The sequence below is a fragment of the Dreissena polymorpha genome, chromosome 4 (assembly GCF_020536995.1).
Source record: "Dreissena polymorpha isolate Duluth1 chromosome 4, UMN_Dpol_1.0, whole genome shotgun sequence".
In the NCBI taxonomy this organism is placed as follows: domain Eukaryota; kingdom Metazoa; phylum Mollusca; class Bivalvia; order Myida; family Dreissenidae; genus Dreissena; species Dreissena polymorpha.
The window spans coordinates 101,837,381-102,125,738 of NC_068358.1; the positions used below are offsets into that span (position 1 = coordinate 101,837,381).

The window sequence follows — 288,358 nt, forward strand, 5'->3', positions numbered from 1 at the left end:
ACAACGCACGCTAAAGCATCACCTTTGCGGGTTTAACTGTGTCCCTTATGGTTCTTGCGAAGATCTTGTGGTCGCGTTAATATCAATACACGCTTTAAACAAAGATCTCGACCAAAGCTCGTCGTAAGATCGCTGCAACCCGGTTATGGTCTATGACTCACCAAATTATGCTTTTGACAAATTGGTTCTAAACATCATGCATGTGGTCTTCGGTTTGTGTTGACCGCGGTGAGACTTTATGTAGAACATATCAGTATAAATTAACTTTTCAATCAATAATCACAAGGTAACTATTTTAATCAATAACTATAAACAACGCGTAGGGGGGTAACTTCCCAAATTTTAGACTGAGACTTCCGAAATGTGACCCATTTTTATACCGGAACTCTGATAAAGCAGACCCATTTTGATACAAGATTTTTAAAAAAGCAGACCCATTTGTATACGATATCATTGAGCAAGTGGACCCATTTCAATACAAGAATTTTTATAAACTGGACCCATTTCATTACTAGAATTTGATATAGTTTACACATTTCATACTAGAATTTTTATCTCTATTATATGAATGCAGTATACTTATTGAATTTGCTACTATATGTTTATTTGTAAATTTCATATATGTATCATACAACTTTGCCATGGAAAAATCATACCCATTTTGATACTGATACTTTCAAATCTATATGCATGTATATACAAGCAAATTTCTGATTTCAATATCCATATCTATACTTATGCTCAAAACCATACCTATATCTATAATTTTAGTCGAAAAAAACCCCCCATATTTTCGGCACACCCCTATATACCCGTATAAAGGAAGTTACCCCCCCCCCCCCCCCCGGGGTCCCACGTGCTGTCTGGTTTGTATGTTTTATAGTGACTGTTAACCCATGCATTTGTATGTAGCCATTTAATGTCATCTGCGCATGCGTTGATCATTATTTACTTCCGACATGACAGTAACATGTGAAACACTAGATATTAGTTTGTCGTTTATTTTAATACACAATGACAGTGTTTCATGATGAAATAGAAATTGAGGACATGGAATTTGATAAAGAAACTGAAACGTATTATTATCCCTGTCCTTGTGGTGACCGATTTGAAATAACCAAAGTATGGGCAACAGCTTACACATTTATAACAAGGTTACATTAACCCATCATGTTCTCTCTCATTTTATCCTCATATTTATACTAGCCTGTGTCATTAAGAAGCGTCACTTCTAGCTATATGTTATTTTGGTTTTACCCTGTTGACATTGGTTTCTATTGCCGTCCTCGTGTCAAATGGGATCTTCCAAAATTAACGCTCGATTGGTCATTCATGATTGTCGGCTCGGGTACTACTTAGTAGGGCTGTAACGAATACACTAGGTCAGGAATACGATACGTATCACGAATACAGGGTGACGAATACGAATATTTATTCACGAATATGAATCTCAATGAACAAAAGTAATACTGACAACTTGACATGACATTACATAGTATGAAAATATGAGTATTTGATTAATTGAGTATCAATGCATATTGAAAATATGAAATATAACACTTTGTAATAACAAAACACTGACTTACAGTTACTAGAACTGCTTAAACTTTGAATACTGTTTTGAAAACATGACTAGTACCAATAAAATCCTTGAGTAGAACAATTAAGCAACTTGACATGACATTATATAGTATGAAACTACAGTACACTCCACGCGTTTTCCCCAAAAAACGCGCTCCCTCCGCGGGTTTTTTTCTGCTAGCGAGTGTTCACGCGGCGTTGGAAGAGCGAGGTGAACTCGATAAAACGCTCGGCGTTACGCCACGTTCGCTAATTCCCGCGGCGTGTATTACTTTAGGCTAGTCGGTAAATGCAGACACTTTCCGTTCTTATCAGTGATCGCCGCGCAACGCCGCGTTAGCAGTGTGCTACTGGGCATGCCAAAAAATAAAAACATTGTTATAATTAATTGTTTAAAACACTGTAGTACATGTATAAAAAAGATAATTGTATAGAAAATTAATACGTATAAAAATTATGTTTTTTAATTCACAGGTACGTCTACAATATGAATTAGTATTATATAATACATTTGACAAATTAATATTTAAATCATAACACATATGACATAAGAATAAATGTTCCGTAAAATTTCCAAATGAGAATAATAATTCGTAATCCGAAACACACTACGATTTTTAATTGTTAACACGACGTTTACAAATGCTTCCAATATACAGTCATGTATATTTCCAGACAAAAGCGCGTGAAAATTATGCTGCAATGTACAAGGTCAAGGTACAATGTAAACTCCTGCAAAGCGTGCGTGTATTGATTTTTTTATACAAACTTTGTAGCGCAGAGAACATTGAATTTTCTTGATTTCGGTTAAAAGTTTCTTTGGTATTTATTAACGAAATTATATCGCGAATAAGTTAATATTTCCTCTAAAATAATTTCAAATCGAACACGCCGAATCTTTATCGTTACGGTATTTTAGTAGAGTAATTATTTTAACACTAATTGTATAGTAAACTGATTAAAGAAGACATCTGGGCGGAACTGGATTTTAAGTGTTTGACGTTATGAAAACACGCAAAGCTTGTCTACTGACCTATTGTGTAGACTGCTGTCTGCGGTGTTTTGACAAAAGGGATTAACATGTGTGAATGTCACTCTGCCGATTTGGTCCATAATAACTGATAAACATTGTTTAGAATGTCGACGCAACAAGAATACAACTGTGAATATTAAATGCAATTATCATCTCAATAGTTACCACCTTTTAGCAATCAATGGAATAACCTACAAACAAAGAGAAAATCAATGCATTAGCGAGCAGAGAATTGACTTTGTTCCGACAATTAAAACCATTCCTTATGCATTCGTTGAATGTGTTTACTTGAGTAAGTTATGCCTGTAGACAGGAAGCGGCTTTTCTTTGATTACGTCAAACTGTCAATTCACACAGATTTGCGAGATTTTTAGGGTCCTTGGTCATTTGTATACATGTTCAGTATAGAAAATCACCTGCTAACATGAAAACTTTGGATTAAATTATCAAAATAAAAACAATGTTGCAAACTGTGTATATATTAATTGGTAAGTATTAGTTAAAAGACGGCTTTTTGTGAGTCGTAAATCAACGAGTTTTCTATACAACAACAACTACTTCTACAACCACGTCGGGATCGATCTATCTTGGTTGTTTTTTTTAATTGTAAATATTATACTACATGTACATGTCATGTATGTACTTGTAATAAATGTAATTTTATTTGAAAATCAGGAAGTCAAACAAAATTAAATTGATCGTTATCTCGTAAAACGCGGAGTTTCCCCCGCGTTGCCAACGCCGAGGGCCGCCGCGTCGGCTTATCAGTTTTGCAGATCGTTAACCGCCGTGTCCAAAATCATGCAAACGCCGCGTATAGCGGGATTTTCTTAATCTCCCTCCAGGTCGAAACCCGCGGAGTATGGAGGGAAATTGGGGAAAACGCGTGGAGTGTACTTTATGAGCATTCCCTTTGCTAGGCTCCATGTTTGTTGATAAGTTGCACAAACATTGTCGTAAAGATAAACAAACAAAAAATTCCATCTGCTTTCGTTAGCTTTAAAAAGTTGGAAGTCCTGACTTCCAAGCCTAAAATTTTGGACGTCCCAGACATAAATTTTGAAGTCTCACTTTTATTTCAGAATTGTAATATACGTTCATGTTCCAACTCTATCAATTACCCGATAATACAGTATTATTACGATTTCTATTTTCAAAACCCAAAAAAGGCTAATATTGAAGTCCGCAAACATCTGCCGTTTTACGCAAGTGCATATACAAATTGAATTGTGGGATGGGGGAATTCCCATTAAACACACGCGTTAATCACGTGACGCGATTTTAGAGCACTGTTCATATTTAGTAATTACGACAAATCAACGACTGAATTTAAAATGTTACATGTACCTCCTTTCAGAAAAGTTTGGGTAAATGAAAGCGAATTTCGGAACATACGAACGCGTCATTTTAAAAATTTTACCGTGTACACTTCATTCCGACCGCAATATAACTTGTCAGGTCATTCATGCATGTAGACCAATATGTATGCATAGTTTGGCAATCTCAAAACACGTTGTTTTACTACTTATTGCATTATGTGTTATGGCCATAGATATAACAAAATACATTATTCAATTTTAGTTTTTTCAAATGCACATAATTAAACATGTTATCCGAAATCATTTCCAGATTTTATTATTGATGGAAAGTTAAGAAAATTTGAGCAACAAATAAACATTTCTCGTGTGTGTCGGGTACAGATAAAAATCATGCGATAATTAGACTTCATGTACAACATCACATCATTCTTCCTCGTGGAAAGCGTGGACTTAAATATTTGATTTCTAAATAAAAACTTCATAGCGCAGAGGTCGCTAATATTATTGTACACAGCTACACGTGGCGTCGGCGTGTATTCGGTTGCCTGAGCGCTGAGCCAGATGCGCTTATCAAGCAGAATTTGATTGACAGCTGGAAAATCAATATTGGCCACTCGCTGAGAAATTCATTGAAAACAGTAGCTCTTAGGCGAACTGAATGACCAATTTACTGTTGAGTGTTGACATTTAAACGTGTTGTGTATTTGACAATAGTGTACATGCCTAATTAACCTAAATAAACATTAAACAAATATCGAAATTTTTTCAATTCAATGTCGCACATATTATTCAACCGATGGCCGCTATTTTTGTTTATAATCTCACTGTGTAACATAGTGGGTGGGGTAAACATGATGAAAAACGCCGGAATAAGGAGAAAAACATTTGAATATAGGGGTTTATTGTATGAACCTTCATTTGTAAGGTAAGATAAGATGATTAAACTTTCAAACTCGAAACCACGTCGTTTGTATTCGTCAAATATTCAGTTCGGGAGGTGGCGAATAACGAATACGATTCGTCCACAGCAGTATTCGAGTAATTCGAATATTCGAATGTATCGTTACAGCCCTACTACACAAATGTACCCCAGGTACGGAAAATATACTTACACACACCCGGCAAATTTAGACCTTAACCGAGATGTATTCCCAGCTTTTCACGCCCGAAATCCGATGTCTTAAAACGTGCTACAGAATACATAACAAACTTTTCATTTAAAAAAAGCTCCATCAAAATGCTTTTTATCAGGAGTAACAACAATTTAAGAGCCGATTTTACAGAATATGGACATAACAAGGGCTGTTTGTAAAACATGCATGCCCCCCTATATGGGCTATAAGTTGTAGTAGCAGCCATTGTGTGAATACGTTTTTTGTCACTGAATACGTTTTTTGTCAATGTGGGTGGTGGTGGTGGTGGTGGTGGTGGTGGTAGCAGAAGAAATAGTAGTAGTAGTAGTAGTAGTTGTAGTAGTAGTAGTAGAAGTAGTAGTAGTAGTAGTAGTAGTAGTAGTAGTAGTAGTAGTAGTAGTAGTAGTAGTAGTAGTAGTAGTAGTAGAGTAGTAGTAGAAGTAGTAGTAGTTGTAGTAGTAGTAGTAGAAGTCGTAGTTGTAGTAGTAGTAGTAGTAGTAGTAGTAGTAGTAGTAGTAGTAGTAGTAGTAGTAGTAGTAGTAGTAGTAGTAGTAGTAGTAGTAGTAGTAGTAATAGAGTAGTAGTAGTAGTAGGTGGTGGTGGTGGTAGCAAAAGAAATAGTAGTAGTAGTAGTAGTAGTAGTAGTAGTAGTAGTAGTAGTAGTAGTAGTAGTAGTAGTAGTAGTAGTAGAAGTAGTAGTAGTAGTAGAAGCAGCAGCAGCAGCAGCAGCAGTAGCAGCAGCAGCAGCAGCAGCAGCAGCAGTAGTAGTAGTAGTAGTAGTAGTAGTAGTAGTAGTAGTAGTAGTAGTAGTAGTAGTAGAAGTAGTAGTAGTAGTAGTAGTAGCAGCAGCAGCAGTAGCAGCAGCAGTAGTAGTAGTAGTAGTAGTAGTAGTAGTAGTAGTAGTAGTAGTAGTAGTATGCATTACAAAAATGCAGTTAGCCTTACAGTTGGTAAAATTTAAATATATTACAAGGGAGGCAAATCTGTAACAATAAATTTAAACTTATTGCATTTGTTTCCCCTGTAGTGTATTACCTCCCCTGTCCTGCTTATATTTATATTAATCAACAAAATTATACATTAACACAATATTTAATATACAAAATATACAAAAAATCTTATATTCGGATAATATTTTTACTGATCCACTGTATTTTACTAAAAGGATAAAGTTTCATTGGACTGATAATTATAGATTTAGGATTACAGACCAGTTGCTTCAGTAATATTGTTCAGAGTGTGCCCTGTTGGCCGCGTATGCATTCTAAAATTATCATTTAAAAAACCATTTTACTATTTCGAGTCACCGTGACCTTGACCTTTGACCTAGTGACCTCAAAATCAATGGGGGTCATCTGCTAGTCATGATCAATGTACCTATGAAGTTTCATGATCCTAGGCACAAGCGTTCTTGAGTTATCGTCTGACAACCACCTGGTGGACGGACCGACCGACAGACAGACCGACAGACCGACATGAGCAAAGCAATATACCCCCTCTTCTTCGAAGGGGGGCATAAATATGAATATAATTAATTTGAACAAATCAGCTGACAACGATCAATTTAGCGTTATAATTGGCCAGGTACATGTAAGTATATTTTCCGTACCCGGGGTACATTTAAGTACACTTAAGAGTACCCGGGGTACATTTACGTAGTACCAAAGCCGACAATGACCTGTCGTGCAAAATTAACAGTGGTTTAAGTTTTTAAGGTTTATAGTCACAGGGGTGTATTTGTAATGGTGTCAGCGTAGCAATCAGGAGGTCTTTGGTTTTATCCCCACTATGGTAGCATTCTTTAAATTTCCCCCATAGAACCAAATACTTGTTCTAGTCCCATGAAAGGGACTAGAGAGCGTTTCAAATAAGTCTTAGGTTTGCTATGCAATCAAGCTTAAATAAATCATGCTAGGTTTAAACTACATGTAAATGGGATCATGATTAAGGTTGTAAAATCGGCATCAAAGTCGCATACACATTCAGGAAATACATTTTTTTTATTGTAGATACAATTTTGAATTTGTGAATGTTAAGATACAAAGTATTTGCATCATTAACCGTAATATAAGTTGGATTAACTTACAACTGTTATACGGCAAAACCAATGTTCGACAAAGACATAGAATCATTATATTGTGTATGTTAATTTTACCTGCAGGAGGATTTACTGAATGGTGAAGATGTTGCAAAGTGCCCAAGTTGTTCCCTTTTAATCAAAGTAATTTACAATATTGTAAGTACAACATTTCCATATTGACTGAATATTTCTCCAAGCTACTAACTTGATGTATGTTTAATGCTTTAAAGAGAAGATATAAAATATTAACACAACTTTTTAGCCGGATTTTTTTCGAAAAAATCTCGGCTTATAGATTGATGTTGTCGGGCGGGCGGGCGGGGTGGCGGGGTGGCGGGGTGGCGGCGTGCTCGAAAATGTTAAAGTTCTTATTTCATGGTATAACTTTGGTATGCTTGGACCTAGAGTCTTCAAACTTGACATGAAGGTTGGCCAGGATTAACAGATGACCACTGGTCATTTCAAGGTCATTCATTTGAAGGTCAAGGTCACTGTGACCTTCAATATAAAAAATGTTAAAGTTGTTATAACTTTGGTATGCTTGGACCTAGAGTCTTGAAACTTGACAAGAAGGTTGGCCATAACTAGTTAGTAACCACTGGTCATTTCAAGGTCATTCATTTGAAGGTCAAGGTCACTGTGACCTTGAATGTAAAAATGTTAAAGTTCTTATTTCATGGTATAACTTTGGTATGCTTGGACCTAGAGTCTTCAAACTTGACATGAAGGTTGGCCAGGATTAACAGATGACCACTGGTCATTTCAAGGTCATTCATTTGAAGGTGAAGGTCACTGTGACCTTCAATATAAAAATGTTAAAGTTGTTATAACTTTGGTATGCTTGGACCTAGAGTCTTGAAACTTGACATGAAGGTTGGCCAGAACTAGTAAGTAACCACTGGACATTTCAAGGTCATTCATTTGAAGGTCAAGGTCACTGTGACCTTGAATGTAAAAATGTTAAAGTTGTTATAACTTTGGTATGCTTGGACCTAGAGTCTTGAAACTTGACATGAAGGTTGGCCAGAACTAGTAAGTAACCACTGGACATTTCAAGGTCATTCATTTGAAGGTCAAGGTCACTGTGACCTTGAATGTAAAAATGTTAAAGTTCTTATTTCATGTTATAACTTTGGTATGCTTGTACCTAGAGTCTTCAAACTTGAAATAAAGATTGGCCAGTACTAGAAGATGACCACTGGTCATTTCAATGTCATTCATTTGAAGGTCAAGGTCACTGTGACCTTAAATGTTAAAATGTTATAATTGTTATAACTTTGGTATGCTTGGACATAGAGTCTTCAAACTTGACATGAAGGTTTGCAAGCACACTTAGATGACCACTGGTCATTTCAAGGTCATTCATTCTAAGGTCAAGGTCACTGTTATTGTTGTTCATGTATATGCATGCATTCAAAACATAACACAAGGTTTGCTCATGCCTTGAAAAGTACTTACATTTCATTTTGACCTTTGAACAATATTTCAGTAATTTAAGTATTGCATTGACAAAAACACGAAAGGTACTTTCCTGTCATTTAAATCAAAAATCCGGCTTCAATGCGGTCATCTCCGACCGCGGAACTCTTGTTAATTTTTTACTCCAGTTATCTGTTTGCTGAAAACGCCATGATCCATAACAATTTTATTTTATTCTATTGCAGGATGATTTTTTGGAAGGTGAAGAAATTTCAGCGCCTGCTAAACCAGTCCTAGAAAAGGCTTAGATAAACTGATAATGTGTTCATTTTTATTTTTACATAATATATTGTATAGATAACAATTATCTATACCCTATAATTTGAAGAATTTTGGGTTAGAAATACTTGTGTTAGTTTAAATGTAAATTATACCTTAATTAATATTAAAATGAAAACATTAATTTTTATGAAAATGCTATGTTTAAGTTGTTTGAATTTCATTTATAAGTAATAATGACTAAATATCTGATTATAAATACATAATAGCAAGCCCACAAATTTGTAATAAAGCAAAGTTGAGCCTTATCTTATTCTATGCTCAGAGCCTAATCTCTCATATTGCACTTGTGAATGAGTTATAAATGAATGTTCAGTGTAATTTATTTATAACTAAACATGATACTGTGTACTGTGATACTGTGTAAATGAAACTGTGCACATTTAAAGACATACACCACATTTGCCAAGAATGAACCCAATGGATGACTATGGTGATGATTTACTGGACACTGAGACATTGTATCTGGAGACCGCTGCAGGAATGCCCAGCCTGTTTGAAGGGTCAACAGAAAGTCAGCCCTACAGTCTGTCAGCATTTATATTTGATAACAACAGTGGCCTGCAGTCCAGCCAGGGCTTTCAGGTTGATTTTCTTCTTTGTTGTGTACATTTCAATTAAGGCCAGTTGTGGAATCAAACAAAGATTAAATTGCTTGTATTTGTATTTTATAACCTGTTGTTGCATAAGTAGTCTTTTATGATCTGAATGTAATATGTTCTAGGCTGGTTTTTATAATTTGCACCCCACTCTTCATTCCCATTGATGTTTAGTGCCTTTGAAAAATGTAATTACCAGTATTATATTGATCGGTGTGCTCATAATTTAAGATAAGATAAATATCAGTCATTATTATAACCTAATTAAAGTCTGTGTGTTAATAATTTAAGATAAAATAAATATCAGTCAATATTATAACCTACCGGTAATTAAAAGTGTATGTACTTATTCAGGTGTTTGGCCTGGATGTTGACTCTGAATGCCAGATAACTTCCCCAAGACGGGACTTGCCCCCACAGGCCAGTCAGGTTACCAGGCAGCCAGTATACAGGCCTTCTGAAACCACACAGAGCAGCTTTCAAACTATAGATGATCATGTTTCACTTTTAAATCCCACACCTCATCTTAATCAGAAAGGTTACACTGCACTAATTTTTACCGAGGCATCATCTCATTTTAACCCAGTGCGAGCCCCTGTTGTGAAGCCTTCTCCCAGGGAGATACGACCCCATCCAGGGCAGATGGTGACCGAGGAATGCTCAGCAGAGGTGTTCGATGACTCCTGTGAGGGGGCGAGCTCCGATGAGAAATCGGAGGAGCACAAGGTGTCACCGAAACGAAGGGGCAGAAAAAGCGGTTCTACATCTTCTGTCACCAAAGAACTAGTGAGTTGACTTCAATTTAATCAAACACATTGTGTATGTTGAATGCTTAATTAAGAATATCAAAATAGTTGGGTATCAATGTATACGCATTTCTTTGATCATTTCGTTCAGTTGGTCTGTTACTAGAACACATTTATATCCTTTTAGCTCATCTGAGCAAAGTGTGCACATGGTGTGATTTTGTGATTGCCTTTTGTCCGTCGTGCACCATGCGTTGTGCGTCATGTGGCATCAACATTTGCCTTGTTAACACTCGAGAGGCTACATTTATTGTCCAATCTTCATGAATGAAATTTTGTCAGATTATTTGTCTCAATGATATCTTGGACTAGTTTGAAATTGGTTCCTGTCGGTTGAAAAACATGGCCACCAAGGGGCGTTTTTCCTTATATGTCTATACCATAACCATTTTTGAACTCATCCAAGATATCATTAGTAATGATATCTTGGATGAGTTCAAAAATGGTTATGGTGTGTTGAAAAACATGGCCACCAGGGGGCAGAGCATTTTTCTTTATATGGCTATAGTAAAACCTTGTGAGCACTCTTAAAGTTACATGTACATTTATTGTTCACTCTTCATGAAGTTGGTCAGAACATTTGTTCTAATGACATCTTGAGCTGAAAGAACAGATCAGTTCCTTTGTACAGTACACTCCACGCGTTTTCCCCAATTTCCCTCCATACTCCGCGGGGATTGACCTGGAGGGAGATTAAGAAAATCCCGCTATACGCGGCGTTTGCATGATTTTGAACGCGGCGGTTAACGATTGGCAAAACTGATAAGCCGACGCGGCGGCCCTCGGCTTTGGCAACACGGGGGAAACACCGCGTTTTACGAGATAACGATCAATTTAATTTTGTTTGACTTCCTGATTTTCAAATAAAATTACATTTATTACAAGTACATACATGTACATGTTTTATAATATTTACAATTAAAAAAAATCCCAACCAAGATAGATCGATCCCGACGTGGTTGTAGAAGTAGTTGTTGTTGTATAGAAAACTCGTTGATTTACAACACACAAAACGTCGTCTTTTAACTAATACTTACCAATTAATATGAACACAGTTTGCAACATTGTTTTTATTTGGATAATTTAATCTAAAGTTTTCATGTTAGCAGGTGATTTTCTATACTGAACATGTAAACAAATGACCAAGGACCCTAAAAATCTCGCAAATCTGTGTGATTTGACAGTTTGACGTAATCAAAGAAAAGCCGCTTCCTGTCTAAAGGCATAACTTACTCAAGTAAACACGTTCAACGAATGCATAAGGAATGGTTTTAATTGTCGGAACAAAGTCAATTCTCTGCTCGCTAATGCATTTATTTTCTCTTTGTAGGTAGGTTATTCCATTGATTGCTAAAAGAAGGTGGTAACTATTGAGTTGATAGTTGCATTTAATATTCACAGTTGTATTCTTGTTGCGTCGACATTCAAAACAATGTTTACAAGTAATTATGGACCAAATCGGCAGAGTGACATTCACACATGTTAATCCCTTTTGTCAAAACACCGCAGACAGCAGTCTACACAATAGGTCAGTAGACAAGCTTTGCGTGCTTTCATAACGTCAAACACTTAAAATCCAGTTCCGCCCAGATGTCCTCTTTAATCAGTTTTCAGTACAATTACTGTTAAAATAATAACTCTTCTTAAATACCGTAACGATAAAGATTCGGCGTGTTCGATTTGAAATTATTTTAGAGGAAATATCAACTTATTCGCGATATAATTTCGTTAAAAAATACCAAAGAAACTTTTAACCGAAATCAACAAAATTCAATGTTCTCTGCGCTACAAAGTTTGTATCAAAAAATCAATACACGCACGCTTTGCGGGAGTATACATTGTACCTTGACCTTGTACATTGCAGTATAATTTTCGCGCGCTTTTGTCGGGAAATATACTTGATGACTGTATATTGGAAGCATTTGGAAACGTCGTGTTAACAATTAAAAATCGTAGTGTGTTTCTGATTACTAATTATTATTCTCATTTGGATATTTTACGGAACATTTATTCTTGTGTAATATGTGTTATGATTTAAATATTAATTTGTCAAATGTATTATATTCATTCATATTGTAGACGTACCTGTGAATTAAAAAACATAATTTTTATACGTATTAATTTTCTATACAATTATCTTTTTTATACATGTACTACAGTATTTAAACAATTTTTTATAACAATGTTTTTATTTTTTGGCATGCCCAGTAGCACACTGCTAACGCGGCGTTGCGCGGCGGTCGCTGATAAGAACGGAAAGTGTCTGCATTTACCGACTAGCCTAAAGTAATACACGCTGCGGGAATTAGCGAACGCGGCGTAACGCCGAGCGTTTTATCGAGTTCACCTCGCTCTTCCAACGCCGCGTGAACACTCGCCAGCAGAAAAAAACCCGCGGAGGGAGCGCTTTTTTGGGGGGAAAACGAGTGGAGTGTACTGTATCTCAGGTGAGCGACTTTGGCCTTTCAGGCCCTCTTGTTTTGTTCAACATATTTCATCAGATTATTTCCAAACTTCATGATTATGCTTTTAGGCATTATTCTTTATCTAACTTCAATAATCACAAAGCTGCTTGGTGAGATTGGATATATCATGGTGCCTATACCACGTGACCTTTTTTGGATCTGTGTTGGGAGAATAAAGTGTGACCCAGTTAACATTTTTAAGGATCTCTTTGTCCGTCGTCCATCCGTCCATGGTCCATCCGTCCACATTTGTTCGTTGACACTCTAGAGGCCACATTAATTGTCCGATCTTCATGAAACTTGGTCCTAAGATTTGTCCCAATGATATCTGGATCGAGTTCAAAACTGGGTCATGCTGGGTCAAAAACTAGGTCAAAAAAAGAAAAACCTTGTAAACACTGTAGAAGTCATATTTAATGTTCAATCTTCATGTAACATTGTCAAAATGTTTGTCTTAATGATATGTTGTTTGAGTTCAAAAGTGGTTCCGGTCTTTTGAAAAACATGGCCGCCAGTGGGCGGGGCAGTTTTCCTTATTTGGCTATAGAGAAACCTTGTAAACACTCTAGAAGTCACAATTTTTGCCCAATCATCATGAAAGTTGGTCAAAACATTGATTTAATTGATATCTCGGACGAGTTCGAAAATGGTCCAGATCGGTGAAAAAACATGGCCGCCAGTGGGCGGGGCATTTTTCTTTATATGTACCGGTATATAGTGGCAGTTTTCCCTATTTGGCTATAGAGAAACCTTGTAAACACTCTAGAAGTCACAATGTTTGTTTAATCATCATGAAAGTTGGTCAAAACTGTGGTTTTATTGATATCTCGGACGAGTTCAAAAATGGTCCAGATCGGTGAAAAAACATGGCCGCCAGTGGGCTGGGCATTTTTCTTTATATGTACCGGTATATAGTGGCAGTTTTCCCTATTTTGCTATAGAGAAACCTTGTAAAACTCTAGAAGTCACAATTTTTGCCCAATCATCATGAAAGTTGGTCAAAACATTGGTTTTATTGATATCTTGGACGAGTTCGACAATGGTTCGGATCGGTGAAAAAACATGGCCGCCAGTGGGCGGGACATTTCTCTCTATATGTATATAGTGAAAACATGTTAACACTCTAGAAGTCACATTTTTGGCCCTATTTTCATGAAATTTGGTCAGAACATTTGTTTTTTTGGTACGAGAGTTGAGTTCAAAAATGGTTTCGGTCAAACCTTGTGATCGAACACTTTGGAAGTCACATTTTTATGCCCCCCTTAGAAGAAGAGGGGGTATATTGTTTTGCTTATGTCGGTCCGTATGTCTGTCCACCAGATGGTTTCTGAATGATAAGTCAAGAACGCTTAGGCCTAGGATCATGAAACTTCATAGGTACATTGATCATGACTCGCAGATGACCCCTATTGATTTTGAGGTCACTAGGTCAAAGGTCAAGGTCACGGTGACCCGAAATAGTAAAATGGTTTCTGGATGATAACTCAAGAACGCTTACGCCTAGGATCATGAAACTTCATAGGTACATTGATCGTGGCTCAAAGATTACCCCTATTGATTTTCAGGTCACTAGATCAAAGGTCAAGGTCACGGTGACCCGAAACATTAAAATGGTTTCAGGATGAAAGCTCAAGAACGCTTATGCCTAAGATCATGAAAGTTCATAGGTACATTGATCATGACTTGCAGATGACCCCTTTTGATTTTCAGGTCACACGGTCAAAGGTCAAGGTGACCCGAAATAGTAAAATGGTTTCTGGATGATAACTCAAGAATGATTATGCTTAGGATCATAAAACTTCATAGATACATTGATCATGACTTGCAGATGAATCCTGTTGATTTTCAGGTCACTAGGTCAAAGGTCAAGGTCACGGTGACTCCACTTAGAAAAATGGTTTCCGGATGATAACTCAAGAACGCATGCGCCTAGGATCATGAAACTTCATAGGTACATTGAGGTGACCCAAAATAGTAAAATTGTTTTACTCAAGAACGCTTATGCCTAGGATGATGAAACTTCATAGGTACATTGATCATGACTCGCAGATGACCCCTATTGATTTTCAGGTCACTAGGTTAAAGGTCAAGGTCAGGGTGTTTCAACTTAGAAAAATGGTTTCCAGATGATAACTCAAGAAGGCCTATGCCTAGGAACATGAAACTTCATAGGTACATTGATCATGACTTGCAGATGACCCGTATTGACTTCCAGGTCACTAGGTCAAGGTCACGGTTACTTGACACAGTAAAATGGTTTTCGGATGATAACTCCAGAAAGATTATGCCTAGGATCATGAAACTATATTATGGTCAAGTTGATAGAATTTTCTTATTAAATCAATCAAAAATGGAATTTATCATGTAGATGTTTTGACCACCTTATAACTTTGTTATCCATTTGACATGTGTGCATTATAATCATTGCATCTTTTTAGCTCAGGTGAGCTTTTGTGACCGGTCTTTGTTCGACGTCCGTCCGTTAACATTTGTTCGTAAACACTCTAGAGGCCACATTTATTGTCCGATCTTCATGAAACTTGGTCAGAAGCTTCGTCCCAATGAAATCTCGGTCGAGTTCGAAACTGGGTTGTGCCGGGTCAAAAACTAGGTCACTAGGTCAAAAAAAAGAAAAAACTTGTAAACACAGTCCAAATTGTCCAAATTTTCTACATTATATTATATTATACTATTTTATATACTCAAGGTCATATACTCACTTTTTATATTATACAAAATCCTTGTAAGCAAAGTTTGATGTTTGGTAAGGGGGGTCAACTCAAAATATAGGTCACCATTTCAAATCTTACAAAAACAAAAACACTCCCTACGCCAGAGTTTTGGTTCAATAATGATGAAACTTGACCAGGATGTTTGTCTGGTCAATATCTAGGTCAAGTTTGACATTAGGTAAACATTGAATGCACCGACTCCTCTCAGGTGTGCGAACTAGGGCCATCTTGTCCCTCTTGTACATATCTCAGATGAGTTGGTTCTGGTCAGTTGAATAACATGGCTGCCAGGGGGGAGGGGGCAGTTTTCTTATATTTATAAAGTAAAAAAAGCTTGTGAACACTCTAGAAGTCACATTTTTTGCCCAATCATCAGGAAACTTGGTGAAATGGTGAAATGATTGGTTTTATATATATCTCAGATGAGTTCGCAAATGATCATGATCGGTAAAAAAACATGGCCGCCAGGGGGTGGGGGGGGGCAGTTTTCCTTATGTGACTATATAGTGAGAAACCTTGTGATCGAACACTATAGAAGTCACATATTTTGCCTAATCATCGTGAAACTTAGTCAATACATAGGTTTTTTGTTCAAATTATGCCCCTGGGGTAAAATTTGAAACTGCCCCGGGGGTCACAGAATTGGATATATGCTTATAAAGGGCTTATTTTGTGAAAACTTTAAATTTTCTTGTCCATAACCATTGGGTCTAGGGCTACCAAATTTGGTATGTAGTGACATCTTATAGTCATCTACCAAGTTTGTTCAAATTATGCCCCTGGGGTAAATTTGACCCTGCCCTGGGGGTCACAAAATTGAACATACTCTTATATAAGGCCTATTTTGTGAAAACTTTAAAAAGCTTCTTGCCATAAACATTGGGGTAGGGCTACCAAATTTGGTATATACTATATAGTGAAATCTTATAGTTCTCTACCAAGTTTGTTCAAATTATTCCCCTGGGGTCAAATTTGACCCTGCCCCGGGGGGATCACCAAATTGAACATATGCTTATATACGGCCTATTTTTGTGAAAACTTTCAAAATTTTCTCGTCCATAACCATTGAGCCTAGGGCTATCATATTTGGTATGTAGAGACATCTAATAGTCCTCTACCAAATTTCTTCAAATTATGCCCCTGGGGTCAAATTTGACCCTGCCCAGGGGGTTACAAAATTGAACATATGCTTATATTAGGCCTATTTGATGAAAACTTTCAAAATCTACTTGTCCATAACCATTGGGCCTAGGGCTATCAAATTTGGTATGTAGAGACATCTAATAGTCCTCTACCAAATTTCTTCAAATTATGCCCCTGGGGTCAAATTTGACCCTGCCCCTGGGGTCACAAAATTGAACATATGCTTAAATAAGGTCTATTTTGTGAAAACTTTCAAAATTTTCTTGTCCTTAACCATTGGGCCTAGGGCTACCAAATTTGGTATGTAGTGACATCTTAAAGGCCTCTACCAAGTTTTTTCAAATTATGCCCCTGGGGTCAAGTTTGACCCTGCCCCAAGGGTCACAAAATTGAACATATGCTAATATAAGACCTATTTTGTGAAAACTTTCAAAATCTTCCTGTCCATAACTGTATGGCATCGGGCTACCATATTTGGTATGTAGTGACATGTAATAGTTCTCTTCTTAGTTTGTTCAAATTATTCCCCTGGGATCAAATTTGAAACTGCCCCGGGGGTCACACAATTGAATATATGCTTATAAAGGGCTTATTTTATGAAAACTTTAAATTTTCTTGTCCATAACCATTGGGTTAGGGCTACCAAATCTGGTAAGTAGTGACATCTTATAGTCCTCTACCAAGTTTGTTCAAATTATGCCCCTGGGGTAAATTTGACCCTGCCCTGGGGGTCACAAAATTGAACATACTTTATATAAGGCCTATTTTGTGAAAACTTTAAAAAGCTTCTTGTCCATAAACATTGGGCCTAGGGCTACCAAATTTGGTATGTAGTTAAATCTTATAGTTCTCTACCAAGTTTGTTGAAATTATGCCCCTGGGGTCAAATTTGACCCTGCCCCGGGGGATCATCAAATTGAACATATGCTTATATAAGGCCTATTTTGTGAAAACTTCAAAATCTACTTGTCCATAACCATCCAGCCTAGGGCTATCAAATTTGGTATGGAGTGACATCTTATAGTCCTCTACCAAATTTGTTCAAATTTTATCCCTGGGGTTAAATTTGAACCTACCCCGGGTGTCACAAAATTTAACATATGCTTATATAATGCCTATTTTGTGAAAACTTAAAAAAAAATCTTGTCCATAACCATTAGGCCTAGGGCTACACAATTTGGTATGTAGTGACATCTTATAGTCCTCCACTTAGTTTGTTCAAATTATGCCCCAGGAGTCAAATTTGATCTTGCCCTGGAGTCCACAAAAACGATTATATGCTTATATAGTGCCTATTTTGTGAAAACTTTATATTATCTTGTCCTTAACCATAAGGCATAGGGCTACCAAATTTGGTATGTAGTGACATCTAATAGTTCTCTACCAAGTTTGTTCAAATTATGCCCCTTGGGTCAAATTTGACCCTGTTCGAGGGGTCACAAAACTGAACATACGCTTATATGGGGCCTATTTTGTGACGACTTTAAAAAGCTTCTTGTCCATAACCCTTGGGCCTAGGGCTACCAAATTTGGTATGTAGTGACATCTAATAAACCTTTACCAAATTTGTTCAAATAATGCCTCTGGGGTCAACTTTGACCCTGCCCTGGGGGGTCACAAAATTGAATAAACGCTTATAAAGGACCTATTTTGTGAAATCTTAAAAAATCTTCTTGTCGAAAACAATTCAGACTATGGCTACCAAATTTGGTATGCAGTAACATCTTATAGTCCTCTACCAAGTTTGTTCACATTATGCCCTTTGGGTAAAATTTGACCCTGACCCCCGGTCACAAAATTGAACATTATATACGCTTATATCTTGCTTATTTTGCGAAAACTTTTAAAATATTCTTGTCCTTAAATCTAGGACCTCGGGCTACCATATTTTGTATGAACATGTAGTGAGATATAGTAGTCCTCTACAAAGTTTGCTCAAATTATGCCCCTGTGGTTAAATTTGACCAAGCCCAGGGGGTCACAAAAGTGTACATGTGCTTAAATAGGGCCTATATTTAAGTATTTGCACATGCAGAGAATATTTGTTTCAGCCTTTTTTCAGCAGTGGAGCGATACTGGGCCATCATGGCCCTCTTGTATTGATTTCTTGGACAAGTTGGAAAATGGCTCAGATCGGTAAAACACACTTTTTAGCTCACCTGATTGCTCAGGTAAGGTTTTAGGATTGGTCTTTGTCCGCTGTCCGTCCGTCCACATTTTGTTTGTAAACACTCTAGCATTCACATTTCTCAAGCATTCTTTATCAAAGTTGCTGAAAGATCTCAGTCAAGTTTGATGATGAGCAAAATCGCATAATTAATGCCATAATTATTGCCCTTAGATTGTCCAAATTTTCATTATATTATACAAAATCCTTGTTAACACTCTAGAGGTCACAATTTTGTTTCAGATTTTATTAATCTTGGTCATAATATTAATTTTTGTAAGCAAAGTTTGATGTTCGGTAAGGGGGGTCAACTCAAAATATAGGTAACCAGGTCAAATCTTACAAAAACAAAAACATTCCATACGCCAGAGTTTTGGTTCAATAATGATGAAACTTGACCAGGATGTTTGTCTGGTCAATATCTAGGTCAAGTTGGACATTAGGTAAACATTGAATGAACCGACTCCTTTCAGGTGAGCGAACTAGGGCCATCTTGGCCCTTTTGTTCTATTTTTTGTTTCAAGGCTCTTCTTAGCGAAAAATCCAGTTTAGACGGAAAGTTTCGCCTCTGCACAGGCTAAACAAGGACAACACTTAACACACATGCATTAAGCCCAATTTTGCCAGAGGGAGGCTGATTTATTGTATTTCCCTGGCAGGTTGCTGGAGCAGTCAAGATGGAGGAGGGGGAAGTACAGGCAGGTCCGGACCTCAGCTTCAAACCTTCATTGGAGGAAATACTGTCCGAGAAAAAAATGGTATATTAAGGTCTTGTTCACAGATTTGTGTATTTTTGACCAACAATCCAAACAACTGTTTAGCTTTCTTTAGCTATTGCCTTATTTTGTTGCATGTTTCAATGTTGTCTGTATGAGCGTCATTCTTGGGAAACTGAAGTTAATGCATGTGTTTTAAAAGGGCCATTTCACAGATTTGTGCATGTATTGAAGTTTGTCATTAAATGCTTTATATTGATAAATGTAAACATTGGATCTGAAAAGCTCAAGTAAAAACACAAGAATAAAATTAAAGAAAGAAAAAAACGTTACCCTAAACTGGGCTCGAACCACTGACCACTGGAGTAAAAGTCTAATGCTTAGACCACTCGGCCATCTGTGCTCATACAGTTAGTGATGTATTTTATGCTTTAAATAAGCAATCCTCGTAGTGTCACAAAATACAACGACAACAACGGACACTCCAAATTATTCAATCGTTTCGCGTTGCAAGGCTTTATAATTTTCAGGTTTTTAAATCGTCAAAAGATGCCTATAATGAATTTTTTAGAGCATGATAATTGTTCAGTAACCTAACAAATATCATAACTACAGCGAAAATTTGCTAAACATAAACCTTTTTTTTTTTCAATTTACCAAAACGTGAAAAGGCCCCTTTAAGTGTCGTAATAGATTAGTCTGTGCAGTCCACCGACGATACTTTTTGTGAAGACTGGATTTTTATTTCAAAGAGACTTCCTTTCAACGAAAAATTCCATAAAAGCGGAAAGTGTTGTCCTTGATAAACCTGTGTTCACTGCACAGGCTAATCTGAGATGACAGTTTAGCACATGCATAAAGCCCAGTTTTTTCAGAACGCAGCTCTTTTGTTTCATCTTTCAGGCTTTACTGAGATCTCCGCAGGTTGTGAAATTCATGAAACATTTCCAGCAGAAAGCCAGGCTGGAGAAAATGCAACACCAGTCCACCATGAAGGAATCCTAACTGACCTTCGTAGCAAGAACTCTGTGATTGACAAAGTGATGCATGTTTGTGACATATGAAAAACATGCAAATATTTCATGGTCAAGACAATTGAAGGTCGATATGCTAGTTTGACTCACAATTGGTACAGAAAAACATGTTATTTATGCTCTCTAAATAAGTTATAATCCCACAAACATTTATTGCTTAACTTGATTTTAATGGAGAACATTCTGGATTAGTTGCTATCACACAACCATATATTGCTTAAATAGATTTTAATTGTTAGAATATTCTGGATAATGTTGTTATCGCACACAAAATTAAAACCATCTGGAGGTGGCATGTTGGCTATAAAATCAGTCTTCCTTCCTCAAAGGTCAAGGTCACAATAAGAAATCTTAGGTCAAATTTTCCATAAAACAGATTAATAACTCATTTATCTGCCATAACTTTGACATATATGAGATTTTGAAATAACTGCACAAATGTTAACCATCATAAGTTGACATGTATTGTGTAACATACCTCTCCCTACCTCAAAGGTCATGGTTGAACTAAAAGTTCAAAGGTCAAATTCAAGTGGAATGTGGTGGCATCTGTGTTCTATTAACACTTGTCTTGTTGGTTCATTCATGTGTTAAACTAAGTTTAATTATAGTTTAATACATTGTTTGCATCCAATCATGTATTTTAAATTAACTTTTCTAAGGGATTACAAATGCGTAAAAATAGTATCCAAGTCGTAAAGGGTAAAATTATGTGTGTAATTTTATGCTCGGAGTGTTAGGTCTGCGGTGTGTTGCAAGTCAACTTTCAGACACTTTACCATTTAAGTTCTATATACTATATGTGTAATATTGTACAATTGTTGTTTTATTTAAAACTCAATAAAAACTGATCAATAAATTTGTGTATAGTTATATGGTCTATGAAGGATTGTATGATTAAGAATTACTCATGCTGACAAATTTATGGTCTCCACATATCGAGTTTCATTTGAAGAAGTAATAACAATTACCTTTGTTTGATAAAGGCACACATTTCCTGCTGTTGATGCAGGATTTTTTAGACAAGGTCAAAGTATAGGTTGGATGGCCATGTGTGGATAGAGATCATCATAGGCATGAAAGCAGGGCTTCTGGTGTTGTTCCCCAAATTCAAGAATGAAGTTAATTTTACAATTTTGGCGATTTAAATTATCCTTTGGCGGAAATGCATTGCGAACCATTCTTTCTGTTTTGTGCCCAGGATAGTAAACTCTTTATTCTGAAGACAAAGAGTTATAGAAAATAGAAGCTAGATGAAGTAGTGAAATGTTCTGCATCTGTCACTGACAGACAGATGGGCTAACAGTCAGTGCAATGTGCCTCCTATCTTAAGATAGTCCCGATAATATCTTGGTCCATTAGGAAACTGTGTCACATGGTCAAATTAAAGAAAAAGCTTAGTAAAAAGCTTCAGGAGTTGAATTTATTTTCAAATGTTCATGAAACTTGGTCAGATCATTGGTTCTTATATCTTGGAAGAGTTTGAAAATGATTCTGGTTCACCGAAAGACAACACATGTATTGTCCAATCTTCATGAGTCTTGGTCAGAGCATTCATTGGTTGAAAAACATGGCCCCCAGGGGGCGGTGCAGTTTTCTTTTATATGGCTACAGTGAAACATTTAACACTCTGGAAGTCACCTCTCAAAATACTTAAGTTTCTTTGAGTCTCAGGTGAGAACCTTAGGGCCCATGACCCTCTTGTCTTTAAAAGGTATTTCACTGGTAAAAACATATATCAAAGATGCACAAGTAAAATTAATTTTCAAATCATTCTACTAGGTCTTGATATAAAGTATACATTTCCTAAAAAACAGTACGAGAATAATAATGGATACATTCAGAAGAACTGTTCTTTTTTTAATTTTTTTATTTAATATAAAACATACAATGTAAATATGTGCATAAGCAAAAACAAAAGTGGTATAATACAACAGTAATAATATCAAACACATATTATACATGATATGCTAGGATATAATGTTGTTGTTTTTTTTGCTTTGGTTGCATGTGGTGTATGCTGTTATTTTTAAATGTAATAATCAATCCTATAGATGAGTTGCGTAGAGTTAGGTGGATGACAACTGGACTGGGTTATGAAAGTTTATGCGTTTCCATTTTTGTTCAAAAATATGAAGTTTATCGTTGTTGAGGGCTATTTCTTTTTCAATTTGGATCTTTAGTTTTAAATAGTTTATAAAACAGTTGAAAGTAGGTATTTGTTTTTTGTATTTGAAGCTAAATATAAAATATTTAATTAATATGATAATGTGGTCCACAGTGTTATTAATTTCTGGTATTTTAAAAGTATTCACACCAAAACTGATATTCAAGAGAGACAGTTTTAATTTTAATTGTTGTTTCTCTAGAAAAGTTGTTAACTGGTTCCATAGAGTTTGAATATGTTTGCACTCCCAGAAAAGGTGTTCTATTGTTTCAATGTGTTCGCTGCATATATCACATAAATTTGTGTTGGATAGGTTGCACTTAAAAAGGTATTTATTTGTAGCTATGATTCTGTGGACATATTTATATTGAAAATTTCTCAGTGTGCTATCTATAGTTGTTTTATATGGCATGATAAATATTTGTTTCCAATTTAATTCTTGTTCTCGAAGAATGCTTTGCCATTTATTTTGAATCTTGGAGTTTTCTGCAGGGTGTTTAATTTGTAGTTTGTAAAATATTTTGTTTGTTTTGTTTTGTTTTGCAAGTATGTTTTCCGTGAATGATGTTCGAGTACATGGTGTGTTATTTGTATTAATTTAATACAAGATTGTAGATTTAATATGTATGGGTATGCTTTTAATTAATGTGTAATACATAAGGAAATTGCCTGAAGGTATTCCGTATATATAACATATATTCTCAAAAGAATAGAAGTCTTTTATTCTGTAATCGTACAATTGGTCGACATATTAAATGTTTTTTTCAAACCAATGTTTATAGAAAAAAGTCTTATTGTTTGAAGTTATGTCTTTATTGTTCCATAGAATAGTTTTACTGATGATTTGGGTTTCTAGATGATGAGTAACATTAGTCCATGCTGATAAAACATTTGATAGAAATATGTTTTCGTTTGCAATTTCATGCAAAATGGTATTGCTGATGTTACATTCAAAAAGTAAGGAGTCACCATATTTTTTTAGGATTTCCTGGTAGAATAATTTCCATTTACTTGTATTGGTATTATCTAGATATCTTTTAACCCAGCTGCATTTGATTGCATTCAAGAATGAGTAGATGTCCGTTAATTGGATACCTCCATTTTCTACAGATTGAATTAACTGAGTTCGCTTAATTTTATCAGGTTTACCGTCCCATATGAAATTAAATATTTCTGATTGTATATCTTTAATAATATCTTTTGGTGGGTTTGGGAGAACTGTTAGTGTATAAATTAATTTAGGTAGTGCAAACGTTTTCAACACCGTGTTTTTTCCGATTAGTGTTAGTTTACGATGCTGCCATGATTTTAGACAATTTTTAAATTTTGTAGTTTAGGCAGTATGTTTTTTAGAACTGTTTCATTTTCATTGTTTGTGAATGTTATTCCTAACTTTGTTGCTTCATCTGATGTCCAGTGGAATTTCATTTCTTTTTTAAGTTGAATATTACTTTGTTTAAATTTACCTACTCGTAGCACAGTGCATTTACTTTTGTTAAGTTTAAGACCCGATGCCATTCCAAAAAGGGTAAGCGATTCTATAAGATTATTGAATGAGTCAATACTGTCATTTAAAAAATAAGTTGCGTCGTCAGCAAATAGCGACTGTTTAATTTCTTCGTCAGGTTCTAGCGATATTCCATTTATATGTCTATTTGATTGTATATAGTGTGATAGATACTCGATGCATATAATAAATAGTGAGGATGAGAGTGGACATCCTTGTCGTACCCCTCGTTCGATGTTAAAACTGTTTGAGAAGAAGCCATTGTTAATAATTATACTGTTAATATCGGTATAAAATAGTTTTACCCATTTAATTAGACTTTCACCGAAATTCATATTTTCTAAGCAAGAGAACATAAACGAATGGTCTAGTGAATCGAAAGCCTTTTCAAAGTCTGCAAAGAAGATGAGGCCAGAATTGTTTGGTTGGTTGAAATAATTTATGCATTCTTGTATCAGACGTACATTTTCACCAATGTATCGTCCTTTAATAAAACCAGATTGTGATCTTGAAATGACTGATGGTAATACTTTTTGACGATGCTGGAACAGCAGCGTCCAAGGTTTGATAAACAGTAAAAAAATTCTTTACAATTGCGACCTATGTAAAAGACCGAGCCAGTCCGATTGAGATAACTCGATTTTTCAGTTACTTCCCTTGGCATTCGCCACTGCGTAGGAGATTGCTCGTTGATTTTCATTGATAACATTCTCCTAGCAGAGTTGTCGTTCGTGTTGATAAAGGTAAATATTAATAGAACAGCATATCCTGGGGAAACAGATTCAATAAGTGTATCAGAACGTTAATTTCAAATTAGAAATTGTACATCCATTTTATTTTTATAGACAAATGAAACAACTATATATTTTCTCTATTTTGTTTGATATTTGTTCTCGGTTTAGTTAATAAATTGCGAATAAAAACGTAAAATTAACTTTTTACGTGATCACAAAACTAAAGAATGCGAACGATTTCGAACCTGCAAATTGTAAACGCTGCACTGCTATGATATATATAAATAAAACAACATTTCTCTGCGTAATTATCCGTCCCGCTAGCGCAGTGTTAGGACGTTCGCTTTTTCACCTTTACGACACCGGTTCGATTCCCGCTCCCGGCGCAATGTTATATTTTGTATGTTTTGTGGTCACCATTCCTGACAGTTGTTTTTTTTCCGGAAAATCTCATCCCCCCCCCCGCAGCATTTGACCATATAAAAAATTAAAAAGTATTTCAGTACAAAACAAATAGCTGGAAATTGCAGCTATCATTCAAAATTCGTCCCAACTGTCGTCAATCTAATCTTATTAGGTAGGAGTGCTGGACACACTCCGGGTTCCAACATTATGCAGCCTCAGCGCGGAGGTAACTCATTACCTTGGAAAAACACGAATACACACACTGGGTGCAGCCTAGGCGCGTATAGACTCAAACAAGGCAACAAACTCAAGTGCGGGCACAATCATTTAAAATTTACATATTGAATACGATATTCTTACAGAAATTGCACAACCACCTAAGTGTACATACCATGTTTGATATTTCGTTCGATTGTTAGATTTCATCATATACATGTATAAGGTCATTTCGCTAGTAGTTAACTTATCCATATGTTCTTTGGCGAACTCGGATAGTCAAGTGCTCATACGATTGAGCTCACATGGTCCGGCTATGTGCTCATACCTACTTTCGAGAATCATCATGAATGTATTGCCATACTTAATGAACAAGAATGTGACCCGCCTCCCAGTTTCGCTCAATGGGTCAAGTTACCCACGGGTACTACTTCCCCGTACCCCTAAACTTTTTTTCGTACCAAAAATGTTTCGTACGCAAATTCTTTTCGTACCAAATTTTTTTTCGTTCCCAAAATTTTCGTACCCAAATTTTTTATCGTACCCAAATGTTCGTATCAACATACACAATTGTGGTGATATAGATAAACCTAAATTGATGTTTTATATCCATCCTCTTCAAAAGCATCGTCACACCAGTACTGCCAGTACTTTGATTTTATTCTGTTTGAAATACTTTTAGTTGCAATTTTATAATCATTGTTAAGTAGACTAATCGGGCGCCAGTTTGATAAGGATTCTAGGTTTTTTCCAGGTTTTGGAATGAGTGATATTATACCTTGCTTTTGTAGCGTAGCTAGGTTTTTGTTGTTAAATGAATAGTTGAGTGAATTAATTAAATGTGTTTTAATATCGTTCCAGAATATTTTATAAAATTCGACTGTGATGCCATCAGATCCTGGACTTTTGTTATTTTGCATTTCTTTATTCCACATTCATATTCATTAAGTAATCCGTCGCACAGTTGTTTTTCTTCTTGATTTAAAGCATGATGTGTATTTTTAAAGAGGGCGTTATTTTCAACATGTTTTCGTTTATAGAGGGTTTCGAAAAACAAACGTTGTTCTTCTAGTATTTGAGTTCTGTGTGTTATATCTTCGACATTAACTACTAATTTGTGTACAGTTTTTTGTTCACTTCTACGTTTTTCGATGTTTGCGAAGTATTTTGTATTTTTTTCATTGTGTTCAACATGCTGTTCACGTGCTCGTAATATTATTCCATTGAGTTGTGTATGATAAATTCCTTCTAATACTTGTTTTTTTTAATGTTATTTCATTCTCAATGTCTTTTGTATCGTTTGTGTTTGTTTCATGTAATTGTTTTTCAAGTGTTTCAATGATTTTGATTGTTTCAGTTTCAAGTTTGCGTGTTTCTTGTTGTTTAAATGATGTGTATCTAATCGTTGTGTTACGTATATTTCCTTTAATTACTTCCCATAAGGTGTTTGGGTTTGCATCTTTATTATTTTGAACTGTATTGAGTATTTCTTGTTTTATTTGCGTTTGGTATTGTGTACCTAATAATATGCTGTTATTGATTTTAAAGTATCCTGGGCCTCTTTCAGGTTGTATTTTGTGTATTTTAAGTTCAACAAGAGAGTGGTCAGTCATGAATCCTGGTTTTATGCTACATGTGTCAATAATATTGCAAAGAGATTCAGATATTAAAAAATAGTCTAATCTGCAGAATATTGTTGGTTTTGTGTTTGAGTGCCAGGTGAATTTGCTTTCGTTTGGATTTACAGTACGCCAGATGTCTATCATATTGTAGTTTTCAATTATGTTATTTAAAATGTTTCTATTTTTAGGATGCGTATAAAGGTTTCCCTTCTTGTTATCTAGTAATGGGTTAAGGACAGTATTGAAATCACCACCGACTATAATGTTTTTATCTTGGTTGTTAATTATAAAGGATTGTAATGTTTCGTAAAATTTGGAGTCATCTATGTTACGGCCGTAAACGTTGATTAATGTTAATTGTGTTTCGTGTATTTTGATATCTATACTTGCTTGTCTGCCAATTATTATTTCGTTAAAGTTTTCGACTGTGATCCCTATATTATTTTTTATCAGAAAGGCAATGCCTTGTTTATTAGTATGTTGTCCACTGAGATAGATGTCTCCGTCCCATTCATCTTTTACGGTTTGTGCTAAAGTAGGTGTCAAGTGACTTTCTTGTAATAGGCATATACTATTTTTTTTTTCGTCTAACCATTTGAAGATTTTTATGCGTTTGTCTTTATTGCTTAGCCCTTTGACATTCAAAGTGCATAATTTAATCATTTAAAGAGGTGAAGGGTGATGTAAATGCTAATTTGTGTGTGCTTGTCCATTTAGTTTCTATTTGAAAACATGTCCAGTTGATTTCTCTACTGTAAATATATATACATTTACACAAAAGACGTACAAAATACATTCTATCTTCATACAAAGCAACAGAAAAACATAAAAACAGAGAAAATATAAAATACCACATGTGAAAAAAACACAAAAAAACACAGCGAAATACAACGAAACAGAAACAAAATGTACAAAAGGAGTTTCAACATATGAGGATTGATTGTAAATCAAAACATATAGGCTAATCTAAATACATGATTTAATAACATATATTTTACATTTGATAATATTTGGGATGTATCAATTACTTAAATCCGAAAGTGTTCATAAAATTGAAGAGTCATTTAATTTTTACATATAAATTGCTTATAAGCAATAGGAGAGTTTAGATTAACAAAACATTTTTTCTTCTAAAAACTAAAACCCACACTCAAGCTTATGACAACACACATGTGTTAAACAAACAAAGAACAACACATCCACATATTAAATACAAATTGTCAAATTTATCAAAATATTTTTTTTTCTAAAAAACTAAAATCCACACTCAATCTCATTACAACATACATGTGCTAAACAAACAAGGATCAACACATCCACATACAAAATACAAATTGTCATCAATGTTCATGTGTTGCAGTCATGTGAATTACCGTTATATCTAACTTTTACAAAAACTATATAAACCGGTAAATTATTAAGCATACTTCGATAAAGTATACGACTTTAAACAACGACTTCATCAACGTTCATATGTTGCAGTAGTGGGTATTATAGTCATATCTAACCTTAACAAAAACTATATAAGCCGGTAATTTATTAAGCACACTTCGATAAAGTATACGACTTTAAACAGACCTGACAGTCCACAAGTTTTAAATCTCTACATCACTTTAGTTAAATTCAAATTATAAATTAATCAATCTCGGTGAATGTACTGCAGATACATATGAAAACATAAACAAAACACACATTTCTGACCTAATTCCAGGGTTAACACACAGTCACAGATCAGCGAGGCGCCCCACAGGTGGAAGTAACGTACCCAGGATAGTATTTTTCATATATATATTTTTTAGGAGCCCAATATATTCAAATTAATATATAAAATCATGTTTAATGAGAAAAAATTGACAAAGAGCCATGAAAAAAAAATCCCCACCATCTGATATTGGAATCATAACAAGGTCATTAACTAGACTTTATTATAGACCTGTCTTCGCGGGCCGCAAAAATGTCAAAAATAGCTTTAATTGGACAACCTTTCAAAAAAAGTTAACTTCAAAAATATCTGTCCAGCCGTTAACTCACAGTCGGTCGAAAATCGAGCAATATTTCGAGTCCGTTTGTCAACACGAATAAATCTTGTACAGACTTTCAAACAATATTTTTTAGTTTTTGCCCCTTAATCGATAGCTCCCGTCCTATTCCTTTGAAACAACGAAGCGTGTCAAATAATGCATGCATATGCAACCACACACCCCTAAAAACTTATTCCAATACAATCAGAATGATAAGTTATTTCCATTTATTCACATTTATTAAAACATCGTTGTTGTTGTTGATTGGATATTTATGTGCCTGGCTCTGTCAGTGTAATTCACTGCTAAGCCGGGTTCAAGAGCGATGGCTTCTTTCGTTTTCAAGTAAATCAAATTTAGAGTTAAAACAGTTGTTGCAAAGAAAATATCACATTTTGGAATTAGTTTTTAGGGGTAAGTGGTTGCACATGCATGCATTATTTGACACGCTTCGTTGTTTCAAAGGAATAGGACGCGAGCTATCGATTAAGGGGCAAAAACTCAAAAATATTGTTTGAAAGTCTGTAGAAGATTTATTCGGGTTGACCAACGGACTCGAAATATTGCTCGTTTTTTGACCGACTGTGAGTTAACGGCTGGACAGATATTTTTGAAGTTAACTTTTTTTGAAAGGTTGTCCAATTGCCCATAGGAGGATCAATGGATGCTTTTGATTAAAGCTACTTTTGACATTTTTGCGGCCAGCGAAGACAGGTCTATGATAAATTCTAGTTAATGACCTTGTTATGATTCCAACATCAGAGGGTGGGGATTTTTTTTTCATGGCTCTTTGTCATTTTTTTCTCATTAAACATGATTTTATATATTTATTTGAATATATTGGGCTCCAAAAAAAAATAAAAAAAAAAAATACTATCCTGGGTACGTTACTTCCACCTGTGAGGCGCCCTAGATAAAAATAAATTAACCACTCAAATTCGGCGGTCTTTAAATAGAACCAAATGGAAAAACCATGACTATAGTCTGCTTTAGTCATCCAGGTAAACAAACAGGTTTTTCAGGCGAAGGGGAAAAGATGTTCATTTCTCATGTCACCATCAACATGCCCCGGCTCAATTTAAATTTATGTCACATATCTTATCACCATGAAGCTATTGTTATTATAACTGTTTGTAAAAGTTGGATTGTCACTGTATACTCATGTGTCACTGTATTTGTGATTTGAGCTTAATTAAGGTAATGTTGTTGTTGTTGTTGTTGTTGTTGTAGAGACAGTAGAATAGTACGGGTATATAATAATTCCTAATAATTGACCTAAACAGGTATGTATTGGAAAAAGTGTTCTTTCTGAGTGGACTGAGATGTAAAAAAAAATCATACCATTCAAATTGAATATAGACTCCTATATATAGTCTAAATTACATCTAAATATATGACTTTACAATATATATTTTACATATTAATGAATTTGGGGTGTATGAATTTCTCAAATACTAGAGTTTACATACAATTAAGTTCATGAGGCAAGACATTTTATTGTAACATATAAATGCTTATAAGTATATGGTATTGTATTATATCTTTATTAAATAAAACTGAAATATCAGCCAAAATACCCCCAAACAGTGTGTTTTTTCGCGTCAACTTCAGTGCTTAACACACTAATCACTTGTCTTGGATAAGGAGCCTTGATGTATCAGAACATTTTTTTTCTAAAACGTAAAACATACACTCAGGCTTTATACAACACAAATGTGTCAAACATATAAAATAAGAAAGAACAATACATCCGCATATACAATACGAATTTACATCAATGTTCACGTGCGGTTATCAAATATATTCATATCCTAACAAAAGATATATATACAGGCTAATTGTCAGGCAAACATATGTCAAACATACAAGTTCAACAGGTATGTAAATTCCTAAATCATCTAATTATACTAAGGATTTTAAGTTTTCAATATTATAAGGACAGCAGTGAAGTAATGTACACATCAATTATAGTGTGCAACAACATAAAGTGAGCAAGAGCACTACAGTCTTGATAATTGTCCTACATATGTATGTATATGAAAAACAGTTATTCAGTCTGAATATACTGAGGTGAAAAATATTCATGCAAAGACTTAAAATATATTTTTAATTTCTAAAATGTTTGGATATATTTTTTATTTTACAATAACATTCTTATCTTTATCACATCTTGGAAAAGATTAGTCCATGTTTTATATTATGTAAAGAAAAATAAGTATGTTTTATTGTAATACTTTTATTAATACAACCATCTTTTCAATGATATGTATGAAATATTTTTACATATTAATTACAATATTGTTTACAAGATTGCATTTTTTCTTAAATTATTGTTGTTGTTTTTATGACATTGGTATATTTTCATTCTTCGCATTTACGGATTCTTAACAAATGATGGCTTAAATTAGAGTCGATAGCGACTATAGTGGACTTGGATGGTTTTGAGCATTCTCAAAAAGGTACAGACTATATACACTACTTTCGAATTAAATACAGACTTACTATTTAAGTAATAAGAACGACATACATGACAAGAAAGACTGGTATATAAACAACAGCGTACCAATTACTAAAAAGGTGCAGAATAGTTTACCGGTATTATTTTTAGCTATTATTGACAATTGTACACAGGTATAATTGTATTATTCACATGTAATTATTCGATACACATATTGACCTAAGTTAAACAAGATAAGGACTATATCAATCTGACTGACCAGAGTATATGTCTTCAGGCGAAATTTAGATCTATACTGGTTTTCTAAGCCTACTTTTAACTGTATAGTCTGTTTTCAAGGTTAATACTTGTCATTATTTACCGTTAGTTTATAAGGTTGTTCTCATTTAGGATACTGCTTTGGTTTAAACTGTACTGAAAAGTTCTCCCAAAAATGTTTTTTTCTTCAACAATTTATTTTTTCAGAGGTTAATTTATGTGAAGTATGCAAAAAAATATTGTTCAAAACATTCAAATTGTACTGGTAATTAAATAAGGAGACATAACGTAATTTTTATAAAATAAAAGTGTATAATATACTCTAATGATTAATATGTAAATAGGGACATACCATGTTTCTACATCACAGTGTTCATTGTTCATAGCAATGTTCATATTGCCTCTATTTTCCGTTCACCCCCGTTCTTCTGTATCGTCTGAACTCCTCAATGGCATTGTTCACATTATCATAAATGTCAAATTTGATTCGTTCGTCCGCAACAGTTTGTCCATACACGGATCCATTGAAATACCAGGCACTACTTATGTCAGGGTGTAGATGAAGCCTGTTGATCAGCCCCTGGTTTGGCTTGGTGACGTTATCAACTAGTTTATAGCCGCCGTTCTTCATGGGGGCCCTTTTTCGCATTATGGTGGACTTTGCCGAATTGTTCCTCAACTTAACGAGAACAGGCCTGGTTTGTCCTCTTTTTGTAGGGATACGGTGGATGGCAACTATATCTGTACGCAGGAGGTCGACACCTGCATGAGTCTTCAGGATTGAGGTTACTGATTTTGTGATTGAGTCTTCAGTTTCCTCTCTATTTTCTTGTATATTTAGTATTTTAATGTTATTTTTCCTTGAATATTGTTCATTATTTTTGCTTTCATGTGGGACCAGTTTGCTAAGTTCATAAGTTTTTTTCTATTTGTTCATGAATCGATTTGTCGTTTGTACTTGTTTTTTCTTCTGTGTTCTTGCTACAGGGGAATAGTATATAATAGCTAGTTTCAAACAAGAGGGCCAAGATGGCCCTAGTTCGCTCACCTGAGAGGAGTCTGTTCATTTTATCTTTACCAAACGTCAAACTTGACCTAGATATTGTCCAGACAAATATCCTTGTCAAGTTTCGTCATAATGGAACCAAAACTCTGGCGTATGGAGTGTTTTTGTAAGATTTTACCTGGTGACCTATATTTTGAGTTGACCCCCCTTACCAAACATCAAACTTTGCTTACAAAAATAAATATTTTGACCAAGATTCATAAAATTCGAAACAAAATTGTGACCTAGAGTGTTCACAAGGACTTTGTATAATATAATGAAAATTTAGACAATCTAAGGGCAATAATTATGGCATTAATTATGTGATTTTGCTCATCATCAAACTTGACTAAGATCTTTCAGCAACTTTTATAAAGAATGCTTGAGAAGTGTGAATGCTAGAGTGTTTACAAACCAAATGTGGACGAACGGACGGCAAACAAAGACCAATTCTAAAACCTCACCTGAGCAATCAGGTGAGCTGAAAAGTGTTTTTCACCGATCTGAGCCATTTTCCAACTTGTCCGAGAAATCAATAAAACCAATGTATTGACTAAGTTTCACGATGATTAGGCAAAAAATGAGACTTCTATAGTGTTCGATCACAAGGTTCCACAGTCACATAAGGAAAACTGCCCCCCCCCACCCCCTGGCGGCTATGTTTTTTTACCGATCATGACCATTTGCGAACTCATCTGAGATATATATAAAACCAATCATTTCACCATTTCACCAAGTTTCCTGATGATTGGGCAAAAAATGTGACTTCTAGAGTGTTCACAAGCTTTTTTTACTTTATAAATATAAGAAAACTGCCCCCCCCCCCCCCCTGGCAGCCATGTTATTCAACTGACCAGAACCATTTTTTTAAACTCAACTCTCGTATCAAGGAAACAAATGTTCTGACCAAATTTCATGAAAATTGGGCCAAAAATGTGACTTCGAGAGTGTTCACATGTTTTCACTATATACATATAGAGAAAAATGCTCCACCCACTGGTGGCCATGTTTTTCACCGATCTGGACAATTTTGGAACTCGTCCGAGATATCAATAAAACCAATGTTTTGTCCAACTTTCATGATGATTGGGCAAAAACTGTGACTTCTAGTGTGTTAAGGTTTCTCAATAGCCAAATAAGGAAAAATACCCCGCCCACTGGCGGCCATGTTTTTCAACGGACCAGAACCACTTTTGAACTCCTTCAACATATCACTAAGACAAAAAATTTGACAAAGTTACATGAAGATTGGGCATGAAAGTGACTTCTACAGTGTTAACAAGGTTTTTCTTTTTTTTGACCTAGTGACCTAGTTTTTGACCCAGCATGACCCAGTTTCCAACTCCATCGAGATATCATTGGGACAAATGTTCTGACCAAGTTTCATGAAGATCGGACAAAAAAATGTGGCCTCTAGAGTGTTTACAAGGTATCTCTATAGCCAAATAAGGAAAACTGCCCCGCCCACTGGCGGCCATGTTTTTCAACGGACCAAAACCACGTGAACTAAACCAACATATCATTAAGACAAACATTTTGACAAAGTTTCATGAAGATTGGGCATGAGATGTGACTTCTACAGTGTTTACAAGGTTTTTCTCTTTTTTTTTGACCTAGTGACCTAGTATTTGACCCGGCATGACCGAGTTTCGAACTCGACCGAGATTTCATTGGGACAAAGCTTCTGGCCAAGTTTCAAGAAGATCGGACAATACATGTAGCCTCTAGAGTATTTACGAACAAATGTGGACGGACGGACAGACAGACGACGGACAAAGACCAGTCACAAAATTAATAATGCCCTCTCACTTGACATTGGCAGACCTGTTTACTTCTACGGATTCGCCGTAGTTACTACGGATTATTTGGCTAAACTACGCACTACGGATATGTACTGAAAAACTACGGATCCATCGATCAAAATGGTCAAATTTCAGTTTTTAATCGTACTTTAGCTTATTTTCGGTCTTAACGGGTAATGTATCAATCATAATTATTTTGGCGCTTGCGTAGTAAAAAACGTTGAAATTCAAGCCTCCCGGGGAATGAGTGCTGATCGAGCTTGTCGAGTCGTCACCAAACGACAACTGACTTGCGTATTGGTTCGCAAATTTAGCCGATAATATACGATTTTACGTTGCTATCCAGTATACACATCTCTCTCTCTATTGCGGAAAATACCGACGATAGTTTTTACACATGTCCAAGATGGCGGCAAGCAGACGAGAAATTGCGATTAGCCGCGAAAATAATAAATACCATATAAATTAACAACGGATATCATATGGTCATTAGGGACGAATGTAATGCGTGTGTCAATTAACGCAACATACTACGTTTGAGAGTTGAAAAAAAAAAATATTTATCAGAAATCTGCACCGTGAATGTGCGTCACGGAAACGAGTGTTGGAAAATTGTCTACTCACAAAGTTAAAGCATTTATTATAATAAGATGAGTATCGTTCGAAAATGGAAAGAGACAAACATGATATGATTTATATGTTAGTGGATCTGTGTATAATCAGATTCATATGCGTATTCTGCTTTATTATATTTGTTACGCTGTACAGTTTAATGAAATAGCATTGAACTGATGTTGTCAAGTGCAAAATATTGAAAGGTAAACCAAAGACCTATAGATTCTATAGGTCTTTGGGTAAACAAATAAAATATATTATTTTAACTCCATATAATATATCATTAACACAACAAGAACACTAAAGGATGTTTGTCAACATTTGTTTGTTTTCCCCTTATGATATTTAATATAAAAAAAATACTGAATTAAAATAATAGCTATTCTTAAAGAGCGTATGATCAAATGGTGTATTTAAGAATCTATAGATTATTGCAAGTTTAATATGCATGTGGATGGATATTAAAAGTGCCCTTTTCACAGATTTTGGCATGTTTTGAATTTTGTCATTAAATGCTTTATATTGATAAATATAAACATTCAATTTTAAAAGCTTCAGTAAAAGATCAAAAAGAAAATTTAAAAAAAGAAAAAAAAGTAGCCCGCCGCAGGGCTCGAACCAGTGACCCCCGGAATCCTAAAGTAAAAACGCATTAGCCAACTGAGCTATCCTGCCATGTATACATAAAATGCTAAATTTATACGTTATATAAGCAATCTTCGTAGTTTCACAAATTTAAACGACAACAACAGAACTCTCCAAATTATTCAATCGTTTTGCGTTGCAACGCTTTATAATTTTTATTTTTTTTAAATCGTCAAAAGATGCATATAATGGCTATATTAGACCATGGCAAATGTTCAGTAATACTGTTTCCTCACAAATATCATAACTAAACCGAAAATTTGCGAATCTGAAACAACTTTTTTCAATATTGTCAATTTACCAAACCGTGAAAAGATCCCTTTAACTAAATATTGTCTTCATTGTAAGAAGACATTGAAGCAGCACTTTATAATATAAAATGCTGCGCTATGATTTCCAATTTCGTGGTTTATCGCGCTAATTTTCCCAAACCAAATGGCACAGGCTGGAACAAATCAAAGCAAAACAATCACTTAACAGATTTAATTATTAGCAACTAGATTTATCTAATGCTTTATGTACCGTTAAACTGATATGTGACCCAGTCATGGTGTTTTAATGCTCAAAATGATTGAAAAGTTTAAAACTACTGACAACAGCCCAAAACTACTGAGAGATGCCCTCCATACTACTGAGAAGCCATCGGTAGGGTAAACAGGTCTGCATGATTGGTTCAGATTTAAGGACTACACATGCTATTAGCTGGCTGAAATGCCTCCCTTGCAGCAAATGATTTAACTTCTGAAAAATTATTTACGATTCTTTGCTCTCCATTTAACCCAAGGCATTGAATTGTGATCTTATATAGGAATATGGATGAATGTCATTTCATAACAGTACTTTTCAGTTCCTCTGAAAATCTGTGGAAATCTGGTCTAAATTCAATTTTGAACTATGTACATGCACCAAGACGAGTGTCTGCTCTTATGCAGATATTTGTATTGAAAGTACACTTAATAAGTTTCATAATTTGTACGTTTGTCATTGTAATCTTGGGCCGGCCAGTGAAACTGGAACCAATCATGCTATTTTCACAATTGTAGTTAATAGTAGGTCCCTCAACATTCCATCTCACTACGCTGTTCACTTCTGCAATAATTTGAAAATCTATTCATGCTAGAAAATCATGCTCCAAAAGTGCTTGGGATGCACTTATTATCTTTGAATAGAGACCTTGACATCAATCTAGAGACTACTCTTGCAAGAAATCTTACTTTTCCACAGGACTCACGGCTGCAAGGTTATTTTATAATCCATCATGATGCTCAATGCCCTGGACAACAATTGATCAGCCCCACTTGGATGTTCCCATGATCAGGCCATTAATAACAAGCAAATTCGTTGAATTGATATCCCCCGCCAATTTACTTCTGGACACAAGTTTTCTGGACGGATGGACAACACCAACGTGCATCATCCTCTTATCCATATATATATTCATACCAAGTTTCAATGAAATCCGTCAAAGCTCTTCCAAGATATGGCTCCAGACACACAAAAAAAGCATTTTTTCAAGCTACAAAGGGCCATTACTCCGTTATTATCCGATGGTGTACAATGCCATTTGGCGTGCATCATTCTCTTATCCATATATAAACTCTTATCCATATATATACTCATACCAATTTTCAAGGAAGTCCCCCAAAGCACTTCCAAGATATGGCTCCGGACACAAAAGTGCCGGATGGACAACGCCAAGACAATATCCCTTCGCCTTTGGCGGGGATAATAAACAATTAACACACATGAAAGAAAAACCTTTATTCCACTTGCATACATGTTAATTAGTAACAAGAAATAGCTGTGCGAATTCTCACAATTGATTAATATATGAATACATGTATAAAGACGACACAAACTCCTTTCTGGTTGGAATTTAATATTAACCTACATGTAATGCTGATATACAGAGGAAAAGAATACCCTGGCAGTTCATACAAGCTGTTCACACTCCCACATCTTGCAAAGTCTTGTAGTATGCGACAACCAACTTTCAACAATGCACTTCCTGGGACTGATTTTTTTTTTATATATCAAACAATTAACAGAACTATAAAAAATACTCGGTTTGCATCCGAAAACTAGTAACACTCCAACAACCTTCATGCAGTAAAGGTAAACATCATAATAATGGCCATCACATACACTAATAGTTAAGCAAAAAATATATTATAAATTCAGAAATACTGATGTAAACTTATAACCTTTAAGTTGGTTATTGTAATGACATACCAATATGTGAATATGGTCAACGGACTTACTGCAATTACTCTATACTCAAAACTGTTGATGTAACTGTTGTTGTTTTTGTCTGAAACTGAATTACTTGAAATGTTTTAATGCTTTGTTTCACCGTGCCCTTTGTTATAGTTTGTGTGAACAGTGAAATCTCCAACAGAGATATGGACACTGTAAAATTGGTGAACATAAGATGAATATAAGTTTTTTTATAACAAAAAAATGATCATGGTTTATAAAGTGTGCGGACGAGTAACATATTGATTAAAAGGCATGGATTATAAAACATCTTAAATAGTTAGGACTTATGCCCCCAAAATTGGAAGTGAGTGGTTGCAATAAACATATTTACATTCCATTTTCAATAATATCGCAAGTCCCAGAAAAATATATGTTATTGTGTACATATTTGTGAATATTTATGACTTACGTATTCAGCTCATTTAATTGTGTCATTTGTATTATAAACTGTTTACAAATAAACAGTCTAAATCGTTACATATCTGTTGTTGGTTTTCAAACTCCTATACAGAACGAAATAAACCATGCTGGCCCACTAAAAAATGTATTTTACAGATTTACAAATGTAGGCTTGCAGTCTTTTAAAACACAGGTGTACTTTGATAATTGCAACAAATTTTACATCGGTTAATATCAACCAAAAAATAAATACAGGAATACAGAATGGAATGGCACTTAATCAAAAGAAAATATATTTGTGAGACAGAAAATGTTAACAATAAATGTATGAAATAACTTGGCAAGAAACAATTATTAAAGGACATTTTGCCAAATATATAGCATCAATTGTACTAAACAATGCTTCAATTAAACTACAAAAGGTAAACTTTCCAAAAGAAAAGTGTTAAAAACACCACATTTAAACAAAATAAAATGCCATTTTGAGCGTTGTTATTGTAAAATAAAGAATCTCTTCAAATAAAAAATATTACAACAATGATAATACTTTATTAAATATTTGGTCCTATTATATTCTTGATATCTGCTCAAAATATAAGCATGTACTGAATAAATATTAAATATTTTCATATTATCCGTGTCTCCTCAGAAGAATACTTGCACTGTGTAGTTTCTGTAGAAAAACTGCAGTTTACAAATCACCAATAGGTGGATAGAACATCTCTTAAAAAACATATCATCTCAAAAAAATATGTTAGACAAATTGAAAAACAAAAAACTGGAACAAATACATTCATTTCTTGTAATTAGCCAGGATAGACTTGCGCCAAATTATTTGCATAACTTCTGATTAAAAACAACCACAACCAGAAGGAATTATGTCTTGCAAGATTATTATAAAATGAACTTTGAAAAAAAGAGCAAGTTTTGAGTGTTTAAAACATTTCCAAAAGGAATTATGGCAAAATAATACATAAAACAATCTCTTTCAAACCTGAATCAATATAACCAAAAGCTAAGTGTTAATAACAAATGTTAAATGAAATGCATCTGTATCAATACCACGTGGAATGTATTCCAAAATAACAAGACTATTAACCGGGCCTATTACATCTATGTACATTTCCAACAAGTATCAGATTCTCTGCTCATTAGTGAGCAATATTTAAACAAAACTGCCACTTGTCGTGTAAACCATTTTCATTCAGTATCAAGCTGTAAATAAAAACTATACCCCATTTAGATTTACTAGAAAATGTATAGTTTAATAAACATCAAAGACAACAGTTGTTTAAATTTGCGGATATGTCTTATATTGTTTTCATTGAAATACGATGGCCACAGCTCCCAAATTACCTACACCATTTGGTTATCAAACTCGTCTGATAATATGCCTACAATGATTTTCTGCAAGAAAACAAAATGCTGTTGCCAACAAGAGCTTGTCACAGTAGTGCCAAATCCCCGCCGAAATGTGTTTGCTTGTATGACAACATTTGTTTTAGAGAGTAGAATATTTGTAAAAACAAATAAAGGGAGATAATTCATTATGCTCCGGACAAAAATTTACTTTGAAATTAAATAAAGGGAGATAATTCAAACACTAAGGTAGATAGTTATGGTTCTTAGTCACTGCACTTCTCCTACTTGCCATCTGTTTATATTTCAAGTTTCAAGTAAATCCCTTCAGTAGATTTAGAGTTATGCTCCGGACAAAAATTTACTTTAAAATTATATAAAAGGGGAGATAATTAAAAAAACTAAGGTAGATAGAGTTATGGTTCTTGGTCACTGAACTTCTCCTCGTTGCCATCTGTTTATATTTTAAGTTTAAAGTAAATCCCTTTAGTAGATTTAGAGTTATGCTCCAAACAAAAATTTACTTTAAAGTTATATAAAAGGGGAGATAATTCAAAAACTAAGGTAGATAGAGTTATGGTTCTTAGTCACTGCACTTTTCCTACTTGCCATCTGTTTATATTTTAAGTTTCAAGTAAATCCCTTCAGTAGATTTAGAGTTATGCTCCGGACAAAAATTTACATTAAAATTATATAAAAGGGGAGATAATTCAAAAACTAATGTAGATAGAGTTGTGGTTCTTGGTCACTGCACTTCTCCTAGTTGCCATCTGTTTATATTTCAAGTAAATCCCTTTAGTTTTAGAGTAATGATCCGGACAAAAATTTACTTTAAAGTTATATAAAAGGGGAGATAATTCAAAAACTAAGGTAGATAGAGTTATGGTTCTTGGTCACTGCACTTCTCCTAGTTGCAATCTGTTCATATTTTAAGTTTAAAGTAAATCCATTGAATAGATTTGGAGTTACGCTCCGGACTAAGTTTCGGCCGGCCGGACAGACGGACAGGACCAATTACTATATCCCCTCCGAAAAAAATTTTGGCGGGGAAAAAAATGCTTAAACTCTCAATTTTGATACTTCATTTAAACATCACAATTTACTGAAACAGACAATTACATACCATACAATGTTTTAAGCAAAACAATAAACCAATACTTTGACCATCTTTGATGTAGGTAATAATGTGGAATAGCTGTTTTAAAAAGCCACTTTCAATGACTCTAGTGATTCATTCAATCAAAAAGTTCTTCCAAAAAAAAAAAAAAGAACAACAACAAATGTTGGGCATTAACAAAATGATTTGTAGGCCAATTAAGTTCAACTGATACAAAAATATGAACAGGTTATATATAATGTTACTTTAATACTAGTCAAACATTACTCGAAACCTGAAACAAAATGTGCATAAACAGCAAAGTGTTGTCGATTTGTATATATCTAAAATCAGGTGATAAAAAGAATCACAGTAAAATAATGATCAAGCAAGCTGAATATTGAGGGTATACACCTGTACAAGAGCACGACATTGCATTCATGTATAACTTGTAAACTATAGTACATGGTATATAAGAATCAAATAGAAAGTAAATGTTGGTAAATTTTCAAAATAAAGTAAAAGAACAAATAAAACAATTGTTCTCCCCCCAGAAAAAATTCCAGCCCCCCAAAAATTGCTGATAAAGTGCTATAATCTGTAAATACTGAATAAACAATAAACATAAACAAAATAATAAACTAAATAAACTCGCGAAACTATACTGCTTCATATCTTCTAAAGTCCTCAATTTAACACTTATTGAACTGCATTCTGGATAAACTGAGCCCCTTTATGCATTCATTAAGCCCAGTCTTCCCAGAGTGAGGCTATATTAATGGAAGATGCAACAAACACACGGCAAGAAAATCTTTACAACAAATCATAGGGAAATAATGAAACAAGGGAGACCTTTTGCTCATGTCTTAAGCACCACCAAAGAAATCAAAATATCATTCAACATGTAAGAGTTAGTCTCTAGCACATTTACATTCCTCATTCAAGTACTTGCAAAGCAACAAATTCCCTGGATAATAATGGATATATATGTGTAGAAAGTTTAAACATTTAATATTTCCATGTTACTAGCAGTATACATAAGAATGTTTACATACACACATTTTAAAGACATTCTTTTTTAAACTTTGATATCATTTTGAAAAAAAAAAAAATCACCATTACATTGATATGTCACACTAAGGCTTTTCAAAAATCAGTCACATGTATCCATGCAGAAAAGACACATAGCCAACTCAGCCTGCGCTGCGCGCCATGACTGGCGCGAGTCTTGTGCACTCAGAGACGGCCACATGATAGCACACTCACACATCACATCTGGATTTACAGACAGGCAGGAGAATATTGCTCAGCACTTTTTGGCACTGTGTTAAACATTAAGCATCTTTTCAGTAATGTAAGAAAAAATAACCAAACAAAAACTAAGACAACATAACCGTAAATACTCCCTTCAATTTCAGCATGGTAGGCAGAAATACTTTTTTTTTACTTCTTTTCTATTATGATTATGATATTTTTGTTTGGATAATGCAAGAGTATTTCATTTTGTACTTTTAATACCTTGAAAGGTAAAAATAATTAAGCGTTATCCATTCTGCACACACACCACTTTTGTAACCTAATACCAATAGTAAAATGTTTGGGTCTTTAAGTAAAATATATCTGCATAAAACCTTTCAAGGTATTTCAATTCTTAAAAAATAACAAGTACAATAAGTGCACCAACATTTAACTGTAAACTGTAATCACAAACTGTATATAGTTAATCAAAATATCAATACATGTACTTGGACATACTTTTTCAAAAATATGAAAGAATCATGGTAAAGTGTAACACAATTAACTCTAAACAATTGAAGAATCAATAAAAATGTTAAATGCAACAATTCAAAAACTATAAAGGCATTCAAATATTAAAAACAGCTTTACAAAACTTTTTTTGTATTTTTTCTCAAACTATAGATATAATCTTAAAAACACCAAACTGGAATTTGACAAGAGAACAAATGAACACTAATATACATAATTATATAGATGAATGAAGTCGTTGTTAATATGCTAAAAACTAGATTGTCTGCGTGTTTCTAAAATCACGCCTCAAATTGTTTAAACCCCCGTTAAGAGCATTTCTAGCACTCAAAAGGGAGCACTAGTATTGCTAGGACTATTGTCTGTTGTATCTATGGTCAGAAACCAAGCTATTTTATGTTAAACACATAGCTTTAATTAATGTTTCATCTTTTAACATCTTGGGAGGGGGGATTGAAATCAAATATGGCATTTTAAATAATAAATGGCTCAACACAAACCGACGTCAATGACAATAACATGTAAATATAGCATTATTATTTTGATTAGATACATCAAAACAAATATAATATACAAAATATGTATTTCAATGTGTTTCACCCATTCAAAGGATGAATTTATACAAGTAAAATGAGCAATCCGACTTTATATATATTTTTTTTTTGCATTTTATAAATGTGAATAAAATAATACAAAGAAAAACAAACAAATATGAAATATTGGTCAACATTTTTTCAAAATTGTTTTTCTAAATGTAAAGCCATATTTAAACTATGAACACTTAAATAAAGAAAACTAATATTTCCATAAGGCACAGCAAAAAAGGTCATGTTTTAATATAAGGATGAAACTGAGTATATGACTAGACAAATAAGCAAGGGCTTTATTATATCACCTATTTACATGGGCCATCACAGAACATTAGTGTTTCTTAGCTTAATTGATTTTTCTTCATATTATCTCCGTACTTAAAACATTATCTTGATTTATTGAACATTCTTTAAAGCCAATTAGGTATGAATTGTTAGAAAAATGTTCCATAAAACTTTTTTTTCTGCACAAGACTAAAAAAAAGACCCAAACAAGTGTTAAGAAAATTAGGGATTTCGAGTAACAACTCCTCATATGTATTCCTCAATGTATAGAGTACCCTTAAAATAATTTAAGTATAATCAGCAGCAGATGAATTTCTGTAATGTAAATTTATACTAAACTGCCATAAACACAAATAAAACACAATGTAAATCAAAATAAATCATTGCATCTAAATATTGAGATTACACGAAAAAACTAAACATCACTCACATCTGTATTAGCTTGGAATCACACCCATCAGTATTTGTACAACACTTCCAATCAATTATAAAAGAATGTCTACTAGAAGCAACTTTTTAATAGTGCTGCTACTATTACTACTAGTACTATGTTATTTGACAGGAATATCCCAAACAATAATATCAATGTAAGCGTGGTAAGCATAGAATGTACCTACATACAATAAAGAACATGTATATTTATACTGCTTTATAACTTTGGACATAAAAAATAACCGGTTATTTGACTTCATTAAGAGACCATGACATCATTCTTTGATGAACTAATAGTTGAAGGAAAAAAAGTTCTATCACTGTTCTTATTCCTGAAGAAATTACTCTCATTGCAGCAAAAACCACTGCAACGGGTTTCTCATAGCATTGATAACAGTAAGTTTGTACTGAAATTTGGTAGCAAGTACAGTACGAAACGAAGGTCAACACTGAACATTTAGTGTAGAAGCATCTAAAACAAATGGATGATAAATCTGAAACATTTCTTCAAACATTTGTTTAGAAGATAAAAATACAGTGATATAGCAAATATTACATCCACACAACTTTTGTATTATCAACAAACACAAAGATAACTTAATTAACAAAAACAGTCATTACAATCCTAACAATTTCAAGCGGCCAGCTGGCAGGTAAATCCTCTTGTGGTAACTGCTGACAAACCTCGCCTCAAAGTTTCACCATTTAAGAGATGTACAGTGTGTTCAACACCAATACATGGTGGTTATTCTTCGCCAGGGTGACAACATACCCCTCGGCTGTGATCTTGAGACCACAGCAGCGGCTTACCTTCACGTATGGGCATTCAAACTCTCCTATGAGAGAGCCGTCCCTCTGAAACACCGCCACATGGAACCGGTTACCATGACTGTCTCCCACCAGTACATCGCCTGCATCGCTGATGTCGATGCCATTAGGGTAGTTGGTGATGTTCTCACACCCAATGCGGCGCTGGAAATGTCCCTCTTCGTTGAATACAACCACACAGTGGCCCTGAAAAACATGGAGTCTTGATTAGCCACAAGATTTCTTTACTTCAACCTTTACCACTTACGCATTTTGACGTGATTGTAGTCAGTTAGAATATATCATTAAATTTAAGACCTTTCTTACTTAATCAAGTTTTAAAGGAATCAAGTTTTTAAGGCTGTATTTGAAATCCTTGAATATGAGCAGCAAACAGCACGAAATCTGAACAGCTTGCGAGTTACTCACAGGCTTTTCTGGTTTTATGCTGGTTGCATATAGCCATTTTCACTTTGTTTCATAGGGGGAATAGGTTAATTTACCAAGGAACAGTTGGTAAACATTCGTTGGTGAGACCCCCCTTGTTTATTTTAACAGTAAACAAGACTATTGCCAAGCAATGCATGTCCCCTACAGGCTCCACCATTGTCAGATTTTTTTTTTATTTGTTGCCATAGCAACCAGAATTTTTGACGTAGGAAGAAAATGAAATGACGTGCATAATGTCCATATTGCCATCTATCTATGTTTGAAGTTTCATGAAAATATATGAAAAACTTTTTAAGTTATTGCAGGATCCAGAAAAGTGTGCAGAATCCACCATTTTCAGCAGTATTTCTAGTCTATTTGTTGCCATAGCAACCATAATGCTTGACATAGGAACAAAATGAAATGAGGTGCATAATCTCCATATTGCCATCTGTCCATGTTTTAAGTTTAATGAAAGATATTAAGAACTTTTAAAGTTATCACAGGATCCAGAAAAGTGTGACAGACTGACGGACTCACGGAGCGCAAACCAGAAGTCCCCTCCGGTGAAACCGTTAGGGGACAATAAAACAATGCCATACTACTATAACTAAGAACAGTTCAAAGCCAATAGAATGGTCAAACTACTATTTAAGCGCAAATATGGAAAAACGGGGCTTGCTGCATGTGGGTAGTGTCGTCCTAGATAAGCATGTGCACGCTGAAAAGATTAATAAGGGACCAAACATTCCGCTTTTATGGCATTTAATGTTTAAAGTTAGTCTCTTCTCAACAAAAATTCCTGTAAGGTAGAAAGTGTCATCCTGATTAGCCTGTGCAGACTGCACAGGCTTATCTTGAACGACACTTTACATACATGAATTTGACTCGGTTTTACCAGAGTGAGACACCTTGCATTTAAAGACATGTTTTTCATTACCTTGAAGTCACAGACAAAGTACTCTTTGCCACTAATTGCGATATCCGAGGGTTCCCTCATGTAGTCACTACAGTCAAACCATTTGATCAGCTCGCCGTTCTCATTGATGACAAACACAGTCGGGGACACACTGTCCACTGCTACAATGTGACCTAAAACGACAACACAACACATGCAAACAAATTAGGGATTTTTTCCAATCTTTGTGAAAAGGCCTTGGCCCTCTCATTTTTGTTGTCGCAAACTGTTTAAAACTTCTCAAATCTGTGTTTAACAGCCATTCTCTATGAAGTTAAATCGCACTGAAAATGAACCCTTGACCACTCAGATAAGCACTTTCTCATGTTTGTATTCCCTTCAAAATCAAAAATCAAATTAAACTTTTAAAGACACTTCTTACTGGATTTAAGTCTTCAATGCTTCTTTTTCCAACACATAGATACTGATGAGCAGTACTTGCAGCCTGTTCTGGTGATATGTTGGTTCCATAATAGCCATTTTCACAATGCCTCTGAGCGGGAAAGGGTTAAAGAAAGAAGTTTACTGTACTGAGCTAATGGCCAGAAAAGACCCAAAACTTCACTTCCCACAATCTTTGGTTACCTCAACTATCACTTGCCAAAATTTTAATTGTAATGGTCAGACAAACAGATGGGCTTTTGACTTGAATTTATAGCATTCAGGATTATTTGTCATGTACATAATGCAGTTCAACTGGCTTTTACCAGGGCTGTTGAACTGCCTTTTTCCAGGGCTGAAACTCTTACACAGAGGCTGCAACTAGTAGAATTTGTTTATTTTGTTTTAAACTTTACAATGCCATGCAAGTTTCATTTGAGGGGGAACAAGCAAATTTGTTAAGATATCCCCCGCCATTATACTTATGGACACAAGAAATGGCTCCGGACACACACAAAAAGCATTTTTTCAAAATACAAAGGGCCATAACTCCGTTATTATTCGATGGTGTACATAGCAAATACTAAGTCAGTGCCGAATAAAGCGAATAAAGCAAAGTTTATTTTGCGAGGCTTAGAAAATCTGAACCACATGCCTTGGCGAGTGGTTCAGATTTTTGTGCGGAGAAAAATAAACCTTGCTTTATTCGGCACCGACCTAGTATTCGGTTTATCCCATCAATTTTCTTAGTCGTAAATTATTTCTTTAAAAATAGAAAAGGAAAATGAAACTACACGGAAAATCCCAAAGTTATTTTAAGCAAACATGGTTTCATTATTTTAATCGTGCCAAACCTACTAAATTACAAAAAGATCAGTAACTAATCTGTTTTTCTGTTTATCATACCTCAACGTCCCTGATTTTTAAGAAATAATGAAACAAGATGTGTTTGTGAAACACAATGTCCCCCTATATGAGGTTTGACCTTGTAGGATGACCTTGACATTGTGAAGGATGACCTTGACCTTTCACCACTCAAAATGTGCAGCTCCATGAGATACACATGCATGCCAAATATCAAGTTGCTATCTTCAATATTGCAAAAGTATTCATAAAATAAGCGATTTGGGCCACATATATTTGATCTCTGACCTTGAAGGATGACCTTGACCTTTCACCACTCAAAATGTGCAGCTCCATGACATGCACATGCATGCCAAATATCAAGTTGCTATCTTCAATATTGCAAAAGTATTTATAAAATAAGCGATTAGGGCCACATTTATTTGACCTCTGACCTTGAAGGATGACCTTGACCTTTGACCACTCAAAATGTGCAGCTCCATGAGATACACATGCATGCCAAATATCAAGTTGCTATCATCAATATTGCAAAAGTATTCATAAAATAAGCGATTTTGGCCACATATATTTGACCTCTGACCTTGAAGGATGACCTTGACCTTTCACAACTCAAAATGTGCAGCTTCATGAGATACACATGCATGCCAAATATGAAGTTGCTATCTTCAATATAGCAAAAGTTATTGCAAAATGTTAAAGTTGGCGCAAACAGACAGACAGACCAACAGACAGACAGGGCAAAAACAATATGTCCCCCACTACTATAGTGGGGGACATAAAAAACCACTAAACAACTGCAGCTTTAGCGTGAAAGAACATGCGTTGTGTCGTATGACGTGTTAATAACGACGTCACGAGTACGCGCACTTAGTATTTGTAAATAATGTTTTTTTGCTTTTAGAGTTGCATTATGTGTTAAAAATATATTACATCTTGGTATCAAATTGTTTGTTTTGTTGAATCTGATTCGATTTTACTAAAAATGATTACTTTATAGTTGATTCCGAGTAATATGACCATTCTCCACCACGCGTGACAGCTATATTTCAGCACTGCTGAAATAGGGGAGTTTATTCCACAGGGGTTATTTCGACTATGGCACGTCTGATGATGGGATAAAATGCCATATGGCGTGCATCATCCTCTTATCCATATATATATACTTGTACCAAGTTTCAATGAAATCTGCCAGAGCACTTCCAAGATATGGCTCCGGAAACAAAAGTGCCGGACAGGCGGACGGATGGAAAGACGGACGGACAACGCAAAAACAATATCCCTCCGTCTATGGCGGGGGATAATAAACATACATGTACAGTCAACTTTAAGCAAAAATCCATTCTTCATAAGTGCAACAAACCTTGAGACGTTATGGCCAGACCAGCAACAATGTCTATATAGCGAATAGCAATCTTCTTCACAAAGTGTCCGTTCTTGGTGAAGATCTGCATCCTTGACCTCTCGTTTCCGCGGTCACACACGATGAACTTCATGGAGCCTCTGAAGATGGCAACCTTCCTCGGATACCACAGCTGACCTTCCTCACGACCTACAAGTTGCAATTTGGTAAAACTAGGCATTGTGCATGTGCGTAAAGTGTCATCCCAGATTAAACTGTTCAGTCCACACAGGCTTATCAAAAGGACACTTTCAGCATAAACTGGTTTTGGGTCAGAAGAAAATCAATTTTAAACAAGGGCTGTTTGTAAAACATGAATGCCCCCCATATGGGCTGTCAGTTGTAGTGGCAGCCATTGTGTGAATGTTTTTTGTCACTGTGACCTTGACCTTTGATCTGAAAATCAATAGGGGTTATCTGCCAGTCATGCTCAATGTACCTATGAAGTTTCATGATCATAGGCCTAATTATTCTCGAGTTATCATCAGGAAACCATTTTACTGTTTCGAGTCACTGTGACCTTGACCTTTGACATAGTGACCTGAAAATTAATAGGGGTCATCTGCCAGTCATGATCAATGAACCTATGAAGTTTCATGATCCTAGGTGTAAGCGTTCTCGAGTTATCATCCGGAAACCTTTTTACTAATTAGAGTCACTGTGACCTTGACCTTTGACCTAGTGACCTGAAAATCAATAGGAGTCATCTGCCAGTCATGATCAATGTTCCAATGAAGTTTCATGATCCTAGGCTTGAGCGTTCTTGAGTTATCATCCGGAAACCATTTTACTATTTCGAGTCACTGTGACCTTGACCTTTAACCTAGTGACCTGAAAATCAATAGGGGGGGGGGGTCATCTGCCAGTCATGATCAATGTACCTATGAAGTTTCATGATCCTAGGCCTAAGCGTTCTTGAGTTATCATCCAGAAACCATCTGGTGGACAGACCAACATGAGCAAAACAATATACCCCCTCTTTTTCAAGTGCTGTCCCTGATTTGCCTGTGCTGACTGCACTTAAAGTAAATGCATTCAGCCCAGTTTGCCCTTAACTACTAAGATACCAATTTCAACGCCTTTATGATCCCTAAGGATTTCAAATTAAATTAAATTTAAGACCTTTCGTACTAAATTCAAGTTTTAAAGGCTTAATTTCCCACCCTAAGATACTGATATCAGAGCAGCAAACATCATAAAACGTTAACTGACTTGAATTACTTGCAGGCTCTTGCAGTTTAATGGTGGTTGCGTGCATAAGCCATTTTTACTTCATTATTGAGAGGGAAAGAGTTTAATATGATCCATGTTGTGGAAAAATGGGTATTATGCCATTTTCATCCAGGGTAGCTTCAGACCTGCCTATGAGGATAGCCAGGAGTTATCCAAATCCATACACGTCTGGCTAGTCAAGTATTTAAAGTTGTCAAGATGTGGCTCATATAACTTTATCTTTACTGTTACCTGTACAAAGTTACGATCAACATTATTTCAACAGTGAAGAGCAAGGACAGAATCACTTTTACTTTTATATGTACCCATTGAATCCATGCATGTTAGATATTTGTTGCCAAAATACTTTGTTCAAATTTAACTATTAATATAGGCATTGTGCTTATAGTGCAAATCATAAGTCATGTCACAACTTAATAAAACAAAAATAAGTTTCATTTGATGGGGCCTGATAATCCTAAATCTACTTACCAGGGATACCAAACTGGTACTTAAATTCTCCAGTCTTCTCAAACACCTGAATACGGTGGTTGTTGGTGTCTGCAACAATGATGTCTTCCTCGGCTCCCAGACAAAAACCATGCGGAGAGTTAAACTGCCCCTTCCCTGGACCCAGCTGTCCAAACTTGCACCTATTCACAAAACATCGACACACATGTGAAGTGAAGGTTTAAATTGGTCATTTCAATGAAAGTTTCAATTGGCAGTACCATCATTTATGTGGTTAATTACAATACAAATTTTAAAGGAACTTTCATTTTCTATAAAATTGTTTTCTTTCTGGTACAGAAAGATCCAGTATAGCAAATATTGATTGGAACAAAAAAATATTAAATTTACATCAATCTTCTACTATTAACACAAAGCTAATCCATTTACAATAATATACAATTTGAGACTTGTCTGAAAAACTGGGCTTATTGCATGTTATCACTTTCCACCTAAACTATATTTAAGTTAAGAGACTTCCTTCACACACAAAAAATACTATAAAAGCAGAAATTGTCATCCCTGATTCACAGGCTAATCTGAGAAAACAATATGCACATGCATTAAGCCCAGTTTTTTTCTTCAAAAAGGGGCGCATTCCATACAATACGAATAGAAACAATTTCATAACAATGATATAAAATCCTTTCTTGTACCTGATCTGCATGGCACTCATCTTGCTGGCCCGTCTCACAGGAGGCCCGCCCACTCCACTCTGGTTAGAGCCCACTGTGTTCATAGAGCTGGTACTGTCACTCAGACCTGCAAAGTCAGTCAAATCTGCAACATGAACACACAAGTGCAGACTCACGGGAATTAAGATCAATGAGGCTTAAAATCACTTGTCTTGCTCTGGAACAAAGGGTTTAATGCATGTCCCCATAGTGTTGCACTGGATTAGCCTGGGGAGTTTGCACGGGCTAATCAGCTACTTCACTTTCTGCTTTATGGTATTTTTAATAATAGCAAAATCTCCTCTTAGAACAAGATGCGTTTGTGAAACACAATGTCCCCCTATATGATGTTTGACCTTGTAGGATGACCTTGACCCATCACCACTCAAAATGTGCAGCTCCATGAGATACACATGCATTTCAAATATAAAATTGCTAGCTTCAATATTGCAGAAGTGACATTACATGAGCAATTTTGACCCATATATTTGACCTTGAAGGATGACCTTGACCTTTCACCACTCAAAATGTGCAGCTCCATGAGATACACATGCATGCCAAATATCAAGTTGCTATCTTCAATATTGCAAAAGTATTCATAAAATAAGCGATTTGGGCCACATATATTTGACCTCTGACCTTGAAGAATGACCTTGACCTTTCACCACTCAAAATGTGCAGCTCCACGAGATATACGTGCATGCAAAATATCAAGTTGCTATCTCCAATATTGCAAAAGTACTCATAAAATGAGCGATTTTGGCCACATATATTTGACCTCTGACCTTGAAGGATGACCTTGACCTTTCACCACTCAAAATGTGCAGCTCTATGAGATACACATGCATGCCAAATATCAAGTTGCTATCTTGAATATTGAAATACTGCAAAAGTGTACATTAAATTAGCGATTTTGACCCATATATTTGACCTTTGACCTTGAAGGATGACCTTGACCTTGAGCTTTCACCACTCAAAATGTGCAGCTCCATGAGATACATATGCATGCCAAATATCAAGTTGCTATCTTCAATTTTGCAAAAGTTATTGCAAATGTTAAAGTTGGCGCAAACAGACGGACAGACAGACCAACCAACCAACCAACAGACAGGGCAAAAACAATATGTCCCCCACTACTATAGTGGGGGACATAAAAATCCTTTTCAAACTTGAATATCTCACTTATGAGTAATGATTTTTATTTAAAATTGTAGATGTGATCATTTGAATTCATTCGGTGCAATCTAACTACAAAATAATAACTCCATGGCAATGGGGTAGGTAGCCTGCAATTTGCAAAAATGTAGTCGAATAATATCATGTTAATTAAAATCTTAACTCATAACTGAGATATTAGAGTTGGAAAAGTATTGCGTTAAATTAATCTACAAGTGTATTGACATTATACATATGCAAAAGCATCCATGAAGACGTACATCACTGCTTAGATAAAACAAGAAAAGGCAACATGTTCCTTTGAAAATCAATAATATCTGAGAAAGCCTCAAGCTGAAGAAAACAAACAGTGCAAATAACAGGCTTGGGATGTTGTTTCAATCCCTTATATACTCGTACTTACTGTTTGGTGTGAATGTGGGTGTGATGCTGCCAGGGTTGGGGGTGTTGTGGCCACTTCCACTAGACTCCCAGGGGGACCAGCTCATCGACCGAGACGCCACAGGGTTCTGTGACACCGACCCCACTCCAGTTTGCAGCATGTTAAAGGTGCCAATGTTTGTCATAGATCCCCCATCTCCACTCATCCCTGGGGGCTGGTTCTGGTTGAGAAGTCCAGCCAGTGTCTCTAGACTCGGTGTCTGAGGTCGGTTGCCCTGGATAGACATGCCAATCTCGGAGATGGGTGTCGGCCCCCTGCTGGTGACCGGAGGCATTCCAGACATGTTGGACATGTTCATTCCAGACACTATCTGTCTGTTGAAGGTCACATGACCTGTAATGAAGACATTTGAACTTCTTTGTTTAATCAACGTAAAATAAGATAAGTTTTGTTGTACCAAAGCAACAATGTCAGTGTCTTTAAGTGTTTTATGTGAATGCAAAATAATGAGTAGAAACAAGAGCTGTGTTTGTGAAACACAATGCCCCCTAATGCCCAGATTTGAAGCCGCATGGAAGCTACTTTAGAACAAGAGCACCGCCTTGCAGGTGCAGACCGCTCATCTATTTTTCTTTTTAAAGGTGTAGGGACCTATCTCAATTTCAATCACAAAGGAGCGAGGGGTGGAGTGGAGAGGGGTGTATAGTGTGGGGGTGTGGTCATTTATTACATTATCTTCCAAAATGCAAAAAAAATGCAAAACACAATGCCCCGTATTGCGCCGCTTTGAAAAAAAAATGTTTCTTTTTACCTTTGACCTTGAAGGATAACCTTGACCTTAAACTTCCACCACTCAAAATGTGCAGCTTTATTAGAACACCGCTTTGAAATTATTATTTTTTACCTTTGACCTTGAAGGATGACCTTGAACTTCCACCACTCAAAATGTGCAGTTTCATGATAACACCGCTTTGAATTAATTTTTTTGACCTTTGACCTTGAAGGATGACCTTGACCTTGAAGGATGACCTTGACCTTCCACCACTCAAAATGTGCAGCTTCATGAGAACACCGCTTTGAATTTTTTTTTTTACCTTTGCCCTTGAAGGATGACCTTATATTGAAGATAGCAACTTGATATTTGGCATGCATGTGTATCTCATGGAGCTGAACATTTTGAGTGGTGAAAGGTGAAGGTCATCCTTCAAGGTCAAATGTCAAATATATGGCATCTGTCTGTCGGAAAACTTTAACATTGGCCATAACTTTTTTAATATTGAAGATAGCAACTTGATATTTGGCATGCATGTGTATCTCATGAAGCTGCACATTTTGAGTGGTGGAAGTTCAAATGGCCAATGTTAAAGTTTTCAAACAGACAGACGCCATCAATTTGACATTTGACCTTGAAGGATGACCTTGACCTTTCACCACTCAAAATGTGCAGCTCCATGTCAGGTAAGAGTTCTTTTGTCAAAGTATCAATCAAATCTAATCATAAACAAGGGCTGTTTGTAAAACATGCATGCCCCCCATATGGGCTCTCCGTTGTAGTGACAGCCATTGTGTGAATATGTTTTTTGTCACTGTATGTCAATGACCTGTGAAATGTATCCAATTAATAGTGCAAAAACCAATCAGGACCTATACAAATCAATTATATCCATTATATGATTGAGTCTTTGATTTTTTGGATTCCTTTCACACATTTTGACTTATTTGACAATATGTGAAACGTGCACACAATTTGTTATGTTTTATTCATTAATGGTAATGAAACATGTTATTTATAGCAGTTAACTCACCTAGTCAATGACCACCATAGATAGCAATGCAATCTGATTAAAAATAGCCAAGGCTAGTGTTGTGTATTGGGCAAATGTATATAAGTGCAACTTGACCACATGACCAGTATCATGTGTTTACCACACACAGAAGTCAGTTATGTAATAGACCATTAATTCCACTCCCAACTTTGGCCACTTGCCAAGATACTGACCAGTATCAGATGGGGTTGTGAAACTGTGTAAACAGTGAACACCAGTCCATGTAATACTGGCCTACCACTTGTACTAGTTGATTTGGAGTTAATACAGTAATGCATGTACAAATAAGACACTAAGCCTAAAAGTTAATTATATGTGCCTCTGAAAACTAACCAGACGAGTGGGTTGAAATTTACAATCTTTACTTGGCATTTGAGGAAATCTGAACTCTCAGGGTTTGGATAGAACATCCCCAAATTAACTTTTCTTTACACTGTTGTTATTTTTGTTCAATACACAAATATTAACCTAACTTTACAAATCCTGTACAGTAAAGGAAACTAAATCTAAGTTGATATTTTAATATGCTTGATCCTATTAATGTATTAACATTGTTTTATACATACAAACTGTGTTGCTGTTTTTCAATTAACAAGCAGATTAAAAATTAATTATATTTTAATGTATAATTTGAATTGACAAAATTAAATGCAAGCTGCGTAGCAAGAATTACATGTTTGATTTATTGTCAGTGAATCGTGACATTTTCTCAATGTTTCAGACCACCAGTTTGTCAAAGCTATCAACCGCTTGGATGGTCAAGCTAAATAGAATTGACCCAGCAAATCACAACTGTCCTGTTGCCATATAATATTACATATCATATTACATTGGTTTTTTAAATGTTGAATTCTCACGTCATTTCCATAAACATAGTATTTAATGGCACAGAAACAAAGGCTTATACATCATTATGAATTAACATGTGTCAAAAATTCAATTTGTAAGTCTCTTTACTGGACAGTGTGAAAACAGAATGAACTAGTGACCTGAAAATCAATAGGGGTCATCTGCGAGTCACGATCAATGTACCTATGAAGTGTCATGATCCTAGGCAAAAGCGTTCTTGAGTTATCATCCAAAAATCATTTTACTATTTCGGGTCACCGTGACCTTGACCTTTGACCTTGTGACCTCAAAATCAATAGGAGTCATCTGCGAGTCATGATCAATCTACCTATGAAGTTTCATGATCCTAGGCATATGCGTTCTTGAGTTATCATCCGAAAACCATTTTACTATTTCGGGTCACCGTGACCTTGACCTTTGACCTAGTGACCTCAAAATCAATAGGGGTCATCTGCGAGTCTTGATCAATCTACCCATGAAGTTTCATGATCCTAGGCGTATGCATTCTTGAGTTATCATCCGGAAACCATTTTACTATTTCGGGTCACCTTGACCTTGACCTTTGACCTAGTGACCTCAAAATCAATAGGGGTCATCTGCGAGTCATGATCAATCTACCCATGAAGTTTCATGATCCTAGGCGTATGCATTCTTGAGTTATCATCCGGAAACCATTTTACTATTGCGGGTCACCGTGACCTTGACCTTTGACCTAGTGACCTCAAAATCAATAGGGGTCATCTGCAAGTCATGATCAATCTACCCATGAAGTTTCATGATCCTAGGCGTATGCGTTCTTGAGTTATCATCCGAAAACCATTTTACTATTTCGGGTCACCGTGACCTTGACCTTTGACCTAGTGACCTCAAAATCAATAGGGGTCATCTGCGAGTCATGATCAATCTACCCATGAAGTTTCATGATCCTAGGCGTATGCGTTCTTGAGTTATCATTCAAAAACCATTTTACTATTTCGGGTCACCGTGACCTTGACCTTTGACCTAGTGACCTAAAAATCAATAGGGGTCATCTGCGAGTCATGATCAATGTACCTATGAAGTTTCATGATCCTAGGCCCAAGCATTCTTGAATTATCGTCTGACAACCACCTGGTGGACGGACAGACAGACCGACATACTGACTGACATGAGCAAAGCAATATACCCCCTCTTCTTCGAAGGGGGGCATAATAAAATGGACCTAAACACAAAAACAAAACCAAATTTTTTAATTTTCTAAGTATAACAAGGGACAAAATTGTCACAAAACCAGGTTTTCATTGTGAAAAAAAAATCTGATAAAGGGAGAAAACTGAAACTGAACTTTTGAAATGACCAAAAAAAATTAACCCCCTTTGTAAGTTTTTTTTTTTTTTAAATCTATTTTTAGTCGTGGCGACCTTGACATTGGAGATATTGACGTGATTCTTTCGTGGGACACACCGTCCCATGATGGTGAACAAAATATTAATGTGCCAAATGATTTTAAAATCTCACAATGAATGACATAGTTATGGCCAGGACAAGCTCATTTATGGCCATTTTTGACCTTTGAACTCAAAGTGTGACCTTGACCTTGGAGATATCGACGTAATTATTTCGCGCGACACACCGTCCAATGATGGTGAACAAATGTGCCAAATGATTTTAAAATCTGACGATGAACGACATAGTTATGGCTCGGACAAGCTCATTTATGGCCATTTTTGACCTTTGAACTCAAAGTGTGACCTTGACCTTGGAGATATCGACGTAATTATTTCGCGCGACACACCGTCCAATGATGGTGAACAAATGTGCCAAATGATTTTAAAATCTGACAATGAACGACATAGTTATGGCCCGGACAAGCTTATTCCGCCAGCCCGCCAGCCAGCCATCCCGCCAGCCAGCCTGCCCGCATTCGCCAATCTAATAACCAGTTTTTTCCTTCGGAAAACCTGGTTAAAAAGGGCACATAATTCTGTCAAAATGCAAGCCAGAGTTATCTAACTTTGCCTGCCCAGTCCCTTCATGATAGCAAGTAAGTGTACCAAGTTTGAATGCAATAGCATTGATACTGAGAAAAGTGGACCTAAACGCAAAACTGAACCGGACGCCGACGCCAAGGTGATGACAATAGCTCATAGTTTTTTTTAAAAAAATAGACGAGCTAAAAAAATTACCTTTGACCTTGAAGGATGACCTTGACCTTTCACCACCAGGGCTCGAAATTAACACTCGCACACTTGCAAAATGCGAGTGAAAAATACCGATTGCGAGTTAAGTTTTAAGCCACTAGAATGTTTTTGCGAGTAAAGAAATAGTGAAAAAGAGTAATATTGCTAAATGCGCTCGACGTTGTGAACGCTAAACTGCAGGTCAATTTATAGAACGTCCGAATACCCGTATGTGGAAGCTCGCACCTTGTATGTAGACTGGTATACTTATAGTACATATATGCGGATGGTATTGGTACAAAGAACGTGAAACAGTCGATTATCCACACATGTTCATCATAAGAGACATACAACTTAAACTGTCAAGGCGTCGAAGCGAAAAATATCTAGTTTCTTTTTGCCCACTGATGGAAATAACAATACGAAATATAAAGCAAAGTTAACCGTTGAGTTAAGAAAAAAACCGGAAATTAAATACTTCTACGAAAACAGTGAACAGTGGGAAAAAGAACACAATATATAACACTAAAACTTGTTAATGATGTCATATTTTATTTTGTTTTAATAGTACTAAACTAATGTCCAAATTTGCTTTTATTTATGTTTCCAGCAAAATTTGCGAGAATGTTTTTTATTTTGCGAGTTGGTATTAAAGCTGCTCGCAATTTTTTGCTAGTAGAAAAAAAAGTTAAATTCGAGCCCTGCACCACTCAAAATGTGCAGCTCCATGAGAAACATATGCATGCCAAATATCAAGTTGCTATCTTCAATATTGCAAAAGTTATGACTTAAAGTTTTGGGACAGACAGACACACACATACAATGACAGACAGGCCAAAACAATATACCCCCGATCATTCGATCCGAGGACATAAAATATTCACAACTTACACAAAATATACAAGTATATAAAATGTTAAAGACTCTAACAGAAAGGAGTTAAAACAAGGGCTGTTTGTAAAACATGTATGCCCCCCATATGGGCTCTACGTTGTAGTGACAGCCATTGTGTGAATATGTTTTTTGTCACTGTGACCTTGACCTTTGACCTAGTGACCTGAAAATCAATAGGCGTCATCTGCAAGTCCTGATCAATCTACCTATCAAGTTTCATGATCCTAGGCATAAGCGTTCTTCAGTTATCATCCGGAAACCATGTTACTATTTCGGGTCACCGTGACCTTGACCTTTGACCTAGTGACCTCAAAATCAATAGGGGTCATCTGCGAGTCATGATCAATCTACCCATGAAGTTTCATGATCCTAGGCATAAGCGTTCTTCAGTTATCATCTGGAAACCACCTGGTGGACCGACAGACATGAGCAAAGCAATATACCCCCTCTTCTTCGAATGGGGGCATAAAAAGAGAACATGTTAGTCAAAATAATGGAGGCATTCACACTATATTTTAACAATCATACTAAAATACATATATTTAGCTGGTTTAAATACAGATGCATTTTTTCCTAGCAAAAATTTCATCCCAAAAACATTTACAAAATCAACCTTGCAATAATATTCATTTGAGAAATCTTACAGAGGAATAGCTGAATTTTAATGTCCCAATGCCCATCTCATGTGCACACTAACTACACCTGGGCATCAGTTTAGTGCAAAACACAACACCCATTGCAGAAAAAAAAAATCAGAAAATGATCAACAAAATGGGCTATATTTCATTCTCCTTAATTCTGCATTTTGTTTTCTATTTCAAATAAATTCAATGCCTAGAGCTTGGGAAAAATTGAACACAACAAGCAAATTCGTTGAATTGATATCCCCCGCCTATATACTTCTGGACACAAGTGTTATATTTGACACTAAAAAAAGCATTTTTTTGGAGATACAAAGGGCCATAACTCTGTTATTATCAGATGAAGTACAATGCCATTTGGTGTGCATCATCCTATTATCCATATATATACTCATACCAAGTTTCAATAAAATCCGCAAAAGCACTTCCAAGATATGGCTCCGGACACAAAAGTGACGGACAGACGGACAGCGCCAAAACAATATCCCTCCGCCTCTGGCGAGGCATATATACTCATACCAAGTTTCAATGAAATCCGCCATAGCACTTCCAAGATATGGCTCCGGACACAAAAGTGCCCATAGTAAAAAGCATTTTTTCAAGATACAAAGGGCCATAACTCTGTTTTTAACAGATAGTATAAACAGCCATTTGGCGTGCATCATCCTCTTATGCATATATATACTCATACTAAGTTTCAATGAAATCCGCCAAGGCACTTCCAAGATATGGCTCCTGACACAAAAGTGCCTATAGTAAAAAGCATTTTTTCAAGATACAAAGGGCCATAACTCTGTTTTTAATAGATGGTGTACAATGCCATTTGGCGTGCATCATCCTCTTATGCATATATATACTCATACCAAGTTTCAATGAAATCCGCCAAAGCACTTTCAAGATATGGCTCCGGACACAAAAGTGCCTATAGTAAAAAGCATTTTTTCAAGATACAAAGGGCCATAACTCTGTTTTTAACAGATGGTGTACAATGCCATTTGGCGTGCATCATCCTCTTATGCATATATATACTGATAGGAAGTTTCAATGAAATCGGCTAAAGCACTTCCAAGATATGGCTCCGGACACAAAAGTGCCGGACGGACGGACAACGCCAAAACAATATCCCTCCCCCTCTGGCGGGGGATAATTAAAACTAGGGCTGTAACGATTCATTCGAATATTCAAATTACTCGAATACGGCTGTGGGCGAATCGTATACGTTATTCGCCACCTCCCGAACCAAATATTTGACGAATACAAACAACATGGTTTAGAGTTTGAAAGTGTAATCATCGTATATTACCTTACAAATGAAGGTTCATACAATAAACCCCTATATTTAAATGTTCTCCTTATTCCGGCGTTTTTCATCATGTTTACCCCACCCACTATGTTACACAGTGATATTATCAACAAAAATGGTGGGCACCGGTTAAATATTTACGAAATTGAATTGAAAAATCTTTCGATGGTTGTTTAATGTTTATTTAGGTAAATACGTGTGATTTGCTGCTCAAACATCAGGGACTACCCTACGGGCGACTAGAGCGATAATTTCGCTCTTACGCCAGTGATCTCGCCCAACGAGCCCAGAAAAGCGAAGATTAAGTCGCCCGATTTTTTGAGTTAACAAGACCGGAAAAGCGAAAATCAAGCCGCCCGATTATTTTTGTTAAGGCGTGCTTCCGCCCGCAGGCGATTCGCAAGTTTATTGTTTGTTGTTTATCTAACGGTTACACAATTTACCCCCCACACGGATCGTTAATTGACCGTGACAAAGCAGTCTCTTAATATTGGTTGCTATAACAACACACTCGTGCTTCTTCGCGTGAGCCGCAAGTTGTCTAATGGTAACGTGATAATTGATTGACCATCCGATAATTGCAGGTTTTTGGCAGAGGGCACGGTTAAAGAACAGGGCCCTCAATCTGTCAAATCCACGGCCGAAATTCGGCCGCATTCCCCCCCCCCCCCCCCCCTGAAAAGTATACTTTTTTTCCCTTTTTGGGGGAAAAATTCCCCCTAAAAAAAAAAAAAAAAAAATTTGTTTATAGATAGATGTCTCATGATTATTATATCTCAATTCTATTTTAATTTAATCTTGTCAAACATACTAAATTATGAAATAAGCAATGAATATATTGCAAACATGTACAAATGTAATAATTAGATAGTAAGTAAAAAATCCCCCCAAAAAGGGAAACGCCGCGAAAATTACCCCTGATATGGGTAGCGACCCGCTTCCCCTAAAATGGATTGAGGGCCCTGAAGAAAGTCAGCTAAAATAATTCAAGAAAAACGAAATTGATCAAAGGTCTATTAATTATGTAGATCCACTATAAAATCCAGCTAGTTTTGTCAGTTTGTTAATCCACCGATAATTACGAGTAACACCCATCTTACAAAAACTGAAATCACAGCTAATTTGTTATACTAAAAAGTCATAATACTACACATAATCATTGAGAAAACACATTTCCTCTATTAGATATAAATTATCGGAGTAGAATTAAATTGCTACGTCATGACCATGGACATTGCAAATGGCGGTCGTATTGTAACATTCAACCCGCGTTCAATTCAAAGCTGGCGATTCAAATTACAAGTAATGGTGATTCAATAATGGAGAAAGCATTAACTGGATTTAACAAACATTTGATAAGGTTTGTTAAACCAGATATCAACAAGGACAATTTGGATTATTAAAGTTAAACAGGTTAGGCTTTCTTTAGTGTACATATTTCGGACATGTATAGTATTCGGATAAACAGTAATAGATATACTAGATGTTCCATGCATTAAGATTGTGTTTTGTTACAAAAGCAGTCATTGGGATGATGATAATGACGATAACAAGAGTTCCGCGGTCGGAGATGACCGCATTGAAGCCGGATTTTTGATTTAAATGACAGGAAAGTACCTTTCGTGTTTTTGTCAATGCAATACTTAAATTACTGAAATATTGTTCAAAGGTCAAAATGAAATGTAAGTACTTTTCAAGGCATGAGCAAACCTTGTGTTATGTTTTGAATGCATGCATATACATGAGAATGAATGACCTTGAAATGACCAGTGGTCATCTAAGTGTGCTTGCAAACCTTCATGTCAAGTTTGAAGACTCTATGTCCAAGCATACCAAAGTTATAACAATTTTAACATTTTAACATTTAAGGTCACAGTGACCTTGACCTTCAAATGAATGACATTGAAATGACCAGTGGTCATCTTCTAGTACTGGCCAATCTTTATTTCAAGTTTGAAGACTCTAGGTACAAGCATACCAAAGTTATAACATGAAATAAGAACTTTAACATTTTTACATTCAAGGTCACAGTGACCTTGACCTTCAAATGAATGACCTTGAAATGTCCAGTGGTTACTTACTAGTTCTGGCCAACCTTCATGTCAAGTTTCAAGACTCTAGGTCCAAGCATACCAAAGTTATAACAACTTTAACATTTTTACATTCAAGGTCACAGTGACCTTGACCTTCAAATGAATGACCTTGAAATGTCCAGTGGTTACTTACTAGTTCTGGCCAACCTTCATGTCAAGTTTCAAGACTCTAGGTCCAAGCATACCAAAGTTATAACAACTTTAACATTTTTATATTGAAGGTCACAGTGACCTTCACCTTCAAATGAATGACCTTGAAATGACCAGTGGTCATCTGTTAATCCTGGCCAACCTTCATGTCAAGTTTGAAGACTCTAGGTCCAAGCATACCAAAGTTATACCATGAAATAAGAACTTTAACATTTTTACATTGAAGGTCACAGTGACCTTGACCTTCAAATGAATGACCTTGAAATGACCAGTGGTTACTAACTAGTTATGGCCAACCTTCATGTCAAGTTTCAAGACTCTAGGTCCAAGCATACCAAAGTTATAAGAACTTTAACATTTTTTATATTGAAGGTCACAGTGACCTTGACCTTCAAATGAATGACCTTGAAATGACCAGTGGTCATCTGTTAATCCTGGCCAACCTTCATGTCAAGTTTGAAGACTCTAGGTCCAAGCATACCAAAGTTATACCATGAAATAAGAACTTTAACATTTTCGAGCACGCCGCCACCCCGCCTGCCCGCCCGCCCCCCCGCCCGCCCGACAACATCAATCTATAAGCCGAGATTTTTTCGAAAAAAATCCGGCTAAATATGTGATGAAAAGGTGCTACCAGTACATATCTTGAATTACTTAAATGTGTTATGATGAAGTAGATTTTAGTGAACATTTATTGTTTTTACAAATAAACATAGTATAATGATATAAATAATAAAAGTTGTGAAATGAACATGTTTTGTTTTTGATATTGTTCACACAAACTTTTCCCTGATTTTCCAAACTTCTCCCTGATTTTCCAAACTTCTCCCTTTTCAGAAAAAAGGAGAAGTCACTTCTCCCTATTTTTAAGGCCTAGGGTAGTCCCTGAAACATACACACAAAGGATTAGCAGATGGAATTTCTTTTTGTTTATCTTTACGACAATGATTGTGCAACTAACCAACAAACATGGAACCTAGCATGTCAAGTTCCTTAATTGTTCTACTCAAGGATTTCATTGGTACTAGTAATGTTTTTAAAACTGTGTTAAAAGTTTAAGCAGTTCTGGTCAGTGTTTTGTTATTTCAAAGTGTTGTATTGCATATTTTCAGTATGCAATGATACTCAATTAATCAAATTGACAAATACTCATAGTTTCATACTATATAATGTCATGTCAAGTTGTCAGTATTACTTTTGTTCATTGAAATTCATATTCGCGAATAAATATTCGTATTCGCCACCCTGTATTCGTGATACGTATCGTATTTGTCTCCTAGTGTATTCGTTACAGCCCTAATTAAAACACATGATACAATACAAACTCTAGTGGCTAGGAAACTGTGCAGAGACAGGGAGGCAGTGCAGTGACACAAAAAAGGGGTAAAAAAAACTTGAGACTAACTGTTGTCTGAGGCCGATGTCAATAGATCAGCAAAGGCACCCCCACCAATACCTTGGGCATTGTAACTCACTGCCCCCAGCTTGGCCAGTGCAGCTATGTTAACCAGAGGTACGGAGGAGCTGCTGCCAGTGCTGCCAGCTTCCATAGATATTCCACTGTCAGACATGGCGGGACTGTGAGAGTTGCGCGACACACTGCGGTGTTCAATAGTTGACTTGCTTCTCATGACACCAGGCATAGTATTGTTGGACATACTGGAGAGGCCATCTAAATGCATATCGGCCATTCCGCTGACCAAGGCTCTAGAAATGGGGGTCATGCCGATATAGTCATGATGGGCCTGGGGCATGATAGTTGTGTCGGGACTGATCAAACCAGACTGAAGATGGTTGAAGCCTTCATTTTCAAATGAGGAGTGCAGAGAACTCAGTGGCCTTTCAGGCTGCTGCAATAAAAGTTTTCAGATTACTGATTATATGCCCAACTACATCTACAATAGTCAGAAATATAATTATAGCAAGATCATAACACATTATTATCAACAACATTAAAGACTTCTAGAATATACACTTCCTATGCAGTATAATAAATTATAATGCATTTACTAGCTTTAATATCTGTATTTTGATAATTTTAACATTAAATCAGCCATGAAATGCATTTTTAAAACAAGAGGGCCAAGATGTCCCTAGTTCACTCACCATAGAGGAGTCAGTTCATTCAATCTTTACCAAATGCCAAACTTGACCTAGATATTGTCCAGACAAACATCCTAGTCAAGTTTCATCATAATTTAACCAAAACTCTGGCGTATGGAGTGTTATTTTTTTGTAAGATTTGACCTGGTTTTGAGTTGACCCCCCTTACCAAACATCAAACTTAATTGCTTACAAAAATAAATATTATGGCCAAGATTCATAAAATCTGAAACAAAATTGTGACCTCTAACGTGTTTACAAGGATTTTGTATAATATAATGAAAATTTGGACAATCTAAGGGCAATAATTATGGCATTAATTATGTGATTTTGATCATTATCAAACTTGACTGAGACCTTTCAGCAACTTTGATAAAGAAATTAGAATGCTAGAGTGTGTACAAACCAAATGAGGACGGACTGACTGCGGACAAAAACCAATTCTAAAACCTCACCTGAGCAATCAGGTGAGCTAAAAAGTGTGTTTCACCGATCTGAGCAATTTTCCAACTTGTCAGAGAAATCAATAAAACCAATGTATTGACTGAGTTTCAAGATGATTAGGCAAAAAATGTGACTTCTATAGTGTTCGATCACAAGTTTCTCTCTAGTCACATAAGGAAAACTGCCCCACCCCCTTGCGGTCATGTTTTTTTACTGATCCGGACCATTTGTGAACTCATCTCAGATATATATAAAACCAATCTTTTCACCAAGTTTCATGATGATTGGGCAAATAATGTGACTTCTAGAGTGTTTACAAGGTTTCTCTATAGCCAAATAAGGAAAACTGCCCCGCCCACTGGCGGCCATGTTTTTCAACTGACCATAACCACTTTTGAACTCAACCAACATATCATTAAGACAAACATTTGGACAAAGTTACATGAAGATTGGGCATGAAATGTGACTTCTACAGTGTTTACAAGGTTTTTCTTATTTTTGACCTAGTGACCTAGTGTTTAACCCGGCACAACCCAGTTTCGAACTCGACCGAGATTTCATTGGGACAAAGCTTCTGACCAAGTTTCATGAAGATCAGACAAGAAATGTGGCCTCTAGAGTGTTTACAAACCAAATGTGGACGACGGACAGACGGACAAAGACCGGTCACAAAAGCTCACCTGAGCAATCGGGTGAGCTAAAAAAAAACAGTTGAAACAAGCACATACCTTTATTTCTGGCTCCTCCTTCTTGAAGTGACCAAACTTATCCCACAAAGCTTTTTCAAACTTCTGGTTATCTGTCTGGAACTCTATGCAAACATTGGTTCCCTGCAGGGGGGTAGTGCTGATAAGACTCAGCATGTGCCTGGAGATGACTTTCTTCATCAGCAGCAAGTGGAGGGCACTGCCATTGACGAGAATGTGCTCTGAGAAGGCAACCCCGTCCTCCAGTCTCTCTACAGACCTCTCCATGTTGTGACACATGTCCATCAGCGCCAGCTCCTTCTCATTCTTCAGAATATCCAACTCTGTCAATAGCTCATCCTGGAGCATAGTAAGACATCAAAACTAAACATTCAATTGAATATGACCTTTGAATCATATAATTCTATGCTGATTATTTGATCCTATAAAATGTGCACCTTTGTTCACAATCTGGAAATAAATACTTTGCTTATTGTGAGGAAGGCAGGTTTTTTTTCTAGCAATTTGGGAAAAGGAGTCTGGTAAAATTGGGATTTTTTAAGATAATAAAATGGAAAGTTTGCAATTTTGTATCAACAAAATGGACCAAAATTGGATCTTTTATATCAACAGATATAGACACATCAGGTCTTTTCCTGGCAATTTGGGGAAAAAATCATATAAATTTTAGTTATTTACTTAGCTGTTTAGGAAATAAAATTGAGATATAACAAGGGCTGTTTGTAAAACATGCATGCCCCCCATATGGGCTGTCCGTTGTAGTGGCAGCCGTTGTGTGAATACGATTTTTGTCACTGTGACCTTGACCTTTGACCTAGTGACCTGAAAATCAATAGGGGTCATCTGCGAGTCACGATCAATGTCCCTATGAAGTGTCATGATCCTAGGCAAAAGCGTTCTTGAGTTATCATCCAAAAATCATTTTACTATTTCGGGTCACCGTGACCTTGACCTTTGACCTTGTGACCTCAAAATCAATAGGGGTCATCTGCGAGTCATGATCAATCTACCTATGAAATTTTATGATCCTAGGCATATGCGTTCTTGAGTTATCATCCGAAAACCATTTTACTATTTCGGGTCACCGTTACCTTGACCTTTGACCTAGTGACCTAAAAATCTATAGGGGTCATCTGCGAATCATTATCAATCTACCCATAAAGTTTCATGATCCTAGGCGTATGCGTTCTTGAGTTATCATCCGGAAACCATTTTACTATTTCGGGTCACCGTGACCTTTGACCTAGTGACCTCAAAATCAATAGGGGTCATCTGCGAGTCATGATCAATCTACCCATGAAGTTTCATGATCCTAGGTGTATGCATTCTTGAGTTATCATCCGGAAACCATTTTACTATTTCGGGTCACCGTGACCTTGACCTTTGACCTTGTGACCTCAAAATCAATAGGGGTCATCTGCAAGTCATGATCAATGTACCTATGAAGTTTCATGATCCTAGCCCCAAGCGTTCTTGAGTTATCATCCGGAAACCACCTGGTGGACGGACCGACCGACCGACAGACATGTGCAAAGCAATATACCCCCTCTTCTTCGAAGGGGGGCATAATAATTATAAGACACTTCTGTCTAAAAAAATTATTTTTTAGGGAAAATGGGATTAAATTTCTTTTACAATTTAGGTTTGGGATTGGGTTGGTTTGCTTAGGATCGAATCCGTTTTACGGCCTTTTTTAAATAGCAGAAAAAAACCTGAAAGGAACCCACCATCACAGAATGGGCCTTGTTCTGGGAAAACTGGTCTTAATGTATGTGCCTAAAGTTTTGTCCCGGGATTAATCAGGGAGGACACTTTCCACTTTTAAGGAAGTTTTCATTTACAGTCTCTTTTAAACGAAAATCTAGTCTAGGCGGAAAGTTTTGTCCCGATTTGCCTGTAAGGACTGCACAGGCTTACCCGGGACACAATTTTGTGCACATACATTAAGACCAGTTTTCTGAGAACAAGGTTAGAATAATCCATATATTATAGTGTTATACCTTTCTTTTTTCTAGAAGAGCCTTGTAGCTCTGGAATGTTTCATTGATCAAGTCTTTAGCATTGTCCCTCTGGTTCTGGAGTTCTGTCAGCGCAGTCATTAAATGGGAGGCAGCCTCCTCACAAGCCGTAATCTTGGATTTACTTTCACTGATCATATTATTGAGGAACTCCCTCTCAGAGCTCTCCAGGTCTTGCACTTTCTCAGGGACATGCTGGGGAGGCTTATGACTGGTCAGCATGCACTCGCTGCAGATCAGAACCTAGAAACAAGCAGAGCAAGTCACTAACAATTTAACCCTTCTCCACTCAGATAGTAGTTCCTTAGAAAATTGAATCAAATTTAAGACCTTTCTTTACTAAATTCAAGTTTCAAAGCCTTCAATTCCAACCCTGATATACTGATGAGCAGCAAACAGCATAGAACCTTAACATTTTTTATTTACATCCAGGCTGTTCTGGTTTAATGCTGGTTGCATATAGCCATTTTCACTTTGCTTCCAAGGGGAAACAGGTGTTACATAATTGTGATACTTTTCTATAGACAAAGAAAACAGATGAAATAATGACAAATTCAAACGAGTCACTGTGACCTTGACCTTTGACCTATTGACCTGAAAATCAATAGGGGTCATCTACCAGTCATGATCAATGTACCTATGAAGTTTCATGATCCTAGGCCTAAGCGTTCTAGAGTTATCATCCGGAAACCATCTAGTGGACGGACCGACCGACATGTGCAAAACAATATACCTGCATAAATAATGTACATTCTTTCAATTTTTATGAAAGGCTCTGCCATTACAATGCATATTATTAATGAAAATGCATTCTTGGACAACTGGGCTAGATGCACATGCTTACAATGTCGTCCCAGATAAGCCTTTGTGGACTGCAAAGGCTAACCAAGGACAACACTAACACAGAAAGCCACGTTTTCCCACAGCAAGGCTTATGTGGCTCATATGCTATTTGTATAGAGACATAGTCTCTGCTATCACCTACATTGCAGGTCTTGCAGTAGTTTTTCAAGTTTTCTGATGGGTGTTCGTTGCAGGAAACTGGTCGGTGGACATTGGATGGATCCCCATTCTTCATGTCTTTCAAAAGAATAACCTAAACAAAATAGCAGAGTTTACATATAATATCAGTAAAGGTCCCATAATATTGTTATATGTATTAAAGACACTTTTTGGCATATACTTGGAAAGTTGCAAAAACTTTGCTTTCTTTGTCAACATATTGGTCTCTGGTTGTATGTTGGCATATACACTGCAACGCCGATATATCGCGGTTGTTGGGGTCCAAAGATCGCAAGCGCGATATATCCGGCGCGGGATATAACTCGAGAAATGTCTTACTAAAATGTATTGCGGTCAATTTGTCAAATTTGCCCAATGTTTTCATTTTATATACGGCGCTACTACATATTTGTATAGTGATAATTGCAAACAAATTCTACAATTAACATTTTTCATAACTACATATGTATCTTTATTTATCATAAAAGCCAAAATGTAAATTATATTTTACATTTTCATGTACGATCGCTCGGGAAAAAGTTCAAAACAAGAATTCTTGCCGTAAAAAACATATAAAATATAATTGTGCATATATACGAATTTACGCTTATAAATAGTCCTAATGAAGGAACTGAAACAGTCGGTAACAATACAGCGTATTTGAATTATATTTTATTAAGAGGAAATGTCAATGCCACATAATTCGTGAGTTACCGCGGTACTTACGTTGAAATTTACAACCAAACTTTTAATGGAAATAAAATTATCTCAATGTTGTACCCGCTACAAAACTTATATTTAGAAATAAATACACCCATGCCAATTTTCGCGCGCTTTTTATCAGAACAAAGAAATTCATGACCAGTACCGAAATTTAACGATTCATATACCAGTAAACTGCCATTATTACCTTTGAAATGACACTAATTGGTTATTTGTTAAGTGTTAAAAACAACCCCAGCCGTGTGTACACAACACTGTCACTTATCACGCTTCACTGCGTGCCATAGTAAGCCGCGACATATAGGGTGTTAATACTAGCTAGAACCGGTTTGCTTAAGTTAGCAAATTCTAAGTTTAAAACATGTCATTTAGTGATCATGCTCGTTGGATTTTTGGGAGCCATAGCCAAAGCGCGATATATTGGACAGCGCGATATAACGGTCCGCGATATATCGGCGTTGCAGTGTATTTGCCAAGTTGCAAAAACTTTGCTTTTTTTGTCTACATATTAGTCTTTGGTTGCATGTCAAACAAGAAAGTAAAATGATTTATTAACAAAGCGTTAGTAATAACTACTTTAACATGTGCAGGGCTAGCCCTGGCCCAAAATTTCTTTGAGCCAATCAGTTTTGGGTTTTCTGCGCGCGAAAACTCGTTTTAAAATAATAATATATACTATCAACTTGTTTATATTTCTTTTAACGACAACAATGGCATTTTCACATATCATAATATAACATGCAGTTTTCAATATAGAAATAAGTACTTGTCAGAGTACACATTTATTTTATTAGTTATTTTATACATGTTACAATTAACAGTGGTGTTGATTGTTGATTGAAAATTAGGCCGCGAGTCTTGGAACCGCAGACGTAGGAACCCAACAGGAATAAAGGGCAGAGCCCTCCACCCACCCAGATCCCTCACAAATTGTTCTTGTCTTATAGTCTTTCTAATTGCAATTTTGGGTGAATACAACTTGAAATATTATAAACCGTATCACGGAATGTGTATTCGTCTTTCTATTTCTTCTATAAGAAGCTTCAAAAATAAATTATAATCGACGAAAAATAATGTATCCGAAAACGACAGTCCCAAAAATTGTAAGCGTTTGACAATTGAAATAAAATGTGCACATCGTTTGATTGCAGAAAATGAAAACCAGTAACCTAGGAAATACGCAATTAATATGCAATTTGGTTGACGCATTGCTTTACAATAGCATTGATTGTGAGAAAAAAAACACTTAATTATCACCTTTTAATTTCAAATTGCAGAAAGGCGTAACATCATCGACATGGATCTAATTATTTAATTATCATTCTTTCGCTCGGATTGATAGTCGGTAGAAAGTGATCAGCTTAGAAATAATTTATTTATTGTTACTCTTCTTTTCATTTGTTTATCTTTAAATACGATGTTTGCAATCAGCCGCTATTTTGTTGGAAGACGACAAAATCAACTGTGTATTCCAAGAATACAGTGTCTGCGCATGAATGACCCAATATTGTGTGTGAGCGAACTCAATGTTGATTGGCCAGCTACCACGTGCGCTTCAATAACAATAAGGTCAAGCGATGTCTCATGTTCTGGTGCAGACTGGTTTTCGTTTATTGTTCAAATTGCAAACACTTTCATTGAAACAAAGATGTTTAAGACAGGGATCATATTTTTTTCGGTTTTGTCGGTCCTAGACCGATTGAGGTCATGAAAGACCGATTGAAAATTCCAAACAGTCGGTCCGATTCTGTTTGCTAAAATTCCTATGTCATGAAATCGATTACACAGTGTACATGCTAACACACCCTAATGACATTCTTATCTCGATTAGGTGTAATAACCATTCACTGCAGTCTCTAAACCGGTCAGGACTGGTTTATTGCACGTCAGACCAAGAATCAACAAGGGACAAAATTGTCACAAAACCAGGTTTTCATTGTGAAAAAAAAATCTGATAAAGGGAGAAAACTCAAACTGAAATTTTGAAATGACCAAAAAAAATTAACCCCCTTTGTAATTTTTTTTTTTTTAAATCTATTTTTAGTCGTGGCGACCTTGACATTGGAGATATTGACGTGATTCTTTCGTGGGACACACCGTCCCATGATGGTGAACAAATGTGCCAAATGATTTTAAAATATCACAATGAATGACATAGTTATGGCCAGGACAAGCTCATTTATGGCCATTTTTGACCTTTGAACTCAGTGTGACCTTGACCTTGGAGATATCGACGTAATTATTTCGCGCGACACACCGTCCAATGATGGTGAACAAATGTGCCAAATGATTTTAAAATCTGACGATGAACGACATAGTTATGGCTCGGACAAGCTCATTTATGGCCATTTTTGACCTTTGAACTCAAAGTGTGACCTTGACCTTGGAGATATTGACGTAATTATTTCGCGCGACACACCGTCCAATGATGGTGAACAAATGTGCCAAATGATGTTAAAATGTGACAATGAACGACATAGTTATGGCCCGGACAAGCTTATTCCGCCAGCCCGCCAGCCAGCCAGCCCGCCCGCATTCGCCAATCTAATAACCAGTTTTTTCCTTCGGAAAACCTGGTTAAAAACCTGGTTAAAAACCTGGTTAAAAACTTGTGAACAGCGGATTAAAGACGCATCCGAAAAGACGCGTCTGAAAGCACGCGCTGTAACTAAACAAAACATGCCGATACATTTTCCACCAGCATAATAATCCGGTAATATAATTATGAATGAAAGTCGCTGATCTGATCGACAGAACAGCCGAAAGTTATTTTTATGGGCGGAACTTCTCATAAAATAGTACACAAGAAAATAATATACACTGTATAAATCTATGCGTGGTTTCAAATGTTTCGCTCTCGTGATTAAATCCCTACGCATCTATCGGCCGTGGGTGGACAACAAACTATAATGTTCACGAATTATTTCTTAATTATTTGGTGTGTTATTGTCAGTAGCCAACCAACGCACAGACATTTGTTAGGTTCAGTGCATGTTTGTAAGCTAGTATCGAGTGGACAACAATTTAAAACATCGGTATAGACTTATAAAAAGGTCTGAAAAAACAGCACACGAAACAACAATAAAATAGCAAATGATAAAACCAGTTGAAAAAACTCGTTCCGTTTAAAACAAAATGCCTAAGGGAATTTTACTTGTACACTTATTATACCACCTTCATGAATGGCAAAATCAATGGTATATATTTTTACGTTTTTTGTCACGATTTCGGACATAAATTTTCGGTTACTTTTTCCCCATTTATATCTGGACTGATTGATGTTGCGAGAAAATATGATCGCTGGTTTAGATGTTATATGTTTCACTGTTTGTTAATGTTATGAAAAGTAAAACAAATAAAGATTTTACTTGCTACAAACCTATTTTAGCTGTAAAATTGCATAAAATAGCCCCTGGCTAAGGTGTATCATGTTAAGTAGATTATATGGTACAAATATACAAAGACACAATCTGGGACCCATTGTTTTCAGTTTGGACCCATTGTTTCAAAATATGCAAGTCCAAGGGACTCATTGATGTAGATTTCAAAAAGAATCACTGGGGATAGAATTACCTTGTGTTTTTCAAAACATCTCATAAACTGATGGGCAGTAACACAGTTTGGTCCTAGATAGTTAGCGCAGTCCTGACATCTAGCCACTGCCTTCTCTTTTGCCTTGCAGCTGGTGCAGATTGCCTGCATATCCTCCATGTCCGACAGTTCAATGAGATCAGCAAGGACATAATCAGGGGTTAGGTCAGACACGCCATTTGGTGGTATTGCAGTCTCCTGCTTGCACTTCTCACATTCCAATGAGTAACAAGACGATCCATCTTCTGTTTTATCTTCGATCTAAAACAAAGTTATCATTGCAAACATAGTTTAAAACATTGTAATATGAATAATTGCATAACAAGAATCATAACATTTAAAACACATTGAAAAACGCCAACTTACCTGCTTTTCCAAACAGTCCATACAGAAAACGTGCAGACAGTTCAACACCATAGGCTGTTTTAGCCTGTTATTGCAAGAAGGGCAGGTTTGTCTGTTTTCAGGCAAGGGAGAGCACAGAGGGGATTCCAAAGAATAACCAATATCGTCGTCTTCTGTTTCTTTACCAAATTTTTCATCATCACTGGACATTTTGTAACCTGCCAACACAATAATATCAAGAAATGTCAAGGTCTGAGTCAATAACACAGAGCTCCAGATAAGGGTCGTATTTTCGTAATTACGAATTATTTTAAAGTCCGTTACGTATTTATTTTAAAATCTTGTCGTACCATAAAGAATTACAAAATCAAGATACGAATATTATTTTTACATCGGTCCGTATCGATTTTTATTGAGTTCTTTTCACGTATTAAAGATTTTTGCGGTGCTTATATAGAATGGTTATCGGGTTTGTTTAACAAAGCGCATTTTTTCCAATAAAAGCAGCGTATACCGTCTATCTGTCAAAAAACAATGGCGGCGCCCAGAGAGCGTCCTAAAAAACTGCAAAGCGTCCAAAAACACGCTTTTAACATATTGTACGCAAAGTGAGCCGAAGTTAAATGTTTAGAAAGACATTATAGAAATGATCTTATACGATGTTGTATGTTCAGTTTCCGACACAGTCGGAAAAGTTAAACAAAAACGCGACACGACGGTTCCAAACTTAAACACACAAAAAACTTGAACGAGTTGAAGGGACTAGTCCCGTGGCTAATTGTTGAAAAGATTGAAGGGGAGACCCGTTTTAATTATGAAATATGTAAAAATTCATCTAAGGCATGCAATCTAAGCACAGTTTGGGCATATGAAGGTATTTGAAAAATAAAATTGTATAATACTGAAAAGACACTGTTGAACTCGTATAAATAAAGTTGCTAGTATGTTAATTTTGATTTTTGTGCATGAAAATAACCATTATTATTTATTTTTAGGTCATTTATAAAAAATAAGAACTATTTTCCAAAACTTAGTAGTAACGTTAAGAATAAAATTTCAGAGTTAAGAATTCTTTTTGAAAATCTGGTAGTAATTTAAGAATTTCACAAAACCTTATCTGGAGCTCTGATAACATGAAAATTAACAAGGGCTGTTTGTAAAACATTCTGTTCCCTATATGGGCCGTCAGTTGTAGTGACAGCCATTGTGTGAATAAGTTTTTTGTCACTGTGACCTTGACCTTTGACCTAGTGACCTAAAAATCAATAGGGGTCATCTGCCAGTCATGATCAATGTACCTATGAAGTTTCATGATCAGGGGACAAAAATACCACTCGTCCGCTCGTATTGACGAGTAAAATCTCGAAAGGACGAGTGAATTTCCCTAAAGCTCTCGTCCTACAGGACGAGTGAAAAAAACTGATGTTAAAATATGTATTTTCTGGCGAGTAAGACTTGTTTTCATTAAATAAAATCATTTTCTTAAATCATATCTATTCCGAAAGTAGATCGTGAATGAACCGGAAATTGTAATTGTAAATTTCATACAGCAGGTGCACGTTGTTATGCGAGACTGTGTCCCCAGTAAATATTGGCTTTTTGGTGTAAACTTTGCGCGTCCATGGTGACAGGGAACCAACCTATGCATTCACTGTAAGTATTGATTTTTAAAGAATTATTTAAACGCGAAGTAGAATCTACGGTTTCAAACCAGTCTGAATTTCGTCAGACAAATGTCTGACATACGAGCGTTCTTTAAAGTTGGCGGTAGCGATGTTCAAACGTCCGAAACGGAAAGCACGCGAGTATTAGAAAAACGGCAAACACAAAATTGTCTTCAATTATTTATTGTGTGTTCCTCATAAATAAAGTAATTTATTTCACTGCTTAACATTTATTTTGTGATCAGCTGGCATGAACAACTGAGTAAGCAGCAATTTAGCAGTGATACAAGAAACTTTATTAGTCATATCAGCCCTTTGCAATCTTCATTTCACCCATATTTTAAGGACAAGTGCATGTGTTTGCAGGACGAGAGAAAATTTTAATGCACTTGTCCTGCAGGACGAGTGCAGTTTAGAAATATTTTTGTCCCCTGATGATCCTAGGCGTAAGCATTCTTGAGTTTTCATCCGGAAACCATTTTATTATTTCGAGTCACTGTGACCTTGACAAAGTCACCTGAAAATCAATAGGGGTCATCTACCAGTCATGATCAATGTCCCAATGAAGTTTCATGCTCCTAGGCGTAAGCATTCTTGAGTTATCATCCGGAAACCATTTTACTGTTTCGAGTAACTGTGACCTTGACCTTTGACCTTGTGACCTGAAAATCAATAGGGGTCATCTGCCAGTCATGATCAATGTACCTATGAAGTTTCATGATCCTAGGCGTAAGCATTCGTGAGCTATCATCCAGAAACCATTTAACTGTTTCTAGTCACTGTGACCTTGACCTTTGACCTGAAACTCAATAGGGGTCATCTGCCAGTCATGATCAATGTACCTATGAAGTTTCATGATCCTAGACGTAAGTATTGTTGAGTTATCATCCGAAAACTATTTTACTTTTTCGAGTCACTGTGACCTTGACCTTTGACCTAATGAACATAAAATCAATACCTGTCATCTGCCAGTCATGATCCTAGGCACAAACATTCTTGAGTTATCATCCGGAAACCATTTTACTGTTTCGAGTCACTGTGACCTTGACCTTTGACCTAGTGTCCTGAAAATCAATAGGGGGTCATCTACCAGACATGATCAATGTACCTATGAAGTTTCATGATCCTAAGCGTAAGCATTTGTGGCTATCATCCGGAAACCATTTAACTGTTTCGAGTCACTGTGACATTGACCTTTGACCTAGTGACCTGAACATCAATAGGGGTCATCTGCCAGTCATGATCAATGTACCTATGAAGTGTCATTATCCTAGGCTTCTAAGTTGAGTCACCGTAACCTTAACAGCCATTGTGTGAATACGTATTTTGGCACAGTGACCTTGACCTAGTGACCTGATAATCAATAGGGGTCATCTGCGAGTAATGATCAATATACCTATGAAGTTTCATGATCCTAGGCGTAAGCGTTCTTGAGTTATCATCCAGAAACCATTTTACTATTTCAGGTCACCGTGACCTTGACCTTTGACCTAGTGACCTGAAAATCAATAGGGGTCATCTGTGAATCATGATCATTGTACCTATGAAGTTTCATGATCCTAGGCATAAGCATTCTTTAGTTATCATCCAGAAACGATTATACTATTTCAGGTCACCGTGACCTTGACCTTTGACCTAGTGACCTGAAAATCAATAGGGGTCATCTTCGAGTCATGATCAATGTACCTATGAAGTTTCATGATCCTAGGCATAAGCGTTCTTGAGTTTTCATCTGGACACCATTTTACTATTTCGGGTCACCGTGACCTTGACCTTTGACCTGGTGACCTGAAAATCAATAGGGGTCATCTTCTATTCATGATCAATGTACCTATGAAGTTTCATGATCCTAGGCCTAAGCGTTCTTGAGTTATCATCTGTACACCATTTTACTATTTCGGGTCATCGCGACCTTGACCTTTGACCTAGTGACCTGAAAATCGGGGTTATCTGCAAGTCATGATTAATGTATCTATAAAGTTTCATGATCCTAGGCATAAGCGTTCTTGAGTTATCATCCGGAAACCATTTTACTGCTTTGAGTCACCGTGACCTTGACCTTTGACCTGAAAATCGATAGGGGTCATCTGCGAGTCATGATCAATGTATCTATGAAGTTTCATGATCCTAGACATAAGTGTTCTTGAATTATCATCCGGAAACCATTTAACTATTTTGGGTCATCGTGACCTTGACCTTTGACCTAGTGACCTGAAAATTAATAGGGTCATCTGCGAGTCATGATCAATGTACCTATGAAGTTTCATGATCCTTGGCATAAGCGCTCTTGAGTTACAAACCTGTTTAACCTACCGATTGCTTCTCAGTAGTATGGAGGGCATCTCTCTGTAGTTTTGGGCTGTTGTCAGTAGTTTTAACCTTTTCAATCATTTTGAGCATTAAAACAGCATGACTGGGTCACATATCAGTTTTACAGTACATAAAACATTAGATGAATTTACTTGCTAATAATTAAATCTGTTATGTGATTTTTTTGCTTTTATTTGTTACAGCCTGTGCAATTTCGATTGGGAAATTTAGCGTGATAAAGCATGAAATTGGATAAAAAAGCGGGATAAACCATGAAATTGGGAAACATTGAGCATTATAAATATGATTATAAGTAACAGAATTAAAATTGTTTTTAAGTGCATGTTTGACAGCATTTTTATATTATAAAGTGCTGATTTAACGTCTTCTAACAATGAAGACAATATTTAGGTAATATCCATCCACATGCATATTAAACTTGCAATAATCTATAGATTCTTAAATACACCATTTGATCATAAGCTCTTTAATAGTAGCTATTAATTTAATTCAGTATTTTTTTAAATTAAATATCAAAAGGGGAAAACATAAACAAATATTGACAAACACCCTTTAGTTTTCTTGTTGTGTTAATGATGTATTAAATGGAGTTAAAATAATATATTTTATTTGTTTACCATTCAATATTTTGCACTTGACAACCTCATTTCAATGCTATTTCATTAAACTGTGCAGCGTAACAAACATAATAAAGCAGAATATGCATATGAATCTGAGTATACACAGGCCCACTAACATATAAATCAAATCATGTTTGTCCCATTCCATTTTCGAATGATACTCATCTTATTATAATAAATGCTTTAACTTTGTGAGTAGACTGAACACCAATTTTCCAACACTCGTTTCCGTGACGCACATTCACTGTGCAGATTTCTGATAAATATTTGTTGTTGTTTCTTTATCTCAAACGTAGTATTTTGCGTTAATTGACACACGCATTACATTATTCCCTAATGATCATATGATATCCGTTGTTAATTTGAATGGTTATTTATTATTTTTGCCGTTTATCGCAATTTCTCGTCTGCTTGCAGCCATCTTGGACGTGTGTAAAAACAGGCGTGCCCAATCCCGATACATCGACTATCGTCGGTATTCTCCGCAAAAGAGAGAGATGTGTATACTGGATACAAACGTAAAATCGTATATATTCAGCTTAATTTGCGAAGCAATACGCAAGTCAGTTGTCATTCGGTGACGACTCGACAAGCTCAATCAGCACTCGTTCCCCGGACGGCTTGAATTTTAACGTTTCTTACTACACAAGCGCCAAAATGATTATGATTGATAAATTACCTACAAAGACCGAAAATAAGCAAAAGTACGATTAAAATCTGAAATTTGATCATTTTGATCGATGGATCCGTAGTTTTTCAGTACAAATCTGTAGTGCGTAGCTTAGCCAAATAATCCTAAGTAACTACGGCGAATATGTAGAAGTAAACAGATCTGGAGTTATCATCCGGAAACCATCTGGTGGACGGACAGGACCGACATGAGCAAAACAATATACCCCCTCTTCTTCGAAAGGGCATGGGGGGGGACATAATGATAAAACTGCCCCCCTCCCAGCAGCCATGTTATTCAACTGACCGGAACCATTTTTTAACTCAACTCTCGTATCAAGGAAACAAATGTTCTGAGCAAATTTCATGAAAATTGGGCTAAAAATATGACTTCTATTGTGTTCACATGTTTTCACTATATACATAGAGAAAAATGCCCCGCCCACTGGCCGCCATGTTTTTTCACCGATCCAGACCATTTTCAAACTCGTCCACAATATCAATAAAACCAATGTTTTGACCAACTTTCATGATGATTGGGCAAAAATTGTGACTTCTAGAGTGTTTACAAGGTTTCTCTATAGTCAAATAGGGAAAACTGCCCCGCCCACTGGCGGCTATGTTTTTCAACGGATCGGAACCACTTTTGAACTCAACCAAGATATCATTAAGACAAACATTTTGACAAAGTTACATGAAGATTGGGCATGAAATGAGACTTCTACAATGTTTACAAGGTTTTTCTCTTTTTTTGACCTAGTGACCTAGTTTTTGACCCGGCACAACCCAGTTTCGAACTCGGCCGAGATTACATTGGAACAAAGCTTCTGACCAAGTTTCATCAAGATGGGACAAGAAATAAGGCCTCTAGAGTGTTTACGAGCAAATGTTTACGGACAGACGGACGGACATACGACTGACAAAGACCGGTCACTAAAGCTCACCTGAGCATTCAGGTGAGCTAAAAACAACAATGGACCTGAACAAAACTCCCACTTAATCTGTAGGTCATGTAGGTAGGTACACTCACATACCAAAAATCAGCTCAGTAAGGAATGTCAGTCAGTCTAACTACTATATGCAACCCTACTGGGAGCACAAAAAGTAGTGTTTTTCTCCAAAAGCTATTCTGCAAATTCCCAAATGATGGTTACATTGGTAAGGCAATAAGATAATTGAAAAAAGGGTTTTTAAGTATAAAAATGAAGAGTTTTAAGATATCACCATTTAACTTATATCTGAATGTTTAGTATGTTCTGTAAGTTTGATCAAAAAGTCAGAATTTAGAGATCATCCGTCCCAATAAAGTTTTTCTCTAATGTATATTAAACTGATCATAATTCAAAAGCGGTGCGAAAAAAAGTCTGATCTTTGAAAGCAAGTAATTGACCATTTTCACACGCATCTCATATAAGTCCTAAAATTGATGCACTTGTAATTCTATCAACCTAAATCAGGGTTTTTTTTGGCCCGATTTTATAGCCGAAATTCGGCTATGTTCCCAATCCCAAAAAGTATACTTTTTTCCCAAAATGTGGCAAAAAATTCCCAATTTCCAAAAAAAAAAAAAAAAAAAAAATTTTTTTAGAAAGAAGTCTTATGTGTATTTTATCTCAATTGTAATTCAATTACATCTAACAAAGTATTATATGATTTTTTTCTTTTAATTTGAATGATTGTAAAGAGTTATATCAAATTTAGTATTTCCCTAATCAGTGGACTTTTTGTGTGGAAAAAAAGGCTAATGAATTTATTTTCCCAATTTCATGAAAATGCCGATAAAATTCCCAATTCCAAAGCCATGGGCTATCTTCCCAAAAAGTGGAAAAAAAAACCTGTAAATGCAAAGCCATAGCCACAAAACTTTGTACTAGTTCTAGTGATGTCAAATTGTATCGGAATATAAAAAGGTAACTCTGGGAATAAAACTCTGTTCTCTAAATGGTTTGCGGAAACAGTGCTTTAAATGTTCAAGAGGATAGCGTTTCTAAAAAAAACAAAAACATTCTAAACAATGAGGATTTATAACTATGAAAACACTTGAAATGAATAGATAAATTAATAAAACAACCTTATTTAAGTTATTGTATTAAGTCTTACTTTGTCAGGGTTTTTTTTAGAAAAAGGGGAAGACACTGGACGCTGGGTAAAAGGGGAAAATCGAGCGCGAAAGAGACATATTTGGGGAAAAAATAAAAACTGTTCATTTCAATGTCTGTAACTCGCCTACAGACTTCAGGTTTTTTTTTAGAAAAAGAGGCATGTCTCTGACCTTTTTGTTCTTAAACACATGAACAAGTATGATATTAAAGTAAGAGTCCTAAATAAAGTTGCAGGGGTAGATCTAATAATGGGAAATGTTTTCAGCTGGGGCCGGGGAACGATGTCAATATTGTGATTTCAATTTCATGATGAATGGGTTGACGATCTAGATCTGCTACAGTATATTGGAAGGGAAAGGTGCGGCAGCTGCCGATTGTCTACTTTCAATTTCACAATAATCCGACAGTATTAATCGATGTTGATTACATGTACCTCCGAATCCTGCTGGGTTTCAACGGTTTTTGATGATTCATTCTTAAAAATTGCGTCAACGCAATTAATATTTTCCGAGTCCGAATGTTTTACTTGTTCGTGTATGAACGCCAATTGTGTGACTTTTTTCTGTTTTAACGTTTATGTCTTGGCTTTCACATAACCCGGATGAAAATTCAACTGGTTTCAGGTATTTCAGGTAAACACCCTTCTCGCGCAAGACCGGAATCCAGTAAAATAGTCACATGATTAATACGATTAGTTGCCCGGTTTCCATGACGTAATTTAAGAGCTATATATAGAATCACTGGGATTCCCAGATTTGAGTGTTCGCCGGGAGAGAGGGAGAGCGAGATGGTTGTACATGATACAAATTAGATAAGTGTCGACTTCCCAAAAGAAAAAAAAAAGATTTCTTTGAGGGTAAAATATTATATTTTGATGAAAAATTATATTTTTGGAGGGGAAATGGTAGTTTTAGGGGGAAAATTCTGGTAGGGGAAGACGCCGAATATTGGCGTCACTTTCTTAGTAAAAAAAACCCCTGTTTGTACACAATGTCATAAATAATTATTACAATTTAAACATGCATACAAATTGTAACTATTTCTAAATACAGGAAATGTCAAGAAACTGAAGAGTGATTTCCCTTTAACATCATCTGACTTGCATAAATTAAGATAGTGGGGGGTAAAACTTCAGAATGTCATATTATTTTAAATATGAAGAATATAAAATTTAAAATGATATCATGGCATAAAGTCAAAAAACAAAATACAGCTGTCATTTCTATACACAGATGTCCACTTTTCTATCTGGCAAAAAGAAAGTGGGTGGGGTAAAGCAATGTCCATGTTCATTATTTTTCATGCATCCATATAACACATAAACATATTTTAAGATAATTGTAATAACAGAAACAAAACGACGATCATTTTCATAGCAAATATCTGCAAACGATTTTTTTCCGACACGTGATGTTTAAACTCGTGAAATTTACGGGTAAATTTACCAAGTCGCAATTGTACAGTGATTGAAAGTAGACCAAAGACTTGCAATTTTTTATTATACGACATTTACTATTACACAGTATCCACAGTCCACTGTAACATTGCTCATAGAGAACTTGTGACGACACCACAATGTTTTGATTTGCACGGTTTTTAGAACGTGGTCTTTACTTTTGCGACGACAGTCTTAATCGTCTTAGCTCAATCCTTTGCAAAATATTTACCTGTATGCTGTAACTGCGACGCCTGTTGTTGATAACTTGATGACTATTTTTGTTCCATAACACTGGAAGCGCAGAGAACAAACAGTGATTTTAATATCAGAACAAAAGTCGTCCGTCCATTGATGTCAGGGTCAGAATTTTTTCACGAGGTTTGCAATGCGCATGCGTCAGTAAGATGGCGGGAAAGACAAATCGACAAGCGCACCTTACAATCAAGACTGTACATTTCTTCAACGACATACTATTTTGTCTAAAACAAAATCTTTCAATTATTGTTTAACACAAAGATTGAATTACGGAACAGTTAAAACTATTTTATGTAATTAATTAATTGGTGTGTGAATATTTAGCTAGATCTATAAATCTATCGACCGTCATCAATTAAGTTTTTGTATTGTAAAACATGCTATTGGAATAGGATTCAGAAATCACAATTTTATATGGCGAATAGGGAGATGATTTGATTGATTTGTCGAAGTATTTGAACTGGTCGCTCTAAATCGGTGACCACAGACGTATTCATTTGCCCTATATTTGTAGTTGTTACTTTTTGTGGACCCATTCGTTTAAATGTGAACAGCTTTGGCCTAAGTGTTAGGTTTGAGACTCCCAAGTTGTGCGCATGTGTGTGCGTTTGTTATGTACGTTTGTGTCTTACTGTTTGGTAATGTGTTCCTTGCCATAAATAAGGATCGCATTTCATACTACTATACTACTACAACTACTACAACAACTACTACTACTACTACTACAACTACTACAACTACTACTACTACTACTACTACTACTACTACTACTACTACTACTACTACTACTACTACTACTACTACTACTACTACTACTACTACTACTACAACTACTACTATATACTACTACTACTGCTACTGCTACTACTACTACTACTACTACTACTACTACTACTACTACTACTACTACTACTACTACTACTACTACTACTACTACTACTACTACTACTACTACTACGACTACTACTACTACTACTACTACTACTACTACTACTACTACTACTACTACTACTACTACTACTACTACTACTACTACTACTACGACTACTACTACTACTACTACTACTACTACTACTACTACTACTACTTCTACTACTACTACTCTACTACTACTACTACTACTACTACTACTACTACTACTACTACTACTACTACTACTACTACTACTTCTACTACTACTACTACTACTACTACTACTCGAACTGCTCACTGACGGCGCACACGAATGAGCATTTGAGCATTTTATCGTTTAAACTCAATTATTATACATTTTAAGTAGCGAACATTCGTTGGATCAGTATTTTGAAAAGACCGTTTAAGAAAATAGCACGTGTGTGTATCACACTTTTTTTATAAAATCATACATACTTGACAAAAATTAATGGTTATTGTTTTGAGAAATAAATAAATACTGTTAAGGCATCTGTAGATTAAGTGCATAACTGTACTTGCGACCAAGTGCTGCAGTAATAATTAAAGCAGCTATCCACCGAACTTCCAAAACAAAATTATAAGTCTGACATGTAATGGTGTACTTTTTCTTCACGATCCCTATTGCGGTCCGATGTAACCGCAGTCCCAATCAAAGAGACCTTTACCGGTATACCGGATTAGACTTTCTCCGGAATGGAGTGGAATTTGGAAAATCTCACTACTCTAATGGTACAAAAAGCCAATATCCCAATCATCAATCAACTTATTCAGAATGTTTTTTCTAATGATGCCATGACCGAGTCCGGTTCTTTGACAAACATGACTGCAAGAGGAGCGATGTAGTTTTCTTTGTAAAACTATAGCAAAACCGTAAGAACACTATAGAAGTCATAGTTTAACCTACTCATCATGATATGAAATTTGGTCAGGACATTTTTCTAGTGATTTTAGGTTGAATACGAAAAAAATTCCGGTACATTGTAAAACACGACCACCACGGAGCGGTTTTACTTATACGACTGTAGTAAAATCCTGTGAACACATTTTGTATAAGTCACATTTTGTATAATCTCATGAAACTTAGAAAGAACATTGGAACCCGGGCTTAATGCATGTGCGTAAAGTGTCTTATATGCAGTTCGAACAAACTAATCAGAGTCGACACTTTCCGTCTATACTTGATTTCCATTTGAGGATACTTCCTTGAAAAAAGTGTCGCCCCTGATCAGCCTGTGTTGACTGCATTTGATACTACGGGGCTGTAATATACCCGGTTTTCTGAGAGTGCGGCTCATTTGTTTTAATGATACCTCAGCTGAGTTCGCAATTGAATCCGAGACGGTAAACAAACTTTTAAATCAGGGGGGAGCAGGGGGGGGGGGGGGGGGGGGAGGGGGGCATGGCAGTTTACATTCCTTCTGTGGCGACACTATGGAATTCAAATTTTTCCGCAATCTTTACCAAACTTGGCAAACTTGCGCTTAATTTAAACTGTGTTCTAATGATATACATATGTTCTGAGTTCGAAAATGGTTCCATTCCACTTAAATTGGAATGGAATGTCATTATACACACATATCGATTGTGATGAATAGTTTGGAGCATGTATGATATGATCCTCATATGAATCACTTATTCAATCACTAGGCATAGAACGGAGACACTTTTATAAGCACTTCATGCGTTCCAAATTACAGACGCAGACGATGCTAAGCGCGAAAGTCGGGAAATGCCGGACAGTCGATATTCAAAATAATGAACGTAATTTAGAGACTTTTAGCTATTTCCTTGCCACTGGACATGATACATACACTTTTTTTGCCGATTTCAAAAACTAACAAACACAAACGTATTTAAAACAAATGCTGTATGTATTGCCTTATAGTATTCAAAATAATACTGATCTATAATGTTATATAATACCAGAAATACAATTCAATAATTTGTTATTTGACATATGTTTAGCAGTTTATACCACCTTGCATTATTTACTAATGTAAGAATACAACTTTTTTTCAGTACAGCTTGAGAAGAGCGCTAGATGAAAGTTTTTGCATGACGCAGACGACAATCCACCGCTTACGCCGATCTCCTAGGGACCTATATGCCAGGTTCTTGCGCGTGAAAATGGGATTAAATGAATGTGCGTAAAATGTCTTCCAATATGAGCCTATGCAGCTGCACAGGCTAATCTGAGCCGACACTTACCGTCTAAATTCAAATTTTGCTATGAAGAGACTTTTCTTTAAACGAACACTATCACAATGTCGGAAAGTGTCGTCCGCGATTAACGTGTGCGGACAGCAGTGGCTAATCTGGTACGACACTTTAGGCTCATGCATTTTACCCCGTTTTCTTAGAGCGCGACTCATTCGTGTAATGTTATATATAATTATTTGCTTTATTCAAGATCGATGGCTTTAAATCTGAAGTTGACAATTCATCTTTAAGTGTGACATTGATATTGTTTTTGTGCGCGACACTCCTCACAAATTAACATTGCTGCGAATGATTTTATACAAGATCCTCCCTTAATTGTTGGCGAAAATTATGCTGCGGACAATATCGTATGCTTACATTACAATGTTTGACCTTTAACCAACTTTAATATAGAACTTGTACACTCAGCATGACCGCGACGCGAGAATATGTCCCGTACTTTGTTTGCATTCAGAGGTATACGAATGGGCACGAATTGTTAGTGCGTCCTCAAAATACAAACGAGTCATGCTAAGAGAAAACGACGTTAAATGCATGCGCGTAGAGCGTCGTCCCATATTACCATGTGCAGTCCATATATATTAATAAGGGACGACGCTTAAACCCTAAAAAATGCTATAAAGAGACTTCCTGTAAACAACTGCACAGGCTAATCTTGGACGACACTTTACGCACAAGCATGAAACCCCGTTTTTCAGAGCAGGCTTGTTTCAAGAACTGGGCGACTTAACATGAAAGCCTAGTGTGATTATCACGTGGATCGTCACATTTCCCAATTAGCCGGATTTTTTTAAATATAGCAGTCTTCACAGTATCGGTACTTAATGAAAGCACTGGCTTGAAATAACATAATAATTACAATTAGCATGCACGTTAACATATTTAACTTATTAATTCTACCTAAATTAAAATGTATTTGTGAGAATCTTTAGAGGGCTGTTGGTAATGTCATCATTACTATTGATGAACATACAGAAGACATGATAGACGAACAAACAAAACCTGAACAGAAAGCGAAACTTCAATCGTATTTACACTCAGCTAGGAATGGTGGGGCACTAGCGTATCTTTTACATGCTCAGTTCTTATGGCCGTGCTCTGTAAAAGGGGGAGTTAATGAATGTGCGTAAAGTGTCACCCTAGATAAGCGTGTGAAGTACACACAGGCTAATCGCTCCCGCTTTTATGATATTTTTCGTTTACAGAAAGTCTATTCTTAGTTAAAATCAAGTTTATGCGGAAAGTGTCGTCCCTGATAAGCCTGTGCGGACTGCAAAGGCTAATCTGGGACGACACTCAACGCACATTTATTCAACACCCTTTTCACACAGCGTGGCTCATATGTAAGCCTGAAAATAGCTATTAAAAAGCCTAAAAAGTATAAGAAGCATGTTCACGAACCTGACGTTAATTCTCAGTTTCCTTTCGCCTATGAATACTACTCCAGACAACGGTAAAATGTATGAATTAATACCGTTGCATTATATCTATATTAAGTATACTCAAAACATTTATAAAGCGTGCTAATCAAAATGAATAGACTGGTTTCCCGTAGTACATCTTAATATCGCAAAGTATTCATAACATCGAGATATCTATCCGGTTTAATTTCATGATGCAAGGATCTTTATTTATATTACTCAATAGCTCTAGATCTCGGCATTGAGGGACATAGGTTAAAAGGGGTATGAAGTATTAAAACCAACGCACGGCAGCGATTTTATGTTAGCTTTAAACATACAAAATGTATATCATTAGTTTTATATCTTCTTTTTTCGAACTTGTTTTTATGACTAATCAGCATCAATATTATACATAGTTAAAAGGTAAGCAAACACATAACCATTTATTTCCAATATTTTTTTCTAACTGAACGATATTCTTACTTCAAATGATAGATTGATAATGTTTTGATAACGGCATTATATAGCAACCGGAAGTCATCAGTTTGAAAGGAACTATGGTCTATTGGGTAGTCGAAGATTGATATTTTTTCGGCGTAAGCTGTATTAAGCCAGCTTTTCACCTTAGCCTGACCTTTGTTAGCGTCCGATAGAATTCAAATAAAACTTCCCGCGGCCAAGTACAGATGAATACACTTCATTGACTGCATTGGCTGATTTGAGAATACGACCAGATCATTGGAAACATGTCCGCGTCTTTGTAACACTGTTTTACTGCGTGTTCAGCATGAAACAATTTTATATCTAATGAAAAGGCTTAATAGATAGAACAGTTTTACACTCAATCTCGACATCAATACAGTTTGTGCGTCCACCTTTTATTTTCAGAAGATTTTCAGCGCGAGAACGTTTGCACTTAAAGGCTATTTTCTCATATTTATTACTAACTTGCATATTTCTGTCAACATGTTAACATGTTAAAGTATAGAGAGCAGTGGAAGCGAAGACTCACTTTAATGCATTGCATTTCAACTCGCGAGGTATATCGGGTCAATTTGCGGCCACTGTGTGTGAATGTTAGAGTTTACATACAGGTCATCGCTGCGTCCCTACCCTATGTGCTGATCGGAGTTCGCGGCCAGGAAAATAATCGTTACATAATAAAGACGCTATAGCGTGGACTAGGTGAACTGGAGTTTTCTTTAGACCAGACAGATGTTAAATGAAGATATCCAGCGATATCATATGGTATGTCAATAATAGATTCTTAATGTGTTTTACAACAATACCATGATAAATATTATTTTTAATTAATTTAACAAGAATTATGCCATCATATTGACTAATGAATTAAGCAGGAGCGCAATAATTCTCGATATTGTTAAAAATCGAATCAAATAGCAACGCCAGACAAACCACTAAAACAGGTTTGTTCGAAGAACGCTCGTATTAATATTTAAAATATATACGGATACTTCGCGTGTGGCCGGTTGACTCATATGTTTTAATTTCACTTCCATTCTTCTTTTGGTTTTCTGTTTTGTATCTATACGTTTATGACCAGCAATATGTAATAATGTAAAATAAGCCGCGAAAACTCCGCGTATCATCCCGTACTGCGTTTGCTGCAGCTAAGAACTGCACAGAAAAAGACATTCGCTATCTTTGATCTCATTCATTGAAGTCTTTACCTTTCATTAACTGCAACCGCAATCAACGCCGTATATCTTTTAAAAAGATATTTCTTGTTTAAATTCCCTTAACAACTCGCTGTGAACATTTAAGTTTGCGTACACAAAACGTCCACGAGCAACGTATATTCGCCCTTTATTTTACAGCAAATTATGTTTCTTTTGGGACCATCAGTTATACCGCGCTCTGTGAAAATTGTGCGTAGTGCATGCGGCTTTGGCACGTGCGCAAAGGCACTTGGTATTTTTCGTTTAAATGAAGTATCTCCTTATCAAAAATCAAGTTTAGGAGGAAAGTGTCGTTAAGGATTGGCCGGTATGATGCACTTGTACCCGTCTCGTAAGTATAATTCGTTTTCAATGCCAGAGTAAGACTTTAGCGATACCCACACAGATTTAAACAAACATGTTCATTGCAAGTGTCAGTCTAAAACAGCATAAATAACACTACACGACTAAATTGAGTTTATATTTTAACATTATATAGGTTTGTTACGAAAGGGTTCCCAGTAAACTGTTCCCATATTGATTGATTACAAGCCACATCAAGACATAACGATCCTCATCATAGACGGCCTACGATATTACACGGAGGATGTATAAGACGTGGTAGTTTAATTTACATTGTATGTCATTTATTATAATCTATAATAAAATACCAATCATCCGTACACAGTTTACATAAACTGAGTCCATTCGATGTGTCTTTTTATAATTTCTTTCCTTGAAGGTGTTGTACAAAATCAACAATTTACTGGGAAACGATATAGGGCTTGATGTCCGGAATTGATAGCTATGTTTTGTCACTCATCTAGAATAAGAAAGTTGAATATGATCATAATATCATAAATATACTGGACACTTTGGTTGAAACCATTTACTTATTTTCTTCATCAGTACACTCCTGTCGCAAACACAGCATTATTACGTACCAAATTGCTGTATCCACCATCTCCTGCACACAAACTGATATTTGATGTTCCACATGTTGGTACCATTGTTCTTTATCAAGGAATGAAGTCAATAAACTTTCTATTACCAGGAAAATGTTAACACTTCATGAGCTTTAAACATGTTTTAATTATAAACATAGGTACAATTTTGTATACATGATATACACTTATATATTTACTATAATTAAAGGGGCCTTTTCACAGATTTTAAAGTTTGTCATTAAATGCTTTGTATTGATAAATGTTGACATTGGATATGAAAAGCTCCAGTAAAACATCAACAATACAATTTTAAAAAGAAAACAAGAGGGCCGTGAGGGCCATGAATCGCTCACCAGACTAACCTTGCTGCATCAACTTATATTCTATCAGACCCACATACAATCGCAAGCCAGATTTCATTAATTAATACATTTTGACAAAATTTCATTAAGACGTGATGAAAACTGAGACCTCTTTCATCTACACAAGGTTTTACTAGAATTGGTCCAGTGACCTAATTTTTGACCCCAGATGGTCCATATACGATCCAAAATCAGATATTATCAAGATAAACATTCTGACCATATTTCATTAAGATCAGATGAAAACTATGACCTATATTGTCTACACAAGGTTTTTCTATGATTTGACCTAGTGACCTAGTTTTTGACACCAGATGAACCAAATTCAATCCCAACCCAGATTTTACCAAGAAAAACATTCTGACCATATTTCATTAAGATCAGATGAAGACTATGACCTCTTTTGTCTACACAAGGTTTTTCTATGATTTGACCTAGTGACCTAGTTTTTGACACCAGATAACCCAAATTCAATCCCAACCCAGATTTTACCAAGACAAACATTCTGACCATATTTCATTAAGATCTGATGAAAACTGTGACCTCTATTGTCTACGCAAGGTTTTCCTATTATTTGACCTAGTGACCAAGTTTTTGACCCCAGATGACCCAAATACAATCCCAATCCAGATTTCATCAAGATAAAAATTCTGACCAAATTTCATAAAGATTGGATTAAAACTGTGACCTCTATTGTCTACACAAGGTTGTTCTATTATTTGACCTAGTTTTTGACCCCAGATGACCCAAATACAATCCCAACCCAGATTTCATCAAGATAAACATTCTGATTAAATTTCATAAAGATTGGATGAAAACTGTGACCTCTATTGTCTACACAAGGTTTTCCTATGATTTGACCTAGTGACCTAGTTTCTGACCCCAGATGACCCAAAAACTATCCCAATCCAGATTTGATCAAGATAAACATTCTGACCAAGTTTCATTAAGATTGGATGAAAACTGTGACCTCTATTGTCTACACAAGGTTTTTCTATTATTTGACCTAGTGACCTAGTTTTTGACCCCAGATGACCCAAATACATTGCCAACCCAGATTTTATCAAGAAAAACATTCTGACCAAATTTCATAAAGATTAGATGAAAACTGTGACCTCTATTGTCTACACAAGGTTGTTCTATTATTTGACCTAGTGACCTAGTTTTTGACCCCAGATGACCCAAATACAATCCCAACCCAGATTTCATCAAGATAAACATTCTGACTAAATTTCATAAAGATTGGATGAAAACTGTGACCTATGTTGTCTACACAAGGTTTTCCTATGATTTGACCTTGTTTCTGACCCCAGATGACCCAAATACAATCCCAATCCAGATTTTATCAAGATAAACAGTCTAACCAAATTTACTAAAGATTGGATGAAAACTGTGACCTCTATTGCCTACACAAGGTTGTTAATGTTCTATTATTTGACCTAGTGACCTAGTTTTTGACCCCAGATGACCCAAATACAATCCCAACCCAGATTTCATCTAAATAAACACTCTGATCAAATTTCATAAAGATTGGATGAAAACTGTGACCTCTATTTTCTACACAAGGTTTTTCTATTATTTGACCTAGTGACCTAGTTTTTGACCCCAGATGACCCATATACAATCCCAACCAAGATTTCATCAAGATAAACATTCTGACCAAATTTCATAAAGATTGGATAAAAAAACTGTGACCTCTACTGTCTACACAAACAAATTGTTGACGGACACACGCACGCACATTGGACGCCGGACATCACACTGTAACTTAAGCTCACCATGTCACTTCGTGACAGGTGAGCTTAAAAAGACTTCCCTCAGCAGGGCTCGAACCACTGACCCCTGGAGTCCTGGAGTAAAAAGTCTCTCACTTAGACCACTCGGCCATCCTTCCAAACACAATGTCAGGGTTATTTTATACTCCATATAATCAATCCTCGTAGTTTCACAAAATATAACGACAACAACAGAACTCTCCAAATTATTAATATGTTTCGCGTTGCAACGCTTTATAATTTTCGGGTTTTAAAATCGTCAACAGATGCATTTAATGGCTATTTTAGAGCATGGTAAATGTTCAGTATTACTGTTTCCTCACAAATATCATAACTTAAACGAAAATTTGAGAATCTGAAACAACTTTTTTCAATTTTGTCAATTTACCCAAACGTGAAAAGGCCCCTTTAACTATGAACAAGGACACACGATATGTGAAAACGGGAAGTCGTACCTGTAGCAAAACCCCAGTGGTTTGGCTAGAGATACAGATCCGTACCTCTAGAACCAGATTCTAGAGGTACGGATCCGTACCTGTAGCCACTTCCTTACAATTATTGTTAGAGTATTATAAATAAACAGAGAGGAAGAAAGACAACAACATACATGTGTGATGAAATAGTGTTAGCAAGTATACCAAGCTATTTTAACACTAACAAAATATTCACTATGTGAACAAATGAACATATCTATATCAGGCTATAACACAAAGTTCAAATTGGGGTAAACAAAAGCACACATGTTTTGAACATTAAATACTTAATCAATTATCTTTACATCGTAGACAAAAAGTACAGGTACTATGAAGTACCAGTACCCATTACTTTTATCAAAGCACCTTATTGTTCATGACAATTTTTTTTTTTTCTAATTTGCCTAATACAAACATAGATTGCAGTGGTATATGTGTATTAGATACTTGTACAGCTCTCACAACATTCATCCGATTCTCGTGATCTCTACTAGCATAATTTACCCTTGAGAAAAGTTTTCTAAATTCAACATACATGTACTTAAACATGCAAAAATGATATACACATTTCATGGATACCATATCAATTTCTTTTGCATAATGCTTTCTCATCCTCTAAAAACATAGTCATCAAAACCTGTATAATTTATATATAAACATCAAAATGCTAAACAATAGAAAACAGATCTTTAAATTAATATCCGCAAGACTCCTCTTGTTTAGTGATCTGTCCATTTTTACAAACCTCATGTTGTAACATATGTCAGATATTGCATCAACAAAATTCATATATCTGATGAGACAATGGACTCAAGTGTCTCTTAAAAAAGCACTCGACAATAACAAGATTCTATTGTTTCAATCTAAACAGCAAATATTAATAAAAGGGCGCTGAGTCACTTTGGTAGTTTAACAATGACCATGAAACAATATAAGAGATATATGACTAGCTTAAACAATTGTGTCGTGTACTGTGAAAATTGGGCAAAATGCATGTGCGTAAAGTGTCCTCCCAGATTAGCCTGTGCAGTCCGCAGGGATGACACTTTCCACTTTAATGGTATTTTTCGTTTAAAGGAAGTCACTTTAAACTAAAATCTAGTTTGAGCAGGCTAATCTGGGACGACACTTTTCTCACATGCATTTTGCCCAGTTTTCTCAGAACACGACTCAATTAATTGGTCTCTGGGAATTCTGGGCTTAATGCATGTGTCTACAGTATCTTTCACATCAGCATGCACAGTCTGCACAGGCTATCTGGCAGAACAGACTGGATTTTCTTGTACAAAGGGACTTCCTTGAAACAACAAATGTTGAGTTATCATCCCGAAACCATTATACTGTTTCGAGTCACTGTGACCTTGACCTTCGACCTAGCGACCTGAAAATCAATAGGGGTCATCTGTCTGTCATGATCAATGTACCTATGAATTTTCATGATCCTAGAAGTAAGCGTTCTTGAGTTATCATACGGAAACAATTTTTCTGTTTCGAGTCACTGTGACCTTGACCTTCGACCTAGTGACCTGTAAATCAATAGGGGTCATCTGCCAGCCATGATCAATGTACCTATGAAGTTTCATGATCCTAGGCCTAAGCATTTTTGAGTTATCATCCGCAAACCATTTTACTGTTTCGAGTCACTGTGACCTTTGACCTAGTGACCTGAAAATCAATAGGGGTCATCTGCCAGTCATGATCAATGTACCTATGAAGTTTCATGATCCTAGGCCTAAGCGCTCTTGAGTTATCATCCGTAAACCATCTGGTGGACGGACCGACCTACCGACATGTGCAAAACAATATACCCCCTCTTCTTCGAAGGGGGGCATAATAATTGAAGTGTGACTGTAACAGGAACAATACCTCATAAAAACTATAACAAGGCATGTTTGGTCACATGAATATTGCCAAACAATCAAAAATGGGTATACAAATACAGTATTATTCAACGTTTCTTTAAGTGGCACAATGATTATAATTTTAGTAATTGTTCATAACGCTACATATTCCTTGTGAGTTATGATCTACATACTGAAACAATCATGTGGGATATGTAAAGAAATATGATGAAAAAATAAGGATATTCCTTTTTAATCTTAGGTGTTTACTGATCAAAAGGATCTTTTTTACAGACTTGTCCCAAATGAAATCAATATAAGCCTTTCTCTGGGCGTTATGCATGTGTGTAAATTGACGTCCCAGATTAATCTGTCAGGATTGTATAGACTAATCAGAGACAACACTTGGGATATCAGGGCTTCAGATAACTATTGGGGTATATTGGGTAATTTACCCCCTGTTTTTGACAACAATAGGGTTTTTGTAAATTCAATAGAATTTTAGCAAAATACTTCACCCCCTGCTTTTGAGCTTAATTGTGTTTTTCAACCCCGTTTTTTAAATTCAATTGGGTAATTTAGGGAATGACATATATAATATAATAAAAATCTACTATAGTTACTATATTATTTATACAAATGGAATTCCCAAAGGTGCCTGTACATAACAACAAACAATTACTGAATTTTTTATCAAAGTTCATTAATTTTTAGCGTTGAATAAGACCGAGTTCGTGAAAATCGCTGCACAATTGATGAAGTTATGGCTGTTCAAAGCGATGCACCCCGTTTTCGGGTCATTTTGTGTTGAATACCTTGAAAATGAAAGTAGAAATCGGACGGGTCTACGAATAATTACAATAATACCCCCAAAGATTGATAAGAGCTGGAAAGACTGCCTTCTTTTCTGCATAGGACGGCATATAAACTATCCGGTACATTTGTGTACGGAAAATAACCAGTGTATAAAATACGCTCGGTGTTCGTAAGAATTGTGTTTCGTGACGTAAGGTATTTTTACGGGAATTACGTTATTAAATTTGTATTTATTTTCAATTTAATGACGTTTTTGGTTATTTTAATTGCGTAATAACGCAAAGACGCTTGCTATCTATAGCCCTGGGATATTATGAAAATATTCGTTTAAAAGTCCAGTCAAGGCTGAAAGTACTGTCCAGACTAGTCTCTGCGGACTGCACAGGCTAATCTGGGATGACAATTTACGCACATAGCCCAGTTTTTCCATAACAAGGCTCATATAAGTTGATAAGAGCATTAATGGTGAACATGTTTTAGAATTTAACACAAAATTAGTGAACAAAGAAGACTAAGTGGAAATCGGGATTTGTCAAAAACCAATAAACGGTGAATTTTCTTCTCAAGTGGCAGTCAGTAAATAAAGATTTAAAGTAAATACAATTTATTCATACCAGAAAAAAAATGAAAACATGTTGAGAGCTTAATTATGATTAAATTCTTGTTGGCATTTTACCACAGGTGGTTAGCATGTGGCTTTGATATTAACCCTTTCCCTGTCGGAAGCAAAGTGAAAATGGCTATGTGCAAACAGCATAAAACCAGGAAACACTAAGGAAATTCATTTATGCGTTGAATAAGACCAAGCTCGTGAAAATGGCTGCAAAATTGATGAAGTAATGGCTGTTCAAAGCGATGCACCCTGTTTTCGGGTGATTTCAAGTTGAATACCTTGTTCTATATATATTTGATAGTGAATTTTTCTTCTCCAGAAAAGTTGATTTTTCATTATAACATGATTATTTTTCATTCAAAATGATGTTTTCGCTAAATAATATCATAGCCACACGCTAACCACCTATGCATTTAACCATACCAAAGAAAACAAAAGTAATCAGCAACAATTATGGTCAAGGCCTATATAGGACCAATTTGATAAATATAGAAACACTATTAAAAAACTTTCATGACAGATGTTTATACATGTATATGCAATAGTAACTCAGCAATCTTGACCATATCAAACACAAACACTAAACAGTACCAGTACCAATGTCATTACATTATGTGTACCCATAATTAAGTCTACAATCATACCAAAATGCTTACACTGTCTCTAAGAATGGTCAGTCAGGCCAGATTGCTCACACTGTCTCTAAGAATGGTCAGTCATGCCTGAATGCTCACACTGTCTCAAAGAATGGTCAGTCAGGCCAGATTGCTCACACTGTCTCTAAGAATGGTCAGTCGGGCCTGAATGCTCACACTGTCTCTAAGAATGGTCAGTCATGCCATAATGCTCACACTGTCTCTAAGAATGGTCAGTCAGGAGAGAATGCTCACACCGTCTCTAAGAAAGGTCAGTCAAGCCAGAATGCTCACACTGTCTCTAAGAATGGTCAGTCAGGAGAGAATGCTCATACTGTCTCTAAGAATGGTCAGTCAAGCCAGAATGCTCACACTGTCTCTAAGAATGGTCAGTCAGGCAAGAATGCTCACACGGTCTCTAAGAATGGTCACTCAGGCCAGAATGCTCACACTGTCTCTAAGAATGGTCAGTCAGGCCAGAATGCTCACACTGTCTCTAAGAATGGTCAGTCAGGCCTGAATGCTCACACTGTCTCTAAGAATGGTCACTCAGGCCAGAATGCTCACACTGTCTCTAAGAATGGTAAGGAAGTAGCTGGGTTCCTCCTCATCCCCTGTGCTGGTCGACCTTCCAGCATCCACCTCCATCTTCACCCAATCAAACGCCTGCTCCGCGGTGAAGTGATAGGCCAGTCTCTCCGCACAGAATGAGCCCACCTTTTTCTGACTACACACTGACCATTCTGTGGGTGCAAACTTTTCAAAAACATTCCTGATGGAGGCGGTTGGAACGCTGAAAGTAAAACTGTGGGAGGAGCTCATCTGATTGGTCTCGTAGAACTTCAACATTTCTCTGCAGCACTTGGCGAGGCTCTCATGGGGCAGGGTAAGGTACTTATTCAACATCATGACTGTCTCCAGAGTGTCTTGTAGCCTGCGCAGCCTGTTCAGCTTCTCCTCTAACTCCAGATTTCCTTTCAGGTAGAAATCCAGCATGCCCATGTTGGCGAGATTCTTTGACAAGAACATGTGGACGTAGTCTCTGGTCAACTTCTGCACCCCCATCTCAGCCAGATACTGCAGGGGGCTCAATCCTGTCAGGACCGGGTCTCTCAGCTGGCCCCTATAGGAATCCTTCACCATTTGTCCAACGGTGGTGTTGTTGTAGCTGTGAATGAATGGCTGTAAATCGCCTTTTCGCAATTCTCCAACTATGTACTTCAGTGTTTCAATGAGCTCCATGTATGATGTACATCCTTGTAAAATCTGGAAAAACAACAAAATATTAAACATCACTGAAAACAAGTGCTAAGGAAGCATATAGAGAATAATAGGTTGGTGACGTGGATGGAGAATGGTTATCTGGCAAGTCGGAGGAATCGGCTCACCCGATAAGATCCTCTGACGAGCCAGATAACCATTCTCCATCCACGTCACCAACCTATTATTCTATTTATCCTGTCACATTTACAACATTCGTTGAAATGTTTCTAAAATATCTAGTTTTCGAGTATTTTGTGTTTAAATATTTAATATGGTTAACATCACGCGCAAAAAAAACATGGTGACGTCACATCAGGCAAAGGGCTTAGGCTAGCTTCCATCTTGTTAAGACTCACAGAAATCGAGTTACTCGTTATTAATTCAATACACAAAGACGAAATTATGCTGTTTAAATAATAATGTTTAAACAACATTTCTTTACATGTATTTGGTATTTTATTAATAGAAAAAAGTATATTTTATTGATAGAAAATAGTAAATGAATGCGCATGCGCGGATAGCAACTGACGGATATTCGAGGTCACGTGGTCATCTAGCCTAATATCTTTTGGGATATTAGATTACCTGGTTATCGGGCTGATTTAAAGGCATGTGACAGGATAAATATATATATCTTGTTGTTTAACAAAGGTAACAATATGAATATCCACAAAGTCATCATAGCACAGTGTTTTTTCACCATTATGGGAATGGGGCCGGGTCCTTTTGTATTGGGAAATATCCTGTTCTTTTGACTAAAATTGGGAAATATATGTTGATGATTTAATGCTGTGAAATACTTTAAAATTGATATTAAAAGTGATTTGAATATTATATTTTCTAAGGTTCAACTTATAGAGCTGGATTAGGAGATAATTTACACTGTAACACATGCTTTTATTTCTTTCCTGTCTTACCAAACTAGTTTGTCAGCGATTAAGCAACATTTACGAATTTATTTGTTTAACAAAAGTTTTAATATGCAATTTTATTAATAACTATGACATTCAATTATAAAAATTAAACCAGTCATAAAGCAGCACCTTTATAATCAAGATGTGCCACATTTCTATTCATGCCTTGTAACTGCAGTATATGGATGCAAATAAATATGGGCCTTACTCTGTGAAAAAAGGGTTTAATGCATGTGCATAAAGTGTAGTCCCAGATTAGTCTGTGCCGTCCACACATGCTGATCAGAGACGACACTCTGTCTTTATGATATTTTTCTTTTCAAGAAAGTCTCTTCTAAGCAAAAATCAAGTTTAGGCAAACAAAGTTATTGACCGGAAGCAACCTGTCTGATGCCACGCCTATCTGTCTGCAACACCTCAATCTTATAACTAGGATTTTAAAACGAGCAATATCTAACCTTTAATACAAACTCACATTTTTACAGCAATGAAAAGTCATTAAAGATGAAAATTCCACTGCAAAGGCTCATTTCAAGCAGGTGCAAACCTTAAGTACTAGTAAGAATAGTCTCTTACTTTCGTTGTTCACTTACACACAAAGACAAAGCTTCATGTTAATTAATCAAATCAATTGCATAATTGCTTACTCTGCAACATGCCGTGTGCCATACTTAAAAATAACATCTGGCACTTCCACCAAGTGAAATCAACATTTTTATAAAGTTTTGTTGTGATAAACAGAAAACTGGTTGTGACACAAAGAACACATGTACCAGGATGTAACCATCAAACTTGGCCTAGATTCAAAGGAACACATCTCTGCAAAGAATACCCCCACAAACAGGTATATACAAACACTGTTACAATGAGATCAGCTTATATTCACATGTACCTTCCACAGAAGATCAGTAAAATCGAGGTCCTTTCGTTCTTCAACCATGTCAAGGTTGATAGCCTCGCTGTCATCATCAGTAGCGCAAGTTGTCTCGCCATGGCGGATCTCTACAATATCACTTCCTAGCTTGAGCTGGAAAATATACATACTTTAATAAATCTGTGTCAAATTTGTAAATGTTTAAATATGAGCCTATCTGGGAAAATAAAATGGGGTCTGATGCACGTGTGTATAGTGTTGTCCCAGATTAGCCTTTGCAGTCTACACATGCCTACTAGAGATGACACTTTCGGCCTAGACTTGATTTTCATATAGAAAATACTTCCTTTAAATGAAAAATTCCATAAAAGCGGAAAGTATTGTCCCTCATCACCTGCGTGGACTGCTCAGGCTAATCTGGGACGATACTTTATGCACATGCATTAAGCCCTGTTTTCCAGAATAAGGCTCCAATATTATTCATGTTACCTGGATCATAGTCCTATAAAACATTTCACACTAATTAAGAATTAATTATATGAATGACTTAACACCTGAGACCCCTGTGAGCTTAACTGTTATGAGCAGACAGTTATCACAAGGAATCTCTAAAGACTCATGAGGAAAATGGCCCAAACACCTCACAGTCATGTTTTGAAACAAACCTCAATAATTTCCAAAATCAGATATGATAACATTACATTTTAAGTTCTGAGGAAGTTTTATAATTAGTGGGTAAACAGAATTTTTATAATGTTTATAAACAAAACAGCCCTGCCTTATGGTGGTAATGTTTTTTAATAGACCAGAACCATATGTCACTTTGAAGAGACTGAATTTGAACAAATGTTCTGAGAACTTCATGACAAAAACGCGCACACAAATTTGACATCATGTGTGGTCACAAGATTATTCTTCAATTTGACCTGGAGACCAAAGTTTTGGACCCCACATGACTCAGTTTTGATCTTGGCCATGATATAATTGGGATAAATGTTCTCACCAATTTGCTCAGCAAGAAGTTTCAGCCTCTAGAGTGTTCAAATTTTGTTCATTAATTTGCACTGCTGTACTAGTTCTTACATCATGTGGTCCAGTTTTGAACTCTGCTGAGATATTATTGGGATAAATGTTCTGACTAAGTTTTATAAAGAATGGGTAATATATTATGAGTCAACTAAAGAGTTCACAGATTTTTCTGGCCATTTTGGGAAAACGAGTCTGGTCAAATTTTGATTTTTTCAATTGATAAAATGGCACATTTGGTAATTTTGTATCAACAAAATTGACCAAACTGGGATTCTTTATCAACAAATATTGACACAGCAGGACAAAATCATACAAATTATAGTTACAAACTTTGTTTGATATTTATGAAATAAAATTGAGGTATAAATTCATTAGAAACTTTAAACAATTAGCCTGTACACACTAAACACACATGCATTAAGGCAAACTGCACAGGCTATTCTGGGATAACACCTTACACACCTGCTTTAAGGCTATTTTCCCCTGAGCCAGGCTAATCAACTGGTGCAAGGCCTATGCTAGGTAATTCTGATCACTGCCATACCTGTTCCACAAGCTTCTTCACGTCCTCAACAAGAGGCTGCTCATGGGTACCAATCCAGTTCACTTCAGTAGTCTCCAATCCCTCAATCACTGTTCTTAATACTTCCAGTTCCTATAGATAGGTAAATTGTTTGTTCAAATGAAGTCAAACGCAATGTTACCATTACCAGTATCTGATATGAATTGAAAAGTAACACTAAAAATTTAAAAACACTTAAGCAAATTAAGCCAAAATAAAAAATAGGTCCATTTCTGGTCTCTTGGGAAATAAATGCATGCATATATATGCATTGTTTGCTTGATATTACATCTTACATGTATATGAACGAAAAAAATGAACATGAAAAAAAAAAGTTTTTTTGGCGACCCCAATAAAATGTTGAGGGTCGGCGCCGATTCGGGAGACACGGTCGGGCAACCCAAAACGAACCTAATTTTTTTTTTGGCCTGATCAGATACCTTCAACTGTAGTCTTTCCATGCTGCCCATTTTAGCAGTAACCTGTACCTTTTGTGATCAGATCTTGGATCTTTTCCAAGACACACCAATAGTTACAAATTGATTATTGTATCTTTTACAACAATAATGTCAATCATTTGGAACTGGCAAAATGTCACACCCACCTGATACATAGCAGAAAGAAGACTTTCTGGGTTTCCAAGACAGTTTCTTATTCGAGCAACTGTTTTTGCTTGTAGTGGGGGCTCATGTAGCATAAGGAAAGACTGGCCTGGAATTATCTTCCAATTCAATTCAAGTTGAATGAAGCTTGCATTTTCAAGCGAAAAATCAGCCATAACATGTATGTCATATTTAGCTTGACATGTAATCTCCACTGTGTTCGAAAAGTTTGGCAGCATCTTTGCATGAACTGCTTTTTCTGTTGGAGGTTTTGAGACGGAATCAGTTATCTTCAGACCAAGAAAATTGTTCTGATCATCAACAATAGGCTTTAGAGCAATTGCAGAAACACCTCGAATGTTCTGTCCATCACACAAAGCCAGTATGGTTGGAAATTCTGCTTTCTCTGATTCCAAGACATTTTTTGAATTTGAAGCAAGAGATGAAAAAAGGAACATCAGTTTTCTAACAGTAGCCAGTGGCAAGCCAAAGTCAACAGATTTTCCTTTGCTGGACGCATTCACCATAATGCCTTCATTGTCTTCAAACACTGACAAATCAGCAATAATATCAAGTTTTAATGGTGATCCACATATACCTGTACTGTTTTGATCAGTTGATGAATGCCTACTGCTTTTCTTTCTGGTATGAACTCGATCTGGTGAGTGATCAATTCCCTTGGCTCGTTCAACTGCTTGCCAAAATCCATTATTTTTACATGCAATTATAAGTGGTGATTTAAAATTGAAAACATCCTTCAACTTCTTGTATCTTTCAATTTCTATTGAGCCATCTGCTCTGATATAACTTAGAACAGAACTGTTGAAGACATCTTGATTAATTTTGCTTCCATTTTCATGAGAAGCCTGGAGCTTGCTTAAGGACACTGCCAGTTCTTTTAACAAGGAATCCTCCATGTTGTATGTCACTGTGGTCCTGGAAGCAGAGATCAATTTTACTGTATAACTTCATCCTATCATCCTCGAATTGAAAAGACTATGAAGTCAAGAGAGAAAATAATGTTCTAGGTTGGCGCTTAGGATAAAAAAGCCAAATTTCGGCGTCATGATGACGACCCACATAATAACCTTATTTGCCTATGTATGACGTTTTGTGTGTGAGAGACTAACAAAACATGCAAAATAACATAATTTTTGGCATCAACAATCAATCAAACCACATAGGCACATTTAAATAAAATATGTTTCACATGAAATTTCATTTCATTTATTTTTATGTCATTTTTATTCATTTTCATGTATTAACAGTGACTGAATACAATGTAAGAGCCGTCCCTAGCATTGTTTTCAGACACTCCAGTTTTTACTGGTGTAGGTCTCGTCTTTAGTAAGTCCTATCTGCCCCCTCTCACCAATATTTGACATTGTACTTGTCAAGCAACATAGTCTGATGCTTTTTGGTGCTTTAAAAATACAAATACTGCAATTTATTTGTCAGAAATTTAGGTATTTTTTCTATAGTTTCAATTTGTTGTTTTGTGTGCATTAATTCCAAAGTAAATTTTTCATTCTAAATACTATATGTGTGTTGCACTTCTTTATCTAGTTACAGCACATGGTTTGCCGCAATTTGCATGTTTTTCATGTTTGGAACTTGACAGATGACACAGTTTTTTTTACCGTTTACCGTAAAACTATATTGTTTATCTTAAACTTTTCTTTTTAAAAAACTACATCAACATGCTTTTTTGAGTATGATTTCTGATGATGTAGAAGCCATTTAACAGAAAATTGACATAAATGGGAACATAATTAATTTAAAAAAAATAGCGGACAACAGCCAATTTAGCATTAAAATTCCCGGGTATGTTTTAGTATAATTACAGTGACTTAAAGTACCCGGGGTACATGTAAGTAGTACCTGAGCCAACAATGACCAATCGAGCGCCAGTAAACCCACATTTCACCCCGCCGATATACGGTAAGTATTATTGTATGTGATTGGATGGTGAACATCACAGTTTGGCAATGGGAGTGTTACCTGAAAATTTTTCATGATGCCTCTGTGACAGCATACACAGAAGATAATCTACTATCAACCCATGTTGGGTCTACTGCGCAAACGTGGGTACCAAGTGCTGTTTACAAGAAGGGAATGTTGATATACATATAGAGAATTCTATTTATTTTTTTACAATAACCATCTTCTTTTACCTTTTCAACTTGAATCACCAGTTGAAAGATTCAATCACCATTGGCGATCAGAGAGGCTTACATAGATTTTAAAGTCTATATTCAAGTTTAGCAGCATTCTTGGAAAATAAGGCTTTATGCATGTGCGTTAAGTGTCATCCCAGAGTAGCCTGTGTCACGATACCATGAGGCGTGCCAACAGTGTTTTTTTCTCATTCAAAATCGGGTCCGCTAAATGGACCCATTCCCAACGGAAACAAGTAGTGTTGAAAACGATGGATGCTCCCCTTGTTTGACCTTGAGAAAATCTATTATTAGCCTCAGTGACCTTTGACCCCAGTGACTTCAAACCTCATCAAAAGGTAGAGGTCCATGCAAGGTACCTATATGCTAAATATGTAAGAGATGGGTAAAATATTGAAGGTACTATGAGAAACTGTAACATAAGTGTGATGGAAAATCTACTATTAGCCTTGGTGACCTTGGGACTTGACCCCAGTGACCTCATCAAAAGGTAGAGGTCCATACAAGGTACCTACATGCCAAATATGTAAGGGATCAGTAAAATATTGAAGGCACTATATGAAACTGTATCAAAAGTGTGACAAAAAATTTATTATTAGCCTCGGTGACCTTGACCCCAGTGACCTCATCAAAAGGTTGTGGTCCATGCAAGGAACCTACATGCCAAATATATAAGAGATCAGTAAAATATTGAAGGCACTATGAGAAACTGTCACTAAAGTGTGACCGAAGGAAGGAAAAATTGGCAACTTTATGCTGGACGCATTCACCATAACATTTTCGGGGAGCATAAAAAGTATAATTTTTCCCAAATAGGAGCTAAAAATTCCCAATGGAAGGTTTCCAAAAAAATAATTTAGATCTCGATCTTAGTTCCCGAACCTTAACTTAAGGCTTAAGTCAAGAAAAACTTATCCCTTATTCTCAGAGTATCGGCCAGTGTTTTTTCACCGTTTTGGGAATGGGGCCGGGTCCCTTTGGATTAGGAAAATTCGCGGTGTTTTGACTAAAATCATACATGCCATAATTTTTCAGACCAATTCCGGGACATTGAGTTAAATTGTCCGGGACTTTTGCCGATTTTCCGGGACATGTATAAAATGTAGCGATATTTATAGACATATGCATTTTTGGTACGTTTTTTTTTTGTTTCACATCGTTAATTGCAAAACTTCGAAAGCCTATCCGAAATACACTTGATCTATTAACATCAAATTAAACATTACTACTTCCGTTACTAGATACAAGCCACGTGTTTTCAGTGTAAGCGTTCTAAACGTAGATGGTGACGTCACTGCGTTATTGTTATTAAGACCGGTGTGTAACGCGCAGTTGTTGATACGCCTTTATTCATTCATTCACCGGGGGTGACAATAAGACAATAATAAACCTAGTGAGGATGAGGTTTTTATATGCTTACTTTTTTACTCAACTTCTTTGTCGGTTAAACGTGCGAACATAAACTGCTTTTAATTTTTTACTCAGCGATGTTGGACTTCAGATGTGTGAACAACTATCCTTTGCCCTTACGCAGCGGGAAATAATGACGTAGTAGATTAAAGTCAATTAACAACCACATTAAACAATTTTCAGTTTGACCGCGAACGTGAGACAATCGATATGATAACAGGACCCCTGTTAATTGATCGATTTTGACAAGTAGCGTAGTCTGCCTATTCGGGTAGGCATTGTCATGGAGACGCTGCAGATATACAGATTCGAGGTGCAGTTAAGCCTAAGATAAGGTACATGTATATATGGATTTTGTAAATTCCGGGACATTTGACAGATTTCCGGGACAGCGGGACAAGTTCTTCATTTCCGGGACTGTCCCGGACAATCCGGGACGTATGGCATGTATGCTAAAATTGGGAAATTAGTGTTGTGTGTGGTTTTGCTAAAAAATTGAGGATACAAGTGTTTCCAGTATTATATTTACTAAGGTTGAACTTATATGGATAGGAGATGAACAAAATATTGAGATTATTGCAACTAGTTATGGTTCCTTTTGCTTTGAGGAAAAAAGAAAGATCATGGTGAAATATGCTGCATATAAATTATAATTAAAAACCTAAAGTATCCCGCTTTTATTTATCTTAATCTTTCGGCTACTGATCTTTTCTAAGCGCTAAATAATGTAGTTGAAATTTTTTAACAACAACATGTTCAACTTTTGTTTGGTAGACTATACAGTTGACAGATTAACCATTTGGATTTGCTTACCACTTTGAAAACTGCGCCTGTTTTGTCACGCAGACGATTGTTTTTCGCATACAACAAGTATTTAAGTAATGAAAGCGTTTTATCGACCGTTACAAAATAACAACAACTTTACATGTGTCATCCGATATGATTGGTTTATATCACAAATGTTCTCCAATGAACATGACTGTAAGAAAGTTATGTTCATGATTTTTCCATCATGGCTGACGACAGTCGGTAAGTTTGTAATTTCGTCTGTTGTTACATGATATTTAAGGGTGACATACGTCAATTATAATTTTAATGTTTTGAAAGAGTAACTTACGTTAAAATCGTACTAAAAATCGCTGAGTTTTGCGATTCTGTGCGACAGGAAAGAAATGAAAAATAGCACATGTCGATATCAAGGTTACAATCCACTATTTTTTTCAGAACAACTATGATCGTGATTCTCAAATAGTTAGTTACTTATTTTTCAGAACAGCTATGTTCGTGATTCTCAAATACTTATTCACTAATGGACAGTTTTTACTTATTCAAATGCCGTCAGTTACCAATCCATGTTCAATTCCATTTTCACAAAGATGCATTAGAATAATATCGTTGAGTGACCCGAATCGACGCTGCCCCAATTCGACGCATTTTTTGTTTTGCCTTTGTTTGATACATGAGCGACATCCGTTGACGTCATACAATAGCAAATGGTACTCTGCGCACAAATTACTATAGTTATTGTGTGTTATGTGGAAAATAGCGGGTTAAAAGGTAAGATATGGTTGATCGGTTTGCAATTGATGGATTTTTATGTACTTTACTTAATGCAAAACTTTTGAACACTTTACACCCAATTGTCTTTGTTAATAAGACCGTGGGATAATGCATCGGTTTCGTATGCAAAAGTTCACAATTTCATTCATAAGTCACGTGACTGCCATTTGACAAAACATGGTATAAATAGATTTATTTTCACTATGAAAAAGGTGTACGCGTAAACTTTCATTTGAAGTCCGGATATGTTTTTCGTTATGCTGTAATACAATTTTAACTATATGTAGCACGTGTTTATGTTGGTAATTGCATATTATGTTTATTACTAATTTTCATTTAATTAATTATAAGTGCAGGTTCCACAAAAGAACTACAGGTTATATTCACATATCTTCCATAAACACAGCTTATGACAGGGTTGCTGACACAGGCCCCTATTAAAACCACTGCCATACAGTATGGCATCACACAATTAAAAATCTTAATTGATTTAATTAATTTCAGTTTCATATTACTTTTACAGCAATTACACATTTAAGTAGAACAACCATGAGTTATTATTTTATTAATTCAGTCTCCACAGGAGTGATATTTACATTGAAATCATATAACCAATCAGATGCGTCGTTTTAGGGCACTCTCAACAGATATGGCCGCCAGTACATAGACTTGGGTCATTTCGTTTTTCAACGAATTTTTGTTGATAACACAATCGATTGAATTTAAAATGTGTAAATAAAAGGTGCATGTGTAATGAAATAACAAAATTTATTACATAAATCCCTATATTGAGCAACAAAACTTCAACAAACTGCTTGTATGCGTCGAAATTGGGCACTCGAGGATAGTTTGCTTATTTATCTACAGTTCAGTCTTCTTCCATGTGATGTACAATTCCACCTTTTGCATTTTTGCTGAAAATTTCACCCTGAGGTAGACGCATTTATTATGTTTGGATGAAGACAATCCTTTTATCTACAATTTTTAGTTTATCATATCAGTGTCCGACAAATTTCTTATTTTTCAGGTAGCCCACTGGGCTACCAATAAAAATATTTGGTAGCCCATAAAATTTTCCTACAGAATGATAAGAGGCAGGTTTTCATCTTTATTTTATTTCTTTATTTTAGGGATGGCAACGAATACCGATATCGGTATTCGAATATTCGGTCACCCTTCCGAAGGAATATTCGGATATTCGGTCAACATCTGTTGGAAAAAAAGTCAACTTTGTTAACCGTACCATTACTCCATGAATTCTACTTTCGTTTTTACCGGAAGTTTACCGGAAGTGACTAAATATTGACACAGCGTTGCCGTCGCTAATTCGAAGCTGATTACTTTTTATTGTTAAAATTGAATGACAAAAACTGTTTTTAAACTATTAATATCGTACATCAACAATAGAACGAGAGCAATAATATTTCATGACTACAAAATAATTACATGACAAAACAGTTAGATCTAAATATAATTAACGCTGAACTTAAACGAATTATGTTCATAGCCACAACACACTTTGAACCTGTTTAACAGACTAAACAGTCAGTCTTTTAAAGTTGCCACGTTTAAATGTCACTTGGATTGGCGACTTCTTATCGGATGATGTCGTGAAATACTTCCAAGCAGCGGAAGGCGTATGTGGCATTTTGCTTGGACAGAGATTTACTTTATGCGTGTAGCAATTATAATATTTTCAATTAAATGAGGGCGAAATACCAAAAACATTTCTTTAAGTATAATACTTGATTGAATATTGAGTAATTAATTAAAGTTTGGACCATACGATATGCAAATACTCATTAGAGGTTGAGTAAATTATTTTCTAAAAGCTTTTTGATTGGACAACGTGATTATAACCATACGATCTTTTTTGTTTTTCATACCAATTCGGCTATTTCTTTACTCATTTAATCTTTGATCATTTTAAATGTAATTCGAGTTATTAGATCAAGACGGGTCGGTGTTTTAATTTCCATACGGTCTTATTTGTTTTTTACACCAAGTTGGCTTTTCCTTTACTCATTTAATCTTTGATAATTTTAAATGTAATTCGAGTAATTGGATCAAGTGCAGGTCGGTGTTTTGATTGCCGACGCGATTTGCACCTATCATAATTTTGACACAAAGTATCTGTCTTTGTTAGGCAATTAACGGGATTTATGACCGGTATACTGTCATCACCATAGCGACGCATTATCGCGCCTACCGGAATAAACATTATGACACGAGGAACAACTTTTTTTACAATGTTTGAAGCAAATTTCACGAAAACAAAGTCTTTGAAATTACTCGATTTTTTTATTTTTTCTTCCGAATATTCGATTCGGAAAACAGTCCCGGACCGAATATTCGGATATTCGGATATTCGTTGACATCCCTACTTTATTTACATATACATAATATGTATGCATACATATACATAAAACAGCAAGTAGTCTGATGTACACAGTCAATATTGTAAATTAATGTTACAGAACAGGCACCGTGTACTTAAATGTAAATGTACCAAAGAAAATCATATACTACATGTAGATATTACATGTATGTGCATATGTATGTGTACTTAAATTCGGTCAGCACGTTAAGTCGTAAACGTAAATAAAGCGTTTAGATGATCAATACGATTGACTCGTATGGTGTTAATCAATGCAATTGCCCTTTTTAACAACAAATACAGAGTTTCAAGAAATCAAGAGTATTAAATCATTTATTTACATGTACTTGTGTCCGACTTTAAGTACTGTCCGAATTTACGTATTGCATCCGTATGTTACGACACTTGTGTGCAGTCAGTATACAATACAACAATTGTTTCAATAATGAAGGAACTGATACAGCATAACGGTAACGATACAGCGTGTTTACATGATATTTTATTAAGAGAAAATGTCAATGCCAAATAATTTGCGAGATACCCCGGTACTTTAGTTGAAATTCACAACGAAACTTTTAATGGAAATTAAATGATCTCAATGTTGTACCTGCTACGAAATTTTTAATTACAAATAAATACACCCACGCCAATTTTCGCGCGCTTTTTATCAGGACAAAGAAATTCATTTCTTAAATGTAGAATTTTGTAACCTAAAATAGCTGTACACAACACGTGCAAACCGTGGCAGGTTATTTACGCATGTTGCAATACAACGGTCCTGATTGGGAGCTTATTTCATTATATCTTTAAATAGAACCATATTCCGAAATTCATTTGACACTTTAGAAAATTTCAAACGTTTGTGTTTATGACTCTTATCGTCTATATTACCCACCCATAATTTGGTTTTAAAAATATTATAAATCGGGCATATATGGGATTATTGATTTACAGTCGATTAATCCAATTATTAATTGTCAATGCAAACTAATTAGCAGGTGTTAACCGCGTTCACAAAGTTGTCATTAATATTCATTTTCGGTTTCGTTACCGTTAACGCGTTTGAAGAATCCGCTATTGTTTTGATTTATTTAATGTTTGGCGTCCTTGGATATTTAACGACATCAAAAACGTTGTCGCAATTACTCATTGTTGCGGTTAACAAAGAATTCCAAACTGCGAAATGATGTTGCATCATGTGCGCCAACTATCCAACCGGCTCTCATTATATTATTAGCAGACGACAAATGTTGATTCTGATTGGATGATTAAAATACACTGTTACTGTTTAAGACATTACTGCAAGTGATCGGTGACTGATAAGTTAATTGATTGCACTTTGTTATCGGATTATAAGCAATACACAGTGTACAAACACATGGTCAGCGTGTTTATTCTACGCATGTCTGTCAATAAACCGGGCTACCGCTCTTATAGATTTATAGTAGCCCGGCGGGCGTCAGCTGGAAAATTTCAGTAGCCTGATGAAAAATGTTGGTAGCCCCCGGGCTCCGGGCAATGGATTTGTCGGACACTGATCATATTGAGTTGGTATATACAATGGCACCCTCATTTTGGTCTCAATGCCACATTCTTCAGTGAATTATTTCTCATTAGAGAGGAGATCAGGCTTTTTCCGCTCCATTTTGGGAATATGCCACACTGGAATTTTGGGAATTTCGCGTCGTGAAAACACCCATTTTGGGAAAATAATTATTCACAAAATTGGCTCAATTGGGAAAAATTATCGCATGTAAATAGTGTTTCTTATATTTCAAAGAAGCCGTTAACTGGTAAATAATGACTATTTTGATAACTTATTATTAAAATTTTACAAAGTATTATGAACATGTGAGATAAGTGCAGGTTTTTTAATCTGAATTTGGGGAAAAGGCCTGGCCTTTTTTGAGGTGAAAAAAATCGTGCGAAGCACCGGAATTTGAGGGAAATAAGGAAAGTCTTAAATAATCATTAACATATTTTAAAGTTTTTTAAAACAAATTCAAGGCAACAGATAATTTAATTATGCAACACTTTCTATTTTCTACACCGGATCAGGTTAACTTATATATTTTAAGGTAAAAAAAAAAAAAAAAATTTTTTTTTTTTTTTTTTTTGGAATTGGGAATTTTTTTTTCAATTGGGAAAAAAACAACCAGATTTGCATTGGGAATGGGGCCGAATTTCGGACCCGTGGCATAGGGCGGAAAAAGCCTGGAGATGGGTGCATTTTATGGGTATAATGTCTTAGCTAGAGTCAATCTAAATTGCTAACAATAACATTTTCAGCTGAAAAGTGCATAATCAAGTTGATTTAGATTGTTTTTTAAATAAATACAATTTTGGTGATGTTACATTCTATGCATCATGGCAGTACTGAATTTGTAACATTGATAAGGTTGACATGAATTTTAATCATATCTGTGAAATTTGAAGCAAGCACATTTTTAAATCGCAAAATTTGTTTAAAGTTTAATTTATGATACAGTGAAACCCCTTTAAACCGGACACCCCCGGGATGAGAGGAAATTCCGGTTTAGAGAGGATTCCGATTTAGAGGGGACATTGACTTTTTTACGTTCAGAAGGTCAATTACATAGCCTTATGTGGAAAAAACACTTTCAGCAAATTTCCATAGTTTATTTATATATAACATTTATTCATATTGCATCACATAAGAAAAACACGTCGCTTAATCTGTTGATTGGAAAGCAATATCAGTCACAACATAGATCAAACAGTGCGACATGAAAAACAAGCAATTTTATACATGCATGCATGTGTTAGTTGAATTTAGTTCCTTTGCACACTGAAAAACATGCCGACTTTTGCACGATATCCCTGATTGTCGACTTCCCTACCCGATAAATCAATTCACAAGTGTTTCTGCTTTGAAATAAATACAACCTTACAGCTTTGCTAACTCTTTCATGAAATGATATAGAACAACAAAGTACACTGTAACTCCAATATAGCGCTGTCAATGGGGTCCAAGCCGCGAAACAGCGTTATAACGGATCCGCGTTATAGGTTTTGAGCTCATTAACTGCAGGGCGCTATAAAAAAAACCAGGTATAGAATAGCCTATAATAAAGGTCATGTATATTGCCATGCTGTATTGACGCAAATACATGCATATAAACTGAATCGTATCGATAACAGTATACAAACCGCTTTTCTTATGTGCACATTTATCCGATAATCCAATAAAATTGCAACATCACTTAAAAATAATAATGTTGAACATTAATGACGATATATGTTTAAGAAATTCGTAAACACAACCGTACGCATATATGCCATTTTCAGAAGTGTTAAGAGTACAGTGCATTATGGAGCAGAGATTTCATTGGACGAGCGACTTTAAATTTAGATTGAATGCAATACGACTCATGTACAAAAAAATGTTTTATTGCGTCATACGCATGCAAAAAACGTGTTTCCCGGGGACTTTCTGATACCGCGCGAAAATGAAAGTGAAACTCTGTTAACAATTGCCAGTACACTGCGTTCGCATGTAAATAAATCGTCTGCATTATTTAATTTCTTATACACGAACTGAAAGATTAAATGACATAATACTAGAATGATAATGAAATGACAGAAAAAGTTGTTTTATACAGTAGGCTGTATATTTCACAACCGCTCATTTAACATAGTCAAACTGCAACCATATCAAAGTAAGAATGTTTCAATCGTTTTGAATTACTTGAATTGTATAACTATCCCGCTTGCACTTAACTTATGGAAATTATTGCACTGAACCGCTCTGATGAGGAATACATGTAATAAACACTGACACGCGAGGTTTTCCACACCTTTATTGACATTACACAACAGATTAACACCAATTAGCTGTCGGTGTTGTTTAACCTCGAGGCGATTATAATCGGTTCAACGGACGGTTGAATAAAGCAATCAACATGACTGTGATTGCCGCCATCTTTGAATTGTCTGAAAATACATGAAGTTGCATAATACGAATTTGAATCAGAAATCAAATGGAAGGTTGGAAAAAAAATGGGATCCAAGCACCCTCCGCGTTATATTGGATTCAGCGTTATAACGGAGCGCTTTATATTGGAGTTACAGTGTAAAAACATACCGCTTCCTTAATAGGAAGATATCATTTGAAATGCTGTTGGGTGAAGCGATTGTTTTCCACCGGTATACATGGTTACCGTAAATCCGCGAATATAATATGCCCTCATGTATAATACGCACCCCCGAGTTAGGTCAAAATTTATCGGTAAAAATTGAAAATCCGAGTAAAATATGCACTAAAAAAATCAGTGTCCGAAATCAGCCTTTTCTGAAAAAAAGGTGTCAATATATTTTGGTGTTGTGAAAATAGCAAATCAATTTGGCGTTGGCAACCATCTGTTTCACAGTAATACCCCGGTATATTGATCGGGCTGCGTTATAGTGCTATTGTCATGACAGTTGCATAATAAATATCTCTGTCTATTGTTTATATTACCGTTGATTGTTACCGATAAGACACGGGCCCCTTGCTGACATCCGGGTCAAGCAGTCATAATTGCAAAAGAAAGAAGCAGAGACGCTGATTTTTGTTTTCACATTTAATTCAATTTGACAATATTCAGGACAATAAAAATTATAATAATAATGAAATAAGAAGGAGACAAAGTGGTTACTTCCGTTTTTATAGTAGTCTAGATGAATTACTCTTCCGAAATGTTACAAACTCGATACTTTAATTAAACTTTAAATACAATTAAACTGCTTGTGTTTTTCATGATCCCTTTAATTAATATACGCTGCTGTCATTAAGGGTAGTTTTGGAGTAAAAAACAAATTAATTAATTATCACCTTTCAATTTAATTCGGCAATCGGCAGAAAAGTGTAAAAGACTCTATGAGCGTCATAGAACTAATTATTTACTTACCAATCTTTACTTTAGATATGGTAAATATGCGGTAGAAAGATAAATAGTGGTCAGCTTAGAAACATTTTTTTATGGGTATTGTCACGTTTTTTTTATGCCCACGGATCGAAAGATCGGGGGTATATTGTTTTTGGCCTGTCTGTCTGTCATTTATTCATTGTGTGTGTCCCAAAACTTTAACCTTGGTTAAAGTTCGATAACTTTTGCATTATTGAAGATAGCAACTTCATATTTGGCATGTATGTGTATCTCACGGAGCTGCACATTTTGAGTGGAGAAAAGTCAAGGTCAAGGTCATCCTTCAAGGTCAAAGGTCAAATATAATTGTATTTTTATGCCCCCGGTAGGGTGGCATAAAGCAGTTGAACTGTCCGTCAGTCAGTATGTTAGTCAGTATGTCAGTCTGTCCGTCCGTCCAAAAAAAACTTTAACATTGGCCATAACTTTTTCAATATTCAAGATAGCAACTTGATATTTGGCATGCATGTGCATCTCATGAAGTTGCACATTTTGAGTGATGTAAGTTCAAGGTCATCCTTAAAGGTCAAAGGTCAAAAAAAAAAGCGGCATTCTCATGAAGCTTTACATTTTGAGTGGTGGAAGTTCATGGTCAAGGTCATCCTTCAAGGTCAAAGGTAAAAAAAAAAAAAAACAATTTCAAAGCAACACAATAGGGGGCATTGTGTTTCTGACGAACACATCTCTTGTTCTTTCTAAAAAATCTTTAACCTTCGTTAAAGTTTGGTCATAACTTTTTAAATATTGAAGATAGCAACTTGATATTTGGCATGCATATGAATCTCATGGAGCTGCACGTTTTGAGTGGTGAAAGGTCAAGGTCATCCTTCAAGGTCAAAGGTCAAATTTATGGATTCAAAGCAGTGCAATAGGGGGCATTGTGTGTCTGACAAACACAACTCTTGTTTTCATTTGCTAATCTCTTTATACGACTAAGCGTCCGGTCGCTATTTTGTAGGCAGATGACGATATTAACTGTGTATTCAAAGTACATGTGTATACAGTGTCTGCGCATGAATGACCCAATATTATCTGATAGCTCCTCCCGTTCTCACGTTTCATTTGACAACGTCGTTTCATGTGTAAGCGAGCTCAATGTTGATTGGCCAGCTACCATGTGCACTTCAATAACTATAAGGTCAAGCAATGTCTCGTAATCTGGTACAGACTGGGTTTCGTTTACTGTTCAAATTGTGAACACTTTCATTAAAACAAAGAGACAAATATAGAAAACCAGTCCGATATAAATGGCGGATGTTTTCAACGAAATTTTACTAGATTTTCACATTTTCACAAATAAGATTTTTATTTAGCCAAATTCTCAATATTTTCACAAATGGCGAATGACAGCGCGAGCCCTGTTGACCCCTTTTGATGTAATGTGTAGTTCAAAATGGCTGCAGCGCAGCGAATAACAACGATTAAGTTGAAAATTTTCGCAGGAAATTTTTTGTTTTGCTCTCAACTCGTATATAATACGCACCCCCTACTTGAAGAAAAAATCGGCAGGTAAAAAAGTGTGTATTATTTTTGCGGATTAGCAGTGTTTTCCCAATGACGCAAAGTTTGTGGTTCAATGCCCTCATGTATGCCTCTCCCAGGTTTTATGACCTTAATACGTGTGTAAAAATCCATGATTGAAGTGTAACAAGTTAAGCGAATACAGTGTCGAAATCTGGTAAAATAGAGATGTAAAATATACTGTCAGAATATTTAGAGTCATTAATTATAGATGAAAACGCACTTGTCCTAACATTAAGAGTCCCGAAAAATAATTATTTTGGCCCAAAAAGGGGGTGTCTGAAAACTTAGAGTGTCCGAAAACTTAGAGAAAGTACAGTATACAGGTATCTTGGTCTGGAACAGAGGTACTAGACGTTGTTACTTGGAGGTTCTTTTTCAGTTGTTACCTGAAAAAACACTTATTATTTTGTCAAAGGAAGATTGAATATATTTCTTATGTGTTCCAACAATCAGAACAATTCTCATGATTTATGTCTTTAAGGTAGAATATGTTAAAATACTCCCAAATGTTGCAGAACCGTTGTAGGCATTGTATACATGACAATGTTGTGGCCAAACTATGAGCAATTTCTTGTTTTGTTACAATGTCCAGTATTGTCTGCTGCAAAACACAGGCAAAGTACCACATAGCTACCATGTATGTAAGTTTCAAGGTTCTAGTGCTAATAGTGTAGGAGGAGGAGGTGGCCAGGACGGACAGACGGACGGACGGACAGACGCACATCAATACAATATCCCCACTTTTTCTCCGAAAAACATGGGGATAATTATGGCACACAAATTACAACAAACTTTTGGTATTTTGTACTGTAGAACAACAAGATTAAGATCTCCAACTGTTGAGCCCTCCTAAAATTGCACATTTTGAAGCCACTTTTTGTAAACATGCATTTGACTGACAAAGAAATCATTACTTTACATGATACAACATATATGGACCATGCTCTGTGAAAAGGGGGTTTCATGCATCTGCGTAAAGTGTCATCCAGATTAGCCTGTGCAGTCTCAGTTAAGCAAAATCCAGTTCAGACGGAAAGTATCGTCCCTGATTAGCCTGTGCGGACTGCACTTTACGCACGTGCATTTAACCCCTTTTTCACAACGCCCGGCTCATATATATATGTTACATATTAAAATTTCACATGATCGTTTTTAGGATGTACTCATGAAATTCTGGCATATGCATGCTTTACACTAACTATATAAATCTATGTTTTGCATTAAAATGTCATTGTTTGTTGACAGGCTTGCCAGACCATTAGAATACTACAGAAAATTCATTGTAAGTAGCTCTTAATTGTAATACAATGAAATTATGGAGGTAAAGTAAAAAAAGACACAAATCTAGTGGCATTCTTAGTTAATTTGCTTGCTCTAAAGTCATTTGAAGAGCATTGCAACATATTTAACTGTGAAGTGTGAGAGTTTGTTGGCCTAAATGACTAGATACTGACTCACAGAGTATGGAAATTATTAATATTTGCAGGCATACCTGCACTGCCTTTAATCACAGGCGCCAGCTCTTTTTTATCCCTTGCCAAAGGCTGAGAGATATAGAATTGGTGTTGTCCTTCAGTTTGTCTATCAGTCCGTATGTCTGTCTCAAACCTTTGATGGCTAGATCTCAGAAACTATACAAGATCAACATGACACTTCATAGTTGGATATATATATACAAAAGAGCTATTTGTGTATGGCTTACTGTTTACCCTTGTCAAAAAAATAACCCACTTTCATACCAAAACACACTTAAACCAACATAAAACTGTGTTTATTCTGAGTTTTTCTCAGAGGAAGTTGGTTTTTGCTATTAAAAGCGAGTTTTATGTGCGCTAAACTGTGCTTAACTGAGTTTAAAGTTGGTTATTTTAAGAAGATGTGTGTTTAAGCGAGTTTTTTTCTGTAAGGAGTCAGTTTTTTGTGTGTCAAAAGTGAGCCTTTTTATTTATGAGTTGGTTTTTGTGTGTTTAAGTGTGTCTTTTTGTTTTATAAGCGAGTCTTTTACAACAGGAGCTGATCCTTTTTAAACAGAAGTGGGTTTAAGCGAGTTTAAATTGGTTTTTTTGTAAATAATTTGAGAGCTGAAACCAGGCTAAAAGACTCACTTTAACACACTTTTCAATAAGTTGGTCTTTTGTTTATAAATAATACTGATCAATAAAACAATAATTCTTCAAATAGGTCTTTGTTTCATGTTTATAGCCATATATAATACAAGTCAATTGTAAAGGTGCTTTTTTACAGCTTGTTTGCCATTGTCCCTATTGTAAATGTGTGTGCTCCCCATAATTTTTTAGTGAATATTGGATGAAAATGGCTCTTTCAGAACATCACAGGTTCACAGATGGACAACAAGTATCACTGCCAAAAACTATAAAAATGATAAAACTTAGTTTTATACCTGAAAATGAAAGAGTTTGTGTTTTCGCTTAGATTTTTTTCTTTATATTTGTTTTTATTATAAACAATATCTAATGATTGCTTTATGTCTTAAAATTATTTTATTTTTTTTAATTTTTAAAACAATCTTATATGATTGTTTATATTTGTTTAAAACAGTATTTACTTTTTCTGCATATTTAAATAATTATGGTATTGGAAACATTATTTTGGAAATAATCTATTAATTTGTGTTCATAAGTTATGCAAGATTTTGATATTTTCATATGATACCATTATATCCATTTTCTTAATTTGCAATAAAATAATAAGATGCCAAACATGACCTGTGTTACATAAACAGTCAACAAAATAACAAGACAATACCTAAAAACACCCCTTTTCACACCACCAACAATAAACAGATAACAATCTGTCAGGCATTCAGAGCTAAACAGGGTACTGATTATCAGGGGCAGATAAGGCTACTGATAGGGTTTGCCCAGACATAAGGCTGGAATGAGGTATAAGACTTCTGATTGGTTCAATTTTTTGCACAGGAAATTATTTGAAAACAACAACTTTTGAAAAACAAGCTGGTTTCAGCAATTGAATTGAGCTAAATTAAATTAACATTAAGACTTATAATTGTTCTGTAAAATGTATTGAAATACTGTCAGCATGAAGTATTGTGTGATGAAAACAATGTGTATTTACTACAATATGGAAATCAACAATAAGTTTGTTGGAAAAGAAGTTCAACTGTTTTTTTTTTGGAATACTGAAGAACAGTTTTAACAGGTTTGTATTGTCATTTCTTCATCCTTTTTTATTAAGTTTACTGAATTAATTATGATCATTATTATATTTATGTATTGTTACTGGGAAATGTAAATTGATAAGTTAATGTATTGCAACTTAAAGGAAAAACAACACAATTTGATGCAAAAATAGATGAACATACACATGACAAAGTGTAAATGTTGTGTACAGTGAATTATTGTGGTTGTGTTTTATGATTATTTTCATCTTTATTGTTATTTATAGATATTTCTGGTTATTACTGAACAGATTTCTTTCCCTCATATTTTAATTTTGAAGGTTAAACTCTTGCCCCAAGAGCAAAAGGGGTAATCATACTACCTGATGTATGGACTTTTACACCAGGCTTTTACCCTGCACGAGCTGGCCAACTTGAGGGGAACTGAAGTGGGCAAACCTCGCCCTGTCCTTGAACAAGAAAGCTGGATTTGTTGAGAGGTAAAACTATACAGGTTATTGCATTTTAAAAGCGTCACAATTCTGACCAATGTGACAAATATTTTTAGAGTTTGAAATGTGATGAAAGTAAATTACAAGCTTTGGAAAATTACCAATTGTAAATATTTTGTCAAAACTCCTTTTCTTTTTTTGGTTCCAGAGTATCATTTAAGCTGAAATCCAGCATGAAACCAGGGAGGTGATGGCCATCGCACAGGCCATGTGCCGACTATTCACTTTCCACCAGCTTGTGACTTGCTCCATGAAGGGAGCAACAACTACAACTGGATCACCAAGACCAAGCCTCCCCGCTGCTGAGAGAAATGCAATCATTGGTATTTTCTTCATCATAAAAATTTGAAGTACCAGTTAACCATATAGAAATTAAATACACATTCTACAAATATTTTTCAGATCACTTACTGTTTACAGTCGCATAAATGATCATTATATTACATCATTAAATTTTGTGAAAAGGGGGAGTTTTTATAATCCAAGTGACAGTTAACAATAGGTTTTTTTTTATTCATGAAGACAGGGATTGAAAAACTTTGTCCGTGTCTCTAGTCACTGTCTCCAGGACAATCGGTAATAAACCCATTTGTGTTGACTTCCTTAATATGCAAATATTTAACCTCTTTTTCTGGCTAGAGTATTTTCTATTTAAGATCAGATTTTGTTGTTTTTTTGCATGTTTTTAAAATGAATAGTCTATTATATTTTTTCAGATGTCATAGCCAAAACCGTTGACAAGCCTCTGGTTGATGTTGAAGAAAAGATGAGAGGTTGTTTAAGGCATCTGCGGCTGATGAACAACTAGACTGAAGTCTTTGTAAATAAAATGTGCTGTTAAAATGATTATTTAACCATTGTTTTCACTTTGTTATATAGATTTGCACCTGTTTCAACAACATTAACTTATTTTTATGCTCCCGGTAGGGTCTCATATAGCAGTTGATCTGTCTGATCCTTAATCTGTCTGTCTTTCCGTCCGAAAACTTAGCATTGGTCATAACTTTTTCAATATTGAAGAAAGCAACTTGATATTTAGCATGCATGTGTATCTCATTGAGCTGCACATTTTGAGTGGTGCAAGGTCACGTTCATCCTTCAAGGTCAGAGGTCAAAATCCAATGTAAGTAATAAGCAAAGAGAGAAAATTTCTATACCTGCCAAATGATAAATAGAAATTTTATTTCAAAGCGGCGCAGTAGGGGGCATTGTGTTTCTGACCAACACATCTCTTGTTTGTATTTATTCCATACAATCTTACTTTTTTCAGTTCTTTCTTTGTGTTCAATGTTATGTTATAACACTATTATATTTTATTATAACAATGCCATGTCTGTCAAAATAGTTTTATCATGTTGTGTATATGGATATATATGTAAAGTTTTATGTTTTAGCGTTTAAAAAAGTAATTAGAATATAATTTATGATATTTTTGTTCATAATAAAGTTGTTCAGTTTTCAAGTGGGTGAAAAGTGGGTTTTTACTGAGCATTTAACAGGTTTTAAAGCTAGTTTTAACTGCGTTTAATCTGTGAAAAACACACATTTAGCTCACTTAATGCTCAAATAAAAACCCACTTTAAACTCGCTTACAACAGGAAAAACCGACTTGATGTGTAGAAGCGGGTGTAAAAGCCAACATAAAGAAGGAAAACACACTATCTTTTAACCAACTTAAGTTGGTAAAACTCGGTTTTAAAGCGTGTTTTAACTGCGTTTAATCTGAGTTAAGCACACATTTAGCTCACTTAACACTCAAACAAATCCCCACTTCTAACTCGCTTAAGAACAGGAAAAACCGACTTGATATGAAGAAGCAGGTTTAAAAGCCAACATAAAGAAGGAAAACACACTCACTTTAACCAACTTAAGTTGGTATAAGACGGTTTTAAAGTAAGTTTAAACTGCGCTTAATCTGTGAAAAGCACACATTTAGCTCACTTAACGCTCAAACAAAAACCCACTTTTCACTCGCTTTAGAACAGGAAAAACCGACTTGATGTGTAGAAGCGGGTTTAAAAGCCAACAAAGAGAAGGAAAACACACTCACTTTTAACCCACTTAAGTTGGTTTAAGTTAGTTTTAGTTGGTATAAGAAGGTATAAGCGTGTTGGTTTATGTGAGTGAAATCCAGGTTTTACCTACAAAAAACCAAGTCGGTAAGCAAAAAGTGTGTTTAAAAGACACGCTTTAACCCGGTGCCAATACCGCAGGGTTTAACACGGTTTTAACACGGATTAAAACCGGGTTTTGCCCACTTTTTTGACAAGGGCAGGGCTATATCTCAGAATTCATGATGCAAAATTTCAACACGATGCTTCATGGATGTATATAAATGAAGATAATTGCCTTATATTATAATTTATATAAAAACAATTACCCTACTCTTCTTTTTGTTTTATTATATAATACATCAAGGGATTTGCAACTATCCATAAAATAAAATAGAATGTTTTGCGGTGGATATTGATTCCACGAATTTGCTTGTTTTATATGCATTCATAAACTTGATAAATGGCAGTGACCTTGAGATATTGTTAAATGCATTTATTGTACTTTTGTGAACCTATGTTCATAAATTCAACAAAATGATTGACACAAGTTAACACAAAATTTATTATGTTATCACAAGACAAGAAAATGCTAAGGAACTAACAAATCACTCTCCTGTGAATATGCTAAGTATCAGGTTTTGACTGAAAGTGGTTACCAGCTGCTTGGAATTGAATTGTGTGCATACCATTATCATGTATCTGAATAGGAAATGTTTTCAATGATTTAGCTGTTTGTTTAATTGTTTAATAGTCTCTCTGTAGTTCATAGGAAGCAATAAGGAATTATTTGCATATTCATGTTTTCATAAGGTGTAAAATTAAGTTAACAACTTACATATCATTGATTTCAACTATTTTTCATTTATGATTTTAGCAAAATGATGTCAGACCTGATGAAAGAAGTTTGGAAGAATTTCGTCCAACAGTTCTGAACATAGGTGTTGTATTCCTCTTGACATTTTGTGTACTACATAAGTTTATAATAAGCATATCTTTAAAAAAAAGTTGAATCATTTTAATCTTGTAGACTTACATCATAACCATGCGGCTATTTTACCAAAGTCTAAAATCTGTAATTGTCAGCCTAAATCCGTCATTTGATTTCATTTTAATCATTAATCAACTGTCATGTTGTCTTTGATTATTGTAAGCTTAAGTATTTTATGCAAGTTACAGGTTATTGATTAAATTATTAACATGTTGCTATTTTTACAGGTTGTATTGGAACTGCTGAAGGTTCAGCCCTTGTAAAACTTGGCACCACATCAGTGATTTGTGGCGTAAAAGCGGTATGAGATACAAGTTAACACAATTATAAATATATATACACTTCCCATCACTTATAGTCCATGTAGACAAAGGGGGATTAGAGAAAAGATTGTCAGATATTGCTAGACCAAAATTCACAAAAATCATTTTAATTGATTTGGGGAAAAGAACCGTACCATACCTGGGGTAAATTAGCGCAAAAAAACCTGACATTTATTACTTTCACATTGTTAAATCTTCAGAATGGGAATTATGGGTCTTTTAAATTGCATGGAATTAATTGCCCAGGCCTATTCAAATATTCATTTACATGCATTTTGGTGTGAAATTTTTAGTGCTCATTTTATTTGTTTATTTGCAGATAATATACTTAACAGAATTAACAAAACAATTTCTTCCTTTTGAGAATTTTTTACATGTAGGTATTGGGACTTTCAATTTTTCTTAATTGGGAAAGCACTTTTGTACGGGTTATTTATAAAGAAGGAACATCACTGAATAAGGTGATGTCATTAATTGTTTGACCTGAAAAGTTGAAACAGATCCTCCTCATGCCAAAAATTAATACAAACAATTATAAAGAAACTTGTTTTATTGTCTAATTCATAAGCTTGATAATCCACTATTTCTAATTGTTATACACAGACAAGATTTCAAAATACATGTATTGGAAACACATACATACATGTATCAGCATTGTAGCACCATTTTGGGAATGGGGCTGAGGCCTTTGGATGGGAAAAAAATCAAGACATTTTTGACAAAAATTGGGAAATTAAACTTAAGTTTTTTTGCTGGAAAATACCAATAAATTTGGACTAACTATTGTTTTTAACATCATATTGGCTTAGGTTAAACTTACAGACCTTTAAAGTAAAATCAAGTAAATGAATGTTGAAATTTATGAATACTCATTTTGGAAACCTTTATTTGGAAATTGTATGCAGTCGTTGGGTAAGATAATTTGCCACATAAGTGCAAAAAGGTACCATATGACATTAAACTTTAATGTCCAATGGTTCCTTTTTGCACCAATAGGGCGAATTATATGAACTCTTTTTGAGATTGGGAATGGAGCTGAATTTTGGACCTAACTTTGACCCAATTAAAACACTGAATATGTTTGTAATCATGCTGCTGCAAATCTGAACCTGTAAATATTAATAGATAAAAAATTGAATAATGTTAATGGGCAATGTTAGAAATTATGTTGAGTTCATGATAAAAGACAAAACATGAATATTGTCTGTGTTAAAATGTTATTCGCTAAATATCATGCAAGATGAGATGAATCAGCTTTTGTTTGTGTCTCTTTCAGGAAATAGCTGCTCCAAAAACAGAAAGTCCCAAGAAGGGTTACATAGGTAATGTTTCTTATATTGGTACATCTTTGCATGTGAATGTTCTTTTGATGTTATAAGCTCGGCTGTTTTCAGAGAAAACCCGAGGTATTGTCATAGCCAGCTCGTCGTGTCGTGTCCATCGTCGTGTCCGCCGTCCGCGTCGTGCTAAAAACCTTAACATTTTGTTAAGGTTTTAAACATTGGCTCTAAAATCAAAGTGCTTCCACCTACAATTTTGAAACTTCATATGTATCTTCACCTTGATGAGTTCTACATGCCACACCCATATTTGGGTCGAAGGTCAAGGTCACTGTGACCTCTAAAAAAAAAAAAAGTAAATAAATTCTGACAAGCTTTCATTTCTTAAAAAATGCACCTGCAGCTGAGCGTGGCTACCGTTATGCGCTGCTCTTGTTTATAACGTACAGTTAATCTTGTGAATGCAACCACTTGAATTAAGCGACCTTTGTCTTCTGCAACCACTTTGTATTCCTCCAGAGTGTTTTCACTCTATTTTAACATTGTATTAAGTGACTTTTGTCTTACGCGACCAGCGACCACTGATATTCGAGTATTTTGATGCCCAAATATCGAAGGATTCCCTTATTTCGAGCATAACCTAATTCGATCATTTTGTTTACATTAAGAACGCGGCTCTCGTGATGACGTCACACGCATGTGCTCGGGGTATTTTGTTTTACTCATATTACTTTGCTTGAAAATAATTACAGACACGACTAAAATAAGGAAAAACAAGTTTAATTGTATTTAAAAATCTTACTTCAACTAAAATAATCCAAATGTATGCATATTTCGTGCATTTTTTCAGTACTCTTCATTAAACTTGCACATAAATTGCAGACCACAGCCGTAGTTAAAACTCAACACTTGATTTATTTTAATGAACAATATTTTATTTTTCACAATTCCCTGAAAATGTTGCATGGAACAGTCTGTGCACGCGTCGCGAAAATAGGTTACATGACTATATACACACGTTCAGTGGGTAAACCCTGTCCCGATTGGATGATAATTTTTTTTAATCTTTTAATAGTATCATATATATGCCAACATTTTATTTGAACAAATTGGGAACGTTATTTCTTTTTCAACTCTTGAGCACTTTTTCGTGTCAATGTTGCTCAAAAGAAGATCGACCGATAAAACAGAAACTTGTTAAACAGTAAATAGAAGTTATGAAAAAAGTTAAATTAATCTTTCAGTTTCTCTAAATTTGTTCAGCAAATCGAATTTTCGAAGTTTTGTTGACCTCCTGCCTATTGCAATCGAGTACTTTTGCTTTTCGGATGTGACCTCTCGACTCAAGGTAAACAACGCGCGTAATGTACGTTATTTGTGTATGTGTGTATGGAACAATCGGCCTTTCGTGGCTAAACACGCTGTAAAAAATTAATTTTGACATGGGTTGAATGGGAATGAAATAAATCTTTAAAGGTACATCGTTTATTGCGGCATCATTTGAATTAATTCAGAAAATATTTTAGTTGTTTCCTTAACTGATCGACTCAAGGTAATTGAAGAATATTCAATTTAGCGACCACATGGTTATATAATTCAAAAATCTGTTGATCGTTAAGTGACAAACTTGATTGCCCATTTATCGTCAGTTTGATGTAATCAAAGGAAAAAAGCCATAAAACAACACTTTCTGGCCGATAACATTGGCTTCCTTTGTCTTATTCAACATGCTCAATCAACCGTGAAATAGCACATGCATAGCTCCGCCTTTTGAATCTTTTCCTGAGAACGAAGGTGGAGTTAACTGTTAAGAGCTCTGACCGATGCGTTGATATTGAACACATGATTGACACATGTTCAGTCCCAATTATTTGCAATCGTAATTACTCGGCATAAGCTTTGATACAAGGAATACATTTGAATCGGCTTTCCTCATAAAGCCGAGTAGCTCCGATAAACCAACTTCCTGTACATTTAAAAAAAAATGGCGAACGTTTGTGTTTACGAAATTCTTAAAACACATTCTTCATGAAACTTGGTCAGAAGATTCATCCCAATAATATCTTGAACAAGTTCGAAAATGATTCTGGTTGGTTGAAAAACATGGCCGCCAGGGGGCAGGGCATTTTCCTAATATGGCTAAAGTTAAACCTTGTTAACACTCTAGAGGCCACATTTATTGTCTGATCATTATGAAACTCCAGTCAGAAGATTTGTCCCAATCATATCTTGGACAAGTTAAAAAATGATTTCAGTTTCTTGGAAAACATGGCTGCCTTGTGGCGGAGCATTTTTCCTTATATGGCTATAGATGGCTATAGTAAAACTTTGTTAACACATTAAAGTCCACATTCATTGTCTGATCTTCATGAAACTGGGTCAGAACATGTGTCCTGATATCTTGGACGAGTTCGAAAATGGTTGGTAGAAAAACATGGGGCAGAACATTTTTCCTTATATGGCTATAGTAAAACCTTGTTAACACTTTAAAATTTGTCACATTTATTGTCCAATCTTCATAACACGTGGTCAGAACATTTGTTTTAAGGATATCTTTGATCAGTTCAAAAATATTTCCGGTCTGTTGAAAAGCATGGCTGTCATGGGTCGGGGAATTTATCTTAATATGGCCATAGTAAAACATTGTTAGCACTCTTAAGTTCACTCATCATGAAACTTGGTCAGAACATTTGTTCTTATATCTTGGGGCTGCACTGAGCAGGTCAGTTCCATTGTATCTGAGGTGAGCGACCTTTCAGGCCCTCTTGTTTTTCTTATATGGCTTATGTAAAACCTTGTTGAAAATCTAGAGGCCACATTTATTGTCCGATCTGCATGAAATTTGATCAGTAGATTTGTCTCAATGATATCTTGGGCTAGTTCGAAAATGGTTCCAGTTGGTTGAAAAATATGGTCGCCAGGGGGCTGGGCATATAATAATTACGGCTTTAGTAAAACCTTGTTAACACTCTAGAGGCCACATTGAATGTCCAATCATCATGAAACTTGGTCAATAGATTTTTCCCAATGATATCTTAGATGAGTTTGAAAATTGTTTCGGTTGGTTGAAAAACTTGGGCACAAGGGGGCTGGGCATTTTTCCTTATATGGCTATATATGGCTATAGTAAAGCCTTGTTAACACTCAAGAGGCCACATTTATTGTCTGGTCTTCATGAAACTTGGTCAGAAGATTTTCCCCAATGATATCTTGGACAAGTTCGAAAATGGTTCCAGTTGGTTGAAAAACATGGCCATCAGGGTGCAGGTCATTTTTAACCAGGTTTAACCAGGCTTGTTCCGCCAGCCCGCCAGCCAGCTGGCTGGCTGGCTGGCTGGCTGGCTGGCTGGCGGGCTGGCTGGCGGGCTGGCTGGCGGAACAAGCTTGTCCGGGCCATAATTATGTCGTTCATTGTCAGATTTTAAAATCATTTGGCACATTTGTTCACCATCATTGGACAGTGTGTCGCGCGAAATAATTACGTCGGTATCTCCAAGGTCAAGGTCACACTTTGAGTTCAAAGGTCAAAAATGGCCATAAATGAGCTTGTCCGAGCCATAACTATGTCGTTCATTGTCAGATTTTAAAATCATTTGGCACATTTGTTCACCATCATTGGACGGTGTGTCGCGCGAAATAATTACGTCGGTATCTCCAAGGTCAAGGTCACACTTTGAGTTCAAAGGTCAAAAATGGCCATAAATGAGCTTGTCCTGGCCATAACTATGTCATTCATTGTGAGATTTTAAAATCATTTGGCACATTTGTTCACCATCATGGGACGGTGTGTCGCTCGAAAGAATCACGTCAATATCTCCAATGTCAAGGTCGCCACGACTAAAAATAGATTTTTTTAAAAAACAAACTTACAAATGGGGTTAATTTTGTTTGTTCATTTCAAAAGTTCAGTTTGAGTTTTCTCCCTTTATCAAATTTTTTTTCACAATGAAAACCTGGTTTTGTGACAATTTTGTCCCTTGTTCTTGATATGGCTATAATGAAAACTTATTAAAACTCTAAAAGTCACATTTATTGTCCAATCTTCATGAAACTTGGTCAGAACATTTATTCCAATGATATCTTGGATGTGTTCAAAAATGATTGCGGTCTGTTGAAAAATGTGGCTGCCAGGAAGCGGGAAATTTATCCTTATATGGCTATAGTAAAACCTTGTTAAAACTCTAAAAGTTACACTTCATGAAAGTTGGTCAGAACATTTGTTTTAATGACAACTTGGGCTGCAAAGAACAGGTCAGTTTCTTTAAATCTCAGGTGAGTGGCTTAGTTACAAGCATGGTCTATTAAATGTTTTCAGTGCCCAATGTGGAGCTGGGTCCCATGTGTTGTTCTACCTTCAGGCCTGGACCCCCAGGTGATCAGGCCCAGTACCTGAGTGTGTTCACCAACCAAGTGATACAGCAGTAAGTGTATACCTCATTGTGTTCACACATCAAGTGATACAGCAGTATGTGTGCATATGAGTGTGTTCACAAATCAAGTGATACAGCAGTAAGTATATATCTCAGAGTGAACACCTATCAAGTGATGCACCAGTAAGTGTTTACGTCAGTGTGTTCACCAATCAAGTGATGCATCAGTAAGTGTATACCTCAGTGTGTTCTCCAATCAAGTGATACACCAGTAAGTGTATACCTGAGTGTGTTAACCAAAGTTATACACAAATATGTGTATACCTGAGTGTGTTCAGCAATGAAGTAATACACCAGTAAGTGTATACCTCAGTGTGTTCACCAAATAAGTGATACACCAGTAAGTGTATACCTCATTGTGTTCATTTATCAAGTGACACATCCCTCAGTGTATACCTCAGTGTGTTCACCAATCAAGTGATCCAGCAGTAAGTGTACACCTTAGTGTGATCACCAATCAAGTGATACACTAGTAAGTGTATACTTGATTGTGTTCACCAATCAAGTGCTACAGCAGTAAGTGTATATACCTCAGTGTTTACCAATCAAGTGATACTTAAGTAAGTATATTGTTATGTCTGCCATCTACTGTCAAACATTACACAGTATATTGGATTCCTATGCCTGTTAGTCTGCTTGTGGATCACATTTGTTTCTTTACAGTTTTTTTCCAATTTAAATCCAACTTCATGAAAATGTTAGTGTGAGTTAAAATCCGAGCCAAGTTAAAATTTTAGCCAAATCTTGCTAAAAATTGTAGGGCTAGTATTCTGGTAGATCTATATCTAAAATGAAAAGAAAACAGTTATCATCTTATCTTCACCAAACTTCAGCAAAATGTTTGTAATACATGTGTGATATCTCAGGTAAGTTTGATAACCAGTCCAGTTGATGATTGCCCTTAAGTTATCTCAAATTGGTCGTTTTCACCATTGTCATGTTGGAATTGTACTTTGTACTTAAACTGTGTTTACTTCTCACCAGATCTTCTTCTTGCAACTTCTGTACAATGTGCCTTGCTAGAATGTATGTCAATCATGTTATACATATTTTGCTACCATTCTTTGCCATGATGTTTTTGTGTATTAATTATAACTAGCGGAATTGTTAATTAACAACTGTTTTTTTGTATTCCACAGCTCAAAATGTTTGGATTTAGAAGAACTCTGCATTTTGCCTGGAAAGGTATGCTTGATGCGATGTCTTTTACGTTCAGTTAGTCTGAAAGTTATCCCTGTTTTGAATAAAAATTTGAAATTCAAAATTTATTTTCAGCTCAGAGATATACTAATACAAGCACAAACGTAAATAATATGCTTTATAGGAAACTATAATGAAATTCAAGGGATATAAAAAGGAGAAGTCAAACACAAAATAATTATACCCCCCTTAAAAAAAGTGGAGGTATATCGCTATGAACCTGTTTGTCAGTCTGTCATTCCATTTTGTTTCCATACAAGTCTAGTATCTACAGAACACTTTCACATAAGATCATTCAAGTGATAGGAATGTTTCATGTGAGAAAAAAAAGAACCTATCGTTTTTGAGGTCAAGAGATCAAAGGTCAATATATATATTGCAAAAGGGGGTTTAATGCATATGCGTAAAGTGTTGTCTCAGAAAAACCTGTGCAGCCCGTGCAGGCTTATCAGAGACGACACTTTCCGCTTAAAAAAAAGAATTCATATCAAGGAAGACTGTTCTTGATGAAAATCCAGTTTAGGCTGGAACGACACTTTACACTCATTAATTTAATCCCCTTTTCGCAGCGCGGCTCATATACCTATTATATATGTACATCAACTTCCTTACCGATCCGCTTGTTGTTTTTTTTGAAGGAAAGAAAATACACCTTTTAAGGTCAAAGGGTGAAACGTTGAGGTCACAGGCAAGTGGTACTGAAAGGCTCTAAACAATTGCCCATATAGCATATTGACATTAGGACTACCAGTCTTACAAGAGTCACAAACTTCTATTGTTAATATTACTACTTCTGTATGCAAAATGATTGCTATCATTAAATCAATGTAAGCAACTGCATGGTGACATGTTTATGTGAGAATTTCTATGAAATATCTGCTTCTTTTCTTGATGATATGCTGCATGCGTGGGCTAGTGACCACAAAAAGTGTGAACATCTTTTGAAATGTAATGCATGTTTGCATATATTCAATGACATATCATATAACATCACTTAAAGACCTAAATAAGCTGTAGCCTGCACCTTATGTGATTCTAGATCTTTCCCATAGTCTGGTCCCATTTTGCCATCTCAGCCTGTGAAGACTTTCTAACCTTTATGGTTCTAGATCCTTCTCATAGTCAGGTCCCATTTTGTCATTCCAGTATGTGTAGACTCTCTGCCCTCAATGGTTCTAGATCTTTCCCATAGTCTGGTCTCATTTTGCCACGTAGCCTGTATAGACTCTCTTACCTTTGTGGTTCTAGATCTTTCTCATAGTCTGGTCCCATTTTGTTATTTCAGTATGTGTAGACTCTCTGCCCTCAATGGTTCTAGATCTTTCCCATAGTCAGGTCCCATTTTGCCATTTCAGTATGTGTAGACTCTCTGCCCTCAATGGTTCTAGATCTTTCCCATAGTCTGGTCTCATTTTGCCACGTAGCCTGTATGGACTCTCTTACCTTTGTGGTTCTAGATCTTTCTCATAGTCTGGTCCCATTTTGTTATTTCAGTATGTGTAGACTCTCTGCCCTCAATGGTTCTAGATCTTTCCCATAGTCAGGTCCCATTTTGCCATTTCAGTATGTGTAGACTCTCTGCCCTCAATGGTTCTAGATCTTTCCCATAGTCAGGTCCCATTTTGCCATTTCAATATGTGTAGACACTCTGCCCTCTGTGGTTCTAGATCTTTCCCATAGTCAGGTCCCATTTTGCCATTTCAGTATGTGTAGACTCTCTGCCCTCAATGGTTCTAGATCTTTCCCATAGTCAGGTCACATTTTTCCACATAGCCTGTATAGACTCTCTTACCTCAATGGTTCTAGATCTTTCCCATAGTCAGGTCCCATTTTGCCATTTCAGTATGTGTAGACTCTCTTCCTTCTGTGGTTCTAGATCTTTTCCATAGTCAGGTTTCATTGTGCCATTGCAGTATGTGAAGACCCTCTACCCTTTGCGTTTTTTTTTTTCATAGTCTTGGTCCCATTTTTCCATTTCAGTATGTGTGGACTCTCTACTGCGACATGGTGTGTCTCAACTATGATGGAAACGTGGGAGATGCATGTGTCCTGGCACTACTTACAGCACTTCAGAACAGTAAGAGTGAACAAAATAATGAATTCAATGAGAATCACTTTTTGAAAACGGGGCTAAATGCATGTACGAAGTGTTTTGTCCCAGATTGGCCTGTGCAGTTTGCACTGGCTAATCAGGGATGATACTTTCTGCCTAAAGAGGATTTTACTTAAGAAGAGACTTTTTACAAACAAATTCATACAAGTGGAAAGTGTTTTCCCTGATAAGCCTGTGCTGATTTCATAGGCTAATCTGGGATGACAATTTACGCACATGCATTCTTAGCACATCAATGTTTGTCAATAAAAATAACTGTAATTGCATGCATGTGCTGGTAAGGGTATTCTCTTAGCTTTTATTAGATAGAACTGTAATTTTTTTGTTAATTGTCTTAACATGTATTGTGTGGTACATCGTATTTAAAAAATAGATTATTTCAATACTTCATCAAAAAGGCTTTTTCAGTACTTGATAAATTGCTTAGTGGCAAACATATACATGTATAACTACACAAAAAGAATGCTCATTAAATAAATGGGCCATGCTCTGTGAATAGGGGGTTTAATGCATGTGCATAAAGTGTTGTCCCAGATTAGCCTGTGCAGTCTGCACAGGCTAATAAGGGAGATTTGCTTGTGCAGTCCGCACAGCCTAATCAGGGATGACTATTTCTGCTTTTATGATATTTTTCATTTTAAGAAAGTCGTCTCAGCAAAAATCCAGTTAAGTCGGAAAGTGTCGTCCCAGATTAGCCTGTGCAGACTGCACAGGCTAATCTGGGATGACACTTTACACACATGCATTAAACCCCCTTTTCACAGAGCATGGCTCAGAAGCATATGAAAACAACCAGAAGAGCGTTGTAAATACAATCCAGTTCAAATCTTCCTATTTCTCCAATAGCTTATTTGCCAACGGTGACCTGGAATGAGGATTCCGAATGCCTTGAGACGTCAGATAGCACGAAGATACGCCTCAATGTTCACAGCCAACCTGTGTCATCTACATTTTCCATATTTGACAAGTAGGTGATATGTTCACAGCCAAACTGTGGCATCTACATTTTCCATATTTGACAAGTAGGTATTATGTACACAGCCAACCTTTCTCATCTACGTTTGCTGTATTTGACAAGTAGGTGATATGTTCACAGCCAAACTGTGGCATCTACATTTTCCATATTTTACAAGTAGGTATAATGTTCACAGCCAACCTTTCTCATCTAGGTTTGCTGTATTCGACAAGTAGGTGATATGTTCACAGCCAAACTGTGGCATCTACATTTGCCGTATTTGACAAGTAGGTATTATGTTCACAGCCAACCTTTCTCATCTACGTTTGCTGTATTCGACAAGTAGGTGTTATGTTCACAGCCAAACTGTGGCATCTACATTTGCCGTATTTGACAAGTAGGTGTTATGTTCACAGCAAAACTGTCTTATCTACGTTTGCCATATTTGACAAGTAGGTGTTACGTTCACAGCCAACCTGTCTTATCTTCTTTTGCAAAATTAGAGAATAAGGTGTTATGTATGATCTTAAACAAAAAACTGGCCATTATAAATTGATGTTGATGTATAGATGTTAACAAATAATGGAGGTATTTAAATATAAGAATATTAAACTGAGTACCGGTATTTGAATATTAAATGAATTTTCAAACGCCCTTAAAAAACGTCAGAAAAACAAATCTCAATTATAAACTAAATTATTTCTATAATCCGTGATTGATATATTTTCACAGTGACCTTGTTTAACATGTCAACTCGTTATTTCAACACATTATTGAAACTTGTAAGCTTTGTAGCAGATAAAAGGACATAATTTTTGTTCATTTGCTTACACTTCAACCTGTTATATAGACCACTGCTACCAGTAACAATTGGTCCCTCACTCTGGGGAAATGGGTTCAAAGCATCTGCATAAAGCTTCCTCCAAGATTAGTCTGTGGCCTTTTTATGCCCCCGGTAGGGTGGCATATAGCAGTTGAAATGTCCTTCAGTCAGTATGTGTGTATGTCAGTCTGTCCGTCCGTCTGAAAAAAACTTTAACATTGGCCATGTCTTTTTCACTATTGAAGATATTTGGCATGCATGTGTATCTCATGGAGCTGAACATTTTGAGTGGTGAAAGGTGAAGGTCAAGGTCATCCTTCAAGGTCAAATGTCAAATATATGGCGTCTATCCGTCCAAAAACTTTAACATTGGCCATAACTTTTTCAATATTCAAGATATCAACTTGATATTTGGCATGCATGTGTATCTCATGAAGCTGCACATTTTGAGTGGTGGAAGTTTAAGGTCAAGGTCATCCTTTAAGGTCAAAGGTCAAAAAATAAATAAATTCAAAGCGGGCAATCTCATGAAGCTGCACATTTTGAGTGGTGGAAGTTCAAGGTCAAGGTCATCCTTCAAGGTCAAGGTCATCCTTCAAGGTCAAAGGTAAAAAAAAAATCGAATCAAAGCGGCGTTCTCATGAAGCTGCACATTTTGAGTGGTGGAAGTTCAAGGTCAAGGTCATCCTTCAAGGTCAAGGTCATCCTACAAGGTCAAAGGTAAAAAAAAAATCAAATCAAAGCGGCGTTCTCATGAAGCTGCACATTTTGAGTGGTGGAAGTTCAAGGTCAAGGTCATCTTTCAAGGTCAAGGTCATCCTTCAAGGTCAAAGGTTAAAAAAAATAATCAAAGCAGCGTTATCATGAAGCTGCACATTTTGAGTGGTGGAAGTTCAAGGTCAAGGTCATCCTTCAAGGTCAAAGGTAAAAAAAAAACAACTTTAAAAGCAGCGTTCTCATGAAGCTGCACATTTTGAGTGGTGGAAGTTCAAGGTGAAGGTCATCCTTCAAGGTCAAAGGTAAAAAAAAAAAATCAAAGCGGGGCAATAGGGGGCATTGTGTTTCTGACGAACACAACTCTTGTTTTTATTTTTTTTACCCTACTCATTTGTTCATCCCTTGCTGTTGCAGTCATATCCTGCTGGTAGACCCTACGAAGGAGGAGGAGGATCTGTCCACTGGCCAGCTCACAGTGGTTACTGCAGACGAGGCCATATGTCTGGTGAAGAAACCTGGTGAGTTAACCCTTTGCCACTCAGAAACTCACTTTGACATGTTTGAAGTCGCTTACAAAATCAAAGAAAACTTAAGACCTGTCTTAATAGATTCAAGTTTTAAAGGCTTTATTTCCAAACCTAAGATGCTGATGAGCAGCAAACAGATCATTGCATAAAACCATTTTCCCTTTGCTTATATTTGGTGAGAAAGCCTGATTCTTTAAAGTGTGAGGTGTGTGATGGGAAAATGGGGCTTAATGCATCTGCAGATAGTGTCGTAGCAGATCAGCCAGTGTGGGCAGCACAGGCTGATCTGGGACGTCATTTTTCGCTTTCATGTTTTCTTGGTGTCAAGGAAGTCTCATATTATCATGAATCAATTGAAGGATAAAAATGTCCCCATTCCATCCTTGATCAGCCTGCAGAGATGCCATGAGCCTAGCCTTTACAACCGCTCAAAATATTAGGTTTTTGATTTACTGTTACTCTGTCCATCACATATTATGCAGAACCACAAAACTGTGTAATTATAGGAACACTTTACAATATCAAAGCTTAAATATTGTTACCATATTGAGTTCACCTTTATGTACCAATGTACGCAAGAAGTGATTTGTGCTATTTATGTCTATTTTGAAGATGTAATTGACTAAAGTGACCTTTGGTGATTACCTCTGGACAGGGGTATTGGCATATGACATTTGTAAATCATGTTTTGTGATCAGAAGGTGTCGTATTTATTTATTTTTAGCTTGACTATTAGTTATAAAGTATATATAGTGGAGCTATCCTACTCACCCCGGCGTCGGCATTAGTGTTAGCGTCTCCCTTGGCGTCTGCGTAAGAGTCTGCGTTAGCGTGCAAATGTTAAAGTTTTCGTACTACCCAAAATATTTTCTTTGTCCCTTGACATATTGCTTTCATATTTTGCATACTTGTTTACCAACATGACCTCAACCTATAAACAAGAGCTGACAACTCTATCAAGCATTTTGCTATAATTATGGCCCCTTTTCCACTTAGAATATGCAGCAAATGTTAAATTTTTCGTACTACCCCAACTATTTTAAATGTCCCTTGACATATTGCTTTGATATTTTGCATACTTGTTAACCATCATGACCCCAACCTATAAACAAGAGCAGACAACTGTATCAAGCATTTTGACAGAATTATTGCCGCTTTTATACTTAGAATATGCATATTATTGATAAATCTATGTTAAAGTTTGCGTACTACCCCAAATATTTCCTATATCCTTTGATATATTGCTTTAATATTTTGCATACTTTTTTACCAACATGACCCCACCCTATAAACAAGAGCAGACCACTGTATCAAGCATTTTGACATAATTATGGCCCCTTTTACACTTAGATAATTGAACATTTTGCTTAAATTGCCATAACTTCTTTATTTATGATCACATTTTATTATTACTTTGACAAAACAACACTTACCTGAATGCCACAATGGATTCCACCCAAACAATACCCCACCCCACATAATACCCCCCTACCCCCCCTCAACCTCCCCCCCCCCAATTTTTTTTAAACATTATCAAATAAATAACCACACCCCACATTATACCCCCCTCTCACCCCCTACCCCCCCCCCCCTCACCCACCCCCCATTTTTTTTTAAACATCATCTAATTAATTACCATACCCCACATTATACCCCTCTCTCACCCCTCCCCTCCCCCCCCCCCCCCATTTTTTTTTCCTTTTTTTATTTTTTAAAGATCGTCTAATAAATTATTGAATATGAACAATTTCCCCATGATGGCTTACGTTATACTGTCAAGCACTCGAATAGTCGAGCGCGCTGTCCTCCGACAGCTCTTGTTCTTTTTTTTTTATGACTTTTGGGTTTTCAACTGCATACCTTTATTCAATTTGAACGTCAAATTTACACATCAAAAAACCTTTGATCAATAATAATAGAGTTATCAAGAAAACTGCTGGATGGGTGCTACCATTTTTGTATTCCTTAAAACATTTGAATAAATAAACACAAAAATGGTAGATTAGAGGAAAATTCCAGAATGTTGACTCTACAGCATTTTATTGGAATCTGCGTTATTACAGAACGTGTTAAAGTGGATTAAAAGTGTACAGCTTTTAAAAAATGGAAACAGCTTGAAATTGTTAAAGTGGATCATGATGGCATATAGTACTAATTTTTAGCTCGACTATTATATATGAAATATATATAGTGGAGCTATCCTACTCACCCCGGCGTCGGCGTAAGCGTTAGCGTCTGCGTTAGCGTGCAAATGTTAAAGTTCTTGTTCTACCCCAAATATTTTCTTTGTCCCTTGACATATTGCTTTCATATTTTGTATACTTGTTTACCAACATGACCCCAACCTATAAGCAAGAGCAGACAACTATCAAGCATTTTGTCATAATTATGGCCCCTTTTCCACTAAGAATATGCAGCAAATGTTAAAGTTTTCGTACTACCCTATCTATTTTCAATGTCCCTTGACATATTGCTTTCATATTTTGCATACTTGGTAACCATCATGACCCCAACCTATAAACAAGAGCAGACAACTGTATCAAGCATTTTGACAGAATTATTGCCCCTTTTATTCTTAGAATATGCATATTATTGATAAATCTATATTCAAGTTTGACAAAACAACACTTACCTTACATACCACAATGCACTCCACATAAACCATCCCCCACGCCCCCCCCCCGAACCAGACCCCCCCCCCCACCCCCCCCAAAAAAAATTTTTTTTTGCTTATTTTTGAAAGATCATTTATTAAATGATCACACACACACATTATACCCCCTCCCCCCCTTTTAGTGAAAAGTCTGTTTAGCCAAGAAATGTTGTCCCGATTAGCTTTGGGATGACATTTTAGGCACATGCATTTAGCCCCATTTTCTAAAAACGAGGCTCATATACCTGTATACAGTAATCTCACTGCTTAGCAAATTACCTCAAACTTTCTCAGCTGAGGGACCTGAATGTTTTGGCAATGTTAATAAAAGCAATTTTGAATGTAATCACTTCTTGCAAAATTATGACCCTTATCCTTTTTTTCCAAGAAAGAACAAAATAAAAAGCATTTGGGACACAACTGTATTGGTGTCGAAACACCAATGTTGAGGTAAATCTATGTTGGGACAAGTCTTTATGTAGCTCTCAATTTTTTGTGTGTGCATGTTTAATTTAGATTTAAACCCATTGAGTTAAATATAGTACAATTCTTAGATGCTTTGGGCCACATGCTTGAAAAACTGGGCTTAGTGCATGTGCATAAAGTGTTGTCCCTGCACAGTCCAATCTGTAATAACACTTTACGTACATGGATTAAGCCCAGTTTTCTCAGAACGCGACTCATATTATTTATTATTTTTAAGGTGGAAGTCCACTGAATGACAGACAACTAGCAGAGTGTATCAACCGTGCCTTTTCACGCAGCAAGGAAGTGGTTCGATTAATACACGAGACATTGAATAGTGTGGAGAGATAGTTTTCCCCTTCTTAGATGTGTTCTTTTGTATTAAATTTGAAAAAATGAGTGATGTGTTTCTCTGTCTATTTATCTTCATCTATAATCTTCATTTTAAGTCTTAAATCACAATTCCAGATAAGATTGGGTATCTACATGTATGCAAAATACACGTGGAAAATATCTCAATACACATGAATTAACATTTTAATGAGTTCTATCCACCCTTCACATCGAGATCTACAAATAGGTGTACTGTTCACTTTATTTAAAGTTTATTGAACTAAATCTTTTTTTGTAATGATGAAAACATTAATAAGTTCAAACCAACAGTAACATGTGTTGAAAATACGTAATTGATAAAACTGTAAACAGTGATCGAGTGAAGTCATCAACCGAGGCGTTGAAGTCTAAGAACCTTTGTTAAAAAAAGCACTTAGTGCATTTTAAACAATGAGCATGGTGTCCAGTGTTTTTTGTGAAGACAACATGCAAAATATTGTGTATATGGACAAGAATTTTCCATACGCACACACATTTTTTACCCCTGTGACCTTGACCTTTAACTTAGGGTCCGCGTTTAAGTTTCGAAATCTGCATTTAAGTTTCGAAAAATGCTCATAACTTCTATGTCCCTTGAGATATAACCTTCATATTTGGTATGCATGTGTATATGGACAAGACTTTTCCATACGCACACAAATTTTGACCCCTGTGACCTTGACCTTGAACTTACGGTCCGCGTTTAGGTTTCAAAATCTGCGTTTAGGTTTCGAAAAATGCTCATAACTTCTATCAAAGCGTTTATAGAGGGCATATGTCATCCTATGGTGACAGCTCTTGTTATGCATGAATTCCAAATTTCATGAGTAAATACACTGAAACAAAATATCTTCAGCTCTGTAACATATTTTTACTATAAAATGTTTGCACACTTTATTGCAATATAAAAAAGAAAAGAAGTTAAGTTAAATTAATCCTGTTAAAACAGTATGAAAGATAATCTTAGAAATGGGGCCTGGTAGGTAGGCAAACCTTAATCATTGTGCTCGCTCAGTCTGGCTACTAGCCAGAATAATTGGAAAGTTCATTTGAAGATACTTCCCAAGTCAGATCATGCAAAGTAGTGATGATGCACTTCTGTAACTTGTTAGAGGCATACTTGATAAGTGCTCAAATTAACATCAATATGTGATAAATACGTCATTTATAGACATTTCATTCATAATTAATAAGCTGCGACTGGTCATTTTCAGTGCCTGCAGTGTCCCCGGTACAACTTTAAAAAAAAGTTAAATAGCTAAGTATTTAAATAGTAAAATAACTAAGTATTTATAACAATGAGACATATTTGATAACAATTTGATAAATTATTAACTATTAAAGATAATCTTATTTTTGGTAGTTAACCACGGTTTTTATGTTTAATGTTTTGGTTTTAATTTCTTTATAACCTCAAGACAAAATCTATCCCAAAGAGATGATATTTGTTATTCAGACACTGCAGACTCCCAGTGAAATGGCCTGCAAACATGATCTATTTAACCCTTTGCATGCTGGGTAATTTGTCGTCTGCTAAAATGTCGTCTGCTGAATTTCTAAAATTAGCATTTTCTTCGATTTTTTTTCAAAGAATACTATCAGAATAGCAAACAGTTTGGATCCAGATGAAACCCAAACTGTTTGCAAAGGCCTTCACAACTCGGTTCCCGCACTGTAAGGGTTAATATTTATTTTGTTTACATGCTATCTCATAACTCTTAATTACAGTGAAAACCTTTATTTTCATAGATATTACATTTTGTAGTTATAAAAAAGATGACTTTTTCCTTGAAACGTGAATACGCCATTTTTGGATTTTGAAAAGAAATTCATTTATAATTTTTATCTGTGGTTTTCTGATTTGTTTGTTATACTTGTCTGCGAATGGAAAAAGGGGGTAATTTGGGAGTCTCTTGCAGGATGTGGGTCCTGTTCATCACATATCTAACTGATAATAATAACTAATCCATTGTTATAGGCGATAGTAAGTGGTCCTTGTTGTTGCATGCCAATTAACTAGTAGATTGTAATGATCAGTGAATTAGTGGGACTTGATGACCATTAACCAGTGTTTGAAGCAACAAGGTCAATTTCCAAATAGTTATAGGGTATTCAAATACAATAATGGCCAAACTGAAGACAATCGTACCGTAATTGGCGACAATAAGAGAAAGTGCAAATATTATTGGTTGTAATTAGTGTAAATAAATAAAAGCAGATATACTATTTCAATGAGCTGTTTAGAACGCACTGTCATTTTTTAATTGTGTTTATTGTCTTTGATGCGCTACGTATTGTCTGCAACATCCCTGAAAGACACTTAACACATGAAGTTGTTAACAATAAGCTTCATTATAATGTACAGCTGTGAGGACTTGACACTGCACGCTGACATGTAACGCAGGATACAGGTTTTTCAACACAAGTGTCTACAAAGACTGGGAATCTCCTACAAAGAGCACAAGACCAATCAGTACAGCAGCACTTGTTGGCCCAAAGGAGCTCCTCTGACTGATGATTTTCCCATACACCTGTAACCCCTGTCTCCCTACCTCACTGGTCAAGGTCCCACTTAATGCTCAAAGGTCAAATTTTGCCATAAAACTGTTTCTCCACACTGGAATACTTCATTCATCATGAAATGTTAAAATAATGTATTATACCCTCGCATAACAAGGAAGTCAAACTGTCAGTGGGTGGGTCAGTTAGTTTGTAAGTCTATTGGCATACAATGTTTTAATTACTGTAAGAGTGAATTACTTTTACATTTCTCAAGCAATTTTATATAAAACTGAATTATGTCATCACCATAAACTGCAGATGCACAGTTACAGCACACAGTATGTGCCCTTGAACTTAAACATTTTTATGCATAAAAAGTTAATGGAGCAAATCATTTCCTTATTTATTCATGTGACCAATTTGAAACTCATAATATGTCATCACAAGGAAGTGGTCTCTTCTTAAATGAAAATCAAGTTTAGGCCAAAAGAGTTGTCTCTGATTAGCCTTGACATGAATTCAGCCTAGTTTTTTTCACTTTGAATGATGTTGACCTTGTCAAGTCTTTTGTTAGTTTTCTTCCTCTGCTTTCATGTTCACAATGGGTGGTTTTGGATGATGTCGTAAAGTATAAAATGTTTGTGATTGGTATGAGTGCTGATTTTACCAAAACATTTCATAATTTGTTACAAACATACCCATTGATTGGTATAGTGCTGATTGTATATCAGATATCATTTGTTGTTAGAAATTTCACATTGTCTGTTTACAATACTGAGTCTTTACTGGTAAAGAATATTGCAAATAAAATTTAAAGAAGTATACATGTACCAGGAAATAAAAAAAATAAAGCATGTATTCAATTTATAGCTTGAATTGAAATTTATAAGGGGTGATTCTCATATGTTTAAAATATTGTTGTTGAGATCCTCAATTGTTAAAAATATTGTTACAAACTACACTAACCTGACTGTAGAACAATTCATTGAATTCATAAGATTTTTATCTTTATTTGGGGTTTTATTTTGATATTAGCACTACAATATATTTTTACCTGATTAATTTTTAGCTGGGCTGTTTTCGGAGACATTATCTATATGTCATTATTTATGATCAATAATCTATGGCAATTGCTCTGATGTGCTGTTTAGCTGAATAATGCCCCTTTTGTACTTAAATCAAGATTTGTGTTTGACTATCAAAAATTTAAGTTTGCATTTACCTTTCCTTGCTGTTATTTATAAATGTTCAAGTTTAAATTTAAATATACCTTTCTAACTTACAACAGTTATTTATCTTTGCATCATTTTACTATCAAAGTGGAACAAAAGATGTGCACACTGGCTTGGGACAGCTCTTGTTAATCAATTTAGCCTTGTTCTGGGAAACCAGGGCTTAATGCATGTGTGTAGTGTTGTCCAAGATAAGCCTGTGTAGTCCACTTTCTGGTTTTTGAAGTATTAAACAAAGAATAAATTGTGTATTTGAGGTGGGTGGCGATTCTTACCTCAGCGATCCGGTTTTAATGTCCACTCATAATGCATGCAGGAAAGGTTCGGGATCAGCAGGGGGGGTTTCTTCCAGGTACTTTGGTAACGCCCCCATTCAAGCACACAAAATTAGCTGGAATACGGCACTAGGCTTCACTGTCGCGAGTCAGAAAAGTTAATTCGGAGAGTCCTCACATAATGCAGCCTTAGGCGCAGAAGGACCTCATACACTTAAAAAAACTTCAATATACACTGATGGTTACCATTGTATTACATTTCATCATCCATAGGCAAGAGACCTTAGTCATCTCAAAATACCTGACAGACATCATCATGAGACAAAGATTTAAACAAAAACGTTACATCACCCTCTCAACGTGAAGTGCATGTTGTAAAAAAGTGTAAAGAATAATGGGGGAATATTCACAGACACAAACTGCACATAGGCAGCATGTGAATAGATTTGTGTTCCGTTTTAAACTAAAATAGCAACTACTGTAGTGATTGGTCCCGTGTGTCCAAAAATGAGCACAAGAATGCGTGGGCTTTGTTGAGATGCATTCCACAGCACAATAATTATTGGCTAGCTTTGGGATGCATGTCTGTTAAACACTGTATTATGTGAATTGGGAATAAGACATCAAACTGAGAATGGACATCATTTTGGTGATTTTCTCAAACAAAACTATTCATTTCATGATCTACATATATTTTTGTAATATATTATCTATAATTTAAGCTTAATAAGAAATTTTCCATGAGTTTTTCATTAACAGTGATTGAATTTTTATCATTTAAAGTGTATTTTTAAACCGTGTCCATGCGCTGCATGGACACAGTTTCATTTCATGAGGATTTTTTTTTAAATTAATAAAAAATCCAGTTTTTAAGTAAAATTAAAATGATGCTATTATATATATGCAAGTATATGTTTTAATTATAATTTGTAAAACTAGATAAATACAACAGATAAAACTGCATATTATGCCGTTTTGGTAAAACACAATTTATTCCCAAATTGATGTCTTATTCCCAATTCACATAATACAGTGTTGTTATCAGGTTTCTCATTAAATTGAAACTGAATCTCTGAGTTTTATGAGCCCCAAGTAAAACAGTTTGATACATAGATTTCTTATTATGCTAAATGAAATCAGTGCATTCATAGCTATAGCTATGTTAGCGTTTTTGATGGCTACTACTTTTTCGGCGTAAGCTGTCATAAGCCAGCTTTTCACCTTAGCCTGACCTTTGTAAGTGTCCAATAAAATTCCAATAAAATTTCCCGCGGCTAGGTACGAATGAATACACTTCATTTATTCCATTGGCTGATTTGAGTATACCACCAGAACATTGGAAACATATCCGCGTCTTTGTAACACTGTTTTACTGTATGAAACAATTTTATCTCGAATGAAAAGGCTTAATAGATAGAACAGTTTTACACTCAATTCTCGACTTTAATACAGTTTGTGCGTACACCTTTTATTTTCAGAGTATTACCAGCGCAAGAGCGTTTATACTTAAAAGGCTATGTTCTCATATTTAGTACTTACTTCCTTATTCCTGTCAACATGTTAACATGTAAAAGTATAAAGAGCAATGGAAGCGAGGCCTCACTTTAAAGCATTGCATTTCAACCCGCGAGGTATATCGGGTCAATTCGCGGACATTCAGAGTTTATATACAGGTCATCACCGGAGTTGGCGGCCAGTAAAATAATCGTTATATAATAAAGACGCTATCCGTGAACTAGGTGACCTGGAATTTTCTTTAGACCAGAAATATGTTAAATGAAGATATTCAGCAATATAATTATGGCATGTAAATAATAGATTCTTAATGTGTTTTCAACAATACAATGATAAATATTATTGTTGATAAATTTAACAATAATTATTCGTCCATATTGCCTAATGTACTCAAGTGATATTATGAGCATGTAACAGTTTATAGGTGTCTATCGCAACCGTTGATTATTTTTGATGTTTCTACTTCATATACACTTATATTAATTAATGCAGCATCATCATACTAAAACAATATACCAGAAAGAGAAAAATAATGCATTTGAATATCAACCGTACTTTCGTTTGACAACTGATCATGCGTTTATGAGTTGAACCTAAATTTAGTTTTAGTGCAGATTTGTTCATATGACACAAAGACACGAAATTGTTTTACGGATCATTTCAGCTTACAGGACTGGGTGGGTCACGTAAGAATATCGAATATAAAATATATTTTTATGAACAACTGGTAGCAAGGTGAGTTGCAGATAATTAATCAGTAACCACATTTTAACTAACTATTTTGACCTTTTAATTCTTTTCAGCTCAATTCAACAGTGCAAAATGCCCATAATATCACTTTAAGCATTAGCACGATGATAATTGATACTGTTAATAATCGAATCAAATAGCAATGCCCGACAAACCACTAAAACAGGTTTGTTCGAAGAACGCGCCTATAAATACGGATACTTCTCGTGTGGCCGGTTGACTCATATGTTTAAATTTCACTTCCATTCTTCTTTTGGTTTTCTGTTTTGTATCTATAGGTTTATGACCAGCAATATGTTATAATGTAAAATAAGCCGCGAAAACTCCCCGTAACATCCCGTACTGCGTGTGATGCAGCTAAGAACTGCACAGAAAAAGACATTCGCTATACTTGATCTCATTCATTAAACTATTTACGCCGTATATCTTTTTTAAAGATATTTCTTGTTTTCTCTTAGCCCCAACCTAGTATAGTTTCTTATTTACAGCCTTTTCACCATTTTGGGTACATTATCTATACCTGTACATTAAGGAGTTGCCTCAATTGAGTTCCCTCAATAAAACTAATCAAGAATGAGGCTCATTAGATTTTCCCCAAGGACACAAAGTACTGGGTCTACCCAGGAAACAGACTCAAAAAACGTTCCAATAATCCTTAGGCTTTTTATGCAATCAAACTAAAAGAAATACATTTAACTATGGGTCAGATAAGTTTTGGAAATTTTTAAGCATAACCTGTGTTACATTGATCCTATATCAAACTGTAAGTGTAAAAAAATAAATTGTAGATTTTCTTTTCAGAGATTCAGGTTGGTACGGTGTAATGCTCATTTTTGCTTTTCATTTCCACATTGTATTACCAGGGTTAGTGATAAAAGGGAATTGTGGGCATGTTCATAAGTATCTTTATTGTGCATGATTCCTGATTGATTCCGGTGAAAGAAAAGTATCTTCTACTTTCATTTTTTATTTTCATTTTTGCAAAAAAATATTTTTTCCAAATCTCTCTTAACATGAAATTTGTTCCTAGCTGTCAATTTATTTTGTAGCATGAAAAGGATGTAAAATATCAATTATGTTAGTGAGCATTCAGTTTTTCTAAATATAAATAACTAAATGATATTGACTGTTTGTTTTTTTATTTCCCCCAGTCTATACTGGGGAACATATTGTTTTTGCCCTGTCTGTTTGTTGGTTTGTTGGTTTGTTTGCGTTAAACTTTAACATTGACCATAACTGTTGCAATATTAAAGATAGCAACTTGATATTTGGCATGCATATGTATCATGGAGCTGCAGATTTTGAGTGGTGAAAGGTCAAGGTCATCCTTCAAGGTCAAAGGTCAAATATATGGGGGGGGGACATAGTGTTTTACAAACACATCTTGTTTTTACTTGGTATTAACCTTTTTTCAAATTTGGTAATAGTTAACTTGAATTGATAACACACTTGAATCATGAACATTTTTATACATCTAACTCATCAATTAGTAAACAATATAGCATTACCATACATTTCCTTTGTCTCAAACCTTCCAGGATATTGAAAGGCGAGAATATAATTTTTCATTGATGTATAAAACAAAGTTTACTAGAAACAAGAAATATATTTAAAAAAGATATACGGCGTTGATTGTGGTCGATGTTTATGAACGATCAAAAGTTATCTCTATGAGATAAAAAGTAGTGGATGCCTTTTTTCTGCGCAGTTCTTAGCTACATCATAAGCAAATCAATTACGGGGTGTTGCGCCAGATTTCGTGGCTTATTTTGCTTTATGTGATATTATTACTCAGATATCTATATTTACAGAATAGAAAAACACAAGAAACATGAAAATAAACGAGTGCATATAGGTCAGCTGGCAATACTCGAATCTTATTTAATTGCATAATTATAGTATAGCGAATTATTGTGCTCATGCTTAATAAACTGGTCTAAATGGATAAATATTTCTAATTAATTTTATCAAAATTGGTCCTTATCATGCAAATGTTGAAACCATATTAAAAATCGATGATTGACATACCACAATAATATCGCCGAATATCTTTATTTAGTATCTTTCTGATCAAAACAGACTTCAAGTGCACAAAGTTTACGAGATGGCGTTTATATAAAGATTTCTGCAACTGACCGCAAACTGACCTTGATACCTTGCGGATTGGAATGCAATGCATTACAGTCACTACGTTATTGTCAGTAAGACCGGTGTAACACAATGATCGTAAACCCCTTCTATGAACTCCGGTGATGAACTGTATATAAACTCTGACTTTCACAAATGGCCGCGCATTGACCCGAAACCTCGCGGGTTGAAATGCAATGCAAGTAAGTACTAAATATGACAACATAGCCTTTAGTATAAACGCTTTTGCGCTGGTAATTCTCTGAAAATAAAAGGTGAACGCACAAACTGTATTTATGTCGAAAATTGATTGTAAAACTGTTCTATCTATTGAGCCTTTTCATTAGAGATAAAATTGTTTCATGCAGTAAAACAGTGTTACAAAGACGCCGATATGTTTCCAATGTTCTGGTGTTATACTCAAATCAGCCAATGGAATAAATGAAGTGTATTCATTCGTACCTAGCCGCGGGAAATTTTATTTGAGTATTATTGGACACTTACAAAGGTCAAGTCAGGGTGAAAAGCTGGCTTAATACAGCTTACGCCGAAAAATAGCAAATTAGGTAATTAATTTGAGCCCCTCTCCATCCCCAGAAAAAAGGCATTAATGGTCATTCCATGTAGTATTTTTAACACACCAGAGATCTATCTATCAATATTAAAAATGATGCTTTAATATACTAGTAACAACATTTCATGAAGCGAGTGTCATTATTTTTGAAACAGTGTTCCCTGGACTACAGCACTAAATGGAATGACACCGCATTAATTATGTAACTGGCTTAAGTCATTGTAAACTATATCTGGTCACAAAGTGGTCATGGGTTCACATAAGATCATGCTCGAATAATTTATTACACAAGATTTGACATATATTTATGTCCACTTCTGGTTTCACCAAAAGAACACTAAATTGCATTGTCTCTTATTAGGGACACTTCACTTATGCAATGAAACTGATCATAATCTGTGCGTAGAAGTTAATTGTAAAGTAATGTTTGTTTATACTAAGGCAATAAACACAAAATTACAGCTTAATTTATGCAGACAGTTGTTACCACTATCAAACAGTTATAACTGCATATTGCAAGCCTTGTTTTTGAATCATCAATTAATAATAGCGTTTTGATAATTACTAAAATTGTGAATGTGAAACATGTGTATTTTATGTATTTATATTTTTTACAGAAAATAATAAATGCTTGGATATCAGTAAAATGGATATTACAATTGCAAACTCTTTATTTGTATATTTAACAGCTCTTTTTCCAAACATCTCCAAAAGTCTTATTTAGGAAAAAGACAGCTTATTATTATTATTATATTAAGCATTAGATTTGTCCATCTGCAGTTGCGTTCATCTTTTGGTCAGAAGGATTGGTAGTGGTGATGGTGTTGGTGTTGGTGTGATGATGATGATGATGATGATGATGATGATGATGATGATGATGATGATGATGATGATGATGATGATGATGATGATGATGATGATGATGATGATGATGATGATGATGATGGTAGTGATGATGATGATGATGATGAAGCAGAAAGTGTGATTTAGGTAAAATTTTAATTAAACACTAACTATATCACTATTATATGAAGTTTGAATAAGACATCAGTCTTGGAATAATATGTGTTTTTATGCCCCCGCATCGAATGATCGGGGGTAATTATATTGTTTTTGGTCTGTCTGTCTGTCATTCTGTCTGTCTGTCTGTCTGTCTGTCGTTCTGTCCCAAAACTTTAACCTAGGTTAAAGTTTTGCAATATTGAAAAACTTTTGCAATATTGAAGATAGCAACTTTATATTTGGCATGCATGTGTATCTCATGGAGCTGCACGTTTTAAGTGGTGAAAGATCAAGGTCATCCTTCAAGGTCAAAGGTAAAAAAAAAAGCAAAGCGGCGCATTAGGGGGCATTGTGTTTCTGACAAACACATCTCTTGTTATTTATAAAATATTACATTCAGTTTTCTTGTGTTTTTTATAGGATTTTATTAAATCCTTAAATAATGAAACCGTGTCAATGTGTGCATCCAAATAGAGTCAAAATGAATAAAAAATTACCATCACTGTTAATGAAAAGGGCATATAAAGTGTTTATTTATTATTAACTGTATAAACAGAATTATACACAAATATATTAAGAACATGCAACCAACAGTTGTGTTAAAGAAAATAAAGATAAAGATAATAAGCAAGATGATGTCCATTCCATGCTTGATGTCTTATTTAATGTATTCAAACATTTTTTCCCACACCATGTGCCTTTTAAAGTGCAACAAAAACTACTAGCCCAGTATTTTGAAGTCACATGAATTTGTTCTCAATTCCCCATGCCCATCATACAAATTACTACAGCATTTGACACTAGCAGTAACTGGGTTTATCTTCCGCAGCCATAAACCTGCTGATTCAATGAACCAGAGATTTAAAAAAATCTTGTCTGCATCATTTAGCAACTGAAGCTGCAACATGATGGAGTTTAAAAATATTCTTCAATTTATGTATGTATTATTCATTTAATGTTTTAATTTTGCCAAAATTAAGCAGATGTGGAGTTTCTTGTATTAAGTGTTATTTTTTTTTATGAATTCTTAATTATTTTTTTTAAAGATAACCTGTCCAAAGCTTTCTAAATGGACCCTTTACTTATGCTGATTTCATCTTGGCCAGTATGCATCTGTATAATTATCTTGATTTGATAAGTGAAATTATATATCAAAATTATGTCACATATAAATTATCTATATGCTTGTTATTGTATTTGTTATCAATGCACTATGTATACCACTGTTAAATACCAGATTATAAAGTTGTTTGACAATGTCAAACGTTGAGGCAGCTGAGTAAATTTTTCTCTCACTGTAAGAATATTTGATTTTTGTTGTGGGTGATATTTGATATTTTTGTATGCCTTTAGAAAGTTATTTTGTTCCTTGTTAATTAGTTTTCAATATGCTTTGACATTGGAGCGTACATTTGCATTTGGACATACACACTGTAAGTTTGCGTTTTAAGCTGCTTTAACATTTAAATGATCCTGGGTCTGGGAAAACCTGGGCTTCATGCATGTGTCTTAAGTGTTGTCCCAAATAAGCCTGCGCAATCAACACAGGCTAATCAGAGGCAACACTTTCCGCTTAAAATGCATTTTTACTAAGAATACACTTCCTTCAAAAGAAAAATACAGGGGATAGTTTCATCCCTTGTTGGCCTATGCATACTGCCCAGGCTTATCTGGGAGGACACTTTACAAATGTGCATTTAAACCAGTTTTCCCAAATCGAGGCTCAAATATATCTCCAGTTGATCAAAAAGGGTTATTTAAATACTATTGACAATAACAACAATTTAGACGTATGATAGAGAAAATTAACATTCTTTTTTGTTTGCTTCTTAATTTTAATATCAACTCAAATACGAAACTGTGAAGGACTATTTTGCATACATTTTTTTAATTATTGCATGTGTATTTAAAAAATACAAACCATTTACACAATACTTCTACAATACCATAATGTAATATGAAAGAAGATTTGAGCATAGAATTTGCTAATATTTAACCCTTTCAGTGCGGGAACCGAATTTTGAAGGCCTTTGCAAACAGTTTGGATCCAGATGAGACGCCACAGAACAGGGCGTCTCATCTGGATCCAAACTGTTTGCTATTCTGATAGTATTCTTTGAAAAAAAATCGAAGAAAATGCTAATTTTAGAAATTCTGCAGACGACAGTTTAGCAGACGACAAATTTCCCAGCATGCAAAGGGTTAAAAACAATGTTAAGTGCATAGCTAGTATTACATCTCTGTTATGAAACATAAAACTTATTAGACATCATTAAATTTTGTAAGGTTGAAGAATTTATCAATTTTCTGTTGTTGTAAAAACTGGAATAATCCTTGTCATATAAGCAAATTTTGTTGTAATTGATTTTGTCCTTTGTTTTTAGTGGTGTAATATTCACAATTATTTTAAACTACTATTATTATAGTATATTGTTATTTAATTAAGTCACGGGCCTGAGCGCCACCTCGGAAGTTGCATTGGCTCAGTTATTAATGCATCTCAGAAAGAGGTGGTGCCCGTGATTAACCGCCGTGTAAGTCTTTCAAAAGGTCTTGTCAGGTTATTTATTTACTGGAATAAAGGTACTATAAAGTAATGAACATCTATTTATTGATTTTATGAGGACACTTTCACATTAAAACTGTTTTAATTTGGCTTACTTGGAACCTACATGCTGATTGCGAGCATTTGTGATCACTGTTCATCATGAAACTTGATCAGGAACATTAATTTCTCGGTCAAATTCTAAAGTGGTAACAGTTTGTTCATAAACGTGGGCGGCCTTTGGGCAGGCAGTATTCTTTATATGACTTTTTAGAATCTTTGTTGAGGCTCTAGAAGTAACATATTTTACTTGGTTGAATTCTATAATGGTAACAGTCCATCGAAAAACATGGCTGTCACGGAGAAGCACATTTATCCTGGTATCGTTATAATAAAGCTTTGTGAACAATCTAAAGGTATCATTTATTGTCAATATTTATGACATTTACCCACATTAGTTGTTCTAATGCTATATCCATATATTTCAAATGGTTCCGATCCATTGAAAAACATAGCTGCCATAGGCCGGGTAAGTTTTCCTCAAGTTGCTATAGTGAAACCTTTTGAAGACTCTTGAAGTCACCTTTGTGCCCAATTTTCATGAAAGTTGCTCAGACCATTTATTCTAATAATATCTCGGCCCAGTTTGAAAATATTTCCAGTCCATTTAAAAACATAGCTACAAGTTGACAGGGTTTTCCTCCTAAGGCTCTATAATAATGAAACCATTTAACAATTTAGAAGTAACATGTTTTGCTTAATCAGTATAAAATTTATGAAAACCTATGACATACTCATTTATCAGCCAAATTAAAAAACTGTTCATGGTTAAAAGCGAGGTAGCCTTTTTTTAACCCATTTATGCCTAGCGTCCTGAAAAAAGGCCTTGGCAAACAGCGTAGACCCAGATGAGACGCCCCATGATGCGGCGTCTCATCAGGGTCTGCGCTGTTTGCTTTAAGGAATTTCTGTAAGAAATATTTTTAATATAGAAATAAAAATACTAGACATCCCTAATTTTGGAAATAAATTGATCCAATTTAGAAGGATGGGAGAGTCCACTAGGCATAAATGGGTTAATACAGTCATCACAAAAGCTGCATAGAACAGTTTTGTTCCATTCTTTGGTTCTCAGGTGAGAGGCCTTGGGCCCTCTTGTTATCCCCCGCCATAGGCGGAGGGATATTGTTTTGGCCTTGTCTGTCCATCCGTCCGGCACTTTTGTGTCAGGAGCAATATCTTGGAAGTGCTTTGGCGGATTTCATTAAAATTTGGTATGAGTATATATATGTATAAGAGAATGATGCACGCCAAATGGCATTGTACACCATCTGTTAATAACACAGTTATGGCCCTTTGTATCTTGAAAAAATGTTGTTTGTGTGTCCGAAGCCATATCTTTTAAGTGCTTTGACGGATTTCATTGAAACTTGGTATGAGTATATATATGGCATTGTATCAGGATGATGCACGCCAAATGGCATTGTACACCATTGGATAATAAAGGAGTTATGGCCCTTTGCATCTTGAAAAAATGCTTTTTTCGTGTGTCAGGAGCCATATCTTGGAAGTGCTTTGACGGATTTCATTGAAAGTTGGTATGAGTATATATATGGATAAGTGGATGATGCACGTTGGCGTTGTCCATCCATCCAGAAAAATGTTGTGTCCAGAAGTATATTGGCTTGTTTATTATTCTTTTGTGGACCAACTATCAGTATTCCTCATGGCATTGGTACAGCAGAAATCAGATGAATAAAAACAACATGCTTAGAATGTATCAAGAGATAAACATATTTTAAATGTTTCAATATGAGCTGATATGACATTCAATTAATCATTTAGTTTACAGTATGCCTTAATGAAAATGAGCAACATTTTTTTTTTTTTTTTTATCTGATGTATCTTTAGTATGAGACTTAACTACAATGGTTTTCTTCCCAAGTAACACTTGAGAGAGTTTTAGTTTCACTAAACTAGTTTCAGTTTCACACAGTTTGTTTCCTAGTATACTCTTATCCCTCTTAAAAGCAAAGTGAAAATGGCTATATGCAGCAAGCATAAAACCAAAACAGCCTGCAAGTAATTTGCAGTCTGTTCAGGTTTATTCTGTTTGCTTCTCATCAGTATCTTAGGGTTGGACATGAAGCCTGTAAATCATGAATTTAGTGTGAAAGCTCGTACATTTAAAGGGGTAAAGGATAAAGAAAATTCCAACACAACACTTATTTAGTTTAAAGTTTTCAAGTGCGTGCAATAAGACAATTGGAGACTGGGTGATTGAAGCCCGTGCAGCACATGCAGCCATGCAAGTTACATGAACTCGGCTCGTTCCATTGGGCCTTTTCCTGATATCACTTAAAAAACAGAAGAAAATAATTGTACACAAACAATTTTATATTGTTGCTTTCAGAGGGAGCTTTTTTTTATATGACTACTCTGAATGGGAGGTAAAACTTTGAGTCCAAAATAGTACAAATTAGTATGAATCACCAACCGCCAGGGCGGATTATGGCATTTTCTTCTCACATTAATTTATAAAACAATGGTGAAAATCCTCTTGTCATTTAACACACATTTGAAATAATTCCACACACATGAGTATTAAGTAGTACTGGACCTAAAAATATATATTTGGGCCTTGTTCTGTGAAAATGGGGTTTAATGCATTTGCATGAACTGTTGTCCTAGATTAGCCTGTGTAGTTCACACAGGCTTATCAGGAACAACACTTTTTGCTTTAATGATTTTATTTAAAAGAAAGTCTTTTAGCAAAATTCAGTTAAGGCATAAAATGTCACCCCACACAGGCTAATCTGGGACGAAACTTTACGCACATGTATTAAATAACCCTTTACACAGAGCGCTGTTTGTTTTACTTAAAGTAGAAAGTACGAAATGAAAGAGAAATGAAAGAGAAATGAAAGAGAAATGAAAGAGAAATGAAAGAGAAATGAAAGAGACTTCAGATGTGACCAATCTGTTCATTAAGTGGTAATTTACCGACAACTGATTTTGATGTGTTTTAAATGTTTTGTTTTTAGCATTTAACTTCAAGCTCACATGAACTTACTACACTGTAACTCAAATATAGCGCTCTCTGTTATAACGCTGAATCCAATATAACGCGAGTGGGTCATGGATCCCGTTTTTTCTCCAACCTTCCATATCTGATTCAAATCCATGTTATGCAACTTCATGTATTTTCAGACAATTTAAAGATGGCGGCGGTCACATCTTGATTGCTTTATTCAACTCGCTTCGAGGTTAAACAACACCGACAGCTAATTGGTGTTAATCGTTTGTGTAATGTCAATAAAGCATTAAAGGTGTGAAAAATTCGCCTGCCAGTGTTTATTACATGTATTCCCTATCAGAGCGGTTCGGTGCGCTTATTTCAATAAGTTAAGTGCAAGCGGGATAATTATAAAATAAAAGTTATTCAAAACGATAAAAACATTCTTACTTTGATATGATTGCAGTTTGACTATATTAAAGGAGCGGCTTTGAAATATACTGTGCACAGTATAAAACAAGTTTTTCTGTCATTTCATTATCATTCTAGTATTTAGTCTTTTAATCTTTCAGTTCGTGAACGAGAAATTCATTAAATAATCCAGACGATTTATATACATGCTAACACAGTGTAATTGTTAACAGAGATTCACTTTTATTTTTTCTCGGTATCAGAAAGTCCCCGGAAAGCATGTTCTTTGCATGACGGTGTATGATGCAATAAAAAATTTCTTTGTACATGTATCGTATTGCATTCAATCTAAATTTAAATTCGCTAGTCCAATGAAAGCTCTGCTCCATTATGCACTGTTCTCTTTACACTTCTGAAAATGGCGTATGCATATAGTTGTGTTTGTGAAATTCATAAACATATTTATCGTCATAAATGTTCAAGATTATTATTTTTTTAAGTGATGTTGTAACTTGATTGGATTATCGGATAAATGTGATAAATGTTAGAAAAGTGGTATGTATACTGTTATCGATACGATTCGGTTTATATGCATGTATTTGCGGATGACAACACAGCATGGCAATACACAGGACCTATATTATAGGCTATACTATACCTGTTTTTATAGCCCCCTGCAATAAATGAGCTCAAAACTTATAACGCAGATCCGTTTATAACACTGTTGCGTGGCTTGGACCCCGTCATCCGCGTTATATTGGAGTTACAGTGTATAACAATTATTATGGTGCTTTATCCCAGGTGGTTGATCTAGGACCATCTTGGCCCTGTTGTTAACAATTTAAGATTCCAATATTAGGCCTCATCCCTGTCTTAATAATACAATTTTCTTTAAATTGTCAAACTTCATGTAAGCGGTTTATATGGTTTATATTCGTGTCAACGGCCAAAAAAGGTCAATAAATATTGATGGTTATCAAAGCACTTTGATAAAGAAAGTTTTACAACCCTACCATAACATGAACTCTTAAGTACTTGCTATATGTATATTGTTATCAATACATATGAGATTTGGTACGATATATTTAACAACATTTATCATACCACCACATTGATATCTGCCTGATATATTTTTTTATATCGTGGTCAACAGGAAGTTCTTGTATCAGTCATGTGTGGAGGATGGTTATATTAATCCAAATCAACTGTAAAGTACTCATTTTTAGTAAAATCAAATCACATTCAACAAAAAAAAACAATTTGATATAAAGATGTAATATATTTTAAACACAAAATGCAACACAAACTGCAAAAAACATTTTTAACAAATATTAAGCGCAAGTGCTCATTACGTCTTTATTAACATGTCAAACGACAAAAGTCATATACCTTCCCGCTAAAACTGCAGCTTTTCAGCGATTTTTTTCACTGTTTCTTCAAAATCGGGGAGGTAGAGGTATGATAAAAAGAAAAACAGGTTACTGCCTGATCTTTTTGTAATATATCAGGCTTGGCATGAATAAAATAACGACTTGGCAAGCCTTGCCGTTATATTATTCTAAGCCTTGCCTGATATATTACAAAAGATCAGACAGTAACCTGTTATTATCCCCCGCCATAGGCCGAGGAATATTCCCCCCGCCATAGGCGGAGGGATATTGTGTTGGCTTTGTCGGTCCGTCCGTCCGTGTTTCCGTCCGTCCGGAGCCATATCTTGGAAGTGCTTTGGCGGATTTCATTGAAACTTTGTATGAATATATATTTGGATAAGAGGATGATGCACGCCAAATGGCATTGTACACCATCTGTTAATAACGGAGTTATGACCCTTTGTATCTTGAAAAAATGCTTTTTAATATAAGCTTTATCTCCATTACACATGAGCCAGAGCCATGAAACTTGCCATAGTTGTTCTCAATCATCTGGGGTTGCTTTACATTCAACACCCATAATCCTAGGGGTTAAGGTCAAGGTTACACATTGAGGTTAAAAGTCACAAATTTGATTTATTTGGTGGGGGATATCAATTCAACGAATTTGCTTGTTCTCTATGTAATTGACCCTTGTTCTGTGAAAACAGGGCTTAATGCTTGTGTGATCTGCACAGGCTTATCAGGGCCGACCATTTCCACTTGTATGAATTTTTTTAATTAAAGAAGTATCTTCTTAGCGAAAATCCAGTTAAGGCAGAAAGTGTTGTTTTGAAAAGCCTATGCAGACTGCACAGGCTAATCTGACACAACACTTTACACACACGTATAAAGCCCTGTTTCCCACAGTGCTACTCAGTTATAATAACCACATGTTAAACAAACATAAAATGCTTTGCCGTTTTGTTTTTCTGAAAGGCAAAGTATAAGCCCTCTTCTTTTGACCCCATAACCAGTTCCCTGTGTATTATTCCCTTATTACTTGCCATCCAGTCGGGGTCAAGGTGCAGGAACTCTTATCACGTTTGATGAACTTACAGAAAGTCAGCTGCAGAGAGAAGAATATGAAAATATGAATGAACCTCACTCTAGGATATCGATGTTTAATGCATGAGCATAAATTGAGTCATGTTCTGACAAAACTGGGCTTAATGCATGTGCGTAAAGTGTTGTCCCAGATTAGCCTGTGCACAGGCTAATCAGGGACGACACTTTCCGCTTCAATGGTTTTTTTTGTTTAAAGGAAGTCCCTTTTAACCGAAAATCTAGTTTAAGCGGAAAGTGTCATCTCTGATTAGCCTGTGCGGACTACAGGCTAATTTGGGACGATACTTTACGCACATGCATTATGCCCAGTTTTCTCAGAACAAGACACAAATTGTTTCATAGTTAAGCCAGTACAGTCTTCACAGGCTTATCATGGATAACACTTTTAGTATTTATGGTATTTTGTGTTTATAGGTTGTCTTTTCTTAGCAAAAGTCCCGTTAAGGCAAAATGTGATGTCCATGATTAGCCTGTGCAGACTTCACAGGCCAATCTGGGATGACACTTATACACATGCATTAAGCCCCTTTCTCCTAAAGTGTGGCTCAAATTTAGGATTGGATATATTATGTTGCATTAATATTACACTATGCTAGTCCTGAGCCCCACAACAATATAGCTATGTCATATATTAATAGACAGAAACGTATAGCCATGCCTTGCAGTTTTTTCAAAGGTTTGGAGATATTCTCTTGACTTATGTGGCATGTGCTTTTTGTTGACCACAACATATATAAACCCATGATAGGTAAACTAAGTTATTGGGCTGTTTGGTTAGCCCACATGTTTGTAGGCTTGCTTCTCACCTTGGAGACCTTGGTTCAATTCCCGTTCCTTACACATCTGAGATTGGTTTGTGGCCACCATACAGGACAGGTGGGACTCTTATAAGGGAGAGTACTCTGATTTCCCAACCAAGCAACACAAAATCACATCAAAATTGAATAACATTTGATAAATGATAACATTCAACAATTGTTTTTACTTTTGCAATTCTATTAAGTTTATTATACGTTAATTATACTTTGGGTCTTGACATAATGCAACCTCGTAACTTTGAAATACACACTCCATTTTTTTATTTATAAAAGTTTTTTGCTAAGTAATTTTTAGACTAAGGTAAAGTTTATTTGCCTATATTTTTCATAAATAAATGAATATATAACGTTGAATTGAAAATATAACATACATTTAATTTACTTATTTTAAGTCTGATATTTGTCTAATCAGCTAACTTATAGTACGTTCAGACTCCATTCTAGAAAATAAATCATCATCCTTATATATATTACTAGATATTGTTGCAAGATGTCTAACTTAGCGTCCACAGTAATGTGGTATTCATGAGACTTCAAATTGAAAAAAAAGAAATTGGTCAACCACTAGAAAATTTGCAAACTTCTGCCATGCATTCTTGATACAGTTTTTCTGCTATACTTAATCTGTCCTTGATTTTGTTTCCAATAGATTTATGGATCCCACCTTGGTGTGCAGCAGAATTATGTTTTTTTCTTAATTGTTCCTATTAAAACCTTTCATGAACATTTCATGAAGAATTAATGACAGTCAGACATTTTAATGCTTTAAATAAGAGTAACGAGTTTAAATTTAAAAAAAGGTCAAGGTAGAACATGAATTAATTGTCCCACAAAGATATCATGTGATGTGAAAGAATTATTACATTACGTAGAATTCAAAAGTACAGTAATTGAGCTCCATGTGCTCACTGTAACAACACCATCAAAATGCTGAAATAAGAAACATGATACAAACCTGTTTAACAATTGGATTCCTTAATGCATCATGTATTGACAATGTGAAACCAAGTGATTGACAGTTTATTGCCATGGATATCTGATATTGTGGAGTGATTGGAATGATTCAGAATCGTTGTAGAGATGCTATAGTTTTGCAAATCCCTGCTAATGGTAGCAATTGCAGCAATTAATTAAAGCAGTATTTTCAATATGAGCTTAAATTCATTTCATATATGTTTAAAAACGTATGAAAATATTTGTTGTTGTAAAAAGAAGGCAGCATGAACGGAGCTAGACAATACTCTCCGATTGCCTTACTTGTCACTATCACATGGAAATAGTTTAATTTAATCCGCGGCTATCTTAAAAAACTTTAGACTTATGTGACTTACTTTCCAACAGTATATTTTGTGCATAGAACCGTGCCAATCGCAATGAACATAGCTCATCATAATATGTGTTAATTATATACTAATTTCCATATTAAAATGCATGCAGAGTCATTCATTTGTATTTTTATGAATGCTTATCTAGGTATTATATATTTAAATTTGATAGCTCACATACTTGACATCACACCTTAATAACTAATATAAGTTTCAACTTATTTCTTCTATGGACATATCTTGGACCGGAGTTGATCATGAATACCACATACAACAACATGCTTTTTTATTGTGTAAGTAGTAAATTTGCCGTTTTGATTATCAAGTTGTGACCATGAGCTAAATGAATAATAATCATTTTCATACACCAATATTTTATAAACCGCAGTCAGAGTTTAAAGGTTTGGATATGTTTTTTTGCAGAACTAGTTTAAATAGTTTTAATTACATAAACAAGTTATACAATATTAAATGAACAGAATGATCTTTAGTTGGAAATGTTGTATTTTTAACCAGGTTTTCTGAAGGAAAAAACTTGTTATTAGTTTGGCAAATGTCGGCGGGCCGGCTGGCAGGCGGGCTGGCGGGCGGGCCAAACAAGCTTGTCTGGGCAATAACTTTGTTGTTCATTGTGAGATATTAAAATCATTTGGCACATTTGTTCACCACCATTGTGTCGCGCGAAAGAATTACGTCAATATCTCCAAGGTCAAGGTCACACTTTGAGTTCAAAGGTCAAAAATGGCCATAAATGAGCTTGTTCAGGCCATAATTATGTCAGTCATTGAGAGATTTTAAAATAATTTTGCACATTTGTTCACCATCATTGGAGGGTGTGTCACGCGAAAGAATTACGTCAATGTCTCCAAGGTCAAGGTCGCCACAGCTAAAAATAGATTGATTTTGAAACAAGGGGGGTAACTTTTAGTAATGCACATTTTGAGTTGGTATCCCTTAATCAGACTTTTTTTTTCAAATTGAAAACCTGGTTTTGTGACAATTTTGTCCCTTGTTATTACATGCTATACCCTGTTTCCCATGTAATACATTTTTGTACAACCATAACATATTTTTTTTTTATTACACATTTGTTATACAACATTTTTAAGCGTTTTCATTGGCTTAGTTTTCGTTTATTGACCAATCGCATTTTGTTATTTTGCTGAAATGACGTTGCAACGTCAAATGACGTCACAAAATGTAAACAACATTCAGGATTTATCATTATGTTTGCGTAAATATTTATTTGATATGCTCATTTAAAAGCATGTGATAAAAGAGATCTGATGCTTGTTGTCATATCATACCATATTTTATTAAACTCATCCAGGAAATTCGTTAGTAAGCTCCCCAAAGGCTTGCTTACTAACAAAATTCCTGAACTCGTTTAATAAAATATGGTATGATAAGACAACTAGTGCCAGATTCTATATTTATGTAAATTTTGCATAACATTTTTCCTGAAGACTGTTAAGTCAATTCTCTTCATGAAACCTGTCATGTGTGCTGTTTCCATTTCCAAAGTGTCTGAGCACATTTAAAACACTCACTCAACCAGTCAGGAAGTAGACATGCAAACATTTTTTTTATGAACACATAATAGAGAAAAGAGTTAATTGATTTGCTATAAATTAAGGTTTGCTTGTGACCTGCTTGATGTGGAACTTTGCTCATTTCATTAATTTTCTTCTGACCAGCACCAATCTTCACAAAAAAATTACCACGTTCTCCAGTGTAAAAGGCGCACCTTTTTATACCCCACAAACGAAGTTTAGGGGGGTATATAGGAGTGAGCTTGTCTGTTGGTCTGTCGGTCGGTTCGTGTTAAGTGTCCGCTCTCTATTTCAAGTAGTTTTCATCCGATCTTCACCAAACTTGGTCAGAAGTTGTATCTACATGATGTCTAGGCCAAGTTCGAACATGGGCCTTGTCGGGTCAAAAAATAGGTCACAGGGACACCAAGTGCGTTTTAAACATTCAGCATGTTGTCTGCTCTCTATTTCAAGTAGTTTTCATCCGATCTTCACCAAACTTGGTCAAAAGTTGTATCTAGATGATTTTAAGGCCAAGTGCGAACATGGGCCTTGCCGGGTCAAAAACCAGGTCACAGGGTCACTAAGTGCGTTTTAAACATTCAGCATGTTGTCCGCTCTCTAATTCAAGTAGTTTTCATCCGATCTTCACCAAACTTGGTCAGAAGTTGTATCTAGATGATGTCTAGGCCAAGTTCAAACATGGGCCTTGCCGGGTCAAAAACTAGGTCAAGGGGTCACTTGGTACGTTTTACACATTGAGCATGGTGTCCGCTCTCTATTTCAAGTAGTTTCAATCCGATCTTAAAGGGGCCTTTTCACAGATTTTGGCATATTTTGAAGTTTGTCATTAAATGCTTTATATTGATAAATGTAAACATCGGATCTTAAAAGCTCCAGTAAAAAATCAAGAATAAATTTAAAAAAGGAAAAAAAAGTAGCCAGTACCAGGGCTTGAACCAGTGACCCCCGGAGTCCTGGAATTAGTCTGAAGTAAAAACGCATTAGCCCTCTCGGCTATTCCGCCGGATATACACAATGGAAGTATTTTATACCTTATATAAGCAATCTTCGTAGTTTCGTAAATTTAAACGACAACAACAGAACTCTCCAAATTATTCAATCGTTTCGCGTTGAAACGCTTTATAATTTTTAGGTTTTCAAATCGTCAAAAGATACATATAATGGCTATATTGGACTATGGTAAATGTTCAGTAATAGTGTTTCCTCACAAATATCATAACTAAAACGAAAATTTGCGAATCTGAAACAATTTTTTTCAATTTTGTCAATTTACCAAACCGTGAAAAGATCCCTTTAACCTCACTGGGTCAAAAGTTGTAACTAGATGATGTGTAGGTCAAGTTCGAACATGGGCCATGCTGGGTTAAAAAACTAGGACACGGGGTCACTTAGTGTGTTTTAAACCTCACCATGTTGTCTGCTATCTAATTCAAGTAGTTTTTATCCAATCTTCACCAAAATTGGTCAGAAGTTGTATCTTGACAATGTCTAGAGCAAGTTTGAATATGGGTCATGCCGGGTCAAAAACAAGGTCACGGGGTCACTTAAGGCGTTTTAAACATCACAATGTTGTGCGCTCTCTAATTCATGTAGTTTTCATCCGATCTTCACCAAACTTGGTCAGAAGTTGTATCTAGATTATCTAAAGGCCAAGTTCGAACATGGGCCTTGTCGGGTCAAAAACTAGGTCACGGGGTCACTTAGTGCATTTTAAACATTCAGCATGTTGTCCACTCTCTAATTATGCCCCCCTTCGAAGAAGAGGGGGTATATTGCTTTGCTCATGTCGGTCGGTCGGTTGGTCGGTCGGTCCGTCCACCAGGTGGTTTCCGGATGATAACTCAAGAACGCTTGGGCCTAGGATCATGAAACTTCATAGGTACATTGATCATGACTTGCAGATGACCCCTATTGATTTTGAGGTCACTAGGTCAAAGGTCAAGGTCACAGGTGAAGGTCACAGTTACTGGAAATAGGCATTTTAAGGATTTAGCATGGTTCAAACAAGGGAAACAACTACCGTTTTTGCATGTTCTTTTTGTTACAGCATTGCCTCCCTTGTAATATATTTAAATTTTACCAAATGTAAGACTAACTGCATTTTGTAATGCGTACTACTACTACTACTGCTGCTGCTGCTGCTGCTGCTGCTGCTACTGCTTCTACTACTACTACTTCTACTACTTCTACTACTACTACTACTACTACTACTACTACTACTCCTACTACTACTACTACTTCTACTACTACTACTACTACTACTGCTACTACTACTTCTTCTACTACTACTACTACTACTACTACTACTACTACTACTACTACTACTACTTCTACTACTACTACTACCACTACTACCACTACTACCACTACTACCACTACTACCACTACCACCACTACTACCACTACTACCACTACTACCACACCACACCACCACCACCACCACCACCACCACCACCACCACCACCACCACCACCACCACCACCACCACCACCACCACCACCACCACCACCACCACCACCACCGTTCACAGTGACAAAAAACGTATTCACACAATGGCTGCTACTACAACTTATAGCCCATATAGGGGGGCATGCATGTTTTACAAACATCCCTTGTTCAAGTAGTTTTCATCCGATCTTCACCAAACTTGGTCAGAAGTTGTATCTAGATGATCTTAAGGCCAAGTTCGAACATGGGCCTTGCCGGGTCAAAAACTAGGTCACGGGGTCACTTAGTACGTTTTATGCATTGAGCATGGTGTGACCATTAATGTGAAAATACTGAGCTCAAGCCGGGGATTGAACCTAACACCTCCAGAGTGGTAGTCAGACACTTTAACCACGTCGCTAAAGAGCTAGCCCAACAGCAAGGCTGTTGGAAGTGACCTTATTTCACTACACTCCTCCCCCTTTTATTGTTTCAAGGTCCAGACATGCCCGCTACAGCATGTCTTGCATCTACATGGCCCCCCCAGAAACCATTAAACAGCTCAGACCCATTCCCGCATTCACAGTTCTTTTTTGCCTCGACGCCATTAATGTGAAAATACTGAGCTCAGGCTGGGGATTGAACCCACGACCTCCAGAGTGGTAGTCAGACACTTTAACCGCGTCGCTAAAGAGCTAGCTCTCTATTTCAAGTAGTTTTAATCCGATCTTCACCACACATGGTCAGAAGTTGTAACTAGATGATGTGTAGGTCAAATTCGAACATGGGCCATGCCGGGTCGAAAACTAGGTCACGGGGTCACATAGTGTGTTTTAAACCTCACCATGTTGTCCGCTCTCTAATTCAAGTAGTTTTTATCCAATCATAACCAAAATTGGTCAGAAGTTATATCTTGAGAATGTCGAGGGCAAGTTTGAATATGGGTCATGCCGGGTCAAAAACAAGGTCACGGGGTCACTTAGGGCGTTTTAAACATCCCAATGTTGTCCGCTATCTAATTCAAGTAGTTTTCATCCAATCTTCACCAAACTTGGTCAGAAGTTGTATCTAGATGATGTCTAGGTCAAGTTTGAATATGGGTCATGCCGGGTCAAAAATTAGGTAACGGGGTATCTTAGTGCATTTTAAACCTCACCATGTTGTCCGCTCTCTAATTCAAGTAGTTTTCATCCAATCCTCACCAAACTTGGTCACAAGTTTTATCTAAATGATCTCTAAGACAAGTTTGAACATGGGCCATTCCGAGCCTAAAACTAGGTAACGGGGTCACTTAGTGCGTTTTTTAACATTCAGCATGGTGTCAGCTCTCTAATTCAAGAAGTTTACATCCGATCTTCACCAAACTTGGTCAGAAGTTTTATGGAGATAATCTTAAGGCCAAGTTAGAACGTGGGCCTTTCTGGGTCAAAAACTAGGTCAAGGGGTCACTTAGTGCGTTTAAAAAATTGAGCATGGTGTCAGCTGTTTTTTGTGAAGAATGCAAAATATTATGTGTCAATGCGGCATGTGTGGGTATTCGTCACGTCTGTGACAAAGCTCTAGTTTAAGTGGGAGAATGTTTTGCAAACAGTTCTTGTTTCTGCCATGTTTGTACACATATTTTTTGACTGGACATACTGTGTAAATGCTCTTTGTGGATGGGCCGGCCGACAGTATAATGGGCGGTGGGCACATTCATTGTTTCCGCTCTCTAAGTCCTACAGTTTTCATTTTCTTCATTTAACATGTTGGAAATGTTTTTTAGCATAACATGGAAGCCAAGTTTGATAACCAGCCAATTTGCACCAGGCACTTCAGAGTTATTGCCCTTTGAGTACACAAAAACATGCACAATGTTTGCAGTTTCTGCTCTTTTACTCATTCATTTTTTATGGAATCTTCTGCAAACTTTCTGAAATTGTGTCTTGACATAAATAAAGGCACAATTTGATAATCTGCAAAATGTGTGTGTTACCGGTAATTTTGTTTGGTTTCATCTCTCTTAACTTATTTACCAAAACAAATTTTACCCAAATATTCCATTTATGATGTAAGTTATGATATACAATGGTTGTACTGTTCTGTTCATTACATTTTTTTAAATTATACAATTATTGGTAATGAAAACTTCATCTTTAGATAAATTTATATCTTGAATTCCATTGTTGCTATAAGATACATTTTGTGTGCCATTTCAGTGAGAAGTTTAAGATGAATCGCCGTGGCAGTGCCGTGGAGTCACAGATCCATGTGAACCCTCACAGACCCAAGACACCCAGCCGCATACCCAGTATCAGTGTAGCCTCAGTAGGAAATAACTCGGAAAAAATATGAAAATTACTCCAAATATCAACAACACAACAGTCTTAATTTAAATCTTTTTGACACAACAGTCTTACTAAACTATGTAAATGACACAACAATTATAAAAAAAATGTCATGCTTCTTGTAAAATAGTTGATATTGCAATTTAATTTTCATTATATATAATAAATGATTGCTGTTTTTTATGTCAGAGAATGAAAAAGGGACACAATAGTTGCTATGTAATGTTAATGTAAGAACATTAAATCAATACTTATTTCAAATATTTCTTAAAGCTCTCCTAAATTAACCTGACATTGACTTTGGTAATATTTACATTCGATACAAATATGTTGCTAAATTTGGCATAATGTGACACAGATAAAATGATTGCCAACTAAATTCCTTTAAAAATTTCATTTAACTTGTTGAACGAGAACAAACCAAGTATGAATATAGGAAATTATTGCATAACCAATTACTTTTTTATCATAGCGATTGGGAATATCAGGTATATGATGCTGAGCTTTAATTTTGCCGCCATGTTTAGGAATACGAGACGTTATCTAATGGCCGCACGTCAGAGACTTTGTTGACATCTCGAGACCCCATTACTTATGGAGCAATTCCAGACAGGCCTGTCAATGAAACAAGGTGTTGTATTAAAGGAAATGGGAGTTTTAGTTGCATATGGGACTAAATTGTTTGTTGTCCGCTCAGGTTCCCATGGTACTCTTAAGTATAACAGTACTACAATGTACCCTGGGTATGGAAAATATGCTTAAAGGCACCCAGCCATAATCCGGGGTACTTTTAAGTTTATTTTCATTTAGTACCCAATTTCCTTTAAAAATGACCAAACAACATTACTGGGTACTGTTGTTGCTTTTTTGTCAGTAGCAAGCTTTTAGCAGGGGATAATTGGGCTCTTTGATTGCTATGTTATGCATAAGCGAGCTTGTAGCAGGGGATAATGGGCTCTTTGATTGCTCTGTTATGCATAAGCGAGCTTGTAGCAGGGGATAATGGGCTCTTTGATTGCTCTGTTATGCATAAGCGAGCTTGTAGCAGGGGATAATGGGCTCTTTGATTGCTCTGTTATGCATAAGCAAGCTTTTAGCAGTGGATAATGGGCTCTTTGATTGCTCTGTTATGCATAAGCAAGCTTGTAGCAGGGGATAATGAGCTCTTTGATTGCTCTGTTATGCATAAGCGAGCTTTTAGCAGGGGATAATTGGCTCTTTGATTGCTCTGTTATGCATAAGCGAGCTTGTAGCAGGGGATAATGGGCTCTTTGATTGCTCTGATATGCATAAGCAAGCTTGTAGCAGGGGATAATGGGCTCTTTGATTGCTCTTTTATGCATAAGTGAGCTTGTAGCAGGGGATAATGGGCTGTTTGATTGCTGTTTAACCTGTAGTGAGTTTTTTGTTAATACATTTTTATTAACATTCAGTTGCATTACAAGGTTTGAAAAGGATTGTAGAAACGCTAAAGTCTGTTTTCTGTACACAACATAATTTGTTTATATAAACAGACTGATTGCATATGTTTAAAAATATATTTACACTTGTTTGCTTAAAATAAGATATTACCTTTCTTACCATATCTATTAAAAAAAGGAATATCAATGTAATAACTTCACTCCTGATTTCTGGTTCCTAGTTTCAGCTGCTTGACAAATCATATAATTGTAGGGGATTGTTATTTTTTATTGTAGACATTTAGATTCCAAGCATTAAGGCTTAACCGGTCATTGTTGGCTCAGGTACTACTTAAATGTTCCTGGGTTATGATTAAGTATTCTTAAATGTGTCTTGTTCTGTGAAAGCTGGTCATAATGCATGTGCGTAAAGTGTCATCCCAGATTAGCCTGTGCAGTCCGCACAGGCTAATCAGGGACGACACTTTCCGCTTTTATGGTATTTTTAGTTTCAAGGAAGTCTCTCCTTGCCGAAAATCAAGTTTAGGCGGAAAGTGTCGTCCCTGATTAGCCTGTGCGGACTGCACAGGCTAATCTGGGATGACACTTTACGCACATGCATTAAGCCCAATTTTCTCAGAACAAGACACAAATGATACGGCATAAATGCTAAAATGTACCCTTAAATCCTAAGGTTAAATTGGTTGTTGTCAGCTATTTTTTAAAAATTAGTTATGTTCAAATTTCTGTCAATATTTTGTAAACTTGCATCTATATTGTCAAAACTCATACTCAAAAAAGCATGTTGAGGCAGTTTTGTTAAAAGAGAATTTTGTTATGTATTCCGTAGCTTGTTTTAAGACATCAGATCAGACGGAATAAAACTCAGGTACAGTCTAAATAGGACGGATACGCTTTAGTTAATTTTCCCTACCCAGGGTACCTTTAAGTATACTTAAAAGAACCTTGTGTTCATTTAAGTAGTACCTGAGCTGACAATGACCAATCGAGCAACATTAACCGCACACTGACCTATATGCATGAGGTACCCTTTAACCCTTTACCACTTTAATACGTATTTTAACGCATTTATAGTCCCAAAGATAGTTGCATTTAATTAAATACCTTTCTTACTATATTTTATATGTTAATATTTTATATGTTTTAAAGGCTTTTTTTAACCCTTAGTTACTGCTGAGCAGCAAACAGCATAAAACCTGAACAGACTGTGAGTTACTCGCAGGCTGTTCTGGTTTTATGCTGGTTGCAAAAGCAGCTTTCACTTTGCTTCTTATGGGGGAAAGGGTTAAGCTGTACTAAAGTGAATGAAGTCCACAGGTATCATATTAATGTTGGCAACCTATACCTATTTGCATTGTGGCTGTTTAGCACCACACCGCTGAGTAGCTCACACAGTTTTGAGGATGATGATGACGACGACAAAACACCATTCTTTAGCAGTAGCAACCTGCGCAAACTTGGCAAAATTGGCGCGAAAGAAATGCTGAATCATCTGAAAGTCTTCATCTTGTTTGTGATCACTGTAACAGCTGCAGTAAGTTTGTTAGGGTAATTAATGAGCCTCACTCTGGGAAATCAGGGCTTAATGCATGTGTGTGAAGAAGCTTCCCAGAATAGCCTGTGCAGGCTAATCAGGGGTGACACTTTACACATTTATTGTATTTTTCATTTAAAGGAAGACTCTTCTAAGAAAAAATATACAGTTAAGAAAGACAGCATCATCCCTGATTAGCCTGTACAGACTGCACAGGCTATTCTGCAATGACACTTTAGATGCATGCACTTAACCTCGTTTTCTCAGAGCAACCAATTGGTTAAACTAGTCGCATGATTGAATTTTTTTCAGTCTTAAAGATGCCTTCATTTTAAATATTTACCATTTTTTACCAAAATACACATCTAGTCCTTTTAAGTTTTGTGTTCTTGTTTTTGAAAATTGTCATTTTGTCTTTTTGTGAACAAGTCCTTTTAATATTTAGCAATTGGTTTCTTTATGGGAAAATTGATCTTAAGCCTAATGCAGCCAGAGTAGCTCCAGACCAGCTGGCAAAATTGTGCTGTCTGATCAGGACCTGCCCTTTCTGCTGTTGAGACCGCTTAACTTTGTGTGACTTTAATGGACACTATAGGTCTTGATAAGACTGTGTGATTGCACACACAGGTCTAGTCCAATATGGCATAAGACCCATTTTTGTATTATGTTACTCATTTTATTCTTTTTATACGCCCGTTTTTAAAAACGGGACGTATTATAGTTTCACCCTTGGCGGCGGTAGTCGGCGGGTGGGCGGCGGGCGGCAGGCGGGCGGCGGGTGGGCGGAGGGCGGCGTCCACAGCAGTGTCCACTCTCTAATTCAAATAATTTTCATCCGATCTTCACCAAACTTGGTCAGAAGTTGTGTCTAGACAATATCTAGGTCAAGTTAGAATTTGGGTCATGCCGGGTCAAAAACTAGGTCATGGGGTCACTTAGTGCATTTCAAGGATTTAGCATGGTGTCCCCTCTCTAATTGAAGTAGTTTTCACCCGATCTTCACCAAATTTGGCCAGAAGTTGTGTCTAGATGATATACTAGTATAGGTCAAGTTCAAATATGGGTCATGCCGGGTCAAAAACTAGGTAACAAGGTTACTAAGTGCATTTCAAGCATTTAGCATGGTGTCCGCTCTCTAATTGAAGTAGTTTTCATCTGATCTTCACCTAATTTGATCAGAAGTTGTGTCTAGATGATACGTATGTCAAGTTCGAATCATGCCGGGTCAAAAACGAGGTCACTTAGTGCATTTCAAGCATTTAGCATGGTGTCCGCTCTCTAATTGAAGTAGTTTTCATCTGATCTTCACCAAATTTAGTCAGATGTTACATCTAAATGATATCTAGGTCAAGTTCAAATATGGGACATGCCTGATCAATAACTAGGTCTCGAGGTCATTTAGTGCATTTCAAGCATTGAGCATGGTGTCCAAAACCTTCAGCGGGCGTATCTTGTGACAGTTAGGCACTCTTGTTAATAAATGATGGAAAATCTAATGTTTTCATGTATTCTTAGTTCCAATTTGTGTTTTAACTTTTAACAATTGAGTTATGAGACTACGTGTTGTATGAAATTTGAGCAGAATATGCTCATAGCCATTAGGCCAGATCTGTCAAGTTTTGTTCAATTCTCTATATCTCTTCATTATACAAATGTATCTGTTTCCATTTGAAGGCATCAAATAAATGTTTAAATGAAGTAAAACATGGTCATACTAAAACAGAAATGAGAACATTTAATACGTATTTAAATTTTACCTTTTCAATACTTAAAAATGTGGCCTTGCAATTAAAAGAAATTTAGCTATCTATATTCAAATTCTTCGATATTGTTTGATTCTGTATACGAAATGCTCTTTGGTAATCTTCATTTGTAACTGCTCTATTGTCTTAATGGCTTATACATTATTTCAGGTATTTGTGATCATGCACCAGGAGGAAGAGAGCGTGACAAAGTGGAACATGACCAGCGTTCAGTACAACACTACCAAGACAATACTCATACCAGGTGAGTGGAACATGACCAGTGTTCAGTACAACCATACCAAGACAATACTCATACCAGGTGAGTGGAACATGACCAGTGTTCAGTACAACTATACCAAGACAATACTCATACCAGGTAGGTGGAACATGACCAGTGTTCAGTACAACCATACCAAGACAATATTTATACCAGGTGAGTGGAACATGACCAGTGTTCAGTACAACCATACCAAGACAATACTCATACCAGGTGAGTGGAACATGACCAGCGTTCAGTACAACCATACCAAGACAATACTCATACCAGGTAGGTGGAACATGACCAGTGTTCAGTACAACCATACGAAGACAATATTTATACAAGGTGAGTGGAACATGACGAGTGTTCAGTTCAACCATACCAAGACAATATTTATACCAGGTGAGTGGAATATGGCCAGTGTTCAGTACAACCATACCAATACAATACTTATACCAGGTGAGTGGAATATGGCCAGTGTTCAGTACAACCATACCAAGACAATACTCATACCAGGTAAGTGGAACATGACCAGTGTTCAGTACAACCATACCAAGACAATACTCATACCAGGTTGGTGGAACATGACCAGTGTTCAGTACAACCATACCAAGACAATACTCATACCAGGTGAGTGGAACATGACCAGTGTTCAGTACAACCATACCAAGACAATACTCATACCAGGTAGGTGGAACACGACCAGTGTTCAGTACAACCATACCAAGACAATACTCATACCAGGTGAGTGGAACATGACCAGCGTTCATTACAACCATACCAAGACAATACTCATACCAGGTAGGTGGAACACGACCAGTGTTCAGTACAACCATACCAAGACAATACTTATACCAGGTGAGTGGAACATGACCAGTGTTTAGTACAATCATACCAAGACAATACTCATACCAGGTAGGTGGAACACGACCAGTGTTCAGTACAACCATACCAAGACAATACTTATACCAGGTTAGTGGAACATGACCAGTGTTCAGTACAACCATACCAAGACAATACTCATACCAGGTGAGTGGAACATGACCAGTGTTCAGTACAACCATACCAAGACAATATTTATACCAGGTGACTGGCACATGGCAAGTGTTCAGTACAACCATACCAAGACAATACTCATACCAGGTAGGTGGAACATGACCAGTGTTGAGTACAACCATACCAAGACAATACTCATACTAGGTAGGTGGAACATGACCAGTGTTCAGTACAACCATACCAAGACAATATTTATACCAGGTGAGTGGAACATGACCAGTGTTCAGTACAACCATACCTAGCAATACTTATACCATGTGAGTGGAACATGACCAGTGTTCAGTACAACCATACCAAGACAATACTCATACCAGGTGAGTGGAACATGACCAGTGTTCAGTACAACCATACCAAGACAATATTTATACCAGGTGACTGGCACATGGCAAGTGTTCAGTACAACCATACCAAGACAATACTCATACCAGGTGAGTGGAACATGACTAGTGTTCAGTACAACCATACCAAGACAATACTCATACCAGGTAGGTGGAACATGACCAGCATTCAGTACAACCATACCAAGACAATACTCATACCAGGTAGGTGGAACATGACCAGTGTTCAGTACAACCATACCAAGACAATATTTATACCAGGTGAGTGGAACATGACCAGTGGTCAGTACAACCATACCAAGACAATACTCATATCAGGTAGGTGGAACACGACCAGTGTTCAGTACAACCATACCAAGACAATACTCATACCAGGTAGGTGGAACATGGCCAGTGTTCAGTACAACCATACTGAGACAATACTCATACCAGATGAGTAGAACATGACCAGTGTTCAGTACAACCATGCCAAGACAATACTCATACCAGGTAGGTGGAACATGACCAGTGTTCAGTACAACCATGCCAAGACAATACTCATACCAGGTAAGTGGAACATGACCAGTGTTCAGTACAACCATACCAAGACAATACTCATACCAGGTAGGTGGAACATGACCAGTGTTCAGTACAACCATGCCAAGACAATACTTATACCAGGTAGGTGGAACATGACCAGTGTTCAGTACAACAGTAGCAAGACAATACTCATATCAGGTGGGAAAAACATGCGCTTCATATAGGGAAAGCCAGGCTTAATGCATGTGCGTAAATTGTGCCAGATAAGCCTTTACAGTTCACACTTGTTAATCAGGTACGGCTCTTTCTGCTTTTATGGAATGTTTTTATGTCCCCAATCACTATAGCGGGGGACTTATTGTTTTTGCCCTGTCTGTTGGTTTCTGTGTTTGTGTGTGTGTTTGTTTGCATCAAAATTTAACATTTGCCATAACTTTTGCAATATTGAAGATAGCAACTTGATATTTAGCATGCATGTGTTTCTCATGGAGCTGCACATTTTGAGTGGTGAAAGGTCAAGGTCATGGTCATCCTTCAAGGTCAAAGGTCAAATATATAGCTTCAAAGCGGCGCAGCAGGGGACATAGTGTTTCTGACAAACACATATTTTGTTTTTAAAGGTGGTCTCGTCTTAACAAAATCCAGTCTATATGGAACGTGTTGTCCTTATTAGTCTGTGCAGTTTGCACAGGCTGATCTGAGATTTTACTAATTGCACATGCAATAAGTCTGATTTTTTCTTCAGCAATACACACTATCATACACTTTTCAGGTTACTGGGCCTGCACTTAAAATTGGGCTTTGAAAAAAAAGTGGGTTTTCTGAACATTTTGATAAAGCTTACTATCATTATTGAACAGATTAATTTAAGCGCTGGTTTTCCAATAAAATGTGCTCTTACAAAAAGTTTGTTATCTTACCCTTTTCCACTCAGAAGCAAAGTGGAAATGGCTTATGCAACCAGCATTAAACAACAACAGCCTGGGAGTAATTCTTGGGCTGTTCAGGTTTTACGCTGTTTGCTGCTCATCAGTATCTTAGGGTTGGAAATGAAGCGTTAAAAACTTGAATCTAGTAAGTGAGGTCTAACATGTAATTTGATTTTCTAAGAGACTTCAAAGTGAGCAAGGGTTAAATAAAAGCATGACAGTTTGATGTCATACAATAGATATCGGAGGCTTTTTTGTTGTTGTAAATAACCTGGAGTACTGACGACATTTTTCATGGAGCTAAATCCACTTCATCCCTCACTTGATTTCATATTATTTCATATTTACATAGTTAACTTTTTGGTCATTTTGTAAGTATTTGTGTTGACTTTCTGATCAGATTTACAGTTGGGCTTGTTGCATAAAAAGTGTGGTATTAAAACTTGCGCTTACAGCAAGAAACATATAATTTAATTCTTGCTCAAGTTAGATTTCTCGCTATTTGTAAGGCAAATACAGAGTAATACAGAGTTAATATTAGAAAAGGATTAAAATGAAAGAAATTCTTCTTATAGAGTTTCACTCCTTGGTGAAATTTTTTTACACATAAATGGCAAGATTTAGGTTTACGAGCAAGATTACATAGTTTATATTAAAAATTTGCCTCTTACAGCAGTTTATTGTTATAGCCAATTTCTGGTTGTTGTATTTATACTTATTTTAACTTCTTGATAAATATAAAAATTGTCATACATTAATCTCTTGCTATGCAACTGCTATTAAATATATATTTTTTCTAATACAGATACATTCAGATACATTTTTAATACAGATACATTTAGGAATTCAATGACTGATCGAGAGTTTTTAAGAATCGGTCTGGGAAATACAACAGTTCTCAAAAAAATGCTTTCATTTCCAGAAAAAGACCAAGACAGCCTTAGCCAGTTAATTTTGAAAGGACCATTTGATGACAATATCAGTTCAACGGGAAACATACTGATTGTTTTATTACAAAGTGTGAGTGCATTTTTCTGATTTTTTCTAATTTTCCATCAATATTTTGGTTTTTATTCCTTTAAGGAGCATGACATTGGTGTTATGATTTGAAACATTCCAATACAGATATCAAAATGACACTTCATATATTTAGTGTTAATAAAAAAGGAATCTAACCGTTTGGTGACCATGGTTGTTGAAGACATTGTCTCTCTAAATTTATTTTTTGATGTTTTATTTCGTGTATTTCAGAATATTGTTGCAACACTTCATATCAATCAATCAATGCTTGCAAGTCAATCCAGCAAAGAAATTTCCACAAATACATCAACACTGAAAAAACCTGAATCTATCAAGTAAGAAAATTAACATTTTATCGAAGACAAATGATTAATTGACATAACAATATAAATATTCTGGTCGGGCCTCCTACATTCCTGACGACCGAATAACTACCGATTGTGTCACGTAAAAAATAGTTCCACATTAAATTGTTCCTTTTAATAATTTCCTATTGAAAATTTTAGAAGAAATAAAAAACGAATCGAGAATGTGATATTTTTCTTGGTAAAAAAATGAAAACAAATTGCAGCAGCAAAACAAAAACTAAATTGTATTTACCTTAATGACAACTTAAATCCATTGCTTATAACAATAAATTTACAACGATATACACATCCATTTACTGTTCTTTCATCCATTTGTCGAAATCCATTTCTGTTTTTCCATCTCTATTATCCAAATGTATTTTAAACCACACTATTTTTTGATAGCGTTTGTATCGAATGCTAACCATTTTGACCCAAAACCCGATTTACGAAATTGTAATCCTGTTGTAGCAAATTATTTTATTCCTATCGAAGTTAACACTTATGAATGACAAACACACAATCTGATGATTCGTTCGATGCTTTAAAATATTTAAAAAAATACTGTTTAAACCACCACGTCAAAGTTGTTGTCCCTAAAATCCTGAGAGAAACTAGATAGTATGTTTTGTCTGAGAAATGACGTCACACTAGATACGTCATAAATTGCATAATCAAGTAAATGAAAATGATTAATACGGAAAGCTGGTTCGGTAATATATTTTAAAGAAGAAAAAAAGGATGATATATAATATAAAGATAACATTCATGATGCGTCCCAATAAATTTCAAAGGTCAAATATTATAACATGTTAATCGGCGCGTAGGAATACATACTTACGGTTAGATCACGGTCACCTGATGTACTGCCAGTTATCAACTAGTTTATCCGACCCTGATTTATTTGGTCAATGTTTGCAACAGAGGTAGGATAAAATTGAATAGCCTGTGCCTTTGCTCACATGCATTAAGCCCAGTTTTCTCAGAACAAGGCTCAACTACTTTGCTATGATATTTCAGCAGGAGTGTCACGTTGAACTTGACCATAGCCTGGCAGGTGATTGGTGCCCCACTTTCACCAGAAGTGTGCTATCCTCTCGACTTCAGCTACAAATTCTCACATTCGGCCAAAGCCAAGGAAATCTGGGCCCTGGTTGTGCTCATATTCGTGTATGGCTTGATTATATTTGATGTGAGTGGTATATAAGATTTTTCAATCAAATGCTAATGCGCCACTAAAATATTGCACTGTAACTAGCATGATTCTTATATTTTAAGTCTAAATAAAGAAATGTTTGACTCTTTTCTAGACTTGTTTCATTATCTTGTAAGTTAGTGATATATTATACATGTATTTACATTTTCCAGCTTGTGCATCGAACACTTGCTGCAATTATTGGCTCGTTGATAGCGATAGCTGTGATGTCAGCTTTCTCAATGGTAAGATTAAAGGTGTATAACCTGCACGACTACAGTCCACTATAGCTTCTTATACTTCACCATCAATTACTTGAATGCCTTCAATAACTGACCACCTTTAACACCACAATCAACTTCGACATGAAATCTGTTCCAAAACAAACTTTAAAAGTTTGTAAATGACCATCAGAGTTAAGCACCAAAAATGGGCAGAATTTAGGTATTCATACTGGAGTTGTTGCCCTTTGTTTTTAACAAAAAACACAACAGATATTATTCAGGTTTATTTTGGGTACACATAATTGATAATAAGATTACAGTTAAGGTCAAATATAAGCAAAATTAGGCCAAAAAAAATAATGGAGTTATTGCCATTTGTATGAGGAAAAAAGCAAAAAGAAAATGTTTGTGTGGAGATTGTGACCTTATTTTATATTAAGTCTTTGCCAATGTTGCACAGCTTGTCAATAACCATATGAAGTGGAAGTGAAGTTTAATCAAGATGGGAATTATTCAGGATATAAACGTTTATTATCCTATCTTCACTGGTCTTGCACATGCGGTTTGTCTATGAGAAAAAAAAAATTTGTTAAGTTTTTACATGGTCCTACAAGATACGGCATTTGTTTATAAAATCTGCAAACTTTAACACTATTTAGAAAAAGACTTTATCTAGTCATTACTACCGGTAAATTTTCCTACCTTTTTTCCCTGCAACCATTAGTGTTAATTTTAGTAATATATAAAGCAATATATAAATGAGACCAAAAGCAGTAATTGGAATAATTAAAGTTTTTTTAATCAAATACAAAACATTTATTATATAAGGGACAGCAACATCATTTTGACCCAATCTTCACTTATCTTGCTCTGTTCTGATGCTTTAACTTTACATGTGCCTCCGATATAAGCAAACATTGAACCAGAAACCCCAGTAGGCCCATCAATGGCTCTGTGACTAAATGTTCTACATTGCTTGCATTTGAAATATTTGTATACATAGTTTTTTATGACCCCCAAACGTGAAATGTTTAAAAAACTGCTGTATTTGCATTTTCCAGAATTGTTGTTCAATCAATCGAAACCACTGACCACTGATCTACTTCCCAATTTATACAAATATAAATCCCATAACACATGTTAAAAACAGAAGAACTCCAAACGCCCCTTTGCAGATACAACAATATGCTGTAGATGCCACTAATTTTATCAAATTTATAAATATATTTATCAAACGTGTCACAACAGTATGATTTTCACCAGAAGCCTATATGTAATCTGTGATGGGACCCAAGATTTTCTGAGGACACTTATAATGTCCTCTTGACTAAAAGTATTGTAAGAAAGAGGTAAAAAAACATGGCAAGAAAACTAAAATTCTAACCCTGTTGTCATCTGCATCAGAACTCATGTGAACACTTCGGGCCATCATGGTTCCCTTGTTTTATTGTTTTCATATATTTGTTTTAAATTAATTTTGCTTTAAAATATCACCCATTCATGCTTAATGAGTTTTATGCCATATGTGACCACCATAGCTCTAGACCACCCTGCACATTCACACAAGGTGCTACCCTGTCCGCTAATTAGACCATGAAACTTTTCTTGACTTATTAGCAGACAGCATAGCAGCTGACCAGACTGCGCAAATGTGCAGGCTGGTTTGGAGTTATGCTGGCTGCATATGGCATAAGACCCACTTTTGCATGACAGGATATATTGCCATGCTTTTTCCAGCGTCCCACCCTGGAGACTATTATGTCGTGGCTTGACGTGGAGACACTCTCGCTCCTATTTGGGATGATGATTATAGTGGCCATTTTCTCTGAAACTGGCTTCTTTGACTTCTGTGCTCTACAGGTAAAAATTATTGTATTTCCTTATCGGTACAAAGTACTCAACTTAATTTTATTTGTAAAAAACAAACATGTCTTGGTTCTAGGTATAAAATTGCCTGCACATTGACAGTATTAAGTACACTGTTCATAGCAACAGCTAACAAATTTGCATCAAACACAATCTTAACCACAACCATACCTGTAAATATAGACCGATGAGACTGCTTATAGCATTTAAACCTTGATGCCCATTGGTATTTAATCTCAAGGCAAGCTAATGAGCAGCCTTAACTGTTTTGCTGCCCTTTTTTCATTCTCCCTACTTCTCATACTTTTTGTAAAAAATGATCTTATTGCCCTTTTTATTGAAATCTTACTACATTTTTTTGTATGGAAACCTCGTTCTGGGAAAACTTGGTCTAATGGATGTGCGTTAAGTGTCGTCTAAGTTAAGCCTGTGCAATCAGGGGTGACACTATCTGCATTTATGAAAGTTTTTGTTTAAACAAATTTTCTTAAACAAAAAATTAGCTGTGCAGCATGCGCAGGCTAATCTGGGATGGCAATTTACACAAAGTTTTCCCAGAACTATTCATGGGTTCTGACTACATTCTCCTACAGGCGTACAAGTTGGCCAAGGGCAAGGTGTGGCCCCTGATCACGCTGCTGTGTGCCTTCAGTGCCATCGTCTCAGCTTTCCTTGACAACGTGACCACCATCCTGCTACTGACACCTGTCACTATTAGGTAAGAAGTATACTAGTCTGATATTACTTTAGAGGTTGGTAATGTTTCTTTAAGGGACTTGTTCACAGATTTTCCCATGTTTGGAAATTTTTTATGAAATGCTTTACATTGATAAATGTAAACATCTGAACTAATCAGCTTCAGTATAAAACAAGAATAACAGTAAACAAATAATGTATTGTATACTTTATATTAGCAATTCACGTAATGTTGCAAAATATTACAATTACAACAGAACACTCCAAATAATTAAATTGTTTTGCGTTTGTAATGGATATTTTAGAGTATGTTATATGTTCATTATTATTATTTGCTTATAAAAAACATAACAGCAACGAACTTTTGCAAATCTGAAACATTTGTTTTTACATTTTGTCAATTTATCAACCTGTGTACAGGTCCCTTCAAACAAATGTATCTTTGATAGTTAAGTATAAATTGTGTGGTGGGATGGATGGTTTTTTGGTAACTCGTCAAGGTCAAAATTTAGCTAACCCGAGTACCAAGTGCTCAAGGGGAGCATTTGTGGTAAATCTTTTTTTGAGATCATATGTTGCCAACATGTTTAACTTAACATTATTTTGTCTTAATTTGAATTCAGTTCAAGTGGGGTCAAAATCTTGGTCACTTAGACAAATCTTAGACAATCCATGTAACCACTCTAGATGCCACATGTATGACTCAATCTTTAGGAAACCTGGGCTAAGTGTTAATAATAACAAACTTTCGGCAAAGTGATATTCGTGAGGAAACAGTAATACTAAACATTGAGCATTCTCTAAAATATCCATTTATAGGCATCTTTTAACAATTTACAAACTTGAAAATTATAAAGCATTGCAACGCGAAACGATTGAATAATTTGGAGAGTTCTGCTGTTGTCGTTATATTTTGTGACACTATGAGGATTACTTATATAAAGTATAAAAGACATCATTCATTGTATGAGCACGGATGGCCGAGTGGTCTAAGCAGTAGACTTTTACTCCAGGGGTCAGTGGTTCGAGTTCAGTTGAGGGTTACTTATTTTTCTTTTTATGCTCCCCAAAAAAATGTTGGGGGGAGCATATAGTCGCTGCTTCGTCTGTCCATCCGTCCGTCCGTGTGTCCGTCCGTACACAATTTTTGTCCGGGCTATTTCTCAGCAACTAATGACCGGAATTCAATGAAACTTTATGGGAAGCTTCACTACCAAGAGATGTGCATATTATCAGCGGGTTCTGGTTGGATGATTTTTCACAGAGTTATGGCCCCTTTGAAATATTCCATTAACTGTACATATAGTGCAATTCTTGTTCAGGCTATTTCTCAGCAACTAATGACTGGAATTCAATGAAACTTTATGGGAAGCTTCACTACCAAGAGGAGATGTGCATATTATCAGCGGGTTCTGGTCGGATGATTTTTCACAGAGTTATGGTCCTTTGAAATTATCCATTAACTGTACATATAGTGCAATTCTTGACCGGGCTATTTCTCAGCAACTAATGACCGTAATTCAATGAAACTTTATGGGAAACTTCACTACCAAGAGGAAATGTGTATATTATCAGCCGGTTCTGGTCGGATGATTTTTCACAGAGTAATGGCCTTTTGAAATTTTATATAAAAAAATTCTTGTCCCCCCCAACTACTGTGCCCTCAAGACGTTTCCTTTTATCTGAATATATAGTGCAATATTGTGACAAAAAAACCTTCGGGGAGCATCACCCGTCTCCGACGGTTTCTTGTTTAAAATTTTATTATTGTTTTTACTGTAACTTTTTAGATCCAATGATTACATTTATCAATATAAAGCATTTAATGACAAGCTTCAATACATGCCAAAATCTGTGAAAAGGTCCCTTTAATGGAATTTTAATGTTCATACCTTTTTTGGTTCGGAGCTTGAAAGAAAATGACACTGTTTATGCTTAAAGTATCGTCCCTGATTAGCCTTTCTGGACTGCACAAGCTAATCTGGGTCAATACTTTACGTACATGCATTAAACCCCCTTTTCCCAGAGATAGGCTTATTTTGATTAAATTGTTTTCTCCCCAAGGCTTTGCGAGGTTCTCAACCTGGACCCCAAGAAGATTCTCATTGCAGAGGTGCTGTTCTCAAACATTGGCGGCACTGCGACTGCCATAGGGGACCCTCCAAATGTTATGATTGTTTCCCATAAAGACATTCGTGTGAGTTCAAAATCATTTCTCTAAAACATTTGTCAAATTATAAAAGTGAATCAAATTTGCATATTTGTTTGCCTATGGTACTAAGTTTGGTTACTAATCATTCTAAAGAAATCAAGGACAATACTTTCCACCTAAACTGGATTTTCACATAATTTTAAACAAAAGATACAATAAAAGCAGAAAGTATCGTCCCTGTTTAGACTGTGCAAACTGTACAGGCTAATCTGGGACAACACTTTACGCACATGCACTAAGCCCCATTTTCACAAAAGGGACTCATATCTTTTATACAGAACGCAGGTATCAGTTTTGCTAACTTCTCGGGATACATGGCTCTGGGCATCTTATTTGTTGCGCTAGCTGCCTATGGACTTCTACGGTTCATCTACAGAAATATGGCGGACTTGGAGAATAAAGACCCCATTGAAATATCCGGTAATATATCATTAATGTTATCTATGGTTTGAAGTGATCACAGTTTGGTCATCAACATAATCAGGTAGGAAAAAGCAGTTTTATGCAAATATCATGGTAAAGGAAATTAGTCAGTTGCCCTAAGTAAAAAACTAGCACGTGTATTTCTATCCTGGTAATGTTCAGGAGTTTCGGTTTTCTTATATTTTGTAATAAACTACTTCAAATGTCCTTTATTGAAGTTGCAGTTTATTAAAATGAAGAGTTCAATGGAAATTATTTTACCTGTTTTACAGATATTTAACAGAGATTCAACAGTAATTGTTTCAAATTCAGCTCATGAGCCATGTCATGCAAAAATGGGTTTTATGCTATATGTAGCTCCAGACCATCAGTGAAATTGCAACTGACAGGTTTCTGTTGCTTAATTGTAAGGTAATCAATAGGGAACAATTCCTGCTGTAAACGTAAAATGTGACAAACAGAGTACTACTAAGCTCATTTGTTATTCAGCAAAATAGGAAATAAGAATTTATCCAAAATTTTAATTAAAATTCCAGCTAATTATTCATTTCTTGAAAAACCTCGAAATTATATTTTAACCAATAGTAATGGCTTAACTGTAGAAAAGTTAGCAACACTAAAAAAACTTGAAAGGCCAGCTTCTGTGAGTGGTCAAGTTTGCTTGGGGGGAAGCAAAATACTCATCTGTCTTTAACAATTTCAAGTATTTTATTTTCCGCAGCATTTCCAAATTTATCAATCATCAATTTGAAAATACTTAAGATTGATAAAAATGAAAATAAGCAAAATGACATCGCTATTCATGTTTGCTGTTTTCAAGACCTTCGTTAACTTCATGGAGTGTTAATTTGCCAATTCATGTATGGGGTAAAAACGAGCTAGACTCTAACAATAAAGGGCTTAATGTATACATGTTAAATGTCGTCCAAGTCGACACAGACTAATCAGGGGCAACACTTTCCATTTGTATTGTAGTTTTTGTTTAAAGGAAGTTTCTTTTTAGCAAAAAATCCATTTTAAGCAGAAAGTGTCATCCCTGATTAGACTGTGCAAACTTTATGCACAAGCATTAAATCCAGTTTTATCAATGCAAGACTCAAATGATTCAGAGCTGCGCCATGAGATCGAGATGTGGCGGCGTGCAGCCATGCGTATCGTTGCCGTGTCCCGGGAGGAGAAGGTCATGCAGGCCATGTTCCTGCAGCGGGTGGCAGAGCTCGAGAATCAACTTGTCAAGGCCATGTACAAGATGCAGTAAGACTTCACATACTTCACTTGAGCGGCACTCTGGGAAAGCTGGGCTTAATGTCTGTGCATAAAGTGTCATCCCAGATTAGCCTGTGCAGTCAAAACAGGCTAATCAGTGATAACACTTTTCACTTTTATGAAATGTTTGATTAAAGGAAGTATCTTCTTAGTGAAAATTCAGTCAGTAGGTAAAGTGTCATCCCCAATTAGCCTGTATGTACTTCACAGGCTTTATGCATATGCATTAAGCCCAATTTTTCCCAGAACTAGACACACATTTTTCATTTGTTTTTGTTGCAAGTTGGTTTCATGCGCCAATCAATATTCCTCATCTTCCTTGATTGTGTTTAAGTGGGTCAGGATCTTGACATGCTGGTGATAGATAATTTTGAATAATTCCTGGAGTTAAATATTTTGGATTTATGTGTTTGGGATAGAGAGGGGCAGGGGCATAGTGTATCTCTCAGATGGGAGAGAGGGGGGTGGCGGGGCATTGTGTATCTGTCAGGTGGGAGAAAGGGGGGCACGGGCATTGTGTATCTGTCAGGTGGGAGAGAGGGGGGCATGGGCATTGTGTATCTGTCAGGTTGGGGAGAGGGAGGGCATTGTGTAACTGTCAGGTGGTAGATAGGGAGGGCGGGGCATTGTGTATCTGTCAGGTGGGAGAGAGGGAGGGCAAGGGCATTGTGTATGACCATCTGAAAAGATGGGAGAGAGGGTGGGAGTTGGGTGCATTTTGTATCTGTCATGTGGGGGAGAGGGCTAATATGAAATCGAGCACCTATCCATCAGTTGGTCTGAAGACCTATTTGTTTCTGCAAGACATCTAGAGAACGGTTTGACCTAAAATCATGAAAATAGATGGGATGAAAGATAGAGGGCTATTTTGTTTGAGGTCAAAGGTCATAGGGGCTTGTAATTATGACCATTTTGTTAACGCACAATATCCAAAGAATGTTTAAGATAAAGTGTTGACATGGTTACTTTGGCTAAAAGAAAGTTGCCAATCAATTAGGTGAACTGGTAAAAGGTCAGGGTTACAAGGACTTATAACATGCAATTCATTTCTACAACATATTTAGAGAATACAGTTATCTTTTACCATTTAAATTGGTTTTTGGATTAGTTGAAAAGAAAGGGTCATTTATTTTGAGTTTGGAGTCAAAAAGTCAAAGGTGAAAATCACATGGACATGCAATACTTCTCTGAAAAATAGCACATATTCACTTGGCTGCACATCAGGGGTTAGGAAGGTGGAGGCCATACATGCATTACAAACATCTTTTGTTTGCCTTTACAGAAGAAGGAAGCAGAAGAATTTCAAAGAAATGCTTACTGATCTGGAAACAAAGGTAACGCACAAATATATCTTCTTTCTTCAAAACTTGCTATTGGATTGAATATAAATGTGTTTTATTAACATTTTGTTAATTGTTAAATAGTGCTTGGTATCCTTTTCTCTGAATCTTGCTTTTTTTATATAAAAGTATAAAATATAATGTTATGGATACTAGCTACTTAGACTAAATGATTTGAATTCTAGTATATTACAAAAAGGCCCACTAATATCCTGTCTTTAGAAAGAAAAGCTTTCTTATGACACAAATAAAATAGTGTATGAACGAAAACTGCTTGCCTTGAAGCCTGTATAAATATTTAACCAAGATCAAAAGTGGATTAAATTTAGTTTAAAGTTGTTGCATATATGTTGCAAAATTCTGTAAAAAAAATATCATGTCTTATGTAAAATGTAGAAATATTTGTATGACTCTTATTAACACTTTTTCCCTCAGAAGCAAAGTGAAAATGGTTTAATGCAACCTGCATAAAACTAGAACAGCATGTGAGTAACTGGAAGTCTGTTCAGGTTTCATGCAGTATGCTGCTCATCAGTATCATAGGTTTGGAAATGAAACCTTAAAAACTTTAATTAATTGAGAAGGTTGTAATTTTAATGTTATCTGCGTGGTGAACGGTCAAAACAATATATTTTTCAGTATCGAATCACGAACATTCCCCTGTTGTTGAAGAGTTGTGCTGTGTTGCTGATGGTGATCATTCTGTTCTTCACGTATTCCTTTGTTCATCAAATGCACGTGGGTCTTGGTAAGTGAACATCTTGAGTATTATATTTAGTCTTATTAGTCCCCTACCGGTTTCACCGGACTTTAATAATGGTTTTCGCTCTGTCTGTCACACTTTTCTGGATCCTGCGTTAACTTTAAAAGTTCTTAATATTTTTTCATGAAACTTGAAACATGGATAGATGACAATATGGACATTAGCATGTCATTTCATTGCGTTCCTACGTTAAAAATTCTAGTTCCTATGGCAACAAATAAACTAGAAATATTGCTGAAAATGGTGGTTTTCTGGATCCTGTGATAACTTTAAAAGTTCTTCAATTTTTTTCATGAAACTTGAAACATGGATAGATGGCAATATGGACATTATGCAAGTCATTTAATTTTATTCCTACGTCAAAAATTCTGGTTGCTATGGCAACAAATATATACAAAAAAATTCTGACAATGGTGGAATTTCTGACAATGGTGGAGCCGGTAGTGGACATATATTGCTTGGCAATAGTCTTGTTAAAGGTGCTTATCAACTGGTTTTGAAGTTATGATATATTATCAACACATTTTGATTTAGTCCACAAGTTCCGGATTCTAAGTTTAGGTCTTCAATGTCAAAATATAGTCTTGAGAATGACTGGTTGATTCAATTAAGTTTGAAGCATAATGAGGCTTAGTGACTTACGCAAGAGCAAGGTCCTTATGTCAAAGGTTGAGGTCTTCTTTGAAGATCTTATATTAGAAACAGATTTAGCTTCATTAATTCTTTCTCTCAAACAAATATTGATTGGCATATTGGCACATATTTTGTTTCATACTTTTAAGCCATTAACAGTTGTTCCACTCAAATTTTGTGGCTTAAAAAACTTTTTAATGTACACTAAAATCAGTTGATTTCTTACTTTGAAAAACAAAATGAGGAATTTGAGTTGCATTACCATCATAATGCATGTGTCAGGTTGGATTGCCACCATTGTGTATGTGTAAGGTTGGATTGCCATCATAATGTATGTGTCAGGTTTATTTGCCATCATTGTGTATGTGTCAGGCTGGATCGACATCATTGTGTATGTGTCATTTGAATTGCCATCATAGTGCATGTGTCAGGTTGGATTGCCATCATTGTGAATGTGTCAGGCTGGATTGCCATCATTGTAAATGTGTCAGGTTGGATTGCCATCATTATGTATGTTTCAGGTTGGATTGCCATCATTGTGCATGTGTCAGGTTGGATTGCCATCATTGTGTATCTGTCAGGTTGGATTGCCATCATTGTGAATGTGTCAGGTTGGATTGCCATCATTATGTATGTGTTAGGTTGAATTGCCATCATTATGTTTGTGTCAAGCTGAATTGCCATCATTATGTATGTGTCAGGTTGGATTGCCATAATTGTGTATGTGTCAGGTTGAATTGCCATCATTGTGTATGTGTCAGGATGGATTGTCATCAGTGTGCATGTGTCAGGTTGGATTGCCATCATTGTGTATCTGTCAGGTTGGATTGCCATCATTGTGTATGTGTCAGGTTGGATTGCCATCATTGTGTTTGTGTCAGGTTGGATTGCAATCATTGTGTATGTGTCAGGTTGGATTACCATCATTGCGTATGTGTCAGTTTGGATTGCCATCATTGTGTATGCATCATGTTGGTGTCAGGTTGGATTGCCATCATTGTGTATGTGTTTGTTTGGATTGCCATCATTGTGTATGTGTCAGGTTGGATTACCATCATTGCATATGTGTCAGGTTGGATTGCCATCATTGTGTATGTGTCAGGTTGGATTGCCATCATTGCATATGTGTCAGGTTGGACTGCCATCATTGTGTATGCATCATGTTGGATTGCCATCATTGTATATCCGTCAGTTTGGATTGTCGTCATTGTGTATGTGTCAGGTTGAATTGCCAACAATATGTTTGTGTAAGGTTGGATTGCCATCATACTGTATGCATCATGATAGATTGCCATCATTGTATTTGTGTCAGGCTGGATTGCCATCATTGTGTATGTGGCAGGTTGGATTGCCATCATTGTGTATGTGTCAGGTTGGATTGCCATCATTGTGTATCTGTCAGGTTGGATTGCCATAATTGTGAATGTGTCAGGTTAGATTGCCATCATTGCATATGTGTCAGGTTGGATTGCCATCATTGTGTATATGTCAGGTTGGATTGCCATCATTGTGTATGTGTCAGGTTGGATTGCCATCATTGTGTATATGTCAGGTTGGATTGCCATCATTGTGTATATGTTTGTTTGGATTGCCATCATTGTGTATGTGTCAGGTTGGATTGCCATCATTGTGTATGTGTCAGGTTGGATTGCCATAATTGTGTATGTGTCAGGTTGGATTGCCATCATTGTGTATGTCAGGTTGGATTGCCATCATTTTATATATGTTTGTTTGGATTGCCATCATTGTGTATGTGTCAGGTTGGATTGCCATCATTGCGTATGTGTCTGTTTGGATTGCCATCATTGTATGTGTCATGTTTGATTGCCATCATTGTGTATGTGTCAGGTTGGATTGCCATCATTGTGTATGTGTCAGGTTGGATTGCCATCATTGTGTATGTGTCAGGTTAGATTGCCATCATTGTATATGTGTCTGTTTGGATTGCCATCATTGTGTATGTTTCAGGTTGGATTGTAATCATTGTGTCTGTGTCAGGTTGAAATGTCATCATTATGTATGTGTCAGGCTAAATTGCCATCATTGTATATGTGTCAGGTTGGATTGCCATCATTATGTATGTGTCAGGTTCAATTGCTTTCATTGTGTATGTGTCAGGTTGGATTGCCATCATTGTGTGTGTCTCAGGTTGGATTGCCATCATTGTGTATGTGTCAGGTTGGATTGCCATCATTGTGTCTGTGTCAGGTTTGATTGCCATCATTATGTATGGGTCAGGTTGGATTGCCATCATTGTGTATGTCATGTTGGATTGCCATCATTGTGTATGTGTCAGGTTGGATTGCCATCTTGTGTACGGGTCATGTGGGATTGTTATCATTGTGTTCGTGTTAGGTTTGATTGCCATCATTGTGTCTGTGTCATGTTGGATTGTAATCATTGTGTCTGAGTCAGGTTGAATTGCCATCATAATGTATGTGTCAGGCTGAATTGCCATCATTGTATATGTGTCAGGTTGGATTGCCATCAATATGTATGTGTCAGGTTGAATTGCCATCATTGTGTATGTGTCAGGTTGGATTGCCATCATTGTGTATGTCAGGTTGGATTGCCATCATTGTGTCTGTGTCAGGTTTGATTGCCATCATTTTGTATGGGTCAGGTTGGATTGCCATCATTGTGTGTGTGTCAGGTTGGATTGCCATCATTGTGTGTCAGGTTGGATTGCCATCATTATGTATGTGTCAGGTTTGATTGCCATCATTATGTATGTGTCAGTTTGGATTGCCATCATTGTGAGTGTGTCAGTTTGGATTGCCATCATTTTGTATGTGCCAGTTTGAATTGCCATCATTGTGTATGTGTCAGGTTGGATTGCCATCATTGTGTATGTGTCAGTTTGGATTGCCATCATTGTGTATGTGTCAGGTTGGATTGCCATCATAATGTATGTGTCAGGTTGGATTGCCATCATTATGTATGTGTCAGTTTTGATTGCCATCATTGTGTATGTTGCATGACAATTAGAATCATTTATATTTGATGGCATGAAATTTTGTTTAAAAAAATTTGACTCTCCTTGATGTGTACATTTGTTGAATTATGATGTTAAAAAAAAGAGGAATTTTGTTGTTCATTTTACGATGTGTTTGTATTATATCCTTGGTAAGTTTACCTGTGAAATCAACACAAATGAAATGAATGCCACATGAATGAAGATGATTTGAAAGTTTATGACATAATTCCTATTTGTATGCGTCAGGTTGGATTGCCATCATTGGGGCTGTGCTGCTGATGGTGCTGGCGGACATGCACGAGTTGGAGACCATCCTGCACCGTGTGGAGTGGTCCACACTCATCTTCTTTGCTGCTCTCTTCTCTCTTATGGAGGTAAATATGAGCCTCACTCTGGGAAAACTGGGCTTAATGCATGTGCATAAAGTGGAGTCCCAGATTAGCCTGCGCAGTCCAGACAGGGTAATCAGTAACAACATTTTATACCTAAACTGGATTTTTGCTAAGAAGAGGCTTCCTTTACACTAAAATGCAATAAAAGTAGAAAGTGTTGTCCCTGATTAGCCTGTGCGGACGGTTCAATCTCATCTGGCACCACACTTTATGCATGTGCATTAAGCCGGCTTTTCCTATACATTGGTCAATGGTTGAATTTATTGTCGAATCTCATGATTTTTTAAATCAATCAACATTAATATGTGAGCTAGAGATTTTTTAATTTAACACTTTCAATAAACTGTGTATTATATAAAAGATTCAACAACTTGAAAGTTCCTTGTTAACTTTCAGGCACTAAACGAGCTAGGGCTTATAAAGTGGATTGGGGACGGAGTAAGCCAGCTTATAAATGATGCAGAAGAAGAGCACCGGCTTCTGGTTGCCGTAGTGATGATAATATGGGTGTCATCTCTGGCTTCGAGTTTCATCGACAACATACCCTTCACCTCTGCAATGGTAACAGTGGGCACATATGCACCAAACCCATTTTTAAAATATAGACATAAGAATGTATGAGCCTCGCTCTGAGAAAACTAGGCTAAATTGTCGTCCCAGATTAGCCTGTGAAGTCTGCTAATCTGTAATGACCTTAGTGACCAGCATATCTGTGAACACACAAGTTTCTTTCTTGGACTGCTATCTTCAGCCATAGGTTTTAATTTTATCTAAGTCGAAGAACAGGTTTAAAAATTTGGGTCTGGAAAAAAAGATACTGCTATCAATCCTATTGTTTTATTTGAATTTGTGGGTCAACAAATAGACTAGAATTGCATATGTGCACCTATATGCAGGCACCAGGGTTCGTGTGTATGTCACTCCTTGATGGGTTTAATGGAGACAATGGACTTGTCCATCTGTAAATATTCCAGCAGTCAAAGGTTCTTAGTTATAAGGTTAAGGTTATAACTTATAAGTTTGAATTAGGGCCATAACCAGCATTTCTAGACTGGCATTTTTCAGGCATTAAAAAAAAATATTTCGACAAGTTAACAACATCTGAAAGTGACTTGTTTCCTAATATCTATATGCCTATGTTGGAGGTTGACACAGGTCAAATATGGGAATACTACAACATGTATTGTAAGCACTCATAAGGCAGGTTGAAAATAACTTAACACAAATGATAAAGATCTGGAAAGGTCAAACTTAGGGATCAAAATTGAAAGATCGGCCAAATATAGCTGTCTCTGTCAAACCATGTTGTGTGGGCATCTATTTTCGTGACATAAATTCTATACACGTGTACATGAATTTATGTTATTCATCTCTACATGTATGCTTTAATTTCTTTAAAAAAATGTATGAACCTTTGTATATGGCTATAGTGAAAAAAAATGTTTTGAATAAATCAATATTCATGATTTTCAGATTCCAATCATTGTCCAACTGAACACTGAAGCTAATCTGCCAATTTTCCCTCTAGTTCTTGCCCTTGCATTTGGAGCATGCTTAGGAGGCAAGTAAAGAGAATCCTACATTGACTCAACATTATCAGAATTATTAAAGTTGGCTTTTCATCGTGATTGTTTACGGTATAGATGTATAAAACATTAAATTGTTATTTTTTTCTAAGTAGATTTAATGGAAAAAACATTATTCATTTGAGACACAACACCCTAAACAATTTTTGGAACACATCTTTTCAACAAGATTCAAGTGGACAGCTTAACATATACTCCATTAAAAAGTCTTCAACATTAAAATCAATCAAATTAAATCAATGTTGCCCAATCACAAAATGGTTCTTTGTGTACAGAATACACAATTTTAGTGCTGATTGTATATTAAACTTGGATATAGTTGTCATTAAAAGACATCCTGACTTGTCATATTTCAATATTAAATCACCGTTAAATGACATTTTAAATTACTATGGTCTATGTACTGTTAGTTTGCCCCTTGTAATAATCAGAAAATCACTTGAGAAATTTGCAAAAGAATGCTTATTTTTGTGTGTAGAACAAATAAGACATTGCATGATTTATATATAAAACAAAGCCCATCTTTTTATCATCTGAAAATGTTGTTTGCATTTAGGAAATGGCACAATAATTGGAGCCTCGGCCAATGTGGTGTCAGCAGGCATTGCAGAGCAGCATGGATATGGGTTCACTTTCTGGGACTTTTTTAAGTAAGTTTAAAAATTGATGACCTAATTACAAATGAGCCTTGCTCTGGGAAAACTGGGCTTAATGAATGTGTGTAAAGTGTCCTACCAGATTAGCCTGTGAAGTCTGCACAGGTTAATCAGAGACAACATTTTCCGCTATTATGAAATTTATTGTTTAAAGAAAGTCTCTTTTAAACAAAAAACCCGTTTAGACAGAAAGTGATGACCCTGATTTAGCAGTGCATACTACACAGGCTTATCTGTGACAACAATAAATGCATAAGCATTAAGCCCAGTTTTCCAAAGACAAGCGACACTTAATTAAAATCTTCTTGGATAGTTTTTCAACCCTTGTAAAGATAGACTGATTTGTTTTGCGATTTTTTTAACACAAATATGTATTATCGCTCTATTATTTAATCATCTGCATACATCATTTTAAAATTATTAGCTACTGGTAAGCCTTTAAAAGCTAGGCTGTATGGAAATATTTATTAGCATTAGGTAATTACTGGTGTGACATGTACAGTATAAAAATTAATAAAGTGACATGTACAGTATAAAAATTAAATATTTATTATTACATCATAAACAATTATCTTGAAGAATTGAAATACATAATATATGTTGAAAATAATGAAATAAGGTTAACTGGTTTTGCAAATACTAAATGTTGACTTGTGAAAACACTAAAATCAGTACATAAAAGCATTAACATATGTTGTGTAATACTCTGTTTTAGGGTTGGATTCCCAACAATGCTTGTGACTACTTTGGTTGCAATGGTGTACCTGATAATAGGGATCAACGTTGGACTGCAAAAACAACTGGTTCATAAATCTTAGTGGCTACTTTGTTGGGTGCCTTCGATGTGCCTACACTGCCCCTGGCGGATGAACCTTCCATTTTGTGCAATATGTGGACTGCCGTGTTCTTGTATTTTTATTATTATTATTATTATTATATCTTCTTGGCATTTCTTGGAGAATTAAAAGCAACGGCTCTGATCTAAAACTAGTATCCATGGACTGCACAGGCTAAAACTGAACGTCACTTAACACACACGCATGAAGCCCCTTTTTCCATGATAAAGGGTAATTTCTGTCATCTTCACATTCTTGGCTAATCAGTCATCATAAAACAGTTAAGTTCCAACTTAACCAAACATGGCACAAGTATTGATCTCTAACAAAGACGATACAGGAACACGCAATGCAACAAAATAAATTGTGAAATCAGTGAATTCTAAAGCAGAATGTTATAAACTGCTTAACCCTTTACCACTTAAATGTAGATACATTTTTTGACGCTTTTGAAGCGTCATAGAAAGTGACACTAAATTAAATACCTTTCTTACTGGATTCAAGTTTTAAAGGCTTCATTTCCAACCCTTAGATACTGATGAGCAGCAAATAGCATAAAACCTGAACAGACTGTGAGTTACTTGCAGGCTGTTCTGGTTTTATGCTGGTTGCAAATGCCATTTTCACTTTTCTTCTTATGGGGGAAAAAGTTGAACAACACAGTGTATCGGTGTCCTAGAATAAGGGTGGCTGTCAGTCTGGACATTTAAAGGTACGGCTTATCCCATTGCAGAAAGAATGCTGGACCAAAACTGATATATTAAAATATTACATGACTTGTAAATAAATGAGTCACACTCTGAGAAAACGGGGTTAAATGCATGTGCTTAAAGTGTCAACCCAGATTAGCCTGTGCAACTCAGGGACAACTCTTTCAGCCTATTCTGGATATTTGCTAAGAAGAGATTTTCTTTAAACAAAAAATTACATACAAGTGAAAAGTGTCATCCCTGATGAGCTGATGCAGACTGCACAGGCTATTCTGGAACAACACTTTACACACACGAATTAAACCATCTGTCCACAGAGCATGGATCAAATTAATTTGTTCTTTAGTCAAGCATGGTACCATTTTATTATTTTGTGTACATGTGTATAAATTTGTCACATTTGTCATTCAGATTCATTTTACTTTGATAGACGTTGTTCTATATTTGAGAATGGATCAGACCAACGTAAACAGCTATGTAGTCAATTGAATAAAAAGTTATACATGTAAGACAAAGTTCGGTTTTGATTCAATGCTTTAGAAATAGTTATTCCAAAGCATCATTCTTTATGATTAGACTCGCGCTATGTGAAAATGTGTCTTATGCCATATGTGGCCCGCATAGTTCAAGACCAGCCTGCGCATCCAGACAGTCTGTCCAGGGTCCGGTTTAATGAGAGCGACCATGGTCGGGTGACTATGGTTGTACCAGCGAATAATCGTCGTGCGACGATAACTGGGTTCAATAGAGAGCGACGATCGTCATTCGAGCGCATGTTGTTCGACATACTGTCGAGCGACCGCAGTCCACCCCTCACACCACGACTGCTAGTCGCTCGACGCTTTGTATGCACCCAAAACCCGTGCAAAATGCACGCTGATAAGTGCGAGATTCATCATGGAGGCCTCCATGCGACTTGTTCAACGAATGCGAAGACATTTTCAAAGACAGCGAGTTTTTAGAGATAGACTGAATCCGTTGGACATGTACACCGTTGTGCCACCACAGTCACGGCAACTTCCTCCTTGAACGCGACGAGTGGTCAGTTGGCGGCGGACGACCGTCTTTTTTATACCATGAATGGCACTGACTCGAATTGTTGCTGTCTTCGTCTTCCATTTTTAGCGTGTATTTTCACCGGCGGATGTTGATGGCGGAAGTGGTACGTTTCCTAAAAATAGCAACTACCACAACTGCAGTCGACTGACCACACCGTCGTGCGACCTCAGTCGCGGCAACTTGCTCCTTGAACACGACAAGTGGTCAGTTGGCGGCCGACGAGCGTCGGTCGACCACACAGTCGCGCGACTCCACTAGGGTTTTGTAGTTTTTTATTAAACCGGACCCGGGAGCTATGCTGTCTGCTAGTCATGTAAGGTTTTCCTGGTCTCATTAGTGAACAGGGAAGCTCCTTACCAAACTGATCAGATGGGTACGACGTAAGACCAATTATCGCATGACACAGCTCATAAGTAAATTTCAGTTATTAATTTCCTTTTAACTGTCTGCATATCCTTTATTTAAGGAATTTTATGACCATAAGTGAGCCTTATTCTGGGAAAATCTGGCTTAATGTGCATAGGTAAACGTTACAACTTTACAAGACGACTCTTTCCCCTTATATGGAATTTTTTATTTAAAGGAAGTCTGAAAAATTCTTTTAATGCATTAAGAGTTGTTTCTCCTAACATGGGCTAATCTGGGACAACACTTTTCTCATATGCATTAGGCCCCCTTTTCCCAAAGAATGGCTCATATTTGATGTGAACATTCTGTTTTAAATTGAATTTGTTAAAACATCGTCCTATACAAAACTTACCTCATCACAATCTGCCACTTTAATCAAACAACAAATCAAATGGGCTTACATTTGATTTTAATTTTCAAAATACAGAATAGTTCAGACTGAGACTGTACACATTCGAAACAAAGAACAATAATGCCTTTGTTTTCCTGTAAGCACACAAATTATGTTGTGAATCATATTTAAAAATAATAATTTATGTTATGTTTTATGTTCATACAGAGAATCCCCTAAAAGTACTTGTACAATATGATAAATGTACCAATTAATCACAAGCAAGTACAATTGCAAATGTCAAAACTTATGTACATGTACACAAGGCAAGTTCATTTGGCACATAAAATTGACAACAACCTCTGATTTGCTTAATTCATGTAAAGTAGCAATTATATAGAATTGAGTCAAGTACTTCTCCCTCCAGTTTTTTAGCAGCAGCCAGCATTTCTTACCTCATCCAGTAACATGTTCCTGAGACATGGGATCAGCGTATCTTCATACAAGCCAGCTCATCCAAGCAGTATGGTCAGGAGCTACTCTGTCAGCTACAAGACCACAAAACCATGCATTACGACTTTGTAGCGGACATTGTAGCTCCTGATAAGAATTCCAGGATGCGCAGGCTGGTCTGGTGATATGCTAACCCCAAATTGCATAAGACCCATATTTGCATGGCACTTGTCATTTTGTCTTTAAAAATCTCAATGCTACATCCTCTAACAGTGATACAGAGATTCCAAACCACTTCTGAAAAGATATTCCAGTAAATGTGATCCTTATTTTCGTAGTTACCATCAATCATCATCATTTCTTTTACGAACATTTTTTGCACCCTCTCCCAACTTTCTTTTTTTAAATGCAACAGGTCCGCCTTTGCTAGGGCCCAAGGAGGTAACACGCTTTTCCTTGAATTTCACTTTCTCTTCATTAGGCACTGGTATTTGTAAACACTCTACTTCTTTTATCTGTGGTAACTGAAGATCAATAACTTGTCTGAAACAAGCAATATTCAACGGTTTGTTGGATTTAATGATGTCATGTTTTGATCACCATCACTGTGTTTGACAAAGTACACTATGAGTTTGAAAGGAAAAAAACTTTTTTGTATTGTAAATTTGGACCCGGTATTCAGACCATATCATGAATGTGGGTCAAAAACCTAAAAATCACTTAAATTATATTCTGTTAATCAACATGTGTGGACTTATCATTAAATTAATAATTGGAACAGGACCAACACAATTTATGAATACAATAAAGCAACAGCAGATTTATTGGCATGTGACCAGGGGGGTCATTTGTATATAAATGCAGCAAAATAAAAAACTATCTATAAAAATAAGTTTTACATTCAAAGGGAGACAAGAAACCTTCGGAGACGGGTGATGCTCCCCAAAGTTTTTTTTGTCACAATATTGCACTATATATTCAGATAAAAGGAAACGTCTTGAGGGGCATAACTTTGGACAAAATAATACGATGAATGGTTTAGCAACTTGAAAATTTCAAAGGGCCATAACTCTCTAAACAAGAAACCGTCGGAGACGGGTGATGCTCCCCAAAGTTTTTTTTTGTCACAATATTGCACAATATATTCAAATAAAAGAAAACGTTTTGAGGGCACAGTAGTTGGGGGGGACAATAATTTTTTATATAAAATTTCGAAGGGCCATAACTCTGTGAAAATCATCCGACCAGAACCCACTGATAAAATGCACATCTCCTCTTGGTAGTGAAGCTTCCCATAAAGTTTCATTGAATTCCAGTCATTAGTTGCTGAGAAATAGCCCGGACAAGAATTGCACTATATGTACAGTTAATGGAAAATTTCTAAGGGCCCTAACTTTGTGAAAAATCATCCGACCAGAACCCGCTGATAATATGCACATCTCTTGGTAGTGAAGCTTCCCATAAAGATTCATTGAATTCCGGTCATTAGTTGCTGAGAAATAGCCCGGACAAAAATTGTGCATGGACGGACGGACGGACATAGGAAGCGGCGACTATATGCTCCCCCCAAATTTTTTGGGGGAGCATAAAAATCAGTTTAAAGGAGGTCAAATCACAGCCCTGGTGCCCAAACCCGTCCACATACTGTTTCTGTACACGGGCCCATGTTCCATACACGCCCCGAGCATTTCTGTCTTGAGCCTCATCCCCTGAGTCTTCACTCTCGTCAGGGGCAGGGAACTCCGGCTGGGACGGACATTCCCCAGGCAGAGGAATACTCTCTGGTCCCGGAGGTAGTGGAATCTCCTCTGGCTTGGAAGGCTGTAAAGGGGAGAGACAAATGTTTGATACAAGTTTTGCTCTGGGAAAACAAGATTTAATGCATGTGCTTAAAGTGTCATCACAGATTAGCATGTACAGCCTGCACAGGCTAATCAGGGACAACACTTTTTGCCTAAACTGGATTTGCGCTAAGAAGAGTCTGCCTTTAAACAAAAGTATAAAAACGTGGAAAGTGTCATCCATGATTAGCCTATGCGGACTGTTTCCATTGAGCGAGACTTATAATTTTTTGCAGAAATCAGTCAATATTCAGAGATATGTTATACCATGTATCATAGACTTTACTCTAAAGTCAGCAAGTTTTTAAAAACTTATTCAAATTGTATACAGAGCATTTCAAAAAATATTAGCGATGCAATTCAGTATATATTGGTTTCAATAGATATTTTTAGGATATTATCATAATAATTTAGACGGGCATTATTCAACGACTTCCAAAATTACCATGTGGGTGAGTTCTGTGCTTTGATTGGTGGGTTTTATCTTGTGTTTAAATACACATACATTTTAAAGATACCATTGTAATTAAAATGGGCATAATTAAATGACTTCCATTATTACCTCTTGGGTGAGTTCTGAGCTTTCATTGGTTGATTTATCTTTTCTGGGTGGAGCAAGACCCTGGTCCGCCAATGAGACATAGTTTTCTGGGGCTACCCAAATTGATGCTGCAAGAGGAAAGTTTCATGTATTATATGAGCTGTGCTCTGTAAACAGGGGTTTAATGCATGTGCATAAAGTGTCATCCCAGATTAGCGTGTGCAGTCTGCTTTTATGATTTTTTTTGTTAAAAAAGGTCTTCTAAGCAAAAATCAAGTTTAGGCAGAGTGTTGTTCCTGATTAGCCTGTGTGGACTGCACATGCTCATCTGGGGTAACACTTTACACACATGCATTAAACCCCTTTTTCACAGAGCATGACCCATATGCTTGTCAGGAGGCAGCTTATAACTTACTCAACCTTGACAAACATTTATCATGAGAGGTTAAAAAGCAGATTTGATAGTTCACAGCTTTTGAAAATTCACATAGGAGCATATGCATTGTACACCACAATTCCTCAGGAAAAAATTCTAAATCCAAACTAATATTAAAAAATTTCCAAGGCATTTAGTCGCAGTACAGAAATTATAGTTTGTGACCTTTGACCTTGAAATTGAGACTCTGACCTTTATGTCGATTAGTATTTATTGAATGCAACACAACAATTCGTATTGTGAAAAAATTATTCCATGTAAAATTAACACACTCTAAGGTATTAAAAATCTTACAATATCTTTTTTATTTGCCCTTAAATTGTAACATTGATCTTTAAACCAGAACCAATTATAATGAAAAAAAAAAGAAATTGAAAAGGGAAACAATCCTACAATAAGTTCTGTCATATAAATAAAAATCCCTCACTCTAGGAAAATCGGGCTTAATGCATGTGTGTAGTGTGGTCCCAGATTAGACACTTTTGCGTAGACTGGGTTTTCGTATAGAAGAGATTTCCATTTAAAAATTCCACAAAAGCTCAAATTGTTGTCCCTTCTTAGCCTTTGCAGATTGTACAGGCTTATCTTGGTCAAAACTTAACATCCATGCAAAAAGCTCCAATTTCAAAGAGAAAGGTTAATTTTGAATGCAAAAAGCCATTTAAAAAAATGTTTCTCAATCTTCACAAAACAATGTGTTAATAACTACAGTTCAACTTAACTCTTGCTACACTAGTCAAGTCTAGTGAAGCAAACCTAAATGTTTTTTGTTTTTTAAGGAGGGTCAGAAATATTGACCAAAATGTTTTGGCACCTGATTATTGAAAACCATGCTCGTTAGAACAGTATGTTTCCTTTCAAAAACCCTGTTAGCCCATAACATCAATTTGAAACAGGAATTTGTATTACCAGCAATTGGCAGTTGACTGCAATTTTTCGTATAGTACCAGTTTATTACAAATCAAGACAGCTTGTCTTCCTTCATAATTTATTATACTCTGAAAGATACTCTGATAGTCACTTATTTCATCTCAAAGATTATGGTGCTGTACATAAGAGTATTTATGTTGTTAAGATTGTTAAGATCACAGACAATTTTCATTCCAAGCTTGTAATATTTAATTAATTAATTATTGCAAACTTTGTTGCAATATGAGAAATTACCTTGCTAAAGATAATCCTTATAAGCAATGTCAGAATTTTTAAAGAAACAGGGCAGGATTTGGAAGACGGACATTATGATTTGAAATTCAGCAAACTGGGATCTGATAGAATATATAGACATGTGTTGCAGCCCATTTACAATAGCTACCAAAACACAGCAAGTGAAAGAAAAAAACATTAAATTATATGGTTGCGTTAAAATGCCAAATTTCATGACAAGAATAGAGACAACTTTGAAGGAATACCCTCATTTGCCCTTAATACATGGAATTTCAACCCTCACAGTCACACAAGACCTTTATACGATTTACATACCCCCGGTGACAGTGTTCCAGTAGTATGGGTATCCCATGTCAGAAAGGGCCTCATACCACTCCCCCTCTGCCCCAGAGTCTCCCTTTTCTTCACTCCCTTCTAGGGGCTCTGGCTTAGGGATGAACCCTTCTGGTAGCTGGGGCCCTTCTTCCACTGTAAAACAGGTCCCAATATATGAGCCTTGTTCTGGGAAAGCAAGGTTAAATGCATGGGCATTAAGTGTTGTCCCACATTAGCCTGTGCAGTCTGCACAGGCTAATCAGGAGCAACACTTTTCACCTACATTTTTTTTTTTGAAGAAACCTCCTTTATAAAAAAAATCTTAAAAAGTGGAAATTGTTGTCCCTGATTAGCCTGTGCAGACAGCGCAGGCTAATCTGGGATGACACTAGGCACATGCCTTTAGCCATCTTTTTTACAGAACAACTCATATGTTGCGAACTGCAGAACACTTTCAGCTGGAAAGTCAAATTTGGGCCGGGTATATGATTAGCCAATAACACTCTGGTTCACAGTTGTTGCTACTGATTGAAGTATCAACATAATCAACATAACATAATCAACATTAACAGATCAATAATCAACAAATATGCAAATGGATTCCCCTTTGTACAATTAACAAGAACCACTAGTAAAACAAGTTTGCCCATTTGATCAGTTGTTCAACATATGGAACAGAAAGAAAAAAAGGCCAATATTCCATAAATCATCTGTTGCAACTGTGTTTATTACTTATCTTGGTTAATTTGATTCTAAAATAAATGTTTTTATCAATTGATACCTACTGGAGAACAAGAATTATGGCAATGCCAAAAGAACAAGTTTTCAATGTTTTAGTTATTAATTAAACTGAAACAAGAGCACCGCATAACGGTGGCGGGTGCAGTTTTGATAAATGAAAGCTTGACAGAATTTTTTATTTTATTTTAGAGGTCACAGTGACCTTGACCTTTGACCTAGTGACCCTAAAATGGGTGTGGCGTGTAGAACTCATCAAGTTGCATCTACATATGAAGTTTCAAAGTTGTAGGTTGAAGCACTTTGATTTTAGAACCAATGTTTAAAACCTTTACAAACCTTGACACGGACGGCGGACACGACGAGCTGGCTATGACAATACTTCGGGTTTTCTCCGAAAACAGCCGAGCTAAAAATGACGCAATCCAGGGCTAGGTCTGTATGCATGCTACTTACACACAAAATAACAGTGCAAAACCTCCATGCAAAAAGTTATTTAGTGGAAAACAGTTTTTCTTTTCTTTGTAACCATGATTCAACTTGTCCCAAATTCAATCCCAGGACGGTCTTAATGTATGCTACCATATTAAAAACTTTAAAAACATTGAACTAAAGCTATTCAGCAGATACAGTTTTTCTGTTTTCCTTTAAGAAACAGTGTCCTTAATCTTGACCCATCTGGTCCCAACTGGAATCCCAAGCTAGGTATACAGGGAGGTATTGACCAAATGTCTGACAAGGTTTCAAACAAACCAAACAATGTGTCTGACAGGTTCTTTGGAGGTTTTGCTGATTCTAAAACTCAAGTTCGTTAGCAGAAACTGTTTAAAAAAATATTTTTAGTTACAGTGACCTTAGCCTTTAAGCGAAAGGCACAAAATGAACGTCCATGCTAGGTATGCATAAAAGCAACCAAAACACTAAATTTCAGAGCAATACATCTACCAAAACTAAAGCAGTTGAGCTTATACCATTCTTTATATATTTAGTAACAGTGAACCATTACTTGACATTTTGTAAATACAATCCCAAACTGGGTCTTTATGCAGTATCAGTTTCTTCATCAAGATTGATGAATGCAAACTAAAGTGATTGTCCAGAAACCACCTGCTGTTTTTCTAATTCAAGTAACTGTGACCTTGACCTGACTTTCCCCAAAAGGAATTCCCAAGCAAGGTTTTCATGCGAGCTACATACACACACACACTTTCAAAGCAATACTTCCATCCATAGTTAAGTAATTTAGCAGAAACTGTGTTGTTATTTTCTATTTTCAGTTACAGTGACCTTGACCCTACATGCCCCAAATACGATCCCAAGCTCTGTCTCCAGGCAAGCTGGCTATATCCGCATTTGATCATGATTGGACAATACAACTTAAGTTAGATTTTGTGAATGAAAACTATTAGACGTTAAGAGGACAAAAAAGGTTGATGTGACACAATTTAGAGGCCATAACTAACTTATTTCTCAAGTAATTTGTGATTTTGCTGAATATGACATGGGTAAAAAAGTGTGTAACCTATAAACATAATCATGAATTTTGGTGAAGATAAACTTGTTGAACTTTGAGAACTGAAACCATACTAGTATACTGCTGGTGGACGGATATCAACAATCCTTTAACAATATATATGAGCCGTGCTCTGAGAAAAAGGGGTTTAAAGCATGTGCGTAAAGTGTCATCCCAGATTAGCCTGTGCAGGCCCCACAGGCTATTCAGGGATGACACTTACCGCTTTAATGGTATTTTACATTTATTGAAAGTCTCTTCTTTGCAAAAATCCAGAAAAGGCAGAAAGTGTTGTCCCAGATTAGCCTGTGCAGACTTCAGAGGCTAATCTGGGACCGAACTTTATGCACATGCATTAAACCCCTTTTTCACAGAGCACGTCCCATATCAAGCATTCTTTTATATAAGGTGGAATATGTGGGGTTGGGTGGTGGAGAGATTATCAAGACATTGAATTAAAATATTAAGGCACACTGTCACTGATACATAACAAATAGACTGGAAACTGTAATAATTCCTCACCCAGCGGTACTTTCACATTGTATTGTTTTGCAAGTTCAGGGTTGTCTTCTAGGTCTCTCTTGAATGCCTCCATGGCTGCCTGTGCATTAACAAGGAAGGAGCATTAAAAAGTAGCATATGATGATAACCTCAGATATAACAGCCATGTACAAGGTTGTCATGTTATAAAAAAGGTGTCTGCCTGCTCTGGGAGAAATGGAATCAGTCTCTTTAGGACAAAAACAGGTCTTAATGCATGTGCATAAAGCATCACCCCAGATTAGCCTGTGCAGTGTGCACAGGTTAATTAGGGACAAAACTTTTCATCTACACTGGATTTTCTTTTAAAACAGACATCCTTTTAACAAAAGATTTTTAAAAAGCGGATTTTGGCGTCCCATAAAAGCCTGTGCAGACTGCAAAGACTAATCTGGGATGACATTATATACACATGCATTATTCAAAGAATGAGGCTAGAATGTTCTTTTTCAAGGACCCCGAAGAACTGAATATAACTACACACTAGGAAAAGGTCACAAGAGTACCATAATAAGTCTTTTGGGGTTTTCATTCCCCAGGCAATATATGCCTTGATCAGACAACCACATCAATTATCTATATTTGGTAAAAGATCCATACTTGTTCAGTACAAAGCACAAATCTTACTTTTTCCATTTTGTTGAGATATGCATTGTCTTTTTGTTTTTTCTTTTCTGCTTCAACTCCTTTCTTCTTAGCCTGAAAAATGGACAAATGAAATAAATAACATGCATATCAATTTGATTTATATAATCAAATGCATAGGCATTGGACATTATTGAAAGCAATCGATAACAATGTCCTACTGCATAACATATTGAAAACAGCAATGTATAAAGATTTAAATTGACAAAGTTCATAAATAAATGGAAGAAAAATCGGAAATTGTATGGTATAGAAACATAAGAAAATTATGCATTTTTTTTTATTTTAAATAATTTAAACTAGCATAGGAAACATAAATGATGAACAACTAAAGGTTCTACTTAACTTCTAAGATGATATTGTCACTGCTGACAAACATGTTTAGATATATACCTCTTCAATTTTGAGTTTAACATTTTCTTGATGTCTTTTGCCTTTTTCGTGAAAATCAACACTCTGAAAAAACAAGTTATTTTCAGCTCTTTATAAGCAATTCATCAACCTAAGTTTTAAATCAAAGTCATATAAATTTATTAAAGCACATGTTTGATATCTTTGAACACTGATGCTGACATAGCATGTGTTCAATGAATAAAATCACATATATGATTATTGATAAAGTTGAACTTGAATGATCAAATCTCATGTGTTCAAATTAATAAAATTACAGAAACACAGTGAAACAAGATGCGTTTGTGAAACACAATGTCCCCCTATATGATGATTGACCTTAAAGGATGACCTTGACCTTGACCCTTCACCACTCAAAATGTGCAGCTCCATGAGAAACACATGCATTTCAAATATAAAATTGCTAGCTTCAATATTGCAGAAGTGACATTACATGAGCAATTTTGACCCATATATTTGACCTTGAAGCATGACCTCGACCTTGACCTTTCACCACTCAAAATGTGCAGCTCCATGAGATACACATGCTTGCCAAATATCAAGTTGCTATCTTCAATATTGCAAAAGTATTCATAAAATAAGTGATTTGGGCCACATATATTTGACCTCTGACCTTGAAGGATGACCTTGACCATGACCTTTCATCACTCAAAATGTGCAGCTCCATGAGATACACATGCATGCCCAATATCAAGTTGCTATCTTCAAGATTGCAAAAGTATTCATAAAATAAGCGATTCGGGCCACATATATTTGACCTCTGACCTTGAAGGATGACCTTGAACTTTCACCACTCAAAATGTGCAGCTCCATGAGATACACATGCATGCCAAATATCAAGTTGCTATCTTCAATATTGAAAAAGTATTCATAAAATGAGCGATTTTGGCTACATATATTTGACCTCTGACCTTGAAGGATGACCTTGACCTTTCACCACTCAAAATGTGCAGCTCCATGAGATACACATGCATGCCAAATATCAAGTTGCTATATTCAATATAGCAAAAGTTATTGCAAAATGTTAAAGTTGGCGCAAACCAACCAACAGACAAACCAACAGACAGGGCAAAAACAATATGTTCCCCACTACTATAGTGGGGGACATAAAAATAGTTGAAAGATACATTTCTATGAAATTTGTTTTCACAATTTAAAATAAATAATTTAATTTGAAACAAAACAAATTACATTTAGAAACCAACAATATATTTACCGGTTTGTTGTCAGTAATCCAGCATTTGCAAAACGCACAGAATTTTCTTGGTTGTGATTTCCAGTATTCTGACCTGCAATAAACAAGGTAAAAAATGTTGTTAATAAATTATTAAATAAAGTTAAATGTAGCAATTATAACGATTTTTTTTGGAGAAAATTCTGCATGTGGTTAAATGATGAGCTAAACTTCTGCAAACATGTTAGGGTACTGATTAGACTTTATTAATGAATATTGTATAAATTATATACAGCGATATTATATTCAAATAAGTTTGAATACAGAATGTGTAATTTTGCATAGATTAAAGGATATGGAACTATAAAAAAGTTGAAAATCAAACATTTAAATGTGGGCAGAGACCTCAGGTAAGTAGGAAAGAATTTCTCGCTCATCCTTATTCCAAGATCAACTTAATAATTAGTGACAGCTTTTTAGATCAACTGTCACGAAGTTACATGGTGAGCTTATGTGACCCTGTGATGTCCGGTGTCCGTATGTGTGTGCGTGCGTGCGTCCGTCAAGAATTTGTTTGTGTAGACAGTAGAGGTCACAGTTTTCATCCAATCTTTATGAAATTTGTTCAGAATGTTTATCTTGATGAAATCTGGGTTGGGATTGTATTTGGGTCATCTGGGGTCAAAAACTAGGTCACTAGGTCAAAAACTAGGTCACTAGGTCAAAAACTAGGTAACTAGGTCAAATACTAGAAAAACCTTGTATAGACAATAGAGGTCACAGTTTTCATCCATCTTTATTAAATTTGGTCAGAATGTTTATCTTGATGAAATCTGGGTTGGGATTGTATTTGGGTCATCTGGGGTCAAAAACTAGGTCACTAGGTCAAATAATAGAAAAACCTTGTGTAGACAATAGAGGTCACAGTTTTCATCCAATCTTTATAAAATTTGATCAGAATATTTATCTTAATGAAATCTGGGTTGGGATTGTATTTGGGTCACCTGGGGTCAAAAACTAGGTCACTAGGTCAAATAATAAAAAAACCTTGTGTAAACAATAGAGGTCACAGTTTTCATCCAATGTTTATGAAATTTGGTCAGAATGTTTATCTTGATGAAATCTGGGTTGGGATTGTATTTGGTTAGTCAGGTGAGCGATTCAGGGCCATCATGGCCTTCTTGTTTATAAACAAGGCTCTCAGGGGGGTGGTAGTTTTTTGTATGTCTACAGTTGTTTATAGTGAAACATTGTGAATACTTTTAGTCACATTTTTAGTTCAATCTGAATGACACTTGCTGAGTGCAAATGTTGTTATAATATCTTCATTAAGTATACTCAATTAGCTTTAATAATATTATCTTCAAACATGGTGACAATCTTTATGAGCATAATATTTTTTGCTCTTGGTGAACTTTTGTGATCACTGTTTGTCAATTGTCTGTCTTCCATTGTGCGTCATGAATATTTGCCTTGTTAACACTGTAGCGGCCACATTCATTGTCGGATCTTCATGAAATTTTGTCAGAAGATTTGTCCCAATGATATCTTGGACGAGTTCAAAAATGGCTCAGGTCTGTTGAAAAACATGGCCACCAGGGGGCCATTTGTTTTTAATTCTTTATGAAACTTGGTTTGAACATTTGTTCCATTGATATCTTGGGCTGCAAAAAACAGGTCATTTCTTTTTATCTCAGGTCAGCGACTTTGGGCCTTTCAGGCCTTCTTGTTATAAATAATGTGACATATAAATGACTACATCATTGTACTAAACTTGCCACTTACCATTCTAGTGGTTCTTTGTGCCATGATTTTTACATATAACAGTTTTCCTTCACTGCATACTAGGCAATCATGGCTGAAGGAAAGGAGTGTGCTCTGGCTATGAAATTTTGTCAGAATGTTTATCTTGATGAAATCTGGGTTGGGAATGTATTTGGTTAGTTAGGTGAGCGATTCAGGGCCATCATGGCCCTCTTGTTTTGTTTACTAGCTAAAGAAATAGCTGTATTTGTTCATAAGCATGCCTCATAGAGAAAATATTTTCTTGTTTTCTCTAATATTCTTTACTGAAATTGCTTGTTACAAATCCTCATTAACTATATCCTCATTTTGATTACTGTAGCCTTGTTTGAATTGTTCTTTTTACTACTGGTATGTGTCTCGTTTGCCTGATCATGTTTATTCAATTTCGCCGCTTATTCTGTTTGGTTTAATGAATAAAAGTTGCAGTCTTTATCTATTTATATGCTTTTAGATTCATAATATAAAAAACATGCTGAGTTGATATACTTAAACATGTTTATCTTACGGAATAATTACTGAAAATGCAAGAGTCTTAATCTGCAAGAAAACATGCATTGTTGCCAATATAAATGGATTTTTGGTAATTAAATATCTATAAAGGATTTCAAACATAATTTGAAGCCCAAATCTACTAAAAATCCATTTTAATATTTAATTAGCTATTCAACTTCTTCTTCACATTTGCGTTTTTTGGTACATTTTCTTGCAGGTGCTGGGGCAAGACATTATTAATATAAAATTAATTTTTGTGGTCAATCTCCAACAATATTTGGATTTTTAGAGTTTTATTTATTGTGTTAAAAAAACAAACTTGGAAAGTACTAGAAAACAACTGATATTTATTTTTGTGTCTTAAATTCCAATTATATAAAATGATTTAAACTAAATAGTAAATTAATTGCTGATTTTGATGGTACATGTATGTCAGATCTTTGATTATTCATGTTTGATTTTATTTAAGTATCCCTTACTCACATAGTATTGGTCCTTCTCGTTGTATCATGCCTTTAACAAAAAACCTTCAATAAGTGCTGGAAAGTTTTTTTTTTTTTTTTTTCAAATTTAGAAGTTTTAATTTATTTGATGGTTATCTATGACTTAAAACGATCATTCATTTGGTGTTTGTTGGGAAGTAGGTCATATTTATTCCAGGTTGATGCTATGAATTTTTAATTACATAACACAATTTTGTTAGTTTGTTTATGGATTAATGGAAGCTTTATCAAATGTTTTATATTCTGCTTAACTTTGAATAAAATGTAGAAATATTTTAAGATAAGCAAGTTACTTTATTTAGAACAAGCACATGCGCATAGTAACAAATCTTAGCAACAAATCAGAAGGGCCGATACTATGAGACGATTGTATGTGAAACAGAAAACTACAGCGAGCCTAGTCTAGCCAGTATTTGTGTTAAACATTGCTAAATTATCCCTTACTTTCATAGTATCGGCCCTCCTCTTGGTATGGTTCCTTAAACGAAAAACATTCAAGAAGTGCTGGAAAATTAATATTTTTTCAAATTTTAGAAGTTGTAAGTTATTTGATGGTCATCCTTGACTATTACGACGATCATTCTCATGATTTCTGGTGTTTATTAGAAAGAAGGTCATGTTTATTCTAGGGTGATGCTACGATTTTAAAATTACGTAACACACACATAAGACTTTTTTGTTAATTTATTAATAGTAGCTTTATCAAATGTGTTACACCCTGCTTATTTTTCAATGAAATGTAAAAATATTTTAAAAACAAAATGAGCAAGAGTTTCGTTTTTACTATTTATAGAACAAGCACGTGTGCATAGTAAAAAATAGTAACAACCAATCAGAAGGGCCAATACTATAAGAGAATGTGTACATGAAACAGATTACTAAAGGGAGCTTAGTCTAGCCAGTATTTTGTGAAAACATTGCCGATTTAAATGCAGTTTTCCTTGTTAAGTCCAAGAATGTACATTGAACTTTATATTGACATATAACACATGAATGTTTTTGTATTTTTCACTTCCAAAATTCGAATGTTTTCATTAAAATGGCCGATACTCTGGTAACCATAGATTTACATATAACACATGCGTGTTTTTGTTTACTTCTTAAATTCGTTTGTATTCATTAAGAGGGCGATACTACGGAAAGACAATTGCTACTAGTATATTGACAGAATACAGTGTTGCCGGCTTAAATTTACCTGTAAATGGTCCAAAATCATGTCTTAATAACATGCAGTCATGGATCCATGCAACGATTTCTACAATTTATATGAATAAACAAATATCATTTTATCGCGTGCTCACGGCATTGCTCGTGGTAAAGAAAAAGTAAGTTAGTGGTGAAATGTATGTTGTATCATGATCCGAAACTGCAATCCGGATAATGCATCTACAGACAAAACATTAATTGCACGTCTCATTTATGCTTCAATCAGGTTATCCATACCAGAAAATTACTTACATAACTTGTGTATTTCTGTGTTTAAGAACATAAAACTCTCATCAATCAATAGAATATAATAATTGTTTTCATTTATATTTTTTGATGTTAGTGTTGAATCAGAGTTCGGCGTCGTTGTCGTCTACCGAATTTCTCATCGTTTCCGTCCTCTGTTTAAAAACCTATTGTTGCATTTTTCAATTGGTATTGGGGAAAACTCCACTAAGATTAAAATTAAATAACTTTCTTGATGATTATGTCAAAATTTGTATATATTTTAAGGAGCAAACGCCACTTACTGTATCCATTTTTCTTGGCATTTGTTGTAAATTCGAAGTTTGTGAGGTCTTTCCGTGAATATTATGTGAGGACCCAGAGTGTGTCCCAGCACTTCCACTTAATTTATTTTACGAAAGTTTGGAAAAAAATGGAACTATGCAATCCCCAGCTTTTTAGCTTTATTGAAACGGATTCAGCTTTAATTTGATCATGTTCTGTTGGTGTGCGTGTAGGCGGGGGGGGGGGGAGAGTACCCGGAAGGTCACTTGATCAAGGGACCTATGCAAACAATATATTGCTTGTATACGAACGTTGACGAGTGACGTCACGCGCACCTGCTAAATGACCCGAGTTTCTACTGGAGGGCAAAAAGCGCATATACAGAAGCTCTATCTCAATATCTATCTCATAGTACTGCCTTGACAAAATCAACGTTTTTGTTGATAATCATGCATAATATCAAATATAATTTTAATTATGATGTCTGAAAAGACATAAGCATGCAAGGAACTTTATTTTTGAATAATATTGTTATTATTTTTTTTTGCTTCAAACGAACTCGGGAGTGGAAAACCATTTAAGAGCACATACGGTATATGGTTACCACAAAATTTCTCTACTTGCACTTCTTTGCGACCATTTGAAGTTAAAACAAGTCTCAGAAATTGTAATTCTTTCAGAATAAAATAGATTTAATGAACGAAAACAATTGAGGATGAAGACAAACAACAAATAGATAGATTTTATCTTAGCAACATACCTGTATGCATGTAGTAACCTCTATATGTCTAAAAAAACTAACCTTGTTACACATTAAATAAATTTTATCGATTAATGTTATTGATTTATTTAATTGTTACACCAGTTTTGACACTCTGTGTTGCAGCATAGGTGTTAAATTGCACCTTTGTTCATCACAAATCGATTATCTCGTTATGATCGGAGACCGTCCAGACAAAGACAACAGGGTGTCATAAACCAAGGCACATTGGGTCCATGCCATAAACCACATGTTGCAGACGATTGTCTGTTCATTAAACACAATTCATGACATCTCTTGGCATTTTGAGAAATCAGTAAAGCCAAATTTTAAAGCAAAAAGAAAAGTGGCTTCAATAAAATATTTCAACATTACAAAATGACGAAATCTGTCAGAAATGGATTAACAGGAACTAGTGCATTATATTAGCCAGTTAATTGAATCATTATAATACAGTGTTCAATAAATATAATTTTAACATATTGTGCAGTATTACTGCTACGTAATTAAGGGATCCGGCAAATGTAAACTTCGCTAGTACGTGTAAAGATTTTACGTTACTTCAGTGTACACAATACCATCATGAAAAGAAGCTATCACAATATGGTAAAAAATACTTGCGTTAAAGAAATGAAATTTATAATGTGTTTATAATAGAATGCTAGACTTTAAATTATCACTAATTATCACTAGCACGGACTCTAGATGACAATATACGCTCCGTGTCACTAGTAAAGAGATTTCAATATACATGCGAAGACAATTCAATTTGCATAATATGCAGGTTTTTTTCCGCGTTTGTATGATAAAATTTATTAGCATTGGCATTCAATGTTAACGAAACGAAAATTTATTGATTGGAAAAGTATATAACCATAACATTTTTTTTTTTTTATGTATTCCGTTTTTGGCTTTGTTTGATAATTGATTAAATGCACCTCTTACAAGCTGATGAAAAAAAACCTATCCATACCACGAATAATTATTATCAAATTAATAAGTGTTTTATTATTTTTGCAATATCATTTATTAAAGTCTACTATCAGAAACAATAAGGCAATTTCATTGTTTTGTTTTGTGGGATTGTCAGTATTTAGTATTCCCACCACGTTTACTCTGATGCTTATAACTACATTGTTTTTATGAAGAGGGATCGATATATATATGTGAATATACATATATTGGTACTAAATATAATATATTAGCACTATTTTTTTTAAAGATATTCATTTTTATTTCGCATTTGTTATCAAAATATTGACGAAGCAAAAGCCCTTTATACATGCTTTACGTTACTGTAACCAGTGTTTTTGCCCTCCAGTCAATGCGCATGCGCGGAAATATCGAAATGTAAACAATAACAATCAACGTTCGTATAGGTCCCTGCTTGATCGGTACGGTGACCAGGCCCGTACCCAGGCCATGGGCCCGGGGGCCCGGCCCCCCCAGCTGGCTGTCGAACTATGATTTTTTTTATAATCGGCCCACTGCAATTTTTTCTCCCGTGCAAGGGCCCACAGCACACTTTCCCTCAAAACAAAAGAGCAGCTTTGTTTTATTGTCCCTGATAAACAAGGGGATTAACGCTCGCCAATCGAGATAAGCCTTTAGGCAATGTTTTCTTATCGCCTTGTAAACACATCCCCGATCAGTCCCCCATTGTGATCATGAATGCTTCATCTATCGATGATTGATGTAACATGTATTTTGATAAGTGCAGCGAATGGAAGCAACTGCTACAGGAGGATGTAGACTATGGTCTGATAATTGCCGACTCAAGTTTTTTTTCCATCTTTGAGAAGGCCCTAGACGTATTTTTCCCTTCTAAAAGTTTAATTGTTTTTTTTAAACATTTTATTGGGAATTTTTAAGTCCCAATATATACTTTTTGCATTGAGAATAGGGCCCTGAATTTGAACCGGAACAAAAACACTGACAAAGGTATTAAAACTGAGTATTTATCATTTTTGAAAGGAAATCACTGAAAAAGACTACGTTGAGATAGTTAACATGTTTGTTTAAAAGAAAAACAGATACATAAATTTGCCGAGCAACAGATAAGAATTAGGCAGAATTCAGTATTTAAAATAATTGAGTACCGAGAATTGAGTAATATCAACCTATTAATGGCTCATTGGTAAAAAAATGAAAATTGAAACAACAAATCGATTTCATTATATAAGTTAACCTGATCCAGTGTAGAAAAATATTGTATAATAAAATTATCTCTTTCCTTGAATTTGTTTGAAAACAGTAAAATATGTTAAATTGATTATTTAAGACTTTTATTATTTCCCCCAAAAATTAGGCATTTCGCGCATTTTTTTCCTCAAAAATGGCAAGGTCTTTCCCCAAAAATCAAATTAAAAAAACCTGTGACGTTATTGATTTGTGAAAAAAAATGGTGGAAGCAACACGAGAGTTGATGTGGATAATCGTCAGTTTAAACCTGTAAATTTCGGAAATCTAAAGCTTTTAATATTGTTGTGAATTCACACCAATGTTTAAAGCTTAAGACTTCCGAAATGTGCTGATTTACTTGTTATATTCCATTAATTCATATCACAAAATACGTTTTTATAAGCATTAAAATTCACCTTGCAAAGTGCCAAATTAAAAAAAGTATATATATATAGGGAGAGGGGACCCCTCCCAAACCTTCCCCGGTTGGGCCCCCCCCCCAGTAAAAAAAATTCTGGGTACGGCCCTGGTGACCATCAACAAAGCACACGTGCGCCACCGGAACGAGCATTGGGACCGGATGGCCTATGTGAGAAGCGCGTGTGCCAGCCACTGCTTGACCTTGACAAGTGAATACTCAGTCAAGTTCACAGCCCGTTTGCTAATTGCCTTATTGTTCCTGCGAAACACAACTTCTACAACTCTTTGATGACCTGGCACGAAATATGATATCTGGAAAACAAACTGATCTAATATTGCTTGATTTCAGCAAAGCGTGCGACGTTTTGATTACTGATTACTTTAAGAGGAATTACGAATAGCAAACAGCCTTTTACTGAATGTATAATAACACAATGAACAGCTATTCGGTTTGTTAATGCGTGTTCGCGTAAAAATTAATATCAATTCTAGTTAAACTTTGTCACTCATCGGACGGCGAGTGGGCTCCGACGTGTCCAGTCTAACTTCCCGATGACTGGAGATCGGACACATCCGCCAGCGAACGGTTTATTTGTATTAGTACTGGTGTACTTTATTCCGAATGCCACAGCCCCAGAACTCAGTTTATGTGATAGCGCAATAATTGAATAATCAATGTTACAATAAAATTAACGATTTTAACCGCCTAAGTTTGTGCATAGTCAGATGTAAATGAAAGACATTAATGTTTCAATTAGCATTTATGATGAGCTTTGATCTCATGGGATTCAGACAAATGAAAGGCAGGACATGGTCCGAGCTGGTTTTCATATTTAAGTCGAGAGCAACGATAATCTCTTTCATGACGCAGACCGTCTTCAGAAGGCGTGTTTGTAGGATTTCTGGGGACCACTGGTACGCGAATCCAAACTCTTCCCATAGTTTACCTTCCATAAAGGTTAACGGCAAGAGGTTGGCTTTCGCTTGGCACCAATCAAAATCTCTATACGAATGTTGGTACGGATCCGCTTCTTGTTGTTTTAAGTTACAACTAACTTCTAAACTGTCCGATAAACCGATTCGACGTTTCCGGGGAAATGAAGACGACTCGAAAGTTTGCATGAAAGGATTGTTCTTTGTTACCATCGCGTACTTTGTAATATAGGAAACGGTGAAATTATCTCCACACATGCATGCCATAGTTTTGCGGCCGGTTATCCGATCTTCCATACAATTGCATAACAACCATTAGCATTGTGTTGCGATTGTAAAACATGATTTTATTAAATTCACGATATGTTGATTTACGTAAATAAGTGTTTTGATTCCGTGTTCCGGTTCGCGTTATTATGGCTTTTAAAGGTTACTTAATGTTAATGCATAGCGTCCATACTTTTTTTACGGGCTGTACAAAATCGCGGGAAATATGTAAGCATATGATCGGAAAAATAAACAGCAATCTGTTACGTTATTATTCTGAATATTTACATATAATTTATGTAAACATATGATCGACAAAATAAACAGCAATCTGTGTGTCCCGTAATCGTTCATAGTTCATGGACGACACATAGTTACTGGCAATGTTTATTACTCTTAAATTACCGGTGTGTAGCCTATCATTCGATATCTCGTCATGCGCGAATTGCCAAGATGACGAGTTTTGCATTAACTCCCATTTTCTCGTGCCGCGCATGGGACAAGTCTATTCTATCTATTTATGTTAATTTCTCTGCATAATACATGATAAAATATTCAACAACACCATGTAACAGTTTCTAGTCCAATTTAATGTCTAATATACTTAATATTTTCGGTTATACAAATACAGTCTGATAGCTACATGATCGTATCTTTCTCGATCCGTACACCTCCAAGTCTAAACGCTAACTGTCTTGTTTCCCTCTAACATCTGGCCCGTGAAACTCAGTTATGAATCCCATTGGTCAGTGTTCTATGTGTCTTTATTTCTAATTGGCTGAATTACAATCTGGAGAAGTCACTATTCAAGTATGCACACGTTAATGAGCGTTGTGGTACAAATAATAAATAATGCAAATACAGCCTAAGGCTTGTGTCAACAGCATTGTAACCCCTTTGTTGTTAAACACACACCAGATCCAAATATTTAATCTTTTGTCAATATTTCGTACATAAAGAAAACCCAAATATTTCACCCAATTTCTCATCATTATTTGACACAACTTATCCTCTCAATTTGATTTTTATGCATTTTAGGATACAGAAAAATCTTTAAGAATGTAAGAATGGAAGGAAACGAAAACATATTAATACATACGATGTAGAAAATCAAACACGCAAACATGAAAACATCAGTGACTAAAACATATATATGATGAAAATCTGCATATTATTAATGAAATTTTTATCGAATGTTTCTGCTGAAATAATAAAACGTCGGAATATTTAAATAGTCAATGTCAATCACAATGACGTGGAATGCGTCACTGGTTTGGGAAATCCAATACGAATAGTGTCCATTTTTGACATCTTTGCTGGAGGCGATGTGGCGTCTAGGTGAAGAGATGAGACGTCCGGTTGGAGAGTATTTGACATCTGGTTGTAGATGGTAATATGCAGTCGATTGAAACGACGGCTTCCGAATGAAGACGAGTATGGTCGGTCGGAGAAGCTGTTGGTCCTCGGCTGTTGCACGATTTAGAATACTTCAAACGTTTATTATTTATAGTTCTGGAGAATGTCTGCATTCATGACTGTAGTATTATAATTAGTGTTTATGTACATGTAATAAAGGTAACACACATATATATATATAAGTTCATAGACGATAAAATGTTCACCTAATATATGTACAAAGTACGCGCGATTTTTCATCATCAAGTCCATTCATATCATCGTATCTTTAAAAATCATTTTCGACGACGCGTGAAATGTCCATTAACAGTCCACTCGTTGTATGGTACTGATGCTGGTTCACAATTTGGATCCATGTCGACAATGTTGGATCCTAATTGAAGTCGTCTGTTACGTCATCTGATTCTCGACGGATACATCGTCGTCGAAGATATCGGTATGTCGATGACATATTATTCTTCTTTGTCGGGGTGTTAAGATCTGATCACGATCTCAAATGCGTTATGAACGCATGTTGCTGCAGGCAAACCACGCCAACGATGTCAGGAGCGCTGCTTTTCTCCTTAACTTGTATCGCATTGGCAAATCTTATAGGGTCAATTACATGAAATGATAAACGGGCCTTTTATTTACATATTAATGGAATTTGCTATATAAGCATTCAGATTACTATTCACACCTATGATAAGATATACCCAAATAAAATTAATGTGCTAAAGGAACGCGATTCTCATGACGCAAATTTATGATGTTTTATTTAAACTATACGCGTTTGTCTATTCAATGAAATGTATTGTGCTTTATTTTGTTTTATTTACTTTGAGAACAAAAATTTACAAACAAAATCCCTTGTCTTAATGTAGTTATTCTTATAAAGAAACGAAAAAGAATAAACTACATATTCGATCAGTATCAAATTTGTAATGAATCATAGCAATATAGTTGTATCTTTTACATTATACTAATAAAAGGTACACTGCTTTGCTTTAAGGATATTTACAAACTGTATTAAAATGTTATTTACGCCTAAAAAGGTGTTTACTTGAGAGCTGTAGGGCATAAGCTAGCGTTAATTTACGTCGTTGTCAAGTGCGTTATCAGTAGCTTGTCATGTAATCGAACGTACTTAGTGAGTCCGCCTATTTGAGGGTTATTTATACCAGTTTCGTTACGTACTCGTCTAATTCGTGACCCACGCCTGTCATCAAGTAATGGGCGTCAAACGTGTGTATCTTGGCGTTCATAGACAGATGACAGACCATCCCTACGTATTGTACGCCTTCGGTATTCGCGGGTCTCCATTTAATTTGACAAGCCAATTTGTATTCACACCTGGAAAACGTATCGGAATGTCGCTCTTTCTCACTTAATGTACCTACTAATGGTTTATGTGCATTTTGCGAGTCACGATTCTGTTTGTTACATATTACTGAAATATATCTATTATATCACCCGTTGACTTAAATATGACATTTTCATTTCATTCTAAACCCGTGAATCAATGCTAATGACGATACATTATCAAAATCGGACGATACCGTCCTCTATAATCCTTTTTTTACATATATACTACATATACATTCAAAACATATTTCTCTATATACAAAATTTTTGGGGTCTTTAAGTCTCGACATCTATCTCGCTTTATTTTGTAGTCCATCCATTTACATGTGTTCAGCCATTGTCTGAAGGCACGTGAAAATTGCTTTCTTCATTGCGTTATTTGAACGTGAAGTCTTTTTTGCCAATTTTCGTTTTTTGTGTTTTAACGCGACCGCGTCAATTTGCATCTGATCATCTGAAGAATCATTTTCAAACCTACGTACAGGTGAGTTTTGTGTATTACCGTTATTGTAATGCATCGTATCTGATTCACTGGAGCTTGACTGTATATCCGCTAATTGTTTGTTTCTCAAATGTTTTTGCAGTTCCGCAAGTGGAATATTTTCCTCGTTGTCCGTATTATCTCTAATCTGTCGGGTCTGTTGCGTAATTACAGGTAACCCATGTACTGAGTTATTTGAATCGCTATCAGAAGATAATGTGTCGTCCGCAAAGGCTAAATTTGCTTTTCTAATCGGGCGCGCTAGTGGTTTATCTATCATTGGCCATTCATCGATATTTGCGTGCCTTATTTGATCAGCGTGAACTTTAATAGTTGAGTTGTCTAACTGATTCTTTATTACGTATGTTAACGGCGACTTTTGTTCGATTATACGATAATATGGCCTCCATTTACTGTCTAATTTATTCGTACGTTGAAAGTTTTTGTAGTAAACGGGGTCATTGATTTCGAACTTAATATCTTTCGTATTTTTATTCGCATAATCAGCTTGTCTACGTTTCGATTTTTGAATTTGGGCACATACCTTTTTAAATGATTTGTGTTGTTCTTCTAATATTATTTTATGATAATCTTCACCGTGATATTTACGTCTAGGCTTTAACAAGTTGTCTATTGGAAGAATAGGGTCTCTATTAAAAAGTAAGAAGAACGGTGTGTGCTTCGAAGTCTCGGATGTACAAAATCTCATTGCCGCTAAAGACATGTTTAAATGTACGTCCCATTGTTGTACATTTTCTTGAACCCGTTTTGATAGTATATTGTTCATAGTCCCATGTGAACGCTCGTTCATGCCATTAGACGCGGGATGATATATTGTCGTCTTTACGTGGTCAATGTTCATTGATTTTAATGTTTCCGTGAAAGCTGTGCTTGTGAATTCTTTTCCGTTATCAGTTATAATTCTTATAGGACAACTATGACGGCAATAAATCTCGTTCATTAACAGGTGTATTACGCTATCAGACGACTTATCAGGCGAAGCGAAAGCTTCTATGTATCCTGAGAATTGATCTACGAAACATATTATATATCTATTTCCGGAAAGCGTTTTCGGATATGGACCGCATATATCTATGGAAACAACTGAAAACGGAAAGGGCGGTATTGAGGTATCTGACGATATGGGAGCTTTGATTGCTTTTAAGTTTCTACTTTGACATATAATGCACTTAGATACATAATCATTCAATTCTTTGAACATTTTAGGCCAGTAATATTTCTCTTTTAGCGTCTGGAAAAGCCTTTGAGACCCAGGATGTCCGTTTTCATCATGGTATTGCTTGACAACTGAATCAGTCAGGTGTTTAGGTACAAAAAGCCTGAGAGTAGGTTCCTCATCTACGTTTGATATGTAGTACAGTATGTCATCAACCGTTAAATATCTATCATCTTCACTCTTGTTCTGTTTCCCTAATCTTAATCTCGCTTTAATCTCAGATATATGAGGGTCTTTTTCTTGTTCTATTTGCATATTAAGCCCTGATATATTATTGTTCGACGCTGTGTCGTCGACTGGGATTGGTTGCGGGGTAATAATATTATCAATTATTTGCCTGTGATCGATATGCGTAGAGTCAATTACATTAATTTCGCGCGTCTGGTTTTGTCCATTTATTTCCGAACTAATCGTCAAATGTTTATCGTTAATATCTAATTCTAGTTCTGTTTGATCGCATTGATTATTCTTTATTTTGGTTTTTGGAGGTCGGCTTAGGAAGTCAGCAATAATATTCTTTTTTCCCGGTATATATTCAATTTTGCAGTTGTAACCCGCTATACTTAAGGCCCATAATTGTATTTTCTTGTTTTGCATAGGACTTTCCAATAAATACTTAAGCGGCTTGTGATCACTCTTTATAACAAACTCAGCATTGTGTAAATAATGGTGCAATTTACTTAGACTGTAAAATATGCTGTAACATTCTTTTTCAATAGTACTATATTTGCATTGCGTGGGGCTTAATCTGTGCGATATGAAAAATATCGGCTTTTCGCCCACATAATCCCCGGTCTCGTTACTGTCGCATTTTTGAGTCAAACAGGCTCCGACGCATTTATCAGATGCATCCGTATACAGAATATAACCTTTTTTTGGATCAGGGTATGAAAGATAAGGGATTTGCGTAAATGAGTCTTTTAATTGTAGGAAACTATCTTCGCATTGTTTTGACCATTTAAATGGGACATTCTTTCTCGTGAGATTAATAAGTGGCTCGACTACTTCTGAATACGACGGACAGAATCTCCTATAAAATCCTGCAGCACCTAAGATGGATCGTACATCGCGCACGCACTTTGGCCTGGGGAATTGTCGGATCGCTTCTACTTTTAACGGATCCGGCCTTATACCATTTTGATCTATGATGAAGCCTAGGTATCTAGTCTCTCTTTGTAAGAATTGACATTTTGATAGTTTTAGCTTTAGGTTATGTTTACTGAGACTCTGTAGTACTGTATCTACGTGTGATAAATGAGATTGCAAGTCAGGTGAAAATATTAAAATATCGTCTAGATACGCCACAGCGAAGCTCTCACAACCTTTGAGTACTTTATTAGCCAATTCTTGAAATATAGCACCGGCGGAGGAGGCACCGAAGGGCATAACATTAAATTGAAATAGACCCCTGAATCCCGAAGCGAAAGCCGTTTTTTCTCTGTCTTCTTCCTTTATAGGTATTTGCCAATATCCCGATATCAAATCTAAACTGGTGAAATATTTACTTTTACCTAATAACGCCAATATATCATCTATTAATGGTAATGGATAGGCAATTGGTTTTGTTATTTTGTTTAATTGTCTAAAATCAACACAAAACCTTTTCTCATCTTTATTATCTTTATTTGAATCATGGTTATTTTTCTTTTTATCTACTAAAACAATAGGGAAGCTCCACGGACTTCTTGATGGACTTATTATGTTTGCGTCTAGCATTTCGTCGATGGCTTTATCTATGAATACCTTATTGTTTAATGGTGTTCGATACGGCCTTAATTTAATGGGCGGATGATCCCCTGTATCTATAGTAAATTTTATCGCTGAAGTTTGTGTTAATTCTAAATTATTTCTTGCGAAGAGAGTTCTGTGTTTTAAGAGTATCGGTAGAATATTTTCTTTTTGATTTTCATCTACACGTAAATCTGATAAGATTTCATCTTTAGATAAACCTGATTTCGGCTGATTATTTTTAATAACTTCTTGTACTGAGCATATTTCATTATCATTTACCGATTTTATTCGCCCTATGGCACAGTGTCGTCTAAGCCTTATTGTTTTGTGCGTATTGTTTATAATTAAAATGGGAAATTGTCTATCACGCGTTGTCTTGACGACTGAATTAACAATTGTTAAACCGGGTTCATTATCAAAGAAAGAATTGCTTATTCCATTGAATTCATAATTCGTATTTGAACGTATGCAGTTTCTTTTAGCTTGAGCAAAGAGTCTATAGGCAGTTTGTGGTTTTAACACAGTATGTCTGGTTAATCTCGCTATCGTTGAAAGATGTACATCTTCTTCTAGAGGTACATAACAGTTATCAATCCTCAAACATCCTAAATCAAAGTATAAACGGACACCATTATCTTGTAAAAAGTCTCTTCCTAAAATAACATTTCTATTAACGTTACTTACTACAAAAAACATGTGCTCTTTATATATGCTCCCTATTTTGAATCTCAATTTTACACTTCCGTGGACATGTAATGAATTTCCATTTACCGACTTTAGATTTACTTTTTGAAATATCAGTGCGGGTTTTTGTTTTAACATATCATAAGTACGTTTACTCACGATGCTGACTTGAGCGCCCGAGTCTACCAAGCTCCTAAATTGATAACCACCTGTTGAAATAACACAAGAATTTGGACTACCACACAAAGCGATATTATATGTCTCGACTTTTTCATTCTTACCATAGACCCCTTTTTGGTAAGAATTTCCTAGTTTTTTCGATTAATGTACGTTTTTCTTTGAGTACATTCTCTACTAAAGTGTCCTAATTTACCACAATTCCAACAATCAATTTTATCTTTCCAATTTTTGTCATATTCTTTCTTGCGCCTTTTATCGTTTTGATTTATCGTATGGCCGTTCCGCCCTACCGTATATGCACTTATCTCGCGTTGCCTACGGCGACAGATTTCAATAGAATGACCGTGTTTCTTACAATATGTGCAAACAATAGATGACCTAATATAATCGATACCTGTCTGAATATTATCGGTCGTAATGTTATCAAGTCCATTTATTTGTGATCGTAACTCAAACCTAGCTCTGACACTTTGCTCATGTATAGCGCTTTTTAAAGCATTTGATAACGTTGCATGATTTTCGCGCATTAATTTAAGTCTCAAATAATCGTGCGATAATCCGTCAATAAAAATTTCTACTAACTGTTTTTCTTTATATTCTAAATTTCCTTCAATATTTTCGTATGCATCCGTCGCAAGAGATAAAAGTCGCTCAGCGTATATTTGAACATTTTCGTCGGTCTTTTGTTTAGTCGTCTTTAATAATGAGAAAGCGTATTGTGGGTCTTGAATTTCTGCAAATCTTAATTTAAGCTGTTCCTTTAAATCAGTCCATGTCCCTGTCGGATCATCAGTCAAAAAACGATGTATGTAATCACTAACAAGCCCTTTACTAGATTGGTAAGCAACAAATTTTAATTTATTCTCATCTAAATTGGTAAGCGTTCCATATTTTTCTACATTTTTAATCCAATTTTTAAATTCTTTTGAATTTCCATCAAATGATTGTACAACCTGTGAAATAGTCTGAGTGCTTATGGCCGTTTTAACATCTTTAATTTGTTCATTTAAATTTTGAAATAATTCAGGGATTATTTGATTTGCCATTTTGATACAAGCGTTAGGAAATAAAACAGTCACTCACCGGAAGTTGCAGAATATGTGCGGTCTGATGTCGTTGTTCCCGGCTCACGGTTGTTGTTACTGGTTACAGAAGTTGCCGAAACGGAGTTTCTTCGCGTTGTTTTCCATGGCTTCGTAATTGTAAGTGGTAGTATTTCTTTGTTCGAATCCTTGGTTCACGAGCACCATTTAACGTCCTGTGTCCCGTAATCGTTCATAGTTCATGGACGACACATAGTTACTGGCAATGTTTATTACTCTTAAATTACCGGTGTGTAGCCTATCATTCGATATCTCGTCATGCGCGAATTGCCAAGATGACGAGTTTTGCATTAACTCCCATTTTCTCGTGCCGCGCATGGGACAAGTCTATTCTATCTATTTATGTTAATTTCTCTGCATAATACATGATAAAATATTCAACAACACCATGTAACAGTTTCTAGTCCAATTTAATGTCTAATATACTTAATATTTTCGGTTATACAAATACAGTCTGATAGCTACATGATCGTATCTTTCTCGATCCGTACACCTCCAAGTCTAAACGCTAACTGTCTTGTTTCCCTCTAACATCTGGCCCGTGAAACTCAGTTATGAATCCCATTGGTCAGTGTTCTATGTGTCTTTATTTCTAATTGGCTGAATTACAATCTGGAGAAGTCACTATTCAAGTATGCACACGTTAATGAGCGTTGTGGTACAAATAATAAATAATGCAAATACAGCCTAAGGCTTGTGTCAACAGCATTGTAACCCCTTTGTTGTTAAACACACACCAGATCCAAATATTTAATCTTTTGTCAATATTTCGTACATAAAGAAAACCCAAATATTTCACCCAATTTCTCATCATTATTTGACAATAATTTATATGTAAAATATTCAGAATATGGCTTTTATACACTTAATGCTATTCTTGTGCATAGTGTATATTTGTTAACAGACTTGTTGCCAACCTTCAAAAGTAATAAACGGAAAAGTGTAGACTCAATTGACTACAGTTTTGGTATGACGCACATTGGATTGGATATTGTAAAATATCAACAATAGTTGTGAACGGCATTGTGTCTAAAACACGCACACACAAAAAATCGTCATCACAGTTGTTTTATTCAATCAATACAAACCATAAAAAGGCAATTATTTTTGGTTTTCCTGTCGCTGCACCCACTCTTTTAAAGGGTCGTGTATCACAACTATATTATAAATTAATTGGTACATTGTTGTACAATACCTCTAATGACTACATATTTTTAACAGTATATTGAATTGAAGAAAGAATAACAAACAAGGTGTTGAACTGTCTTTGTTATGGATATGATAGGTGAAACAATATCCCACGCTTTGCAAACACCGATGTGATTTGTATGGACAGATGGAAAGTCAGGTAACTACATTAGTTCTCAAGAGAGCTTCGCCACGTCAAGTAAGTTGTACCATTTATTTGATTACAAACATTATTTATGCATTTATTTAATGTAATTATTAATGCATATTTTTATAGGAGGAGAAAAATAAGATACAACGAAGGTTATATTAATTAATTTATTTTGACGCCATTATTGTTTAAAGTATTCTTCATATATCAACAAGTTGTTCAGGTTTATTTACCAAGCATGACAGCGTGGTTGGTTGAAGTGATGTCTACTCTCATTTCTTTCATAAGTACCGTTAGTCATTTCGATAACCACTTATGGTTGTAATTTTCCTAACTTGCCCCCTTTTTTATATTTCATTCGCTTATTCACTTTATTCCATGCGCAATGATTTAAGACGGCTTTTATTTAATTTTATGACGCTAAAAATAAATACCACAAGTGCCCAATACATTACTTCTAACAGTTCGACAGCTACGCAAAAATCATGGTGTCCAAATGTGTCATTTCTCAACTTTTATTTTGGGCAGTGCACACACAATATGCAAACATAAGGGTAGGATTATTCAGTAATGTTCATTTACATTTATTCAAGACATTTAGTTCTCGATGAACATACGTTGAAGTTTTATCTAGATCAGTTTTCAGCGATGTTTTTCTTATACGTGAAGAAACGTTTCAAATAGGGTACCATTGAGCCATATTATTATTCAAGGCATGGTCAAACTCAAAACTCAAACTCAAACAATGTTATTTAAGTAAATACAGACCATCGGCCCGAAAATACACACTACGCGATCTCATAGTTACCTTGTAACTACTTTTATCCTTATTAATGATACATTTTGGTAGATATACATATACATACAAATTAATTTTGTTTCACATGAAGATATACATATAAATACAAACTTATGAAATGATGTTGTTTAAAAGATGGTATACAAAGCTTCCGACTTTATGGGTAATAATATGTCGGTAATTTTATAATTGTTTGATCCCATTTATGAATAACATTCAGATACTGAATATCCACCATGATACCAAATGAAAACTAAATTGGGTACGGATTTCTCTGTATTTTAAACAATGCAAAAATGCATGAAATTTGCAATCAATAACACGCATATTATTTTTATCCAGACAACAATAACAAGGTCTATCATCAAATATCGTATTTAATTGTCTACATATCTCAATATTTAATTTACGATTATAACATCTAAATTTAGAAAATGCATTTTTATGTTTAAATGGTATGTGTTCTGAGAAAAGATATCCAGACAGTTTTTAGCATTGTTTTGTAATACATATAATGATAAAAGCGAGATGAAATGTTTTGACCACTTTGCCAGTTTTCAGTATAAAACTTATTAGTGCGTCGGCGAAAGTGTCTTATGAATATATTAATATAGTGAATTTCTTGACTTATCATTACAAATCCATAGCCATAACGCAATAAAATTGTTTTGACTTTTGGAGCCCAACATTTTCTTCCGGAGTCATCAAGCGCTTTTAACATTATATAACATTGTTTAGGGTATCTATGATAAGGCATAGTTAGTATCTTACACCAATATTTTATAAAATTGACAAAGTAGGTAACACATAATTGGAGACGTCCACATTCACCATGAACAACACATGTGTTGGTAAGGTTTTTAACATGCATAACGCGTTTAAAAAAAATGTTATGGACAACTTCTATCGAGTAAATATATTCGTACCCCAATATTTTTGATCCATAACAAAGAATCGGTTTTATCATACTATTGAACAACGTAAATGAATATTTAATCGGAAAATACCCAACTAATTTTTATAATTGTGATGAGCAAACATCGTTTGTTTTTGCGATTGTGCACTTGGCTTTTTATGTTTAGCGCTCCAAGATAATTTCGGTGTAAACATTAATCCCATATATTTATAAATAGATGTAGTATTTATTCGCGCGCCACGGAAACTCCGGTGTTCGTAATGTCTTAAGGGTCCACTATTTCTAAATACAATCATTTCTCTTTTTGTAGATTAAATTCCATATCAATTAAGACGCAAAATTTGTCAATAACGTTTAATTGCTGTAATAATTTAATTGCTGTTTCGGCACAACTAGCTACATCATCTGCGAACATTAGACAAACATGTATATTGCCATGAATTTCATAAGTTAGCAGTATACCAGATCCACATTTTTATTGTAACTTCCTAGATAATTCATCGATAAATAGTGTAAAAATCATCGTCTTACCACCTTGCTTGGTTCAAATATTACATTAAAAGAAACTCTGTTATGTTTACTTGTAAAAATATTGTCTGTCAATAGCGTACCAGGCATATTTTAACAGAAAATTTTGTCGTGTGATCTTTAAGATTGATAGTGACCTTTACATGGGTCGCGCTCTGTGAAAAGTGAAAAACACAGGTTAGTCAAGGACGAACTCGGGAAGTGTCGTCCCTGATGAGCCTGTTCGGACTGCACAGGCTCATCTGTGACTACACTTTACGCACATGCATTTAACCCACTTTTCGCAGAGCATGGCCCATATAGATTTAGTATATGTAAGGTTATTCAGCCGTGAAAGTTGGATAAATCCACCAAGCATTTAAAGATAAGCTGAGTACATACAGTTTAGGAAACTTTATATTCCATAGTTGTAACGTAACGAATATTTGAACAATACCTAGTGAACATTAGAATATCAGTTATTTACAAAAAATAAAATTTAATTGTTTGGCCTTATGTTTATAAAAACAACGATTTAATGGTGTGGTTATATGGTCAATTTATTAATTTATTTATCCATAGACGTCTACAATTTTCCTTATAGTTAAATTGAAAAGACAAGCCCCAGGCCTATATGTCATTTATAAAAATAATTCCTTAGTTTAATCCATGTACTGTCAAGCAGAAAGGCCAAATGCAATTTATTAGTTACACTCCTTTGGTAAATAGCTGAACTTTTCCTGTCTAAGTTACGCATCTTTCCTTATATTACAAGCTAGCGTCTAGTGTTAAGTGGGTATATAAACCGTAACTTTTTGTATAATAAGGAAGCCAGTACACACTATACAAGCAGGGATGTAGTTTCACAATTTCTAATTGTCACGCGCGAAGCCCGTTTACGGTTTCGCTTGTATCTTGTTGATAATAATGTAACTGTACTTTGGAAAGTATTTTGTCTTAAAATTTAAGGAGCAAAATAAACATCAATGGCAACTTTTTCTGTGTGTTAGCATCTTTGATCAATTGAATAAGGCTACATAGTGGATGAAAGACTAAAGAGCGATCTAAATAGTTAACGAGGAGTGCCCCTATTTGTATGACTATATAAAACACACAAAGTGCCATAATTTTGCTAAATACTGATCGCAGCCATTATTCATTTCTTGACAAATCATGTAAACATTTAGGTAGATCATCTGTAGCCCGGACAGGCTAATCAGGGACGACACTTTACGCCTAAACTGGCTTTGGCTTAGAAGATACTTTCTTTAAAGAAAAAATATCATAAAAGCGTAAAGTGCCGTCCCTGATATATTATAGAAAACGTGTCAGTGTTCAGTGTCAGTGTTCAGTGTCAGTGTTCAGTGTTCAGTGTAAGTGTTCAGTGCCAGTGTTCAGTGTTCAGTGTCAGTGTTCAGTGTCAGTGTTCAGTGTCAGTGTTCAGTGCCATTGTTCAGACTATGTTTTTCTTACAAGTATTTCCCAATCTCTGTCATTTGTTGTTGTTTCGACACACATTTATTAGGGCCGTGCTCTGTGAATAGGGGATTTACTTCATGTGCATAAAGTGTCGTCCCACATAAGCATGTGTAGGGAAGACAGTTTACGCACATGCATTAAACCCCCATTTTACAAAGCACGGTCCATTTATTTAAGTATGATTAAGGTCATAGATCTAACTAGTATACAGACTAATCGTATTTTATTTACCCCACAGGGCAAAGGAAACAATGGAGCAGACGAATGCATCGCTTTTGAGCCAGTTAGGCAACACAACCTATCAGCCCTTTCAAGTGATAGAAGAATTCACCGATACTCTGATTGTTGTTAATAAAGTCATGGCGATATTCGCCATAATCATCTTGCTCTGTGACATTGTGGCTGTCATCATACTGGGTCAGTGTAGAAAGATTCCTTTCCAATGCCGGTATGTTTCAATAAATTTTATTATCAGCGATGGAATCTCAAATGTGTCGTTCTTGATATGTCAAATCCTTATATTTTGGCATGGAATGGCAAGCACCTTCATGTTGATCATACGCTTTGTAACAACTGGAGGAACGGTCCTGATCAACATGCTGTCTGTCGCCTGTCTGTCCGCCGAGCGAGCGTTTGCCCTTCTAGCGCATCTCACGTACTCTCGTAGTGTGACGCGCCCAAGAGTTTTGATCGCGGTATCAGGTCTGTGGACACTGGTATGTGTTACAATATCAGCCGTTACATTATACGGGTTCAAAGTCAATTGTAATGGACGTTTTGAGGGCTGCAATTTCTGGGATGCTACTCGTCCGGTTCGTCTGTATATGATGTCACTGCTTCTGCTTGCGGAACTGGGAGTATCCTGCTCCTACGTCATCATCCACAGGATTGCGATGCGACACAAGCGTGAAATCGCAGCGCTGAGATCTTCGGCATTTCACATGAACATGAACAAGGTTGGCCGAATGAGCGCAAGACAATTTTCTACAACGAAAACTATTATCAAAATTGTCCTTGTATTTATAATTCTGCATTCTTTCATGGTAATAAACCTCATTGTTCACGAGACAAGCTTTGAGTACAGAAATACTCTTCCCAGAAAGCTCTTTTACGCGTTTTGTTACTTATGTATTCAACTCAACTCCATTTTGAGCCTTCAATTATATGTTGCCCGATTTGAGGAGTGCAAACTCAAACTGTTCGTCATCCTAGCAAAGATTTTTCCAGCGTTTGAATCGAAAATGGAGAAGCTAAGGAGGGATGTGTTCAACATTGTCGTGTCAGCTGATGTTGCTAGCGGTTCTGGCGACCACTAACAGTATAGCGACAGTGGGATTGGTAAAGGTGTTACTTATGCGTATGCTGCCGATAGATATTTTGAAGAACTAAAGTTGGATGGTTAAGCCGATAGTGATGTGTATTGTATCGTGAGTGTTTGAGTGTAACAAACGCCCGAATACAATTTCTTTCGTCCAAAATGAGCATCGTTCTTGGAAAACTGGGCTTAATGCATGTGCGTAAAGTATCGTCCCAGATTGATCTGTTCAGACCGCACAGGCTTATTTGGGACGAATTTTCCGCCTTCACTGGTTTATCGCTGAAATAAGACTCACAATAGCAGAAAAGCGAAAAGTGTTTTCCCTGTTTAGCCTGTGCGCACTTCACAAGCTTTTCTGTGACGACACGTTACGCACGTGCAATAAGCCCCGTTACCCAGAGCTGGCTCACATGTGTTATAAGTGCCGTTCGTTTATTTCTTGTCGTTTTGCTTATCTATTTCTGTTTATGGTTCCTGTTTTCTACGTGGATTCTTGAAATTGAAATAAAGGAGTTTGACGTCATTAATTGCGTAGGCTTTTTTTTCGGCATAGCTTTTCAAATACTTGAATGAAAATTCTCGATAGATTAGCACGAACGAATAACAATACAAGAATTAGCTTATCTGAAAGAAATCTTCGTTACAGCTTGTTCAAATACAAAATTATATAAAACTTTGTAGGAAAATAATTATTGTTAGACGATATACGTCATTGAGTTTAATAAAGAATTTGGACCTTATAAAAAGTCCATAACTACGTTAACATCAATGTCAAGATGAACCCATTTAATATGGGTGTGTTGAAAATGCGTCAATATAATATTCAAAGCTTTCTTGCAAGCGGTATTAATGTTATACGAAACTTTTTATATGGATTTAACCTCGTACGGACGGGAGGATTAAAGAAGGATTCAATGATTCAATGTCGCCGTGGCGTAGTGGATATGGTGCCCGCCTTGCGACCGGGAGGTCATGGGTTCGATCCCCATTGTGGGAACTTTCTTTAAATATCCTCCAAAGACGCCAAGAACTGGTTTTAATCCTAGGAAACGGATTCGAGAGCGTTTCACATGAGCATATGGCTGTCGAAGCAATCGAGCTAAAATAAATAGGTATACACTAAACTAAAGAACCTATTAATCGCTTTTTGCCACTGGCATAATTAGATAACGGGGCATACAAATCTTCTCTAAAATGACAATGCCAAGAGATGTGAATATTGGTTAGTAACATCGTATCGTGGTCCTCTACCAAAATTGTTCAATGTATGCCACCGTGGTAAAATGTAGACACAGACCAGGGATCTATGATATTGAAATTCTAAGCCACAATGTTATAAACGAGCGAGCAAGCAAACTTCGGTTTCTCCTGTTTTATATATTGCCGTCATTCAGTCTTTTGACACTGATTCTGCTAAGTGCATCAAACTTAATTTTTTTTCACTAACATTTGAGCATTGCTCTGTAAAAAGGGTGTTTAATGTACGTGCGTTAAGTGTCGTCCCAGATTAGTCCGCACAGGCTAATCAGGGACGACACTTTCCGCCTAAACTGAATTTTCGTTAAGAACAGTCTTCCTTCAAACGAAAAATTCAATACAAGCGGAAAGTGTCGTCCCTGATTAGCCTGTGCGGACTGCGCAGTCTAATCTGGGACGACACTTTACGCACAAGCCTTTGAAGCCATATGTTTATCTAAGAAATCTACCGATATCATCTGTCTTTGGATATGAATGAAACGCAAACATAATGAAGTTGCATTACTAATGACTGCTATTTTATGTGACAAAGATCTATTTTGGATTAAGAAATTTTATTGAACTTCTGACACAGTTGTCGATCAAAGAACAAGTGTAACGAAGGCTCACAAGAGACCGTGTGTTTTGACAAAAGTAAACGAACCGCGCTCTGTGAAAAGGGGTTTTAATGCATGTGCGCTAAGGCTAATCAGGGACGATACTTTCCGCCTTAATTTGATTATTGCTTTTGCTAAGAATATTATTTCTTTAAACGAAACATATTTTAAAAGCGGAAAGTGTCCGTTCTGATACACAGAGCACGGACAGAATATAATTTAATATATACTAATATACTGTTTATATAATGTACAGCCTTGATTTCTTTAGAAAATATTATTTCTTATTAAATGTGATAATTTTATACACCGGTAAGAAGTTTGATATTTGGCTAAATGCCAAAAATGTCCTTTTTTTGGATCAACCGGCCACGTATTCTATATAAAAAATACATGATCCCTGTCATGTCGCACTAATGTATTGCAAAAATGCTATCAAAAATGTTTATCCTTTATGTACTTTTAATTTGAAGGATTCATAATTAAAAATGTTGATGCTCACATGGTTATCTCTGATTCAACACACCGCATTCCGAGTTGAATATTACTAAAATGTAAGGCCACAATTATTTACCAATGTCGATGGTTTATGTGAGTTTTATATATATGTCGACTACATTTGATAACTAGAAATGGCGCGGCAGAGGCCGACGCGTATCCCCACGCCGCATGTTTGACCCAAGGGCGCCCCAGGGTTGATCATGGGGCCATGCATAGTTGAGATTGACTGTATTGTCATAAGAGAAGTTCAGTATCAATTAGAAGTGAATGGGTGTAAAAATAAAGAAGTTATAGTAAAAGGCAATTTTGGGAGGGTGTGGCCTATGTGGGCGGGGTGCCCCAGGGTTGGTAATGGGGCCATGCATAGTTGAGATTGACCGTATTGTCATAAGAGAGGTTCAGTATCAATTTGAAGTGAATCAGTGTATTAATGAAGAAATTATAGTAAAAGGCAATTTTGGGCGGGTGTGGTCTATGTGGGCGTGGCGCCCCAGGGTTGGCAACGGGGCCATGCATAGTTGAGTTTGACCGTTTTGTCATAAGAGAGGTTCAGTATCAATTTGAAGTGAATCAGTGTAGAAATGAAGAAGTTAATGTAAAATAACCTAAATTTTTTTTATAGTAAATGGATTTTTTTGGTGGGTGTGGCCTATGTGGGCGGGCGCCCCAGGGTTGGGATTGGGGCCATGCATAGTTGAGATTGACCCTAATGTCATAACAAAAGTTCAGTATCAATTTGAAGTGAATCCGTGTAGAAATGAAAAAATTATAGTAAATGGAAATTTTTGGTGGGTGTGGCCTATGTGGGCGGGGCGCCCCAGGGTTGGGAATGGGGCCATGCATGGTTGAGATTGACCGTATTGTCATAGGTGAGGTCCAGTATCAATTTGAAGTGAATCGGTGTAGAAATAAAGAAGTAAATGTAAAATAACCTAAAAAAATGAGTGATAATTTCTGACGCGGCCCCACCCCAACCCCTATAACTTTTGACCCAGGGGTCAGATCAAAATTCCAAATAGTGCACCGTCGCACATATGCTCATAGCTACCATGTGTGTAAATTTCAAGGTTCTAGTGCTTTTAGTGTAGGAGGAGATAGTGGCCAGGACGGACGGACGGACAGACGGACGGACGGACGGACGGCGGAGATCACCACAATATCCCCACCTTTTTTTCAAAAAGCGTGGGGATAAAAACAAAATGAACCTTTCAGAGGGACGCATCTTACCCCTACCCGTTCTGATTTCAGCATTATTCATAAATACTAAATGCATTGACCCTTGATGGGTCGGTGATGTAGTGAATGTACGCTGTGGTGACCCAGGTTAATTAAGTGAACAAGACACAATTTGGTTTTAAGTTTTTCATATTTTCAATACCAATTTCAAAAGAAGACTAATAAACGAATAACCTGTTTAATTCAGTAAAATCTTCTCATGTTGTTAGCTGAGCATAAAATTTATTTCCAGAAGCATTTCCAGTGTGTGTTATGAACACGTGTTATGGCGCGAAAAGACGTGTTTTAAATCAGGGAGTGTATTTTAGATAATATTTAAGTTATAAGTGTGTTTAGTGCTAAGATTTATGTCGGATATAGTGGGAAAAGTTATATATGAGTAGTTATTTAGTTATTAAGTTGATTACACAAAAAGCGATGATAAAATATGACAAGAAAGAGAAAAGATCTAAATAGTAACGGGAGTGCGAGTGAAAATGTAAACAAAGCTACCCGAAAGAGGCCCTAAAAAAATTGAAGCTAATATTTCAGTAAGTGACATCTTAAGTTAGGCTAGCGCTGTATTATTTCCTGATTCGGACGCGTCAGATGATAGCACTTTTGAGTTGACACCAGCTAATAACTCTAACTCTAAATCCAAACAAATTGATTGCTCCAATATGGCGGACGGAGGGCGTGAGTCGACGAACAAAGACTTGATGGACTACATGGCCGCATTAGGCGTTAGATAAGGAATTATGGAACGTTAATTTAGTGCTCTTGATAACCTGGAGAGGAAAGTTATGGACTTTGATAAAGAACTTATGAAAATTTGGTTGGCGTTGAACGACCGCGTTAAACGCACTGAAGCGCGAGTGTTGTCCCTAAAAGAGAGGGTGGAGTCCGTAGACCTAGGGGCAGCGCAGATGGCCGAGAAGATGGCATGCTAGAGAAACAGCGGGAGGAGCTACGGGACGAAGTTGCGTTTCTGAAGTCGCTATCTATGCGGAACAATTTAGTGTTAACCGATGTGCAAGAAGTGAACTCAGGCGGCAACGAGGCGGCGGAAATCACGGAAATAAAGTTATGGGCACATTTACATGACGCCCTTAAAATTGCGAAGGACATTTCAGACACGATCCGATTTGAGCGCGTCCATCGCTCTACTGGGCAGCAAGTTTCTGGTAAGATACGCAACATCGTTGTCAAAGTTACATACTTTAAGGACCGGGAGATGGTTCGGAAACAATGGAAAAACTAGTAAGGCACCGGTTGTCAAATATTTGAAAAGTTCCCACCGGAAATGCTGGAGAAACGCCGGAAATAAGTGACCAAAATGATAGACGCAAAAGAGGGAGGCGGTCTTGGATTGTGTATGATACCCTCTACGTGATCGGCAAGCCAGTTAGACCGTAGGAACAAAACGGGGGTGATTTTTTTATCCTTTCATGGAACATACAAGGCCGTACTAATGACACAAAGGAAAGTCCTGACGTTTTAAATATTTTGAATCAGTCTGATATTTGTTTCCTTTACGAATCATGGTGCAATTCTAACAGTAACATAAATTTAAACGGATACATTTATCATTTTGATACAATCATCTGGCTTAAACCTGACCAGTTATTTTATAATACGCGGAACGATATCTATGTATGGGGAGAAGAATCACCTATGTACAACAGTATCAATGTCGATTTATTAGATATTTTAGAAAATGATTTGTTTCTGTATGACTGCCTTGGAAGTGTTTTTATTTGCGGCGATTTTAACAGTAGAGTCGGTCAGAAAAGTGATTGTATTATATTTGACAAGTTTATAATTGTTGTGGTTGTCCCGACTTTGTTTCGGATAGCACACCCGCACGGGTCTCCAATGACAGGTCACATAATAACAACGGGATCAAATTGTCAGAAGATACAAGAACAAATGTGGGTTTACTTATGAATTTAAACAAAGCTTGAAGTTTTTTTTTTACTTAATACCATTATAACGATTGTATTTCCAGTAAAATATAATAAACATTTTTAACATCAATATCACACAAGTATTTCCAGTAAAATATCATTAACATTTTTAACACATTTTTAACACTTTAAATATAACTAGTTCATAAAAATTCCATTATTTATTTTTCTTAAATCAATATTTCAAAACTGTTCACTGTTCATTATTCCCACTGATATTTTAATTTTAATATTGTTCTTTAAGTTGTCTTGATTTTTTTCCCTGTAACGTGTCTTCATCAAAGGTGGTTTCCTCATCCCGACAATCGGCTCGCTCGGTGGTTAGGTCTGGGGCCACCTCTGACTGCTTCATCTTCTGGCGCAGCCGTTCCCTATGATCCATCTTATAAGGTAGGACGACCTTAGGATCAATCTAATGGATGTTCTGGATGTTCTCAAGTATCAGCTGCCCCGGATATTTATGATGTTTTCCTTAGGTGCGCGACACCGTCCGTCCGTCTCCCAAACTTTTTAGCTCACAAGGAACATGAACAAATAGAAACAGTTTCACTGTGCTTCATGGCCCAGTGCCTCTGGTACGAAATGTTACCGTTATACAGGCCGGCATCACATGAATTACACTTCGTTGGTGTCATAGGCCAGTTTGGCATTTCTTCATGATTGAAGAGGGACATTTCCTCTTCTACCCCGATTAGAATATCCAGCGACATTGCAAATCTGTAAATATATAAGAATTATTTAAATACATTAAGTCAAAACATAAACTTTATTCTCTGATCAACCCGAATTATCTCTCAGCCTGGGAGCATGTAAACCTCTGAGCTGGCTCCCATCGTAGAATAAATTCTAGGCAATACTTTGGTCATATCATTAAAAAGAGATAGCCATCCCTTTATAAAACACATAAGCACGACAAGTCCCTTATAAGAAGCGTTTATCGGAGAGTAAAGATTACAGAGCTAACTTAAGCTTTTCAAGTTTAAAATGATAAATATAGTAAGCATCCCACAATATCTTTACAGAATATAAAGTTTATATGAACATAATTAATGGAAGAGTAAAGATATTAGGTTTCCTGAGCTGGACAATTGTAAATATTCAGGATAATTTCCATAGTTGGACCTTAAAGTCCTAGGCAGGTTAGAGCAATGTACTCTTGGGCTTGAAAGGAAATAATATCCTTCTATCAATCTAAGTATATTCCATTCTTAACAAAACAAAGTCCGTACCACACAGCACCACAAAGCCATAAAATATGTTGATATAAACACCGTATTAAGTTCTCCTAAATGTTATATGTGAATATTTGTTAATGTTAAATAATTATAATACTGTTTGAAATGACCTCAATAGAATTTCATTTTACCACTCAATACACTATGCCATTCAAAGTGATGTGTAGGACTTGTCAAACTTATTTTTTATTCAACTATGAGTACTTTTCAAATTGTGTTCGATCAATCAAACTTTGAAAATGTGTTGTTATTTTGTTTTTAACTGTTCTTGTAAAAGAAACGTGTTTTAAATACTTTAATAAATGAGAATACATTCAACTAACCATTTTCTAAAATTCTAAATATGTTTTGCATATTTTTACTGCTGTCTTAACTTCTACAAATTTAATTCTCTTGTAAAAGTTTGTAAGCAAATTAACAACTACATAACTGCCAACAAAATATGTAAGAGATAATTTATATTCTCCCTTACATAAACAATTTACGACAATCAACTGTAACTATAAATCTGTGAACCAATGATTCCATTTAGGTTAACAGATACAATGTCAAAACTATCTACTAGCAAATAGTCGAAAAATAACTAGTAAAAATACGAAGTGCAATTTACAAGCTACTACCTTTACACCGTAATCATAATAAGGTCAATGTTATTTATATAACCTTTTGACCCTTCCAATGAAATAACTGCATCGACAAGAAGTTATCGGTGTAACATTCTAACTTTAAATGCAATTACAAGCTACAATATATAGACTATGTACAGATAGACCACACAATGCAACTTTTTGGTCAACCAAATCATTTTAAAATCAATACAAAAATGTTTCACCAATCAAACCGACATGTATCAACAGATGAACAAGTCTGAAATATATAATTAATCTCTCCTTGTATAAACAAGAAATACCTCTCCTTGTATAAACAAGAAATATGCCATCATTATTTCTAACTAACTTAAAAATTTAAAGACGATCTAATAATCATATTATATACACTATTTCTTATCTACACTATTTGTTAAACTAAGGAAAGCTATTTACTTCAGCCTAAATTTTCTGAAACTAGGGAGAAAATATTTTCTTTGGCTTAACTTTTCTCCCTGCTCTGGTAATATGAGATTTTTTTATCCTTTCATCATCATCAACTTCCTGTGTATCTGAATCTAGAATCTCCATAGAATCATCAGGATGTATATCCTCCTCATTTTCAATAGAACTTAAATCCATATCATGGGGTGGACTTGTAGAAACACGTTGTTTTAATTGATCTACATGGACCGCCAGTATTTTCTTGAAATGGACATGTTGGATCTGATAGGTGACATCAGTTACTTCCTAAACCTAATTTTACTTTTGCATTTGGTGGATACCAGCGCCATACCATGTCATTTTCATTAAAGGTTCTGGGTTGTAAAGCCCTGGTATATGCTTTGTTTTGTCTTTCAGCTGCTCGATGTAGGTTTTCAGCAACATTTTCAGATGCATTTTCATTGCATTTTGGAGCCATTCCACATACTGTGAAGGACAAGTAAAGTTGCTGGGACTTTCTCTTGTACTTAACATAATGCCAGTAGGCAGCATTAATTCTCTACCGAACATAAGTAAATTTGGTGAACATTTAGTGATCTCATGAACAGATGAGCGATAAGCCAACATTATGAAGGGTAAATGGTCATCCCAGTCATTTCTAGTTTCATTCACAAACATTGCCAGAAGTGATTGAATTGTTCTATTATGTCTCTCTAGCATTTCATCTGATTTTGGATTGTATGGAACTGTTCTGTTTTGTTTTCAATGCCCAGTAATTTACAAGTATGTGCAAATAGATGAGACTCAAACTCTGGACCTTGATCTGTATTTATGATAGAAGGAACTCCGAATCTACATATGAAATTTGTAACTAGCCTGTCAGCTACTGTAATGGCCGTATGATCAGGCAATGGATATGCCTCTGTGTATGTCGTGAACTAATTACTGACTACCATAATATATGTCATACCATTGGTTGTTGTAGGTAAGGGACCCATTATGTCTATGGCTATCATATCTAATGGTTGGTAAGAAATGTCCTGTTGCAAAAGAGATTTACCCATACCAGGCCCAGGTTTGCGCCTTTCACAAGTTTCACACTCAGCAACCCAGCGTCTTATGTCAGCATTCAAATTTGGCCAATAAAATCTTTGTCTGATACGAGCAATAGTTCTATCTCTACCCAAATGTCCTGCAGTTCTGTTTTGTGCAAAGAATCGAAAATCTCCGACCTAAGCTTCTGCGGCAAGATCAAACGTTCGTTATTACAGTCTACCCTATACAAAACATTGCCTTTGAACTTTAAGCTATCCCACAAACTCCACAAAGTTCTAACATTTTGTGAAAATCTAACAATGACAGATTTACTAGGTTTAAGGTAAAATCTTTGCTTTAAGTCAATTACAATAGCTATCTCAGAATCTTGACTCTGAAGATTGGATAGTTGCTCTAATGACTAGATTGATAACAAATTAGACTGGCTTTGTTCTTCGGGGTCAGAATTATCAACATGGCCTATTTGTCCAACAAACATTTTCTGTCCAGAAACTGTGTCAGTAAAAGTGGTGCCTTTGTCACAGTCAACATCACATGTTGCATGACAGTCTGGGCAGGTATCTCTTTTACATTTACTGGGAATGCGCGACATGGCATCTGCATTGCTATGCAAAGATCCTTTCCTATATTGAACTTCAAAGTCATAGGTATCAAGTACTGTAAGCCAACGTGCCAACATTCCTTCCGGTTCCTTGAAATTGTTTAATCATGTTAAAGATGCATGGTCGGTCCTTACAAGAAATTTGCGACCCCACAAATAATGTCGAAATGTTTCACAAATGTTACCACAGCTAACAACTCTATTAGTGAGGTACAATATTTTTGTTGTGATTTGTTCAATGACCTACTTGCATAAGCATTTACCATTTCTTCCCCATTTTGATTTGAGACAAAACTGCACCGATGCCAGTTTGACAACCATTCATGTCTAGTACAAATGTTCCTGTAGTATCAGAAAAACCTAATACCGGGGGAGAAACCAACATTGTTTTCACTCAACTTTTCAGGTCTTCAAAAGCGGTTTGACAAGCATCTGAACAGACAAATTTTCTTAGTTCTTTAATCTACTCAGTTATTGGAGCAGCTAACTTAGCGAAATCAGGAATGAACTTGCGAAAGTAACTGAGAAGTCCAAGAAAGCTTTTAACTTCAGTTTTGTTTTGTGGAATTAGCCAAGATTGAACAGCTTCGATTTTTGAGGGATTACATGAGATCCCTTTCTCAGAAACAATATGACCAAGGTATTCAACTTGCTTTTGAAACAATTTCCATTTGTTTGGTTTAAGTTTCAGATTTGTATAGCGAAATCTGCTAAAGACTTAGCGAAGATTTGTAATGTACTCTCAAATGTATTACCAAAGACAATAATATCATCCAAATAGCACAGACATTGTTTCCATTGCATGCCTCGCAACACCAATCCGCTTAAGTGGTACAGTCCGCAGTGTGAACTGAATGCGGTCAAGTGTTTATGCATATCAACCATTTTGACTTGCCAGTTCCCACTTGTCAAATCTAAAGTACAAAAAATTTTTGCTCCTCAAAGCGTATCAAGTGACTCGCTGATTTTTGGAAGAGGATATGCATCCTTTTAGTAAGAGCATTTAATTTTCTGTAATCTATGCAAAAACGTAAAGAGTTATCCTTCTTTTTGACTAAAACAATTGGGGAAGCCAATGCGCTATGACTAGGTTCTATGATATCTTGATCAAGCATGTTATGGATTTCTGTTTCTACAATATAACTCTGAGCAATAGGTACCCGCCTTGGTGGAATTTTGATTGGTCTCGAGTCGCCTACATCAATGGAGTATTCAACTAGGTCTGTTTGTGTGACCTTTTCAGTGTCATCAGTGAAAATATCACTATATTCGCATAAAAGTGATTTCAATTGCATCTGTTCGTGATGATTTAATGTTTCAGAGGACTCTGCTAGCAATGGTTTTAAATGATCTGGTATTTCATTCTGGTTCTGGGAGTCAGCCTCACCCTTTACTTCGGTAACAGAGCAGACATGTTGAAGAGAAGCAACCGTTAAGTTTTTCTCTATTTTAACATTTTTAGCTCACCTGATTGCTCAGGTGAGCTATGCTGACCGGTCTTTGTCCGTCGTACGTCCGTCCGTCCGTTAACGTTTGCTCGTAAACACTCTAGAGGCCACATTTGTTGTTCCATCTTCATGAAACTTGGTCAGAAGCTTTGCCCCAATAAAATCTCAGCCAAAACTGGATTGTGCCGGGTCAAAAACTAGGTCACTAGGTAAAAAAAAGAAGAAAAACCTTGTAAACACTGTAGAAGTCACATTTTATGTTCAGTCTTCATGTAACTTTGTCAAAATGTTTGTCTTATGATATCTTGATTGAATTCAAATGTGGTTCCGGTCTGTTGAAAAACATGGCCGCCAGTGGGCGGGGCAGTTTTCCTTATTTGGCTATAGAGAAACCTTGTAAACACTCTACAAGTCACAATTTTTGCCCAATCATCATGAATATTGGTCAAAAAATTGGTTTTATTGATGTCTCGGACGAGTTTGAAAATGGTCCAGATCAGTGAAAAAACATGGCCGCCAGTGGGCGGGGCATTTTTCTCTATATGTATATAGTGAAAACATGTGATCACTCTAGAAGTCACATTTTTGGTCCAATATTCATGAAATTTGGTCAGAACATTTGTTTCCTTGATTTGAGAGTAGAGTTCGAAAATGGGTCTGGTCAGTTAAATGACATGGCTGCCGGGGGGGGGGGGCAGTTTTCCTTATTTGGCCATGGAGAAACCTTGTAAACACTGTAGAAGTCACAATTTTTGCCCAATCATCATGAAAGTTGGTCAAAACATTGGTTTTATTAATATCTCAGACGAGTTCGAAAATGGTCCATATCGGTGAAAAAACATGGCCGCCAGTGGGCGGGGCATTTTTCTCTAGATGTATACAGTGAAAACATGTGAACACTCTAAAAGTCACATTTTTGGCCCAATTTTCATGAAATTTGGTAAGAACATTTGTTTCCTTGATTAGAGTTGTATTCGAAAATGGTTCCGGTCAGTTGAATAATTTTGCTGCCGGGGGGGGGGGGGTCAGTTTTCCTTATTTGGCTATAGAGAAACCTTGTAAACACTCTATAAGTCACAATTTTTGCCCAATAATCATGAAAGTTGGTCTAAGCATTGGTTTTATTGATATATCGGACGAGTTCGAAAATGGTCCAGATCGGTGAAAAAACAAGGCTGCCAGTGGGCGGGGCATTTTTCTCGATATGTATATAGTGAAAACATGTGAACACTCTAGAAGTCACATTTTGGCCCAATTTTCATGAAATTTGGTCAGAATTTTTTTTTTGATATGAGAGTTGAGTTTGAAAATGGTTCCGGTCAGTTGAATAACATGGCTGGCGGGGGGGGGGCAGTTTTCTTATATTTATATAAAAGCTTGTGAACACTCTAGAAGTCACATTTTTTGCCCAATCGTCATGAAACTTGGTGAAAAGATTGGTTTTATATATATATCACATTGTTTATGCCATAATTATTTCCCTTAGATTGTCCAAATTTTCATTTTATTATACAAAATCGTTGTAAACACTCTAGAGGTCACAATTTTGTTTCAGATTTTATTAATCTTGGTCATAATATTTATTTTTGTAAGCAAAGTTTGATGTTTTGTAAGGGGGGTCAACTAAAAATATAGGTCACCAGGTCAAATCTTACAAAAAAAGATCACTCCATATGCTAGAGTTTTGGTTCAATAATGATGAAACTTAACCAGGATGTTTATCTGGAAAATATCTAGGTCAAGTTCGATGTTTAGTAAAGAATGAATGAACTGACTCCTCTCAGGTGAGCGAACTAGGGCCATCTTGGCCCTCTTGTTACTTGTAAGATTTACTAATGTTATGGGTATTGTGCTTTGATTTGAATCTACTACTGCTTTTGCAATCACTAAACCTCTTTTTTGAACAAGTTTATAAGGCTCAACTATTCCTTGATTTTCTATAAATAAACCATCAACCTTTGCTTCAATTGTCAGTTCAGATTCTGCTGGTATTGTAGCGGAATCACTCAGTCTTATCCTAGCAACTTTGTTATTTTCATATCTCACAAGCCTTATTTTATGTTTTCCTATCTGCATTACAGCTTTTCCAAATTTCAAACTAACATCAAATTCTTCTAAGAAATCCTTACCAAGAATTGCACTAATTTCATCCAATTCAGCCACCAAGAATTAATATGACAACAACTCATTGTCTATTTCGAAATCAAGTTTTGTCTTCCCTAAAATCTCTAAACTACCTTTCATTTTCTGCAGTGAGGGTATGATTTACCCTTTTTAGCATATCCAAATTGATATCTAACTTTGTAGCAACATAAACATAAAGGATACTAACAACTGATCCACTGTCAATTAGAGATTGGAAATTATAACCATTTGATGATATTTTGGCAAATAAACAAGATCGCTTTCTGATTGAATTCAAGACAATGTTTTGCTGCTCATGACTCTCCGAAGTCTCAAGGACTGAAATTTCGGGCACAACTTCAGTCGTATCTAGTTTTCTTTGCACAAGATGACGCAATATGACCTCTCTCATGACACTTGAAACATTCGACATTCTTTGGCCTTTCTCGACTATTTGACCTGCTCCTACTGCGATTGATATAATGATCCAGAGATTTTATCAATGCCCTTTATTGAGGGTCATATCACTAGATTTGGTTTTATTGATTGTATGACACTCTACTCTAGAAATGTCATCATCAAATCAGGGTTTTCTTAGAATACCCTGGGAGCCCTCAAATGCATCAAATTCGATGGCAAATGCAATTGCTGTATCTATCGCAATAGGGTGTCTGTATTGAACATGACTACGGACCGTTTATGAACTGATCAATAATAAAAGTTTAGTTAGGCCACACCTCGAATATGCCAATCAAGTGTGGGCACCACACGTGAAAAAGCATATAGACCTGATAGAGAATGTCCAGCGTCGTGCTACAAAACTGGTCCATGGATTACACGAGTTATCATAAGAAAAAAGACTGAGAGCTCTGAAACTGCCAAGCCTGTCATATAGACGTATCCGTGGAGACATGATAGAGACATATAAGATCATGAATGAGAAATATGATAACAACCATAGAAATATGTTTACATTACATAGTGAAGTAGTGGCTGATAAAAAAACTAGAGGACATAAGCATAAGCTATATAAATTTAGACCAAAGTACAATTTAAAGAAACACTCATTCACATACAAAACTGTTGATCTATGGAATAGCTTACCATCTAGTAATATAGAATCAAAAAATGTGAAAACATTCGAACTGAGACTAGATAAGTTCTGGATGGATCAAAAGATAAAGTTAAACAATAAATTCATCCGCCACAGTGACGAAAACCTAGAGCTGGTGTCGCAGGAGTAATCCTTCTACCAGAATCAACTTTGTAACTATGTAACTATGTAATAACATAAATCTCTCTAGCTTCTGAGTGAACTGTTGGATAGGCCTGTAAACAAAGCTTTTGCAAAGCATAGCCAAAATCTGAAGCAGACTCAGTTTTCTTTTGACGTCTGTTTCGAAACTCGCACCTATATGCTGTTTCTCTTTCTACTGGACTAAACCTACGCCCCAACACCTCAAGCAAATAGCTGTAATTGTTCATCTGAGAAGGTTGCACATCACTTAACAATTTCTGAGCATTTCCCTTCAGACTCATGATTAACTGCTGTGTCTTTTCTAAGTTGTCCCAATCGTTCCAATGTGCAACATTCTCAAAATGCACAATATAGTCACGCCGATCTGCACTTTGACCATCAACTATTTCTGGTTCTTTAGCCTTTCGCAATGATCGCTTTATGTGAGACTGAGTCTGATTAGGGCTTGTATCTTGCCTTTGTTTAATCAGTCGATTTTGAGCCATATTGGGTTTAAATGCAATTGAACCGTAATGTCTACTATCGTTTGTCTCTACAGGGGCATGTCTGTACATCTCCCTTGGTAAATATCTACTATCATTAGGAAAATGATATGTTGAGGTTGGTAGGGCATTGTCATAGTTACAAGCAGATGGTTTGTTCTGTTATATGGATATATTTGTTGTGGGTCTATATGAGGTGGAAAAATTTTGCCTATTCCTGTTAATGTTTGATGATGTGTTCCCATGTTTATCATATCCATCAATACAGAAGTGCTCATCATTTTGTTGCACATATCCAGGCAAAACGTTATGCCTTTGTTCTAAATTGCCATCATACCCAGACCTATGTGGTGTATGCACAATATGATAGTTCCTAATTGATTGTTGTTGTACTTAATACTCTGCATCTGAAGATGTGTATGCCAAGTCAAGTTGCAATTGATGGTACAATGATTCCTGTCTATAATTTGCAGAGTGATTTGTCATATTGTTATGAGGTTTGTATTTCAATGTGCATGTATTGTTTATGCTCATAGGAATGTGTGTGCGTTCCTGTTTGACATTAACCAATGTATCAAGGAGTTGCCTCCCTTAAGTCATGATGATCTGTGCCTCTATTCAAGGCTGTCCCCTTGTGTCATGATGTTCTGTGCCTCTATTCAAGGCTGGTCCCCTTGTGTCATGATGTTCTGTGCCTCTATTCAAGGCTGGCCACTTTGTGTCATGATATGCCATATATCTATTAAAGGTTTTCCCCCTTGTGTCATGATGTTCTGTGCCTCTATTTGAGGCTGGCCCCATTGTGTCATGATATGCCATATCTCTATCAAAGGTTGTCCCCCTTGTGTCATGATGTTCTGTGCCTCTATTCAAGGCTGGCCCCTTTGTGTCATGATATGCCATATCTCTGTCAAAGGTTGTCCCCCTTATGTCAATGTGCGAACTATTTTTATCAAAGATATTTGCTCCCCTTATGTCATGGTGCGAAATGTTTCTATCAAAGTTTGTCTCCCTTGTAGCCATGTGTGACAGATCTTGATTAAAGTCAGTGCTATTTATTACATGTTGTGTCATTGTTCTTTTGTTTGTGTCATCACATGCTTTACCTTAAAGTTGGAAGGTCAATGTAAGAACCCAGCAAAAATGAGTCATCATCGGCTGGACTTGATTTTATAGATTTACAATCTTTTTGATATGGTGCCATAGTTATCCACCATGCTTGTAACTCACTCATTTGGAAAGAATATAAAGTTATAAAAGTATGTCAATCAAGATTCAAAATTGTAATTATTTTACCAAATTAACTTCGTGTTGACAACTTCATCATTCCACAATTAATTAAAGCCACTTGTAAATGTTTTTCTAATTCATGCCTTGCAATGTACACTATCTAATTCACTTCAGATACGGTCTGATGACTACGATACAACCAGTGTGAACTACATGTACACTTTTCAAAAGCAATACACACTTCCCACTACACGAGGACATTGAGAGACCAATACGCCCTTCGATAGATGTACACTTATCAGACAATGTATTCAATATACATGTATACTGTTTAACGCGTTTCCAATATATCATAGATTTCATTCACTATCATGATGAATTTTCCATATGTTTGAAGAACAGAGATAAATTGACTTAACATAATATACATGAAGATTTGCAATTACCAAACTAGCCACAAAATGTAACAGTATACATGCAAGTTTACGAATCGGACAAGCCCCCAAAATGTAACCGGTTTCCCTTCGTATATACTGTTTACAACCAAAACACCTTATTACAAGACACATTTTTATTTTAATTCTCTGTTGTTCCATATAAGCACAAGTTAAACATAATCACTGTTTTATAAATATTTTAAATACTTTATTTAATGAAATAATCTAAACGTATATGACAAGTCCTAATAAAATGAATTTAACTTTCTAATGATTGAAACAATTGACTATTTAGAGGGTAGGGGTTGGCTCCGTTCTCGACTTAGGTGAACGTTACCTTGGGTGTCTCTTGAACTCGGCTATCAATTTCAAAAAATCCAAAGCCTTATATACCCTTTTGGCAGAGACAAGCATGGGAATCTCATGCACAAAAAGGCGGAAACTGCCTAATGTTAGAAGGACCCATACAAAAGTAATCTATACATTGAATAGATATTTAAATTATCCAGTATAGACTAAAAGGTCTATCAAAACATTCAATTCCCGTTTTCCAGTCTTCAAAAGTCATTTTTTCTTTCCACATGCATTTATTAACAAATCGTAAATCTAAAATCAACTTTTTCTTACCGGAATCATTCGAGGCTACACTTAATGGACTTACAACATTAGCGATTTCTATTGATTCTACAATAACGCCATTATTTAAAATATCCTGCACCGATTCGTTTACAAAAAAAGTCAATTGTTTTTAATCATTAGAAAGTTAAATTCATTTTATTAGGACTTGTCAAATACGTTTAGATTATTTCATTAAATTTAGTATTTAAACTATTAAAAGTATCAATAGAATCTAATCATAAATAAAGAAGTTATGGTAAGTTTAGCAAAATTTAATAATTTGACCATGAGAGTCAAGGTCATTCAAAGGTCAAGGTAAAATTCAACTTGCCAGGTACATCACCCTCATGATAGCATGAAAGTATTTAAAGTTTAAAAGCAATAGCCTTGATACTTTAGAAGTAAAGTGAATCTAAACACAAAATGTTACCATATATTCAAAGTTACTAAGTCAAAAAAGGACCGTAATTCGGTAAAAATGACAACCAGAGTAATGCACATTGTCCTTTACTGTCCCCTTATGATAGTCTGCGAGTGTTCCAAGTATGAAAGCAATATCTATGATACTTTAGGGGTAAAGTGGACCAAAACACAAAACTTAACCAAATTTTCAAGTATAAAGGGCCATAATTCCGTCTTAATGCCAGTCAGAGTTACAAAACTTTGCCTGCACAGTCCCCTTACGATAGTTAGTGGGTGTTGCAAGTATGAAAGCAATAGCTTTGATACTTTAGGAAAAAAAGTGGACCTAAACACAAAACTTAACCAAATTTTCAATTTTCTAAGTATAAAAAGGGCACATAATTCTGTCAAAATGCCAGTCAGAGTTACATAACTTTGACTGCACAGTCCCCTTACGATAGTTAGTAAGTGTTGCAAGTATGAAAACAATGGCTTTGATACTTTATGAAAAAAGTGGACTTAAAAACACAAAACTTAACCAAATTTGCAATTTTCTAAGTATAAAAAGGGTACATAATTTCGCCAAAATGCCAGTCAGTGTTACATAACTTTGCCTGCACAGTCCCCTTACGATAGTTAGTAAGTGTTAGAAGTATGAAAGCAATGGCTCTGATACTTTATGAAAAAAATGGACCTAAACACAACACTTAACCAAATTTTCAATTTTTTAAGTATAAAAAGGGCACATAATTCTGTCAAAATGCCAGTCAGAGTTACATAACTTTGCCTGCACAGTCCCCTCATGATATTTAGTAAGTGTTGCAAGTATGAAAGCAATAGCTTTGATACTTAAGATATAAAATGGACATAAACATAAAACTTAACCAATATTTTCAATTTTCTAAGTATAAAAAGGGCACATAATTCTGTCAAAATGCAAGCCAGAGTTATCTAACCTTGCCTGCCCAATACTTAGAAAATTGAAAATTTGGTTAAGTTTTGTGTTTAGGTCCACTTTTTTCCTAAAGTATCAAAGCTATTGCTTTCATACTTGCAACACCTACTAACTATCGTAGCGAATTATGGCCCTTTTTTGACTTAAAAACTTTGAAAATATGGTTACATTTTGTGTTTAGGTTCACTTTACTTCTAAAGTATCAAGGCTATTGCTTTTAAACTTGAAATACTTTCATGCTATCATGAGGGTACTGTACCTGGCAAGTTGAATTTTACCTTGACCTTTGAATGGCCTTGACTCTCAAGGTCAAATTATTAAATTTTGCTAAAATTACCATAACTTCTTTATTTATGATTTGATTCGATTGATACTTTGACAAAACAACTTTTACCTAACATACCACAATTGACTCCGTCCAAACCATTCCCCACGCCCCCCCCCGAAACCCCCCTCAATTCCCCCATTATTTTTTTAAATTAAAGATCATCTAATAAATGACCACCACACCCTCAAAATATAACCCCCCCACCCCCACCCCCAAAAATAATTTTTATGCCCCCGGTAGGGTGGCATATAGCAGTTGAACTGTCCGTCAGTATGACAGTCAGTCAGTCAGTCTTTAACTTTAACATTGGCCATAACTTTTTCACTTTTTAAGATAGCAACTTGATATTAGGCATGCATGTGTATCTCATAGAGCTGCACATTTTGAGTGGTGAAAGGTCAAGGTCAAAGTCATCCTTCAAGGTCAAATGTCAAATTTATGGTGTCTGTCCGTCCGAACACTTTATGATTCGCGATAACTTTTTCAATATTGAAGATAGCAACTTGATACATGGCATGCATGTGTATCTCATGGAGCTGAACATTTTGAGTGGTGAAAGTTGAAGGTGAAGGTCATCCTTCAAGGTAAAATGTCAAATATATGGCGTCTGTCCGTCCGAAAACTTTAACATTGGCCACAACTTTTTAAATATTAAAGATAGCAACTTGATATTTGGCATGCATGTGTATCTCATAAAGCTGCACATTTTGAGTGGTGGAAGTTCAAGGTCAAGGTCATCCTTCAAGGTCAAATAATAAATAAATTCACAGCGGCGTTCTCATGAAGCTGCACATTATGAGTGTTGGAAGTTCAAGGTCATCCTTCAAGGTCAAGGTCATCCTTCAAGGTCAAAGGTCAAAAACAAATAAAAAATTTAAAAGCGGCATTATCATGAAGCTGCACATTTTGAGTGGTGGAAGTTCAAGGTCAAGGTCATCTTTCAAGGTCAAAGGTTAAAAAAAAATCAAAGCGGCGTTATCATGAAGCTGCACATTTTGAGTGGTGTAGGTTCAAGGTCAAGGTCATCCTTCAAGGTCAAAAAAAAATATATTCAAAGCGGCGTTTTCATGAAGCTGCACATTTTGAGTGGTGGACGTTCAAGGTCAAGGTCATTCTTCAAGGTCAAGGTCATCCTTCAAGGTCAAAGGTAAAAAATAATAATTTCAAAGCGGCGTTATCATGAAGATACACATTTTGAGTGGTGGAAGTTCATGGTCAACCTTCAAGGTCAAGGTCATCCTTTAAGGTCAAAGGTCAAACAATTAATATTTCAAAGCGGCCTTCTCATAAAGCTGCAGATTTTGAGTTGTGGAAGTTCAAGGTCAAGGTCATCCTTCAAGGTTAAAGGTAAAAGAAATAAAATAATTTTAAAGCGGCGCAATAGGGGGCATTGTGTTTCTGACAAACACATCTCTTGTTTTTTTCAAACATGGTTAAAAAACACAAATATTTATTTTTATTTTTTTATTTTTGAAATACCGTCCAACCATTCCACCGAAGAATCCCCCCCCCCCCAAAAAAAAAAAAATATTTTTTTTTGCATTATTTTTTCATTTTTGGAAGATTATGTAATAAATTACCACACCCCCACACTATAGACCCCTCTCCACTACACCCCTCCATTCTTTGTGATTGAAATTGAGATAGGTCCCTACACCTTTTAAAAGAAAAATAGATGAGCGGTCTGCACCCGCAAGGCGGTGCTCTTGTTATTTTACCGCGATAATTATAAGACTTTGTAATTTTATTCGAGTTTTAATCATAAGTCAAAGTGTTTATTTACTTGTTTGTGTCATTATGGCGAGTTGTCATTCGCATGAGGACGGGGAAATTACGCCTGAAACAGACCGGTATTCAGATGGCGACAGCGAGTTGGCAAATATGGCGTTACCACGTGAAGAATTGTTGAGCAAAAATGAACTCGCACAGTCGTTAGCTGGGACAAAACCGCTAATTCCCAGCATTATAAGGACAATTGTTGCAAAAAGTCCAAGAGATATGCTCACCTAAGCAACAGAATGGAAAATTAGGAAAACATTTTTCAACAGTTTCTTGACAAACAAGAACGGTCAGTCTCGAAAGATAGCAAAAGGGAAGTTGATGACAGGAGACATAGGTCAGCTTTATTTTCAGACAGAAGTGATGAGGAATAGTCTGATGGACAGTCTGACAGAATATCTCTATTAGCTTGAGGTCAAATTTCTCCAAGTCACATAGACTCTGAGCCTGATGAAAATGTTAACATTTGCAATAATGTGACAAAAACAATTCTGTCACAGAGTCCATTGCTGAGGGCATGAAAAAGTCTTTTTGACATATTCGGAGAGGATGCATTGGTGAAAAAGTATGTGGAAAAAAAGGCATCACTTTGGACAAATTTCAGATAGAAGTTCTTGAAAGCAGTTACAAATGCAAAGAGCCAAACTATTTAAATGCATATTCTGAAGATAATTTTGATCTCTTCCCTGGTGATTGGGAAGCAGAGAAATTGTTGCAAGTGCTGTCATTGGACTCCTTGGTAGAATGTTGCCTTACAAAGAGGTATGGTACCAAAGCCTCATTCGCTTACGTTAAGAATTTGTTCACCCAATCGGCCCGAGTGATAGAAAAGATTGCGTACAAAGGTCAGCAGGCAGCACGTTTAAGACTTATCATGCAAATGTATGTCTGACAGAGTCTAGGGAATTTGCTCCTGTTAATTAAGTCTCCCAATTAGTGAAAGACATTTTTGCTATGCGTACTAAAAGTCTGGATCGAATTGACTGATCAGGGGCATTCAACCATATTCCACGCAGGGCAGTGCGTATGGCTGACACTGCTTTATATGAACAAACAGACAGTTTAGAGTTCACCAACCTCCCATTGACTGGTGATGGTGTATTTGGGAAGGGCTTAGAAACACTTCTCAAGGATGAGAAAGAGAAAAAGAAACGAGTAAATTACCTTATCCCTGATGTTCGCACAAAGCGAAAGTTCTCTGAGACACAGTCAAAATAAAAAAAATACCATCAATTGAGAGATCCGCTGATAGGCCAGGTACCTCTTTCAGTGGATGGAATAATTTTCGAATACCAAAGGTTACCAGATCAGAAAGCAACAAAACAGCTGCCCGGACCCGAGGTGGTTATCGCTCGGGAAGTTACGGTCCAAGAAGACCGGCCACTGTTAGAGGAAAGCCATTGGCAAAAACAGATGGAATGACTCTGTAAGTACAAAATCCGGAGATACCCGTTGATTGGATGCTGTCTCATTTCCTGTCAGAATGGCAAATGATAACAACAGACAAATGGGTGCTGGACATAATGAAACAGGGTTATAAATTAGAGTTTCTGGAAAAACCTCCATTTTTATGAGTAAAACCCGACAATATTCATGTAAATGGTCAAACTATTATAAAACAAGAACTAGACTCTCTTTTAGAACACAATGCCTTGGAAATTGTCAATCCAAACGAAATACATGCCGGTTTTTACAACACGTTGTTTCTTGTACCAAAAAATAATGGTGAAATGAGACCGGTTATAAACCTGAAACCTTTCAATGAGTTTCTCCGCAAAAAAAAACATTTCAAGATGGATACACTGACCAAAGTATTGAATCTAGTACGGAAGGGAGATTGGGCTCTCACAATAGATTTGAAAGATGCATATTTTCATTCGAAAATGTTCAAAGGTCAAAGGCCCTTTGATTTCATTTTCAAGGTGTAACATACCACTTTCGAACACTTTGTTTTTGCCCAACAAGTGCTCCTCGGGTCTTCGTAAAGCAATCACTGTGGTAGTAGCTCACCTTCGAAAATTCAATATTCGTCTAGCAAGCTATCTAGACGATTGGTTGGCAACAAACGAAACAAAAAAGTTATTGTTAGAAGACAGAGCACCAACCCTTAGTCAATTTACCGTCTAGGTTTCATAGTCAACAAGTAAAAATTACAACTTGTTCCAATTCTGTCTCTTGCGTATTTGGGAAGTCATTGGGATTTCATAATGGTCTGGTTTGTCCGACTGACGAAAAACTGTGGGAAACATCCAAAAGGGTCTATGCACTGCGCAACATTTCATGATACTGTAAGGAATGATTGCATCCTGTCTAGAACTCACGCCGAACGCCAGGTTGTTCATGAGGCCATTTCAACTGCATTTATTGCAACATTGGAGACTGGCCAAAATGAAACTGTCTGTACAAATTCCAGTAACTCCGTAGTTGAAAAAGCATTTGAATGTGTTTTCATTGGATCAAAACATTGGCATGGGAATATCTTTTGTGAAATATTGTTTTCCAAGTACTCATACCACAGATGCCAGTGGCAAGAGGTGTTGGGGCGGTCACATGAACAACCTGACATGTCAGGGTCAGTGGACAAATTTACAGAAATTGATGCACATAAACTGCCTGGATATGTTAGCAGTTCAGTTGAGCTTAGAGCATTTCGTCTCACGTCTGAAGAACAAAAATGTTTTGATTAGGTCAGACAACACGACTATTTGCTAGTACAGCAGTCACCAGGGGGGGGGGGGGGGGGCACCCAATCAGTCCAGGTATGCAATCTTACGATAAAGTTATGGCTACTTGGTCATTGAACAAGACATTGGTTTTGAAATTGTTCAGTCCCTGGGGTCAACCATTGATGGACCATGCTCTGTCTATTCCCTGGCACAATCTATTTGCTTATGTATTCCCGCCAACACAGCTAGTGTCCAGAGTACTGTTTTACATGCAGAAGTATCAATGCACAGTCATACTGATTGCCCCTCACTAGCCCAGACAACACCAATATCCTCAGTGGCTGAAACTGCTCATAGCCAACCCAATACAATTACCATGCAGCCAGATGTTGCTAACGCAATGTATGGGGAGAGTCTCACACCCATGTCCAGTAACACTCCATCTGACTGCATGGCTGTTATCGACAAACGTTTATCATGCGAAGGACTTTCTAAAAAAACTAAAAAAATTACTGTTCAAGTCATGGCGTGAAGGCAAAAGATTATTGCAGTTAATTCAAGCCATTCGATAGTTGGTGTCGTGAAAGGGAAATTGATCCATATCTTGCCTCTTTAGCTAATAGTGCTGTTTTTCTTACACGTTTGTTTGGAAAAGGTCTTAAATAAAAAACAGTCAATGGCTATAGATTTATTCCGTCAGCAGTTTTGGCACGTGTGGGCAATACCCCAGTTGGCCAGCATCCTTTCATCATCAGGTTACTAAGGGCAGTTTTCAATGAACGTCCTCCTTGTAAAAAAACTTGTACCTGAATGGAATCTTCTTCTTGTTTTAGAAAGCCTTAAAGAAGCTCCTTTTGAGCCGCTGAATGATGCATCTTTACGTCATCTAACCTGGAAGATCTGTTGTTTTATTTGCAATAACTACAATCAGAAGATGTAGTGATCAACAGCCGCTGACCTTAGGTGAAGAACTTGTCAATTTCCAAAGAATAGCGGTAACATTTATCAGAACTGGCTTGTCTAAACAAGATAGGCATAAACCTAGTTATAGGTTCATTTTTGTGCCAGCGTAATACCAAATAGGAGGGCTCTTCTGTATTATTTGAGGACAGAACAGTTTAGAAAGTCAAGCTCTGGGCAAGACTTTGTGAAATTGTTTCTTGCAATAAAAAACACGTAAACGAGTATCAGTTCAGACCATATCAAGATGGTAAGAGTCATTAAGTTCTGCTACAAGAAGCAAAAGAAATCAGTGGATTAAGTGAAAGTTCATTCAACACGCAGCGTTGGACCTTCGTGGGCCCTGTGTAAAGATGCATCACTCCAGCAAATAATGGAGAGTGCTGACTGGTCAAGGGAGACCACCTTCACAAAGCACTACCTGAAAAGATAAATACTAATAATATGAATGTGTAAGAAACCAAGTGTTGAATTATGTACATACAAGTAAATCTCTAGTTTCGTGCGGATCGCATCATATGAAAGAAATTTGCAAGTAAATGTGTCGTGTTTATGCACCTGGAAGCAGGGTGCATATGCAGATACTATACATAAATTACACATGTGTATATGGGGGATGTCTAGAAAGACATGTATATTAAAGTGGATTTAATGTATAATGTGCCTGAAGTAAAAAAAAACATCAATGTTACAGATGGGACATGGAATGGAAGAGGAGACCTCACCTTAATTAATGTGAGAAGAAAAAACTCTCAGTTATTGTGCAAACAATATTTATATACATGTGTGGGTGAAATATCTTTGATATGTTAAAAGTAACCCACCACCAAGTTCACATTGCGGTGGAATCTGGTGTTATACTGACTGTTATTCCAGGTAAAGTTTATTTATGAAATACATATGATAAATACATATACATATGACAACTAAAATAGCATATATGTCAGTGATACATGCACGATTTGTAAATAAATATTTATAAAAGAGTCAATAATCACATTTTTTCACCTCATAATTCACTTTCATCTTGAGAGTTGTAAGTCTTTATTTTCTTCTTTTTCTCATAAATCCACTGACAGCACCTGGAACCTATACCACTGTGGAAGATAATGTTAGAGTATATTAAATATAACTCACAGAATCACTTAAAAAGTCTCCTTTATAAAGTCATTTTGTAAGAACAAAAGGTAAACAACTTGATTTAAAATATAGGTCTCTTGAAAAAGTATGGTGAGCCAGAAAGACAAATTATTAAAAAATTATGTAAGATACTGAAGTACAGAAAGCATTCAAGTCAATTCCCTTTATCATGTTTTTGTGTAAATTAATATTATTTTTATGCTCCCAAGTCTACATATTGTTTTTGCTCTGTCTGTTTGTTGGTTTGTTTGCGTCAAACTTTAACATTGGCAAGAACTTTTGCAATATTGAAGATAGCAACACATCTTGTTTTTTTGTGTGTTTTACACTGTTTTCAACATGCTGTAATAAATGTAACAGCAATATAAACCTAATACATTATCTCTTATTTGCAGGTTTTACTAAATTTTGTATAAACTTGTACATGCATGGAATGTATTAATTTTGTAATTCTACCTTTTTGCCTTCACACTACATATACACTAATTGTAATACATGTGCACTTAAAAAAAAGTACTTTATTTATATAGGGTTTGACAGCACATGAACAGTATTTAAGTCATAATGCAATGCAAATTGATGATTGAAGAAGACCCCACTTGATCAAGCATTGTAAGATACAATCAAGGTTGCTTCAGTGATAACACAAGTCCAAATTGGTCATACAAGGATTAAACAATTTGTCATACAAAGATTTAAATCCATGCAGATGGAGACCATGTCAGTTCAAGTTCGTTAAACACTTAAAAGAAATATTGCTAAAAAGGAAAAAAGTCCTTTTTAAAATTCTTTATACTTTTATTCCATTGGTTAAATTGATATTATGGGCATTTTTCACTGTTGAATTGAGCTGAAAAGAATTAACAAGTCAAAAGAGTTGGTTAAAATGTGGTAACTGACCAATTATCTGCATCTGATCTTGCTACCAGTTTTTTATAAAAATATATATTATATTCGATATTTTACATGACTCACCCAGTCCTCTAAGCCGAGCGGAACTGTCTTTTTTTAAGATCGAAGTTAGTGGTCATGTGTCGTATGAACGAATCTGCGCTAAAACTAAATTTAGATTCACATTGTTCATCGAATCATTTCTGTCGTAAGTTGTCAAAACGAAAGTACGGTTGATATTCAAATGCATTATTTTTCTTTTTCCGGGATATTTTTTTTGTATGTTGATGCTGCATTAACAAAAATAAACAACGGTTGCGATAGACACCTACAAGCATAGCATATATTGTTAGATGACCATAATATCATTTTAAGTGTTGGATTGAAGCAACACTGGAGGCATTCAAATTCATCCAATTTTGACTTCGTTCAATGTTGCTTCTAGCAATTGAGATGGCACTCTCCATATATGCTATTATTGTTTTATGGCATTTCATTTAATTTTGAGAAATAACACATTTAGGAAAGTTGTATGCCAATATACGTTATAAGTTTGGATTTTTGTGACGTCATACGACCGACTTTCCGAGTTGTAATCTACATGCATAGGTCATTGGGTTTATAACGTTCCATTTTATTTATATTTTCTCTCTGATAGGCGTTTCTTGTTTGATTTAATTATTTTTAATTTGTTTAGCAGTCACATAAACAACCAAGCTATGTAATATGGAATTTTTACACCCATTATTGCTGCTTCTTCCTGTATTTGCGCGATGATTATCTGAGATATTAACTCTATGATTCTACATTCTCAAATCTTTTCTATAAAGAAGGAATGTAGTTGACAATTGTTAATAGTTTTATTTGATCGTTCGTCAAAAAGTTGTAATTCTGTTACTCTTGTATCTTCAATGCAATTGAGTAATTAAATAGTAATTAAATTGAATGCGTTTTAATTCCCTTTTATTATTGTTTAATTTGAGTTACAATGCTATGACGTTAAATTTTATTTACACTTGAATGTATTATGAATATTGCTGGGCCAAGTGTGAGGTTGAGCGCTCTATAACCAGGTTTAAACCCCCAATGCTTTGCATTGACCGTTCCAAGGCGGTGACCCCAGCTTTATTCATATTTTGTGTTTATGTTGGTTTGTATTGTGCTGTATTGTGCTGTTTTGTACTGTTTGGGCAATCGGTCACTTGCCTTAAATAAAGGACCAACTAATTGTTTTTAATGAAAATTCAATACTGCTCCAGTAGCTGGAGTTTCACTTCTTTATATTGATATATAAACTTACCAAATGACATATATAATATAATTTTACCAAGTGTATTCTTTTTTATATATCAACAAACTTCAACGAGCCTTCATCTAAATCTCGATAAAGCCCATCCACCTTATATGGGCCGTCTTCTCCTTTGTACAGGAGTTCGTGTACCGCTTGAGGCTCACCGTCTTTTCCTAAACAAATGCATAACGTCTTTAAAATTGTTCCCAAACACAAAAGTAATTTTATGACGCTGCAGCAGTAGGTCTTTTAAAATTTTTTTACACAATATAATGTTTTTCTAATGACACGCCAATTATTATTTGCCTAAAGGGTTTCAATTTAAACTATAAATAATCTGTACTTGTGATAGTTTTGCAGCAGAAAAATCTAGAAAAAATAATATAAATTTGATAGATAGTCAAATGAACTAGCTGTCTTATGAGTCATTTGACATAGATACATGTAACAACATGACAAAATAAGATATTGCTCATCTCAAGGAATTTGAACAAATAGCTCAAAATGCGGAATTTTTCCATTAATCACAAGCTTTTCAAATACCTGTCTGGTGTGAACAAAAACGAAATTTCAAAAGTTCATATAAAAGGAAAATGGTAATAAATGGTATAATTTTAATGCTGTATAAAATACATAGAAATTATATACATAAGTATACATGAATGTGTTAGTCTGGCTAAATTATATATCATGGGTTTCCTCAACTCATTCATACCAGTTACAATATGAAGATGATGATATTAATATATCCCAAACATGACATGAATTAAGATTTGATTTGTATGTACTTCAAAACCTAGTGACAAAAGGTTTATAGTTAAATATGACGGTACTTCTTTAGTCACAACGTTTTCAAATGTTGTTAGTTGCAGGCCACACAAAATAGTTGGCAGGCACCAAAATGTTTATAAATTGATATTTGTGTATATATTGTAAATAATTACCTGATACTACATCTATCACTGTTCCAATATACCACTTGTACTTATTTGTTCCTTTATCCACTATCCATTTGTGTTGAATCTGTCGACAAACACACTACTCTGTTCTGAATCGACGTGTTCTGTTATTAGTGCAAACTTCCTAAAATACAATGTAAAGGTACACAAAATTATATACAGGAATAATCGGACTGCATGCATCATTGCATGGTCATTTAACATAAAAATCAAATGTTGTTAATGGATATACATACATTGTCAACAAAAGATGATTAAGTACCAATACAAATGGCATTATACAGTGGTTATTTTCATCGTTTCTGTAGTTGATAAAAAATAAATTTGCTGTTAGTCATTAATTTTTATTAGCAATATGATTTAATGAGAACCAACAATAAAGGGATTTGATATTATTTCTTTAGTTATTTGCATGGATAGTCTAACATACAATCACTAAATTGAAATTGATTCATAGCATAAGAAACCAAAAAACAACAACATAATATCTACACTGCATACATGTATTTAGGTTTGCCTACACAGATAACTGATGTGTAACTTTAACAATTTGCAACATAATTTGTTTTATCAATTTTGGTAAATTACAGACATCAAATAATATCTGATGTTGTATACATTATGATCTCTTGAATACATAGTGACAAAATAAGAAATTGCTCATTATAAAAAGTTAATCTTTTAGTCAATATGTTTTCAAATTTTGAAGGTTGCAATTTGGAATTTATAATCTCTACTTTTTTTTGATATCCTGCATGTCAAATAAGTATTGCCAATGCAAAGTATTTAAAAATTAAATTTACAAGACGACCTTAAAAGCATCAAGATAATTATAAAAATATTCATCCAAAATGTGCTTTTTCAATAATATGAAATCAGAACTATGCATTTTAATATATTATACCTTTGGTGTTGTATTGTTATTGATATCAGTCAATGTTCATCGTTTTGCGTGATGGACAGGCTTTCTGATCATCCACTACTAATTTTGTCGGTTTTAGTAGTGTTTTGGAACCCCTGTCGCTTTCGTCTTTGGAGTTGGGACCTCAATTCGTTCATTTTGAATGAACTGACACAGATTCTTTAAGTAAATATCAATTAGTTTAAAGTAGATTTTTTATTTCTAGGAGTCCATCAGAATCTTTTATTTGGACAAGACCATCAGTTGAAGCTGCTAGAAATGGGTGTGCTTTACAAATGTTTAATCCTGTTTTCACTATTTCAACATTTCCTTTTACATTTTTTTGTACTTGATAATGGTATTTTCCTCTTGTGCAAGTCCTCTTATTGTGTAGCATTGTGTTCAATACAGCTTTGGACATATTTGTGTTACTGCGAGAAATGACCTTTCCAAAATTAGTGGCTGTCCGTCTCAAACTTCTTTCTTTTTCCATAGTTCGGATTGAGATTGATGAATTGTTGATTTTTCAATTATGCTAATTTCCGTTTCTGTTTTTAAATAATTGAACGTCATAAAATTTGTCACTCAGAGATTTTAGTTGGTCAGGTTGCTCATCAGGCGAATCATCCAAATTGCTTCTATAATTCATTTTTGTTTGCTATTATTTTCTTTTTTCTGTTGAAATTTTCTTTTTCTCCTACGGGATTTACTTTCTGGTTTTAATTGATAGTTGGCACTTGCATGATTTTTTTGGTCTGTGCAAAGCAAAGAAATACTGACCTCCTTATTATTTTGTAACATTTTGAAAGGTTTTAACAGACCATTCCTCACCAAGATTTTTCTCAAAGCACCGCCAAAACATCTCGCATTCGAGGATCCTCTACCACATCTATTTATAAATTTTCCTCCATCAAAGTTTGCTCGTATGGCCATCCAACTTTTACATAAATTTGTGGTAAAATTTCCTATTAAGAGTTCACTTGCATTAGCTTTTCTGTTTAATCAAACTTGGACGTCCCTGACTACCTCTGATAATTCCTCTTTGTGACATTGTTTAACCGTATCATGTCTGCTATTTTCCATTTCTAAATGCGAAGGCAATTTCCAAAATTCATGTTGTTCATCAATTATTTCATTAAAAGAATCATTATCTCCATTCTGTTTATACTATTATTAATGTCAATCTGTTCTTTTTCATTCTTCTTCATGCAGAAATTACTGCAATTTATTGTGATAACCTAAAATGTGGTAGAATGAGTTTATTATGTCTTTTTTATTGCACATGGTCATTCTCCACAGAACGCATTCTAATTGCACACCTCACAGCTGTAGTGAGCTTTACTCGATTATGTTTTGTTAATTTTCCTTTGCCTTTTATGTGAGGTTTTTCGGCAATAAGCTTTTCAAGGTTTGATCTTAAATATTTGCATGTTCGTTTTGCACACTCCAGTTTTTTTTATACTTCTATGGGATTTTCTCGTGCAGCTGGGAATAGACTGAACTGTTAGCATCCCCAATCATGTTTAAGTACATCAGTCCATGGGTGGATTCAGCTTCAAGGAAACTTTTAACAATAATGTCTGTTTAAATGGCTTGTGAAATTTCATTCCAGTTTTTGAAGCATTGGTGCGGCTTAACATCAGTTTTTTTGTTGGTTCCTCTAGAGCACACTAAACAATATTTATTACGCACATCAATGTACAATACTTTCTTAATTCTGCCCCAAATATTACCGCTACACCACTTTAGGCGTTATATGTGTGTTTGTGGTTTTTTTTGGACCAGCCACCATCACATATAACTGTTATAAAAGGAATTCCGTAATGAAAATGACCCTTTTCGATTGCTTTGCGCCTCTCTTCAGCACCAGCCTTCAACGTTTCGTCTTTGAGGGATCTAGACCACCAATCACTAATTGTGTTTTCAATGCTAGTAAAAATATTGGATGTTAAGGGGGCGACATCTAATTTGCTTAGCTGCTCTTGAAAGTCACTTGCACCTCCTTTACTTGACAGCTCTTAAATTTAGGTCATACAGTCCATTTTCCTGTTGTTTGCTTGTTTCTAGTCTGAATTCTTTCTTACAACCCGCGCATACTGCCACTAAGATACTAAAGAGCCCACTCTTGCATTTTTCATACCTGGGAGTCATTTTGTGTTGCTATTAAAATAGCTTTCGGACATAAACATACATGATTGGTTACAGTTGCTATATGTTGTTGCAATCATCCTAGATTCATGATGCGATTGTCTGTCAATTCTTTTCTGTATTTCTTGAAGTGGAATTTAAATTTCTTCCCCCAACCTTTAGCATCTTATGCGTCGTACCAACAAATTTGTCATAAATTTATTTGTCATTTTTAGCTCGGCGTTTTCAGAGAAAACCCGAGTTATTGTCATAGCTAGCTCGTCGTGACGTCCGCCGTTCGCCATCCACGTCGTGCTAAAACCTTAACATTGGCTCTAAAATCAAAGTGCTTCCACCTACAACTTTGTAACTTCATATACAGATGCACCTTGATGAGTTCTACACGCGACACCCATTTTGGGGTCACCGAACTCTAAAAAAAATAAAAAAATGACAAGCTTTCATTTATTAGCTCATCTATTATTTGAAAAAAAAGAGCTATTGTCATCACCTTGGCGTCGGCGTCGACGTCCGGTTAAGTTTTGCGTATAAGTACACTTTTCTCATAAAGTATCAATGCTATTGCATTCAAACTTGGTACACTTACTTACTATCATGAGGGGACTGGGCAGGCAAAGTTAGATAATTCTGGCTTGCATTTTGACAGAATTATGTGCCCTTTTTATATTAGAAGATTGAAAATTTTGGTTAAGTTTTGTGTTTAGGTCCATTTTATTCCTTAAGTATCAAAGCTATTGCTTTCATACTTGCAACACTTACTAACTATCATAAGGGGACTGTGCAGGCAAAGTTATGTAACTCTGACTGGCATTTTGACAGAATTATGTGCCCTTTTTATTCTTAGAAAATTATAACTTTGGTAAAGTTTTGTGTTTAGGTCCACTTTTTTCCTAAAGTATCAAAGCCATTGCTTTCATACTTACAACACTTACTAACTATCGTAAGGGGACTGTGCAGGCAAAGTTATATAACTCTGACTGGCATTTTGACGGAATTATGGGCCATTTATACTTAAAAATAAGGTTAAGTTTTGTGTTTTGGTCCACTTTACCCCTAAAGTATCATAGATATTGCTTTCATACTTGGAACACTTGCAAACTATCATAAGGGGACAGTAAAGGACAAGTTGCATAACTCTTGTTGTCTTTTTTACCGAATAATGGCCCTTTTTTGACTTAGTAACTTTGAATATATGGTTACATTTTGTGTTAAGATTCACTTTACTTCTAAAGTATCAAGGCTATTGCTTTTAAACTTTAAATACTTTCATGCTATCATGAGGGTATTGTACCTGGCAAGTTGAATTTTACCTTGACCTTTGAATGACCTTGACTTTCAAGGTCAAATTATTAAATTTTGCTAAAATTGCCACAACTTCTTTATTTATGATTAGATTCGATTGATACTTTGAAAAACAACTCTTACCTGACATACCACAATTGACTCCGTCCAAACCTTCCCCTACGCCCCCCCCCCTCCGAATCCCCCCTCAATCCCCCCATTATATTTTTAATTAAAGATCATCTAATAAATGACCACCACACCCTCACACTATACCCCCCCCCACCCCCCAAAAAAAATGTTTATGCCCCCGGTAGGGTGGCATATAGCAGTTGAACTGTCCGTCAGTATGTCAGTCAGTCTGTCTGTCAGTCCGAAACAAATTTTAACATTGGCCATAACTTTTTCACTTTTTAAGATAGCAACTTGATATTTGGCATGCATGTGTATCTTATGGAGCTGCACATTTTGAGTGGTGAAAGGTCAAGGTCAAGGTCATCCTTCAAGGTCAAATGTCAAATGTATGGTGTCTGTCTGTCTGAAAACTTTAACATTGGCCATAACTTTTTCAATATTGAAGATAGCAACTTGATATTTGGCATGCATGTGTATCTCATGGAGCTGAACATTTTAAGTGGTGAAAGGTGAAGTTGAAGGTCATCCTTGAAGGTCCAATGTCAAATATATGGCGTCTGTCCGTCCGAAAACTTTAACATTGACCATTACTTTTTTTAATATTGAAGATAGCAACTTGATATTTGGCCTGCATGTGTATCTCATGAAGCTGCACATTTTGAGTGGTGGAAGTTCAAGGTCAAGTCATCCTTCAAGGTCAAATTTTTTTTCATTCAAAGCGGCGTTCTCATGAAGCTAAACATTTTGAGTGGTGGAAGTTCAAGGTCATCCTTGAAGGTCAAGGTCATCCTTCAATGTCAAAGTTAAAAAACAAATAAAATATTTCAAAGTGACATTATCATGAAGCTGCAGATTTTGAGTGGTGGAAGTTCAAGGTCAAGGTCATTCTTCAAGGTCTAGGTCATCCTTCAAGATCAAAGGTCAAAAATAATATTCAAAGCGGCGTTATCATGAAGCTGCACATTTTGAGTGGTGTAGGTTCAAAGTCAAGGTCATCCTTCAAGGTCAAGGTCATCCTTCAAGGTCAAAGGTCAAACAAAATAAAAAAATCAAAGCGGCGTTATAATGAAGCTGCACATTTTGAGTGGTGGAAGTTCAAGGTCAAGGTCATCCTTGAAGGTCAAAAAAAAAATTATAAAAATTTCAAAACGGCGTTCTCATGAAGCTGCACATTTTGAGTGGTAGAATTTCAAGGTCAATGTCATTCTTCAAGGTCAAGGTCATCCTTCAAGGTCAAAGGTAAAAAAAAATCAAAGCGGCGTTCTCATGAAGCTGCACATTTTGAGTGGTGGAAGTTCAAGGTCAAGGTCATTCTTCAAGGTCAAGGTCATCCTTCAAGGTCAAAGGTAAAAAAAATATCAAAGCGGCGTTATCATGAAGCTGCACATTTTGAGTGGCGTAGGTTCAAGGTCATCCTTCAAGGTCAAGGTCATCCTTCAAGGTCAAAGGTCAAAAAATAATATTTCAAAGCGGCCTTCTCATAAAGCTGCACATTTTGAGTGGTGGAAGTTGAAGGTCAAGGTTATCCTTCAAGGTCAAAGGTAAAAAAAAAATCAAAGCGGCGCAATAGGGGGCATTGTGTTTCTGACAAACACATCTCTTGTTTTTTTTCAAACATTATACATCAGGGGAGATTCTAGTCGTGATTTATTCTTCAATATTAATATGGTTTTTGTATAAAATAACAACAACAACAGCATTTGTATACAGAGTTATCGTTCGTAATGTCTTCGGCGTAATAAGACAGTTATACGGTTTTAAAATAGGACAATCTTCGTCGTGTGGAATTTCTTCGTGTTTATTTATTTGTCATACGTCAGAAGTATTATGCGATCGTATATTTTATGGCAGGCTTTGTTTAAAATAGTTCCTATATTTTATATGGGAGTAGTTTAGATGTGCAAAATTGTTGTTTAGTGTCATATCCGAACAATGCTGGTTTGTTTACATTTTGTTATGAATGAACATAATGGCGATAACGAATCTCATAAGTGTGAGCCCTTGTTAATTAGGAACTTTTCTTCTCAACGGATGTAAATTACATTACAATGGTCCAACACTTTATTCTTCATATATTCATTTTTAAATGTCAACCATTACATTGTGTCAAATTTCTCTCATATATGTGTTTGGACGCCCAGCAATTTGGGTATTGTTTCACACACAGTAGAACTAATTAATGAACATGTTCAAGTTTATTTTACAATATAGTAATTTAGATGGACCTTTTCACGTTAAGGTAAATTAACACAATTAAAAAAAGTTGTTTCCGAATCGCACATTTTCGTTTTAGTTATGATATTTGTGAGGACACAGTAATACTGAACTTTTACGATGTTCTAAAATATCAATTACATGCATCTTTTGACGATTTTAAAACCTGAAAATCATAAAGCATTGCAACGCGAATCGATCGAATAATTTGGAGAGTTCTGTTGTTGTTGTTATAGTTTGTGAATTTACGAAGATTGCTTATAAAAGTATAAAATACACCACTCATGTATGAGCACGGATGGCCGAGTGGTCAAAGCGGTAGTCTTTTACTCCATGATTCCAAGGGTCAGTGGTTTGAACCCAGTTTAAGGTTCCTTTTTTAAATTTTGTTCTTTTTTACTGGAGCCTTTTAGATCCAATGTTCACATTATCAATATAAAGCATTGAATGGCAATACATGCCAAAATCTTTGAAAAAAGACCCCTTTAAACTTCAGTGCTTACTGATAGAAAACTCATAGTCACTCACAGGTTTAAAAGAAGCAGAAAATTTGGTACCCATCTTGTAAAGCATTTTCAACCATTTTAGAAAGTGATATGTCCTTAATATTATGCTTTATGTGTTTTCGTGAGTTTTATGAGAGCAGATGGATGACTTAAGATAGAAAGGGGCATTGGTTCTGGACATTAACGAGTATACTTGTTATACTCCTATTTTCTCAGTTCTATGAATAACGACATTTATTTACCATTCATACTTTATTGCATTTTTTCTTGGGAAACAGTGTTACTGCGTGTGTTTCAAGAAATAAAATACCCTGCTTGTCATGACCCCTGAACAAATGTGTTTGTTTTTGTTATAAATGGTAAGATGGTAAATAACTTATGTCTGTCAAAAATGTAATGGAATATAAAACATATATATATTTCATTGACTCAAACAAACAAAACATGCTTCTATTTGGAAGATCGTTTTCTTGAGGAATATCGAAGTCATAAATTGGTTTGTATATAAAGAAAACAGTCCTTGTTGGACAGATTAAAAAAAAGCAGTAACACGAGACTCAGTAGTAAGCAGGGTAAAATTGTAATGACTAATCCGAAAATAACTTGGAAGTTCAAAGCATCAGAGCAAGCAGCCGAATGGGTCAAGTTCCCCACGTGTACTACTTCCCCGTACCCCGGGTACTTTGAACTATACTTCACCGTACACCGATTTTTAAATTATACTTTTGGGTACCCCAGTATACGTGTAGGTTCCCGATCTTTCCTTATTAAAAAAATTCGTACCCATAATTTTTCGCACCCAATTTTTTGTCGTACCCAATTTTTTGCTCGTACCAAAATTTTTTCCTACCCAATTTTTTTTTCGTACTCAAATTTTGTTTAGCATAATTTTTTCGTACCCAAAATATTCGTTCCCAATTTTTTTTTCGTAACCAATTTGTTTTCGCAACCAATTTTTCTTACCCACCATTTTCGTACCCACATTTTGTTTCGTACCCCAATTTTTTTCGCTATATTTTTTCGTACCCAAAATGTTCGTACCCACATATTTTTTTCTTACCCAAAAAAATGTTCACATATGGGTACGAAAAAAATGTCGGTACGAAAACAAATGTGGGTACAACAATTTTGTGTACGAAAAAAAATTGGATACGAAAATGTTCGGTACGAAAAAATTCTGTAAAAAAAAAATTGGGGTACGAACAATTTGAGTACGAAGAAATGATGGGTACGATAAAAAATTGGGTACGAAAACAAATTTGTACGAAAACAAATTTGGGTACGAAAAAAAATTGGGTACGAATTTTTTTTTTTGGGTACGAACAAATTTGGGTATGAAAAAAATGAGAACGAATTTATTTTTTTATTAGGACAGATGGGGTTCCTGTAAGTATACCAGGGTACCCAACAGTATCATTTTAAAATCGATGCACGGTGAAGTATACTTCAAAGTACCCGGGTTACGGGGAAGCAGTACCCGTTGGGAACTTGACCCATTCAGCATCAGAGCAGCTTCAATGTCTGCGGCATATTTTCTTTGCGTGTCGCTTTTCAAGACAATAACGCTCTCCTCGTTGGAAAGTGTCACTACCTGTGAAAATGTTCATGTTCAGACTTGTGATAATTTAAGCACAGACACAGTAAATAAAATAAGAAACAAACCTGTGGTTATATATAGCAACGCATTACGTTCATTATTCAAAAGAAATGAAGAATCCAAGACATATATTGGTCCTCATAATGTGAGATCATTTTAAAACAAATGCAATATTCTTTCTGGAATTGATCCACATGGCATTTGATAGATATTGGGGATATTTAGAATGATCAGCCACACGTCAATAGTGAATAGTGAAATCAATATATAAAATATCTCCCATAAGACCTGAATTAGGCGTTTCTTTTTCTGTGTGACACCTATTCTTGATCCGCCTTCGTATTGCCTTTGCAAAGGTATGTATCATTCCATTTTCCGATACTTGTTTTCCGCATACGTCACTTATACTGTCTACATTTTTCTTACTCCGTTATTGGATTTTGACGATAATAGACGGTAAGTTTTCTTAATTCATATTGAAAACAACTAAAAACAAAGTAATGAAAATTATAAATTAATAACAATGAAGAACTGTCAATGCTTCCTGAATATACTGTTTGTATTTTTGCATCATGGCAATATTTATATTCAAAACAAGTATTGTTGTGTTTGTATTTCTAAAACATAATCATTAGCTCGGCGTTTTCGAGAAAACCCGAGGTATTGTCATAGCCTGCTCGTCGTCCGCCGTCTGACGTCCGCCGTCCGCGTCGTGCCAAAATCTTATCATTGGCTCTAAAATCAAAGTGCTTCCACCTACAACGTTGAAATCTCATATGTAGATGCACCTTGATGAGTTCTAAACGCCACATCCATGTTTGGGTCACTAGGTCAAAGGTCAAGGTCACTGTGATCTCTAAAAAATATTCTGACAAGCTTTAATTATTCAAAACTGCACCCGTAGCCAAGCGTGGCACCCGTTATGCGGTGCTCTTTTTTAATATTGTTAGAACATTCAGACCATAAGTTAACGTTACATGACACACAATAAGAAAGTACAGTTTGTATACATATACCGCGCTCTGGGAAAACCGGGCTTAAAGCATGAGCCAAAAGTATCCTCCCAGATTAGCCTGTGCGCTTTGAACGGTGTAATCATAGACGACACTTTCCGCCTGGAATGGATTTTTTTGTAGATTAGACGCCCGTTATTTGTAAACATTCCATAAAAGCAGAAAGTATCTTAAAATGCGCTAATGGATGCTTGTTGACATTATCAGTATGTGATGCTACACACGTAAGCCTTCGTGATGCTGTCAATGTTTAGCACATCCGTGTTTTAATACTGGCGCCCCTATCAACTCTAACTAACTTATTCGTCCTTTGCATGACACCGAGGTATTATGTAATAGGAGCTACAAACAGAACATAAATACTCAAGGTCATTTCTGGAATGAGAAAATATCTCGAAAACATTCCTGTCTGAAGACAGTCTAGTTTAGCACCTACATGGTTCAACAACGAGACATAATGTCATTCATTTGACAGTTTATGGTCCGACAAAATTGCTTAGAATGTTTGCAGTTATTAAAATAATATTTCTTCAAATGTCTCACTTTTTAAAATCACTCTGATTTGTATTTATCAGATTTTTCAATTATTTATGCGTTATGTTCAAGTTTAGAATACGGATGATATACTAAAATGTTTTGATTGTAATGACATATTCAGTGCTGGTCACTGGTGGGTATAACAATGAATGTTGCCGTTTTATTTCAAGAAAGATAATTGTTTTCTTTTTATTTGTTTATTATTTTTATTTTGTCTTTTTTTTAAATTAATAGTCTAGAAAAAATGATCTTCTAAAATTAAGTTGAATTATGCAATGATGTTTTTAAATTGAAATATACATGTCTATTGCATTGTTCAATTTCATTCATGTATAGCCAACAATAACCAATTGCGTTAAATAATATTGAGGTGTTTATAATAAAAAAATATACTGGCTTAAGATGAGAGTGAGCTTAGGCTACCGTGATAGTGGGTATTAATGGAAAGAGATCGAAGTGTTCATTTATTTTTTAGAAACATTCAAAGGTCAATTTTTAACACTTCATTTTTATAATATTTACATCAAGAAAATGTGATGCTGCAAACAACTTAGTTTGGATGCTATATTTGTTTAAATGGTAGTAAATACAGTATGCCAAATGTCGACCCTCACTGATATTGAATGTTATCAACATCCCTACTATATCATGACATCTATCATACTTAAAACAATATGTAGCTAATAACGGAACACCTTTACAAAGGTCACGGTGCTCACGACCTATTAATATACATATTAGTATCTCCAACATATCCAAAGTATTATTTAGCGTATTAAATCGGCATACCGCAATTAATGGCAAAACAAATCGGTATAAACAATAAATTAATATATAGGTCAGAAATTGTTCAGTTCATTTTAACAAGGTTAAATATTTAAACCATATGGCCTATGCATATACATATTAGTATCTCCAACACATCCAAAGTACTAGTTAGCGTATTAAATAAGCATAACGCAATTAATGGCAAAACAAATCGGAATGAACTATAAATTAATATATAGGTCAGAACTTTTTCATTTTTAACAAGGTTAAACATTTTAACCATGAAAAAATGAAACAATTGGTATGACAAATAACAAGAAAACCTGCTTTCATAACGTTCAATCATTTAAAACGTGTACAAATTATGGCGTTAATCAATAACGACCATATAAATGATATATTACTAAAGCAGCATTATATGATTAGCAAATGTTATACTTTGTATTACTTCTAGGGCAAAAATGGCAATGGAACAGGCGAATGTTTCGGATCAGACCCGCAACACTTCGTTGGATAGGATTGAAAATGAAGGATCTTCCGACGTTTCATTTGTATTTAGCACGCTCTGTACTACATTCAGCATGTTAATATTGCTCTGCGACGTTGCGGCTGTTATCATACTCAGCCAATGTAAAAGAATTCCTTACCAATGTCGGTATTTGTCGTTAAATTTTATCGTCAGCGACGGAATCTCATGTTTGTCATTCTTGATATGCCAGATCCTCATATTCAGGAACGGGACTGCGAGTACATTCATGGCGAACATACGGGTGGTCTCAGTTGGAGCCTCGCTTATTATCAACATGCTGTCCGTCGCTTGTCTGTCCGCGGAGCGTGCGTTTGTCCTCCTGGCGAATCTCGCATATTCCCGTATTGTGACGCGCTGCAGAGTAGTGATTGTAGCAGCAAGCGCTTGGGTACTGGTGTGTATTACAGTGCCATCAATCACAGTTTATGGGTTTGAAGGAACATGTAATGGACATCTGCACGGCTGCGATTTGTGGGAGGCCACACGCCCGGCTCGTCTGTACATGATGTCACTGGTTCTGCTTGCTGAAGTTTGTGTCGTCTGCTCCTACTTTATCATTCACAGAATTGCCATGCGACACATGCGTGCTATTGCGGCACTAAGATCTTCATTTGTTAATGCCAGCATGAATAAGGTGGGCAATATGAGCGGAAGACAATTTTCGACAACTAAAGCCATAGTCAAAATTGTCCTTGTATTCATCGTCCTTCATTCGTTCATCGTTATACACCTTATTGTGCATGAAACAAGCTTTGAAAATAGAAATACTCCTGCCAGAATTTTCTTTTACGCGTTTGCCTACTTATGCATACAGGCTAATTCGTTTTTGAGCCTTCGTCTTTACTTTGCAACATTCAAGGAATGTAAACTCAAATTGTATGTCATCTTATCAAAGATTTATCCGGCGTTTGAAGTGAAAACGGAGGAGCTGAGACGTGATGTGTACAACATTGTTGTGACAACTGAACTTTCTCCAAACCGACAACCGTTTGCGGTAGCGACCGATTTAAATGTTTATGGCTGCATGAGTTATGAACGTCAAAATAACGTGTATGCTGCAGACAAATACGTCGAAGAATTAGCTTAGAATGTTTATTTGATTTAAAGCTAAATAAACATAATGTCGTTTACAATGCTTCATAAAATAATGATAAAATACTATGTTATCATGCCTTTGCTGTATCATATGCTCATGTTTGTTGTTTGGATGATTTACTTAGTCTATTTTTCTCGAGAACTGTTAAGGGACAATAATTTGTATTGTGAATTGTGTTTTGTTTGTTTGTCTTATAAACACCAAAAACACATAATAAATATAAGGTGTAAATTTGCTTAATACTATATACTGTCCTCTTGCTAATCTATAATATTTTGAAATATATTTATCTCGGTCTTTACTTGATTATACAGTTTTACTAAAGTTTGTTTGATTACTAAAATACTGACTTGAATACACACAATCTGTGTTGTAGAAATGATTGGTAATAATAATTAAATTATAATAAGTAAAGTGTATACACCGTTTCACACAGGATTTTATTATTTAAACAAAGTTTTGTTTTGTTTATGTGTAGATGTTAATAAAATGCCAATTATCACTATCTTGATTAAGCAATAGTCCTTACCAACTTCCTGTTGAAAATTCTTTTAAATACGATAATTCAGGGCTTATATTTATATTTGGAAGCGGTAATATAGGGCATTGGTAGATACCACATGCAAAAAATATTGTTGTTGTAGCTTTAAAAGATCCATTATTGATTTTGATTATTGCAACTATTGATTATATATATTTTCAGATCACTCTCTTTCAGTCATGGGGCCCGTTAACCATAGTACTGACTACACCCTGAACAACTGTATATAAATGTATTTATTAACATTTGTTTCCTTTTTTTCATTTTGTTTATGTCAAGATTCATTTCCAGTAGTCTCACTGTGCTTAATTTAATTACAATTTAAAGGCATGGGATAAAAAAAAATCACTATTAAACTAACTTCAACCAAATAACTTGCAATATGAACATTGTTTCTTTAAACTGCATAGGATTCTATTGGACATTAAATAGGCTAAAGGTTTTTTATTACATAAAAGAGTTAAAAGCTATTATATATTGTCTGCTGGATACACATTTTACCGCCGATATTGAGTCCATTTATATTGAATGTATCCTAACTTTAGATGACGCTTCAAAAGTTAAAAACATTTGTCAAATAACAAAAGCCCGGGAAGGTCTGCCTAAATGCAGATTTTTTATGAAATTTTCTGGAAAAAAGGTCCATGTACCTTTGTTGTAATATTCTTACATTAAGTTTTCAATTGTAGAAATGTATCTTTAACACGAACTCAAAGTATCATAACATGTATTCCAAAGTGTGATAAATCTAGGCTTTTTATACAAAATTGGCGACCTACTACTCTTTTAAATACTGTTTATAAAATTGCACCTGGAGTAATAGCTAATAGATTTAAACTATTCATGGACAAGTTAATACAAAACGACAAGACTGGTTTCATTTAAGGGAGATACATAGGGACAAATACATTGTTAATGTATGAGGTTATGCACTTTACATAAGAAAACGAGAACCCGGGTTAACTTCTTTGAAAAGGCATACGATTAATTGTCGGGGTCTTTTGTACAAAATACACTTAGCTCTCCAATTTAGTCCAGAAATAAGGCGTTGGTTTCAGATTTTATATAAGGATTCTAAATCAGCTGTTTCTCAGTGTGCTTACCTATCTAACATTTCCCCTATTGAGAGGGGCTGCAGACAAAGAGATCCCCTTATGTTTTATTCTTATCCTCTGTGTTTAAGTTTTGGCACTTGTACTTAGAGATAACAAAAATATAAAAGATATTACAGTACATGGAATTGAAAATTAAATGACCAAGTTTTTGGACGATACTACTATAATATTAGACGGTACCGAACAAATGAAACATTAACTGATATACAAGAGTTTCAAATAATTCAGGTCTTAATGTTAAATTTGATAACACAAATAGTGTATGGGTTGGCAAACACAAATATAGTTCTTATACCATAAAAACAAAATGAAAATAAAACTAGATGTTACACAGCTTTCAACTGCTTGGAATAAATTTCAATGTTGACCTGTAAAAAATATTTAAAATAAATTACACTGAAAATATGTTATAATGAATAAAATCCTGAAAATTGGTATCGAAGAACTTAAAAACCATTCGGTAAGATTGTCATTGAGAAAACACTTATTGTGTAAGTATTCAATCAATTGTTCATATCACTGCCTAACCGACCCAATGCCAGTTGAAATTCAATAAAATCTTCAATTCTGACTTATATGTGAGACGGGCATAGTAAAATAAAGTTTACAACAAAAGTAAAATAATAAAGTGATGATGGTTTAAACAATTGTAAATTTTGAATGCATTTATTGTACGTCATTGCATTTTGTTCCTACGTCAAAAATTGTGGTTAATTTGACAACATATAGACTAGAAATAGTGATGAAAATGGTGTTTTTTTCTGGATCCTGCGATTACTTTAAAAGTTCTTAATATTTTTTCATGAAACTTGCAACATGGATAGATGGCAATATGGACATTTTGCACGTCATTTCATTTTGTTACTACGTCAAAAATTGTGGTTGCTATGGCAACAAATAGACTAGAAATAGTGCTGAAAATTGTGTTTTTTGCTGGATCCTGCGATAAATTTAAAAGTTTCTTATATTTTTTCATGAAACTTGGAACATGGATAGATGGCAACATGGACATTATGCACGTCATTTCATTTTGTTCGTATGTCAAAAATTGTGGTTGCAATGGAAACAAACAAAAAAATATTCTGAAAATGGTGAAATTTCTGACAATGGTGGAGCCGTTAGGGGACTTTTATTGCTTTGCAATAGTCTTGTTCAACATGTACCTGTTTTATATACATGGTAGCGGTATGATTTTATATTGAAACATCACTGTATGTATGTAACATGAACAGGATTAAAAATCTTTAATAGCAATAATGGTCTTTATACATGTTCTAACATATAAACGAAACTATTTATTGTTGTTTTTAATTGAATACATTGTCATTCAGTGTTACACATTGCTAAATAATGTCTCCACTAAGATACCTTTATTACATGATTGTTCTTTCTAATCTGTGAATGTTAAATAAGCTATAAATACATTTAAATAAATTATAATGTTGAAGGTATTAGAAGATCTGAACTTAGGATTATCTGTTTGTCTTCATTAACATTCTTAAGCTGTATTGTTTTGGGGTTTTTATTAAGGTGTAAACAGTGGAGGACTAAAATCATCCTTTTATTTTTCACTTAACACTTTAAAAGTAACAATTCTTCAATAATATATCTACTTTGACTTCATTTTCGCTTTCATATGAAGTTTTTTTAAGTGTTGAGTGAAATTTGGATGTAAAATTCAACTACACTGTCTGATTCAATATCACTGTTTTTGTAAGTATTCCTTTTCTCATATAGATCAGGTACAATATTATTAGAAAAAATATGCTTGTCAAATATATACCTCTCCTACATGCCGATTAAATAATACTGATACTACAAATAAAAAAGGATTGAAGGTGATTATATAAGTATACTTTTTTATTCCAAAATTAACATGCTTGTTAAAAATCTAGTTTTTACTTGTATGAATAAATGATAATATAACTATATTTATTCTACAAATAACTGATTTTTGTATGAGTAGTTAATAATATATAACTATATTTATTCTACAAAACACTATCTTATGTGCTAACATTATGGCATTTAGACAAACAAACTAATATTTACATTTAATAATCCAAATTAAATTGTTTCAAGTATAAGGTTTGATGTGAACATGCAAAAGAAATACAAAGTGTTACTTCGGCATTTTAAGTTATTGATTAAAAAACTATTCATAATACTGTTTATTACAGCAACTGGCATATCTTACTTATACCTTAACTATGTTTATGTTATGAGTTTATGAAACATAAGAAAAACTGTTTTAGTAATCTCCTGATAAAGCATCTGTAATTCAATTATAGAAATTAATCCTTAAAATAAGTTGTCATTAATTTGTTAAGGCTTTGATCCATGAAACTTGTGTGTATTTTTCCATGTTTAATCTGAAAATATCTGGAAAAAAAAATCATATTCGTTACCGCTTCAGATTGACATCTCTTGTAGCCTACTTAATTGTACATAACTTAAACCATTGACATTTCTTGTTGCCTACTTTATTGTAAATAACTTAAACCAACAGTCGCATAACCATTGTTATCGATTTTTTAGGTAATGCTACTATTACATGTATAATTTGTAAATAGTCAATTGTAAATGGCAATTATACGTTATTTTTTTGAACTTATGATCACATGAAATTAACAATAATCTTCCATTAGAACTCTAAAAGTGTTTCATTACGTGTGTTATTTGTTACATATAAAAAACAAAGTTATTCATTTCTTATTAACTTATTATTATTATTATTATTATTATTATTATTATTGGTTTATTTCTGCATTTAAAAAATTCGTCGAATGAAATAACATAATTTTAATACATTTTTGTTATTTTAGAAATAAATCAACTTAATAAATTTAAATAACATTATATTGATTGATATCTACACTTAAAAATATTACAAAAATACTTAATTTCAACATAACTGTTCGAAAGATAATGAAAAAATTAACTATCCACTGATTGCATATGTTCTTTTATCTTTGTAATGTTTAGCCAAGCTACCATTACACTCATTGTCATTTTCACTTTTATGTTTTTCTCTGTTTATTATGTTTGTTTTTTAGTTGGGACCAGTTGTTCATTTTGTTTTTTCTCACTTTTTTGATTATTTCTTTTCACTTCTTCATATCTATGGAATATTCATCTTTCTGTATCCCTAATTTTTTTTCCTATTTTTGTTTGTATGTATGGACATCCTATGTCTTATAATAGAAAAAACTGGACATGTTTTAAGATAGAAACTCACTGGACAAGCACACACGAATTATCATTTACATCACACTCCACCTCTTAAAATGATTAAATTATGTACTTTTGAATGTAAAAGGGTTAAAAAATAAAGATAAACGCATAAAAATCTTCAAATGGTTAGACGAAAAAAATATAGTATATGCCTATTACAAGAAAGTCACTTGACACATACTTTAGCACAAACCTTAAAAGATGAATGGGACGGAGACATCGATCTCAGTGGACAACATACTAATAAACAAGGCATTGTCTTTCTAATAAAAAATAATATAGGGATCACAGTCTATAACTTTAACGAAATCATAATTGGCAGACAAGCAAGTATAGATATTAAAATACACGAAACACAATTAACATTAATCTACGTTGACGGCCCTAACATAGATGATTCCACTTTTTACGAAATATTTCAATCCTTTATAAATAATAACCAAGATAAAAACATTATAGTCGGTGGTGATTTCAATACTGTTCTTAACCCATTATTAAATAAAAAGAAGGGAAACCTTTATACTCATCCTAGAAATAGAAACATTTTAAATTACATAATTGAAAACTACAATATATCCAAACGAAAGCAATTTCACCTGGCACTCAAACACAAAACCAACAATATTTTGTAGATTAGACTATTTTTTAATATCTGAGTCTCTCTGCAACATAATTGACACATGTAACATAAAACCAGGATTTATGACTGACCACTCTCTAGTTGAACTTAAACTGCACAATATACAGCCTGAAAGAGGAACAGGATACTTTAAAATTAACAACAGCATCTTATTAGATACACAATATCAAACACAAATTAAACAGGAAATATTAAATACAGTTCAAAATAATAAAGATGGAAACCCAAACACCTTATGGGAAGTAATTAAAGGAAATATACGTAACACAACAATTAGATACACATCATATAAACAAAAAGAAACACACAAACTTGAAACTGAAACCATCAAAACCATTGGCAGCCTTGAAAAACAATTGCATCAAACAAAAACAAATGATACCACCGACATTGAAAATGAAATAACATTAAAAGAACAAATATTAGATGGAATCTATCATACACATCTCAATGGAATAATACTAAGAGCGTGTGCACAGCATGTTGAACAGAATGAAAAAAAAATAAAAAATACTCGCAAACATTGAAAAACGTAGAAGTGAACAAAAAACTGTACACAAATTAGTAGTCAATGGCAAAGATATAACAAACAGAACTCAAATACTAGAAGAACAACGTTTATTTTTCGAAACCCTCTATAAACGAACAAATGTTGAAAATAACACCCTTTTTAAAAATACACACCACGCTTTAAATCAAGAAGAAAAACTATGGTGTGACGGATTACTAAATGAATATGAATTTGGATTAGCACTAAAAGAAATGCAAAATAACAAAAGTCCAGGATCTGCTGGCATCACCATTGAGTTTTATAAAATATTTTGGAATGATATCAAAACACATTTAATTAATTCAATAAACTATTCATATAATAATGAAAACCTAACTACGCTTCAAAAACAAGGTATAATATCACTCATTCCAAAACCTGGAAATACTTAGAATCCTTATCGAACTGGCGCTCAATTAGTTTACTAAACAATGATTATAAAATTAAACTAAAAGTATAGCAAACAGAATAAAAAAAATATTACCATCAATCATTTCAAAATCTCAATCTGGTTTCATAAAAGGACGGTACATTGGTGAAAACGTCCAAGAATGCATAAAAGTCTCATTCAATGGGTCAAACTATTCTATACCGATATTAACAGTATAATCATAAGCAATGGCTTCTTTTCAAACAGTTTTAACATCAAACGAGGGTTTCGACAAGGATGTCCACTCTCATCATCGCTATTTATTATTTGGATCGAGTATCTATCACATCACATCCAATCAAATAAACGCATACAAGGCATATCACTAGAACCTGACGAAGAAATCAAACAGTCCCTATTTGCTGACGATGCAACTTATTTTTTAAACGACAATTACGATTCTTTCCAAAACCAAATAGAGTCGCTAACCCTTTACGGAATGACATCGGGTCTTAAACTAAACAAAAGTAAATGTACTATGCTACGAGTAGGTAAATTCAAACAAAGTAATGTCCAATATAAAAAAGAAATGAAATTTAATTGGACATCCGATGAAGCCACAACGTTAGGAATTACTTTCACAAATAATGAAAAGGATACAGTTCTTAAAAACATACTACCTAAATTACAGAATTTTAAAAACTGCTTAAAATCATGGCATCACCGTAAACTTACACTAATCGGAAAAAACACAGTATTGAAAACGTTTGCACTTCCTAAATTAATTTTTGTATTAACAGTTCTACCAAATCCACCAAATGATGTTATTAACGATATAAAATCAGCAATATTTAATTTCATGTGGGACGGTAATAAAACCTGATAAAATAAAACGAACTCAGTTAATTCAATCTGTAGAAAATGGAGGTATCCAATTAACGAACATTGACTCATTCTTGAATGCAATCAAATGCAGCTGGGTTAAAAGATACCTAGATAAAAAAAGAAACTTACCTGGTTGCAAAACTTCAATTCTTTAGAGGACATTGTATATATATCACACAACACACACCTGTAATTCGATACTTATAAACTTTTGAATTGCAGTTATCATTATGCTTTAAATATATTAGATTTGCAAACCCTTTTTGCATGTTTTGGGTAGATCTTTACAAAAGCTTCTCACTGTATTGTAGTTAAAAATAAGTAAAGGCAGAGGAATGCTTGTATTATCCACTTTTACCACCATTATCACAACTAATATTTAAAAAGGAATATGTTGCTAAAAGCCTATACAATATTGTAAATAAAAAAATGAACAACCTTCAGCTAAAGCAAAACGGGGATATTAAAATCAATTCCATAATTAATGTCTATGAATGACATTGTATTTTTGAACTACCCTTTCAATAACAAATGGTGTAATGGTACAGTTGTTTAAAAGCAGAATAGTTAATAGGATACTTGGGATAACTTTTATATTAAACAAAATGAAAATAACTAATGATCCATTATGTTCATTTTGCAAACAAAGTGAAGAAAAATTAGAATATTTATTCTTGGAATGTCAGATATCTGGAGCATGAATTGATGAGATATTACCAGAACAACTGTTTTCTTTCATTAATAAGAACATTTTTCTTGGGCTTTTAACGAAGTCAGCTAGAGCCATAAATAGTGTTAATTTGTTTATTAAGCTATACTTAGACACGTGTTAAATTAATAAATTCATTAAAACAATACATAAAGTATATTCAATATGATAACTTTAGCAAAATATCGATTTCAAAAAATATATTAGAATCCTTTGACAGTGAATGAGAATTGTTAGCAACCATCGTAGAACAAACTTAGTATTTAAATTTAATGATTATTGTAGTTCTTTACAACATACTATTTTGAACTCAAAATAGTTCAAAATGGTGACTGCGACGCAATTTTGATCTGACCCCTGGGTCAAAAGATATGGGTAAATAAATGGGTAAACTGGGTAAAAAAACTCATTTTACTGACAACATGCGACGAACATGGTAATAACTTTTGACCCAGGGGTCAGATCAAAATTCCAAATAGTGCACCGTCGCACATACGCACATAGCTACCATGTGTGTAAGTTTCAAGGTTCTAGTGCTAATAGTGTAGGAGATAGTGGCCGACCACGCCCACCAAAAACTTTGTTTTAACATTACTTCTTCATTGATTCGCCAATTGACTTCAAATTAATACTGAACATCTCTTATAACATCACGGTCTAACTCGACCATCAATGTCCACATTACCAACACCAGGGTCATTGATAAAGGTAAAGGCAGCTTGGTTCCCGTCCACTTTCAAATGTATCGAGAGGTCCACGGGTACTACTTCCCCGTACCCCCGAATTTTGTTTCGTACCCAAAATGTTTCGTACCCATTTTTTTTCGTACCCAATTTTTTTGTCGAACCCAAATTTTTTTCGTACCCAATTTATTTCGTAACAAAATGTTTTTGCTCCCAAATTATTTCGTACCCAAAGGTTTTGTCGTACCTCAATTTTTTCATACCCAAATTTTTTTTTCGTTCCCAATTTCTTTTCGTACCAAATTTTTTTGTACCCAAATTTTTTGTCCTATCCAAATTAGTTCGTACCCATTTTTTATTTCGTACCCAAATTTCTTTCGAACCCATTTTTTTACATAATTTTTTAGTACCCAAATGTTTATTCGTACCCTATTTTTTTTTTAACATTTTTTTCTTTCCCAACTTTTTTTTTCGTAACCTCATTTTTTTCGTACCCACTTTTCTTCGTTCCTATTTTTTTTTTCGTACCCTAATTTTTTTGGACCCAAATTTTTATTCGTACCTTAATTTTTATTCGTACCAAATTTTTTTCATACCCAATTTTTTTCGTTCCCAATTTTGTTTCGTACCCTAATTTTTTCGTACCCATTTTTTCTCATAATTGTTTCGTTCCGAAAATGTTCGTTTCCAAATTTTGTTCGTATCAAAATTTTTGTTTTAGCATTACTTCTTCATTTATTCACCAATCGACTTCAAATAAATACTGAACATCTCTTATGACAATACGGTCTATCTTGAACATCCATGTCCACATTACCCACTCCGGGGCCCCACCAACATAGGCCCCGCCCACCAAAAAGACTTTTAATATAAAATCTATGCGACGTGGGGATACGCATCGGCCTCTTCCGCGCCACTTCTAGTTTAAATATGTATTACTCCTAGGAAATGTCTTTTTTACATGTACCTAGTATTGCTTTTCTATGCTTATTTCATCTGAATATGCGTATATATGTACTATATTCTTAGTACAATGTATACATACTTTGATTATGTATACATACTGGAAATTTTTTATTTTTTCTTTATAAATATTTAAAAAAATTCCAACACACAATTACATGGAACTGTGTTTCACGTAAAGCCATCTTTTCAGTTTGCACTTAGTTTGTAAACGTTAAATGTATTTTGTCTTTTCCTTGTAATGATTTGTTATGTCATCTCCAGCAAAGACCAGCCTGCATGTGATCCTGTTAATCAACAAAAGTAATATTTACAGCCTTAAGAGTATAATATTAATAGGAAATTCATGTGTTTTGTAGAATATTTCAATAAAAATAATTTAAGACATTAAGCAAAAGCTCTGTATATAATGTTGGATATAAAAAGGTGCAGTATTGCATTCTCATCATATATATTTAGTTGGTCCTTTAGTTAAGGCAAGTGACCAATTGCCAAAACAGTACGAAACAGCACAATACAAAGCAACATACACACATATAAGAATAAAGCTAAGGTCATCGCCTTGGAACGGTCATTGCAAAGCATAGGGGGTTTAAACCGGTTTTAGAGAGCTTTCTTTCTTTCTTTCATGGTTAAGAAAGGTACAGTAGGGATTTTTATCACTTTACTATGATAATTGTTTTGTATGGCACTGTCTATAATTATAGAGATTACGTATGAAACAAAGACAAAACAACAACAAAACAAAAACACGCATTTCTATGGACACAAATTACATCATCAATAACAACGAAAATTCTATATTATGCTTATTTAGACATCTTTTCGTGAACATGCAAACTGACCGAAAGATCACATTGCAATAAAACCAAACATTTGGGTTCAGTTAGCTTCCAATTTGTTCTTCAAATTATTCTCCTACATGTCAATACTCGATTTTCAGAGTGTTTGTTTTTCTTGAAGGTTTAATTAACTCATGTGATTCACGACGGAGTCTTATATGTAATAATCTAGTGTATCGTGAAACGATCTGTGTATGACATTGAAATGTTGTTGCATTACACATTTTAATAATGAAAAAAAAAATAGCTTAGAATGTTCGACACAAAGAAATTGCAAAATTGAGATCGGTCCTGTTGATAATGCTATTTTTAATAGTATCGGAACACAACAATACAATATAGTCCTAGTGTTTGTTGTTATTATACATTGTCATGAAACTCAGACGATGATTTTTGATGGCGTCATATACTACGCTTTTTGATGGATTCAGATCCATTTTACACACATTTGTGCACTGTTAGCGATTGGTGACGAACACATTTGTCATGTTATATAAAATATCGTCTTATTCTGACTAACTAAATTAAGTTGTGTTGAAAAATATTAAATATAATTCATCTCCGTCCTAATGCTTCCTGAGTGTGTCGCCAAAAAAGGTCCAAACATTATTATAACGTAATACGATGTTTCTAAATGCATAGCAATATTGTTTATTGCTTGGATACGAGTAATACGAATACATCTACCTGCTTGTCTTCGATCAACATAAATAAACAACCCACGACAAATATGTGAGCTGGCTTTTTATGCAAACTTATTTGGTATTAGTTGCAGTTAAAGTAAATACACTTGTTAGAAAATCATTTATATTGGGACATCGAGGTATTTCATATAAATAAATAAACAAATAAATAAACAAATAAAATAATTAATAATTATAGATTTACTTAGTGAATATACGTGTTACAAATCCATCCATGATAGTTAGTGTGATTTAACCTTTCCTCTTAGGGTCTAGAAATAACAATCATCAATAAGGCATATTTCAATTCTAAATGACTGCAAATGCGTCTTTAAGAGCACTCTCTGTGAAAAGAAATACAAGACCTTTAATGTGACGCCAGTGATGCTTCCATTAGCCTAATGAGAATACCACATTCCATTATGTTATAAATGTACACAACAGCTTTATTGTGGGCATTGCCCATAATTACAGTGATCTGCATTGTACGTTGTACCTCTAATGAATCACATGTTTTAACCGGATAATATACACGCGAGAAAGATAAGGAGAATATAAAAATACAACATCATCATAACTAATTGCTTAGCACAAAGTTACAATAAAAACGAATATGAATCGCCACCAGAACTGGAATATTGTTCATTAAAAAACTACCATGCTAACCCAAAAACAACTAGTAATGATTTCTATATTAGAACACCGACAATAATCTATAAAAAAATTCCTTAATGACTCATTAAAGCGGGTATATACGATTTTTTATATGTGTTTAATTGTAATATATTGATAAAATATGTTACAATAACACAAAATAGGCAAGAAAAATTATACATTAAAGCCGAATTTCATAAAATGCAGCAAAGACAAATTAGCGCCCCGAGCCGATAGTGACGTACATATTTTCCTACAATAACCGAAGCATTCGTCTTTGTATTAGGATCGGAGATAGTGTTCGTGTGTCGTATGAATAGATATCGTTGCAGAATTTCAAATAAACCGTTAAACTAAGTTTAGATGCACATCGTACATGTATGGTATACATGCTGGCGAATTCGGCTGTACAGCCGTTTTCAATTTCAGAATTAAATATCTGGCTTATTTCGCATTTTTCGACACATGTTCTTCTTAACTTTTATTTTAATTTATATTGAAATATATATATAATAAGTTTTTTACACAGTTTATATAAATTCATAAATATTTGACTAAATCGTATATACCCGCTTTAAACTAAGACAAACCCAACAGTGATGATTGTCCCATGCTTATCTAATTAAACTTGATTACACGTATATCTATTCGATCATGAGCGTCATCGAGTGTATGGAATGCATAATATATAATACACCAAGTAAATAGCAACATATATGCCTTCCACTTTGATATACGTGATCACTCACAATTAAAACACGACAACCATGGCAAGTAATGTGTACACAAATACTAATTATAATAACAACACATATGTTCAACAATCACAACGTTGATTACGTGTTAAGTTATGATACATATGGTGATTCATATATTAAGTTTGTAACGAAAACTCATATTGTTTTACAATTTCTTAACGATGAACAATATGTTTATTGGTATTAAATTACTTTGAAGAATTTCGCCGCACTTAAAAAGTCCTGTTTATAACCGAAAAGAAAAATTAATTTTATAGCATGAGCGTTTGAAGCGACGTGCTTAAAGAGTATACACTTACACAACGCGTTAACTATAAAAGCGTCACCGTAATATAAATCGGCAGCCGGCTTCGTAACCAAAACATTGACTTTGCTATTTATGTACATATTAAATAGGTAAAGAACAACAAACAACGTTCGGACATACGGTTTTAGTTGAATTTTTTTTAAGATAGGTCTATGTGTAAAATGTTCCAAAGAACTAGTCTGTGCTGTTTTCAAATTGAAGAACACGGCAATATCTAGAATCATATCCGATGCAAAATATGGTAGTGATTAGAACAATAAACCATATAATTAGAATTAAAAAATATAATTATTTTTAAATTTGGTATTTGTTATTCTTGTCTGATGTAAGACAAATGCATGAAACCAAACATAGGATTGCACTTAACAGCACTTATGCGGCTTAGGGTGGTTTAAACACACAGATGCGTGTTCATCTTGAAATACCATTATGTGTGAATATTTATATAAAGTTGTTTATACGTATGTATGTACACGCCGGGTATGCGAATACTTCGTTGACGGATGGCACTTCACTAACAGAGAACAACAAAAGCCACGCGCGAGAGGTGAGTTCTTCAGCTTTTTTGTATTTATGTTCTGTTTATTTGGTTTTTAAACACAGAACATTGTTTGGGTGATTAATGGTATAGCACTTCGTATTGCGAAGAAAGAAATTCGCGGAAAAACGGTGAATTTAAAAAAGAAGAAGATAAAATTCCATCGATAATCAGCATGAATTGAATGATCAGTACATATTTTAACAAAATAAACATACTTGGAAATAAATCAAGAACGTGCTTACTATTCGAAATAAAAGATCAATATATCCAGTCATGTTACAACATGTTACATTTTAGTTTACTAATGTATTTGGGAAAATTCAAATGTTTTAAGAGTCGCATGCACATTTTTCATCTGCACTTCGTTTACCGATCATCTAAAAAACAATGGCACTTCGTTTCCCGACATCTAGACACTTTTTTTCCAGATGTAACAGACTCGTTTTTTGTGAATCAAAAATGCAGAATTCGCTGTGGAATACTGTTTAAGTAAGCAGGCAATAAATAAAAATGTATGTACTTAGTACGCAAATAAAAAACGAATAACCGAAGCATGTTCTTATCCCTTTAAAATATGATTATGATTTGATATAAATGTGAAAGATAAATGTTAAACAAATTGGATATGTCTAATGAATAAAATCTATATGACCATATATTTTAAATTACGTTCTAAACGGTTGATCTAAAGCATTTATCTTTTTGTCCAAATGAAGGTACTAAGGCTATTTACTTATATATTAGATAGCATGTCATGAATAATCACTCTGCTTAAACTGCCTCTCAGAGATTAATATCAGCAGCGATGCAGGTCCGAAATTCTATTGGAACTTTTTGGCTCAATGCCAGTAAACGAAATTTTAATTTTTGGCCCGGCATGGCCCATGTTCAAACTTGGCCTAGACATCATCTTAATACAACTTCTGACCAAGTTTGGCAAATATTGAATGAACACTACTTGAATTAGAGAGCGGACACCATGCTGAATGTTTAAAACGCACTAAGTGACCCCGTGACCTAGCTTTTTACCCGTCATGACCAATGTTCAAACTTGACATAGACATCATCTAGATACCACTTCTGACCAAGTTTGGTGAAGATCGGATAAAAACCGAGAGAGCGGACACTTAATACGGACCAACCGACATACAGACCCACAGACAGACAAGTTCTATCCTATATAGCACCCTAAACTTCGTTTGTGAGGGTATACTAAGTACTGACTCCATAATATGACATTTAAACATTTTATGTACGCATTCCTTTTTTCCAGAATCAGTTGTTTTTACGATTTAATTTTACCCGTGTTTCTTTAAACTCAACCAATACAGTGATTTAGGGTCCGGTGAATCGCACTTCGAGCAAACGTTAGCGTTGCGTAAAGGGAAGTGCTCCCCATAAGCAGGGCTCAAAATTAAGGGAGTTTTACCATTCTCTTTTTAATTTTGTTGCTACGCATCGTCTTGATGATGCGATTCAAATAAGCACAACCGACATAGGATTTTATGAAGAACAAATGTGTATTTGCCTCATAAAGACCCCTTCACTACCGTTATCTAGAGCCCTGCTATAAGTAAAATTAAACACGATTGTGTTGATCCGCATTATCCGTTGTATTTTCATTTCTCTGAATCTCAAGTTTCAGGTTATTAGCAAAACAACTGTATACAATTAGGATGAAACTGTGCGTTACTTGATTTAGTAGAATTTTCAAACTGCAAGTGAAGTAAGTCATTAATGCAAATTAGTATATACAATCTCAAATAAATTTCCACATAAATAATTTATTTTAAATAATACATTCTAAATATTCCACGTAAAATATTATCGTTTTGAAAAATCCCCCTACTGAAAATTCTTCTTATCGTATATAGTGTAAGTTTATCAGTAAATATAAGATGCGCGGTTGCAACATTATATGAAATTATCTATTCCCTTCATAACTTACCATTTATCCAGTTCATAAAACTGTCGCCAAACCTCTATCTTCTACCATAACTTACAAATTTTAAAATGCATATATACTATAGGCTCCGAGATTGTATAAGCTGTATTGCTGTATACATGCTGTTGTTGTTGTTGGAATTAAGAAGTTGTGAAATAGCCTAAATGAGATGTTATGCTGTTGTATTTTGTTTTGGACCTTAATAAACTTAAAAATAAAAAAATAAATGTACTGAAATTTATAATCGTATACTTTGTTTTTGTAATCAACATTTTGTGTGTGTAAGAAATATAATAACTTATTGTGTGTGACCAATTTTATATACCTGTAAGTTTTTTGATATTTGGCCTCATACCAAAATTTTCATCTCAAACGATTACATTTTATAAAACAAATCATGATCCGCCATGTACGACATTTTCAATGATTCCCGTAAAAAATATAATGTATTCGAGTCCCATTATAGTTTAAACACAAAAGTGTTAAGAAAGTTAGCCATATTTTGTTTATAATGCTTTAAAACACACGACACTATTATATGCATGTTTTATAAATTGGTTATTGTGTTTTCAAAAAAGAAAACAGGTTTGCAATATTTTAATTACTGTATCCATTTTGAGAACACGTATGACAAACTGAAGTCACTGTGCCGTTGCGAATGTTTAACTGATTAATGTAACACTCTCAGGCAAATCATGTTTATTTTATCTTTTTCTTCAATTCAGGTACCTTTAAAATAACGTAAGTTTTGAATGTATTTCACACGCTTATTATTATTGTAATTGTGCCTTCACGACGAGTAGATGTGTATGCATAAATCGAAATAAACTATTATGTTTCGTACTCCTCTATTCTTATTAAAATGAAAACCATTAATTTCACAATTAATAATTATAGAACCTCTTCACTGGATGTTTTATATTCCAATACAAACAATTGACTGTTCAATACATACTCAAACCCAAATAAAAACCATCCACTACTAAAAAATACTAAAGAACAAACCATTAACGGGACAATTTATACTCAAATACGCAACGTAAACTGGACAATTAGATTTAAAAACAAATCGTTTACCGAACAATGTGAAATAATATGCAAAAACATTTTCTTGTTAAATAATATTTAAATACAAACAAGTAAATGGAAAAAATATAAAAAAATAAATCATTTATTTGACAATGCAAACTAAAAAACAATCCATTTTCTGGGCAATGATACTTAAATACGCACCATTTTCTGGACAATGATACTCAAATAAAAAACATTTTCTGGATAATTCATACTTTATACAAACCATATACTCGACAATCAATTTAAAAATACAAACCATTATGTGGACGATAATTGTTTACACTAAACTAAAACAAGAATACCAATTGTACTCATTAAATGTTTTCATGTTTTTTGTTTATTAAAGACAATCGTATTGATACATATTCTAAGAAACAAAAAAAGAAGTTTAACATTTAGGATTTTGTATCTAATTATAATTCCTTTCTGCAAAAATAACATGTAATTAACCAAATCTATTCATAGTAACCGGATCTTATGCGTCTTCATGATTTTCATTTAAAATATTTCTGCACGTTACTAAAAACGTCCGCCATTTACAGAAATGAACTAGACGACACATGGGAAGATTGGCCCGTTGTGACTTGTCAATCAAGGATTAAGTTGTCCACTAAACTGATCCTTTATCAGATTAAAAAAGCCAGTGGTTGCAAAATCCACAATTTTGACTTTAAATAACTGGTCAATTTATTTCCACGAACATAACTTAAGTTTTTTTCAGCAATCGGTCAATACCTGATTTAGAAAAGACAAGCGTTCGTTTAAGCAAACAACGCATACGTCATAACGAAAACAGAGAGCAGAAGAACGGCATTGAAGTTGAGGAAGAGACTGACGCCGCTACTGATCGACATGGTTTCACGATAACGCTTTTTCATTTCCACCTCATGATCCACTTCAACTTCCTTATGGTCGCCTTGTGTCTCCGCGTCGTGAATGACTTTCGATACAGCTGACATCCGGTTACTTGTTGCTGCAAAATATAATAAGTGTCTGCTATATTGAGGCCATTTCGTGACAGATATAGATCACGTGCAAACGTAAGATTTACGCATAAAACATCAAATATATTCCAAGAAGCTGTATCTATCAATAATTAATGTCTATTTAGAAAATTCTACGAATTTAAACCACGATGACTGTGTCACACGATATATATCCCTATATCGCTGACATGATTCAACTGGATCACTTTGATAGTGAAATTATTTTCCAGAAAAGTTGATTTTTCGTTATAATATGGTTATTTATCATTCAAAATGATGTTTTCACTAATTAAAATCATAGCCACACGCTAACCACCTGTGATCACATGTATTTATAAAAACAAACAGTTATTTATCAGATCACTTTGGGCTACTTTGAACCGAAAAAGACGGTTAAACCAACAATTTCGATAAATTCTAAAACGAGTCCAAAGAAGGATTTCATGCATTATGCAACCTCTATTTTATAGTTAAACATTACAAGTATTTTTTCTATCGTGTTTTGTTTGATTACTAGAATAAACAATTGGAAACACATTTAAAATACATCATAGCCATTGCGTTTCCCTTGAAAATTATATTGATGTAGCAGCTATACTACTTACAAATATACTTATACGATCCGAACATATAAGGCTGGTCTGAAATACTGACACTTTTCCTCTAGTAATTTGTTGTTGATAAGTTAGTCAGATGGGAGATATAATATAGCGGATATTTGTTTGCATTCGGGGTAATACCGTGAAATACTTTTCTAACTTAAGTGACACAATAAATATTTTCAAGAAAGAAACCCAAATTGTCTTTCTATGTTTATTAAAAGTAATTATTTTCATATGAATAACATTTAAGACGTTTTATGCAAGAACCATTTTTTATTGTCTGTTAAAACACACTGTCGACATGTTAACACAATAGTAGGGTTTAAGGTAAGTTTCGACAACCATCCTTTGTACTTGAGATCCACATGCGGCATGCTTTATATTGATAAATGTAAATATTGGATCTAAAAAGCTCCAGTAACGAAACAAGAATAAATTTAAAGGGATCTTTTCACGGATTGGTAAATTGAAAAAATTGAAAAAAGTTGTTTTAGATTCCCAAATTTTCGTTTTAGTTATGATATTTGTGAAGAAACAGTATTACTGAACATTTACCATAGTCCAATATAGCCATTATATGTATCTTTTGACGATTTGAAAGCCTAAAAATTATAAAGCGTTGCCACGCGAAACGATTGAATAATTTGGAGAGTTCTGTTGTTGTCGTTTAAATGTACGAAACTACGAAGAGTGCTTATATAACGTATAAACTACATAGGCGATGCATACCCGGCGGAATAGCCGAGAGGGCTAATGCATTTTTACTTCAGACTAACTCCAGGACTCCGGGGGTCACTGGTTCGAGCCCTGGTACCGGCTACTTTTTTTCCCTTTTTTAATTTTATTCTTGATTTTTTTACTGGAGCTTTTAAGATCCAATGTTTACATTTATCAATATAAAGCATTTAATGACAAACTTCAAAATATGCCAAAATCTGTGAAAAGGCCCCTTTAAAGAAAAAACAAAAAGTAACCCTCAACTGGGCTCGAACCACTGACCCCTGGAGTAAAAGCCTTTCGCTTAGACCACTCGGGCATCCGTGCTTATACAATGAATGATGAATTGTATACTGTATAAAAGCAATCGTCGTAGTATCACAAAATATAACGACAAAAACAGAACTAGCCAAATTAGTCAATCGTTTCGCGTATTTTTCACAGTCTTTAATAAAAGGATCAACAGAAATAGTGGCGCATAGAACGTCTGTTAATACTTACTCTGGCCTCCGTCGCTTACGGAATTGTTTCTACTCAAGATCGTCAAGCGTCTCTGCGCCAGTTTATTCCGCTTTACCCCGAGTTTGTGGACGCTCCATACCGTCAGACCCTTCATCTGTGACCATAAATGTTTAAGTCATGCACGTGGTTTTGGCGAAACATAAGTTATGCGATGTTGTAATAAGTAAGGTGAAAAACAGGGCATGGTCCAGTGCAACTTACGACACTTTCCGCTTAAACTGAATTTTTGCTAAGAAGAGACTTTTTTAAACGAAATATTTCATAAAACGGAAAGTGTCGTCCCTGATAAGCTTATGCGGACTACACAGTCTAATCTGGGACGACACTTTACGCACATGCTTTAAACCCCCTTTACACACACTACGGCCCATATTGTTTGAGGATACGCGCACTTACAAATATTTAAAAAACGTGTACAGCGTTTTTTTTTAAGGCAAGTCTCGGTTA

The 288,358-nt window shown here is 35.5% G+C and overlaps 7 protein-coding genes and 4 long non-coding RNA genes across 20 annotated transcripts in view; 5 read left to right on the forward strand and 6 right to left on the reverse strand.

Moving 5' to 3' along the window:
- Positions 1–3,398: 3,398 nt before the first annotated feature.
- Positions 3,399–8,869, forward strand: LOC127877428 (uncharacterized). The gene is made up of 3 exons (XR_008048434.1): positions 3,399–4,858; positions 7,228–7,302; positions 8,811–8,869. It is a non-coding gene; the product is annotated as an uncharacterized LOC127877428 (long non-coding RNA).
- A 5-nt stretch (positions 8,870–8,874) lies between these two features.
- LOC127877425 (uncharacterized) lies at positions 8,875–24,445 on the forward strand. The gene is made up of 4 exons (XM_052423295.1): positions 8,875–9,489; positions 9,858–10,289; positions 19,476–19,574; positions 20,436–24,445. The coding sequence occupies exons 1-4, from the start codon at positions 9,316–9,318 to the stop codon at positions 20,535–20,537; spliced, it is 807 nt and encodes a 268-aa protein (XP_052279255.1). The 5' UTR covers positions 8,875–9,315; the 3' UTR covers positions 20,538–24,445.
- A 13,364-nt stretch (positions 24,446–37,809) lies between these two features.
- On the reverse strand, positions 37,810–87,647 carry LOC127876397 (B-box type zinc finger protein ncl-1-like). 5 transcript variants are annotated; one of them, XM_052421598.1, is made up of 13 exons: positions 87,522–87,647; positions 73,910–74,106; positions 73,526–73,804; positions 69,213–69,323; positions 68,210–68,470; positions 66,231–66,548; positions 64,361–64,802; positions 53,062–53,433; positions 51,465–51,588; positions 50,791–50,951; positions 49,048–49,236; positions 46,425–46,576; positions 37,810–45,262 (listed from the first exon to the last, which is right to left on the reverse strand). In XM_052421598.1, exons 2-13 carry the CDS (start codon positions 74,096–74,098, stop codon positions 44,954–44,956), a joined length of 2,907 nt encoding a protein of 968 aa, XP_052277558.1. In that variant the 5' UTR covers positions 74,099–74,106; positions 87,522–87,647; the 3' UTR covers positions 37,810–44,953. The 5 variants fall into 5 exon arrangements, with proteins under 5 accessions (XP_052277558.1, XP_052277556.1, XP_052277560.1 ...); XM_052421596.1 differs by having other exon boundaries at positions 64,361–64,805; positions 87,522–87,646; XM_052421600.1 differs by having other exon boundaries at positions 64,412–64,805; positions 87,522–87,645.
- Positions 87,648–90,274: 2,627 nt separating this feature from the next.
- On the reverse strand, positions 90,275–95,642 carry LOC127877223 (uncharacterized). The gene is made up of 2 exons (XR_008048290.1): positions 92,822–95,642; positions 90,275–92,786 (listed from the first exon to the last, which is right to left on the reverse strand). It is a non-coding gene; the product is annotated as an uncharacterized LOC127877223 (long non-coding RNA).
- A 361-nt stretch (positions 95,643–96,003) lies between these two features.
- LOC127877221 (protein zwilch homolog) lies at positions 96,004–106,390 on the reverse strand. Its single transcript, XM_052422898.1, has 5 exons — positions 106,309–106,390; positions 101,911–102,844; positions 101,289–101,399; positions 99,734–99,868; positions 96,004–97,930 (listed from the first exon to the last, which is right to left on the reverse strand). The coding sequence occupies exons 1-5, from the start codon at positions 106,356–106,358 to the stop codon at positions 97,214–97,216; spliced, it is 1,947 nt and encodes a 648-aa protein (XP_052278858.1). The 5' UTR covers positions 106,359–106,390; the 3' UTR covers positions 96,004–97,213.
- Positions 106,391–106,437: 47 nt separating this feature from the next.
- On the forward strand, positions 106,438–138,462 carry LOC127877222 (exosome complex component RRP43-like). 2 transcript variants are annotated; one of them, XM_052422900.1, is made up of 11 exons: positions 106,438–106,524; positions 117,130–117,166; positions 122,464–122,527; positions 122,805–122,878; positions 124,177–124,222; positions 128,496–128,601; positions 129,750–129,795; positions 131,791–131,887; positions 132,770–132,890; positions 134,833–134,936; positions 138,302–138,462. In XM_052422900.1, exons 1-11 carry the CDS (start codon positions 106,508–106,510, stop codon positions 138,412–138,414), a joined length of 825 nt encoding a protein of 274 aa, XP_052278860.1. In that variant the 5' UTR covers positions 106,438–106,507; the 3' UTR covers positions 138,415–138,462. The 2 variants fall into 2 exon arrangements, with proteins under 2 accessions (XP_052278860.1, XP_052278859.1); XM_052422899.1 differs by lacking the exon at positions 106,438–106,524 and having other exon boundaries at positions 117,110–117,166.
- Positions 119,232–121,816, forward strand: LOC127877224 (uncharacterized). Its single transcript, XR_008048291.1, has 3 exons — positions 119,232–119,523; positions 119,684–119,858; positions 120,252–121,816. It is a non-coding gene; the product is annotated as an uncharacterized LOC127877224 (long non-coding RNA).
- Positions 138,463–149,206: 10,744 nt separating the features above from the next.
- On the forward strand, positions 149,207–192,772 carry LOC127877340 (P protein-like). 5 transcript variants are annotated; one of them, XM_052423077.1, is made up of 21 exons: positions 149,207–149,349; positions 165,186–165,294; positions 165,842–165,945; positions 168,104–168,269; positions 170,183–170,276; positions 174,038–174,135; positions 174,367–174,470; positions 175,506–175,674; positions 175,851–175,922; positions 177,639–177,761; positions 178,361–178,485; positions 180,528–180,660; positions 180,954–181,095; positions 182,208–182,352; positions 183,647–183,698; positions 184,344–184,452; positions 188,324–188,451; positions 188,866–189,030; positions 189,943–190,030; positions 190,612–190,705; positions 191,427–192,772. In XM_052423077.1, exons 1-21 carry the CDS (start codon positions 149,318–149,320, stop codon positions 191,527–191,529), a joined length of 2,355 nt encoding a protein of 784 aa, XP_052279037.1. In that variant the 5' UTR covers positions 149,207–149,317; the 3' UTR covers positions 191,530–192,772. The 5 variants fall into 5 exon arrangements, with proteins under 5 accessions (XP_052279037.1, XP_052279036.1, XP_052279041.1 ...); XM_052423076.1 differs by having other exon boundaries at positions 149,208–149,349; positions 175,503–175,674; XM_052423078.1 differs by lacking the exon at positions 149,207–149,349 and adding an exon at positions 149,592–149,709 and having other exon boundaries at positions 175,503–175,674.
- LOC127877341 (WW domain-binding protein 4-like) lies at positions 191,778–208,212 on the reverse strand. The gene is made up of 9 exons (XM_052423082.1): positions 208,086–208,212; positions 203,869–203,941; positions 202,635–202,697; positions 202,224–202,295; positions 201,579–201,657; positions 198,806–198,958; positions 196,912–197,018; positions 196,154–196,329; positions 191,778–195,051 (listed from the first exon to the last, which is right to left on the reverse strand). Coding segments are annotated over exons 1-9 (924 nt in total). The 5' UTR covers positions 208,088–208,212; the 3' UTR covers positions 191,778–194,852.
- LOC127877342 (uncharacterized) lies at positions 203,262–203,729 on the reverse strand. Its single transcript, XR_008048366.1, has 2 exons — positions 203,557–203,729; positions 203,262–203,410 (listed from the first exon to the last, which is right to left on the reverse strand). It is a non-coding gene; the product is annotated as an uncharacterized LOC127877342 (long non-coding RNA).
- Positions 208,213–285,403: 77,191 nt separating the features above from the next.
- LOC127878066 (sodium/glucose cotransporter 5-like) overlaps positions 285,404–288,358 on the reverse strand; it is an 18,548-nt gene continuing 15,593 nt past the window's right edge. Inside the window, exons 15-16 of the mRNA XM_052424476.1 lie at positions 287,891–288,005; positions 285,404–286,057 (exon numbers count right to left, since the gene is read on the reverse strand). Of these exons, the coding sequence (XP_052280436.1) occupies positions 285,846–286,057; positions 287,891–288,005 (327 nt within the window). The 3' untranslated portion in view covers positions 285,404–285,845. The remainder of the gene's footprint in view (positions 286,058–287,890; positions 288,006–288,358) is intronic.

Excerpts from the sequence above, each read along its gene's own strand:
- LOC127877341 (XM_052423082.1), bottom strand. Across the intron at positions 202,698-203,868 it reads GGATTACTGACAACAAACCG|AGTGTTGATTTTCACGAAAA; the intron begins GTAAATATATTG and ends TTGTTTTTTCAG. Across the intron at positions 201,658-202,223 it reads ATCTCAACAAAATGGAAAAA|GCAGCCATGGAGGCATTCAA; the intron begins GTAAGATTTGTG and ends GTTAATGCACAG.
- LOC127877425 (XM_052423295.1), top strand. The coding sequence starts at position 9,316 with ATGAACCCAATGGATGACTATGGTGATGATTTACTGGACACTGAGACA. Across the intron at positions 9,490-9,857 it reads AGTCCAGCCAGGGCTTTCAG|GTGTTTGGCCTGGATGTTGA; the intron begins GTTGATTTTCTT and ends GTACTTATTCAG. Across the intron at positions 10,290-19,475 it reads CTTCTGTCACCAAAGAACTA|GTTGCTGGAGCAGTCAAGAT; the intron begins GTGAGTTGACTT and ends TTTCCCTGGCAG.
- LOC127877222 (XM_052422899.1), top strand. The coding sequence starts at position 117,110 with ATGTCATTGTTTGTTGACAGGCTTGCCAGACCATTAGAATACTACAGA. Across the intron at positions 122,879-124,176 it reads TGATTTGTGGCGTAAAAGCG|GAAATAGCTGCTCCAAAAAC; the intron begins GTATGAGATACA and ends TGTCTCTTTCAG. Across the intron at positions 131,888-132,769 it reads ACTTACAGCACTTCAGAACA|CTTATTTGCCAACGGTGACC; the intron begins GTAAGAGTGAAC and ends TTTCTCCAATAG.
- LOC127877340 (XM_052423076.1), top strand. The coding sequence starts at position 149,318 with ATGATGGAGTTTAAAAATATTCTTCAATTTAT. Across the intron at positions 178,486-180,527 it reads CTGACACCTGTCACTATTAG|GCTTTGCGAGGTTCTCAACC; the intron begins GTAAGAAGTATA and ends TTTCTCCCCAAG. Across the intron at positions 183,699-184,343 it reads TTACTGATCTGGAAACAAAG|TATCGAATCACGAACATTCC; the intron begins GTAACGCACAAA and ends TATATTTTTCAG.
- LOC127876397 (XM_052421596.1), bottom strand. The coding sequence starts at position 74,098 with ATGTCCAGTGATGATGAAAAATTTGGTAAAGAAACAGAAGACGACGAT. Across the intron at positions 66,549-68,209 it reads CTCTTCTAGAAAAAAGAAAG|GATGAGCTATTGACAGAGTT; the intron begins GTATAACACTAT and ends ACTATGCTCCAG. Across the intron at positions 53,434-64,360 it reads GACATCGGCCTCAGACAACA|GTCATGTGACCTTCAACAGA; the intron begins GTTAGTCTCAAG and ends TCTTCATTACAG.
- LOC127877221 (XM_052422898.1), bottom strand. The coding sequence starts at position 106,358 with ATGCGAAAAACAATCGTCTGCGTGACAAAACAGGCGCAGTTTTCAAAG. Across the intron at positions 102,845-106,308 it reads CAGGCGCAGTTTTCAAAGTG|GACCACAGTGACATACAACA; the intron begins GTAAGCAAATCC and ends CTCTGCTTCCAG. Across the intron at positions 99,869-101,288 it reads TGAAGAAGCTTGTGGAACAG|CTCAAGCTAGGAAGTGATAT; the intron begins GTATGGCAGTGA and ends TATATTTTCCAG.